The following is a 283,895-nucleotide window of genomic DNA, read 5'->3' as shown; positions in this document are numbered from 1 at the left end:
CCAACACCTTGCACTTTTGATTTTCTACCTGGAGGTTTAAGATGGTATGGAGAACAGACATGCATTTAAAACAAATTATGTTTAAGAAAACACAAACAGCAGTGAATTTACTTTATAATCAAGCTAAAACACCAACTCTTTACATCAGGCAAAGTGGAGCTTCCTCAATGTGTGTGTGAATGGGTCAATGACTAAATGGGAGTGTAAAGCATTTTGAAGTTCTTGAACTAGTGCTATTCAAATGAAGGCCATTTACCATTTACTCAATATGTACATGTATGTGTTAGGTATGGTACATAAACAGAATCTTAGTAGGACTACAAACTTTTCATGCATAACTGACAGCCCTTGACCAACTCCATTTTGGTTGTATCTGGTTTGTTTATGTACATGTGGCTAAAATAGATTAGTCTTCAGTAGCATTTTTGGTAATCTTACGTGACCTGGTATTTAGGAGGGTTTTGTCAAAGACCTCATAATGATACACATTTTGTATTGTAAATGCTGTTGAACACACAGAAAAATATAACACAAGTAACCATAGAGGAATCCATAACCCAAATTTGAACCCAGAAGGCTAGAAAGGCTTATAGTGTGACGTTTAATATAAAGACTGAAAGCGGGAGAAAAAGGATTACCCAGCTGGCGTCAGCCTTCCAAAATCCATTAGCTTCCAGTGCCTCTGAAGCTAACAAGTCTGTACATAATGCCTTTTTTCCCCAAGTTTATATATATATACAAAAATTTTAAAAACAGAATGGATTGCACCCTGGTGCAATTGTTACATTGCTCTTGATCTAGAGAAACCCAGGACTTTCTTACGACAAGTTCCTTTCTGTATGGTCTGAATATTCTCCCTGTACATATTTGGGTTCTCTCTGGGTACTTCAACCTTTCAACTTCATTCCATAGTCTAAAGACATGCACATTTAGTTAAATAGTATCTCTTAAATGATCTTATATTCATTCATCATTTGTCATCCTATTTGTATGTGTTTTATTGTCAGTCCATCACAGGACAATACATCTCTATCACCACGGTCTGATTTTGTTTTTATTGATCAGGTACAAGATAAGTGGCAAGTAGAGTCCTTGTTTGGACTACATCTCCTCAAATATCTTGGAGACCGACTCTCCATTTTTTATTTTAAAAACATTTTAAGACCTGCAAAGGGTGCCCACTCTGTGGAAAAAAATCTATAATTGTTATTGTGGCTGAAGGACATGAGGGATTTTACACCCTCAGTTCTAACTTTCTCAGTATTGAAACCTTTTGACAACCTGATGCAGACATTTAAATGCATTTATGAAACAAGAACAGTAAACTATTCACCTCTGAGTTGCTTTTTGAAGCCTTTTAAATTTTGGCTGGTCCAGAGTGAATAGATAGATAATCAAAATAAAGTGTCTGAAAATCATGAGTTTGAAGCTGAAAAGGAAAATGATCTAAATGTTGTCAGTATGTATGACCAATAGTTTGGAACTCAGAGGAGGAAGAGAAATACTGCAATAAGCAGGAGAAAATGTTAGTGATGTTCCCAGGGGGCAGAGTGATTGAGGTAAACTTTATTGGACGTGTTGAAAGGCATAGAAGTCATGAGCAAGTGTTAGATAGGCACGGTGCTTAGAACAGAAATATGAAAGGACAGATGCTGTTGGTTTTGCCACAGGGATGTAAGTGGCAGGAAAAGGTACATACTTAAATGAAAAAGAATACTGGGGTGATGCAAAAAAGTGGCAAAAAGGGCACACAGGTAGACTATATCCTGTACAGAAGAGGCATTCTAAACAAGATAGGATTTCTTAGGGAGAATACAGTTGATAGCATTGGATGATGGTGTGTAATGCTGCATACACTAGTGATGAAAACTGAGGGAAGGAGATGGATATCTATAATTTAGGTTGTGAAGGCTCTTGAATATAAGGAAAAGCTACTAGATAACTGAAAAAGTTCAGTAGAAATCGTGAGGGGAACTTCTATGAAGCTGTATCATTTGTCCTTTGGGCAGATTATAAAAGACAATCTGACTTGGTGAAGGAAAGTTGAAGTGAAGGCAAATACAGAGAAGTAGTGCGAGAGGCAGATAGACATAGTACTGCTAGGCCTGTTGTGTGGAAAATAGAGCTATAAAATGCACAAGTTTTATAGTGAGATGGATGTAAGGTCGGACATGAGAGAACGTAAAAAGTAGCAACAGTGAGATAAAGTTAGGGTGTTGGCAGCAGGTTAGATCTTAAGGACATAATTAGAAATGTACTAAAAGCAAAAAAAGAAGGAACACTTTCAAGCATAATTGAATGAGAAGACTGTTGGAGAAAAGGGAGCAGATAAAAGCAAGTTATTGAATCAGGATGTGCAGAGGATTTGTAAGAAAGAATTAGGCCAATAACGAAGAGGCTGTAGAGTAGCAAGGAGTTGGTCAAGATGTGCATGTCGAGTTGTGGAGATGTCAAGGAGAGAAGGAAATGGTCTTTTCAAAAACTCCTGAAAGGATCTGGAAATGTCTAAGAGGTGGAGAAAAAATGTACCGATACCAAGAACAAACGTGATGTGAAGAAATTGCAGAAAAACACAACTGATGAAAACATATAACCCACAAATAGATAATGTTGCTTACCTTAGAAAAGTGAACCAGCCATATGTTTTCTTACAACAGATAGGTAAAGATGAAATTCTGTTTTGAAAATATTAGCAGAGTTCTACAGAGAAGGTGTAAAACAGTGCAAGTGTTTCTTTATGGATATAAAGAAAGCAGTGATGATGTGTGTGAAAATGGGTTCAAAGTGGTGGTGGATTCACATCAAAGATCAGATCTGAGCCCCCTCTTGTCTGCAGTGGTGATGGACAAGTTGACAAATGAGGTCAGGCACGAGTCCCAATGGAATATTGGTTTTATAATTTACATTGTGAGGAAACAAATGAAAAATTAAGGGAATTAGTGTTCAAAAACAAGGCAGGATAAATTTGGAAGAATGAGCAGCCTCCAGCCAGGAAGGATTGACTACAGGAGTCTGTTACAGGAACTATTAATCCCATAATGCACCACATTAACCTACTTTCAACTTCAACAGGAAAAAGAGGAGTTTCACTGGATGAAAATGTATAAAATCAAGGTCCTAAAAGGAACTTGTCCAAGGAGTTTGATAGATTTTGGCAAAACAGCTTTTTTCTACCATGCATCATGGCTGTGGAAGATTATACATCGACACTAACCCAAGCAACAATTACACAAAATGGAAGAAGTTTTAAGTTTATTTGGAAAACGTGCAGTGATAAGTTCTTCTTGGTTGTAGAACTGCATTCCACAGAGGGACTAGGAGGGAAGGTAAGTAGTCATAGTTTGATAATAGGATGGAGTGAAGGGGTGATCTAACAAAGAGTTGAACATAGAGCTCACTGGTGATGAAGAAAATAGAGTAGCAGCAGAAGGCAAGTATAAACACAGAGGCTGTGGTTGACAGGTGATTAGTGTTTATTGTCTTCCTTTTCTTTCTCTATCAAGACAGCGTGGCGATATGGTGACATGTTGGTGGGTGGACATGGAGGTGAGTGAGAAGAACACAATGGTAAGGATTCTGGGCAGCAGATTCCAGGAGGGCCATCAAGGGATTTGTGAGGAGATTCAAGACAGTAATCTCAGGGAGACTTGCCCAACAAACACAGGGAATGAGGAAGCCATTCACTGGGGTCTATGTACTAAACATGACAAGGGAAAGGAGCTACTTTCAAAGAGAGACAACAAAAGGCAAATGTCACAACTCAAAGCGCATGGCACATGGAGATAAAAACCTGATTACAACTCATCTGACCAAAACAATATGGCATCTACTTCATGGCTCCTCCTAATGGGCCTTAACAAGTTCCAGCTGCAAAAACTCCACCTTCCAGTCACAACCTGTAATGAAAGTAGGAAGAAGAGAGACTAACAACAACCTGCACACAGCTCTGTGGATATAATATAACTGATTTTTTGATAACTGTAAGTTTGAGTTATTGGTGTTATGGCCTGTTTATAGGGGTGGTCAGACCACAACATGAAAATAATCCATCCACATCAAACTCAAGCACTCACAGCATGTAGTTGGACAATTTTACACTAATTTAAGTACAAGTTGTTATTTTACTTTAGATTGTGATGCTATTAGGGAGCTGATGTAACTTCAGAATGAACTTGCTGCCTAAGACAATAAACAAAAAAAAAACATCAAAAAGATTTACCGAACATACCTATTCAAATGAAGCAAACCTAATGACAACTTACCACCTAACCCAAGATAAACAGGGGTGGATTAAGATGCAAATAAAAGGCAGTCCGCCCATGCAAACTCCTTGACATAACATACAGATTTAAAGGTGTGATTAATTTGGATGAGCATAGGATGAATGATGGGCAGCCCATCAACGTCTTTTTATAGGTCATCTCCTCTTAGGTGAATGTAATGGAAAATTTTATAATGTGCTCCTCACCCCTCTTCTGCTTTAGGTTATCCGCATAGTCTTATCATGAGATTGGCCAAGCTGTTCTCAAGACCTCTGCAGTGTCATATAACAGCAGGGGAACTAGTGCTATTCATATGAATAGCACTAGAGGTCCTTGAGAGGTACTTGATCCTGGAGACTATCTAAGTGTTACTTCCCCAACCTAGAACGTATCTGCCCTCTTTAGCATCAAAGAACAACCCCTTTTCCTTAACAATAGACAAATGGCAAGACCAATTGTGTTGGGCTCCACGGAATCCCTAGTACATAACAATCAGGGATTCACAACTACAATCCAATCAAATATCTCTTCTCTGACCAGAACCTATAAAAGGAAATGAGATCCACTGATAGAGTAGGCTTGACAGACTCCTTTCTGTTCTGTATTCTGTTCTCACCTTGCAAGGCTTAAATACATTTCTTATTTCTTCTCATCCAGACTCTTGTTAAAGTAATTTCTTCAATCCTTTCTTGTCCATCTTCTGGATCCACCAATCACGGAGACACACCTGCACACTCAGATTGATACATTTAACCAAATACTGCAGTCCTAACAAGTATTATACTTGTTTTATAGAACTCTGATTTATGTGGCTGCTAACTTGGCTAGGTCTTCCCTGTAAAGAAATTTCTTTACCCCATGAGACTTCCTGGTTAGACAAAGCTACAAATAATTTTTAAAAAGTGGTATTGTCAGGAGAAGGATGAAAAATGCCAAAGCCAGAAATGCAGAAAAGCTAAAGGATATAGATACAGCATTTTACTGCACTGATGCAGTAACAGTTGATCCAAAAGGATCACTGAACAAGTACTGCTTTCCTTTGCTGTACAGCAGATAGACACTCTTCAGCAGGTCAACACTTCTGTAGTAAGAATACTGCCTTTACGGTTCACTTGTAATATTAAAATTTTCTTAGGAACTGTTTACTGAGTTTTTATTAGCAGTGATCCATAGTCATCATAATTACCCTAAATAAATATATGTCACTTTGTTTTTGATCAATCTCTAAAATGTTCAAGTTTCATTTTCTGAATTAGTAAAATAAATTAACTTCTCAGTTAAACTATATAAGTTTACAGAGGTGCACCTGCATAAGTAAAGCCATTTTACCACCAGCTTCCTTCTTTGAACTCCTCCATTTCAAACCCTGGAGTCTTAACTACAGCAGTCTGATGTGAAATCGTCGGCTGTTTAATTAGCTTTGTTAATCTGTGTTCATTTACTCAACACAGAGAGTAAACAATCCTGATTTTATCCCCTGCATCAGATGACACCGCTCGGATACTGATTATTTATGGATTAATGGGCATCTAAACAAAAACCACACATGCAAGCAAACACCTGGAAAAATCCAGACACATACATCCTTCCTCTTTTATCCACACTCATCATCGAGAACAATATGTACAGACTCGTCCAGTCATGCATTGTAAAGTGCATGTATGCATACACTGACACAGTACTTGGGATGGGCAGTTTCTGTCATCGCAGCAGTTCCCCAAACAGAGTCCTGATTAAACAGCAGCTTAGAGCGCTTTAATTTCATGGAAGAACAGACAGACTGCAAAAGAGAGAGCAACGAGGAGAGAAAGTGGGGGAACTAGCGGAGGCAACAGATGTGCAGGCAGGAAAAGGGAAAACGGTGGAGGTGAAAGACTGACAGAAACAGAGAGAATGAAACAATTTGCTCCAAGAGAGCAGATTGAATTGATGGATGGAAGATAAGAGAGAAAGAAGGGGACGAAGTAAAGAGAGAGATTATTTAAGCGATGAAAGACAGCTTTGACAGGATGGGATGCGAGGAGATGCGGGAATAAAAGGACATGGAGCAGAGAAGAGGAGATGAAAGATAAAGAAAGAAAGTGAGAATTAAATAAAGAACAAAGCTAGAACTTTCCAGATTACTGAGGAAAAAAAATAGAGAGGGGGTGGAGCAGAAAGGTTGGAAAACATACATCCATTAGGCAGGTGGAGGTTTTCAATATTTTGGTGATATGAAAAATTCAGGTTCCGTCTAAAATCTTTGAACACTGCATATTTCTGATCATCCCTCTGTTCTGCAACAGAGCACTCTTTGTCCTCTCATCTCCATCAGTACACACATGCACACACACGCCGACAGATTTAGATTTCTACCCATATTAGGAGTTTGCATTGTCTTTAATTCATTTTAGTAACTGCATTTATGCCTAACCCTGACATTTTATCTAACCCTGACCATTACTAGTCTGTTCCTAACCCTAATCTTAACCAAAACTTAATTCACATCATACCTCTAAACCTAACTTTTAACCCTAAACAAGGGGATCAGCCATATTAGGATTGGGCTTACATTCCCATAAAGATTGTGGTCTTCAAAGTAAAGTAAATATGCCAGAAATGGTCCTAACAGTAGCTAAACAAGTACGCATACACACCCCAACGCACGCACACACTCACAAAAAAAACATGCAATGCTTTCACGAGACATTGATGCTTCAGTTAACGGTTGAATGGAAAACTGAGTGAGATTATTAGGGGATATCAGGCACAGGGAAACAACCATGCAGCCAAACTGTCACACACTGTTCCGAGCAAACACAAAGTGAACGGTTGTGTCGGCACAGCCTGGAGCACCTGAGGCGAGTTAAGCCATCAGCCGGAAGATGTTTCAATGTCCACATTGGTTGAGAATTTTATCTCCTTTCAACATCATTCTATAGGTTTCCATGCTAAAAAGGCTGAAAAGTAAATTAGCATTAAGTTAAGACAATGTCAACACTAGCTGCACACAGACAAAAAGAGTTGTGAAAATATAGAACTTTGTAATATATTTTAAGGAACATAGTCGTTTCACTTTATTGAACTCGTGACCTCTTAACAAGTATGCAGTGGATGAACTCAAAGCAGCAATAATGTAAGCATTTTAATACCACATTCTATACTTTTTTTTACCTGAACATGCTTGACTTTATTGTAGGAGAGCTGTTAGAAGGGTTTTTTTGAAGAACAGAAAGTATCAGAGTTGCGGATGTGCACTACTCCACACTTTTCATTGTCTTATCTTGTGGGGGAACTACAGTGAAGAAGAACATGCAGCCAAACATAGCACGAGAACTGGATCTAAAATAACTAGTAAGCACGAATCACTTCCTTCTGCTAATATTTTTATTAGCATGGAAGGAAGGACCACTTTTCTCAGTGTTGTCTCTGTCTTCAATACGATGTGCAATATCCCTTAAAAATCTATTTGACTCTCACATTTTGGAGAGTGAATTTCTTTGAAAGCGACAGTCATGACCACTTGACTGTTGGTGACTTTGATGATTTCATAGTTACTAGAAACAAGCAACTCCTGCTAAGAACACCATAAGTGGTATGAGTTTTATTAATAATCTAAATATCTAGTCTGAATCTCACTGCCTCAAACCTTTTCTCCTCTGTCTCGATGTTTATCTACAATTTCTTTTTTGTTCATCTTTATCTCACCTCTGCTCTCTCACCTCATCTTTACCTCTGAATTTCTTCCATTTCTATATACCATTGACCTCCTGCCATTTTCATCTCTTCATCTACTGACTTCAACTTCTATCTTCTTTTCATCTCCCCCCTCCACACACTCTCACCCTGTTCTCATCCTGTTTGCCCTCTGTTTCCCCTGTCTTCTAGCTTTTTTATTTGTTTTCTTCTACTTTTTAAAAAGTATTTTCTCTCCATGTTTCCTGATCTTTTCTCTTGAAGCTGTGAGGGGATTCTTATGCATACCCTCTGATCAGTGTGTGTGTGTACCCTCTGATCAGAAGCACCTACAGAGAGAGGAAATCAGAACACAGTGTCAAAGTGGATTTATTGACCTACACCTTCCCAGCATTAAGACTCTTTAAAACGGCTGCTTAGCATTCTAATAGCACGCGTCTTTCGGCTTTGAATCAAATGTTTTCCGACTGATTTATACCAGACCCATTAAAAACAGGAACACAAGTATGGACAGAAAGCACTTGCATCCTGCTTCCTTCGGCTGAATTTTATTGCATAAAGATGAATACGCTCGATCTCAGTCGTATGTTTTGTGTCACCATCTTTCGATTGCAGCTCTGCTCCAATTTACCACAGTAAAAATGATGCATCGACTGATGCGCTGACCACCACCCACTCTTTCCTGCCGTATCTGCTGCCTTATTGTCCCCTCTTGAGGGAACAATGAGCAGCACAAAGACCTGATTTGAATAATGGTCTTTCATTATGCTGTAGTTCCTCTATATAACTTGCTAGGATGAGATGAAATGCCTGTAAAATTGTAAAAGATTCACTGTCCTCCCTTGACTCTGTTGCTCTCATAAAAGTTGTAATATGCAGCCATTTTCCAAGTTTACAAGTGCAGCTGTAATCATAATGCAATTAAAAACGCATTCAGGCAGCATCCCCATTAGATGAAATGCTGTGGGAAAACACAGACATAGAAAGACAGGAACCAGTTAGTTTGAATTGCTCACATTTTGCATATGGACAAGCTCATTTGAATCTATACAAAATAATACACGGTTCCTTTTCTGAAAAAATCTGACATTTTCCACTCCTATAAATATGTAGCAAAAAAACATAGAAACTGGAAAAACATTTGTATTGCCACATCTTTTCCTGTCTCAGTGTCAAGAAGTTTTATCCTACTGTCCGTCCATCCAGAAATGTGTGCCATGTATTAGCTAGAGAACGTTTCTAATAAATAAAATTAAATTCAAAATGGTCTGAAATAACAAGAGGAAAAACAATATCGAACCCTTTATTTTGACATGGAACTATTTTAATAACCCCAAAAAATAAAGGGTAACCTTTACATATCACGTTCAACCACCACTTATCCACGGAGGAATTTAGGATTGATTTGATCATTTGTATTTCATTCTGTGTCACTGTATAATTTCATAGCTGAGAGGTTGTCAGTTTGCATCTGTAGCTTGGATTTCTTCCATTAGCACGTGTGATTTAATCACCTTATTGCCTGCTTCATTAGGAGGTACTTTGCTTATGTGATTAGATCAGCTAATTATTTCCCCAAGTTCTGAAGGCAATTAAAAACATTTGAAACAACAAAAGCATTACGAGACATTAGACCGATATGTTTGTGTGGCTTGTAGTTTTACCAGTATATGTTCATGACAGATGAGATGAGGAAGACACGACACCTGGTGTGTCTGGCTGCAATGGGGGAAAAGTGAGGATAAAAGGATGAAAACAAGTTTAGAAATACTGTATAAAATAACTGACTGTCCACTACAAGTATGGTTTTGTTTACAGCTCTACAATATAAAAAGCAAATGTAAAGTACTGCATCCAGCTGGATGTTTCTCAGTGGTTCAGCAAGGATTAAATATGAAACAAAATATTTTATTTGATTTTTGAATGTGGAATTTTACTTCCACTTCACAATTATACCTCATCGAGTTGGTCTACCACATAAAATACATTGAAGTTTTGCAGCTGTAAATGTGGGAAGCTCTGTGGGGTGTGAATGTTTGTGTAACTTCTGAAAATTATGCAAAAACAACATCAGGAAATACTTTTTTGCATCATCAAGTTACATTTACTGTTTTTGGTAAATAATTCCTCATTTTCCAGATCACAGATGACTTTAAAGCAGTATATCGGTACCGTTCTTTCATCATAGGCTCCAGCACTTTAATTTAAAACTCATATCGCAAAATATACAATAATGGTGGGTTTATTTCCCAAGGGCTTTAGTTCATAGCTGTAATGTTAAAATTTTCCCATAGTATTCAGTTAGAGATCTAAGTTTAGCTCAAACACTTTAATCTCTCAAGTTTTCTTTCTGGTCTGTACCAGAAAGAAGTGTCTTCTTTCTATTGCTGACAGATATCTTAGCTCAAGCTCTGCAAACACTGGGAGCAATGTGCACAACCTTTCTTCAGCGTTCCAGTCAGGCCGAAGTTATTTAGAGGTTTTTAGTTGGTGTTTTGCCCATTTATTGGCTTTGCTTTTAGCTCCACTTCTTCTTTTTTATTCCATGTGCAGCTTTATAAGCATGTCTCAGTAAACTAGTTTTCTTTTCTCCAAATTGGATTTAAGATGTTTCTGGTTACCTTTACTCAATGCATTGAAGTCCACTCAGTGTACCAGATAATACATATGGGGCACCTCACAATTAACAGTAAAACGTCAAAGTCAGCTCATCTAATTCTAAATGTTTCAAGTCAAATATATACTTTGAATACACTTGAGCAGTTCACCCAACTTTGTTATCAAAGCTATTTGTAATAAATTAGATGTTGATTACAAGGGGGAGAAATGCCTAGAGAAAGCTGTGGCCACAAGAGCAAAAGTGTGAAAAGTGCACACACATTGTGTGTGTGATGACAACCCCCCAGAGACGTGTGTAGGAGGAACCCATGTGTACGTGTGTTTGTGTTATTAATATAAATGACAATAAATCTTGCATGCAGTGGGCACTAAAATTAACCAGGCAATGCCAAGATGAGAACTAAATTATGTGACAAATGTAAATTTGATTTATGGTAATTATGCTGCAATCAGGCAGCTTGGGCTGCAGCGTGCATACAGACTAATTCACCTGCCACCAAACTCATACATACAAATGAAGCCATCTTAAAAAAATATGTGTGCTATATATGTATATATTAAAAACAGAGATTAATGCTCAATCGAAAGAGATAAAACAATACCATAAGCTTGGGTGCTCCAAGCTAATTATTTTCATTATTATCTATTTGCATGTACTTACAGTACATACAGTATATGTTTATACATACACATGCACACAATATTCTGCAATGTCCACAGCAACCTTAACCTCAATTGTGAGTGTAAATTACCAGCAGGTTAAATTAATTCTCTGGAGGCAATACATGAGAAATCATACAGTGGAGATTTTGTTTTATTGATTACACAATTTAGTTTGTGCAAAGTAGTGTGCAGCACGTTCAGAAGGATTTATGGACAGAATAAAGAGGTGTATGCAAAGTTTGAGTCCATACAATATGAAAATGTGAGTTGGACATTATTTTTTACAATGAGCCAAATGACTGAAACTCGAAAATTTAAATGAACTGCGGCTTGGACATTCTGTGAGCGCACCAAGAGACCCATATAGCGGGGCACTTTAATCACAGAGTTAATTTCATTTTCTCTCCTCTTTCCTTTATCACTGGCTTGGTTCTTATTCATCTTCATATATGGAACAAGAAGAAAAAAAGATCTTCTCAGCTCCCCAGTAGTCTGATTTACATGATTAGAGTTCAGCACCATAGATACAAGTTCTGGAAAAAAAAGAGCTGAGAACGTACATGCACCGCTACCGTACCTTCAGACACTTTCTGAGCATGCACATTCAGAAATAGCATTTGTTTCTATACTCTTAAGACAAGGAATCTAAAGCAAATTTCACACACATACACAGATTTCCTGTGAAAACAAATTTTAGAAAGAACAAACAAGGCAGGCCCTGCAATAAACAGATGAGTTAGCACTCACATGGCGCTCTGCTTGTTTAGCGTGTAACTCAATTTGAAATGCTAACACGGCCGTGCGCTCAGGGGCATGCAGGCCGGCATCGTCAGCCCACGTCCTCATAATTCAACTCCAGTCTTCCAACACTGTGGCGCTGAGCAGTGCCCCTCCACCATATTTTACACACGGTGGGTAAAATTAATTGGGAATTTCGGAGCACACATCATTTGCACGATGGACTTGCTTTGCATTGCAGATGAAAAGAGGGGCGGCAGGGGGGGGGACTAAATGTAGCATATGCAAAATGTGTAGCTGTGTTCCTTTTTCTGTTTCTGAGTATTTAAAATGGATGTACAGTATGTCTATGTGCTTTACATGAGTGATTATGACCTGTAGATCCATCATTGGAATTCATCAACATCTAGTGCCAGTCACATTTATTGGCCACCTTAGTAAAGATGTGTAAAAAGTCTTAAAGTTTTTTTTTTTTTTTATGGCAGTAGTATGGTCTACTAAAAACTGTTCTTCACACACACAAAAAAATTGTAGGTGGAACAATTGTTACCTCTGCTGCTCATTTGTCATACAGCCCTCTTTTTCCAATAAAGTTGGGGACTCACCTCAAATTCTTTTTCCTTATTCTACAGTTGTTTCTTGGTCAATAAAGCTCGCACCAGCCTGCACTTGTTGGAGACAGTCGGTTGGGTGAGCTGTCAGGAAAATCCATCAGGGTGAGAGAGGGTGGAGACCGGAGCCTGCAGGTGAGTGAAGAAAGCCAACCCGAGCTCAGTAGTAGTCAGTTTACATTCTGTCATTTTGGAGCTGACTCTGGACATTGCTGGGTAGTTTGAACTGATCACTGACCCAACTACAAACATATATTGCCCACACATTTGAAAATTAAATTTTGGGACACAGCATTCATTGCAGGTTACTGTTTTTTGTAAACATCACAAACAAAAATATGAAACACTGAAGGAAATTTAAACTAAATAGTGAATTATTACATTGCTATCAGACAGTGAGCAGACTTGTTGATTGAAAAAATCTCAACATGAGTAACACAACTCACATTCATTCATCCATCCATTATCATACATGCTTATCCCAATCTAAGTCAAATTTTAACTTAACCTTGCCACTAACGAGTATGAATACCTTTTACCAGTCAAGAGTTTAATGGCTTCAAGTAGCTTTAGTGTTTTTTGGCCAATACTGTAGTCTGAGATCCCTCAGCAGGAATACTTGTCAAGTATGTGATCCTACACACTTCTTTCAGTCATAAATCAAACATCTACAGAAATCCTGTCTGTTAGTGTGAATTTCAAGCTCTTCTAAAGTCTGTGAAGGCTGTCAAAGTTGTGTGGTGTGCCTATAGATTTATAATCACTTGTCCTGGTAGATATTTCTCTAGGTTGGAATACAGAGGCAGAAATGTTCAACCATCCCTCTTTGCACATTCTGTCTAGATGACCCAGAGTGCAGAGTCCTGTCTTCTCTTCAGTTTACAACACATTTTTTTTGGTAGTCTGGGAAGAGATGTAGTCACAGAGTAAGGATGTGGTCTTTGTGACCACAGGTTTTCAATCAGTATCCTACTTGTTTTGAGTTATCTTCTGGAGGGCAAAATATTTAAATTTATAGTGTCTTGGTATTTTGAAGATCTCCTGATGGTGTTTGTTCCAACAAGGTTTACTCTTTGAAGACAAACAAACCTGCAACAACACAGACCCTAAACCATAGTAGGCATGCTTTTTCCACACACTGTAGTCTCCTTTGTTTTGCACTACATCCATCTGGAGTGTTCTCTGCTATACATATAAAAAAATCAAAACAAAACAAAAATACTATAAAACATTTTAGTTTTATGTATATTAAAGGGATTTTCCCTGGTTCCAGTAATGACTGTATGCATACTGGGTCCATTTTTCCTGCTAACACCCACAACCACAAGATGTCTTTATATACAGCAAGTAGAACCCATATATAAGTGAAGCTACATATCTGATGCTGCTGCTACATCTGAATTTCCCCTCTGTGGGACAAGAAAGGCTATTTCTATTTCTAGTATTGTAGCGTAAGAGTAAAGGTGTTGTATGACGTGCCTTTTACGCCTTAATGACTTTTACTAAGTACTGCTTATAAGCACCTTGCACTATTGCTGTTCATGTAATTTATTAGCAGAGCTGGGAGGGGGGGAACTGGTGATTAGGCCACAGGAATTTCGATTAAACGGAGTGAAGACATTCTGCAGAACTGTCAGCCCCACATTTATGTTTGCTGGCTGTCGACAATATCAGGTGGAACTCGCAGCGAGGGCTCCAATTAAAATCAAAATCAACCTGCCTGCTTGTAATTGCTTTTTCATCTCTGCATTCTCTGTGTGTGAAGACGGTGCTAAATATAATGACATTTAGATTTCACAGATTGCTTTGCCTATTAGACACTTTACCCCTTTCACTCTTTAAATCTTCTTTGTTACAATCTCAGCTGATCTTTATAGTCATATAAAATATGCAAAGAGTAAATCTTGTCTGCATGTGTGTGTGTTTTAGGATTTCTCACCTTGCAAGGGCCATTTTCCAACAAATACTACAATGTGAGGACCCGCTCCTCCTCACAGGATAAAATGGTTTTTATCCTGTGAGTTTTAGGGTCGGGGTCAGAGTTAGGCTGTAGAAAGGAATGAAAAATGAATAGAAGTCAATGCAAAGTCCTTGTGAAGATACAAATACATCCCGTGTGTGTGATTATCCATCACAGAATGCCTGGGTCTTTCAGTTGACCTCAAAAGTGTTGAAATGCTGCCAGGTTTTTAGTTGTAAAAAAATGGAGACATTGATGAATAATTTCAAAACATGTTGCATATTATGTAGTGTTCATCTTATACAATTCAAATGAAAAATAAACAAATGTGTTGGAAGAAAAAGAAGTACAAATAGGTGGAATAATGTGTTTGAATCAGTGTGTATATTTTTTTGATTAAATTTTGGTATTTGGGTAGGAATTTTGACTTGGTAATATTTGCTTATTCTGCCTTAAAATTAAGATTACTTTAACTAGTCCCTTTCAAGTAACTGTAAAGATTTTCTGTCAGACTTAGTTCTGGGCTTTGGTTAGGACATTCTAAAGCATCTATTTTATTCTCATGAACTCATTTTCTAGAATATATCTAACTGGATTCTGATGCTGGTAGATAAAATCTCTCTTCATTGTTAGCCTTCCAATAAACAAATGAGGATATTAGGGTAAGCATTTATTTGTCATACTCTGTAAATCTTGCTTTGGAATATTTTAATACCCTTCTCTTGACTGATACATTTGTCCAAGAATATAATTTTTTACTTTGTAACCATTGTACAAACTAAATGATGCAAATGAGCACATGTCTGAAAAATCATACAAAAACATCTTAACCTTAAGTACAGTCAGACAGATTCTCTATAATTGATGAGAGCCTAAATGCTACAACTGAATCAAGAGTTTCATATAGGCACATACTGTATATGCCACCATGTTATTTAGTTGACTTTTAAAACAAATTTGTTTTTCACTTGAATATTTCAGGATATATGCCACATCACTTGGTGAAAAGGTTTTAAATTATTTATCAAAGTCGCCTTTTATACATAACAAAGCATTCCATTTTAACAAGGGTGTGTACTATTAAGGAAGTATAATTTAACATTAACTTTGGACAAAAAGTTTGGCTCCTTCTTCCTTAGAGTCCCGGAATCTCTGGCAGGCGGACTGCGGCTGGAGGAAGTGAAACCCCGACACTGCGCGTTGACGTCACAGATCACAGAGTTTAATTCCACACAAAATAACGCATGAATCAATTAACAAAGCTGCAGAGATACAGAGATATATTCATTACCTGTAACAGGAAAAATAGAAAAAGAAACACAAAGAAACAAGGGGGGCAAAGACGCGTCTTTGGAGAAAGCTTTTATGCCAAAAAGCAAAACAGTGGTAGCATTCTGAATTTCTGAGGCTTGCATGAAATTTTATACTGAGTGGGTGTTTCTCCAATTTAATATATTCAATTAAGGCGTTCCGCTCTTTAACCAATTAGAAACTCCCGTATGGACTAAGGGAAACTTGAGAAGTCTCCTAATTTACAACGAAGTTCCAAAGGCGTCTGGTTTCTGTCGAGAGACAAGGGCGGACCAATTAATCTTGGAGGATACCAGGTACGAATGTCCCCGGCGCCGAGAGTCTTAAGATAAGATTTCGCAGACACCCTCGGAATCTGATGTCTCTTCCATTATCTCTCCTAACGTTCTCGAAGAGACTTCAAGAAATGTTATCTTTGCAAACCCCTTTTTTTGCTTTTGCACAATCAGCCCCCCAAAAGATTGAGTTCTGCCAAAAGAATACATAAAATCCACAGGACAAAATAAAGTATAATTCCTGAGCCATTTTCTAATAGTAAAGAAAACATTTTCATTCAAACAATTTCCATTTGCTTCTAATATCGTCACAGATAATACAGTTTTCAGATACATTCATCATTTAGTAGTTTTAAAATGAGATAATACAATCTTCAGTAAAAACATGGTATTAATACTTAGAAATTAAATGTTACGGGGTTTCAATCTTCTATTTTGCATTAGTTTTACACCATCGCAGATGCTGGCCTCCAGCAGATCTCCCCCCAACTGCCTGCAAAAATGTTAATTTATGGTTCTGTGTTCTGGCCGGGCTGCAAGCGGCCCTATTTAGTGATTTGCATTCTAACCCCTGTCTGTCCGGTTCAAAACAAGAGTATCAAACCTACCCTTTTACACATACGTAAAATTAACTGTATTAAGTAGTAAAATAATCATTTTCCCTAACAGTACACATTCAAGATTTCTCCTGCCGGTGCCAGGGTGCCTTGTGTTGCAGCAGAGATTAGGCTGAGCACCCAGACCCATCAATATCCATAACTCCTGCATTTCTCACAAACACACACTCATGCACTGTGATGGAGAGAGCGGAAAAAGCTGACACTTTCACTCACGAGTGAATTGCGGCTCTGATGTACTGAGGCTATTCACACACATACACACACTAAGCTGGTGATGGAGTGAAACCATTCCCTCTCCTCACCTCATGCCCAGTAGCTGGCTAGCAGCCAAGTCAAGACTGCCAATTGGCGGCTCCACCAAAGCAGCCGCAGAAACTTTTTTTTTTTCTGATAAGCTCACTACAGCTTACACACTCTTACTCACACATAGAGAGATTAACACAGTCCGTATTGATTCCCCCCTGCAGAGGCCCGCTGGTCCCACTCCCCACAGTTCCTTCCTTCCATGCATTTCAAAAACTGATCACTGATTTAAAACACAGAGTCCTTTGTAGTTTTACTTGCCCTTGGGTTTACAGTGACAGTTAAGTTTCCTGTCGTCCCCACATCTATCATTTTCATTATCATTCTAAAACTGTTCTCCTCTGGAGTATTATTGCATTGCCTCTCATTTCTTGTATTTTTGGAGTCACATTATGAAAATCTTAACTGTTAGACAAGAGAGAAAAAAAAACATTTTTTTCTACTGTTCTAAGGGATTTATTATTCCAACCCCAACCTTTCCACCTACTACCAGTTAAACAGATTTTAGCATCATCCCTCATCTCTTGCTAACGTTTTATAACATGCACCTGAGGTATTGTGTTTTAAGAGCTTATTGTCAGTGTTGAAATATGGATGATGATTCTTCAATTAAATCATCCTTTTCAGGGGCATAGAGAAGGCAAATCCCAATTCATTTGTCAACAGAAAAAAGTGTTGATTATGGGGAGAACCTGCCTCAAGTACAATTCCAATCACAAATTAGCCTCAAAAAACAGTATGTAACTTTTATAAAAACTATATTTTTTGAATATTTCTTAAAATTGTCACAGATCATATGCAAAAAAATCAAGCTCTTTTGCCTTCTTCCAATGCCCTGCCGTAATCTACAGGAAAAACATTGCTCAGAATCAACCAATCATAGCCAAAAGCTGTGCATACCTTCTCCTTTATCTCTGCGATACGACAGCTAATTCACCACAACAGAGTCTGCAATGAATGCTTAAGCTGGTTAGCATGGCCACCAATGTGCTATTAGCACATTTTATGAGTGCATACACAAGGATGATTGACAACGCTAAGACCTTCCTCTGGGCTCTTATTGGTTGTTTTAGACATGGAAGAGGTGCATTTCTTCAGACGGCAACTGTATTACTGGGAGGTGGAGGAGCTTGATCTTTTCACAGATTATATGTTTTATATTACGTTGTCACAGCATGTTGACACATTTACAAGTATGTAAAAAACATTTTTCTAAAAGTTATGTATTGCGCAGTTTTAACTGTCACCCTCAGAACATTTACATGTTAGTCAGTGGGTCGATGAGAAGACCCATGTCATCATGACAGTTACGAGATTAATCAAATGTACATGGTCAAAGACAGAAAGCCGCACATACAGAACCTTGGAAAAATGTTTTTTTCTGACTTTTTTACATTTTGGAGAACACAAATTTCAAGACAACACAGTTTTCATATTTTTATTTGCGTAAACTTTTGAAAGCCTTGCATCATTTGTTTTCCACTTTAAAGCAATGCACTGCTTTGTGTTGGTCTGACTGCTAAATTCTCAATAAAATACAATGAAGTTTGTGGTTGTAATATGGCAAGCTAACTTTAAGGGAACAAACAACAAGGGAAAGTAGTGGCGGTTAAAACTTATGAACCGTTCTGAATCTTAAAGGACACTTGAGAACAATTGCGGCTACAGTGCACATCAAGCTTTTAAGTTGCAGAAATAAAATTTGCCCTTTTTTGTTCTGTGTCCTTGACAGAAAAGTCGGTTCAATTCATGCAAATATTAACATTTTAACAGCTATTATTTTTACCCTCTTTGCTCTCTAGAGACTGACAGATCAGAGCTCCAAACTGCTCTTGCACTGACCCCAACATTTTAATTCCTCACTGACTATAGACAATAAAATGATGCATAAACACAACACAAGGTGCTGTAAAAGTTAATACTTCTATAAACACTGTAAGTGTAAATGTTTCTGTTGATGCCTTTCAAAGAGTTGCTGCAAGCCATCTACCTACAGTGCTGCCTAATTAAAAAGTAATGTTTTTAGGATATAAAAACAGGCATTAAAATAAAAGGTAATGTAGAACACAATCACGTTTACTGTACAACAATTAATTTATGTAGACACAGTTTTCTGAACCGATGCATCTCTTTGTCCTGCACCTTGTCCTCATCTTAAGGTTATATTTCCACTTCCCCTTCCTCTGCTGCAGGATTGTGCACAGTTCTTGCGTTGGTCTCTTGTGTCACATCTCCTCTAATCTTCTCTGTCTTTAATGTTCCCCTCGGTTTCCTGTCCCACATGAATTCTTTCCAAAGTCCACTGGTTCTTCTGTAGACTAAGAAAGTGAACGGCAATAAAAACAACAACATTTAAGTGCTGATGAGAGAGATGACCTTGTAGCCCCTTAAAGTTCCTACTGAAACCCACAGATTAAGTATTTATGTGGATTTGGAGACATGAAGCAGCAGCTTAGTCTCAATGATAATTACTACACTAATTAAATACTGGTGGAAAGCTCTTTAATGTGAACAACGGTGTCTGTGTTGGTGTCCTTGCTTTAATAATTAACATTTGACAACCTGGTTTGTTGGATATGCATGCAATACATTTCCTGTTTAGGCAAACATGAGTAATTCAAAAGCATAGAATGAGATAGAACAAAATAAGTAAACATGGCATAAAACCTTTTAAGAAAATCAGTTGGAATATATTGCACATACATGCCATGCAGTAGTTCCTGCATGCTCTTCTCTGGGCTGTGGTAAGCTAATTTGAATTAATTTGTTTCACTGTGTGTTTGGGGGAGCCTAAGGCAAGCTGAAATAAAGGAACACTCAGCAGCCACCGCCGCAGGCTACCTTAATATGGTCCCCCTTTGAGACAAGCACACAAACCTCTAACCATGGCCTGACACTGGGTTTCACACTTGTTTCATTAACAGGATGCTGCCACCCACCAACATACTGCAGAGTGGAGGGTCAGTCTTTGTCAAAGCCAAAATTGTACTACTGAACTGTAAGCATCTAAGGCCACTACTTTGGCAGTGTGATGCTGTAAAGAACAAGTCAATGGGAGCATTAGGGTTATATTCTGTCATTTAAGCTACTGTGGTGCAGCTAAATGTGATGCGTTTGTTCACTTGTCCAAACAAGGCAACTGTCTCTCCAGGGAGGAGAGATGGTTGAGCCTCACTGCAGTCAGAGGATGATGAGAGGAGCAGAAGCCGTGTTATTTGACATCAATCAATCACTGTGCATGAATATATCCAAATGAGTTGCATGATCAAGGTGTGGTTTTGAGAATTCTTTGGTTACTTTTTTAATTGATTGTCTGGAGACAGTAAAACAAAGGGACAGAAAAAACAACACTTAGGGAAAAAATGTCACATGCACAAAAAGCATGCAGTGATGATGCAACGTAAAATAATTTATGTCTCAAACTTTTTTCATATACAAACCGTGTTTTAAACTTCTGCACAGCTTTATTTTTGAAGTGTCTGCTATTGTCCGAGGCCTTAAGAAAACGGCTGAATATACTGATTAATTTACACACAGGCTATCTGTTCTCATATGAAGACAATTTGTTGCTCTGGATTAGATTCAGGGGTATATGAGTAAAAGTAAAAGAGAAGTAAAGCCACAACTTTTACTTTTTTACCTGCAAATAATTGGACAGGACAGTTTCCTTCCTTGCACTACTTTGTTTTGATCTATCACATAAAATCTCAATAAAATGATTCAAGTTATGTTCACTTTTCAAAACAACCCCAAAGTTTTTTTTTTCTGTTTTATGTCTATAAGGCTTTCAAGGTTTTGTATTTCGAAAGGTGAATTTTTCCATCTGAAGAGGTCATCAGTCTAATAAACTCACAATAATGACATTGTATTATCTGCAGAAATTAGAAGGAAATGGATGGATATTGTTTACAAAAATATTTGCAGATTATAACAACAGAGGTGCTGAAAGTGTAGTCCGTCTTCTTTATTTTAGCAAAATTCGGTATGAAATCCTGTAGGCAAAGTTTGCACTGGCATAAAACTGACCTTTCAGTCAGACAGGAAACAAAAACAAGGTGACAAATCTGCAAAGAATCATCCATCTTAAAACTCCTTAGCTTAACACTTTACTGAAAGTTCCGACCTGACTGCCATTAGAATATAAAGACCAGATTGCATCTTCCAAAGACCTACAAAGTACTGCTAAATCTTTTCTTTGATGTGTGAAATCTTGGTTTAATCCTGTATTTCCTTTTTGTAAAATCAAAAAAGTGTCAATTGAAACTTTTGCAGCTACACTTCTTTTTAATATTTTCAGTGAAAAGAAATAACCCAAAAGAAAATAAATGTGACAGGGGTGCTTATACTGAGTTCTTTGTTTTTACAAACTATAAGATGCATAATTGAAGGGTCAAAGCCTGTGTCTAAATTGAGAACTGCGATGCCTGAGCACGCAAAACCATACGCTGCAAAATTATGTTAGTCATCCATCCGATTCAAAAGCATGCTCCACACTTGCCACAGGACAGGATTTCTACTAGAGCATACCGAGTTCGACCCAACTTCTTCAACTCTGCTACATATATACATAAATCTCCATAAATTAAACTGGAAGCCAAATGAGACATAGCCATCTGAATTCATCCCCTCTTATAAACTGTGACAGGGAGCTGAGCTGGGTATATTGTGGCAATAATACCCAAGAGGGTCTTCTTTTACTGCGATTATGAGCATGACAGTGATGCAGCTCCACCTCACACCAATGGCACGATCCCCGAGTCTCAGTAATCCAAGTCAAAAAGTCAAAAGTTCTCTCTGGGTTATCAGAATCATTTAAATATGAATCATTTAAATATGTGAGGTGGATAAAGTGAGCACTAGCAGATGGAGGTAATATTAGCAGTAATAAATATACATTAAAACCTTTCGTAATTTATCAGCTTTTGGCGTCTTTTGGAACATTTTAGTGTCTTCATTTAGAAAATACATGTTGCTTCTTTCAGTATTTCAAATTAAAATGAAAGCCTAAATAAGATTGATGAATTGCTTCCATCTGCTAATAAATCTGGGGGGATTTTCTAAATGATTCACTGCCCTAGTTGCACTTCAGCAGCTGAGGCCTTAGAATGACAGCCAGTGTGAACAACATGTCTGATCTAATCTACTCTATCCTCACTGTTCATTACACTACTTGTCTCAATCTGTGTCACTCCCCTTGACTCCACAAACTCCATCATTGTCTTTCTTTGCTCTTGCTGCTCTCCCTCCAATACTCAGAAAAGCTGCAGATTTAGTGTGAACTATGATGTCGTCTGCTCCGGTGCGTGTTTCACAAAAACACTTACCTCAATGTTTCTCGTCTTGATTGTTCTTTTTCTATGACTAAATACTTTCCACAGGGGCTGATAGACTTGATAATGGATCCCAAATCTCTGTTGTGGGCTGTGAACTGTCCCAGAGTCTGACCAAACCCAAATCACAGCAAGAAGCCAAATCCACACCACCTAATTGACATTAAGAGACTGTTATTGCTGGAGGAGACTATTATTCCTGATTGGTCTCATTTTGCTAAGGCAAAGTCCAGTCAAATAAAAAACAAACAAAACAATATATTTCATTGTACAAACAGTAAAAAAATGTTTGCACAGAACAGGCAACACACAAAAGTTTAGTAAAGTAAAAAAAAAAAGAGAGCAAAAAGTATAATTTCAGAGATTTTTCTGGCTTTGATTTAGTATATAGTCTTATATTGTTAGGTTGAAAAACAAACCATTCCATCAGTGGGAAGAATTTTAAAAAACTGCAATAACCCAACTGCAAGATTGTGAACACCCTTAAACTAATACAGTTAATACGGTACATTTGTCCTAGAAGAATTTTTCTTGATACTTTAATTTTGTTGAAGCCTCTTGTGTGGCGATGTTCTAAACTATCATATCCCCATTTTGGCCCCCTGAACAAAAACATTCAACAGAAACAGCATAAAGTTTTACTTTGAATCATGAACGAGCTGCCTTATTGGCGCTTTCCCCTCTGAGGTTATGAAATCACCATTAGATCAAATATACACTTATATTTATAGTAAATAATTAACATTTTCACTTGAGGCACACCCATTTTGTTTTATGATCAAGCATTAAACCACTTTAAAACATCAACATGTGTTCCTCAGCTGTCATTTGTTCTAGCACTCAACCTTTAACTAACACCTCAAGGTAAAAAGGGCTTTTCCTGTAATCTGCATTGTATCTGTAGGATTGTGTGAGTTCGTCTGTGTGCGCTTGTGAGTGAGGAATCTCATCGGTTTTCCTGATAGTCAAATTGTCTGAGAGAAAAGATTTATGAGAAGTGTTGAGGCGATGTGTGAGGAAAGGGGGGAGAGGGGGTGTAAAGTTTATGAGAGGGTGTAGGTCATCTACATTATTCATGAAGCCCAGGGCCAGCATCGGTATTTCAGGCAAGTTTTATCATGTTGTGTGAGAATGTGTGTCTGTGTGTGTTTGCAAAGCTGTGATGGATATAGAGAATAAGAGTGTAAATATCTGCAGCAGCTACACCAGGTTAAGCTTAATTTGCCTCATTAAGTCTCAAAAATGCCCTAATGTACAAAGCACTGGCGATTGCGGTGAGAAATATAAATCGCATATTAAAGTGCAGAGGATCATTTACACAATCCAACAAATATGCAAATCCTGTTGGAGCTCAAAGCAGAAGTGTTACGGGCAAGGATATAGACTTTTTTTTATTCAGCAGCTTCTTCCCCTCATAACCTGGGGACATCTGCATAAAACTGTGAGTAGTTTTATGTTTGAAATCATGTTTATACAAAACCAGTAGGAAATAAAAATGTATGTGGATCTTGGATTATTGGGCTAGTTGAATGGTTCCAATTATAATTAACATGATATTATACACATAAGCCCAAACTAACTTTCTGTGGATGGTTTTAATCATGAATTTGTGAAAAAAAACTCCACTGAAAAAGGATTTGTGTGTATGATACCATCCAGTGGTGTATTTGTTTTATGTATATTGACTATAAAACACAGCTGGATAATGAAGTGTGGATTTCCACTGGAAGATTTCATAAAATAAGAAGCCTTTGGAAAGTGCCTGAAGAAAAATAACCCTAATTCTTCTTTTTGTTTATTTAGATGGATGCCATCAAAAGTGGCAAATCTTTATCTTTCTGTCAGAATTTTCCTATCTGATTAGCTTTTCTATTTTCACAAGTTGTATAAAGAGCAAATGCTGTACTGTGTTTCCATCGCCTCATATGCGTCATGATTTGATGGTACAGTGACTGAGCTGATTCTACTTTGCTGTAACTAAATAACTGCCCTCCTCCTAAATGCCCAATGGTAGTATTTTCTTGTACTTCTGTCATCTGATGTTAAATGGAAGGATGTCTGAGTGCCACCGTCCTGCAACTTTTGGAGGCATGCATCAATTCTCCAACACACCTGAAAGGATGAATGACCTCTTTTACATGTTAAGCAGTCTTTGCAAGACTGGCTGAACTATTTATGTCATTCAGGTGGGACTAGTGCAACTGGATTGACAAGTATGTCTGCATGTTAATTTTTAGAGGAAGTCGCAGTTCATGCAACAGTTCATTTTGAAGCTGTGTATCTGCTGTAAATGTAGTGTCTCTAAGCGGCAACATTCAGGCTGGTGAATTTTTAAAGGTAAAATTCATAGCTTTGGCAGTCTAACCTTAGCTTGACACCAAATGCTATAGCATCAAAGAAAAAGGCAATGGCAAAACATTTTTTGCTACAAGCCATACGGTCTGTAGAGCGTATTGAAATGGACTTCAGGTAGGTCATAGTGTGAACAGTAACCAATCACTGTCAAACCGCCCCACTGATTTTAGCTTCATTTTAATTTGGTCACATTTCTATGTTACCATATTAAGTTCACATTTTCACTGGAATGCATGTGTGCAGGCACTCTAAAGGATTTCTAACGTGTGCACATTTTAAACTCAAATCTTTCCTCATGAATAACAGTTTGCATGCACAAATACATCTTTGAGGAATTTGAATACATACATTGTTTATTCCTTTAGCCCCTGGATTTGTTCATTACCCACAATTGCAAATCAACCAGTAAGAGTTTAGCCTGAGATATGAGTTTGCTGTGCCAAGAGTTGTTTCTACAGCCTGGAGGCCAACAGATGTAAGCCGACACAATCTCAGGAAAAATTACCCAGGGTAATTTATTAGATTTCATGGACCTCGATCTGGGAATGCTACAAACTTTGTTCAACTCTTTTCATACATGCCCAAATACTCTCCAAGGTCACATTCACTGCTTACAAACAGAGATAATTGTTGTCGAAGTATTTGGATTTCTGTACTTGCCATACCATTTGCGCAACATTTTGGCCATCAGTCAAAGTTCAGATGAGCTGGTGCCTGTTTGCTTCAAAGTTATTCAGCCACAAAGGATTAAGGGATCTGAGGGAAGGCGTAAAAGCTGGGTTGTGACTAAAGTAGGTGCACAGTACCCTTGTATACATGTACCCTGGTGTGTATGTGTGCGTCAGATAGTGTCTGTGTGTGAGAAGTCAAGCAGAACCTTGCAGAGACTCTGAATATAAATGAGAAGGCTTGGTCCCAAATCAAGCAAATGTTCCTGCTGCAGCTCAAGACACCAAACAAACAGATGCGCTCACACACGTTTGTGCACCCCCACACACATACACACTCTCAGACATATGAGCACAGACTTCCTGAGCATGGGAGAGTCCAAACAGAACTTGAAATTGACTTTTGTCACTAGTGGCCACGATGCCACCACTGTTTTCGCTTGGCAGCATTAATGCATGACTTTGCGCAACATGTACTTCCATGTGGAAACACCATTGCTCAAACGCAGCCCTGAAGAAACATTGTGCCAAAGCCAACTAATGGACTATTGCTTTTATTTTGGTCAGGCTGCGTTGTGAGGAAAAAATCTGGAAAAAAATATAGAATAAAGGACATTGTCTGAGCAAAAACCACAAAATACAAGGATATGAGATTGATTTACATTACTATGAAATCCAAAAAAGACATCTTGAGCTGAGAGGAATTTATTACTAAAACCCACCTTTTTTGTCATTTTTGGACCAGAAGTGGGTCTGTGATAAAAGCAAGCTCCTGAAAACAGATGATCTTGGATTTTTGGTACACTCAAGAAGTGTTAATAAGGATTTTGTATTTCAAAAAAGAAAACACACTCCATCAATATCAGACACATAAAAGACATACATTTTGCTGCACACCGTGAAGGAAACAAACTTCCATGAAAAGCTCTTGTAAGGCTGGCCTTTCACCTCTAGAGAACGCACTTAAATCGAACGCCCAAATATCTAAAGGTGTTAACTCCCGTTAATATTTTTAACACTTTCTTCTAAATCATCTTGACCTCATCTTGACCTGCAGTCAAATCCCTGTTTGAAACAATAACAAAGGAGCCATTTTTACAAGTTATTTTAAATCTGCCCTGCTTCGTTCAGACTGTTTTTATTTACCTTCAAGAGGTAGAAATGAGATAAAACTATAAAATAACTGAAACAACAAATGAGCAAAAAAACTTTCTTTTGCCATGCTTACGCCCCTCTTTTGAATTTAAATGGGGTTAGAAATAGAGTAGATACATAGAAAAAAAAATCAGTGCTTGGATGTACCATCAATTTCTTCAGCTGAACAGAAACAAAATTAAGATAATTCTTTTGGACCTAAAGAGAAATGATTAAGAGTCAGCACACAGATTCAGTTATTGCATTGCCATCCAAGGTCATCTGTTTTCAGGAACTTAGAGAATCATGTTAAGTTTATACAAAGTGTGGTCAGGCTTTATTATGACTAGGCCAAAAAGAACAAGATGATGCCCTAGTTCAGCTGTAGATGACGTTTATTGTGATCATCTTCAGGTGAAAAAAGTCGAGAAGCTGTCCAACATATTTACGTGGAACATTCAGCAATACCTCCATCACTACTATCTGGATCTATTGGTGGACTTAGGCCTTAACTTTCAACGACACATAAAGACAAGTGCAAAGTTGGCCTTCAATTACCTGAAGAACATTTTTTATGACTCAAGGACTAATGTCTCAACAAGATCTTGAGAAACTCATCCATGCACTTTGTTTTTAGCCCAACTATATCACTGCAACATTTTTTTCCACAGGTCTGCTTAAATAGTGAATCAGACAAGTGCAGTTGATCCAGAACACAGTTGCTCATGTTCACACTAAGACCAGGAAGTTAGAGTACATCATACCAGATCCAAAGTTTTCACACCGTCTCCCTATAGCTCAGGGAATAGACTTTGAAATACTTTTGTCAGGTTACAAATAACTGAATGTCATAGCACCAAAATTTGCTTTAAAGGTCTGTTGCTGTTCTATCAACTTTTCAGACACTTAGGTCTTTGTTTCAAGTCTGCTCTGCATCCCCAGAACCATTATGTTTTTATGCTCCACTGATCTGGTGCAAACTTCCAGAAAACTGCAAAACTGCTGAAACACTTATTTCCTTTCTATTATGGGTCCTCAAATCCAAGTTTTGTCCTGCAACTTTTAGATGTGTCCCATGTCCAACACGCTTGAATCAAGTGTGTTGGATTCCCCCTCAGTATGCAATCAAGTTCTCCAGAGTCCTGCTATTGACCTCATTATTTTATTTAGGTGTGTTGAAGCAGAGACACATCTAAAAGATTAATAACACCGGCCCTTGAGGCATGGATTTGAAGACCTCTGCTTCAAACTATTTTGTTCAGAATTGCCTTTGATTAATGATAACTGGAAAATGGATTAATTCTAGTCTGGAGAACAATCTTGCTATTAACTCTCTTGATTTTTCCAGTGTAATGTAATGCTTTTTTTGTCTGTCTTTATTGTGTCATGTCCTTTATTATGTAAAACACTTTGAACTGTGTTGTTCCTAAGATGTGCTATGCAAATGAAGTTGACTTAAAAGATATCGCTTTACATTACAGCTGGAATAGTGTAACTGATGCCTATTTAGTGCCGCTTGTACAGGTGTGAACAGGTTGAAAAAAAAAAACTGTGGAACTGCAGTCCCCTTACTGTGTACCTGTGCTCCTGAGCAATCTGCTAAACATAGTTTGAGGTAGTCCGTTTTCTGAGGATTGCTGGGGGCATTCAGTTTTTTATTCACAATTTGCGTTTAATAAAGTGCTGAAAACATAAAATGATCCCACCAGTCCTGCCTACTTTGATTACAGTGGATTCTAAAATGTTTATTTGCCTACTTGGGAGAGTCTATTACTGTACATCCAGGACCTTTTTAATGTAGAATGCTGGAGCAAATGTGTTGTAGTCGACACATTCGAGCCAGATGGGGGAAAGTTACTTGAATGAGAAAAGAAGTCTTTCACAGCAGTAGATCCTTCTAATCCAGGTTGACCTTTAAGAGGCCTTGAAGAAAAGTCGAGCCATCTATGGCACTCAAGAGCCCACGGCTGGCATTATCTGATCCTGAAGCTTCACTTTGATTCAGCTGGAAAAAAAAAAGATGTGGGCAATATGACGATGTCAGACTGAGAAAGGTTTGTTGACAATATACTAAAGTAGAGACAGCATGTAATGCAATTCAGTTTTTCTCCTCTAGCATTATGAAATAGCTTAATGTGATATTAATTAAAATGTTACTGGTTTTTATAATTGTCCTGGTCAGTAGTTCCCAAAGTGTGGGTGAAAACAACTGAGCAGTAACAGTTTATCTTGCTAATAGAGTTGGCATGGAGGGAAAAAAAAAAAAACTTTCCAACTGTTAGCGAACTGCAGCAAATGTTTCAGTGTCAGATGTGCTTCTGCAAAAAAAGGGGGAGTTTCATTTGAAGTCTTTTTACACTTCTTTATCAGGGGAGGCAGTAATTTTGGGGGACATTATAGTTAATGGAACAAGAAATCAGTGTGAACCTCTGCATGTTCTTTTTGTAGCAGAAGTCTTACATAGGATAAAAAAAATACCTAACAGAATTATAATACAGACAGAATAATCTGGTGTTACAATCATAAGGATCAGGCAGCTGATAAGTGCATGGATTCAATGGTATGAAATGGAAATGCTTGACACTTTTTTTTGGAAAATCAGAGAAGAGGACTAAAATCACAGCAGCACATATTAAAATGCAGACACACTGTGTGCCTCTGGCTAATGGCGCCAGCGTGTCTCTTCCAATCACTCTGCTTTTTATTCAGCTTCTTTAAACTTATGTGGACTTTTTTTTAAGCTCATATATCCAAAGTTTGTCTGTTTTATTGTAAAACTTTTTTCGTTTATATGGGTCTTGCAGAGGCTTTTGCACCCGTCACACATTTAGCAAATCAGGACTGTTGGATATTATTGACCAAAATCTAATGAATTCATGAAAATGAGTATCTTGCAAGCACATGTGTAAAATATGGGGGACTTTTAAAGGCTTTTACACATAAGGAGAGTGTACTCTAAAAATCCAACAGACCCCTCAGCACTCATTACTTTCTTAGATTTCCCAGGATCTGGTGGCATAACTGCCAATCTTCCAGTTACTGGTCCTCTTTTATTACCCTCAAACTCTCTGTGCCCCGTGTGACCTGGAAAGTCTTTTTTTCCTGGTTTGTGCAATTGCATCACTTTGGTTTAAATACCAAAAACACTGATTCATTTCACAAGTCAGACAGCAAAACAACTGCAGATCTTCTCTGGCTTTCCACAACAGATCAACCCCAGAGGTAAGCACTGAAAGCGATAGAGTGAGAGGTGAATGTAGCAAAGCAGATGAGAGCGTTCTCAAAGCCAAAGTGAGGAAGTGGCTCGGAAGGAAATGAAAAAGTGATAGCTGGAAAAAAGCAGAGTTCAGGAGCTACTTTCAGAACTTGTAAACTTCTTGAAAAACTTTCTTGTCAGTGTTTTCAGCTCCTTTCTTCCAGCATTTGATTCTTCTTCCCCATAGTTCAGATTGGCACTCCTCTTCTACTTTTTCATATTGCCATCCCAGAAGGTTAGCCTACTTTAATTTCTCCATCTGCACACATAGACACATGTGAACATGCATCCTCTTCTCTCTCCAGTTTCATTCAAATGTCCAGTTTAAATCAAATTTACTAAACTTGTAAAAATAGGAAAAAATTAATATACGTTTGCTTTTCTTTTTCTCTTCATGTGCATTTTGTTCAACTACAAGGTAGGTTTGTGTATTTAAACTAAACATAAATTGTAGTTTATTTTATAATTGCACATCTGAGTGAATGGGGCTCAGGTGTTGCAGTAGCTTTACTCAGGAAATGTCATTCAAACGCTTTGCTGGGAGGAGTTTATTTTCCCTTTTTGTGGTTTGAATGCCAGATTATTAATAATTTTTGGGATTAACACCTTGTTATGAATTGAGTTTATGACTACAAAAGGCTGTGATAACCCTCTAAATATGACAGCTAAATAATTTCTTGATTCATTGGGTTAATTTTCCTGGCAGCAAAATGGGTTATTTTGCCACATTCAAATTATTATTTTTGTTTAATGTCAAGAGCTAATTGTTGCCATTTTTCAGACTTGATGGGCACTTTTTCTGAAACTGTTTTGTGCAACTTAAGAAATGAAAAAGGTTAACTAGAGGCAGGCAGATCGAAGGCAAATCTAATGAATTTCAGAGTCAAAACAGAAAAAGCAAAAAAAAAAGAAGGTTGTGCATAATAACTGGAAACAACGCATGAAACCTCAGGAGTAAAACAGTTGCTGGATGGGAAGGATTTAGCTCCTTGCTAAATCCGGGTAAGGATCATTACTGGATGTAAATCGTGAGTCTGATTAACTGGCTGTAGGGAAAACAGGGAGGTTGAGAAAAAAAAAGGTCTCGGCTGAGAAATGGTTTTCAATTAATGCAACAGCGAACACATAGATATGTGAAATAGTGACTAACATGCACTAAAGCAACCCGCAATGCAAAGCAAGAATTCGTGGAAATGCAAAATAGCATATGATAAGCAAACTCACAACAAAAGTGACTAAGTGAACTCAAAATCCCTCATGGCAACATATATAACTAATTCTAAATTTTATCAAGATCAGTGGTTCCCAAAGATTTTCTTCTGGGCCCCCCCAGTGGCTCAAAAATATTTTGGGTCCCCCTATGGATTACAATAAAATCCTCCCCAAAAAGAAAAAAAAAAATCAACTGGGCACACACATCGTTCAACCAGACATAAACCTATAAACATATTTTGTTTTCAAACTCCACTGTAGTTTATTTCACACTTCAGGTTGCAACAAAACACACTACAAACCATCTTTACAGTGAAACACTTTTGTGCAACTGTTTTTTTTATTTTTTTAATTCATCCATACCGCTATTTGTGTTTTTTAAATATTTACTTTGTTTGTGTTTCATTGGGACATTTATTTATTTGATGGAGTACTTATCAAAAAATACAATATAAACAACATTGTAATAAACACTGTTTATTTGATTTTGAATGAAATCAAATAAACCAGAGATGAGACTTAATATCTCATTAATTTAATAGATTCTTTTTTTGGAGACTCATTTTTATGTTGCTGGTCATGGATAGCTAAATGTTTCACATATGTTCTGATGATTTTAAGACATCATTTTAGGGGTGTGTAGTGCACTTGCAAGCAGTTATTCTTTCAAATGTGGCTTCTGAAAAATATTTCTTCCCTTTCTGTCTACATGTGTAGGCAGATACTCAAAACACAGATCTATTTCAAGCTGAGAGAAAAGTGCGGTGCTCGGTTTCCTTTGATAACAACACCACTTGGTATAATCAGCAGATAACTGCTCCAAGTTATTTTTTCATCTCATTGAAGTTTCTTTTTAAAAATTCCCTTTAATTCCTTGCCTTTGTTTATTTTTCTCATTCTATGCATCTCTCTTATTCTGAGATAGCATTCTGCTCCCTTTTCTTCTGAGCAGCGAAAGAAAAAAAGAAACACATGAAAATGCAAGCTTGCGAGGGGTTGGTTATGAATCGCTGCACACTTTAGTTTGAATGCAAGTGGAAAATAAAAAACCACAACAAGGTAAGTTTATGAAGCAACTTTTTGAGGTAAAGAGTTAATAACCACAAAACCACTCACCTGTGACAAAAATGAGTGACTGAAGGGCATCACCTTTATGAACACCAGACGTCCCCTCATAGGGCTCAACATTAGCAGGACAGAGGAAAATCTGTTCATATCCTGTAGAGATAAACACAAAGAAGAGAAGACAGTGGGAGGAAACTCCAACAATGTGTCCCAATCATAAAATACAGTCATGCTTAGCAGTCGTGGCAAATGATGCAGGTTACTGTCAATGTTTGTCATCTTGTCCATTTATTGTTTATAAATTTGTATGGTACTCTGAGCTGCTTTTAGTATGAATGGTGCTCTACAAATAAACATTGATTAATTGATTGAATTAGTAGCAGATCTGTTTCCATAAAAAAAATTGAACAATGTGTTGGAATGGAGAATTGGCAGCTGGGTTAGTTAGAACACCAATATCAATCAATCAATCAAGTTGATATGAATAGCACATTTCAGCAACAAGGTAGCTCAAAGTGCTGTGCATCATAAACTCAAAAATACAAAGTCATAAAACATAAGCAGCAGTAATAGTGCTGGTAAAAATACTGATGGAAATATAACCTTGAAGGAATTAGGTAATATTTCCTTATTCCTTAATGCGGTTCAGTCGAATAAAGATCATGTCGTATTTGTGTGCATTCCTTTCTCTGCACCATGTTTAACATTTTTTTTTGTGATGGGAAGACGATCGTTGTAATGAGCAAAAGTGCTCATTACACTTTACTACAAATGACTGAGATGAGGGGTTATGCATATGCAACACTTAAATATTCACCTTCTCTGGAGGCCATTCACTACACCTGAAAAGATCCTTTTTTTTTTCTCATCACAGCACTTCTGCCCCTGGCTGCTGTAAGGTGTAGTATAAGAAAAAAAAATTATGATGATGCACTGTTTCTTCAAACTGTGAAGAGAATCTGCCTGTGCGATGCGAATATTTCAACCTACAGATCTTTTTGGGCAGCAAAGGGCAGAGGTAGTTTAAATCAGACGTCATGCAGGACACGGCTGCGTGGCTCCAACTGGGAGCCAGGTTTATGTGAAGTAGCAGAAAATTAAATGAGTGATGAAAGTCATAATGACACTATTTTCTTTTACTGCTGCTGATCTGTCGCCTCTGCTCTTTTTACCACCGTGACACCCCTGAGAGCATGTAATTGCAAGTGAGGGAGTAAGCAGGAGGTGGGGATTACTCATGATGCGGGGGCCTAAATTTGTTTACGCAATCATGTTACGAGGAATTTGGCTTCCTCTTGAGACAGGAGGGCAAGTTCAAATACCGGTAAAGACATCTTTTGAGATTACAGTAAACGTTTTGGTTAAGGTTAAAGTTAGAAATGGGCATGTGCGTTCCATAAAACAAACCCACTGCAAGTCATTGCGATGTCCTCTGAAGACATGGAAATACAGCGGTGTGTGCGCTAGCATGTGCATGTGTGGAGACGGGAGGGAGAGACAGAAAGAGTGAAAGTCGTATAACTTGATGATAGCGCACCACTGAGTCCAGCTCACTGGGTGTGAAATGATGATGATGATGAAGAGCAGATGTGATGTGGGTATACAAAGGAAGTGTGCACACACATCCTTTCAAATCCGTAGCAGCGATAGTAAAGTGAATGTGAGAGCCCTGGAGCGTTCTGACTTGTTAGGGTCCAGATGTCTGGTTGGCTCTGAGTTGTTGGCAGGCAGACACAGCAGGAAAGGACAGACAGAAACACACCCACACTCCTTTGTTATTCTATCTCTGTGAGGACAATCACTGAAAGGCTACCACTAAAAATAATACACACTCTAACCTGGTTGCCTTTTCGATGCCTGCACCATTAAACACCTCGTAATGTGCTAACTTTTTACGTATAGTTTCGACTGCAAGGTCACTGGAAAACACAGATTTCAAGGACCATAAGGATTGCGTTTATGTTCTATCTTTCAATACAAAAAAACTAGAACTGTTGTTTATGTTCTATCTTTCAATACAAAAAAACTAGAATTATATACACATAGTTGCTGTACTTTCCACCCCATTGCCAATAGTTTCCTCCTCAGCAAAAAGACCTGCAAATTAGCCAATAAGCATGAGACCACAAACTGGCATGGTTATTATTGGTAGTCTTGGATTAAAATCAAAAGTTAAAAGTTGTAGCTCATATTATTCAAGGATCTTCTAAGAGTTGCTGTAGATGTGCTGCTCAATGTGCTAATGGCAGAGAAACAACTTACTGTTACGGGAAAACTGTTTTTCTGCCATCACCAGTGTCTAAGCTAGTTAGTCTGAGTATTCACAAAAGCTATCAGGAAGAAGCTGTAGTGTAGAGAGCAAGGGCAAGGGTGTGAACAGCACGTACACAAGTGTGATTGACAGTACTAACATCGTCCTCCAAAAATACACCGCTGACCAAGCCGGGTATTTTTGCAGATGGGAAAAATACCATCTGACCTTAGAGAAAAGGCAGGGGAGCTCAATTTTTTTCACAGGTTATCTGTCACATATACTGCCATTGCATGGCAACAGCTTTAGCAATATGTGAAAAACATGTTTATTATAAAAGTTACATACCGCAGTATAAAATAAACTCTACCATATCTGATAAAAATAGTGACCAAGTATTTTTTCAGACCTCGTCGATGGCTAAAAATGTTTGTTGTTTTTCATGTTGTTTCTTCTGAACTCACAAAAGAACATTAAATCAACTATCAGTGGGGCTGTATGTATACATTTCTACCTGTGTGGACTAGAATTATCCACACCACATTGAAACCAATTAACTTATTTCTAATTTAGAAAAATCTGTAAAATTGTTTGTTGTACAGTCTATCAAAAACAAAGTTTCTGTATTGTTAAAAACAAAAAGGAATGTTTTTCATTGCCTTCATGACTGCAGCTCAACCTCATACTACAGTATATTTAATCTCTGATTTACAGTTGAAGGAAACAGCTGCTCAGATTTTTAATGAGTGATGAAAATAGATGAAAGTTTGGTGAAATCATTCTTCAGTATATTAATCCAGGGTGAAAGCTCAGTTGGTGTCTCTCACTGTCTTGCAACAACTTTGCATGATGACGCAGTTTGTGCCCGTGTTTATGGCATTTGACAAAGGAACACTGATTGGCTCAATGGGAACACTGTAATTAAAAGGTCAGAATTTTAAATTCTGACTTGCATTAACAGCTACACCATGGGCTCGGTGTTGATGAAAATTGGAGAGAAGATGCTTTTTGTTGCTAATTGGCCCAAGGGGTGCCAGCTCTTTCGCAGACAATGACATAAGGAGCTGTTTCAAATGGCAGCGTGAGTGTATCTGACGCCGCACGCACATGTGCTCAATGCACACGTCGGTGCTCTTACGAGAGCTCATGGGGTCAGAGCTGATGTGGTTGATTATATTGATTAATTACAAAATGCATAATTATTCTATTTATTTGTTAAGGCTGGAGTCATTATGCAGAGCTGCAATTTGTAAAACAATAGAGCGCTTGTCGTTTATACCAAACAAATTGAACATGCAAAGAACAAAAATGATTTGCAAAATGTAATTTTTGTAAAAAGAAATCACATGTTAACACAAAAGTTCAATAGAAGGTATATTTGCCCCATCAATGTAAAACACCTCTATAGACAGACATCTCTTTAAAAAAAAGAAAGGAGTATTCTTGCTGATCAAAAGCAGCCACTCTTTACTGCCTTAGTACTGTCGGGTAGACTGTACTGCTTCCCAGCCCCTTTCAAGATTTATGCTGCAAAATTACTTCACACTGCCCACACTCACAAATCACCCTACACCTTTTACTACCTACTTGTATAAAATTATTTTTACTACCTACTTAAATAAAATTAGCAAGTGTGAATTTTAGGAATTCTATTGTCTGAGCTATCACGTTTGAGTCTATTTGTAGTACTCAATTGAATGGAAGAAACAGAACACAGATCTTTAAACAGACAGTGATCAGTTTATTAAACAAGTGTACAAAAGGTTTTAAAACTTTCTTTTTACAATCAGCAGGTTGGAACAGACCTATTTCTTTTACCACGACATGTTTAAATTGATTCTGTATTTTATTTTATCTTCAGAATCTGGAAAACCCTTGTGCATTAATGGGTTGTATGCCCAGAAGCCATGAGCTGCAGAGGGTGTTGTTTTTAATTTTCTCTTAGCATGGTCTGCTGTTAATTGTGTCTTGATGGAGATTATAAGTTTTATTCATTTATTTTTGCTTTGTTTGTTTATTTACAGCCAGAGCCATGTTTCATTCACTAAGCAAAACTTCCCCACTTGTACTTGCAGGGTCACGGCGCCTACATGTAGGACAATAGGCTGCACTCTCTCTGGTCTTGCCTCCAGTCCATACCCTAACCTTGACAAACAACGATGAACACACACACACTCATGCCTAAGAGCAATTCAGAGTAATCAATTCACCCGTCATATTTTTGGACTGTGAGAGAAAGCCAGAGAAACCCACCCATGCACAGGCTGAACATGCAAACTCCATGCAGAAAGAACCCAGGCCGATATTCAAACCAAGCAGCTTTTTTCTGTCAGGTCCACAGTGAAAAAAACTGAATCACCATGCTGCCCACTGTCATTATCATGAAGAGGAAAAGTAAAAAATTCATTCTTTGCCATAGCTATAAATATTTTTTCTCCCCTTTTATCAATTCATAATATCTGTGTTTTCTGCTTTGGTTCACAAGCAGTGTGTGTATGCATGTGTGGGTGAGAGTTCACCTACTTTGACCTGTCTATCAGTGCCTGCAGTAAACAACTGGGTTTGTGTACTGTCCAAACTCATGGTGGAGATCTCTGCATTGTCATGGCAACGGCTGAACTGTTAGACTTTTTGGCCTGTGCCAGCCTGCCAGAAGATCACAGAGCAGACGGTCACAGATGACTACCTGCAAAGAGCGGCTTGGCATCAAACATCAAGAGTTTGATGTCATTCATTTAAGATTAAAGACCTTAATAGTGCTAATTATACTAACAAATCCTGCTGCTGAAGGGAAATGAAAACTAGAACAAAAATCACATTTACAGTTGAAACCAGGTATTTATGTTACAGGTCCCGAGTGACAGGACAGCTATAACAGTGATGACCACAATCTGAAGGATAATAATATAGAAGTCAGCAGTGACGACCGAAGCGCTGCCTTTAGCATCCAGATTGCGTTTTTTTTTAATTATTATTTGTTGACAAACAATCCTTTTTCAGTGTACAGTATTAATGTTTTACATTATCGTTGTCTTATAAACCTGGTTTACTTTTCTCACAAGTAATAATTAACTTCCCACATTACCTTTTCCACATTTCCATCTTTCACTTAGATGAAGAAAACCACAGTATGTGTATCAAACAGGAAAAATCAACTGTTTTAAAGCCCTACTGCATTTAGCTCTATATTAACTGGCATAAGCATTAGAATGTACACTGATTTTAACTGAATACTGATCAAAAATAGAATTACAAGACTTACAGAACAGATACAGAATTTAACTTAACATTGTTTCAACTTTAACCTCAATTCTTACACTTTATGAACAAAGAATAGTTTCTCTACCTTTAACTTTGGCTGGATTCATACTCTGAGCTACTTTGAGTCAACAAGTAACTTAAACTGAATATTTTTCAAACAAAAGCAAAATAAAGCTCCTAAATCCCGAAGTTAGTAAGATATAATGGCCTTCTTAACCTTCCCTCCTGGGACTTTCCCAGCGGGGGCTGGCATACTGCCAACGCTACCCTCGCCTGATAAAACGGGCAACTACTGTCAAAATGGTGCACAGAAACCGCAACGCGGTGCTATATACTGGTCAACTAAGAGGTAAATATCTTACAGAGTAGTTTTGGTGTATTTTCACCGTGTACTGACCTGAAACATAATAGAATACACGTCAGCAACGATGACCGAAGCGCTGCCGTTAGCATTCAGATTGAGTATGAGGCAAACCGGAACTCCGCCCGAAAACCAACCCGGAAGCAACGCACCCCCAAAAAAAGGTTCCGCTTCGCCACTATACTGCTCCCAATCCCAACCTCAGGAAAGCACTATAGAGGCAGGAATATTAATATGCTGAAACAAAACATAAATTATTCATTTTTGTTTAAAAATGGAATAAATTCTGCATGAAAATATTTCAAAATTATAAAGCAGCCAAAATAATGTGGTGGCATTTTTAGGTGCACCACATTTACATACACTGAATAAAAAGACATATTTTTCTCACTGTCTGAAGTTAAATCTGACCAGCCTTTTCTTGTTTCAGCTTTGTTAGAATTACCCAAATGATTCTATATGCCAGAAAACTTTAGTTTGACCAATGTCATGAAGTCTAAAAGACAGTTATCCCGAATAAATGTATGTAAACTTTTGAATTTGAGGAAGCTTAAAAACGAAACAAAAAAATGTTGTCACCAAGTTGCCTGGTATTTAGCAAAGAGAAATAATTTTTGTAATGGCAACTTACCCAAAGCAAGAAAAGTTTGGCCTGATTTAACTTCAGACAGTGAGGAAAAATGTGTTTGTGTCTTTTTATTCAATGTATGTAAATATCTTGTTCCTTTTATACATTTGCTTTAAAACAGACATCCCTACTATGTTCTGATGATTCTGTGTCATCGGCACTTCCAAATATAAACAGGAAGCACTGTACATTATTAATGAAGGACTGAGAAAAAAATTTAAAAACAGTGAGTGTTACGTTGCATGTTATTTGATCTTGGATGCTGGAAATTCAGAAATAGAAAAGTCAGAAAAATTGTAACTGGATTTGAAAAGACTGAAGTTAGTAACAAACCTCAATCTCAGGATCCAATGTGTTTACTATTAAGTGTAATAAAAGTTGCAGTAGCAAGCTGTCTATTTGCATTTTTGTTTGTTTGTTTTCAGGTATGAGTCTTAATAAGATCTCATGCCATGATTGCATTGTATAAATAGCAAGGTGTCATGGCAGTTGCACAAAAATTCAAAGGAAAAATGCTGGATTTAATTGGTCCTAAAATAAATATTGATGTTACCTAAATTGATTTAATTATTTTCTGTGGCTGACTCAAACATAAGAAAAATAATAACTATGGAATAAACTAAAACGTCTCGATGGAACATTTTATTGGGTTTGAAAAGGTCACTTTCAAACCATGCTATTCTTTGATAACTGGTTGTAGTATCGCTTAAATCTGTTGCTGCACGTCACAGAACTGTTTGAATCCACAACTGTTGTTATTGGCCTGCATGGTTTATAGAGTTGGTTTATAGAGTTCCTTTATTTTTAGTCATGGTAAACTCTGCTGTATCTGGAGCATTCTGGATGCTTTAAAGTAAAACAAAAAAAATGTGTTATGCAGACTTGTCAAATCGGAACTACAGTATTCTACACTAATTACACTTTCTTTGCAACAGAGTTTGCGATTTTTTACTAGATACTTCTGCTGCTTAGAGGGAACATAAATCAAGTTTTAAAAAATGACATTTACATTGATTCACTTATGTACTGGACATTGTGTCAATAGAACACAAGAAAGCTAAGCACATATGATGCTGAACTTTTCAATATTTGTCTTTAAAGGTTGAAATTTCAACAAATCCGTTTTCACAAGGCTTTTGTATGAAAACTGTCTTCATAGTTTAGCATTATTAAAATTTGTCCCGTTTAAAAGCAAATGAAAGGCAGAATCATTTTTACAAACACACTAGGTTAAACCGACTGTTGCAGAGCACACACATAAAAAGGTGTTTGTCCTTCTCCTCCTTTGTCTCCAGCAAGAGAAGCTGGATGTAAACAGAAGTTGATTTTGCTCCTCTTGTGGAAACAGGAGTGTGTGTGTATGTGTATGTCAGTTTGCATGTCGGGAAAGACACCAGATAGATGATGAATGTACATCTGACTAGACACATCCATAAGCATAATGTAAAAGGAACTTCATGTCTCTGTTTTTATTGGTGTGAGCACAAAAGTTTGAAATGCAGTTTATGGTCCAATTAAAAATCATTTGGCACCACAATAATTTCAGTATCAATAACATAATTTGCCCATCTATACAGTCATGGCCATAAAGAGTTATGTTTTCAGCTGCCTACTATGCTAAATGTTAGTCAGAGGAACTCTGTTTGCCATATTTCTTTATTGTGCAAAACAAGACAACTGCTGTTGTTTCATGAACTTTTCCTCATAAATTTGAGGTAAAGCCTTCGGTTTCTTGCTTTAGCAGATGGTGTTTGAGGAAAGGGCAGATGGAGCATAAATCACCTCTAAAATATTCATTCTCTTCAAAGAAACCAAAGAGTAGGGAAGCATGCAGACTGCTACTACAGCAAGAGGAGGAAAAGTACAGGCACCAACATCATCCCCACATCAGTCAGAACAACGATTTAAAGGAACATCTGAGCTCAGAGAAACTTCTGTTCCCTTCCTTTTCAGCAATGAGGAAACCAGAAGGTCCTCAGAATAAGCTAATATTCAGGATTGGAAATCCAGGATTGCTCATCTTTAAATGACTCCTACCTTGCTGATCAGCTGTTGTTTGTTTTGCATGAAATTAATTGCGGTGACCGGGCTTGAGTGGCCGATAAGTGCACTGTCTGGCTTAGAGGTCACACAGGGGTTACACAGTAAGATACGATGATCCACACCTGCCATAGCTGCGACCAATACCAGGAAATAACAAGAAAATTACCTCTTCCATCCTCCCTTCTCATAAAAAAACAATTTAGTACTCAATGAGGCATTTGACAGCTTTGTACATTTAATTTAGATTGATTGAGAACTATGGTGACAACCAGGTGCTAAAAAAGGTGAACAATTATGACACTTTTAAAGTCAAAATACCATTTAGAAATTTTTAACTTTGAATTTTACCTCTGGAGGTGTTCCTTTTTGCTTAATTGTTAGCCGAGAACAGCAGATTATCACTGGGAGTAAACATATTTAAGAAATGAGCTAAAATAACCCTGTGGAGTTTAAAAGTCCTTCAACAAAATGACCTCTTACTCTTACCCTTAAATGCTGGAAGAAAACAAAAGGTCGGATCCATGGGAAATGCATGATTTATGAAACCAATACATGACAAAAATATTATGACAGCAGTACAACTGGTGCATTAACAGCTAATCTGGACGTCACTCAAAATACATTCTGCAGAACAGCTTTTCACTGGTTTGATTCAGATATGACGTCTAGCATTCATACCCCCTGAACTTTTTCACATTCTGTTATATTATACACACAAACTTTAATGCATTCTTTGGGAATTTTTATGAAATACTCTTAATAAAATGTGTGACACCTATGCCTTCTGGGGTATGTCTCCAATTTTAAATTATAATTCTGAAGTATTGCATCTGTCATGATTTGTGGTAGTTGTGGCATGGACCTAAACGCAAAGAGACAGAGGCAGCATCTGAGTCTGAAGATTTAATGAAAATCTCAAGTGAGTACAAACGTCCAGGCAGCACAGGTGAGCAAAAGGCTAGGAGCTCAAACACTGGTAGCAACTGGAAAAACCTGACAACGACAACGACAACGACACGACGTACAACAGCTAAGACAAGGATCCGAAGGGGAAACACAGACACAGGTGAGTATAAATACAAGAGGAGATAATCAGGGGAACACAGCTGGAAACAATGAAGGGCAAGACATGCAGACACAGGGGCTAAACACACAGGAATCCACAGTTTCTCAGTTAGATTTAGACCTGCAATGTTACTGGGACATTCTCACACATAGATATCCTTCCTTCTACACCGTACCATTGTAACTCTTGGTCCATGTTTAGGCCCTCTGTTCTGCTGGTAGGCCCCCTATTCTCGAGTTTTTTGAAGAATCTAACAGGTTTTCCTTAAATATTCCTCTGTATTTACATAGGATAATACTGCCACCACTATTGACGTGGGGTTGAGTTCAGGGTGATGTTCAGTGGTAACTCTCCGAAACACAGCAATTAGAAAGCAAGCAAGAAAGTTAATTTGGTTATGAGCTGACCAGGCACCTTCTTCTACATATTTTCTGTCCCCCACATGAGATGTCACAAACTGTAACCAGTGTTTTTCATTGTTTTCTTTCAATACCAGCTTTCTTCTTGCCACTTGTTTAGCATGTCACTAATAGTTGTCATGTAACAGATTCTCTCAGAGGATTTGGGGATCTAAGTAGATCCTCCAGGGCTTCCATGGGACTTTTAGCTGCTTCTTTGATTATAGTTTTCCCTGAAGTAGAGTCAGCACACCTGAACCACATGTCCAGCTATGGTTTGCAGTTGTGCCATTTTCAGAGAAGCTTGAAATTCTGCTTACAACTCAACACAGCTTTAAACCATGACTTTCTCCCCAGCCTGTTTCCTGTTATTTGATCTGTGTTTTGCTGTTTATTTCATTGACATTCTCTGAAAACCTTTGAGACTTTCACAAAACAGCTGCATTTTGAATATTGAATTTTGAAGGTGATTGCTTGCACCAAATTTTATTTAGATTTAATTTTAAAGGTTGTTTTTGTAAAAATGCAACATTCATTTGTCATTTTCTTAACCTTTTGTGATCATATGCTACAATGTATTAATCTATAACAGAAAATCTCAATAAAATACTCTGAGGTTTATGTTTTTTAAGTTAAAAAATGTGAAAAGTTAAACTTATACAAATACTGTATATTTGTTAGGAAGTATATATGTACTATTTCATGTCTGCGATACATTTTTCCTCCCACCTGTCAGACTCCATAACCCACGTCCCACACATCACTCTTTGTTGCAAAATAAATGGCTCGCAGACCCCTGCCATCCTATTCCTTCCAGCCAATCACCATGCTACTGTTTGGTCTGGTGCTGCAGGATACAAAGGCTTTAAGTGAGGCCAGGGAGCGCACTGCAGGCCACAGTCAGGGACAAAAATAGGATTTAGACTGGTGTAACAAGAAAATCTTTTGTAACACACAGCAAGATAGTGCATTTAAAAGACAGATTAAGTCTGAAATAATAGGTAATCTACAGAATATACATTATATGGGCCAAATAAACTGGATTTATGCTAAGAGGTTTCCTTTCACTTCTTTAAAATACTTCATATGTTAAGCATTAACATGCTAATGTACATGTAAAATATCCCACTGACACATGAATTTAGGCCTTTTTAGACACTATTTTCAGAAACCTGGTTCAAATAAATGGAAGATTGACAGGCTTCTGTAGCGCTGTGCAGTTCGTAATGGTATTCTTTGAATCAGGTCTGCTGGGGCAGAGGCACAACCAAAACATAAAGGACGGTGGATTAGGGTTGAGAACCGCTGTTCTGCAGAGACTTTCATTTACCTTTCAGAGAGGAATTATTTCTGTCTGAGCTTTCAACTACGGTGGCTTGATTGCTAAGCTAGTTTCTTTGATCTAATGCTTTGTGAGTTACTTTGATTGTTGGGCGTTTGTCCTTAATCTCAGACTATTGACTATGTATAACCCATATCTCCTTATATTTTCATATAGGACCGAATTTTAATGTACAAAAGAAAATGACACAAAGCCTAGAGGTGGCCTGACCGATCCAAAATATCAATACAGTTTATATTAAGTCAGTATCGGTATTGGATCAATACTAGTGTGGTGAAATACTTTAGTTTCAGATTCTCTCCTGAATTTTTATTTTTGTATTGAAGCTTCTCAACTTCAAAAAATATTGTTTTGAAATTGTAATTTTTCTATATGGAAAAATACATACAAATTTGTTTTGTTTTTCTACGGCTTAAGTTTATCATGTTTATATGTTATTAAAGTATTTTGCTAACACTTTGTCCAAATTCTGTCCTAGGTTTTTAGGAAAAGAACTCTGATATGAGGCAATCATTAAAAAGCGCTACTGTGTGCACTTGTTGTTATGCTTCTTCTCATAACTTAACTATATGAACTCAACAGAACCTCAGTGGAACCACTTGTCAAACCTGAACTGGGTAAATTTATCTATAGATTCCTTAATACACAATTGTTGAATTGTGGTGTTTTTTTCTCTAAGGTTTATTTTAGCATGCTTCAGTTTTATTGGTGTGAAATATGGTCTTTGTAGTGATAGAGAAAAACTATGAAAACACTGAATCCATGCATTTATTATCAAGATCTCATTTCAATTTCATTTATAAACTCATTGGAAGACCATAGGTGAGGAAACAACAAGGAAATGCTAGACTGGTTTCAGCTTTAACAAGTCGAATGTAAATGAACTCTGTTCAATTTTCTTTGATATGTCTTCAATAGACACCTTTCACCTGATGAAAAAGGTGAAAGGAAGGAGGGCCAGCCACTTTATAGAAGAGCTGTTTTCAATGTGCAATGACCGCAGCCCTGGTGTAGGGCAAAAACGAACCAATTTGCAGGCGCTCAGCACAGCATAGAATTAGGCAGCTTTCATTTGCTCACTGCCATTACAAAAGATGTAATGGATCTCGCATCACCATCTATCTCAATTAACATGTTGATTGAGAAGAGTTAAATTGGATGCCAGCGTGTCTCTATCAGAAGCTGCTAAGCTTTCAAAGAGGGTGAAAAAAGGGCTGCTTGTGAGACGTGACATGTGACAGTCTCATGTCAAAGATCAGCCGCATAGCTGGGGCAAATAATTACGTCTGATTAGACTTCATACATCTGGACTTTTCTCACTCATATACATCAAAATATCAGGGACAGTGATGAGACTTACTTTCTGCTTTACTTACATTCACAAATCAAACTGGAATACAGAGACTGGTTAATAACATTTGCCTTCTTTAGTCACTGTTGCAACTAATCCAACACTTTAGCTGCTAAGTTCAGTTGACATTGGAGCTGAACCAGATATATACATCAAACAAAGTCCTTTTGGTTTTGCATCCCTACCTAGATGCTCATCATTACTGTTCATTTAAGACTATTTGGTTGGATCATACAAACACACACACTTACACACACGACTACTTCCTGCAGCTCTCCTCCTTTGTCCTTGCAGCCTTGTGTCCATCCTAATTTCCTTCTAATTTCTTCTCATTTTCCCCCAGATTCCATCAGCCTCTCCATTTCTCCCTTCCTTGCTTTTGTGTCCTGTGAGCCCCAAGGTTTGGAAGTCTGGATAACCAGCCATGTCTAATGGTACACAGCCCACTCATACTGAAGGGCAGAAACTTCAAAAGAATAGCACCAGCACCCCAGAGGTATGGTAGCACACATATATGCACTCTCACTGGCACCCAGTTTTTTGTACTTACACTCCAAACGCCACACACAGACACGCACACCCCCACACACAAAATACCCTTTGCTTATGCTTGCCGATGCACATGCGCACACAGTCTGTGAGATTACATTCAACCTAGACTTTGTTTTGTCTCCTTGGTTTTCCCTTTCATTTGTTACCCCTTTGTCTCCCAATTTGTTGTGTTCTATCTACAGTATATGCACACTATTTTTTTTTCCCCCATTTTATCGAGATTTCAGCCAAGCTGGTCTCAAAACGAAGCCTCGGCTGGATCATTATCAAACAGCCCAATTACTCTTCAGAGAAGCTTTATTCCAATGATGCAATTGAGATAAAACCAAGCATCCTTTTTGCTGCACACACTGAGCTGAAAGGGGTAATCTCAATGGGCCAAACCTCATGCCTGCAACTTTACTTCAACAGTAAAAAATGTGCCTGTGAAGAAGGTGACTCAATGTGAATACAATAAGTGACTGAGGCTGCTCCATAGCTCATTCCAGGTGTCAAGGAAGGTGAAAGGTGGGAGGTGTGCCATAAGCATCCCTGACACCCAGAGTGTTGTTTTTAGTAGGCAGAACCACTACTGCCTTTGAGTGGTATCTTTTTTTATTATTATTCTTTTCTGATAAATACGGGGCTTTTCTTGTTTGAGATTTGGGATGAATGTGAACATGCACAAAAATATGATATGCTGCATCTGTATCTCCATAGAGAAATGTACAGTGACAGTTGAGTGCTCCCTGTTATCATTAGTAAATTAAAGCTGTTGTATGTACTTTTCTCAAAAAAAAAAATTTCTTTACATATTTGTTGAAGCTGTCAGTATGTCGTGACAGTATGGTATGTAAATACAAAAAGCTGACCTGGGGTGACATACAGGGATGTATACATGATGGATAACATACCAATGAACACAAACAGATCATGCAAGAAAATGGGAGGCCATGACAGTTTCCTACATTTCTTTGTCTTCTTAGTCCTCTTCCTGTCCCCCAATGTCTCCTATACTCACCACGGCCTGATCGCAATGAGACGGATTCAGAGGCCATGGGTAAATCTTAATTCCTAAAGAATTTATTATTAAAAGTATGTATGAATACTGCATGCATACTCACAGCTTTCCTGACTGTGAAAGAAAAGCTCTCATGTTGATACATTTTATAGCTGCACCTAATATTGTTTAAACCCTTTTTGCTAAATAGATTTATTGGAAAATATGAAAACTAGCAGTTGCAATGAACAAATCTTAACCCACTACTAACAGGCCACAGTTCCAGTATTCTTGGGATTACATGTTGAAAACACCGCTAAGGATTTTTTAATAGAGTTCAAGTCAGGTGACTACTCTGAAGTTTCAAAATAACATAGAAGTTTTGAAACTTCTATGAGGCTCATGCTTCATCTTCCTCACAAACTTCTCACTGTATCCCCAGGAACCTTAAGAGCTTTCCCTATTTGTTTGAATAATTTTGCGTGACAGCAGTCATTTCTCTTGACTTAGCCATATTTCTAACATGCACTCAAACATGTGACCCCTGGAGTGGTTGCTGCAAATGTCACAAAGGTCACACCTGGTTTGCAAAAACGGCACATTTTATTTGGAGGAATGCATCATTTTGAAGCTAATGTATCCAGGAATTTGGGAGTTAGAGGTAAACTTGTAGCATTGGGCGTGTAATGTGTGGTTTGCTTAGTACAAACCCACCAACAACTGAATTTTGCAAATAAAACTGAATTATAGTGGGGTTTGAATCATTTTAAGTGCAACTGTACACAATAGTTACCTTTGGTTTAAATTTTCAGCTGATCAAAGAAAAGGAGGGTAACAAAGAACAGACTGACTTCAGATTGTGAAATTATCATTATCACTATGATTTCACAATTCCACAGGCTGATAATCAATAATAATCAGAAAATATTTTTTCCATGAAACTAAATACAGCGAGGCGTAAACAAAACGGTAGAGTGAAGAGCCGCTAATTAGGAATAATAATAAATAATTGATGATCTTACAACAGACAAATGAATGTTTACTTTCTGAACATTATGCAACAGCTTCTTGTCTGAAACACTGTTACACAGACCACAAATCAATAATTAATCACCTCACTGAAGGATTTGTTTGCCTTTATAAATTACAATATCTGCCCCAGTAATTCTGACTGTTTATCTTTTAATAATTCATTGAATCATCTCTGTGGACGTGAACAGGAACTGGCTTTTTGAGCAGGAATGTGTCGCTGCTGCAGAGCACTACAGCACTGAAATGCAATGTTTACAGCAGGATCAAATAACTTGTGCATGCTCGGCTGGAGCACCATGTCTGTCACCCAGAGTGCCTTTGGGTGTGACCGTGTTCTGCAGACGTTGCATGTGTTGAATGGACATGTCCTCTCTGTCCCACAGCACCACTGTTCCTCCTTTGCTCACAGTCAGGTACTGACCTCAGCTCTGAATGTACAACACCTGGTGGGACCAGCGGATATTGCAGAACAACAGCGCGGCCGAGGCAAACACTATTCTTAACTCGCAGTGACAAAACAGCAGCCTTCATGACTCTTGTAATAGAGTCATGTGTCTTTTTAAACCAGAGAAGGAAGTTAATTAGTTAAAATGTGGGTTTTTAAAATTGAATTTTAAATATTTAGTATATCCTGTTATTCTCCTCTCACTAGCTCCTCAATTACAAAAGAACTATGCTTGAATAAGCCTATTAAGCATGATCTCCTCTCTAAATCTTCCTCTTCCTGGGTCCAGGAAAAAGAAACTGAGCCACCCATTTTCTGTGCTGCAGTCGATAAAACAAATCTGAATTAATGAGTTGCAGGATTTTACTGGCTGAGGTGCAAGAGAGAAACTTAGGTCTGCAAAATAAAATTTTATAGTTAAGATGTCCATTTGTTGCTCAAAAGCAGCATTTAATTAAACTACGACAATTCAAATCAATTTGTTCTTTCAGTGCAAGAGTATTTATACAGTTTGGTCTTTTTCACAACTTGTCAAGTTGCGACCACAAACGTCAATATGTTTTGATTAGACATAATAACACAGCATATTGCAGAGTTATAAAGTGGAAAGAAAACAATACATGAATTGATTCTTTTTTTTAACAAATGCATTATCTGAAAATGTTCCATGCATTTATATTCTACCCCCCTATTACTTCTAAATAAAACCCAATGCAATAAATTGCATTCATGTTTCATAGAAGCATATACAGAGTTCAAGTGTGCTTAAGTTATTTTCTGTATAAATTGAGATATTTTGTGAAGGTCTTAGAGGTTTCATAGTGAACATTAGTGAACAAACAGCATAACAAAAACTCATAGTAAACAGGTAATGGATAAAATGAGGAAAGATGTGAATATGTTAAAAACAGGGTGAGGTTATTAAACCATGTCTCAAGCTGGGGACATCTCGAACAAAACTGATTAATCTATCATGTAAAAACTGGAGAGAATATTGTGTATTTCAAATCCATCATGAAATACCCACCAACTGTAAGACAACAAATCGGCTTCTTTTGCTGTTTAGTTGAGTCAGAGTGATGTTGCTTCTTTTCCACACAACACCACTCAGTGTGACAGCCTGAATGTCCCTTAAGATCCTTATATTAATGGGAATTAGTCAAAAGTTATTCATTCTGGTCCCTGTATTAATTCTTTGTTGTTTATTGCATTTCACTAATGCAATATGACTTTCACTGTCAGTAATTAAGGATGCACTCAGCTAGAAACTTAAGTCAGAAATGTTATTGTTCTTGTTCGTTCCAGCTGACAATATCAAAACAAGATCATTTCTTTAAGCTGTGAGCTATAAACCACAGTTGTATACTCCTGCCTTCAGTACTGGTCTTTGCATGTTGCAGACGTTAGTGAGAACTCTCACAGTTATTTCCAGTAGCAAATGCAGCAGCTGGACTCATTACTGGAGCCACAGCGGCAGAAAAAAGCATTACCCCAACGTGTGCCTCCCTTTTAGATTCTGTATCGATTTTAAAATCGATGCAGAATCCTTTCTGCTAGAGCACTGTGTAATTTCTTAAGAATAGTGCAATAAAATATATGTTTTGTTTTGCCATTAGTTTTCATTAATACATGTTTTAAGATATTTTTAATTCATCTATGTCCCTACATCTCTACTAAAAAGGTCATAGAAATTTTGACTGGAATGAAAACCTTCCTCTTTAGAGTTTCAAAACCTTCCAGGCTTGTGGAAAACAACTGACACAACATTTTGACATTTTGACATTCTGCGGATTGAAAGATTAAAGTGGTGAGCCTTCACTTTATCCACAGCAGTAGGCACTTTATACTGGCTCCACTATTTGCATATTAATTGATAGATGTAAAAGCAGTCTGGAGCCATTTATCTCAAAAGAGGTGTGCCATTTTGATGAGCAAGACTCTAATACTTTCCTGGCTCAATGTTTAATAATGTGAATTTCCCCCCAGTCAGCAGAGTTTAGCATTTTAAACTCATTGAATGTTCCCCCCCCCCATCACATGTGGGCCATGAGTTTAAAATGAACCATATGTTCAGGTCATTGTAACAAACTCCACTTCTAATGAGATGCTGAGACCTTTCACCTTCTGAATGGTTTCCCGATGAGGACAAGTCAAGGTGTGTGATGCCTTCCAGAGCAAGGAGCACTAATTGCGCTGTTGTTCCTAAGTTTATCAGAAAGCTTCAGCGGCAGAAAGGAGCTCAGTCCTCTCCAGCTGACACGCCCACATGCCTTCACACCATCTTTGCCCAGGAGCCTTACAGTCTGCTGGGAGACAACAGCGGCATCAAACAGTAGGCCATATTCCTCCCTGGATAGATGTCCAGCTGCCACTGAGTCAAGATCAAGGAACTCGGTTCTAGACAAGGAGCGGGCTTCACTGGAGGAGCCCTGCATGCAAGATAAACAGCATCATAACATATATTGCGTTTGTTATCTTGTCTGTACAGCATTTCTTGAGAAACCTTCTGTAAATCGGTGCTTTTAATAAACTGACAGGCTAAATCAGACTTACAAGGAAGAGGCTTTGTAATTTTTATAATCCTCAGAGTTCATCCTGTGTTCAAGCTGCGCCACCTCCGTCTTTGTTCCCATGGTTACCGCTCAGACCTGTCAATCAATCACCCCCGAACACAGCAGACAAGGTCAGAGACTTAAAAACCAATGTTCTATTTGTGCGTCAGGCCCGGTCAAATAATAGATTCCAGCCTTTGTGAGTGTTGCATGACAAAAACAGGATGTCCCCAGCTTGAGTAATCCTTTAGTAACCTTCGAAATCTATTTCACAGCAGGTTGTCATGTCATAATGGTCATAAAGCAGGATCACAGCAGTATGCTTTTTTTTCATTGGGTCCTTTCACTTAATCCATATGGGCCTGTGTTGAACAGCATGCAAAGGTCTTTCATTCCCACCCAGGTGGATAGCTTTTGGAGACGGGTGAAAAGGTCTCCGAATCGGGTCTCAGCAGGTTGTGAACATCAGTCAAGCCTCTGATTATGTCGGCTAACAGCAAACAGAAGGACATCACATAGACAAAAATTAGACTAAAGCTTCAACTAAACAGATTTGTTCAATAAGCCTGCACTACAGTATAATTAGGAACTCACTTAACAGCAGATGAAATAAATATGGCATGACACATTTTCTTTTCAACTTTGTGTTAATATTTTTGGATCCTTTTATTCTTTTCATATTTTTTAATTATAGATTTGTAAGTTTTCATTTTGTGTATTTTAGGGTAAATGCAATTTTGTTTTCTTTATTTTTGTTAAATCTTTTTAAACTAGGTAGAGCAGTTTACTACAGCAGTTTGTGTGGCAATGACTTCCATTCAAAAGGATTTCTGAATCCTTTTTTCAATCTCTTTGTTGAAATACCTTCAAAATCTCTGGTTTTACTGTTTCTGCAATCCAAATATATTTTAATGTAATTTTAATTTAAATATATTTGCTAATATATGTGGAGAGAAAAAATGGCTTTTTCTGGGGAAAAAAAAGTGAAGTTAATAATGACATGAATTGAAAAAATGTTTAAAGCGATGCGTAAAGTTTTTCTGAGAACTGTGTGTCTCTGTGTTTCCACCATATCCTGTAAGGAAATTTGAAGAAACTCATAAAGAAATGATTTTTTTCATGACCAAAGAACACAGATGCAGCACGAATTGAAGGGACCCAAAAGGGTTAAAAGAGCAGTAAAGTTCTTAATTTCACGTTTAACCTGACCCAAACGTTCTGGCGGCAAATTTTATTAAATGTGGCATCAAACTGATCCAAGATTCAGATGACACGGTGTGCAGTGAAAGCAAAAAGAAAAAACAAAAGAGCAAATCAATGTGATGCCAAGGCCATTACTGTGCCATCTGATGTTGATCTGATTCTTTAGCCACCATTTGTTTCCATCCCCGTAAACAAGCAGGATGCAACAGATGTGCTTCTGCAGCTGCAATAAATAAAAAGAATGGTGATAATCTGGTGATAATCTTCACCTCTCTTTTGTTTATAACCATGATGGCGTTTAATCAACTTCACCCTGACTTGTTTGTGGAGCCAGCTGCTGGATATCGGTCTGGATTCAATCACATGGGGGCAGCTCTCCTCAGATGAAACAGCTGGTGATCCATCCAACCTGGTTTTGGAATAATAGAAAGAAATAATGTAAATGTTTAGTTTCAAAATTTCAGTTATAATCTAAAAAGGATCCAAATGGCTCAGAGTGTGAATCCACTTTGTACAAGTTGGACTGCCATTTTCACAGTTTAGTTCCAGTGAGAAGTTTGCTTACATGCAAAGTTGTAATAAGTGACATTAATTCTCTTTCCAAGATGGAATAATTCAACTTTGTGTACCATAATAATTTCCATGAGCAAAGTCCAGGACATGAAACACAAGTCTTCACCCTACTGGCTAAAGAAGTTGACACCTTTCCATGAGTGTCTGCCAGCATAACTGAACCAAATGCTGAAGATGGGTCACTCCCAGACTGGCTGACTAAGGGCTAAACCATCTTGATAATGAAAGACTCCCAGAAATACCCAATAACGTGTCTTTCCATAACATGTAAGCTGCTGTCAGGCATCATAGCGCCAATAAGCAGGCATATTGAGCAATCCATGACAGGGTCACAAAAAGACTTTGTTAAAAATACCAAAGAAGCCAAGCACCAGCTTCTGGTTGAAAGAACGGTCACCCAAGACTGCAAAGCATGACAAACAAACCTGTGCAGTTTGGATTGATTACAATGACGCCTACAATTCAATGCCACATACATGGATCCTGGTCGTTTACAACCTTTTTTAAAAGCTTTTGATTGAGAAGTAATTTGTACGATTATTATGAGGGAATAAACTTATGACATGACACAAAGCTCAAAAAAGTTGATTTTACATAATACCTCCCTTTAAGAAAAAACAATCTGAACACACAACAATGGTCAATTTCCTCATTCCAAATTTCCACGTTATCAGATTATAAAACACAAATTTCTCCTATCTCAAGCAAACCTTAGGATGGAAAGTCACGGCCTCATCCGTAGGGAGTATCTGCTAAATCCAGCACAGGCTTTTTGTCTTGGCTGAGATTTATGCTAGAAAGCAATGACTGAGAGATAATCAACTCCAACAGCCCAGGTTGCAGCATGCAGACACCCTCAGGCAGTTAACTAACTGCCCCCTGTAGCTCCGACCAAGGCAGGACACACAAACATGCACGATTCTTTATTATCTCTCACCCTTAAAGACTCAGGCTAAGTTTCCTGGCAACCAAGTAGAGAAAAAGTGTTGTGTTTGTGAGTTTGGGTGTTATTGTCTACATGTGGCACTGCCTGACTGTGTGCGTGGGCATTATTTCTATTCATAGATTAGGCACAAAAGAGAAGATAATCTATTTGAAATACAATAACTCCACATCAACCTACACACATTCAGTAGCAGAAGCAACAACATAATTCATAGTAGTTTTTTTTTGGTTTTTTTTACATCTAAGTTTAAATGCAATAAAAGCCTGAAAGAACTGAGCCTGAACTTTATTTGAAAAATAAAAACAAATAAACACAACAAAAGTTGTCCAGTGCCAATCACAAGCCTTTCAGAAAGTATCCTGTAGGTCATTTCCAGCAGCAAAAAAAATTTAGAGACTTCTTACAATCAAACAAAAAAAGATAGCCAGCATGACAACAAACAAAAATGCACACAAAGATCCTCACATTCCTCTATCCTTCTCCCACCTCAGCAGCCATGACCAATCCCTGCTTGTGACTTAATGGTCTGGAATAACTTGAATTGGATGATTATGGCGGCCTTCAACAGTGACAGGATCAGAAAATTAGGTCTCAGCAATTTCAATAATAAAGCTTTAAAAATTAACACTATCACAATTGGATTATAGCGGCACATGCAGGAGCCAGTGCAGAACCCTGAAATAGCCCCACACAAATCCACCATGGAGAATCCACTATTATACAGGGAGAAGAATGAAGTTGCTGGAATGGGGCGGAAGAAAAAAAATAGCGAGACGCAAAGGAGTGCAGTCGAAGAAAAGAGAATGCAAGGGCAACTGAGCAAAAACGAAGTACTTTCAGTCCACAATGCAAATCCAAAGGGAGACCCACTTTGGGAATCCTTTTCAGAACTATTTAATTTACGAAAGAAAGAACAGATCCTCCACTCTCTATTACTCTGTTAAATGACTACAGTGGGGGAAAATCTTAGAATAGGAGAAAGAAAAAAAAGCATAAACATTATAAAAAGTGTTCATTGTTATATAGTGGTAAACTTAGACTGACTTATTTCATTTTTACTGCTTCAGATATTTTCAGAGCTACATAAAAAAAATTACTTTAGCTTAAACCTCCTGTGATGCAAACAAATGTCTGCTACTAGTTGTTTCATGGAATAAAATGTTTCAGCATCGCAAAGAAGTTTTTCCAAACAGTAACTGTAATCTTGGTAAAGTTTTAAAAATCAAAATGTGTCTATAATTTCCTCCCTGTGTGAGACTGGGAAGCAAACTGGACTCTTAACTAGCAGAAGCTCTTTGATATCAACAGACTGAAAGGGGGTGGGAGGGTTCCTGAAAATTTAAATAAAAACACACACGGGTGCAATAACCATGTTTGAAATCGAAAGGAGAAGAGAGAAATGTCAGCAATAATTAGAGCTTGACATATGGTTTTAAAGAAAAAGTGAAGAAAAAAAGACAGTGAAGCCGATGAGTTACTGCTCCCCTGAGTGGTTAATGCTTTTACTGCAGTGCGGTGAAGCAGTGCAGAACGGGGTTAAAAAGGGACCGCAAGAGTCCATATTTATGAGCCATAGTGCCTTCTAATGTTTCTTGACATGTTCAAACGAGTCTGCTTCAGATTGCATGAAGATTTATCTCAATCCATATTCCTAAAAATTTGGTCTTGCAGTGTTTGCTTTATGCCATAAGTATTTTGATCAGATTGAAAAGCAAATTTGAGAATGCTCCAGGAGAAGCTTCAGTCTGTACAATGCTGCCACCCTTGAAAAATGCCTATTTTGAAAAAAAAAAAATACATAAAAAGCCTTGAAATAGATTTATGTATCACAGCTTCACAGTGGAAAATTTAGGGAAATAAAATCTATAAATTGAGTTAATTTCAGCATGGAAAAGTTGTTTTTCTTGTCACCGGTGGAACAAAAATTAAAATGAAACTGAAGAATTTGTTATTTATGTCTTTTTAGTTGATTGGTGTGGCTGGGAAAATCTCTTTACTAATGCATGACTTTCGGTTTCCCTGGCTTAGAAATATGACCTGACAAAGTGGCACTTTTTTCCAATGGCCAATGTAATGGACAAGAAAACAAGTTTATCTTATCACGATGCACAGCAGGCAGGGGCATAAAGAAGATGGGACTATATTTCAACACCTTACTGGAAGAGCTTTGCAGGAAGGTAGGGCATCTTAAGGTTTGGGGTCTGCAATTCCTGTTAGTAAATGACCTACCAACTAGTTGTTTGGGAGTAATGTAATGTCTCCTCCCCTAACAAACAAATAAGTTGAGCTTTCTAAACTTTATATTGGCTTTAAATTAAATCATGTGAATTCTGAATAATGGTGATGTGAAACGGCACTTTATGCTTCTTTTTAAGTACGGTGGATGATCTGTGGGCCTAATTTTCTGCATGACATTTTGTAATACATGGCCCTTTTAAAGAACGATGTCCATCCATCCATCATCTATACCTGTTTGCCCTTGCAGGGTCGCAGCGGGGTTGGTGCCTATCTCCAGCAGTCATTAGGCAAGAGGCAGGATACACCTTGCTAGTCTATCACAGGGCAGCACAGAGACACACAAGACAAACCATCATGCACACAAACACATACACTCAGCTAAGGACAAATAGAGACTCAATTAATCTAATAGTCAGGTTTTTTCTCTGTTGAAGGAAGGAACATAGTAGGAACTTGTAAACTAATATGTGAAAAGACCCCAGCCCAGGATTCAATCCCCAAGACCTTCCTGCTTCAAAGCAACAGTGCGACTAACCACTCTATTGTGAAAGCTAGACTAAACCAGTAAGCTAAAAATGGGTCATCTTTGGGTTTTGCAACTTGAAAACATCTTAAAACATGCAGCCAAATACAAGAAAAAAACTATTTACCAGACCCAAAATTAATCTTAACCTAAGACAAAATGAGACCCAGGAAACTGAATGATCTTGAGAGATTGTCTTAAGAGAAATCTTAAACTTCAGGTGTTTTGAATCTATAGACAAATCATCAACTTTACTTCCTTTGAAGTTCCACAAGACTTGTCTTTCTTTAAAGCTCTGACTTAGCAAGCAGAAAATTGGAAAATGTCTTTGAAGACCACGATAATACCTCAACACCTCCTTTCACCTATTCTCTGCACAACACATTCTTGTGTAGAAGTGAGTTTGTGCCTACTTTTGGACAGCCTTGAAGACCTGCGATATCTTGTTGATCTGGTGATCTGAGCCGGATTGCGCTGACAAACACGTTTATCTCTCAGGAAACAGCCATGACTGAGACACGAGGACATGCATGTCAATCATGCAGCAAAGGAACCGTGGCAACGATATGAGGATTGATCCTGGAAACACTTTGATCTGCCTAGAACGGAGAATGTCGGGCTACACAGAATACAAGTCGGCATGAATCCACAGGAAGTGGGTCAAGGGAATTATTCAGCAATGGTGGATTTGATAGCAGCGGGACTGTGATCAAACAGCCACCATTTACATGGCAGTGACACGAGTGTGTATTGGAATGTGTGCACAAGCTCTAGATGTGTTAGTGTGTGGGTGCTGAAGACGAGGAAGATACAGAACAAGTGATTAAGAAGAAAAAATAGAAAATAACAGAGAATAACCTAAAGACCACTAACATGCTCTACATCTCTGCAGGAGGTCTGGAGGATGTTTCACAAACTCCAACAAACACAAACAGCCTTTCAGCTCTACATGTTTTTCAGCGCAAGGTTTTACTTATGCTGTATCCATCTGTTGTGACACCATTTTTTCCTGAAAACAGCATTTACTATGTCTAACATGTCTGTCATGGCTGTGGCCACATCTCTGAAGATGATACAAGTAAGCAAATGACCTCAAAACAATCGCTCTTTTTTTGTCTTGATTTTGTCCTCTCTTTTTTTTTAAAGAAAAAAAAAACACTCAGTCCTTGAGTGTAGTTCTAGGACTGATATCCTAGAACTACACTCCTTTGATCCAGCTCATTTTTACCCCACTTTCTCAGACATGCTTGCGAGTTTTTTCTCAAATGTATATGACATCTGCTGTTTCGGAACATTAATTTCTCAGCATCGCCTTTGAATTCCTCCTAAGCCCTCCGCTGAGTATGTTACCTCTGATGTAACTCACTAAAAGCGTTGGATTTCATTAGAATATGGGTAAATCTGAGCACACATGACCTATATTGGTAATCCCGGGAATGTGAGTCCTGTTAAAGGACATAATACATATATTACTACACTGTGCAAACTAGTTTAACATTTCATTAAAGATGTCAATGGCACCATTACTACATGTTTCCAGTGCATGCTTTAAATGTTTTGGTATTAAACATTATGGGCCATCACAGCCTGACAGATGGCTTGAACAGTACTTACAGACGCATTCATGGGGATTTTACATTTGACACGTCCTCCAGAGGTTTGCGCTGCAGACAAATGTGCTGAGAAGAGTTAAGTGAGTGGAAGATTACATGGTTTCAAATAGCACACACAATGTGGCGGAACATTATGACCAGTGACGGGTGAAGTAAATAGCTGATTTTTTTTGTTCATCATGCCACCTGTTGGTGGGTGGGATATACTGTGTTAGGCAGCAAAGGCATACTTTATCCTAAAATTGAATGTGTGCAGAAAAATGGGCAAGGATGGGAATGTAAAGAGTTTGACAAGGGGCAAGTTTGTGACGGTCAGAGGACTGGGTTGTGAGTGTGTCCAAAACTACTGTTGGGTGTTACCTGTCAAAAACAGTCCAAGGAAGGAATGGCAATCTTTAAAGTTTGCAAATCTAAGCAAAATGTTAAAGTAATTTATCAGAGGCATGTTTAGCACATAGCAGTAGTGTGCAGAATTACATTTGAAGTTTTCATTCTAAACTATCAACATTAATGGAACAATGTTGTCTTCGTATTAAAGACAATGTTCAGGTAGAGTAAAGAATGGTCTCTGTGAAATATCAGCAGTTTCTGGAGGCAACTTCAAAGGATCGGTAGAGCAGCTGAAAATGAAAGGAAGATCAGCTTCACAACACAAATGACAACCCTGAAAAGGCAGATGCTTTCACTGTTGTCTGTGGCTGCCTGGTCTAGTAAAAGGCAAAGGTCATGAAAACAAAGACTGTAATTCGTAGTTCATTGTTCCTAAAAGGACTTTTTCAATCATTAAAAAGGAAAATTATTCTCAATCTGAATAATTCTACTTTAATTTAAAATACAACATTATAGATGCATAAACCAAATATAATAAACTGAAACAATTATCCAGAGTTTAGCCAGAAAGGAATAGACTCAAAGAACTGTCTAACTTATATTTTATAGCAAGCCTCCTCTGCCACTGATCTCATCTGGTATTGTGCTGAGGATGTTTTCCAGAGATCAGACCCTCTGGTTCACCTCCTGGAACTCGGTCTCTTCCGCCTGTCAATCACCGAAAATGCCAGGAGGAAGGGAAAATACATATCTCAAACTGCTCAGTGATCAGAGCGTCCACACACATGCAAATCACCCTGTGGGACGTCGAAGCAGAAGCAATTAATACCAGTGGTGTGTGCTAAAAGCAAAGGTTTTCATCACAAATGTGAAACGTGCACAGAGGATTGGTTTGTATGAGGGTGCGAGTGGCGGGCGTGCAGGCAGATTAAACCAAGAGTTTGGGAAGTGAACGCAAGATTAGGGTGTAACTGAGGATGTGCCATGCTGGAGGTACATTAAAAATTCAGCCAAACTGTGTGTGTATGTATATATATATGTGTGTGAATTCATTACTACCATCAATCACTGTGGTCGGCAAAGAGGAATTCAATTACAGACAGAAACAAGGGAGAATCTGAACACAGGGGAAGATGGTGAATTTGTGGGGAAACAGTGCCTCCCAGTGGATTACTGCATGACAGAGTAGCAGCAGAGTTTCAGAAACCAAAGCAAGAACAGATTGAAAACGCTAAAGCTTTCTAAGTAGATCCTTATACTGCACCTCTCACACAGTTTCTATCGCATAATAATCCTCTGTGGTCTTATATTATATTTTTACTCTGCAATGTCACTCACTCATCCTAGCCTGCATGCTATATGGAGTAGACTTGCAATAGGTCGTTTTTAGCTTTCCATCTCCAACATCTCCATGGTGTTGTTATAAATCAGACTCGCAGTGTGTTTTTCAGCCTACAGAAACACAAATATGTCATCCTGAGAATTCGCTGTCAGCTTGGGTGTTTTTGGAAACACTTATCAAAGGCACAACCCACTGAGCTGCTTCATCTGATCATTTCTAAAGTAGAAGACATCAGGAGAGCTATCGCAGGAAAGATGTAAGTTGACATGAAATGTAAACAAACAACAAACAGAAAGTTTGCCTTTCTAACAGCGGCTCTCAAGGTGCATGTTGCAGATAAATTGATTCTTTTGCAGGTGTGAACTGTAATACACAGAATCACAATGATAAGCCGCCAGCACAACACATGACACACACACAGCTTAGCTCACACTGAGGGCCTGGATCTCTATGGGAAAAAAAAAAACGAGTTTGCAGTCCAAAAATCGAAACACATCAAAGATTTATTACTGAAGTATTGAATTGTGAAAAGCTCTGTCAAGTCCTTTCACCTGTGTTTTCTTTGGTAAACTTCAAGAGAAGTCAAATTGAATTCCTCTGAGCTGATACTTTGGTAATACATCACTCCTCTGGAGATCAGCTTTAAAATTCTGCTGTTTGCTCACTGTTAATACAGTCCAATAAATATTACAATATTATACCAATTACATATGAATACTCCAAAAGCTGAAGCAATTCTGACACTCGCTTATAGCAGCTGGCAATACGTTTTATATTAGGGTAAGAAATGCATTTCATTGGGGGGTTCTGAGGTACTATAACTAGAGATAAAATAAATATAAAACTCAATATAATACAAATATTCCCAAGTAAATAGTTAATATTAAATTGGAAATATATGAATAGTTGTAAATAGGTCAAAAAAGATACATGAACCATGTTTATAGTCTATCGGAAACGATTCATACACCTTGAACCTTTTTTGCATTTTGTGATGTCATGTTGCAATCATGAACTTAAATGCATTTTAGGAGGAATGCAAGTAACACACAGGGGTCGGGAACCTTTTTGACTCAGAGCCATGAAAGCAAAAATATTTGGAAATTTATTTCAGTGAGAGCCATATAATATATTTTAAGACTGAATTCAACTAAATGTGAGTATAATAAGCCTCTGAATTTATTCTTTTAAATAATGTTGTTATAATACTCGCCATTAATGCGACTTCTGGTGCTGCGTGAATTTGCTGATTGCTTTGTAGTCTGGTTGGTACTTGGTAAGGTTAAGCTTCATGCAAGCGTTGAGGCTTTCATCCGTTAAACGTGATCGTAGGTTGGACTTGATGTTGTTAAGATGTGAGAATGACCGCTCACATGCATGCATAGATCCAAACATGGTGCTGCTCAGTAGCTCTTGGCACGCTTTCTTTCTGCTGTCTCCCGCCGGGTATTTTGACGCAAAGGTAGCATGGCGTGTGTCGAAGTGCCTCTTTACATTCGACCGTTACATCGATGCAATTTTGTCATTGCAAATTAGACACACCGCAGAACCTGCTCTCTCCACAAAGGCAAATTCTTCGGTCCATTCGTCCTGAAATGTACGATGCTCCTCGTCTTTTTTTCTTTTCGCCATCTTCTTCGTCGAAGGGTTAGCTTTGAGCTAATGCCCCAGCAGACTGATTCAAAAGGGGGCATTTACCTGTTTACCCAGCAACGTAGGCTATTATCATCCAATTAAAATAATGGACTGCTCCTGCAGCCAATAGCAAGCCTTAACAGGACATGAGCGGTGGAAAATCGATGGATGGATAAAAACTTGGTTTAATCCATCCAAATTAAATATTTTATGTTTTATCTGCGAGCCAGATGCAATCATCAAAAGAGCCACACCTGGCTCGCGAGCCATACGTTCCCGACTCCTGTACCAGCACAAAGAAGTGCTGTAATTGTTACAATCATAATTGTAAAGTAGACGGAAAATGATACATGATTTTTAAATTTGAGAAAAGTGTGCAATGCATTTGTATTCAGTTCAGGAGACCTGCAGGATTGTACTGCAGAGACCCATTTTGCTCCAATTGCAGTTACATTTTGGTTTTGCAATGTGTCTCAAAGCTTTGCATATCTACAGATTAAAATTCTTTCCCATCTTTATGTACAAAATAGCTCCAATTCAATAAGTCTGATTAAACAGTGTCTGTGATCATATTTTTCATAAATTAATTAGATTCAGGTATGAACTTTGACAGGACTTTTCTAACATATGAATTATGTTGTCTTACAAAATTCAAATACATCCTTTCCTGGATGATTAGTGCAGCGGCAGCAGCAGCCTCTAGTCAGGACTGCCTTGTTTGTAGCACCATCCATCTTCCCACTGACCAGTTTTCCTCTTCAAAGAAAAACATCCACTGTCACTTTTAGAACTGTGTGTTCTGCACAATGTGCAGCATCAGTTCCATTTTGCTCTTATCAAACCACAACATCTTCTTCCGCATTTACCATGTTGCCATACAATTTTTGACAAACAAACTTGAATGTCTTGTGGCTTTTTTCATCAGTAGCTTTCTTGTTGAGGAAATGTTCAGGTCACAGTTGATAGTTGCTCTGTCAACAGATTCTCACATGTGAAATGTGAATCTCTGCAGTTCCACCAGGACCTCCTGGCGGTTTTTCTACTCACCATATTTGGCCTACCGTACTTTAAGTAGATTGGGCAACTTCTTCCTTAGAAGGTAATAGATTGAACAGTGCTGAGTGACATGCCAGGTGCCTGGGATAGACCTACTAATTTATGGCTCAAACTTGTACATTTCTTTATAATTTGTTTTCTGACTGCTCATACTGTGATTAAATCACACAGATGGACTCTATTTTCTCATGCCTTGTTGAGTAAGTGGATTTTATTTAATGATATCAGAGTAAAGAGGCTGAATATATGCGTACATCCCTCAAATTCTCTCTGAAAAACTAACTTCTTCATATTCATGCTGTACTTCAGAAACTGAGAAGACAAATAATTATAAGTTCCCGGTTTTTATTTCACCCAAAATAGTTTAAAATATGACTAATATGCCGATAAAAGAGGTAAATTTAATTCAAAAGTGAACTAACCAAAAATTATTTGAGCAAACAAGCATACACATATTGACTCACAAAGCTGGCAGAGACACAAAGAAGAGCAACTTAGATAGTAGGAAAATAGAATTAAGCATTAATTCAAACTAATTAATTTGAATAACTCAACGTGAGTTAATTGAAACTCACATGGTGCTTCTCAACCATGTGAGAAGCACCATGGTTGATCCTGCTAAGTGGTGTTATTATTTCGAAGTTCTCAGTTCTTGACAGATCTAGCAAATTAGTTTTATTCAGAGTAAGTCTTCATATGTATGATCAAATAGGTAGATTGTACCTAAATGGACCTTGTGCACGATTGTGGACACAATTAAAATCAACATCTATCATCATCTAAGTACGCGGAAGACTCACTCTGAATGAAATTAATTTACAAATCTGTCAGGAGAAAGAATCAAATATGTTTGAAGGGGAATTAATACTTTTTAGTGTGTCAGATATCAGAAATCATAGGTTTGGACCAAATTCTTTTTTAAAGGTTTTATTGGCTCTAGTGGCTTTTATTTCAAAGTGAATTGACAGGAAAGTGGGTAATAAGAGAAGGGGAAAGACATGCCACAAAGGTCACCAGGCCGGGAAGCGAACCTGCGACAGCCGGATCGAGGACTAAGTGGGTTATGCTCAACCCCTGTTAATATAATACAGAGGAAAGATATAATGCCAACCTACTCATATGCATCACGTCTGGAAGTTTTTTAGTGGTTCCTGCTCCATTCTCATACTTCTCCGGCTTCTCTTACATCTCCTCCTCCTCACTGCTACTCCGACTGGCATTATCCTGCCCCTCTTTTACAACTTCATGACCACAGCTTGCAGTCCTTGACTACTGCTTAACATCAACAATGATAAACTTTATAGCACTTTGCAAAAATTCAAAGTGTTAGAATAATAACACCACATATTAATAACGTACATTTGTATACCTCATACAAATACCATATACATAAAGCTGCAGTATGTAACTTTCATGAAGAATACGTTTTTTTACAGATTTGTTAAAACTGTCACCTTGTTGTGAGAGTATGCTATGAGACAAAAGATTGTTCTCCGCCACCTCCTTCCTGTTGCAGTCTGAGGAAAAGCACCACTCCCGACCAAACACAACCAATCAGACCCGGGAGGAAGGTCTTGATGTCGTAATTCTATGTTCACCAAAAACAGACTTAGTATGTGCATGTAGTTTTCCTTCAGTTATTTACCACCTGAGAAATTACTTTAATGTACAAAACAAAAAAATATTTGCAAAATTATTCATGAGCTCATTTGCTTCTTTGAGTCTTGCTCTTTTCATCATCACCATGTACTGTAATTGTTAGATTGACGTTTATTTTCTTCGATATTCCTTTTGCTTACTTTTATTTTGTTTACTAGGAAATTATTGAAAGTTTTGTGGAAAAGCCTACAACTTCGTACATGTCAATTGGACCTAAATTACAGGTTCTGTTGTCAAGTTATATCGAGTGGGCATCATCAAAGGTTAAAGAGCTTAAAAATCACGTAGGTCGTTTCTGTCTGTGCCAGTGTGATGAAAATTACCAAAAGAAGTTCATGTGTTCATGCAGGCCCCTAATAAGGCGAAGTCTTTCCATCTGTTATATCATATTGTGTGGGTCAGGGTTCATCTGTACATATGAACTGGTTTTAAATCTAAGACAGATATCAGAGCAAATAAACCATCCAATCACAATCCTTGAGTGGGTCAAAGGAATGTTCTAGTATTGTAGTCTATGATCCATAAGTTTCTATCTTTCAATCTAATAAATTCTCTCTGATCCGTTAAACATATGTTATTCATTTCAATCTCTTTTTACCAGTTCCACCTTCACTAGCCTGATAAAAATCATCCCCCTTGTATTACACTTTGCTTTGTACAGAGGATCTAAACTCTCTGTTGTTGGAAAAACAATTGCTTCTTGAATGCCTGGACTGTGTTGAGGTTTTAAATGTTATCCGATCGCTAATATTTACATATGTAATGCAAACTCAGTGCCAGTTTGACACTAAGATGCTTACCGGAAATTACCAATCAGAACGAGGCAGCTGTTAAGGTCAATTAAATATTTGGAAAAATTAATGTATTCTTAGTTTATGCGCCTTAGTCCCTTAAATCAGGCTTGACAACTTATCTCATCCTGACAACTATCAAATATGAAGGAGACAGATGTTAGGTCTATCAGATTTTGCTCCATCAATTTGTCTTGACAGGTTTTATTACATTTTCTCCTTCAGTTTTTATTATTAAACACTTGGACCAGTTGCCCTGAAACGATATAAATTTTGTTCAATTAGCTTGTTAGCAATTTTTTTCAAATTTAAACTGGTATCGGCCTTTTGATGCAAGTCCCCTCCACTGTTTTTGTTGGTCATGCTGCTCTAATCAATGACCCTTGTGGAGTGATTGTTCACTAATGCCAGATTTCCCACATTCAGCCCCATGATTTTGATTCAAAAGCAGAAAATATGATGTTGATAAAAAACAAGATGTGAATGAAATAATATAAAAAGAACAAAAAATATATATTGTGGAAGAGAAAAGTTGATGAAAATTTTTAAAAACAAACCAAAGATAAATATGCAAAAATCAATCATGTCATAAGCTATATCAACAATTTGAGTTAAAAACTTGCAAAGGTCTTGGCAAAAAGCAAAACACTTTTTATAGTTATTTATAACAGATTTTAATAAGAGTTACACCACAACGGTCACTTGCTGGGAGAACCCATGCATGAACCAGAAGAACATGTTAAGTCAATGTTGAAAGTTTCAATTTGTGCTAAAATCTGTGCCACTGTGCATCCCTGAGTGTAACAGTTTAACTCTAAGTAAATACGGTGGCCCGTAAGTAAGGCATAAAAAGGCTCACAGGCTCAAGCGATGAATCAGCATTTATACACAGGACAACCTTATAAAGGGATTCGCAATCAGTTGAAACGGTATTTTCACATCTAAAATATTTACTTTAGATGTAAAAATAAAGTTAAAGTAATAAATAATAAAAATAAAGCTGTGTTTGGCTCTTTCCCGCTGCGCTCTTCTTTTACACATTTTGATAAAATATTGTCACACCGACGTCGCCATATTGTTTACAATGCAATGGATTGTGGGTAAATTGCATACTTACACCGATTGGCTAGCTGTGTCCAGCCAACTCTTTCCCACTGTGCTTTTCTTTTTATCTATGAAGTGACACAGACTCACCTCACTATTTATTTTTTATTAAATTACACCCAACAGTGACACAGTGTGGCATTCTAAATTCACACCAGCCAAACACAAAATGATAAACTACAACACAGGTAAAGTTAGCCTTCCAGTGACAGTGCTTATTGCATCACTTAAAAGTAAAAACGTACACTCCAGATAAAATGTGATGTATTTTGGCAGAGAATTGATAAGCCAAAAAAGTGCAGATTGTTTAATAATAAGATTTCTTATTTTACCAATTAATTTTTTTTTTGCATTAAAAAATAGAAAACACATGCAAACTTTTGAGATCCACTGTTTTACAGCCCAGTGTTTCTCAAACCACCTCTGGGAATATTAAGCCTTTCCTTGCCACCGATCTGACAATATTAAGACAAAACAAACAGGAATTGAATTTTTGTTATTCTGTATTTTTCATTAATACAGTTTTTATCCTTTAAACAGCATGTGTGATTGAAGAATGCAGTTTAATTGTGCTTTTCAACATTAAACTTCTCAAGTTCCATTTTGGAGAAATAAGCAAAGACTGTGAAATAGGACTGCCTTGTGGAAAAGTCAGCAATATATCACCAACCCTTGAAATCTAAAACGGCTGCTATATTTCAAACAAAGCCATAAATTCTGTAGTAAACTTTATAGTCACGTTTCTAGCATTTTCTATCAGATTAATACTTTCGCACACAAAGTAGTTTACAACTTTTATTTTTTCCAAATATATTACTTTAATTTTTGAATTTATGAATTGCAAATAAATATTAATAAATTTTATAACTAATAGCCATTTTTTTTGTCCTAAGTAAATTTGAAATGTATATATATTTTTTTAAATTAAAATACTCCCAAGCAAGGAAAACCAAACAGACTCGACATTACTCACATGCTCTCAATACCAGTGTAGCGTTTGACCAAAAAGGAGCGGATCATATGACCAAATATATTAGCAAAACCACTAATCGATTCCTAATTTAAACATAAGGCAAAACCCAAAGTGTGAAGGCGGCTTTTGCAATTCAGGAAAGATGTAGTGGGGATTCATTTCGCTCCACGTCTGTACTCTTTGGTTGAGTGGCTGTGGACCAATCGGTGACAAGGGGGCGGAGTCTGCGGCAAATTAACAAGCTGTGAGCTGCGGATGAGAGCAGCAGAGACCTCACTTATCCATCCATCCTGCTTTACCTTACGCCCTTTGACGGTAAGAGCCGCTTTATGCTTCACATTCAGGTGGTTCTGATTCAGATTGCCGCCGGCAATTTATTTAAGAGACAAGTCAGTATCACAGCTTTGGAGCTTTTGCTACATGAAAAAAAAAAAAAAATATATATATATATATCATGTGAGTTTATCCCAAGGTTGACTTTTTGTGAAGGTGTCGGCATTTGATGGCATTGAATGAAGGGATTAGAGTGGCGTAATCAACATGTGTGGGCTGCTTGATAAAGCTGGGACGCACTAAGGCAAACGCTGATTAACACTGACCATGTGTCCACCACCCAGGACTGTTTTTTTTTTTTTTTTTGTCGCGATGCACTGCTTCTCCTCCTGCTGTTTTAACCACTCAAATCATCTCAGTGGATGCCGTGGGGCTCTTGTCCTTGAAATGCAGCCAAAGGAGGATTGAGCAAATATGTGTAATTTAGCGAGATGCATTGCTCATCTTCCTGATCATGGACCTTATCCCCACCCAAACATACACACACTAGTTCATACTCTTGTTTTTTCCCCCCTTTCATGCAGGTATTTCATGTCCCTAAAAGGCTTGATGGGTTATGAACTGATCCCACAGATGTTACTTCTTAATGAGGTAGACATTTAGTAGGTGTTGATGAAAAGACATTTCAAGTAATAATTTGGAAAAGTAAGACGTTTAATAAAATTTATTCAATTTCAGCATATTCTGAGTTGAATTCAGATGATTTTGCATCTTCTGTTAATAACATAGTACTTATGTCTGTCCTGCCTTATGGTCTCAATCCACGTCTAATCTCTTTATCTCTGTCATCTCAGATAATGTCCTAATTCAGGTCTAGTTCATATTGTATACAAAAAGAGTATTTGTTTAAATCCTTATCCCATCGAATTAAAACCATATTCGTCTGAATCTCTACTTAATCCCTGCTGTTCCTCCCTGCTTTGTGTGTGTGTGTGTGCATGCGTGTGGGTGTGTGTGTGTGTGTGTTTGTGCTGCCTATTCCCACAGAGCATTAATGCCATAATTGCATTTCAATAATTAAATGTCTTTCGAATCATCCAAGCGAAACCAAACAGGCAGGGAAGGGAAAAGCAACATACCTCGCATCCAGGAGCTGCGATCGTCCTTCAGAATTATGCGTGTGTGTTTGCAGGGTTTATTGATGTGTTTCTGTTAGTTTTTCTGCTCAGAAACCTGTAATAAGCAGTGCAGTTGTTTATCCCACACTGTATACTATACCTTTCCTCGAGATAGAACCAATCCTCCTGTGCTTTTCTCCTCTTCTTAAATACAGCAGAGCACAACAAAATGTTTATTCATTTATTGTTTCATTGAACTGATTTTGCATTTATTACAAAATAGGGTTATAACACAGTACCAAACAAGAAAATCATAGATTGGCTTGTTGCTATTATTTAAAACATGGCTTTCAAACACATTTATATGTTGGATAACAATTTAAACCAACAAAGAAATGAAGAAAATGATAACTATGTCTTGGTCAGTGGGCAGTTTTGCTTTGCTCTTTCCAATTGCATGGATTGAACAGTGGAGATGTTGAAAGCTGGGGATAATGTGTTAGAATCTAACCTTGCTTTAAACAACTCCACAACTTCACCTCTTATCTATTTGTGTTGGCCCTTGGTCTTAATTATGCTGTTTGCTCACTAATGTTTTAGCAACTGGGTAATGGTTCACATAGTTATAAAATCAGAATATAGAAATGATTTAATCAAGTGTGAAATTGTTTAAATCTGAAGAAGTATATTAGTAAGTAACAGGGCGGTTCACCTGAATGTTGTTATTGATCACCTTTTCAATTAAAATACATCTTGTGGAAGGCAAACAGTCTGGGAAGGAGAATACTTAAAATATCCCAGAGTATTATTAAATTTTGATTGACTCAGGTTGGCATACTGTCACACAGAGATCAATTTTATAATGTTTGTTCATCTTAATCAATATTTTTGTTGCAGATATGCTTTGTAATGTAGGAAAATTCTTACATTTTTATTTTGCAATATTGCATATGGATGGATGGATGGATGGATGGATGGATGGATGGATGGATGGATGGATGGATGGATGGATGGATGGGACTTACTTGTTCACACACTGAAATGCTTCTTAAAATCAATATAGTGACTAATAGAGTTTTAGCTGGCAGCTGGATCCAGAGTGGAGGTGATGAAACGAACAGAAACAGATTTCTGTGTGGAAAACAGATGAGATGTTGAAAGTAAATTGGTCATGGAATAATGGACAGATCATTCTTTTCTGCAAAGATGTGCACTTACTGCTCCAAAAATGCCTGAACAGCGCTGGTTATTAAACGGATTAAATCTATTTGATCCTCTTTGCATCTTCTTACATCAGAACCACTGGTTACAATATATTGAGACTTTTTGATACACCACCTTGCAGTAATGCATAATTGGGAAGTGTAAAGAAAATGTCACATAAGTGTCATATAAAAAAATTGGAAAGTGTGGTGTGTATCTATATTTGAACTTTATGAGCCAATATAGAGTGATATCACCTTTTGCTGCAGTTGAAGCTGGAAATCGTTGGGGGTATTTTTCTTCTAGCTTTGCACATCTTGAGAATCCTTCTTTGGAAAGAAGTTTAAGCTTCGTCAGACTGGGAGAGCATAAGTGAACACTTTTTAGTTTATTAATTAGTTTAGATCTGGATAATTGCAACCTTTGAAAGGTAACTTTCTGTTCCTTATTTACGCTCTTCTACCAGTCATGTCTTGGAAGGATTGTTAGCAGTCGTGTAAAATGCTCAGATTATTGGTTGAACAATGGTCTTTGAATTGTTCAAGACAAGGGATGTTTTATAATCCGACTCTGCTTTAAACATCTCCACAGCTGTGTTCCTTGACCTGTTCCTTGCTCTTCATTCTTTTGCTTGTTCTCAACAAGCAAAAGTTGAGTTTTATGTTGAGATTAAATTACACAAGAAAGGACATTTTTCGTAATTGTGGGACTTCTGAAATCTATTGATTTAACTTTTATTTATTCAGGAGTATCAGAGTAAAGCAGTTTGAATCTGTATACCACACTTGTTACATTTGTATACAAGTGTATACAAATGTAACATATATATATATACGTATATATATATATATATATGCTTTTTCTTCCACTTAATAATTATGTTCTACTTCATGTTGTTCTGTCATAAAATTGAGATAAAATTTGAGCAAAATATGATAAAATGTGTTAGTTCCGTCGCTATAACGTAAGTCAATACATGCTAAATGTATACTGCTAAAATAGTTTATGTCTAAATTTCTCCTGCTCCATTGAGTGGAAATATAAACAAAGGAATTTTCTTCCCCTTCCTTAAAATGCCTTACAGCCTAAGGAAGGTAGAACTGTTACAGTTTATTTGTCCAAGACTGCGATCTTTGCGATCTCTTCTCTCCACACCTGGCATCTCATTTAGGTTCCTGCCTATATGATCTATATTTCCTCTTAATAAATTTTCTCTCAGCACTCAGTGACAATTCCCCTTCCTGCACCCTGGAAGCAAAAAGTCGTCTCTTTGCTTGACAAAGCCTCTGGTCTTTTTACTTTTCACACTGACCCCAAATACAAGCTGATATAATCACAGCTCAGATTTTCTCGCTCTGCTCCCAGAGCAGCTGAGCTGTTAGTGTATGCGTTTGTGTGTGTACATTGCTGATGCCGACATGCGGGAAGACAGAAAAAGGGCGCTGTTACGTTTACCTTGGTGTAGAGTGTTGGTACATGACAAAGAAATTGGGTCGTTAGATATTATCGCTGCTAAATAAAAACAGGTATCAGTGAGGAAGCTTCTCATTTTCAGCTCCTCGGCGGACTCCCCGTCTCCACCTACTCCCTTGTCTACTTGTTATTATTTAGGTCTTTTCTTTTGCAAAATATCTAAGGAAGTTAAACTGGTTTATTTGTTCTTTGTGTATGCTCAGTTTACTCCTCATTCAACTTTCTTCTTTTAGATGTAGCTGTGATTAATTTCGCCCTACATGGAGAGCACAGTGAATAGTTTACAAACGGATTCCTCAGGAAATGTCCATACGCCCATCCATCCATTTTTTTATGTATACTTTTTATATCCCTGCATGATCAAGATTTGGTTAGCATGTAGGAATTTAACTGTAAACATTTAAAGGGGCTGATTTTGACAAGACTTTTCCTATTTCACGTAACAGAACTCAATAAAAGAAAAATCTAAATAAGGATATATAATCTAAAAATATGTAAAGATAGAGCTCTGCAGTGGGATTATTTTGAGTTTATATCAGTCAGTAAATTTGCATTTATTTAGATTCACCATCAACTAAACAATTAGGAGTCTATATTAATCTAAATTTTGTTATTATTTCTATGAGCAGAAAGCAATATGGAAGACTTTTGCCTAGTTTCTTAAGTCAAGTAGAGTCCTTTCACCAAGAAAACAATTTTCCGACTACAGTTGGTCTCAGACATTTATTAGAGTTCCTGTTGTTGACCTGTTTCAGCTGATATTGTCATACCGGCTTACAGTACAGACAGCATCTCATCGTATTTACCGTCTTCTCTTCATTTTTGGCCCACAGTTAAAATAAAAGTCGAAGGTCAAAGTGTTGACTACTGAACTTGAAAGGTAAAAATTTAATTTCTTCCATAAAATGCGTTATGCTGTCATATCAAAAGGTTTGAGCCTGACAGACAGTTTGATTGATGGATCCTCCTTATTGGGGTCTTCCTCCACCACTGGAGAGTCCTGCTTTGTCTTCTACTGACCGCAAAATAGCTAAAAGTTTTAATCTGTTCGGGTTTCATGTCAGCAAAGCTGCTCAGGAGGATGGTTCAGGTTCTGCTCTAGAATTAACTTATACAATTTTATGAAATAATAACTTTATTTGACTAAAATCTAAGAAATGCTGTGAGAAATTAGCATGGTGTTGAAGCTCAATTTCAAGACATAAATTGTACATCAACTTTCCCAGTTGCAACGAGTTGAGAGAGTTTTAATACATTTTCACTGCATAAAGAGCTGAAATCAGAGAGTTTCACTGCAGGAGTGATTTAACATTAATGATGTCGGTTTAATGTAAGTTTAATCACTTTTAGTGTGCGCATGCATGTGTCTTCCTGCATTTGCCTCAGTTCAAGTTAAAATTGAAAGCTGCCCCAGTGGCACCTCTAAGGAAAACTCATGAATGATAATCAGCATCCATTATCTCCGTTCTGCGAAGCCCTTCATAAGTTATACATGTTCAAAGTGAAGTCATGCCAAGATTACCCTGCCATTTTCTACAGACACACTGCGGGAATCCAAGGTTTTTCTGTGCCAGACATAATCATGGACATCACTCTCTGCAGCTTATTCCCAGAGGAATAGGCCTTGATGAAAAAGGATGTTAGCATTTTCACAGAATTATTCTAGGCCTCAGCACTTTGAAAGCGTTAAACCTCATAAATAAAAAATAAAAAATAGTCTGCTGCATCTACTCATTTTCAGAGAGATGAAAGGAGAAGGCGCAGGCAGGTTTGTCTTTTTTTTTTCCTGAAACTGCAGTGCAGTCATGACTGTTAATCTTGTGTGTGTGTATTACAGAGGGGGGACATTAAGTGACTGGAACTGATGTGCAGAGATCTTTCAAAGAGAGATGTTATTGGTGGCAGAAATTGCTTAGTGGAGTATGAAAAGAGAAAGGGGTTTATCTGCCTACCTTGAAGGAGTGAGACATATTCAAAGGGTGAAAGAAAAATGTCTCTCCATCAGCTTGGCAAAATGCAAGATGCCCATCACTTGCAGTTGCCTTGGTAATCTCGATTTGAAATTCTGCGTAAGCACCTGAGATGGCGTGCGTGTGCTTGTGGATCTGAATCACGAAGAGAGGATGTTTAGTAAATTCCCCTGGTCTTCCAGGCATGCTGTCGAAAGGTGTCAAGTTTAAATGGCAGTAAGGATTACGTACGTGAACACATCATGTTTTGATTGCAAAAATGTCAACCACCGATCTATTCTGTCTGAGAATTAGGATTACACAGAGAGATTAAAGGCAGCTTTTAAAGGCCAGAGAGTTTAATTGCATGGAATTAACTTGTCAGGATTAAACTTCTGTAACTCAAACCACAGGAGATCTCCTGACATATTCAGTCCTTTTAGTCGTGGGGGAGCATTTATGGCTTGTTATTAGCGCTTCCCTTTTAAGGTATTGTGGGAAAACCACCTGAGTAGACCAAAACTAAAGTTGTGCTCAGGCTCATCAATGACCAAGCTGGCAAAGCGTGGGACCAGCTGACAGATGGAGCGCCACAACTCCAAAGGTCAGAACGGTGTCACCATTTCAAGTAAAAGTCAGCCAGCCATGGTGCTGTTATCCTCTCATGCTTTCACACCGCCACACATGGTGACTGCTCTCCCTGCCTGAGCTTTGTTGCTCGGACTTTTCGTACAGAAAAATAGGAGTGCCAGTCTTTAAAAAGTTCAGCTCCCACAACTCAGAAGGTCAGAAACATTACCTGCATTTACATGTGTGCCAGCTGCCCCTTTCCTCTGGGGCGGCTTCTTTTTCTGGGCAACATGGGATGAACAAGATTAGGTGAGAATGGTTTCCTGTATAAATAAGAGCTGCAGTGTGTGACGTCGGTGGCAGCTGCATAAGGTTTTTGTCATGTAAATAAATTAGGCCATGAAATCATTTAAAGATTGTTCTTAAATGCTTAATTGGACATTTATACTACAGTTGACTCAACTGTTAGAGGGGGAGATATAAAAATGAATCTGCATTAATACGGTGCACACAAAACTAATAAGCTATGACTTTATTGAAGCACCTTATGATTTAATTTCACTATTCAGCCTTCTCAGCATCCTTCATTTTTGTCAGACAATATTTGCGTAAATCTGTCAGATTGTGAGATCTTGTAACCTTTTCTGGAGACCTCTTAAATTTTCTCTAGGATTAAGTTCTCTTTTAACTTCAATTATGATGTTCGAAAATGTTCTTTTGTTCTAGAGAAGGCAATCTCATGGTGATTTGGACTTATAATAATGATGATAAAAGAAATCATGTCATTTAAATCTTTTTATAATATGCACCTTGCCCAAAACCCCTCAATCAGACCCAGAGGTCGTCTGGTTGTGTTTAGATGGTAGCCTCGCTATTTCATTTTGTAAAGGAGAATCATGCTTTGGCTGATTTTAGCAACTGTAAAACCAGCTGGACATTTCCTCATAAAAACCAGTTTGCTGTGATCCTTTAGGCCATTCAAGTAGAGCACTGAAAATTTCATATGCATATGTCCACTGAAAAGGGTTCTACTGCAGCAGACTGTAAAATGCAAAATGGATTGTCACGCTTTTGACTTCTCTGTTCATATGCAGCAACAAATTCCATGAGTAGACTTTGTTTCTCTCTTTAACTTGGTCTATTCACAGTCAACACTTTTCTTTACTGAAACTATCTTGACTAAAAAACCTAGTTGTTGTTTCAGACTACTGTTGGCCACAGATAGCATGCTCTCTCCCGAGCATTAACACTAGTAGTACTGCAGGCAGTGCTGGAGTCGAAATAATAATCAGCCTGAACAGTGGCATGAAACCCGATGGGTTTTTGGAGAACAGTCGAAGTCTATGAGAAAGATTAATCCATATCAGGCTTTAGTTAATCCTACAGTGCTTGTTAATGAATTTCAAGGTTTTTCTCGCCAGAAGGACAGAACTATGCTAGAACTGGATACTGCTTTACTGTCAGATGGACTGGCTCAGAGGAAAGAACAGGACACAGCGGGATGGGGCGCCCATTTTTCTGGCCGATATCCATTGTTTCTGTTGTCGACAGCACTGTCACCTGCCATCTCACACATATAGCATTAGCCAGCAGATTCCAGCCATTCTTGGGACCGCTAATTGCATCTCTGATGCCAGCAGAAAAAACGACAACAAAACAATCTGTTACCTCTTTATCACTTTCTGAATTCACCAGCTTCCTGCACATTTCGGTCTTATACCCCTAACTCTCTGTTTCTCCATTTGGCCAGCAAAAAACAATGTTGCTTGGCAACAACAGTACTAGAAAAAAAGCACAGAGTCTATCTATAATCTCTTTTCAGTGTAGGGAGGTAAAAAGTCAAAGAAGGTAGAAAAGTGGAGAGAAAAGAGGCTGAGGTGGACAGATAAAACTAGAACGACAGGGAGAGTGAGCTGAGAAAATGCTGACGACATTTATGATTTTTAAAAACAATAAACCGGTGCTTAAGTTTGAACTTGTATATTTTTCTCTAATCCACATATGCTCACATATTAGCATACACCTCCTTTATTACTCTGTTTAAGTCCCTTAGCCATCAACAAACTAGCAGTGCAGCTCTGACAGCATATCTTGCTTTTAAAAACCTGTTTTTTATGGGAGAACCCAGAAGGTTTGGGAGGTTTCTTTTTTCTCCTCTTTTCTATATTCTTGTCTCTATACCTTCAACTCTTTATCTTCCTTCTAGTCCTCTTCTCTCTACTCATCAGTCTGTCCCCTCCACAAATCATTTCCTCTCATCATGTTCATCTGCTTGCCTTCCTGTCACATTTTTTGGGTGCACACCCCCCTCCATATCACTTCTTTTCCTGTAACTCATCTATCTATCCATCTCCACAGCTTTCATCCTCCTCTTTATTCCCCTGTTCTTATATTATTGTTTATCTTATTTTGCTTTCCTTTCATTTATTCCTCCTTTTACCAGCTCTCCTGTGGTCTGTGCTGAGATGTCAGTTCTGGAGGTTTCGACTCCGCTCTTCCTCTTCCTGCTCTCCATCCTGTTGCCGGGCTACGGTTGCTGGGCGGCGGACGTTCCAGAGGACACCACATCGGCGTTTTCGGTCAGACTGTACCACCGGCTGCAGGCTGCAGGGGGTCAGGAAAACATCATTTTTTCTCCACTGAGTGTGTCTGTTGCCCTCGGTATGGTGGAGCTGGGAGCCCGGGGGGCTTCACTGGAGGAGATACGAGAGGCTGTGGGATTCAGTCACTTACTGCCTGGTGAGATAAACGTCCCAAGCATCACACTCACATGGTTGAGAGAATAATGCACCATTGTCTTGTGTGGTTGTCAGATCAGGTGCTGTGGTTTACAGTACCAGAAGATTCAAATTGTCCACTTGATAAATAGCTCATTTTTAAAATTTGGAAGATAATTAAGTTTGGGGTTTTTTCATGTAGAAATGTATAGAAAATTAGTTTTCTACACATTTAAAACTTTATTTTAAAATTCACAATTTCAAATTGCTTAAAAATATAAAATGGATAGTTTAGTTTTTTTTCCCCAGATGAGTCATTTTGAAAAACATATCAGTAAATATCTTACCTGCTGCTGAAAGGCTCTTAGCGTCGTCACATGATGAATTTTACCTAGTCAGTCTGCTAACTTAAATAAACAGTTTTATTAGCTTTGGACTGAATGCTTTTTGTTACCAAGCCAGATTACAAAATGATATTGCTTCACGCAACTGCTGAAGCAATGAACTGATGATAGTGTTTTTTAATCTCATGCAATGCTGTTCAGATGCACCGATGAAGGTTCACTCACCTCAGCATGACCGGGGAGATGGACCTATTTTCTGATTAATATAGCTGTTGAATAATTGACCACTTGGTGGCCACGTTCATTGAATTTTCACACTGAGATGATCAGGTGGTCATTTTGAATGACCAGCAAGATTAGAACATCATGGCAAAGCATCACACTGTAAATGTAAACATTTTTACCCTGATACAAATTACAAAGTATGCTGTAAAATTCATGCAGCAAAAGCACATAATACTCCACAAACGAAACCAAACCTGATGCTTCAGATACAGCAACAGACAAGAAAGACTCTACTTGAGTACAATAATAATTTGTGCTCTGAAAGACTAAACTTTTTATATAGTTTTTGTAAATTACATTTTTGAGTGCTAGATAAAAAATATGTGGCTAATATTTCAAAACATTACTCAAAAGGGAAAAATAAAGAATCCTCAATTTAACTCGTATGACTTTGACATGGCAAAGGTGTGTAAACATGTACTACATGTGTGTACAGGATACACACACAGGGACAGGGTGAATGTGTGTGCGTCTGCTGTTATCCATGTAGGTGTGGAGTTCTCCTTGCTCCAGAACTTGACAGAGGCGCTCTCCGATGATGACGCCCACTACGTGATCCGGTTTGCAAACAGCCTCTTCCTGCAGGAAGGTATCAGCTTTAACCCAGACTTTCTACACCTGATGAAGAAATACTTTCAGGCTGAAGTGGAAACTGTGGATTTCAGCGAATCTCCGGTGGTCGCCAAACAGATCAACAACTGGGTGGAGAATCACACAGAGAGTAAGTGAGACAAATAGTCAAAAGGAGGGAATACAGCAGGTGAGGTGCATTTATAATGTTTACATTTTTTACTTTAGCTAGAAGATACCAAGCTGTGTAAAGCCTAAGTGCACTAATGCTTCATAATTCTTTGTCATGACTTCAAAGCTTCAATACAGCATTAATCTTCTTTAGGAAAATTATCCAGATTTAGAACATAATTCAGTCGAAATTTTATCCCCTGCAGGTAAGATTCGTTCACTGCTGTCAGCCGAGGATTTCAGCAGCATCACCCGTCTCACTCTGGTGAACGCCGTCTATTTCCGAGGATCCTGGAAAAATCAGTTCAGGCCAGAGAACACCAGAACCTTCTCCTTCAGCAGAGATGATGGCTCGGAGGTCCAGACCCTGATGATGTACCAGCAGGGAGACTTTTACTACGGTAGGCATGAGTCTGCATGCCCATGAGTGCAGAACTGGACCAGTGTATCTTTATTTAGAAATTTTACTTTACTGCACTTACTTCTCAGTGTGATTTAAAATGTTAATCTAAGGTCTAAAATATCGATATTTAGTGTTAGCAGAGTGAAAGGCATTTTTTCGGCTCAGGGAATTTGCCCACATTTGTAACAGTTGTTCTCCTAAAATGTGAAATATTTCAATATTTCCTCTCAGTCTTTTATTCTCTTTTGTTCCTTCTGTACTGCCAAAAACAGTTGCATCAAGTTGTTAAGATGCCACTAAAATTGGTGCATTTGAGTTATTTTGGTGACATCTGCATGTGTGGGCAGAGTGTTCACACACACATACAGATACATGCATACACACTCATGAACAAGAGGGATCCCTAATGTGTTTTCCTCTGATGAGTCCAGAGGGTGTGAATGTGTCAACTGTGTGTGTGAGAGCCGTAAACAGGTCCTTGTGGAGAAGACCACATTTTTTCTGTCTCACTTTGCAGAACAATCATAGTGATTAACCACATTAACCAGTTCTTCCCTAATCACCTGCGTGGTTCCTGTTTCTTGGAACCACCTCAGCGGCGATCTAGCTGGGTTTTGCGTAAAAGACATTTGTTTGGCAGCAAACTGCATTGGTTGATTGGCCTTGAAATTCGCAACAAGACTGTAGTAATTGCCAAGATGGCGAGCTGCGAATAAATATTTCATGATTAAATCTTGAGATCCTAACCTTTTTTTAATTGTTAACTAATTGTACTAATGTTGTTAATACTTCACAATTCACACCAAAACTTGTGTATCAGTAGTATCATGTATCCTGGGTTCATCAGTTTCTGGTGGCTTTCAAGTTTTTACTCCAGCTGCAGTCCACCCTGTGTTCTTCACAATCCTTTTAACCTTAACCCAAAAGTGTCCCTGTTGCCTATACAACTTTTACTGACACACTTCTTTTGTTCTACTTGCAATTTACTGTATTTTTTGTCACTTACAGGCTACAGCATGTAACTCTGCCTTACAGAGGCCACACCAATACTTTCTCTATGATGACATATCAGAGTACATTACCAGAAACATTAACATTTTTAGTATTTAAAAACAAAATGTTATATACTCTCCAGATTAAATGGCAATAACAAGTTTAGTACGTTTTGTTGGAAATGTCTTTGTAAAGTTTTTCTTTGTTTCTAAAATGCACTAAGCATCCGTAACTTTTTCATGCTTTCTAAAATGTATTCATTCAAATTATTTTGTGTCAGACATTTATTTTCAAGTGACTAGATCTTGATTAAAACACTTCAGAAATGAGTTTACAAAATATCAGTCAGTCTATATGTGTCAGCATGATTCAATTTGTGGATGTCTCTCCACAACTAAAGTCCAAGCCCAACGCTTGAGCATTTACTTGTGTCGTGACACGCCAGTGGCCTTGTTTTGGTCTCTTCTTGATCAGGTGAATTCAGTGATGGCTCCCAGGAGGCTGGCGGTGTGTACCAAGTCCTGGAGATGCCCTATGAGGGAGAGGACATGTCCATGATGATCATACTGCCCCGGCAGGAGGTTCCTCTGGCTTCCCTGGAGCCCATCATTAAAGCACCACTGCTGGAGGAATGGGCAAACAATGTTAAACGACAGAAGGTGGAGGTGTACCTGCCTAGGTGAGATACAACATATACATGCACATCAAGGCAAGACAGAAAGTTATCATTCTGCCCTTGATGCATTAGTTTAATAAACACCGCATTTATGGATTAAGGCTACCCTGTGCGTAACGCTTAGGTCTTATGATCTACGGTACTTCCTCCTCTGTCAGTCAAAAGTAATTCTTTGTTCATTTTATCTGCAGATAATATATATTTTTTCATAGTAAATAGAACACAATAGAAACAAACATTTTACTGAACTCTTTCAAGTGTTTACATACAGTGGTGTACATGTTTTTTTCATTACAGTCACAAATCATAATGTATTGTGTTGTATTTTTATTCAGCTCAATTAAATGTATGTGACAGATTAGCATAATGTGGAAAGAAAAACTGTTTTCTTTTTTCTTAAAGGTGTGGCATGCATTGAGCTCAGTTCACTCTCATATCTCTAAATAACATTCATTGCAACAACTATTAGTCAAAGTCATTTAATTGTGTCATTTTTGACAGCCTTAGACGTTTGTTGGAGAACATTAGAGAACAAAAAGAACTATCAATGCTCCATGTTACCGATTCAGTTCCCATGAACTGAATTTTCTCTCTCTGCCCAAATCCTGTCTTACAACTGCAAATGAATGCCACTAGTTTTACAAATACACTTTTGAAAAGGTGGTTAATCAAACTGAATATATGAATTAACAAGGACAGCAATTATATTTTCTCAGAGTGAGGTTATATTTGTATATTTGTTTGATGATCTGGAACAAAACAAAAACAGAAGGAATCTGTAGGGCAAATGGTTTTTCAAAGCACTGTGTTTTTCTCCTACTTCGTAGTTTTTTATAGGTCTATTAAATAAAGCCATTGTAACTGCACGTGTTTTTATTGCTGCAGTTTAATGCTATTTTATCATCAGTTTTCCCGCGGCCCTTCTATGAGTTATCGTCTTGTTCCTCTTTTACGTTGACTAACTGACATCCCCCATCAGGTTTAAGGTGGAACAGAAGATTGATCTGAGAACCACGCTGCAGGAGCTGGGAATTACCAAAATCTTCACCGATGATGCTGATCTCTCTGCCATGTCAGGTGAGGCATGACACACAATTCAGACAAGGCTAGTGAATTTTCATAATAATCGCAAGGACAAAAACGTGACAAAAGCTGGTAAATGAACGGCAGCCTACATATTGGCAGTAAGAGGTAGTGTTCTATACTTTTTTAAGGTAACCACAGTAATTGTCAGTGAGTGGGCAGTTCGGCGCTGTCACATCAAGCAGTAAAAATAGATCCTCAAAGAGCAGCTCAGATACACACAGCCAGAGAAATATGGGATGTATATGGAGATATTTTACATCTGCACCAGAAAGATACACAAAGTTAACAGATATATAACCCAATACACAGTAAATGATGGAGTAAAACCTTTAATTTATTATGCTTTGATAACATTAATTATGCTGTTGAAGTCAGCCAACTTCTTTAAGGTGGAACAAAGGGGATTACATTGTAAAGCCTAGTCTAGTTAGAATAGCAACTTGTGCACGTCCCTATTCAAACAGCTTCAGCTTCACATGTACTCGGAGGACAGGTCAGGCAGATAAGAAGAAGGCCACTTAACTCACTTTCAGTCTCTGTGGAAATAATTAGGCTGTGTCCTCTGACTTAATGTCTTAAGCAAGGTGCCCCTTGATGCGGCCTATCTGTCTGCTTGTCAGTGCTGGTTTAATAAACACTCAAGGCTATTGTGTGTTTATGCTTTAGCTAAACATGCAACTTATAGTCTATATTAAAACTTAATTGCCTTCCTGTGTGTGTGTTAAAAAGACAGTTGTGACATCTGTGTCTTGTGCAGATGGTAAGGACCTGTACATTGGAAAGGCAGTGCAAAAGGCTTACCTGGAGGTGACGGAGGAAGGTTCAGAAGGAGCTGTTGGATCTGGTAGGGAGTTGTTTTTCTTTTGGCTTTTTACTTTAGTGTGAATAACTTCCATACACTGAAATTAATTGAAACTACACTGATTACTGTGGATAAGTAGAACAGGTACTGAACTGATCCCTCATTGTTCTCTGTCAGGAATGATTGCCTTGACCAGGACTCTGGTGCTGAACCAGCAGGTCATGGCGGATCATCCATTCTTCTTTGTCATCAGAAACAGAAGAACAGGTGTGTGGGGGTGTGTGTGCGTGTGGGTGTGTGTGTGTGGGTGTGGGTGTGTGTGCGTTTGGGGGTGTGTGGGTGTGTGTGTGTGTGTGTATCAACGTGCAGTACACCAGGAGCCTTCTGCAGAGGACATTCCAAAAGAGTTGAACTTTTTCATATTTTTGACAAGTCACAACAACAAACTCCAGAGTTTTTTTACTGGATTTGTATGTATTGAGAAAACACAATGCAGTGCATATCTGTGAAGTGAAAGGAAAAGAATACATGATGCTCAAAATAGTAAAAGTGTGGGTTTGGACTGATTCTCAGGTCCCTTTACTCAGATATCCATAAATAAAATCCAGCACAACCAACTGCCTTCAGATGTAACATAATAAGTGAACAAACATCGCCTGTTTGTCATAAAATCGCAACATAAATACAGCTTTACAGACTATAGAGTTGTGGAGAAGTTGAAAGCAGGTGAAAGCAGGGACCATGTCCCTTCCATGGTCTGCAGTTGACCATGAAAGGTACAAACAGGTGGAACAAAATCTGTTCAGATGAGATCAAAATGTAACTTTTTAGCTTATGTGCAGAATGATATCTATATCAGAAAACTAAAACTGCACATCACACTGAACACACTGTCCTCAGAGTGAAACATAATGCTGGCAGCATCATGCTGTGGGGTTGCTTTTCTTTAGCAGGTATGTTGCTAGGAATTTGATGGAGCTAAATAAAAGGAAAGTCTAGCAAAAATGAGCGCTGTCGGTTTGGGCTGCCCAAGTCCAATCCTCGAGAGCGTCCATCCTGCCACTATTAGAGGCATCTCAACTCCAAAACACCTAAGTCACACAGCTGAGATCCCTCAACAGGATCCGTTCGTCTCTACGGAGACCTGCTGACAAGCACTTCATCTGATTCAGGTGTGATGGAGAAGGCATGCATCTAGAAGTTGCAGAATGGTAGCTCTCAAGGACTGTACTTGGACACCTCTGCTGTAGATTAAAGCAAAATTTGCTATATTTAACACGTGTTAAATTGTCTCAGTTGGAGTCTAGACCTAAATCCAATAGATAATCTGCACCAAGTTGATGCTCACAGAAGCTTTCCATCCTATCTGACTTCAGAAAAAGAAGGATGTGACAGTTTTCTTATTTTCACCTTTAAGAAGTTTTTTTTTTTAAATTAAATCACATCTATCATGATTCTCCCACTTTACATGTATGCACTCTTTTGTGTTGGTTTACTTTAAAAAAAACCCACACATATTAGTATGCATATACTGTTGCAAGGCACTATGTCCAAAAAAATGTTAAGACCAGACAGTCTATGAATTTGGTAAGCATGATTCTACCTGTATAAATGAAACTTCCCTTTATCTGTCTTTTTCTTTAAGGCTCCATTCTGTTCATGGGCAGAGTCATGACTCCCGAAGTCGTCGAGCCCTTCGACCACGACTTTGACTCCATTTAGACGAGATGCGAGGCTGCTCTGTCAATCAAATCCTGACGTCATAAATGCTACCTATCCTCTATCACCATCCTCGGCTGTGTTTTATACTCTTTACAAAGAATATATATTATCCTAGTACAATATAATATATGATGAAACGTCGACATACAGCATACTGTATAATGTGACAGTGTTTTTATACTGGAAGCTTTAAATTCTTGGATACAGACACACAGACAGGTAGATGTAAATATTCACTAGTAAAGTGCGGTTTGTATGAGTGACAGGGACACACTGTACCTAATCCATGCACATCCCCTTTAAGTTCAGCTCAGGAGCTTCTGCTTCTTACTCACCTGCTACAAAACATATGACACTCAAAATGTACTCAACTTAAGAGCAACACTTCAGTTATATTTCTGTATGATTAGCGTTATGTTTTATATGCATAAATTTGCTTACTATTTATTGCAGAAAAAACTGCAAACGTTGCGTTCCTACAAAATATCTTAGTATTGAGACATTTTCTGTCTGCTGTAGGCACATGGCTTAGCTCCTGAGGAAATATTATGCCTTATCATATGTGAATGGTTAATTGATCCTGAGCTGGGCATCTTACAGGTAAGCCGAGGGGATTGTGTAACTAGGCCAGGTTGCTATGGCGATGGACCAGAGGATGAAGGTAGATCTGCAGCACTCTTGTGGGTGTGCCTTTAGCAAGAAACAGTGACACCAGCTGTATTTGATTCTTTTATTTGACCAAACATGAATGTGTTTCCATTAAAATCTCTCTATATATATGGACATATAATCGTTTGCGTGTGATTACTGTGCTTTTGTATCACTAAAGGACACTTTAGGTTTTAAGCAACATGACTTGTATAACTGTGACGAGAACACACTGTATAAGCTTCTGCTGGGTTATTTAAACACAAATTGGAATTAGGAGAAGAAAAAATAAATTTGTTACTTTACAAAAATACTTCAGCATTTGTAAATTCAGACACTGGCGCAGCTTATTTTTTTATGAGATGTGCACCACAGTGTCCTGCATGGGTAAAGTTAATTTTGCATCACATAGCTCATTAAAACAGCTCAACACACAACCGATAAAGAGATTATGCTTGTGATTAAATCAAACATGTACAATACTATGACCATGAGGTTTTAAATACAGAAAATTGATAAAATCCTAGGGCTGCAAGGTGTGTGGACATAAATATCTTGAGGGTGCAATGTGTGTTTTATCAACTAGCTATCTTGTTGAGGATCTATGGCTCATGTGTAGGAGGTTATTTATCTTGTTCCAGCTGGTATGATGTTTGTGCCTTATGTCTTCTTCATGTGCATATTTTTCCTCTTATCCAAGAAAATACAGAATGTAGACATGGAAAATTACCAAGTTGATCACTTTATCTCGATTTAGCTTTTTGTAACTTGAATGTTTAATATCAGCAAACAAGTTTAAATAATCGACAAAGAAAACCTAAGATTAGTTACTAGAGACATTTAAAAATTTCACCAGAGCTCAAAAACAAATGCTTGTGAACTTCTGTATATTCAGAACCATCAAACAGCTTACCATATTCCAAAATCTTTCACTTAATTTGTCATTAAAAGGAAGAAGTTTTTTTTTAGCTATCTGCAATAATCTTTTTTACTTCTGCAGTACTCATTCACTGCTCTCGTATGCGGCACACAACCACAGGCTGCCCACATCCTAAAATGTGTTTCAGTGGCATCAGATTCTATTGCAATAGCTGTGCATGCATCACTTGATCCTACTGTCCTACCTGGCTGTGATCCCATCAGTTTGGATTTATCTTGCCGTTGTAGGGATTGGTTTGTCATCTTTGACGGTTGCAGATCCTTTGCAATAAAAGTTGCAATAAATTTTATTATTAGCTCGTACTTTCTGAGGTTGGGGGAAGCTTTGTCATCGTTATATCAATTGATCTCAATGGTGTGGCTTTTGATTAAGTTGTTTTCCCTTTGGTGCAGAGGGTACTGAGTGCATGTAACCTTATTTGTTCAATATGAACTGTCAAGGTGCTGCACTTATTCATAATTTATGCCTTCTGTGTTCCTAGAAATTAATTCATAAATTAATCAATGAATTTGATTCAGAATCTTCCATGTCTGCGTCATGATGCATCAAAAAACAGATTTTATCCCAATCCCTACAGGCATGATATGCCGCATGGCTGATAAATCCATGTTGTAGGCAAAAAAGTCAGATCAGAGCTACAACTAAAGTAAATGATAAAAAAGCTGAAATGACCAGCACTAATTTTTACCGCTTATGTGACCCAGTTACACTTAGACTACCCTATGGTCGACACATGAGGGCCAGAAGTGTCCTTTCAATAATCTCTCCCTGGCTGTGGATGTTTCCAAAGAAAAATAAATTTAAAAAATAACAAATAAATTGAGGAAAAAATGTGTAACTATTGGCAAATGAAACAGTTTAAATTAAATGTATTTTATTTATCAGAAGAAAAAAAACTTTCAATTTGTCGTCACAGTAAAAACTAAGAGAACGTCCTGTATGTAAAAGAGATGGGATGCAAGGTGTGTGGATATAAATATCCAATTACAATTACTGTAATTGTAATTGTCTGACAATTACAGTACTTTAGCAGATTACGCTAACATTTCATCATTGGGGAAGTAGGGACAACCTATGAAACTGTCTTAGAAAATGCATTTCTGTTCAGTTTACGTTAGAGTTAGTTTCACCTGTTTAAAGAAAAAAAACTAAATGTTTCTCTGCCTGTATTTCTGTCCCCTAGTCGATTCTAGGAGAAAAAAAAAATTGGTGCCACTGTTAAACCAACGAACCAACAAACAAATAAATAAATAAAATGTACACAGCTTATCATTACAGCCAAAAAAGAAAAACCCAGTTTTCATATGGGGTTGTAAAAACAGTGACCCTGAATGGTGTTGCCAGGCAACCAGCAGCTTGGCGGTTTCACACAGCTTTCCTGGCAGTATTGTCATTCACCCACAGCAGAGATCCGCTTCGGTGTCAGACTCTGGGCCAGAGTTGGTGAGCAAACAGGATGGGTAACTTTCTCTGAGTGAATATTAACAAAGCCAACGGCTCCATGGGCAACAGCTGCCGGGCAACAACGCTTCACCAAACAGCTCATAATGTGTTAACAAAGGACAGGAGAATCCATCACTTGGCGATTGGGACATGTCAGAAAGGTATGTACCATTCAGAACAAATTTATCTGTGTTCTTTTAAAACATTTTTTTTCGCCCTCTGGTTCATGTTAAGCAGAAAAGAGCATGTAGGATAAATTATAGAAACACCAGGGTCCACTTATCACCTGCAGACAGGCACTATTAGAAACTAACAGCACCTGCTCAGATGTCCACTGGTGCCATGGCAACGGGTCCTAATCTGCATTGTCAGGCCCAGTTCACTGTAACTCTAACCACTCTGCCAGTGGTCAGGGTGTCAGTCAGCACACACATGCACACCCCCACAGGGCTTACATTACAATAATGCAGCATACATCTATTTACGCAGGTGAATGCATCACTGTCCACACCATGTCAGGTTTTCCTCGTAACATTATCTATTTTTCCTCTTGTAGTTCTTCTGGTGTGAATACGCTCAGTGGAAGTTTTCCTAAATCCCACTCATCCCAGTACTCAGAGCTCGGAGTTACACGTACACCTCTCTCAGTGGACCACAGTCCTGATTCTGGACTGGTATCTACACCTGTGAGTGAGACACAGCAACATCTGCTCCTCAGAGCCCTCTCTTGTCTTTAATCCTCTCTCTCTTCACTCATCTCTTTTTGTTCCGTCTCATTTTTTTATCTTCTCTTCTTCTGCTCTTATGCCTCTGGCCTCCCACCTCCAGCTGTCAAATGAAATAATCTTTCATCCTCTACATTCTGATATAAACAGAGATCTCTACATCTATTAGATCTAAAGTATGTAGACTTCGTAGACACACAGCCCTTTGCTAAAAGCTGAGCTTTGATGTACTGTACCTTTTTGGCAAAATTATACACATTCACCCCTTTGGTTTTCTCACATTTTCTCACATTACAACCACAAACCTACATGTATTTTGTAAGAATTGTGTGTGGTTCACCAGCATAAGGTAGTGCCTGATTGTAAAGTGAAAGGACAAGAACACAATGGTTTGCACACTCTTTACAAAATAAAAATCAGAACAAGGTAGAGAGTGTGGATGGTGTATTCAGGTGAACAACAGGTGGAATTTGTTTAATTGTCAGCTGACATCTGTCACCTGATCTAGCTTGCGCTGGATTGTGTTTAGATATATCACAGTAAAAAGGATATACATGTCACAGTTTTCAAAAGATTTGAGGGTAAACATTTTGAAATCCATGAAGTATTTTTCTTCCACATCACTGTTATGTGCTATTTCGAGTCAGTCTATGACATAAAATATCCAAGTAATGTCCTGAAGTGTGTTCTTTACAACATAATCATATTTTACTTTTCCACTAGCTTTATATGACAAGATCAGATGTCTTAGGGCTGTTTTACAAGTGTCCACTCTGTCGGCAGGTGTGTGGTGGTCAAGTGCACTGGGGTCACTCCTGCACTGTTTGTGTTAACAGATGTAAGTGTGAAGTTACAAGCAAAGCAGAGGTGAACAAGAATAAGTTTGTGGGGTAAGAAAGGGTCAAGCAAATGGAGAATAAATCCTACAATCTATTTATAGTTGCAACTTGGAAATTTTGACATCTAAGTTAGAAAAATACACCAGAGCCCTTCCTTACAAAGTCCAGCTTCTGGCTTGGAGAATTTGAGAACTTTTCAAATACTGACTTTGAGATCTAACATGGCAGCTCCTCACATCAACAATAGTAAGCTGCGGCGGATGCAGCTTACTATTGTTTTTGTAAGAGTGTGTCTAAAATCAATGTTGCAGGTAACAGCAGCAACTCTCAATTGACTAAATTAAAAATGGTGTTTGCATGTGGAAAGTTCAGCTAAAGATGATATTCGTTAGTATTGTTACAAACAATATGGCGTCGCCATACTGGAACTCCACCTTCTCCGACCATGTTAACTGGAATGCTGTTAAATCTGAAGTAAATGTTATTCCCAACTTCAAATTCTGACTTCTGAGGTAAATGGTACGCAGCTGGATGCATAAAATTAAAAATATGTACAAATCTAAAATGTAATTTATACTGTAGATTGATATTCATGTGTTAGGCCGTCCAATAAGATATTTAAATATTAGTGTGTATTCAACAGAATAGACAGTTTGATGCCTTCTAGTGTTTAGTGTTTGAGTGAAAGTGAAAGTGGTAAATAGTTCTGATTTGAGTTTGTAGAGTGGGATGTGAAGTCTGTAATACTGTAGCTGCTGAAGAGATGCATGAGCTCTTCTATTAATTCGAAGGGAAAACAAAAAACTTCACATTGTAAAAGATACAGACAGGAGACAAAGTTTTATTTCCAGGTCAGTAAAACAGGCAGTTAGTGGTTACTGTCAGCCTGTGAGGCAATCTGAACCCTTGTCAGTCTGATAACATGTGTAGTAACATTTGTAATTGCCTTTACAATGGCACATTAATTGTAGGTTATTGTGAAGTTTGGTAGATTGGAGGCTGTGGGACATTAAACACAAACGTGTTATTTTTTCTGTGCTGAATTTTGATTAATCATTGACTTTCTGTTGAAATCAAGCTACACTGAATGGTGCCTAGGCCTTCATACTTTATATACTGATTATGCATCACAACTTGTTGCAAAATGCAGGATGGATTTGAAAAATGTTGTCCACAAGGATTACTACATTGTGACTGAGCTTTCACTTACATTTCCCTGTCCTCCTCCTGTCCTCGTCAGCTTCCTTCAAGCCGCTTCCAGTTTGTGCCGTGGCACCGCCTGGAGCAGTGTGAGGTCACCGGCGACCAGCTGACCTGCCCCCGGGTTAGAGAAGGCATGTGGTCTCCTTTGACGACTACCAGTTTTAAAAAAAAACAAAAAAACAAAAACAGCCGTTGTCATTTTTTTACTCACCGATGGATTGTGGAGAAGAACGTCCTTTTTCGTAACACATTTACGGCATCACAAGCAGATTTTAGCTAAGTGATATTCTAATATATATTGCAATGGTGGTCACAAGTAATCAGGTTTTTGTTTTTCTTCAAAACAAGGACCATCAGAGGAGGAGTTTCATTTCAGAGAAGGGAGAAATTTCTGTTTGGAAAGAGGGAGGAGGAAGAGGAGAGAGGAGGAAGGGAAGAGCTGGGAGGAGAGACTGCAAGAAAATTGGGAAAACTGTCTGGTAAGCCTCAGGAATTTATTTCAAGTTTACCACAGTTATTGACACCCCTAATTAAAATGTGTAAAACGCCAATAAATAAATTCATTCTTTATAGAAGCATAAGTATTTATGTTTTTTTCCATGGTTAAGGATGAAATAATGTCACGTGAAAATCAGTCTACCACAATAATCGTCATCGCTACTTTGTAAAACTCTCTTTTGGCAGCAGGATAGAGGAATCTTCACCCTTTTCCCTCAATATGTCTGTTTCATGTCCTCATTTATGCGCTCTTCTGTGCAAGTCTCTCGAAAAACTGTGATGACCTGAAATAGTTACATTTTGTTTCTGGTGGAAACTTTCTGTCATAATTTTGCTGTATTTTGGATCACTGTTGAAAGACAAAGTTGAAAAACCCGTTGATAAAAAAAAAAACTGTCTGATTTTTATTGAAACTCTTTAGGTTTTCCAAAGTACGAGGTCATTTTCAACAAATTCATCAAATGTTTCATGTCAACACCAACTGGAATATTTGTTTTACTGAGAAACTCAAAAGCACAGTCTGCTCAGTCTGCTCCACAGCAACGCCTGTGATTTTGGTGACCTTGCTGTCTGTGCAGGCTGACAGCAAAAACAGAACTCTCTGTGGTAGCAGGCAGTTCAGATTACAAGAAAACAGAAAGAAAAACAAAGACTGTGGTTTTAAAGAAGTCTGCTGTTGTTTCTGTCCTGCTGAAGAAGTTAAGTACAGATGAAAAACTAAGAGCAATTCAGAGCCCTGACAGCTGCTGTTTCTATAGGAGCTAAATCTGTCCTACCAAAACTTGGGTGATCCCTACCAGAGGGAGAACTTTTTCCGCATCCTCCGACGGTTGATCCGCGTGGAGATATTACAGCTGATTGACAACTCACTCACCGACCTGAGTTCAGTACGTTTGCCAAGGTAACGTCTACACTTGTGAGAATGCATACCAAATCCATTGTCTAAATATGAAACACCTAATTTGGTCTCCCAATAAATCAGGGTTTTTGACAATGTTATGGTTTTAAATTCCTGTATGGAATGCACTCAGTTCTTTAAATGGAATAAAAACGTTTTCTCAAGAGGTAATATAGACCTGCCTCAGCCTGTGCATCCGCTCCTTCTCCTCCTTCTTCAGGCTGTAGGTTGCATCTGTGTGTGTTTGCTCAGCTGTGATACAAATGTTCCCCAGATGGTGTTCCTGGCAGCTGGTGAAACTCGATTGGCACTCCTTTAAGTGGTTTAAATGAAGGTGTAATTAAAGAAAACAGCTTGAGGAACTTTTTCATGCTTCTAGATCAAAGCTGAAACCATATTAGGCTCTGATGATGCTGCGTATTTACCAGGACTGCCCGTATTTTTCTTTTATCCTGCTGTTTATTAAAAATTATACCTGCTCAAGTTTTCTGCTTTGGTTTTGTCAATCCCTGCCTGCTTATCTTTAAGAAAGTTGAATCACCTGCACATCAGAAACTGAGTTCCCCTTTCATATTCTTCCACAAATTATCTTGTTTTCCGGGTAATTTTAAGACCCCTTTATGAATTATGATGAAGCCTTAGTAATAACAAAAAGTGCTACTGGTTTCTGCCCAAGCAGGTGCAAAATGCTAAACCTGCATCGTAACCACCTGGTGTGTCTGCGTCAGCTGCCAAAGCTCCCAGCAGTGGAGCACCTCTGTTTGTCGGAGAACGCCATCAGCTCCCTGCGGGGACTGGGGGCTCTGGGGAGCAGCCCACTGCGCTCCCTTAACCTGACCCGCAACCCAGTGACCTTCAGTCGGGACTACCGTGCACAGTGGGTAGCCTGAGGTTATAATGAGGTGCGTTCCCTGGAGGTCATCTTCATGTGCTCTCTCTTCTTCTTCTCTCTTGCAGTGTTTTCTCCTGTTTGCCAAACCTGGAGGTCTTGGACGGCATTCCCAAGCTCCCAGGAGACTCGCTGCCCCTCCGGGTGAAGGGACCGGAATCCAGCAGGATGTGTATCATTTTATGACTCTCTTTGAGGGAGGATGAAAATAGACTTATTTCTGGTATTCACTTCGGCATCGCTTTTATCCTGCAAAACAACAACAACATCGAGGAGGCCCGTTTTTAGTTTGAAGGAAAACCAGCTGGGTAACATTTTCTACATTTACTGAGATTGTCAAAAGCTGCTTGTGAAAAGCTTGATAATAATATGCAAACTTGAACTGTGTTAATATTGAGTTTTGCTTATATTTTGTAAGTCAGATACTTTGTACATAATAAAGATATTTTGATAAATACAAAAAAAAGCTCTCCAAGAGAAAAGCCTTAATAAATCTATCCAGTGTCTTCTATTTCAATTTGGGTCTTAGAGGTAAAGCCAAAAATTAAATAAAAAATCAAACATCCCTCTCTCCGTTACCTCCATCACTTTTTCAAGGATCCCAAAGTATTTGCACACCTGAGAGCAATAAAGGGGCTTCCTCCCAGTGGGATTATTAACAGAAAACCTCAGAAAGATGAACTCCAGGAGTTTATCCTGATCCAACGCTTCCACCACCTGACTTGACTCCTTTCAGGCAGAGCAGAAGTCAACTACTGTATGTAGCAAGTTAATTTCAGCTGTTGGGATCCTGGATCTCATTTGGTTATGACCATATTTTGTAACATTTGGCAAGGCTCGGTATTGGTAGGCATCAAACTTATTTTATACTCAAGAATGCAACCAATATCTAAATATCGAGAAAGGCAGACAGGGAAAATATATAATGACTGATTTCACATGGTCTGGTTTTAATGGGAGGGAAATGTTTCACATGAGCTGAAACTCCTCAGGTTCTATAGAAATATGATGTACAGCACTTATTGAAAGCATCCATACTCCTTGGATGTTTTTTTTTTTTACATTTTGTCACATGATAACCCCAAGCTTCAGTGCAAACTTCAACACAAACTAGTGCCCTTAAAAATACCGCTGGAGCCACAATGGAATAGTTCAGATTCAAGTATGATAATATGTTATAATGATCCCGTCGAAATTCACCACTAAATCCGACTGAGAATGTGTCAAAACTAAAACATTTAGGCTCACAGATGCTCTCCATCCAACACTTCAGAGCTTTAGAGCTCAAAGTTGGCGGAGACAGTCACCAATAGATTGCAGTTGTGATCGCAACAAATAGATGGTTGTACAAAGTATTAATTCAGTGAGGTTAAATACCACTGAATTACAAACCAGCCTATTTAGGTTTTTGATCTGTAAAAATAGTTTGAAAACAGTTTATATAATTTTCCTTCCACTTCATCAAAATGTGTGTATTGCTCCATCAGAAAAACATTTCATGAAATAACTGAAATGTTGTAGTCACAGTGAGAGAAAATGTATGAAAGCTCAAAGGGGGTGAGAATGCTTTAGCTAGCCACCGTATATTTCCATAATTTTAAACGGTAGCCAAATCCTGAGATGACGCATGGTGTGCATAATGAGAGATACAGGACATCCTCTTCAGAGACTTATCAAATATTTATAGTTCAGACTCCTTTGGATAATGGACTTTTATGTCCTGCTGCTGACAGGGTAATGACCCATGAGCTTCATGCAATAAGTCACACAGGCACACACACATACAACACACAGACAAAGAGTAATCTTGGGAAGATTTCACTGCTTTCAATCCGCCAGGATTAAAAGTGTGTGTGTGTGAATGCATACTGTTAGAGCTGCATGGAGCTGCCTGGGATACTTCCTCTTCATATTGAAAAGAAGATTTCAGCTTTTCTTTAGGCAAATTGGGTCAACAAAGAGATTTAACTGACTTTGAAAAGTCAAAATTTATCAAAAGTCTCCCAGAGGGCCGTGGGTGGATGAGTAATGGGCTCAAAGCTCTACTTGGAGTCAGATGCCATCAAGGTGGAGGTGAGGCACTGGTCTGAACTGGTATTATTGAAGATCAGCTGGTTGGACCTATTCATGTTGTAGATGGGCTCAATGTCAACTCCCGAACCTACTGCCAGTTTTTAGAAGACACTGGCAGAAGGAGTAGTCTGTATCTTTAAAGAATACAGTAATTATTTTTCCATTGCATTCATCCAAGTACTCCTCTGCAAGGCCGGCTAGCAAAGGTGCTAAATATGGAAAAACTTACGGCATGGCGCTCTTCCTCAACTGAACCGAAACAGATTTACAGTGAAGGTCAACAGTTCAGTTCTCTGATCTGCGTCACGATAATAGTCACAAAATAAATGAGCACATATAGATATTCACATTTACTTTCTTAAGCATTTATATTTGAGGTTTATTAACATTTTGGATTCACTGAGAGCACTGCAATTGGTGATTGATACAAATAATCATAACAACAACAAAAAGATTTGTCTAATAGCCATGCACACAGTGTAATGTTCAAAGTGTAATTGCCTTCAAGCAAATTGGGAAAACCAATAGGATGTCATGGCTTTCTGAGACATGAGTATTTGGAAATACTTAACAGCACCTTTCCTGATCCATGTTGGTGTTTTTTGCTGTGAAAACAACAGAAAGTTAAGTAGAAATACTGAAGCAATAAGACATCCATCCATCCATCCATCTTCTTCCGCTTATCCGAGGTCGGGTCGCGGGGGTAGCAGCTTCAGAAGGGAGGCCCAGACTTCCCTCTCCCCAGCCACTTCTTCTAGCTCCTCCGGGGGAATCCTGAGGCGTTCCCAGGCCAGCCGAGAGACATAGTCCCTCCAGCGTGTCCTGGGTCTTCCCCGGGGCCTCCTCCCGGTGGGACGTGCCCGGAACACCTCACCAGGGAGGCGTCCAGGAGGCATCCTGACCAGATGCCCGAGCCACCTCAACTGGCTCCTCTCGATGTGAAGGAGCAGCGGCTCTACTCTGAGTCCCTCCCGGATGACTGAGCTTCTCACCCTATCTCTAAGGGAGAGCCCAGCCACCCTACGGAGAAAACCCATTTCGGCCGCTTGTATCCGCGATCTCGTTCTTTCGGTCATGACCCAAAGCTCATGACCATAGATGAGGGTGGGAACGTAGATCGACCGGTAAATCGAGAGCTTCGCTTTTTGGCTCAGCTCTCTCTTCACCACGACGGACCGGTACAGCGCCCGCTTGACAGCAGACGCTGCGCCAATCCGCCTGTCGATCTCCCGCTCCCTTCTTCCCTCATTCGTGAACAAGATCCCGAGATACTTGAACTCCTCCACCTGGGGCAGGACACCCCCCTTGACCCGGAGAAGGCACTCTACCCTTTTCCGGCTCAAGACCAGGGCCTCGGATTTGGAGGCACTGATCCCCATCCCGGCCGCTTCACACTCGGCTGCGAACCGCTCCAGCGAGAGCTGCAGATCATGACCTGATGAGGCCAGTAGGACCACATCGTCTGCAAAAAGCAGAGACGAGATCCTAAGGCCACCAAATCGGATCCCCTCAACACCTTGGCTGCGCCTAGAAATTCTGTCCATGAAAGTAATGAACAGAATCGGTGACAAAGGGCAGCCCTGGCGGAGTCCAACTCTCACCGGGAACGAGCCCGACTTACTGCCGGCAATGCGGACCAGACTCTGACACCGGTCATACAGGGACCTGACAGCCCGTATCAAAGGGCCCGGTACCCCATACTCCCGGAGAACCCCCCACAGGGCTCCCCGAGGGACACGGTCGAACGCCTTCTCCAAGTCCACAAAACACATGTAGACTGGTTGGGCGAACTCCCATGCACCCTCCAGGACCCTGCCGAGGGTGTAGAGCTGGTCCAGTGTTCCACGACCAGGACGAAAACCACACTGCTCTTCCTGGATCCGAGGTTCGACTATCCGACGGACCCTCCTCTCCAGGACCCCTGAATAGACCTTGCCAGGGAGGCTTAAGAGTGTGACCCCTCTATAATTGGAGCACACCCTCCGGTCTCCCTTTTTGAACAGGGGGACCACCACCCCTGTCTGCCAGTCCAGGGGAACTGCCCCCGATGTCAATGCGATATTGCAGAGTCGCGTCAGCCAACACAGCCCTACAACATCCAGAGCCTTAAGGAACTCCGGGCGGATCTCATCCACCCCCGGAGCCTTGCCACCGAGGAGCTTCTCAACCACCTCGGCGACCTCGTCCCCAGAGATTGGAGAGCCCAACCCAGAGTCCCCAGGCTCAGCTTCTTCAATAGAAGGCATGTTGGTGGGATTGAGGAGGTCTTCGAAGTACTCTGCCCGCCGACCCACAACGTCCCGAGTAGAGGTCAGCAGCACACCATCCCCACTATAAACAGTGTTAGTGCCGTACTGCTTCCCCCCCCTGAGACGCCGGATGGTGGACCAGAATCGCTTCGAAGCCGTACGGAAGTCTTTCTCCATGGCCTCTCCAAACTCCTCCCACGCCCGAGTTTTTGCCTCAGCAACCACCCGAGCCGCATGCCGCTTCGCCTGCCGGTACCCATCAGCTGCTTCCGGAGTCCCACAGGCCAAAAAGGCCCGGTAGGACTCTTTCTTCAGCCTGACGGCATCCCTCACCGAAGGTGTCCACCAACGGGTTCGAGGGTTGCCGCCGCGACAGGCACCGACAACCTTGTGGCCACAGCTCCGACCGGCCGCCTCGACAATGGAGGCACGGAACACGGTCCACTCAGACTCCATGTCCCCCACCTCCCCCGGGACGTGTTCAAAGTTTTGCCGGAGATGGGAGTTAAAGCTCCGTCTCACAGGGGATTCCGCCAGACGTTCCCAGCAGACCCTCACAACTCGTTTGGGCCTGCCAGGTCTGACCGGCTTCTTCCCCCACCACCGGAGCCAACTCACCACCAGGTAGTGGTCAGTGGACAGCTCCGCACCTCTCTTCACCCGAGTGTCCAAGACATACGGCCGCAGATCCGATGAAACGACGACAAAGTCGATCATCGAACTGCGGCCTAGGGTGTCCTGGTGCCAAGTGCACATATGGACACCCTTATGCCTGAACATGGTGTTCGATATGGACAATCCATGACGAGCACAGAAGTCCAACAACAGAACACCATTCGAGTTCAGATCGGGGGGGCCGTTCCTCCCAACCACGCCCCTCCAGGTCTCACTGTCATTGCCCACATGAGCGTTGAAGTCCCCCAGTAGAACAAGGGAGTCCCCAGGAGGAGCACTCTCCAGTACCCCCTCTAAGGACTCCAAAAAGGGTGGGTAGTCTGAACTGTCATTCGGCCCGTAAGCACAAACTACAGTCAGGACCCGTCCCCCCACCCGTAGGCGGAGGGAGGCTACCCTCTCGTTCACCGGAGTAAACCCCAACGTACAGGCGCCGAGATGGGGAGCAACAAGTATGCCCACTCCTGCCCGACGCCTCTCACCTTGGGCAACTCCAGAGTGGAAGTATGTCCAGCCCCTCTCAAGGAGGCTGGTTCCAGAACCAGAGCCGTGCGTCGAGGTGAGACCGACTATTTCTAGCCGGAGCCTCTCGACCTCACACACTAGCTCCGGCTCCTTCCCCACCACAGAGGTGACATTCCACGTCCCAAGAGCCAGCTTCTGCAACCGAGGATCGGATCGCCAGGGTCCCCTCCCTCTGCTGCCACCCATCCCACACTGCAATAAGACAGAAAGTTTAAATCTACAAATGTGACATTTTTGTCAGGAGGAATGAGTCAAATTTACAGCCAACTAATGGAAGAAGTTTGTGAAAGGACACCCAGAATATTTGACCTCGATCATATGTAGATAGTAACTAGCTCCACCAAAAAATGTCTTGCTCATTACTCCAATGTTTAACAAATAGAAGCAGAATGGTAATTCAAATTACCCCAAAACCAGAACAATCTGTCAGACAATGATTAAGAAAAGGTTATGTGTATTTTTAAGTTTTCTTTATATATTTATTAAATAAAAAAATAGATTGACGAGGTTCCCCATCTCCTGTTGACACTTTTATACACAGGAGCAATCCTCTCTTTGATAATAGTTTTACTTTTAAGGTGCTCCTTTCCCTCAAACGTGGCTATGTAATATTACAGAGTGTGTGAATATGAATAGCTGCCACGACCCACAAACATTCAAGATGAGCACACATTCAGACAAACACAGCTCAGAGTCCTCAGCTCTCAGCCTAATTCAGAAAGAAAAAACACAATTTGGGCAGAAATAACACTCTAACAAGCACATACAGCCCTGCACAAAGTAGCAGTTACATGCCTCATTAGGACTTGTTTAAGTGCGAAAAAGTGTTTGTGCAGTCGGGTGTTGAGCGAAACAAGCCAAGTCTCCAGTTGATGAGTGAGGGATGCTGCAGAGGGATGGGATAATGAGCTCACTGGATGTTTATGCTGCAAACAGGATCCAGGTCAAGCAGAGCAGCTGGTCTGTGGAAGCAGGATACGGTGGGAGCCATTTCCCATCACTGGATGCAAAACTTCGGCTTTACAGTAAACCTTGTAGCTGTATTAGCTCTGATAACCGGTGAGAATCATGCGGGCATTGGTCTCAAGATAGAGTTTGGCTCCAAGCTATCAGCATGTTCAATTTATCCACTCCTGGTAATTCATCCATGAAATAACTGAGAAACATGGAGGAATGTGAAGAACGTTGGAGGACTCGCTATCTCTGCCATATCTTGTCACTGTCAAAAACACACTTGTGTGTACATGTCCCCATGGCTAGATATTAGCACAGTAATGAGACACCTGTTAGCGTCGCACTGCTTCTCCATCCTCCTGTCCCTGTTGGGGAGAAAAGAGAAATCTGCCGTCTCATAGCTGAAGAGCGATGGTGACAGAAGGAAGGGAAAAGAGCAAAACAAGAAGCTACATGGTGGAGAAGAATTTGATCTGTAGTGTGCACAGGCAAAGAGGCAGAGAAGAGATGATTTGATTGATTAAGAATGTTTGTGGATGATAAATGTTTATAAAAAGTATAAATATAAATTAAACTGAAAGCTGGCTGCACTCCTTGATAAGTCTACCTCAAGTACTCTGCCCCAAACATTTTCATACTGTGAAACAAATTCCATTTACTTGGTTAATGGAGGCACTAATTTGGCAATAAAAACATTTTGTTTTTGCAATTATTCCTAACAACTGAATAGTAATTTGAGTGCTTTGTTAGTTTAGCACAGAAAATTACATTACAGCTTTAAATAAAAAAAGAATTTGTGCATAAAAAACAATCAGAAATATTTAAATGTTAAGTGTTTGAGACTTACCCAAAACTTAGAGCTTTTAACCTCTTTATTAGACACTTCATCAAGATGACAAACAATCAAAAATCCCTTTGTTTTGTATCAAATATAACAGGTGTACAAATTTACAAAAAGGTTCTCTATACAAGGTGAATTTTATTCACACCAGCAGCTGACTGGAAATAAACCTCAGCTCATGCGGCATCCTCACATCTCTTCTTTTATATTAAAATTATTTCCTAAATGTTAAGCGACTAGGATAGACGAGAGGATTCCACGAACGGAAAGGCACATGTCAGTGTGACCCTCAGCACTTAGCGGCTTTGCCACAAATGTCTCTGAGTGGCATTTTACAGGAATATCCAGAGAAAATGCCCCTGCGAGTCACCCTGCTGGAAGCTGGTTAAAGCCTAAATGTCAATCTTCCTCCAGCAGAAGATGAATGTTTTAAAATGTTGCACCATTTAATGATTGTCAGAGTTGTTACTACCAGCAATAAATAATAAAATGTCATTACTCATTGGAATGTGTGATGTAAATGAACATCTAAGCTTTGCAAAAATACAACTGTCTGCAAAAAACATACAAAAGGGGCCTGACAACATTAGAATTACATTGTTGTTTCTTTCCTGAAACACAAACTCAGCATACAGATAAAAAAATACATTCTCTTATCCAGAGGAGCAAGGAAACAGAAAAGCAGATTAAGGTAAAAAAAATAAAAATAAAAATACATAATCATGTATGCAATTTAGCGTTAAAAGTTGTGTCCATTTCCACAGTGTTCAGTGTTTGGATTCCTATGTTCCTGGCACAATTTTCAGATTTTCCGAAGCAAAATTCTGAATGGATGGCTGGTTTTAATTCCTGACTGGCTGCACTAGCAGCACAAAATGCGCCGCAGCTGCTCAGCCTACATTTCTGCTCTTCGATTGGTTCCCTTATCTCGACCGGCTGCATCCTCCTCCACCTCCTCCTCTCCCTCCTCGTAATTTTCTTCCTCGTGCGCTCCATTCTGGTGGTGCTGTTTCTTTCTGGGTCCATCCTGGTTTTTGTTCTGGTCCACATAACAAGCACAGACAAAAGGACTGAGTCACTTAGACATTGTATTTTTGATTTATTAATGATTGTTTTAAAGGTTCAGGAAATTTGACTTGAAGTTGAGAATTAAAACTCCAGTGACATCGGAAATCCAAAAACTTCCAGGGTCAGGCTACTTATGTGTAAATTATTCTATTTAGCAGTGAAACATAAACCTGCCTGTACATACTGTAATGGCCACAAACAATGGAATAAAACATTGCCACTTTAGCTCCAGGATAGGAGTCAAATGGACTAAAATGTCTTTTTCACCGACATTTTAGACTGCTTTTTATAAAAAGCAGTCTAAAAACTCCAGATATGACATTTTCTGTAGATATCTGACCAAGAATTCCATTCACTTAGTTTCCTTTCAACGGATAATCCAAGCCCAGGTGAAAACCTGACACCCTGACAAACCCAGCCACTGACTGACCTCATTTACCAGAGCTCACAAGGGCCTGGGTTCAACTTACAGTCACACAACAAAGACGTGTACACACATAGCTGAACACCAGCTAATTCTTCAGCCGCTATTGTATACAAACTAGGGCAGGTTTACATGCACTCCTGATAAATGTGTGTAAAAAAAAAAAAGTATTTAAAATAATCATGTATTGCACAAGGAGACCTCAACACTGCAAAGAAGTAGAAACATCCAACCTGTAGTTGAAATGCATTCAAAGGTGCAATGGTGGCACAATAGTTGGAACCCTAACAGGATGGCAATGGAGGCATAAAGAATCTCCAAAGCTCACCGTTACATTATAATGCATTATCATTTGCAGCAAGGGAGAAATAGTTTTCTATCATTATTTTTACAGCTGTTTGGGAATAAAAGACCAGCTTTCAGCTCTTTCCCTACAAAACTCACCTGTTCCGTGTTCTCATTATATGGATCTTCCCCTTCCTCTTCTCCTTCCCTTTTCTCTCCACCAGCTACATCCTCCTGGGCCTTAAGTGAAAATTACTTAGTAAATGTTTTTTGTTAAGAAAATACTTTGAAATATATTTTGAGTTTGGTCAAAGTCCTGTAAATGACGGTTAGAGGTAGTTTGAAACAGACCATGTCAAGTTTTCAACTTTTTTTTTTTTATGTATTCAAATGTTGTAAAGCTGTGTTGTGAACCAGAGTTACCTCGTCTTCTTCCTGGTATTGATCATCCAGTGCATCCTCCTGTTGATCTGGGTTTCCAGCCATCTGGAAGCACAAAATAAAAACATAAGCACATCCTCCTGCCCAACGACAGTAGGATTGTTTCCTATCCCAATCCTTTCCCCAGGCGTGGATCCGCTGTCCTCCTCACATCATCCATGTTCCCGTACTCACCACCAGCTCCTCCTCCATAGCAGGTCGGCCGGGGCCCGGATGAGAGACTATGTGCTGGCCAGGAGCAGCTGGCTCCTCTTCCTCCCCCTCTTCTTCCTCCTCAGCAGCCCTGTGTGCCAGACGCTCGTCCTCAGCCTCCTCAAACTCGTCCTCTCCCTGGTTGTTGGGGTCATCTTCAGGATCTACCTCACCGGCCATGCCGCCCTCCAAAGGAGAATTAAATCAGTTATAGGAAAGACTCGGTGTTTAAAATATGGAGTGAAATAATTAAAAAACAAATCAGACAAATGCTGCATGTCAAAAGTCGCGTTTTTATGAGGTGGGAAAAGAAAAGATGCAGAAGCAAGTGATTAACTTAAAGGCTGAGGGTAGACAGTCACCTGATGTGGGGCTGCTATGTGAGCTGGTTGTTTCTCCTCCTGTTCCTCTTCATGTAACATGTGAACGTCTCTCTCTGCCAACAGAGTGAAAACAAGCTGTAAGTACTTTTAAAGGCATAACACAGAAATCATTTCATTCTGGATTTGTACTGTAGTGTAATCATCATTTCTCATAAATATAACCAATTTGAGCATAAAAACAAATTAGAAAATTTCTAACTCTCTTTTAAGGTATTTTGGGGTCTATGATTATTTACTGGCCGTTCAGCTCTGCACCCCCTCCTAGTCTTCTTCTCTGTATCAACTTATCCTTATTTTGTAAATCTGCTCTGTATGGTTCCTTTTCACTCGGGAGTTATGGCCTTTGTTCTTATGCAATAAAGTATACAGACATTCTGGGTATGCAGGTGCAAAGAGAGTCACTAGAGATAACAAGCTCCAACAAGCTGCATGAAGCCGAGTAGACCGCAGAAACGCAGAACCAACAGCAGAGGCATTCACTGATATTTAATAAAAAACTGTATATAAATAACATGAGCCTCTAGTTTAGTTATGTTGACTGAATCTCTGATTTCAGTTGCAATAACACAGCTAAAGATGGTCAAAACTGAGTTTAAAAGAAAAAGGTTACGAATGCCTCACACATGTTCATCAGATATATGAATTTATTGAGGGATTATGCAGTGGAGTTCTCTAAAGATTAGAACTATATCCAAAATAACTATATTAGGGATGAAAACTGGATTTGTCCCCGGTATAAGCTTTTCTTGTCTCACCTTCTTCATTAGCAGTGTGACGGTCCTCTTCTCTTGGAACGTCTTCATCCATGTTCTCATACTCCATTCTTTTCCTAACAGAGCAACAATAATGGACATTTAGAAAAGATATCCCCCTTTACCAAGTTACCCCTAAACACAACAATCAAAACCTAGAAACTGAACTGTTTATAACGTCACATTATAACTGTAATTGCAGATTGAGACTCAACTTTAAAGTTTGTTTTCAAATATCTGAACGTTCACTGTGGATTTGTGGAAGATTATAACACAAATAAGGAAAGAAAGAAAAGGAGAGTGGAAGGGAAAAGAAAGAGAGGAAGGACACAACAATTAAACATTGGGATAGGAAATAAAAGTTGGGATATACAAATATTTTTCAAATCCTTATTTTCTTTCTTCAAACTTATGGAGCTGTGGAATATGTTTACATCAACTTCCATACTTCTCCACATGACAACCCTTTTTTTTTTTAAGAGATTCAGCCTGGATGCCTATCCCACCTTGTCTTAAAACACATTTCTCTGACTGAACAAAAACTCGCTGTACTATCAGTTTACTGACTTGAACTGTTCTTGATGAGAGTAAAACGATGTAAAACTTGTGTGCCTCTTTATGAAACTTCAAGGCTCAACATTGAACCTGACCTCTGGTGCTCCTCTCTCAGCAGCTGTTCTTTTCTGTCAGCCTCCCTGTTCTGCTGCTCCTCTCGCTCCTTCTCCTCCTTTAGCCGCTGCTCCCTCTCCTTCAGCACCTTCTCTCGCTGCGCCTGCAGCGCTTCCTGTCGCATCTGGATCTGCCTGCGCTCGTTGTCCCTCTGGGCCTCCAGGCGCCGCTGCTCCTGCTGCTGCTCGTAGGCTGACTTCAGGTGGTACACCTGAGCTGGCGCCTGCTGCTGCTGCTGCAGCTGAGCCCCCTGGTGCAGCTCAACATGGTTGTCCTAAGAAACCCCAACGAAACGGAAAAGCAGACAGGAGTCGTCCATCTGTCTGAATTGCACACATGCCTCAGTAGGTAAAGGACACATTGCTTTGTCCTTTTTCGTGACTTCGTGACTCTACACAGTCTTTGCCAAAACATACACATATGTACCTGTTGCACTTTTTATGCTTTTTTTTTTTATTTTATAACATATTTCAAAGTATTTTTTAGAAGATTTTAGGTGATAAATGTGTTTAATTTAGGGTTGTTGTCTAGTTGGAAGGGAACCTCTATTCCAGTTTCAAGCCTCTGACAAGTTGTACCTTTTCTATCTGCCATAAATAACGGCATCCCACAGCATGATACTGCCACTGCCATGTTTCACCCATGGTGATTTTATATTCAGTCATGTGTAGTGTTTTTTTGTTGAATTAATCCACTCCACTTCACATTACAGAATACACGCGAACAAGTGAAAAGCCGAGCCCTTTCTGCTTGACTTAATGTCAGTTGAGTGCAGAGATGATTTGGATTAACTGATTAATAACTGGATTGTAAAAAAAATCCAGTTTTTTACAATCCAGTAAAAAAATGTGTTTTTTTTTTCTTCCCCAGATTTTGAACCGAGTAGAGCTAAAACTATGCCACTTTATGAGTTCTGATTGGAACAGATCTACAGACAGATGTATTTTATTTTCATCTTAGGTTTTGCCTTAATTGCTGCTCTGAATATGTTGTTCCTTCAGCAAATGGCCTCTTTTTGAGTCTGTATACTCCAGTTAACAATTAATTACTAAATTAGTTGACTATTATTTCAACAATCGATTAATCCAATTAATCGTTTCTAAAATCAATAACTTTGAGGAGTAAAAATGTGGCCAATCCTTTAATTGTGAGTAGCTGTGAACTGGTTTCTACCAGCTGTGGCTGCCGTCTCTGTCTGTCCAACGTGTTCTCATCAGGCTGCTCTTCCTCCCTCTCCTCCTCCTCCATCTGCTCTTCGTGCGCCTGGTCCAGGTCCTCCTCCAGCTTCTGAGGCTGTCCTGCTTGAGCCATCTCCTCCTCTGCCAGCTCCCTCTTCCTCTCAGCCTCTCCCTCTCTGTCCTCATCCCTCTCAGACAGGCCGGGCTGGGACACAGCAGGGTGGGAATTGACGTCAGACTGGGCGTTGGCCTCCTTCTCTTCCTGATTATCCAACTTAAAGGGAAGCAGCAGGAAGATAATGAAGAGTATTTGTATATTCAGAGCAGCTTTATCAAGATTTATTCATCAAATGAGAATTCCCTCATTACCCTTGACTCGGTGTCCCAGTGGGGGCGCTGTTCTCCCTGAGCGCGTGTCTCTTTAGCAGCCTGCTGGGATTGGTGAACATGGGACTCAGCTGTTACTGCGGCTGCATGCAGCTGCTGAGCAATAGAGTTTGGATCGGGTCGTACCCGGTTTGGTTCCCGGTTCAAAGTCTCTTTGAACTGCTTGTAGTCATCCACCTGGGCCTAAAGAGACAAAACATTAACAGAAGAAAAGCTGAGATATTGGAAAACTCTGCAACTATTAAAAAAATTGTAATAATCCAAAAACAGGTCAGTAATCAGTGTCCAACACTTGATTAATAATCGCTTAAGTTCATTATCAGTCCGATTGTAGAAAATAGGTACAAGCAATGTCTACAGGGAAACTTATTAAAATACATTAATGGATTTGTTTTTCCATTTAATGTAAAAAAGATAAACTTTCAGACACATTCAGCAGATAACAAGAAGGCTAAAGGGTTCATAGCATTTTACATGTCTGAATCAAGATGGTTCCATTCTCTAGAACGTAGACACACAGATACTTTGGTAATGCTAACAGTGCTAACCACTGCTAACCACTAAGAGCCAAAAGAAAGGTTAAAAGCTCAATGTTGTTAACACGGCGTCTTTGTTTTACAAGCACAAAACCTTATTTTTGTGCTTGTAAAAGCACAAAGCTTTACAAGAATGGACATCAAAAATGTACCTCATAATTTTTTACTCCTACTGAATAAAAATTATTTTATTTTGAATTATAAACTTAATTAAAGGTTTATAATTCAATGATTTTTTTGGCATTCACTGCAATGACAACATAACAGATGACTAAAAGTATAACAAAACTCAACACGGTGTTTTTGGCTAGAAATGTATTACTACATGAAATTCAGGGCACTGCAAAAATATATTGTGTTCTAAATATGAACTTTGCCTTTCGTCAATTAAATAACTGCTGTTGCAATATAGTTTATTCTTCTCACTTTTTTCTCTTGATAAATGATACAGAATCATGCATAACTTTTTTTCCCATGTAGTATTTAGTTTTAAACAGAATCACTACCCAGAATTTACAAGGAAATGCCAAGTTATATCATTTATATGCAGCTAGAATCACTGCATGAGCCTCCAACTCAATATCCACTTCATTTGCATAATGAGCACTAAAACATCATGAAATATTTTTAGTTAACTTCCTTTTAGGAAAAGGTAACACTATCATTTTGAAGTCAAAATAGAGTGCTCTCCCTCTGGAAACCCACATGCATATGCTTGACCAGAACAGTGAGATTAAGTCCAAAAAATCTTCTTTAATTCCTTAATTTGTGCCCCATTGTTTCATTTCCCCTCCGCGTTTTATTACAGATCTCCATCCGATTGGCTTCAGCACGTTTTAGATTAACTGTTTTGACCCAAACCCCCTGCAGCAGAGAGGATGTGTTCAACCAGAAGCACTAATGGAGAGCCATAAAATCGATTAACGAATCCTAACAGGCAGGAAGAGCAGCAAGGAAAAAAAAAAAAAAAGAGGAGAGTTTTTGAATATCCATCCTTACAGGTTCAATATAATACAGGGTCATTTACCTTGTAGGTTTTCTAGAAAAAAAAACTAAGCTTCAAGGACATATTAGTGGAACTAGATGAAGCTAAATTAATTAAAGTCATCGTGAAAACCTTTCCCTGGAGCTTACATGGCGTACCTTCAGGACACATGGGTAAGAACATATCCTCAGTGTTAGTCTGCTCGGGTGTTATGTGACTGGTAAACAACAGGACTGTATCACAGCTTTCCCACCTGAGCTGCAGCTAGCGCACTCTTGTGGTCCTCTAGGGTCAGTGCAAGCTGGTCGTGGACGGCCTTCAGGTTCTGATGCTTGAGCTGAACACAGAGCAGGACCGATGCATTTAGAGCCAAGCAGACTCTGCAGTGATGTCAGCATATTTTTAGTGCAAGAGAAAATGCTGACAGCCAGGCGAGATATTTACTTATTGTGTAATTAGAGCGAGCAATCTTAAATATAAACTGTTGGGTCCTCCTCACCTGGGCATCCTGTAGCTGCGTGTGAATCTCATGGTGGGCTTTCCTCAGTTGTTTATTTTCTTCTCTCAGGTTATAAACATGCTCTGTTAGAAACAGTACACACATTACTTTTACATACATAGACATAGAGACAAAGAGATCTCTGGCCCATCTTATTGCATATTTCAATGAATTGGGCGTAAAGTTAGAAGCATGTATGGGAAATGTGAGATTCTGTGATAGAGGATGAGTGGTGTCATGTAAAATACTGTCGTTCTCAACTACCAAAACCGACTTGACCGACGCTTCTACTTTGACTTCTGGTGTTATTTAAAGCAAAATGTAATAGCAAGATTTTAAACTGAAAACCCTGAACATCTCACTCTGCTTTAGAAGAAATTTGACAGTGTGCCATATTTAATTAGTCCCATCACGTAAGTGACGCTTTGGTGTAAAAACGTTCTGAGATCTCACTAAAGTCAGGAGCTAAGGGATTCACACATTACTTAACTTTATACTGTCTAATGAGAAATTATTTAAAATTTCATGAAGACAAAAGTCATATAACTAGGAATAAACTAATTGGGAGCAAAATTCATTTATCTTTGTAAAATTCACCTGCTGTGCATTCAACATTTTTTCCTCTTTCCCTTTGCAAATTTTGCCTTGCTACAAATACCAAATAAATATATATATATATTTTTTTTTACAAACAACTCAATAAAGAACATAAGATGCTCACTTGAAAACTACTATAGCATATAGTTTGTGTTTATTCTATGTTCAGGCCTAAGTTTATTTATTGAAATAACTTTAAATAAATGTTAATATGATATCATATCTACATTATAATCTAGAATCAGCTAAAGTAATTGTTGTTTTATCTAACTTAACCAGTTAGATTATGTTCCGGATTCTTGTTTGAAACTTTTTCGCGTTAAAAACCATTGCTCTGTGGTATTTCTAGTCACATGAAACCATCATTACCTTTAAGTTGGGAGACCTCCACCTCTTTGGCTTGCTGCAGTTTATTGTAGCGATCTCTGTGTTCGTCCAGCAGCCGGCTGTGGTCCTCGCCTTGCACTTGGTGCTGCTCGTTTAGCTCGTAGTACTGCCTCTTCAGCTCGTCGTGCTGATTCTGACAGAAATAAAATACTTTCATCACCGTGCAGCTTTCCTAGGCTACAAATACACCAATTGTACATGAAAATCAGAGGAGATGGGACAAGTAATATAAAAATTTAGGACTATTTGCATACTTGCACAATAGGAAAACGTCTGGGTAAAGTATGCAAATATATGTTTTCAAAGACATTTGCATACTTTGCACCAAGCAGGTTGAATCAGAGGGCATCTACGTTTCTATTCATTCTAACCTTTAGCATCTGATGCTGCACCTGTAAGGAGTTGAGTTTGCTGTTGGCATCCTGCTGTTTAAAACACAAGAAGCAAGATTACGACATCTTCCGTTATCCACATACTTTATTATAGTGCAAAATGTTAGCAATGAAGAGCAGAGAATGAGAAACGACAGTCTGAAGAGAGAAGGAAAAGAAACCCACCTTCTCTTTGTTCAGAGATTGCTCCGCTTCAAGTTTATAACCAAGGTAATCTAAAGGGAAAAAAATGAGTTCATGTAAACTGCTTTCATTAAAAATAGTAATAAAGAAGTAGATGTCTATCTCACCTTCTTTGGCCTTTTTGTGCTCTAACCTCTCTTTCTGAAGAGACTTCTCCAACCTTGATCGATGCTCATACACCACTAGGTATTAAATAAAAACAATATTAAGATAAAGCATAAAAGGAAGATCCAGGTGGAAGAAAAATCAAACGGAGCTACAATCTAAATCTGAACACCGTGACAAACCTATGGGCTCCAACACACTCAAGCATTTGTTTCAGTGGGGCCGACAGAGGCAGGGTGTGACATGACAGCCAGGCGTCATATTTACTTAACCCGGCAGTAACGGCTTACTGCAGAAGAGGAAACCGTCTCAGAGGTGCAGATTCTGAACTACATTGTAGCTGATGGCCACCGTCTACACAGCAGTAAAGGCTTCATGAAGTCTGTTATTCTCTGACAATTTTCTGAAAGAAACTCTGAACTATTTAGTAAATAAACCTTGTATTTCAATGTTGCTTTTTGTTTTATTTAGTCATCCACCGCAAATAAATCTGAATTGAGTAGAATATGAATCATGTCTAAATCCACAGACTCTTCAAAGGAAACGGATAACTTGTTTTTCTAAATAAATGCAATTAAACTTGTTCTGTTGTTTAACCATTAAAGTAAAAATATGCAGTTGTGACCTCTTTAATTTAAAAATTAAAAGGAAACCTCCTGCCTGGGCAACAATAAAATACACCAACCGCATAAAGAATTATATCTTTCCAAAAACCGCTACTGCTTAATTAGAATAGAGGTAGGCATCAATCCAGAATTAAAGATGTCAACTTTATTTTGAAAAACTTTTTATAAAGAATTATCCACCCACACTTTTAAAGACAGATCACCAGGATCATTGGGAAGATCAGGAGTGACTGCCAGTAACTCAGCTTGAAGATTATTGGGGATTTTCCCCCCATAGAAAATGTGTTAACTTTTTCTGAACAAAGCCTGAAGTACAATCATATGTTCTTGGGAATACATTGATAAATAAATAATGACTGCAAAAATGGAGGATGTTATAAGCTACAGAAATAGAATTAGTAGAAAAAATGAGTTTTAATAGAGGAATGCTTCTAAGTTGTAAAAAAAAAAAAAAAGATCTTGCTTGTAGTGATAATTGCAACATTTATGAAAAGAATAGCAGCAGTTGAAACAAAGATTAGGAACATGTTTGAACAGAGAAACCAGAAATATGAGCGGTCTGGAATAAAACCCTTTCATTTATAAATGTGACAGCATGATAATTAATATTATTTGCAATAGAAGCAGAGTGACTGAGGAACCACAAACTTAGCTGACTCAGTTTATGTAGTTGTATGCAGATCCAGATATGAAAAAAGAGGTATATTGCATAAACATCTCAGATTTTTCAAGACCATTTTACTATTCCATACAGTGAGTCGATGCAATACACTCATCCGATTCAGTTTCAATGAAAAGTTCACACTGCACCTCTCTGATGTGGTTCTGCTTTCAGTGCTGAAGGGTTGAGAGATCTACTGTAGCTCTGACTACAAAACTAATCCAGTCTTCATTCTCTGAGTATTTTTGAAACTTGCCCCTCACTGCTGTTTCAGTGTACCTGCAGTGTGAGAGCAACAGGGCTCTCTGTAGCAGTGGACCTTTGCTGACCTGCTGCTTTAGATGTGGAAAAGATTGTATTGATTGTATTTGACCTATAGTGTTAAACAGGGAGGTTGAGTATCTGGTGAATCTGTAGGTTTTCCACACACACACCAACGCACACACACATGCACACACACACAGGCAGCTCACCATTAAGACCGAATACACAACTGCTGCCTAATGGCTTTCTAAACCAAACATCAATTATTCATGGAATAAGATTTTAAAGTCTTCTCTTTTAACATACACACTGCTTTTTTAAATTGATCTTAGTTTTAATACATTATTATATATTGTAAGCTCCTGAAGCAATCTGAATAACACATGTATTTTAAAAAAAGGAAATAAATAAATCTGACCTCATTTGAGCTCGACTGGTTTTTATAGACTGCTTTTAAAAGCTGCAGCTCCAACAATCCAATAAACCCCATCAGGGAAGGGTCCTGCTGGTTTTTATGTTTCTACTTCTTATTTACTGACACAATAAGAAGTAGAAACGTTTTATTACCTTTATGTCTATAAAGGTAATAAAACATAAATAAATAAGATAAAGTTGCTTTGACTAAACAAAATCTTTTGTTATAGTCTAGATAATGAAAAATCCACCTTGGTCTTAGAATCAGGCATGCCCCAATACAAATGAATAGGCCAATCTCTTTTCTGCTGCTGTCGCTTCAGATGCTGGTTATTTTGTCCGTTGGAAGCTTTGCTAAATGGTGCCATCTGTGCAGGTCTGCAGCTGTTTTTATAGCTTTTAAGAAAAGAAATCTCCACTTTAGAGAATGTCTCAAAATCTATGAACAGAAACTATGTTTGCATCAGAGGCAGAGGTGAAAACACTGCAGAAAATGTTTCAGAACGTTCCCTTAGTTCTTTGTCAATAATTTTCTGTCCGACAAGAAGGTGGGTTGGGCAATATTTATTATTTTTATTTTTCAATCAATGACAAACTGTGTGATTTTGTTTACAAAACCAAAGAAATATTTTTGGAATTGTTACTTTTACTGTTTTTCCATTCTTGGTTGCAATAATAATTCATGTCTAAAAATGTGATTAAATGCAGGCGTCAAGTGTTGACAAAATGATGAAAACAAATTTAACGTCCCTGGTTTCCTGAAGTAGCCGAACAGTCAGATTACGCAACATATGAGTTTTTGTGTGTGTGTGTGCGTGTGGGTGGGTGTGTGAACACAGTGAAACTACATCAGTGAGTTATTTTTACTCGAGGTTATCAGAGAATCTCTTTCCAGTCCATGGCTTGATTGTTCTGATTACATCCTGTTTTGCTATTATGGCTTATGTATCCGAGGTCATTTATTTACTTTTACTTCCATTTGTTCAGGTAAATCTCATTGAGACATAAGGTCTCATTGTCAAGAGGGATATGTCCTAAATCCAGTTAAAGTTACAGTTAACCATTTTTCAGGTCTGGTTTAAAAATGATTGATTTATCTCTTCTGTAAAATCTGTATAAAACAGAATAAGCTGTAAAACATCTTACTGCACTTTATCTCAAATATATTTACTAAGTAACTATGAGTACTAGTAGACATCTGCGCAAAACAAATGTGATGCAGCCAAGTTTTGCATTTCCTGTTCCTGTGGCATCTGTGGGTGATTTATTTTAACTCTGCGGTGGTGACTGTTACCCACACATGCAGCACTTCTGTAACCCTCTGAACCCAGAAACAGGAACGGCCAAACAAGAAAAGGGGAAATTTGAACTCATTTGAATTATTATGACTAATTAAAACCCTGAATTTAGTTCTTCTGAAAATGAGATTACACACACAAGACCAATGAAGGAAGGAAAGAAACGTCAACAGACTGAAAAGTATCTTGATGAACTTGAAGATGCCATAACCCTTAAAGCAGATGATGGTGCTTTTGGATGCGTGGGCAGCTGCCAAGTTCTGCTGTAAACTCAAATGACCGTCTCTAGCAAAGGGATGCATAAAGTTATCTAAACCAGGACCGGTACCGGTCCACAGGGTGGAAAGTTGATACGTTTTGTCATTTGTGGTCATCAGACTTTGAGAACAGTTTTCTTTTGAAAACCCCTAAGCATTTGTATGTTTTCAGTGGTGTGCCTGATAAGTAGAAAGATTAACTGTGACAAGGGAGCAGGAGGAGCAGCAGATCAGCTGACATGAAGTAGTGAGTGGAGAGTGGGAGAGAAAGCTCCCAGCCTGACCCAGAGGTCGTCTTGTGTTTATTATTATGCCTCATGGGGGGAAAAAAAGGTTAGGCACCTCTGCTATGGTAGACAGCTGCACTGACCTTCTACTTGTGAAAAGTTTGGTTTCCCAACTTTTCTTTTTATCTCAGGTAAAATGCTTCTGATGTTATTGCTGCTCTAGGAGAAACTTTCCACAAGGAAAGGGACGGTTTTCACCGATGTCCTGGATACGTCTTTGTCTGTTGACTCTTAAAACACTGCCTTCAGTCTACGGCTAGTGAATCTCCAACATACTCTCGAATGGGCTTTGCTTTGTAAATATTCCAAGACTGAAGGTATCCCTGTTGCTGGTGCAACTGTTGCCTAGAGCAGTTTTTCCATCCACACAACCTTCTGTCAACACTGTGAATGGGACAAGTTTCAGAAGTCTTTCGCATTATTATGTTTACCATAAACTCATATTCTGCAATATGTATTTTCTTGGTTTTAGATCATTTCAGGATTTGCAGAGAAACTGACTTTGTAGTTTTAATTGGCTGTAAGTCATAATCAATATAAACAAAATAAATGCAATAAATATCAATGTGTGTGTAATGAATCTACATTTGAACTGACTTATTGGAATAAAGTAACTTCTCGATTATAGCATAATTGATTGAGATGTTTCTATATGTACACATATGAACATTAAAGGGATTTGGAAATTCTTGATACTTGGTGAGCAAAAACTTCAGAAATGTGACTGTAAAGTAACGTTTGATCTAATTTGTTGATATGATTAAAGCTCAAAAATGAACAAATGAGGTCTCCGAGGATGTGAAATCAAAGCGACACATTTTTTCAGAGTGCTTGCTCAATCATTTAAATCAATAACAATTGCCAGCCCAGTGTTGCAAAGGGTAACAGAAAATCAATATGGCTACCTCACAACCCACAAGCTATGCACATCCTCTAAATATAGGATGAAGCAACCTTTGACATTTTACAGAAGACATGAATTCCCTGGGCAATGCGATTGGTGGGGTGGCTCATCTTTTCACAATGAAAGTTCCGGGTGCGGTTCAAAAAATTGAGCCACAAGGAATTAAGCAACAGCATTGCATTCGAACACTGGCTTTCTGTTTGTGGATAAATCTGCTTTACTCTCACTGTTTAATATCAGCTGAATCCTAATCATCGCCAAGTAGCTAAGAAAAGTCACTTAGCCACTGCTTTACATACACTAAAGTGCACTATTGCCGTCTCCTGTAAGCATAAAACAAAACCCTCCATTCATGAGCATGTATATCGTCTCACAGAGTACAGTAGAGCCTCAGGCTAACTCCATACACAGCCTGCTGAACAAAGCAGTGGGTAATTTAGACAGATGATTTCTGGTTACATGGATTAAAGACTACTGGAGATGACTGGTTCCAAAGCTTGTGTGAGAAACCCAAACGCAGATGTGCCTTTAACCCGTTCTACAAACTATTTGGTAAACAGCTCTCCACCCAGGAAGTTATTTTAAATAAAAAGATGTTGGAATGAAACAAAACCCCAGCCCATGTCAGCACAGCAGAGTGTGTTTATAAGAAGGGAGTAAATGAGTGAGGTTTACTACCGTTGACCCGACTGCGATGATGGAGGGGGAGGGGAAGTAAAAACAGCTCTGCCACTATTATTCTAACCTCAAGTACATTAGTCTACATTTATTGCTGTTTCTCTACAGTAACTAAATTAGGGGTGTCTTTTGGAACAGCCAATTTTTATAACTAATCAAATAACAGTTCCTCATCTCAATCCAATTATGTCTGAGCCATTACCAATGGCTAAGAGCAGAATAACTGCGCTGAAAGCTTGTAAATAGCACTGCTTTTCAGTTAATTTAAAATGTTACATTTAAAATTAAAGCAGCCAGATTCTTCCCCTTTATCCGTTTATGATCTCGTAAACAGCTGAACGTTTGTCTGCATGTGGATTTCCAGAAAGGTTAGCGCACTAACAAAAAACAGAAGTTCAGCAAATCCTTTTCATCCTATAAAGTTCATAAAATCACATCACATTTAATGCTGATCCTGAAGTTGTGTGGTTTGAAAAGGTTATTTAATTACTGACTAATAAGACAGTATTAATTTCTAATATTTTCCAATTTTTTTTCATAGTACAAATAGAGATAGACCAACAGAAAGTAGTACATTCGCTGTCGAAGTGAAATGAAAATGATACAATAAATCTGCAAAGTGTGGTGTGCACGTTTCCCCACAAAATTAAATTTGCACTTGGTAGAACTACATTTTGCTGCAATTACAGCTGCAAGTCTCTACTAGCTTTGCATAATTATAGACTGAATATTTTGTGAATTCTCCTTCACAGAACAGCAAGTACAGTCAGACTGGGTGGAGAGTCTCTGAGGATACCAATTTTCAGAGTCTTGCAACACATTCCTTATTGGATTTAGGTCTGTACTTTGACTAGGCCATTGTATCGCAGGGACATGTTTGGACGGAAGCCATTTTCATTGTAGCTCTGGTTGTATGTTTAAAACTTTAAATAACCTTTCTGTGTCTGAGAATGTGGCCCACTTTGACCATCCCTGCAATGTGAAGCTGCCACTGAGGTCATGGTGTGTTCAGTGTGCAGTTTATTTTACACATGCTCTCCTCAACGCAGACTAACAGGAGAAAGTTTTGTTCACAGTTGACCAGAACACCTTTTTCCATGTTTTCTGTGTTCCATACATGAACACAGATTTATGTATTTATGAGACTTCTTATGGTTTTCTTTCATATATTGCTTTCGTTGGGTCATTTGTCCATAAAGGCCATATTTTTGGATTTGTGCTGTGTGAGAGCAACAGTTGTCAACAGATTTGCCCACCTGATTTGTGGATTCCAGCAGCTTCTCCAGAGTTATCACAGACCTCTTTGATGCTTATCTGATTTATGCTCTCCTTGTTTGTCTTGGTAGGTTTGTAGTGGTGTAACACTCTTTTTATGTTTGTATGATAGATTGAACTATCCAGAGATTGGGTTGCTGTTTATCAACGTTTTAAACTTTTCTACAACTTTCTCCCTGACTTCTCTATTGTGTTTCTTGATTTCATGAAACTGCTTGTTTACTAACGATCTGACAAAACGTAGAAGATTTCAAGTGCTGGGAAAACTTTTGCAAGAAACAATAAATAGCCTTTAATTGATTTCCAGATCACATTTTACAGATATTATATTGCATAACATTCAACTATGCCAAAAATTTAGTCACACCTGCTCCCTCAGAGATTGAGATTTAATGTCACTGAAATGTCATCAAGACCCCCATATCGCCCCGGACTTTGAACCAAATAATGCTTATGCCAAAAAGCTCCTGGTTTCAAACACCTGGTATTTCAAACAGCAGATGCCAAATAAGGCTACATCCATACAGCTATTAAATCACTAGACTCAATGCTGACTTTTTGCAAAGGATTGTTTGTAGGGGTGCACCGATTTATCTGAGCCAATTTCCTTAATTTTGGGAGATCGGTGATTGGCTGATACTTACATCTGAAGCCCAGTTTATCCCTCGATCTTATCTACCTCAGCAAAGGTCTAAAAAATAATAACAATAATTAACCACTGTTCTCTTCTGCTGTCCTGTGAGAGAGAATTGACTGACAGGCCGGCCCCCCGGATCATGTGTGCACTTTTGCAGTTAACAACACTCACTCCACTGTTACCAGCTCAGCGGCTTTCTTGCTATATTTAGCAACATTTAAAAAAAAAATAAAAATGCTATCAGCCAAAATCGGAGTTGGCAGGTCAGGCTTTAATCGGTGATCAGCCCGGAAATTGCAATCGGTGCACCCCTAACTGTATGGATCAATTCTTTCTACTCTGAAACAAAACATTTACAAATCCATAATCAGATCACTTCTTGGATGCACAACATGTGACAGTATCAGCATCTGGACTCAAGAATTGTTCATTGTTAATGGGACAATGTAGCTAACAAGACTTACTTTGATGTTTTTCTTAATAAAATTGTTTGCTACAGTTTATAAAGTTAACAGAATGTGCCTAGCGTGGCTCGTTGGCTGGACAGAAGCCAGGTGCAGTGGTCCTGAAACTTGTGCCGCAGCGGTGTTATGGAAAGTGCAGCAACAGTACTTCCCTTTCCTGCTCTAAAGCTGAGGCAGCAGCAGATATTCAGAATGACCTGCTGCCTTTTGGACACACAGCTGGGGTACAGATGACCACATGATGATGACAACCAGGTGTTTGTGAAACACCAAATGAAGAAAAAGTTTGAGTTCGCTGAGGTTTGATGTTACTTTCACAGTAGCAGCACAAACAGCAATATTGTCTAACCAAACATTCTGGAGATTAACCTGTGAGATTAGAAAGTTAAACGAGGTCAAAGACAGGCAGGTTACAGTACTGTTTTGGTCCAGTTTCCCAAACTGACAACAGCCTCTTTTAAACAGCCGACACTGTGACACCATTCTTACAATAGCATTGCTTTTAATTGCATTCCAACTAGCGCTGGCATTTAAGTCAACCCTGACCTCAACTAATGGGTAAGTACAGTATACCATTGATTCCTGTGGAAGTTTATATTTCTCTTGCATAGAGGATGTGGAATTAAATCTAAAAACTGATTCTCAATGACAATGATTGGAGCCACAATATATTATTAATCAGATTTCATACATTATTCAGTCAATCGTTATGAGTGCAAAGTAAAAAAAATATATATATATTGAAACTATTTCTTAATTTGTTTACTGTTTATCTCTGGATGGGATTTACTGGGATCTTATTAAGCCATCTCTAAGATTTGAAAGAGCACTTTTGATGCTCTTTCGTGGTTGGCAATGAATCATTTTAAGTGCTAAAACATTTGTCAGCGAGCATAACAGAGGAAACAAATTGCGGTTTTGTTGTTGAAATCGTTCCTTTTTGTCAATCAGTTCAGTGTTTACCTTGGAGCTGTGCCGAGAGTGACTCCTGGTGCTGTTGGTACTTGAGTGCCGTCGCCTCGGTCCTCCTGAGCTGTTTATGCATCTCATAGGACATGAGTCCCCCGTACATCATCCCGCAGACCACGGTGACCAGCAGCAGGCACTGGAAGATCCGCCGCTGCCTGCGAGAGCACACCCCGTTTCCCATGTTGGACCCGCACCCCTCCCCGCGGTCTGCGCGAGAAAGCCCCGTCTCTGCTGGTGGAAACTTCCGACTCAACTTTTTTGCACCCCTCCCAGTCACTCCCCGAGCATTTCCACTCACAAAACGGCACCGCTTTACGTGTAAACAGTTGCTTCGGCATGCATTATTTTAGCCAAGTCAACTCCACTTCAAAGGAGTCGCTCAGATCTTCGCTTTACTTCAAGTCAAAGTAAGTGCTCTGCCCAGTTCTGTAATGCAAAACAAGAAATCTCAGGCTTCCCGCTTCAGGGCCGCTACGTTCTCTCCTCTTCCTCCTTCAGACGTTTCCGACGCAGTTCCGTCAAGCTTGCGTTAAAGTTGAGAAATTCGCGTCCAGGTCGAGGCCTCTGAAGTACCTTTAATTTTAGTTACGTGTCAGCCCAGAAGCAGCTTTCCATTAAACTGCTGCTCCAGAGGAAGTCCCTCCTCCAGAGTCACAGATTTCCCCACTCCAGCCCTCACGCTTGCTGTCAATTGGCCGCTTCAGAGCTCCATCAAAACCCAACCCGAGGAGCCACAAGTCACTGTTGTGAATTTAATGGATCCTTTTCCATCTTGTACAACTTCAGGTTAAAACAGTGTTCAGTCTTCAAAGTAAAATGTGGATTCAATTAAGATTACCATAAAAAAATCTCACTGTCTGACACTAAGACACTAAACTAATTTTGCTTCTGTTGGAGGTATATATATATGAAGATGGTGATGATCAATCAATGTCTTGCCATTGTGTCACACAAAGGAGACTGTACAGGCATGCTTTTCCTTGATATAAAAAAACAGGGTGGCATAGGCAAGGTTCATAATGAACACAGAGTTCAATCACAATTAATTAAACAGAAAACTAGACTTCTGTTAATTGGCTTAAAGATCTAATTTACTAATTGTATTATTGCCAAAACATCAAACAAATGTAATGGTATTGATATAAAAATCTGTCAATAGTTGTTTTTAAAGCAGATTTGACACTCATTCAAATAGTGCTAAAAATAGTCAAGATGTCAAAAAAAAAAAAAAAAACTCAGTACAGGATGAAAATTACTAGACTCCCTCATCGGGAGTCTGGGAGTTTCTGTGCTGGATTTCTGATAATGAAAGTCTGTTTTCAGCTCATGAGTGACCAGTGTAACACATAAACTACTATATTCTTTCCTGTAGTAGTTACTATGTGGAATCCCTCTATTATAGAATGTAGTTAGATCTACAGCTGACTGCACATTAAAGTGAAAAACAACAAAGCTGCAGAAGACCCACACATGATATGTTATTTTGTCAGAAGATATGATTGTGTTTTAGCACTGTTTTAACCACATGTCAGGTTTCTGTTTCACTTACATTCATCTGCTTTTTGTGTGTTTCCCTGTGTAGACAGAAAACTTCAAGAAGATCAAAGGCTTATGCTGGCTGTATTTTATCTTTCTTATTACTATCAACAGATCCCCTGGAGAGAAACCAATCAAGGATGACAGCATTTCATTTAATTCAAACAGTAGGAAATTTGTCACCCTGTGGTTAACTAAAAATACTATCAAATTACCAGATATCTCATCTTTCTAAGATGCCAAGAAATTGCATTTCTCTGATGCTGTGACTAATTAAAATGTTTCAACATAACCGTTTAAAATTATACTTTGGGTACTGAAATCTAACAAGAAAATGTGTATAAAAACTCAGCTATAGGGAGCCTAATACTCTTGTGCCTGTGCAAGGAAAAAGCATGGATGCATGCCTTTCAGCAACATCTTGAAGTATATTTGTACTTTTTAATCTCCATATTTGAATTTACTTTGACTGATTAATATTCACTAATCACAGCTTCAATGACTTTTTGTGTGACGTATAATTTGGAGGACATTTACAAATTACTGGGCCGCCACAGTGGCGCAGTTGGTAGCACTGTTGCCTTGTAGCAAGAAGGTCCTGGGTTTGATTCCCGGCCCGGGAGAACATTTCTGCACGGAGTTTGCATGCGTGGATTCTCTCCGGGTACTCCGGCTTCCTCCCACAGTCCAAAAACATGACTGTCAGGTTAATTGGTCTCTCTAAATTCTCCCTAGTGTGAGTGTGCATGGTTGTTTGTCCTGTCTGTCTCTGCGTTGCCCTGTGACAGACTGGCGACCTGTCCGGGGTGACCCCCGCCTCTCGCCCGTAACGTTAGCTGGAGATAGGCACCAACACCTCCTGACCCCACTAGGGACAAGGGTATACAGAAAATGGATGGATGGAATTTACAAATTTGGATATTAGAAAAACAAGAAAATTTCACCTATTTTAAAGTTGTATTTAATATAACCTAGAATCTCTCTCGCATAAAACGATTAAAATAGATGTTCTTACCTAAATGTTAAAAATATTGCAAAAATATGCAAATTAAATTTACAATCATCATAGCAATGTTTGCCCAGAAGTTCATCTGGCACCGGCAGCCCTCACAGATTGTCCCCTTTAGTGACTAAAAGCTGCTTTGGAGCCAATATGCTTTTGCAGCACAACAGCCCCATTGTCTTCAATGCCTGGTTCTCATTTCAACACATGCTATAAAAATAAACTTTACTATTGTTCTTCATGCTTGTCCCAGTTTAAACCTATTAAACAGCAAAATGAGCAGCGTTTTGGAAACCTTGAGAAGATATCACTGAAAAGTGACTGTTCTCAGCACTGCATGGTGCTTTTTGATAAGGACCATGATGGCTGTTGCCCAGGGGGGCATTAGAAAGGAGTGGGGGAACTCATTGGCAATCCCCAGGTGTTGAGCAACTGCTGTTTATAGAGAGACTAGCTGACGTAGTTTGTGGAAGACTGCTTCTGCTTTTCATATTTAACATCATGTTTTGTTTTATGCTCTGCTTATTTTGTCTTTTGTATCATCCCTATGTTTCCGAATAGCAATGGTTCCCAACCCTGATCGTCAAACACTCCTGCTCTGCATGCTTTAGGTGTCTACTTGTTCTTACACACCTGTTAGTTGAATGAAAAACAGCTTCAGCAGCTATAGATGGCATGCAGAGGAGGCCAAGTACTCATTTGAAGCAGTCGTGCTGGAACAGACACAACTAAATCATGTATGGTCAGGGGGCCTGAGGACCAGGGTGAGGAACCACTGCCTTACAGCATCATCTGATTATTTTTCTGCTCCCATTACTTCTCTCAGTGCCACTGCTCTTTGCTCCCACCACTGCTGTGTCAGTATTCAGATTCACTTGTTTCTTGTTCCAGTTTTCACCCTCCTCAGTTTATCCTTCTAGCTTATTGTCAACTTTTTGACAGATCGAGCTGCTACTCGCTGTGGCCTTTTTGCCAGTGGATTTCTTGTTTGTATATTTGTCCCAGTGCTGTTTTGGATTTTTATTTTGTCTGCAGAATTGTATTTTTATTTAAGCACAATTTTTCGAATGTTTGCATCATCTTAGTCAGTGTCCTATCTCCTACCTGTGTTTGCGTCCACCATGGACCTTACCAAGCTCCGCCCACAACCGACCCACGTGACCGCAAGTCTCACAAACAAAGTCTCGCGGCCTTGTTTCTACGTAAACATGACTGGATTAGTGCATCATTTCTACCAGATTTTCACAATATATCAGCTACTACAATGGACAGAGGAACTAACAAGTTCATGTCATCATCTGGGAGGAGGTTACTGGTTTCTCAGTCACAAGCTGGTTGCAAACCTGAGGCCAGCAGGTGTCAGTCAGTTATGGTAGATCTGAAATTTGGTTTGATGACGTCAATATGAGAAGCTACAGACTGATAGGAGGAACCAAAGAGCTCTGTAAAGGTAAAGGCAAATCTTTTGAAGTTGGGATATAATTAATTTAATTTCACATAATTATCGCGGTAGAAGCAATTTGTTTGTTAAAATTTTATGAAATATATTTGTTCTATTTGTTGTTTGTTGTGAATGACGTAAACTCACAAACGAACGAGGTTATTAGTCCAACGTTTAGAAACTACAGCGGCTGTAATGAGCCACAGCAAAGGTAAACAAAGGTAAAATAACCCCAACAGGCGATCAACTCAAAACCACTCCTACCTTTTTACTCTCTCTTTGTAGTTTAAGCACACCTGTTACCGTGGCAACCGCCTGCTCCCCGCAAGACGAGCAAAGATTACGTTAAAAACAAAACATTCAGTCCGTTACGGTATCAAGTTTCCAGGCTTGATATTTATTTCTCGATTATTAATCAGCGCTTCCCTGAACACAGCGATGGTTGATTGACTAGCTGTACTTGGTGCTAGAGTGGCTAACACGAGTAACAGTTTAGTACAAAGCCTTTTCTGCTAAAATAAAATCTTTAGTGTATGTCAGATACAGCACACATTGCATATTGATCTGTTTAGCTAACGTAAGACTGTGTAGCAGACAGGCTTCAAGGTGTAGAAGTTGTATCAGTTCTGCCATTATGCTGTACTTAGCTAACGGGAAGCTAACGGTGTGTTTGTGAGACGGCCACGCACGTGACCACGTAGAATGGGCATCAGCCAATGAAAAGCGGCCACTGTGGTAAGGTCCATTGCACTACATACGGGGATTTACACAATATTAATGAGAAGTTATTTAGGAATAGAAATCCCTCAAATGTGTTTCATTGTGTGATCTTTGCAGCGTGCAAACACGAAGTTATTTTTTTGTAACAAATCATCAAATCATAATACGACTGGTTAATATAAAATTTTTTTAGTGGCCTTCAATAATGTGACCTCTGGTAAGAATTAGAACTATTATAAGGGAAAGGGGAAATTGTGCACATTGTATGTGCAACAATTCTCATTGTTAAACAGCAGATCTGGATTTTGGCAACAACTGTCTCTCTGTACTGCCCATCCTTTCTTCAATATGCCTTTTTTATTTCTTGCAACATTCTCCTATTGCTACCCATTATTTTCAGCGCTATGCTGTCTAGTAATTACTTAATTTATTGTGGCACTTTTTAGCATCTGCTATCAAGAAAAATAATGGCAGCAGGGAAGTTGTTTACATGCAGGAGCAGCTGAGTATGGAGGAGGCATGGCTGTGCTTTTTCAGAACAGATGGTATAATCTTGAACATTTTACTGTAAAGGAGAAACTCAGCACCCCGCATGTTTAACTGTTAATTGAAAACTTCCATTCATATTAATTACAGACATAACTTGCCCTCTGTTTCTTGAGATGTTTAGTTTGAAATCATCAGTTCCATTGCAGATTATTGCATAAACAATATGCAAAGGTACTCACCTCATCCTCTGGAAATGTCACCATGACACACTTCTAACCAGAGGTAAAAGTACACTGAATGCATCCTCTTCCATCAAACTTTTCCACCTATTTTCCAGTTAGGGCAGCACATAAATCGTCTAACTCTTAGCACCTTTACTGAGTCATTGTGCAATTCAGTCTTTGACCTCTGAAATCTGTAAGGAGGGAGCCATATTTTAGAATTCCTATTTCTTATTCACATGGCTGTCAGGAACTCATGTTACAGAGGTATTGCTTGGTTTTGTATGCTGAGATGCATATGTGAAGTTCTTGACTGGAGTTCTCTGAAAATTATTCTTATTATGTACAACGATGTATTTCACACCAGCCAAAATTTTACCTTTGATATTTTTTCAATACAACTGAGGAAAGTGGATCAAATGCATATTTTAGACAGGGTGCAACTATTTATTTATATATTGCATAATAAATGTTACTTCTGACTATTTAATTTCAGGAGTTTCTCCTTTACTTAAATTATGAATTGATTCCAGTTAAGAGGTTTGCGTAAATAGACAAAAAAAAAATGTGTGAAAAAGGCAAAACTTTAAGATATTTTATTGATTACTTGAAAGCAGAATATGTAAAACAGGATGTTGATTTGATGCGTATTGAGATAAACACATTTCCTTCCACGTAGCTCGTCCTTTTCCCCTTCGTTTCCACTTGTTGCGCAGCGTGCTCCAGTCGGCCGCACGATGGCGCCCTCTGCCGTGCTTACGGCAGTGAACAGCCATGAAGGCTGCCCTGTGAGGGAATCCGGAGCCTCGCCGAGGTAATGCGTTTGCCGCTGTGGATCACCGCTTGAAGGACCGAAGCCGCACATTCGCCGTCAGAGCGCTCCCGACGTCCCGGATGGAGACGGTAAGCTGTCCGCTAGTGTTCAAAACAGATGCATGCTGGGCTTTTGTTGCTTGATCACATTTCGACAGAAACAGAATGGTGCTGCGTGAAACGACTGATTGTCTACGGGCTGTACCTGACGTCTGGAAAGTTGAGAGGACGAGGAGAAATCCATGAACAGGGCATGGATGAGTCCGTGTGTTTATTTGGGTATCAGATGATTATTGTTTATGCATGCAGGTAGATTTAAGAGAGAGCAAGAGGGCAGGAGAGGTGCTCCTGAGTTGGCTGAGTTGTAAAATAGGCTACTTGGATCATTTTTTATAAGATGTGGTGCAAACACATGCATCACATAATGATATATATTTATTATGTTCATTTTGTCATAGGAAGTGTTTTTGATAACCTATAACACGCTTCTACTCATGGCAGATACACGCACCCACGCTTCGTGTTTCTGTGTGAATAGAGGAATGTGTTTCTTGGAGCTTGAAAGGCAAGTTCAGTTGCATACTTACAATAACTCTGAGACTCTTAGGAAGAATTTCCTCAATTCAAATTCAGTTCAAGTGGAAGTGTGGATGGTGCTCCGCACTCTCTGTGTGGCTACACTTAGGTGGGGAGTTGGGTGAGGAAGATGAAGAGGGGTAAGTCTGGGGGACTCCTCAAGGTCACAGATGTTCAGACAGACAGATAGACGACGATGAGGCAAAATTATTTCTGCAAGACGGATGTTGGATTCTACTTTAATTATTTTGTTGGCAGTATTTAGAAATGCCTCCACTCACTTCTTGATTTTATTTACCTTTTCTGTCAAATGCATCAGATACTCGTCCCTAAATGTACTGAACACTAAGGTTGATTCTTTATTTACCATTTTCAGATGTGATTTACGACTTATTTTAGCAAACAGCACACAAACAAATTATGAAAAGTAAGCTTCAAACTACTAAACATAAAAAACAAACCATATTCAATCTGCTTTAGTAATACAGAATTATTTATTTGTTGTTTTTGCCTCATTAATTTTAATTTATTGATGAATTCCAACATTTTAACAATGCAACATACTTCAAATAGGATTGAAACAGTGAAGCCAACATCATTTGGTCTTCAAGCAAGACCTGAGTTTAACTCCTCTTTTGCTGTCCCACACACACCCAAACACACACTCACTCCCCCATTCTGCTATAAAGTATTTTCATTGTGTCAACTGAGAATTCCCTTTCTGCACAGATTACACAGACCACAAATGCACTTTAACGCAGAATATCTGTTTGGTTTTTTTTCTGAAGAGGAGGCTGGCATGGTTTAGTTGTTTAGAAGAAAACATCAAAAAATAAAAAAAACCTGTGCATGTCATGTTTCTATTTTTAGAAAATAACCTATGTGATGTACACCACAAAGAGAAAGCTGCTTTTCATTCCACTTCCAGGAGTGAAGGTTACTAAAAGATGTCTCATCACTGAGCAACTGCAGATTTTATCTGAAAGCACTTTAAGGTCCTGATGTTTTGTGCACAGAGATGATCCCTTTAATCATTCTGCACTCCTGGGTCTTCCTCAGATGCCAAACCCCGGAACGGCCCGCTTCCTTCCGTTCAGATTCAGAGTTTAGGCTGCAGGCCACAGCGGGAAGCGCAATGAATAATAAATGGTTCTGAGATTATGAGTGAAAGTTAGTTGGGTAAGTGTGAGAGTTTATGTGCAACACCAACCAGAAAATATTCTTTCTGTAATGGAAATCATCTCGGTGAGAAAAAAATGAAACAAGACATAATGACAAACCTCTCTTCCAGTTTTTTATGTTGGAGTTGCAGAACCACCAACACTGAAAATGAAAACAATATTGACATACATATTTTTCATCCTTTAAATGAATATAAAAAATAATTCAGTTTTGGATTTAATCTGTTCTTCTCTTGTTCTACCTTTCACACAACATAGTTAATATCAAAATAGGTTTTTGTAAGTTCAGTCTTGCTTCATTCTGACATTTTTGTTAGTCTGAATTAGGACAGTAGGGCTGATTCACAGTTTTGTTTGCCTATTGACTGCAGTGTTTAACAGTTTTTTATAGCCATTTTATGATCTTGTATTGACACATATAAGGTTTCTACAGATAGCACTTTATTAATACCCTTCTGTAAGCTGTGCTTACAGAGCAGGAATTATACTGTGTCTGGATGTTTTTAGATCCCCTGCTATTAGTCACTCATGCCCTCCTTCCTCTGTAGTCTGGAGCAGAGTAATCATCGTCCAATTGGTAGTTTAACCTCAAGCACAGCCATTTGTCAAAGTGTCTGTGGCTGAGACCATACATTCAAATGAAGGCTAAAATTTGCTCATCTGCTTGTTAGTGTTCAGGAAAAAAATGCTGTGCACATGAGAAAAACACAATCTGTATATGTTGAAGATCATGAGAAATATTTTATAGCACTTCATCATCAGGGGTCTACCATGCCGGTCCTCAAAGGCCGGTGTCCTGCAGCTTTTAGACGTGTCTTTGCTTCAACACACCTGAGTTGAATAGTCAGGTCATTAGCAGGACTCTGGAGAATTTGACTGCACACTAAGAAGCAGTGTTGTATAGTAACGAAGTAAAAATACTTCACTACTTTACTTAAGTATATTTTGGAGTACTTCATACTTTCCTGGAGTATGAAAATTTTTGATGACTTTCACTTTTACTTCACTATATTTCCGAACTTAATTGCGTACTTTTACTCCGATACATTTTCAATGTGTGGTTTAGTTACTCGTTACAAAAAAGCGAGAGAGAGAAACGCAAGTGTTTTGATCCCACCTACTGATTAGCAAGTAGCAAGTAGGCTACCGAACAAAGTCCGTAGCCTGCTTGCCTGGGCTTGTTCATCACCACCAATAGGATACTTCTTCTTCTTCTTCTTTTCTATTATGGCGGATCACAAGCAACTTTAAGGTGCATACCGCCACCTACTGTACATGAGTGTGTAGAAGCATTACTTCATATCTATTAAATTCTACTTTTTAATTTTGTATTCTTAAGATAAATAAACAATGCTTTCCTTAATTTGTGAATATCTGTTATGTTTCCTTCATTTCCTAATATACCTTTAAGATTCCATTCATGCCCCATATTTCTAACTATTCTCTTTAATTCTTCCCTTTCGAGTTCATTTGACTTACAGTTCATCAATATGTGTTCTACATTTTCTTTCTCTCCACATCTCTCACATTTATCATTATTTTTCCTCCCTATTTTATAAAGCATGTCATTTAAGTAGGTATGACCTACTCTTAATCTACTAATTATTATTTCTTCTCTTCTGTTTCGTTCATTAATGCTTCGAATTCAAACTGACTTTTGTACTTCATATAATCTTCTTCCTTTCTTATCTTCATTCCACATTTTTTGCCATTTCTTGATTTCTTTACTTTTAATTAGGATACACCTGTTTCGCTTCTCCCATTAAACACAAAGCAAGTCTCGCAATCAGTAGCAGTCACATGGAAATTCTATCTTACAAAAACTCCCCGTCCAACTTGAAGAAACACATCGAGGTAACTTCTTATGAAATGGTTATAATCCTCCTGTTTCAGTAACTATAGCTTGGTCACTAGGCACTACTGTATTGTGAAATCTTGACCATAAATGAACTTTGTTTGGCATTGTTTCAGTTCCACACGTGGTGTATTTAGCTTAGGCTTAATGTTGACTGTAGCAGGTGTCGAGGAAAATTATTGATTTTGGTGCTTAATGCAGTTAATTTTACGCATGTGTAAAAGGGTAGGTTTGATACTCTTGTTTTGAACCGGACAGACAGGGGTTAGAATGCAGATCACTAAATGAGGGCCGCTTGCAGCCCGGCCAGAACACAGAAACATAAATTAACATTCTTGCAGGCAGTTGGGGAGAACTGCTGGAGGCCAGCATCTGCGATGGCGTAAAACTAATGCAAAATAGAAGATTGAAACCCCGTAACATTTAACTTCTAAGTATTAATACCATGTTTACTGAAGATTGTATTATCTCATTTAAAAACTATTAAAGGATGAATGTATTTGAAAACTGTATTATCTGTGACGATATTAGAAGCAAATGGAAATTGTTTGAATGAAAATGTTTTTTTACTATTAGAAAATGGCCCAGGAATTATACTTTATTTTGTCCTGTAGATTTTATGTATTATTTTGGCAGAACTTAATCTTTTGGGGGTGCTGAATGTGCAAAAGCAAAACTGGGGTTTGTAAAGATAACATTTTTTGAAAATTACCAGATGCAAGTCTCTTCGAGAACGTTAGGAGAGATAATGGAAGAGACGTCAGATTTATGGGTGTCTGCGAAATCTTATCTTAAGACTCTCGGCGCCGGGGACATTCGTACCTGGTATCGTCCAAGATTAACTGGTCCGCCTTTGTCTCTCGATAGAAACCAGACGCCTTTGGAACTTCGTTGTAAATTGGGAGACTTCTCAAGTTTCCTGTAGTCCCTACGGGAGGTTCTAATTGGTTAAAGAGTGGAACGCCTTAGTAGAATATATTAAATTGAAGAAACGCCCACTCAGTATAAAACTTCATGTAAACATTAAAAATTCAGAATGCTGCCACTGTTTTGCTTTTTGGCATAAAGCTTTCTCCAGAGACGCGTCTTTGCCCTCCTTGTTTCTTTGTGTTTCTTTTTCTATTTCTCCTGTTACAGGTAATGAATATATCTCTGTATCTCTGCAGCTTTGTTGTCGATTGCTTTGTTATGAATTAAACTCCGTGATCTGTGACGTCAACGCGCAGTGTCGTGGTTTCACTTTCTCCAGCCGCAGCCCGCCTGCCAGAGATTCCGGGACTCTAAGGAAGGAGAGGCCAAACTTTTTGTCCAAAGTTAATGTTAAATTATTCTTCCTTAATACAGGCTACCTAGACTCCTCTGTTCAAGGGGGGACAGAAGCCATAGCAATAGCAATTTAGACTAAATTTAACGAATATAGGAAAGGCATGCAAGTTCAAAACCAGGTTTACAGATGCCAATAAGCTGCATTTCCCTCCCAATTCTTTTTTTCTTTTGCATAATGACCAGTTGTGTGCACCACCTACTGACTGTAGGATTGACTGATTCACTGATTTGTGAAGTAGAGTAATCGTAACAGCTCTTTTTCTTCATGTTGGCCGCATTTTCTGTACTATTTATTTTTCTCATTTTCAGCACTGACCTTACTTGAAGGGAAAACTTAAGGCTTACAAAAACTTTGTATTTTCTGTCCTGGAGGGTATACTAAGAAGCTGGTTCAGTTGTAAAGCAGGTTAAGTTAACCTTGTGCTATAGGTAAAGCACCTAATTTTCTTAACTAAATGATGCCTGCAGGTATATCTATTAGCAGGTTTAATTTTGCCTGCACTTGGTTGTGTACATTATTTTAAGTGTATTTGACAAGTTTACCAAAATATAAAAAATGTCATTCAAACTGCATTTGCTTTGTTTTACTTTTTACTTGTACTTTTCATTACATTACTTGAGTACATCCATTTTTACAGTAATTTCCATACTTAAGTACAAGAAGTTTCAAATACTTTAAGACTTTTACTCAAGTAACATTTCAGTCAGTGACTTCGACTTTTACCAAAGTCATATTTTGGAGAGGTACTTATACTTTTACTTGACTCTGAGATTTCAGTACTTTATACAACACTGCTAAGAAGGTAATTAAGACGCTTCATTCAGGTCTGTTGACCTGTCCAGGGTGTACCCCACCTCTTGCCCGAAACATTCGCTGGAGATAGGTACCAGCACCCCTTCTGACCCCACTATGGACAAGGGTGTACAGAAAATGGATGGATGGATGGATTCAGGTCTGTTTGACCAGGAACACATCTAAACGTTGAAGGACTCACGGGGATCCATGGGGACTTAAGTTGAAGACCTCTGTTGTATATGAATGTGAAACACTAAAACATATAGAACTGGGTGTGTGTGGCATTAAGTTATGTTGATTAAATCAACCCATCGCTGTTTGCTCTCAAGGAAGGAGAGATATTTGCTCCTCTGCCCTGCCTTCTGTTTTCTCTCCTTGTCTCTTCATGTTTCTCATCCTGTCAATCTTTCCATCTTTGGCCTTTTACAGTAGCTATTTTCTGCAGCTCCTGTCACCCTGTACTTCATCGTCTTTGCTCTGCAGCTGCATAACACCAAAGCATTAATTATGGAGAACTTTCCCTCTTTCAAGCACACACACACATTAATACAATAGTCCTACAGTGTGGACAGAGTGAATTGCTAAGCCTTGAGGGTCTATCGTTCTAGGCAGAACTCTTTTTCTCTGCAGGAGTGTGGGCCTGTTTCCAAGGACCTCTTTTGGGGTTCTCTTGTTTGAGACTTTTCCATCTTACTTATTTATGACATTCAAGGAATGTTTTATGTAACAAACTGGCCCTGGTACAGAACCTGTTCAGATTTGAATCATATCATTATTATTGTCCGCATTAACAGCAGTATCAACCAATGTTAGTTATTTTGGGCATGTGCCAGTGATAGTGATGAAGTAAAAGATTGGGGTGTATTTAACTGGAGCAGAGAAGCAATGTCACCACAAACCTGACACACAGGATGTATCCTCCTCCATCTTGCAGACACAATATATTTTGGGACATTTAAAATCAAATGTGGAAAACAGGAATGCATTCATTTTCTTCACTTCTGTCTTCACTTCTTTCACTTAGCTCTTTTAAAAAGTACTTGTGTGAGTTTTTGTGAGTGTGATGTTCTGCAGACTGAGCAGGTGCACACTGCACAGAAAGACGGGGCCCACTGAGCAGAAAGGGAGAGGGGTGGAGGGGAACTGGTGACGGGAGGAAGGAGGGGTCTGTCTTCATAGGTCGTACAAAAGAGTCAGTGTTTTCTCTCTCAGTGTGCTCAGAAAAAGCCAGAAGTGGTGACGGTGGGAGCAGATAAAAAAAGAAAGGGGCCCTTTGGTCAAATTGTCCTCACATAGCCTGTAATTCTTTCAGTGGCCCCCACAGGCACTCAGCCCCTGTCAACCCTCATCCAACGGCTCACTCACAGCTTGTCTGCGGTGTCCAGGTTTCTGCTACAGGTTCCCCTTAAATCCACTGGATGATTTTAGGCTGCCAGAGGAGAGAGAGGGAAAACAACCAAGAAGCAATGATAGACAATTGTTAAAAATACTATACATTACAAAGGATTATATTTTGTACTGTGCAGCTCTGTTACAAAAATGACATTTTAAGAAACATCTTTCTTTCTGGAATCTAAATCAACTTCTTTAATGCAAAACATTTGATGGATTTATCTCTTCAGGAAGTGAATCCATTTAATGTTATGTCCTCCAGAGTGATGAAAAGTTATTCTCTGTGTATGTGCGTGGTTGTGTGTATGTTTAAAGCAGGGGTGCCCAAACTTTTTGAGACCAAGATCTACTTTTTCTCTCACCAGCCGGCTATATCGACACAAAGATATAAAAATTGTAAATGAAACTCTATCCACTTATTTTATATGCAAATATCCATTAGTTATAGTAGAAATAGCAAAGTGATAGAAAATCTAATGCAGTTTCTTCCTTAGTGACATTCTGACACTGGGAGGAGGTTACTGGTTTCTCATAGTCAGGAACTGGTTGCAAACCTGAGGACAGAAGGTGTCAGTCAGTTATGGCAGATCTGAACTTTGGTTTGATGACCTCAATATGATAAATTTCAGACTGATAGGAGGAACCACAGAGCTCTGTTGGGTTAAAGCCACATCTTGTGAAGTTGGGATATTTTTCTTCCAACAGGTTCCACAGGAATCACCTCAAACCACATGTTGGATTAGAATTTATTTCAGTGTCATTTGTGAATGTTCATTCCTCATTTTCAACAGTGGAGCTGTGAAGGTTGAAAAAGCTTATCATTTTTCAGAACATCAATATTTCCACTAAATACGAGACAAAAATAAATAGCATGTTTGATAGAGGAAAAGCCTCTCAGACTCTGTGCTGAAAGCAAGATGCCAGAGAGCACCAAACATTTTTTTTGTGAATAGTAGACAATTAATTTAATTTCATTTAATTATGGCAGTAGAAGCCATTTGTTTGTTACTTAATGAAATACAGTATATTTGTCCTATTTGATGTTTTGTTTTGAAGGTTTCAGCTTCTGCCCCCACAGTAACAGACATCAACAGAAAAAGGGGGCTGTGATCGTATAGTGGTAAATTCATATCATTAATCCACATAGCTAATCTCATCTTTAACATAAATAACAATGACTATATATTTTAGAGCAGAAAATAAAATCATACATGTAATATTCAAACACTAACAGAGATAATAACTGAAACATTACTTTGTATCAAAAATTAAAACTTAAGAAGAGAAAAAAAACAAGTTGGTGATTATCGCCAGCCTAGCAGCTTCTGCCCTCTATACATTAAATAAAATACAATAAATAACCCTCAACAAACTAGAAAGCAATAGCAGTTAGAAGCAGTTAACATTTGTACAATTAAACAAGCTAAAATTAGCTAAATTAACAATGATGACATCTAAAAATATACACAAAACATAGCAGGTTTACTTAAGAAACACTGTACACTATCACATTTGTCCAAATTATATTGTAAAATATAATATTTGTAAAGAAAACACAGCTTATTCTAATACACACCACAGTAACAGACAGCAACAGAAAAAGGGAACGAGCTGCAAGTTACTGGTTACTATGGTAACCACCAATTGTCAAAAGCAACACAACAGAACTTAAAACACCAATGAATGTCTAAAGGGTACATTCCTAAGCTTGTTGAGCCGTAGCTGGGTGATTAATAGTAACTTGCTGATTGTTTAAGAACTGAAATTCCTCAGACCCACTTTTTTCCCTCGCTATGTGTACACACACACACCGACACACACCCACACACACACCCACGCCTACGCCAACACACCGGTGCTCAGTTACTCAGGTGCTCTGTGACATATTGAGAGCGCAGGCTCACGCTGTACATAAACAGGCACTGTATCCTACTCTTTGTGATTGTGTGTACAGTATTCAGGGGAACTAATGGAAACAATATTTGCCAGCATTCTGCAGATTGGATCCAGAATTCAGGACACTGAAACATTATCCATCTCTGACTTTCCCTTGCCTCTGTCCCCAGTCTGCATATCTCTGTGTGAGTTTTGTTTCTTCCTCCTATTGAATTATTTTCCCTTCTTTTTTGCCTTGTCCCATTGCCTCTTTGGCCCACTACAATTTTATTGCTAAGTGTTTTATCTGGTAGCTATGTACTAAATGACTTTCTGTTGCCTGCATTCTTGTATTTGGGGTCATGGGTGTCAAAAGTTGCACCTTACCTTTATTAAATGCTTAGTTTTAATAAGACTAAAACAGCGACATCTACCAGTTTTCTACCAGAATTCAATAGTCCGATTCCTGAGGTATGCAATGTTTGGGTGTAGAAGAAGAAGCCAGAGAGAACAAGGGAAACAAAATATTAATAAACTGATTCAGAGAACAGGAAGGAAATATTGTAAGTTGATTAAAAATTGCTGTTAAACTTGTGCTGCATGAGCAAAAACTTCAGAACGGGTTTAAACCTACACTTTAAAAACCATGGGTTCCTAATTGTTCACAACAGTCTGTAAGTATAAGATGGGAAGGGAAAAAATAATCATTTTATGGATGTTATTAATGCAACCATAGTATGTTGTAGAGAAATTTGGACATGGACATCAGAAACATTTTATAGAATATTATACTAGTATAACTAGTACTCCGTTGGTGGAGAATGAGAAAAAAAATGCACGGGGAAAATAAAAGGATCTCATTATGGTTTTAATTCTTAAGCTCCTTCCATCTCTGATCCTATAAATGTAATGCTCCTTTGTTGGCATGCCTGTGGGTTAAAGATAAATCTCTTTGCTCTATAGTTGCTTAGTTTGCTTTTTATTTTTTTGGTACTGTGGTCCAGGCTAGGACCAGTAAAGAATCCTGTTGTTGTGTCCTGGCATAGTCTTCATGGCCGGCGCTGGCTTGGCAGCACAGATAAGTCTCCCCAATGATCTGCTTTGTGTTTTCCTTTGGTCTGGCTCAGGCCCACTTCTGTGTGGCTGACAGGGAAACTGTGTGAGGATTAGATTGTGTCCGATTGAAGAGGGAAGCTCATACTGGAAGCACAGAGTGACACAGATACATTTATTTAGCCTCATATCCAAGCAGGAGAGGAAACAAAAGATCCCAGTTTAACTGGTGTGGGAGTGTTCGCTCTTTTTTTGGTGGTGTTGCTTTTAGAGTTAATGTTTTAATGTTTTATTAAAGCTGACAAGGCGAGCGACCGTCGCACGTAAATGGTTAACGTGTTACTTTCAAATCCCACAACTTTACCTTTCTTCACATCACACAGTAAAGGCATGTAGTTTAAATCTTTGAACTAGCAATAGTAATTATTGTACAAATATGTTTTACACTATGTCTTACCAAAATATAAATATTTTTGAGATGGATAGCAATTCCTTTGTGTGCATTTTGGAAGCTAAGCACCATTTGGTTGCAGATATGTGACAGATTGCCAAAGGCTTTAGATCAAGTCATCATATATTAACCATGCTCTTCCAAAGAGCAGACAGTTTCTAAAAGAATAACCTTGGATTAAAAGCAGGTAGGCTGGGGACAAAAAAGATAGTATTGTGTTTCCACTGAGCAAATGTGTGAACTGCTAACTGCAGTGGAGCTGGGGACATTGTAGCCTGGTGTTGATCTGTGAATATCTGCTTTTTCTTTCTTATTGAACTAAAACTTATTGGAAATTCTTGGACTCACTTTTTCCTTTTTAGGCAGTTTTACCTTTATATGAAGTTTTTGTGGTGGTGTTGTGTAATGGACCTGACAGTTCTGCCCGTCTTTGTCTACACTTTAAAAATAGAGCATTTTGTCCTGAGATTTGATGTGTTAAACGCAGAAAAATTGGTCAAAGATTTCAGTGGATTTGACATGGCTTGATAGGGAGGTCAGAGAAACTCCCAAACGCCACTTCTTGTGAACTATTAAGTGCTCAGCATCTATCAAAAGAAAGGAACAGTGGTGAACTGGTGACAGGATCATGAAACAGTGAAAACTGTGGATTAAACAGTTATTGACTGATATGAAATGTATATATCGAGATACGTTTTTCAGCCACATCATCCAGCACTACTATAATGCAGTGGCAGGCCGTGCATTTCACACCTAGGCCTTCAGTAGTGCTCCGTCTGAATCAATCCAACCCTCAAAAACTATTTTATGGCTATAAAACTTCTACTGCAGGTACAGCTGCGACACACATAAAAAAAAAAGCATCAAAAATAACCTGATAAAATTGCAATATTATTTAGGAATATAGCAACATTTTACTCACCAAAAATCCTGATTATTTGTACACAAAATCCATCCTCCTTTCCTCAAGATTTCAATTACTCTGTTGTGCAGATTATCCGTGCGTTTCAGTTCCATGAAGAAGTCCTTTTCTATCGCCATCGAAGCTAATGCTGAAAGTCGAGCCTGCCCTGTCGTATTTCTGGCATAAGTTTTAATTCGCTTAAGGGCTGAGAATGTCCGTTCACTCCCAGCAATATAATTTGCAGCGTTCCTCGGAGCCTGTGAGCCAGGAGTACCGCTCGTACTTAGTAGACTGAAAGTGGCGGACAAATCCTTTTCCCGGTTGTGACAGGCTTGCTAGCTTCGGAGTTGCCCGACCTTGCTTAACAATGTCCAGCTTTTCTTGAAAAGTCCGTCTTGAAAATGGCTTTGACAGTAAATCTCCAACCAAATCCATTTCTTCTCCTCCTTCACCCATTGTGGGTTGACAAAACAGCTATTAAATCAACACAACAACATCTTTGCTTGTGCAGCTCGCTACAGATGCAGTTTGCTAGCTGTGGCTAGTACGCTATTTGACTAGCCAATCAGAGCGCGTGAATACGCTGACGTTTCCGTAGGTCTGCTAGAGGGCCTTGGTGTCGCCAACTCAAAATCTGATTGGTTGAAGCAACAGTTTGATCGACATTTATTTTAAGCTGCAGGGCCCGCGGAACTGATTGTGAAGGCCTCCAGGCAGATTTCTTTGACCCTGGCAACAAATAGTGGCTGAAATGTGATTGGTTAAATGCATAAATATGAAAATACACGTCTGGAAGCAGCGCAACCAGGGGACTAGCAATGAAAGGAAGCGGACAGACCATTTGGATTTATTTAATACGTATTCATGGACAAAATATAATTAACATCAGTCTGTGATTCAGATATTTTTAGGCCAGCAGAGAAGGCTTTGCAGGCCCTGATGGCCCACCACTGCTATAATGATAAACACCAATTAAAGAAACACAGACTGTGGGGTCTGGATTGCTTGCTAGATTGCAGGTTTATCTTCTGACTGCTATGGCATTATTTTTGATGCCATTACCAACATTTACTTAGGCTTTTTCCAAACTCTACTGAATTTTGTAGAAGTTCTCACTTTCCAACTGCATTCCCATCTGTCTCTGAGCTCTGTTCAGTGATGGAAACAGCTGTCCTTCTCTACTCCTGACAGAAACACTAATCAGCTCTGCTGCCCTAACATCTGGTAGTTTGCTATCAAGTCTACCTTCCATCATGCTTAAGTGAGAGACACTGGGACTTTTCAAACACATTCAGATGATTCTGCTTTCTAGTTTGGCTTTATCCTGTGCTGCATGTCTTGTGTTTGATTTTTTTTTTCTTGTTTTGTTTCTCTCTTCTTTCTCTTTCAGGACTTTGCTCTTTCAGGACTCCTTTCTTCAGAATATGGCTGTCATCCACACTAACAGACCTCACACTGAGCCAGAAAAGCTTGGCTCAAACTGGTCCAGTCACATGCAGCCTACCTGATCCTGGACTCACAGAGGTGGACTTAGGTGCTACTGTTAAAATGCAAATAACTCTGGTTGACATTTCATATCTTTCTTCAAAAAGTCAAACAGAAAAGGTATTTCTTTAGTTCAGGATTTTCTCCACACTGTTATGTTTTATTCATTCTCCAAAACTTGATTGTAAAGTCCTGAGTATAGCTGGTCTCAGCGGACTGCTCCTTCAGGGTCAGAATGCACCAGTTGTTTAGTCGGGTCCTCGGCCAGAGGGACCTGTCCAGAGCAGGAGACCTGTTCTCTCTAGAGGACACGGAGATTGAAGACGGCCTGTCTGAAGCTCTGGATCAGATCAAGGACATCTCCTGTTCACCAGTCAGTAAGCATGTCTAAACAGGCAAAACCAATACACAGTCCTTTGAGAGTTATGTAAATACTTACATAGCAAATGCCACTTTAATGAATTATTTATTTTGTCATGTATTATTAATATTCTTAATTTTGCCGCCTGCTTCTTTCTGCCGGCCGACAGGACTATTTGACCAATGACAATGATCAGGCCGTGGTCGAGATTTGCATCACACGCATCACCACGGCCATCCGAGAGACCAGCTCCATCGAGCGACACAGCACTGCCCTGGTGGGCCTGTGGGAGTCTTGTCTTGAGCATAACCTGACTCCTCAAGGGGAAAGCACAGAAGACACGCCACACGCAAAGATAGCCTCTGACATCACCAGCTGCATCCTGCAGGTACATTCTCATCAGAGACAGACACTGGGGGGTTTGATGACCTGGAACTCTTAAAGGACATAGCTTTTCACATACCTGTCATCAGATGGAAATTTATGCATGTGGTGTTAAATAAGGTTGACATTTGGAATCTTCTTAAAAAATGTGGTTTCTATACACTAAGATGTTCACCTAATCTATTAAGAGGCTCTTACAGCTGTATTAGTATTTTCTTTCAACATGGTCCATTCATAGCTTTGTACTGAAAATACAAGGCTTTTCAAAGGTGATTATATTTAATCACCTCAAGTTGATTAAATATAACCTATTCCCTTAAATAAGGGAACAATAGCAACTTTTAAACCTATTTGTAGTCCTTGGGCTTTTTCATTTTTTGTCAGATTACAGCCACAAACTTCTTTTTATTGGGATTTTGTGACAAACTGACATAAGGTGAAGTATGAATAGAATAGAATAGAATAGAATAGAATAGAATAGAATAGAAACGTTATGGTCATTGTGAAAATGACCATAATGATTCTTACAGATTTTGGTGCAATTCTTCAGATAAAAAACAATGTCTCACTTAAAGACTATAAATAATGATTTATATTTCACTTATCTTTTGCAATGTCACTTATCAAGAGATACATAAAAAGTGGTACCGCTTATAGCTTCATCAGATTAGTAAACAGTCATTTAATTTTAAATCTAGCCCTTACATTCAAAAGAAAAATAGCAGGTCAGGAATACAGTTGTGTAAAAGTGTAAAGCTGGGTAAGGTTGAAAAACAAAACATTGCTGAACATCAACTGAGAAAAAGAAGACAAAGTGGCACAACTGCCAACCTACTTAGACATGGACATCAACCTAAACTGAGAAGGCCAGCAAAAAGAGCATTATTCAGAGAAGCTATTCAACTAGCAACACATTAAAAAAATATACAAATAAGAAGGAAACCAATAAAATAATGCAATGATGCCACAGCTTAGTATGAACTGTGAATGTTGAGAAACCATAAACATAAAATCCCTATAAAATGCATTTAAGTTTCTGGTTGTAAGAAGCCCAAACATTAAAAAATAAAATAATAATAAAAACATAAACTATATAAATTTTTTATATTAATTATTCATTTTTGCAAGGCACTCTATTGTAATTAAAATAATTGAAATGCTAAGGAAATTTCTAAATTTTATTACACATAGGAATATTATTTTTTAACTTCAACAAGTTATAAAATGCATGCAATACTCCTAGTGTGTTACTATAGTATAATAGTAATACACTCTTACCTCTGTAAGAGTGTATTACTGTGTATTACATCAGCTACAATCAACCTTTTTTTGCAACAGTATGACATTTTAAAGCCTTTTCTCTGAGTGATGTACTGATATCAATTAGGGCATTACTAATTCAAACAAGAGTACTGCTGACAGCCATTGTTAATCAGTTCATTTAACAATGTGCTATTTTCTGGAGAAACTGAAACTAAGACATGGCTAAAGTAAAGGCATCAAGCCATTTGGGTGTTTTTCTGTTCAAAGTTTATCACTAAGGTCATTTGTGAATGGATTACATATCCACATTGAATTGAATGTCACAGCCTGAAAAGTAAGGGTCAAATCTCTGGTCTGCAATCTTTGCACACAGTTTCACTGTGCAGAACCAAATGCTTGTGATCCTTGCACATGTACAAATAACATTCATTTCCTCAGAGTGAGACGGTGTGTGTATGTGTGTGTTAAGCAATGTTACAGCATCTCTCATATACCTGCATATAACAACTACTTTTGAAACAGTTTTCCTGACCAAGAAAGGGGTCTGTGATGATTTCATATGACCTATTAGTTCAGCTTGAACAGAACCATAAATAAAAGTGGTACTAAAATATGTACGAGTGTCACATAGACCACTATTTACCATTTAAGATGTGTAAAATTATTGCTAACCCAAACCATTTCTATAGAATGAGAGATATGTGTAACATGAGCATTTCCTTTAGTAATTTTGTACTTTCTTCACTTTTGGAGTTCAAAGTGTCTAGGAATGTCGAATTAATAACGCATGACTTCCTGTCTCCCAAGGATAAAAATAGGACTTGGCACAGGGGCTTGTTTGTCTAAACTGCTCTTCAATATAGAAAAGACAAGAGAACTTGTGAATAAAGCAAAACAGGTGTATGTTTAACACAGTATGTCAAGAATAGATCTTGCCACTTTTTATATTCAAGGCAATAATAAAGAGTTTAAAGCAGTTGAAATTATGACAAGACTGGAGCAGGACCTAAGTAGACAGAGAGGTGGATGCTATGGGATGTTAGAAATAATCTTCAAAGCTCCCTGTTAAATAACTATGAAAACAGGGACATCTAGGTCACCAAGTTGCCCTTAAAAACCAATTTATTTTAAGGCTTTTTGCACATCTTTATCAGGGGTGCCAAAGCCTGTGGAGGTGCTGTGCATGATAAATTTAACTTGCCCTTGCCCAGTTTTTATGTTTACCCATTGCTGTATTTTTTTTGGATCCTATAACTATTGAAAATTTGATTGGAAGAAAAGTGTGTTATCGGGAAAGGTTTGTACACAAAAATTATTTAAATGGTAGATTGAATGTTCAAATGACAGAAACGTTGCTTGATTTTAATACAAAAGGTACAAAAATTCTAATTATTGATGAAGAAACTTTAAAATAGGATTTCTCATCTCGGATTTCTCAAGCTAAAAGGTTTAGACATAAACAAACTCTGTCCTCTGCCTTTTCCACCCCCCCTGTTCTTGGAATGGGAATGTGTTAATGCCATCCTAATGAGCCCAACTCTTCAGAAAAAGCCCATTCGCGTGCTCACACACACAGACACACACAGAGGTGAGACTAAAACTTCTGACAGCTCTGTCTGATTCTCATGTCCCAGTTACAATAGCTATCACAGGAGACTGTGCGTCTCTCTTTCTTTACCTTTTAAAAACCATTCTCCTTGATTCCTAGCCTCCCTGATCTCCGATATCTTTGATTCTCTCTTTACCTCACTGTCATTTTGAATTTACACCAACACACTTGTCTTACCCTTCCTCTGAAACTCCCACAAGGAGCAGGAGAGATGTAGGCAGTGGTTTCTTGGAAGAAGAGGTTTATTGGCTTGCTGGTTGTAAAGAAACTGAACACAGGCAAGTGTAAACACGAACAGAGATTTCTGCCTTATAATGAACATTCACCATACAGACTCTGTGAAATGTCTTAATCATGATATTTAAATTTAGCCCTCAAGAAAGATGAAAGATGGAGAATTAGGTTGGATGTATAAGCCTTTTCTCAAAGAAAATGAGCAGATCCTGCAGACTGATAATTTGACTGAGTTCATATCACCTTCATTGCATTGTGGTAACCCAGTATCTGCACTGCCATCATGTGGCAGAAGGGAGTCGTAGCGCAGACAAAACATACTCTTTAAAAATATTTAAAGCATTGGCATTAAAGAAAGTTGTTTTTGGGGTAACAAATTATAATTTCATGTAACAGTAGTGAGGACAGAGTTTTAATTTCTATTTATTTAGGTTGTATGAATACATTTGGAATCACTCTGTCCATTAGAGGGTGCTAGTGCATCTCAAATAACATTTCTCCTTTCCCACTCAGACTTTAGAATATAGTCTGAGTGGGACTCCTACAGTATGTTTATGCTTGACGTCATATTGAATTACAGTAAACTCTGTCAAAAGAACACATCAATACATCTAATGTATGTCGCTTATAGATATCATTTACCAACCATTTTTGTTCAATCAATCAATCAATCAAATTTTATTTGTATAGCACATTTCAGCAGCAAGGCATTTCAAAGTGCTTTACATCATTACAAACACAGAAACACAATGCAAGATAGAATCAACAATCAAAACACGACATTAAGTCAAGTTCCATCAATAAATTTGTAATTGATTACATTTCAAATACAATCCTAAACAGGTGGGTTTTTAGTCGAGATTTAAACGAAGTCAGTGTTTCAGCTGTTTTACAGTTTTCTGGAAGTTTGTTCCAAATTTGTGGTGCATAGATGCTGAAAGCTGCTTCTCCTCGTTTGGTTCTGGTTCTGGGGATGCAGAGCAGACCAGAACCGGAAGACCTGAGAGGTCTGGAAGGTTGATACAACAGCAGCAGGTCTTTAATGTATTGTGGTGCTAAGCCGTTCAGTGATTTGTAAACTAACAACAGTATTTTAAAGTCTATTCTTTGAGCTACAGGGAGCCAGTGTAGGGACTTTAGAACTGGTGTTATGTGCTCTATCTTCCTGGTTTTAGTGAGAACTCGAGTTGATAAAGTTTTTCTTAAAGAAAAAGATATAGGTGCTAATGGACAGATGAAGTAGGCAGACCAGTGGGTGACGAGCCTACGCATGCTAGTCACCAATTTTTTCAAAGCTAACACAAGTGCATAGTCTCCTTAATTTGCCACTGCCAGCTATTCAGTTAGCAGTACCGATATGGCCTCCTGCTTCAAGGAAGTAACCGCCACTCTGTGCGCAATAGTCTTAATTTGAGCCCTAATACAATGGCATGGTTTGGATGTTGATGCAACATGCATTCAAGTGAAGTGATCAGAAGTCGGCAAGACTCTCCAAACAAGGGGTTTCCTGATCTGGGAAGCCCCTGGTTCAGCGGGAAGAAAACCCACAGAATGTGCTCCTTTTAACGCTGTCAACTCCTGGAAAGCACAAAGCATTGAGTACTAATAAACATGAACAAGTTAAAGGGGTGTGAGTACTTTTGTAAGGCACTGTATTATAAGGAAGGAAGGAAATACATCATTTTGTCTTTCCTTAGGCACATGATCTGAACTTCTTTTCTTCTTTTGTCTTCTCAGAACTACAGCTGCCCCTCAGTCATGGCCCTGGCTGTTCCAGTGGCGGTGCGATTCCTGCAGAGAGGCAACCGGGAACTGAGCAGGAACATGTCCAGCTATCTCTCACTGGCTGCTATAGCAAAAGCTGACTTGCTGGCTGAACATACAGAGGCCATAACCGTCAGTGTGCTGGGAGGTACAGTCTACATACTTATAGTCATGCAACTAAAAGCATATTACTGCTTTTTTGTGATTTCCTTTGCACTTGAAATAAACAGATCATTTTACTCCCACGTTACTTTCCACATTTTTAATCAAAAATAATGAAATTAAAAGCCTACCATAGTGTAAGTTCAATAACTCTTTATCAGTATAATTTTTTGTAATTGTGCTTATTTAGATGATGATTCTCAACTTTGGGTGGATGTTTTGTAGACGTTGGACTCATGAGTTCTCATTATGAGCATTTTCAATATGAGTGAAACAAGCAGGTCAGATGTTTACACTGGTGGAACAGGGAGTGATTGTTTCAATCAGAAGGTGCTGTAATCAAACCATTTAGGAAAATAATGGTAATAAGTTGCAGCTGTCACTTATTGTTGAACATAAAAAGTCCTTCATTTTAGTCCATAAGAACTTATCTGTTGCATAAGGGTTAGGGTTAGGGTTTATGCAACCATCTGTGCAAACACCTTCACAGATGGTTTATTTGTTGTTTTTTAATATGTGATCGTAACTTTTACCAGTAATGCTTTGTTCGACTCCTTCTTCCACCCAGTAGAAGTTTGGTGATGCAATGACACACATTTTTTTAAAAGTGAGACACTGTAAGCCTAATACTGCAGCTACTTTGTTCTATTTTCCATGTTTTGTTTTAAGATTATTTAACAAATAGGAAAAAAAGGTTCAGATAGTTTGCATTACAACTCGTGTCTTCACTCTGAAACATCATGCTTTGGGTTGCTTTTATTGAACATTGACAGGATAGCTGATCAGAGTATTTGAGAAGATGGATAGAGATTTTTATTGTGGAGTTTTGAGTTGCACCTCCTCAGACAGATTAAAACAGAAACTGAGCAGTTGAAACATTGAATTTCTGATCCCTCTTCTCTGCTCATGGACCCATCTACTTTACTATGGCCATTTCAGCCTCATGTTGACTTCTGTGTTTTACAAGCCGGCTGTGCAACTGAGTTCTGAAACCTCAGCATAAACACAGGGGTGAGGTAGATGATGGCTTAGTTATATGAGCTAGCAGGAAGGGCAGATCGCACACATGTGTATTTAATACTGAAGTCAGCGAAGGCCTGTGTAGTCATATACACATTGTCCTATTTAATGCATTCCTTTAGAAATGGTTTGACTCAGTTCTAACGTATGTTTTGACGTATTTACATTATGTTTTTGTCAGTTTACTATACTCAGTTCTATAAGAAATTGTGTCTGTGTGTTTGTGTATTCCCAACCCAGAGAGAGCTTACTGCCGGATGCAGTTTTATAGCTGCAGCAGGATGTCTCACTCACACATCCTCGTTTATAAAAGTTTAACTCAGTTTAACTCCATGGGGGCTAAGTGCCAAGCTGTTCCTTTAAATGTTAAAGTTAAATGTGATCTTAAGTTAACTTTGTGGTTTGGAATGCAGTTGTAGACTTCATGCAGGTTGGTTGTAGATATAATATTATGAACCAATACTAACTAACAACTGGTGGCTTTTCCTTTTTTTCTTACGTCCTGCCTGGCAGGGTGGTACTCGGATAACAATTCTGAGTGCCAAGGTGTTTGGATTTATTTCAGATGTAATGGACAAAGAGACAGAAAAAATGAGAGATGTGTGAAGAGAAAAAGAAGGACAGAGAAAACACAAGACAAGCTGGAAGCCTGTTTCTATACCTGCAGAAAGAGAGAGAGAGAGAAAAAAGAACAAAACTGAGAAACAATAGTGACAATCAAAGTATGCATATGTAATAATAACTTCAATATCCCTGAAAAGTACACTTTACAAGTTAATACTAGATGCATTTAGTGTAAACTGTGGCCCAACATGCCCAACATGGTGTTTCTGACAAAATACCTGAATCTAAACACCTGTGTGTGTGGGAGCATGCTTGTGTATATAAGGTTTCTCCATAAGAATGTTCAATTGGGGGTTTTGGGAAGCCAAAACAGATCTACACCCCAGAACTTGAGACAGACATGAAGGAGACCACAGACCCCATCCAGAAATGGGCTGTAAAAAGGTCACAAGGTCCCAACAAGCCAGCCAGCCAACCAGAACAGCCTGAGGATGAAACAATCCCAACCCCCGAGCGAGCTCTAATCTCAACACTATGAACCTCACACCCCCACAAGCCCATAACAGCCTGGTAAAAAATGATAATGAAAAAAAAAATACTATAACCATTTTAAAATGACTGTGATGCCTCAGACAAAATACACGACTACAGAACCATTTATTCTTTCTCCACTTTGCTTTTGGAGCTGTTTCTGTTTCTGTTTCATGTTGTAGGGCGTAGATGTGGATGCTTCACTGCCTCAAGAAATGGTTACAGTACCAAGTATTGTCAAACTGTAGCAGTAGCAAAGCAGACTCAAATAAAATATTTTTTTAGTTTTATATCTAATTTGTTTCTGAAGTGAAGTTAATCCATGGCTATGCTTATAATAAGCTTTAAAGCAAACACGGCAAAACATTTTGAATTCCCACTTTTAAGAAACAGCTAATGCAGAATTATGTATACTATAAACTAGGACAGTCTTTTAACATGCTAAATGTCCTGTGTTGGTTTGAGGCTCAATGTGAAAGTCCTCATTAGACTCTTTCAAATTCTTTTTAAGGTTTTGCCTTCTGCTGGAAAATGACAAAAAAGCTTCTATACTCACTTTAACTTTCCATTTATTCACTCATGTTATGTAAAAATATTTATTTACAAAATACATTCTGTTTCATCTTGTCACATAAAACAATGTACAGTATAATACAAGCAACAAAGTTATGCAAGTTTAATCATGCAAGATTTGACTGAGTAAACATTGTCCCCATGGTTCATAAACATATTCAAAATAACATTTTTACTTTGTTCATTCCAAAGACAAAGAATAATCTAACTATTGAACACGAGTAAGAAAAGACACAGCATAAAATTAATTATTCATAAAATCGATGTAAACACTCAATGAATATAGTATTTTTATTATAAAAAATATGTTTGAGTTTAAAATTTTTTCACACATCCAAAACGTTGCAACAAAATAATAAAATTAGCCCTACATTCTAGTTTTTCATATCTAAAAAGAAGGCAAGTACAGCAGTTTTTAATATTGTTGCATATATATGTTGTTCTAAAGTTTATTTTATTGAAAAGTATTAAGCTACCTCTGCCTAAAGGTAATTGTACCTTTAAGGCCGCAGTGAAAAGATAGCAACATTTTCCCAATGATTGTGGTTCTTGTTAAAATACACAATCTGTGTTGTTTGTATTTGTTAACTTGCACCTGCTGCTTCTATGAAATCCTCAGAAGTAAAAACGAAAAATGTCATTAGCCTGCAATTACAGGATAATCTCTTGTCATTGTGCGTGGCCTCTTATTTCTGCTTGGCTGTCTGGTCATTATCATTTGTTGAGTCAGCAAAAATGAGTCAGCAACTCTGTGTCTTTCTTGCTCTCTAATTAAGTCTTTGGCAAATGCTGCTTGCAACACATTTCCAGCAACATGTCATGTTTTCTAAACTGAATTAACTGAATCAGTTTAAAATTATAGGTTATAGCACAATTTCTCACAGTCTCTCACAGCATGGGTTGTTTTTCCCTTTAACCATTCATGATAATATCAATAAAAATGTGATGTTGAAACTCTTAAATGTCCACAGTTTCAGTTTGACTTTTTATCAGAGTGGAGGATATGTATGCAACAAATGATTATGACGATTAAAATGATGGATCAGTAGATGAACTGAGCTCCTCCATGTGGCACGATCTCTGTCACCCCCCAGGCCACCACGCTCCCCCTGTGCTGGCAGCCCTGGCCTCGCTGCGCAGCCAACTGGGAAATTTCCTCCTCTGACAGGACAGTGTCCCACATATTAACCCCCGTCATTTTCCCAGCAAACGCCAGCTTTGGATCAAAACTTCCCTCAAACCCGGCCACACCACTCCCGCTGGTTGGAGACAGAGGGCAGCAGCCGTTTCTTTCTTGCCCCAGCTGGAGTGAGCCTCCCTCGGGTAAGCTGTGTCCCTTGGCCATCCTGGGGTTGGACGCCATCTTCTTCCCACCCACCCAGAGGGTCGCCAGGCCTTGCTCGGAGGACCAGGCTCCACATAAATGGATCCACTGTCCTGGGCTTACCACGCTCCTTGCCTCCACCTGACTAGCTTCCTCTCCAACAGTGAACACGGCAGAGGTTTGGGCGAGCAGCAACTGAATTTCAGAAGGGTTTCGACGGTGTCCGTAGGAGAACAGCACAGTTTTGTTGAAGACTGAAGTTGGCTTCACCCACATGCAGACAGTAAAGGCGGACAGGGACAAGGGGACATCTGGAATGACTGCAATGTAAATCCGACGGGAGCGCACAGGAAACAGGAGGGCCATCTCACACCCTGTGCAATAAGTAGAAATGACAGCAGATGGGGTCAGTCAGTAAAACTCACGGTAAAACATTAGGTTAGATAATAATGTCTGTCACATGGCATGCAGCACTTAACTGTAACCCAAAGGAAGACAAAAAAATATAAGTCATCACATAAAACAAAGTTTTATAAGTAATCAGTCAAGTTATTAAGAGATAGACTAATTCTCATGGGAGTAGATGTCAGCAACCGGGCTGCTGTATTCTGGAGTAATTGAAACATGTTTAAAGAGTTGTATGACTAAGTTTATGTTTGGGGTAATCAACAGAAAACCTCCAGCAGTTAACCCGATTAAAAACTCGCCAGATGATCCACTTCAGAAAGACACTTGATGACTTGTAGTAGACAATAATTGTAGTCATGATTCACAGGCAGTTCAAGATGGCTCCATAATGGCTCTTGTTTCATTGTGGTCTGTTGTAAGTTAATTTAGGTTTTATGTTATGTGTGACATTTTATTTCACTATGATGTTTTATTGTCTTTTGAATTGTTTCAAGTTGTTATAGGCCCATCTGGGGACATGCTTTGCAAATTAGTTAAGGCTATATGTTGTAGTGTTCTGTTTTTGTTTCTGCTTAACACTTGTTGATGCAAATAAACAAAGAATTACTTTCAGGTGTTTGTGAAAAAAATCCCTGATGTTTGAAATATTACAGATATGGACAAGGAACATTTTAGTGACCTATTTAACGTGGGAAGTAAAACGGAGGCCGTGGTTCAAAATGAAACCAAGTTGTTAGCAGTAGTGCTTATGGCCAGTTAGATAAGAGCAAGACAAACTGTGAAACCAATTAGGGACTCTGAGCTGTTGGAAACTAAAGCAATGACTTCAGTTTCACCTGAATCTGATGCACTGGGAGAAGATACATATGTCATGCAGAAAGACCTCTCTGGCATAATTTAGATCGTATAATTTATTTTTTATAAATGACTCATATAATTTACACCAAACCATAATTTTGTGTTTTTGCCAGTGTTGTATAGTAACGAAGTAAAAATACTTCACTACTTTACTTAAGTATATTTTGGAGTACCACCTCAAAGGCCGGTGTCCTGCAGCTTTTAGACGTGTCTTTGCTTCAACACACCTGAGTTGAATAGTCAGGTCATTAGCAGGACTCTGGAGAATTTGACTGCACACTAAGAAGCAGTGTTGTATAGTAACGAAGTAAAAATACTTCACTACTTTACTTAAGTATATTTTGGAGTACTTCATACTTTCCTGGAGTATGAAAATTTTTGATGACTTTCACTTTTACTTCACTATATTTCCGAACTTAATTGCGTACTTTTACTCCGATACATTTTCAATGTGTGGTTTAGTTACTCGTTACAAAAAAGCGAGAGAGAGAAACGCAAGTGTTTTGACCCCACCTACTGATTAGCAAGTAGCAAGTAGGCTACCGAACAAAGTCCGTAGCCTGCTTGCCTGGGCTTGTTCATCACCACCAATAGGATACTTCTTCTTCTTTTCTATTATGGCGGATCACAAGCAACTTTAAGGTGCATACCGCCACCTACTGTACATGAGTGTGTAGAAGCATTACTTCACATCTATTAAATTCTATTTTTTAATTTTGTATTCTTAAGATAAATAAACAATGCTTTCCTTAATTTGTGAATATCTGTTATGTTTCCTTCATTTCCTAATATACCTTTAAGATTCCATTCATGCCCTATGTTTCTAACTATTCTCTTTAATTCTTCCCTTTCGAGTTCATTTGACTTACAGTTCATCAATATGTGTTCTACATTTTCTTTCTCTCCACATCTCTCACATTTATCATTATTTTTCCTCTCTATTGTATAAAGCATGTCATTTAAGTAGGTATGACCAACTCTTAATCTACTAATTATTATTTCTTCTCTTCTGTTTCTTTCATTAATGCTTCGAATTTGAACTGACTTTTGTACTTCATATAATCTTCTTCCTTTCTTATCTTCATTCCACATTTTTTGCCATTTCTTGATTTCTTTACTTTTAATTAGGATACACCTGTTTCGCTTCTCCCATTAAACACAAAGCAAGTCTCGCAATCAATAGCAGTCACATGGAAATTCTATCTTACAAAAACTCCCCGTCCAACTTGAAGAAACACATCGAGGTAACGTCTTATGAAATGGTTATAATCCTCCTGTTTCAGTAACTATAGCTTGGTCACTAGGCACTACTGTATTGTGAAACGTTGACCATAAATTAACTTTGTTTGGCATTGTTTCAGTTCCACACGTGGTGTATTTAGCTTAGGCTTAATGTTGACTGTAGCAGGCTACCTAGACTCCTCTGTTCAAGGGGGACAGAAGCATAGCGATAGCAATTTAGACTAAATTTAACGAATATAGGAAAGGCATGCAAGTTCAAAACCAGGTTTACAGATGCCAATAAGCTGCATTTCCCTCCCAATTCTTTTTTTCTTTTGCATAATGACCAGTTGTGTGCACCACCTACTGACTGTAGGATTGACTGATTCACTGATTTGTGAAGTAGAGTAATCGTAACAGCTCTTTTTCTTCATGTTGGCCGCATTTTCTGTGCTATTTATTTTTCTCATTTTCAGCACTGACCTTACTTGAAGGGAAAACTTAAGGCTTACAAAAACTTTGTATTTTCTGTCCTGGAGGGTATACTAAGAAGCTGGTTCAGTTGTAAAGCAGGTTAAGTTAACCTTGTGCTATAGGTAAAGCACCTAATTTTCTTAACTAAATGATGCCTGCAGGTATATCTATTAGCAGGTTTAATTTTGCCTGCACTTGGTTGGGTACATTATTTTAAGTGTATTTGACAAGTTTACCAAAATATAAAAAATGTCATTCAAACTGCATTTGCTTTGTTTTACTTTTTACTTGTACTTTTCATTACATTACTTGAGTACATCCATTTTTACAGTAATTTCCATACTTAAGTACAAGAAGTTTCAGATACTTTAAGACTTTTACTCAAGTAACATTTCAGTCAGTGACTTCGACTTTTACCAAAGTCATATTTTGGAGAGGTACTTGTACTTTTACTTGACTCTGAGATTTCAGTACTTTATACAACACTGGTTTTTGCTCCCCAAATTTTGTAAAAACTGATCAATTAATTAAAAACAAAAGTTAACAAAGTGACTATAATACTGACCTCCAGAAGGTCTGGCCTATTTTCTGTCAGATAAGAATGTTCAAATTCTCATGACATTTTAAAATCTACCATGTCACCCATTCTCTTTAAAATCAACTTTCCACTGTTTATGTTTTTTATATATATATTTTTGTTCTCCGGGTTGCCCCCTCCTTCCTGCTCTACCCCTTTTTGTCACTCCAGCCAGTTTTCACTTCCACCCTGCTAAAATTGGATATCCTAAATATTGATGTTCTGTTGGTCTCAGGTTTCTGTCACTCAGAAAATAGTAGCAAGGAGAAAGAAGCTTTTTGACATGTGTGTGTGTGAGTTCTTGTTGGTTTACATCTGGTTCTACTTTCTCGGGGTGTATTGTGTGGTTTTTGCGGTGCATGGGTGATGAGCACACTTCCTTTTGCTCTGTGTGTGTTGAGCTGACCAACATTTCTAGACTCTAAAAAGGGGGATGTCATGAGGAAAGCAGCTCTGGCTCTTAGGATGATGACAAAATCAGCCTTGACTTCGCTTTTTAAATGAAATCTTGGGAAAAAGAAGATAGTCCTTCTGGCTGAGAAGGTTCACTTGCCAGAAAGGAGATGTCTAAACTATTTTGGATTAGCAGAAGTTGTCTCACACAACTTCTTAAAGACCACAGAAGTTTGTCCTAGCTGAAGTTGTGTTACCTAATTGTGCCGCTGCAGGAGGAACGTAAACAACCTTAAGATTGCTGAATATCAAACAAACACAAACTGAAGGAAACAGCATATCAGAGTAGACAAACTGCTGGTGATAAGATGGAAGGTTTACCTGCAGGTAGTCGCCTTTGCCTTGATGACTTCAGCTCTTCATCCAGCTCAGCCTTCACTGCTTTCATTGCAGCTAGCACCTCATCCAAAGCAACCTCTCCTGGTGTCACTTCTTGGAGATGGAGTCCATTTTTGCCATTCAACCCAAAGCCAGCTCCTGCACTTCTGCTGCTGAGGCAGCTGCTCTCTAGCTTGGCTAGTCTGGAGGTTTGAGTATGTTCTGCAGAAAGAAGCTGCTGTATCTGGGCCTGCATGTGGTTGAAATTTCCAACAGCAGAGGTCAGATCACTGAGCTTGAGGAGCTCCAGAGTTTCTCGTAGATGGTTCTCCAGCTGCAAGACCATCCGTCTTCCTGCTGTCTCCACAGCAGCCCCACAGGACCTTTCATACTCAGCTATAAACCTGCCAAAGGACGAGTGGAAAAGATTTACATCTTTAGCAGAAGAGCTTAAATTATCCACTTTTGTCTTGTTTAAAATCACTCTTCATGCCATTATTTCACCTGAATTAATATTATTGCTTGATAAAGCAGCAGGACCCCTACCGATAGACCCACCTTCGCAATTCACCGCGCAGAGTTCCCATTTCGACCTTGACGATGTCATCAACATACTGAAGCAGCATGTTCTCCCTCATCTGACTGTTCTCCATCATGGAGAAGATCTTGTCCCATTTTGTCAGGTCTGGAGAGTTGCAGGGGGTGGAACTTGGTGTGGCTGCAGAGAGACATGGTGAAAAGTTGGACTAGGAAAGAACATTTTACTCACAGAGATAAAGAGAGATCTAAAGTTTATGGAGTATTTTATGACTTATTATATTGATTGTCAGCATAGTTGATCTCCAGTCATCCTCATAGTGCAGGGTTTTCCCTTGTGTATTATGAGCCTAACAGACTTTACTTCCCCCTGCCGATCGCTGGGCTAAAACTCATTTGAGTACTTATTTATTTTAAATATGTTTTTTTAACTACAATAACAGTAATTGCAAAGACAGGTTAAGCAGGTTTTAGCTGATGCACTCATAGAAGTCGGGACGGATCATGTACAAAAACTTTCACTCAAAATGGTCTATCTGGAAGGTGATCTCACCTGTAATGTAATTTTTATGATTCCCATATGAAGGCTGTCTATAAAGGATTGCAGTCACACTTTTTGAGGTTCACAGTACGCAGTGAGACTGATGTGTGCGCACGTCTTAATGAACCAAGATTAATGTGTAGCGTGTACGTTTACACCTCACAAGCTTACTCAAAATATGCTCTGGCACAAACTTGGCTCTGTGTCTGTGATTGCAGCTTGATCAGGTTTATGTAAATGAAACACACCACCAGCCAGTCACAGACAGATCTTTTTCATCCATTTAAAGTATTCACTGCAAATACTGCATTTGCTTGAATAAGTCAAAAACACTTACGACCAGGAAAGCAAAATACTGCACTGTGATGATTTTTACTAAACGAAATGACAGGATTCAGGAAAACACAAGAAAACTTGAATAAATACTTGAATTTGTACCATAAAATATTTAGTAAGGCAGACAAATACTTATTCATTGACCATTTGAGGTAATGTTTTTTTAATTTAGTTAGATTTTAAATGTGACCAGCATTATAGCTTGTTTTAATGGCTGATTACTTAATTAGGATTTAACTGAAGAGCAAATGAATTTTGTGTGTTTGCCTTTTTGGACACTCAATATCTGGTGTCAGTTATGTCTTTTAATATCACAAGTTATCCTGTGGTGTTGAAAGAGAAGTCAGTCAACCTTGGCTGTACAGAAAACAAAGCTGCTTTGTTAAGTCTGGAGCAACACAGCAGCCCTCCCATCAATCCTCCTGCCGCCTCCGGCAGTTCACCTACATACTGCTTAAACCCCGCCTCCTTAATTTACATCGGCCAATCACCTCAGCCTTCCAGAGTGGTGAAAAAAAGGAAACAAAGTTAACTTTCACATACATAATGTGAATTATTTATCAATAATAACATATCAGGAAGACATTTTATGTATGCAAATGCACAATTTATAAAACATTTTATTCCGTTAATTACTTTGATGCCTGGAGTTTTATTTCATCCAATCAAACTCCAGCAATTATCACTGGACTTTCTATAAAAGGGCTGGGTTAGAGGCGGGTCTCCTCTTTAGCAGGATCCCAAAATGGCTGCCACAAAAGACACATACACAAGTCAACAAATATTTCAACCACACACAGCCACACTAAAGGTTCATTTACACACTAGAAGGGTAGAAAAAAACATTGCTTCTTCACAGCACATAATCACCTAATCATATTTCCTTTTCAACATTTTATAACGCAAAAACTGCCCCAGTGCCCCTACCACATGGCTTAGCAAGTCTTGTGGGGGGAACCCTGGAGTAACACATTTAGGTAAAAACTTAGATGTAAAGACCATCTTAAGTCATAATTTCTAATGAACAGTTTGAAGTCTCTGACCAACCTTAAGTTTAGATTCAGTATGGGTAGAATACCACCTGGAGTTCAACTTGGAGATTCAGAGATGTCAAACCCCAGATCAGCAGGGCTACAACACCCCTGAATTAAGAATGTCAACATGAGAAGTCGGAAGTCTCTTAAGCCAAGTTCAGATGCAAAATGGGGAGACCACCCACTGGTCTCGACTTGAAAAGTTAGAGGTCCTTAAACAACCCCTAGTTCAAATGCTGTGTTGATAGAAGATCCAACAGCCTAGACTAATCCCAAATTCAGATTCAATATGACTGCCATAAATTACTGTGAAAGTTCAAGGATGTTTTCTCTCATTGCAACAGTATCACTCATACTACTGTACAGTCTCTATTTACCAATTCTCATTCTGTCGTCAACTTGTATGGTGAATAGCAGTTACAACAGAAGGCTTAAAAACTCACTTGTACACAGATAGATGCATATCTGGTTCATATATGTTCAAAACACTATTTATCATAAATCAATGAAATATTTAAGGACTTTAAAAAAGACTTCTGAAAAATAAAAGCAGACGTAGGTCAGCAGGTAGAGTGACAAGTTGATGACAACAAATGAGAATGTCAGGTTACTGGGAGATCAATGAGAAAACGAGAAGGAAACAGAACAATTTCCCCCGCTGTGTTTCCTGTGAGATTATCCAGCTCTGTGCTGTGAAATGAGAAGCGAGACGGAAGGAAAATAAAGTGGGGAGGATGTGCTTAGAGAAGGAGAGAGATAATATGAGCAGTGGGAAACGTGGGGTGAATGAGTGGGTTAAAGAAACAAGGAGTGAGAATATATATGTGTGTCACACATGTTGCTCTGGTTAGCGTTTGACGCTTTCAGGCTCTGCTTATACCTGCAGACCTTTTCTGGGGAGATTGAGGCGGGGGGATGGGGAGGCATTACTACAGACCCACATTGCTTGTTTTGGCTTCTTAGTGTCCATGATTATTCAGAGGAAGCAGGATTCGGCTTCATGCAGTGTGTTCCCTATGGTTTAATAATGCAGACACTAGTTTACTTTTTTAATGAGAGAAAATGTTTTTAAACATAAAAGAAAATTCAAATGTAAAAATTTCTGCATAATTAATTTAATTTTTATTAAACTCCTGAATGCACTCTTTGCAAAATATTGAACTACATATTTTGTAAACTTCTAGTGAATCCATAGTGAGTCTCTTGTTTCCACTGATGAGATTCTTGAGAAAAAGTCGCCTTTAAGCTCAACACCCCCCATTTCCTGTCTGCTGAACGTCATTTTTCAGCCTGCCACTCATGCGAAAATGAACTGTACTGTGACCTCTCTCATGTTGCCTATTAATTCAGATTCCTCTCAGAGATTGGGAGCTTTGGGCAGGTCAGAACAAGTGACCCGTGTCTCCCTCTGGCCTTTGACCTCCCCGCGTCCTGACACACCTGCAAACAAACTGTTCTCAACTCACGTGCTTGACCTTTTCTGTCCCTTCTCCAGCAACCTCATTATGAATTCTGTGTTTCGTCGCACCTCTCCTCCCCCCATCCCCTGAACCAATTTGTGTGTGTATTTTACCACCCAGTCATTTGCCTGGAGCCCCTTCTGTTTTTGCCCTTCATCACGTTTTATCACATCACAGGCGGCTTGCCCAGATTTCAGCCTCTTAACTGATGATGGTGCTGCAATTATACCTCCTACTAGGTTTAGAAAAAGCAAACAAATGATGAATGCAAGCTGTGAAGGCCCTCGCTGAAGCATAGGAGACTGACACATGTAGTCCTTGCCTTTTCTCTCTTGTCCAGGCTGCCGTGCTCATGCAACTTTAATTATGTTGAAAAATAATTCCCTTAGTAATTCTGCAATTAGACAATTGACGTCATTTCACACAGTTTTTTTTTTTTTTCATCTCTGCCAACAGTCTTGATACTTTATTAACTGTGGTGCCTTTTTTTGTTTTCTTTTTCCAACAGTAAACAAGCCAACCAAAAACAAAGAAAAAAAACTAAGTCAGTGTTTTTGTTTTAGGAAGCGTAATAGATTGCAGAGCATCACACAAAAGCAAGACTGAATCTTTATTTCAGTGGTCATTTGCTTTTAAAGCTCCTAGATGTTAGTGCAAACTGAGAGTATAAAGGTTTTGACATTTATCTAATAGTAATGGTGCCATTTAGTGAGCTTTTTTCCCCTCTCCACTCCCATTTTGTCACCTCAGAAATAAGCATGACTCCATATTCTTCCACCGTAGCCAGAAAATAAAATACGGCTGTAATCTTCAATTGCATTACAACAGGAAATGTGCCTTTCAGATAATCAGATAGATATTTAGTGTCAAAGACTTACGTGCCGGTGTCTCGCCATCAGTGATTTCATTAAAGTAGTCGGTGTACTGGATCTCGATGTCATCCTCGTAGGCGAGAGTAACACACGCGCACACAGAGAGAAGAAATGCTGCCTCAGGGATTCTCCACCAAAGCATGCTGCTGCTGCCTGAGAGAGTGTGTGAGCAATGTGAACAAGTATGCGTGCTCAGCTCCAGGTCCTTTTCCTGCTTCTCTGTCGGGGTGTGTGTGCGTGTGTGTGTTTGTGTGTGTGTATTTGTTTAAGGTTCCTCTGCTGCTGCTGCTCTCACTTTTCTACAGACCTGCAGGTCCACCACACTCTTTTTCAAGCCCCAACTCTCTCTTATTATGTTAGTCCCTCCTCCTGCTCTAAAGACTCCCCACCTCTTTCTCTTTATCTCTGACTGATTTTTCTTTTCTTTCCTCCACTAAATGCTGAGCAATTATTGACAAGAAGCCCAGTATTCTAGGGAAGAGCTCACTCATGCTCATCTGTTTTTCTGTGAAGCACTCATAAAATATTTCCGTAATTCTGACGAGGACATATCGTCATTTCACAGATTTTTCTTTTGCAGTTGCATTCAGGCTTGTACTGTAAGATATTTATATTCATGTACGAAAGACAAAAAAATATACACAAGACAGTTGAGCCCCATCAAATTTGGGCATCAACGCATAAGACAATGGCCACCCAAAAATAGTAGTTATAGCAAAGTGCCAAGTTCCAGTTTAAGTTCATACAACTTCTATCCATTTGATAAAAGTAAAACCTAACAAACGGGCACCCTGTCTGCTGTTTTAAAAGAACTTTGTGGTGAGTCAAGTCTACCTGTTATTTGTTAGATTAGCTAATGAACATTTTTGGGAAAAACCTAAAAAAAGAAAGAAAAAAGTTCTGGTAGCATTCTGGTTCATTTTGAATATTCAAGATATGATCAGCATTGTTACCTTGTTATGGTCACCAGCACAACGTTTTCTCCAAGCCAAATCATTAAAAACATAAAATATTTAGTTTTTTTATTTTTAGAGGTACCAGTGGGGAAGATGTTTCACATGTAATTTTTACCTAAAAAGTCACATTCAGCTTTGAAAAATAATTGGAATGGAAATCAAAATACACATTTTTAAAAAGTAGCCACTGTTGCAGATAAGCAGAGTGGCTAAGAGACTTTTGGAAAAAATTGAGATTTATTTAATTTAATAACATGTTAGGCAGATATTGGTTCTTTATCCTGACAGAGGACATGAAAAAAATAGAAATCCCAGCAAACCAATGCATTTTCTTGCTTTAGAAATGTCTTAGAAAGGTTTAGAAATGTTTGCTAATTCCAGAAGAGCTACCTCAGTATGTTGTGTTGTAGTTGTCAGTCTCATTTTGTTTCCTTATAGCTAATGTTCCAGGTGTTTTATAATCCTCAGGCCTCAACTGTTTAAGGTGGGTAGACTGTCTTTGTTGGTTGATGAGAAGTTTGCTACCTCCACTTACTTACTTTTACAAATCTCTAATGTTTGTTTCACAGAGGATCTTTGTGAATAGTAGGAGTTCTTACTCTTTCCTTTTTTCATGTGCCATGTAGCAACCACACACACATTTCACATATTGCACAATTTGTAGATTTCCTTGGTGGAAAAAAAAGCCTTTTCAGAAATCTTTTCCCAAACTTTACTCAGTTAGTAGTTGTTTTTTTTTCTGTTTTTTTTTTCCAGAACTACCATAGTTTGAAGTGATAATTGTTTTCTCAGGAACCAGCTCAAACCTGGGGTAAAAAAAAAAAACAGCTGAATCATTCTATTTAACATAATCTTGTGCATGTTTTGTCTGAAAACTATTTAACCTTTTAACCAGATTTATTAGACATATTCAAAGATCAAACACACTGGGAATATCCATTGAGGAAATAAGGGTTTTTTTCCCCCTCTCTGAATCTTCATCCTTGTGCAAACATCTGGCTCTCTGAAGCAGAAGCAGCGCCTCGGCCTGCGAGTGAGGCAATGACTCATGCTCTGTTGGAGGTAGGCTGTGTGGTGTAATCAGATATAACTGCAGCTCCTGTGACTCTCAGGCAGGAAAAAAAGGAGGGAGCTAAAAAATAACAGGAGGAGAGAAAGAAATTTGAGATTTAGTCTTTTGCCCCATGCAGAGATGGTGTGTAGGCTTTTGTTGGACTTTATGGATGAGATGTTTGCCTAAAAGCTTTTGTCTGTTTCTTTATATTGACACATCTATCTGTCAGCTTCTCACCCTCGTTGTTTCTGTGGGCCCGTGATGCGACACAATGTGACTGGGAAATCAATGTAGGCTGTGTTTGCCTGTTTGTGTTTGGTCAAATTGACTCAATAACTTTCTCATGGGAATTGCCAACACTCATCCTGCTGCCCCCACTCCATCTTTCTCTCTGCCTTTGTCTTTCTTGTGGTGTTTTTCTGTTTCTCCCACACAGGCCTACTGAAAAGCATGTGTTCCTTGATCTCTTAGCTTGAAGTGTTGTGTGTTTTTTCTGTATAGTTGCGAGAAACATCATTCTAAGAAAAAATTTAAGATTAGCATCTCTGTTTTGGGTTTGCTGTAGTTTTTAGAAGATGAATTTTTAAAGAAGCTCTGAAATCTAATGCTCAGTTGCACTAATATACCACTGCACACATTTGAAGAGAAAGATCTTTGACCATTTGTTCGTAGAGATCATCCATCCTCCTTGGTCCTCTCTTATCCTCTGTCTTTTTAGCCCCACCCACAGGGTTTTGGTGGTATTTCTTCTCCTTATCAAAGTCTACAAAAAAACAATTATTAGCTCATCAGGTTGCTGGAAGTTTCTGGAGGGTTTGCTGCAAAGCCAACAACAATGCAAGCAGCCTTCCTCTGTCGCTAAATGCTTGTCCAGGTGGAGTGCATGCGGTCGGTCAGTGACTCAATGCAATCTGCTGGGTTCCTTAAATGGAAAAGTTCTTAATTAATTTGAGCAACAAACTGAACTTGACTGCATTATTTGGTAACTAGAATTGATTTGGATAACATGACCTTTTTTTGTAGTGTGCTGAAAAAACTTTGTGAATTGGCACTGTATTAATAAACTAAACGGAATTTAATTGATAATGAACAATAAAATAAATGATTTCTATTGCAACAATGTTATATTTAAAAAGATGAATGTCCACTTTTTTTTTTAACCTCCTTTCACCCTTTATAGCTCTTTGTTTCAGATGAAGCAGTAAATTTTACCAAATGAATTGCAGGTACAGACAATCTGGTTTTATGATAGTTGCATTATTAGCTAACAGTTATTGCATCCGAGCACTTCTTCATGACATGCATTTCACAGATGGTGACATTGCTTAAACAATAAATTTGTGAAACATTCCACAGCAGTGATCCTAATGATGAAGCCACTAGGGAAGGTGACAAAAATGTTCCTCAAACATGTGATGCAGCAGATTGACTCTCTCCGTCTACGCACAGATTTTAGTTTGAAGGGCACCACATGATTCAGCTTTAATGAAATTTGTCTGCTCAGGGGCACGAAACTGTACTAATAGGTTTAGCTAAACAGCTTATGAGGAGAACTGATGAATATTGTGTTCAGATTCTTTGCAGAAATGAGATTAAGATAAATTTGTTCAGCTCAGATGGAGTTTTACCATGGTGATACTCTGCTTGGGGTTTTTCGCCAGCACAACCAAAGAGCAGTACTAAAATTGTATCATTTTTACAATAGAACATATCTCAAAGATAAACAATATTTTCGTTTTTGCAGTAAAATCTTTTGTTTTGAGAACATGTTTACACTTTCTGCCCAAAACCTCAGCTTGAAAATATGAAAAGTGTATAACTAAGACCAGAAGAGATCGTTTTCATTACCCTAAAACAAAGAAACAAGCAGGGAAATCTGAGTGTGGATTTGACTTTTTCAATTGATTCCACATTGAAGCATGAGGATCAAACAACAATACTGTTCTTATTTGTGGGATTTTGGCAAGAAATCAATCAAGTTTCTGCAGTAAGAATCTTTCATAATAACAGCCAAACTCTGGCATTGTAACATGTAAAAGAAACAAAACCAAAAAAGTGAAGGAAATGGACATTTTTGACTGAACTTTGAAGAGAAACATTCGTAGGGGACACGAATGATTGAATTTAAACATTAACATTTAAGACAAGCCTTAGCCAGTGAGGTTACTTAGATTAAAGGGAGAAAGGCATTATCACAGGGAGGTAGAGCAGAAGGCAAACAGATGTTACAAGCTTAAAGGCAGAGAAGAAACTGGTCTATTTACTGTGAATTCAGTGTGTGTATGACTTGTATAAATATTTATCTTTTGTTGCCACATAACTGCCACTTGAAGAGATGGTTAATCCAACTAAAACAGATCATAAATGCATAGCTGACAGCAAAAAAAAATATCTCTTCAGATTTTGTCTTCTTTGTTTAATAAACAACACTAAACAAACCAAAATATTTTATTTTTACATTTTACAAATATATTCTTTTATTTTTTCTAAATTGGATCCTTCCAAATGCATTGCCACCTGAGAGTAAGTGCTGAATCAGAGGAAGTAGGAACTGAGTAATGTGGTATTTGTCATGGTCTGAATACTTGAGGCTCACGATGATAAGAAAAACTCATAAAGGATGGGACGGGGTTACAGTCATGTTGGTGAAAGTTCAAGATGGTTGGTGAAAGAGTTATTCTGTGCATAAAGCACTTTGAGTGGTCAGTTTGACTGGAAAGGAGCTCCATAAATTCATCCCAAGAACGTTTACTAAGTGATAAAAGTTGTCCAAAACAGCCTGACTTTTTGAAGAAAAAGAAAAAAAAAAGTAAACCCCTCCAAAACCTAAAAACTGAAATTCTGTGTTAGATTTACTCCAGTTGTAATGGGACGCCCGGCTTCTAAAACTTCCACATTTCACTTACAAGTGCACAGAATATTTTCCCAAAAGAGGCATAGTCAAGATATTTATTTGGGATACGTGAGCCAGGCCTTTGTGCACTTTTTAGTCAACAATAGCTTTTTGTTTTGGAACTCACCCATGGATTCATTCTAATCCAATCTCTTTGTTATTGTTGATTTATAAACACTGAATTTACGGTAACCAAGGCAAGTGAAACTTCCAGTGCTTTTCATATCATTCTGGGTTGTTTTGAAACCTTGTAGATAAATTGTCAGTGCAGTAATTTTGGTAAGCTGGCTACTCCTTTTGGTTTTCTGGGTTTTTTAGGGGGTTCAGGCTGATAGATGTCAATGTCTCTCTTTTGTTGTTAATTTCTTATATTGAGGCATGGTGTGTTGCATTTTGAGATTCCCTAGCCATTTGTCAGTTCTTTTTAAGGGATTTCTTTATTCTACATGTCAGGCAATTCACAAATTAATAAACGAATAATCTGTATTTTACATCATTTCCTGGTTGGTTTTATTCACGTCTATCCTTTACAAAATCATCACGTAAAGCTGCGTTTTGCTCTTACTCAGGTTATCGCTGTCTGATATTAACATTAGTTTGATCATCTGAAACATTTAAGTGGGACAAAAATGCAAAAATAGGAAAATTCTGTGTTTCGGTAAATGATTGTTTCCACTAGATCACATATACTGTACATCTGGAAATAGTTTTCCAAGTAATTTTTAGCGCTCTGGCTCTTGGATTGCATCCAGAGATTTAGGCAGTCATGTCAGATATTAATCTGAATAGTTGAATGTGTTTATAGTCTGGAATCAAACTCATTAATACCTTTATCATTTCTTCATGATCAGGTTTGACTTATTGTCTCCTACTTTGTTTGACGCTACTGTTTTAGATGGAGGGATTTAGGCAGGATCTGTAATAAAAGGTTGAATTTGTTTGGGTCGTTTTGATCTGGCCATGTTGTTCTTAATGTATGTGAGATACAGTTTCAGGACTGTAAATTTTCCTCAGTATTTCATGCAGACTCTTGTCTCCTGTCTTTTAATGTACTTTTGAACAGATATTTTAGTCTTTTAACTGAAGCTTTATGGTTACTACCAGCTTTCTCTGTACTGTACTTGTCCTCTTTTAAGATGATTTTGTTGAATTGTGTAAAGGTGGTGTGTTTGTGATATTTTACACAAACACACCACAATGAGAGAGTAGACTTTCTTATTGTAGAATAAGAAAGCCTACTCAGTGTAGTATGTATGAACTTTGTCCTAATTTGTATAGAAGAATCAGTACCTTTTACATATTTTGTGGCGTTAGTGTCCATATTTCACAGGAAAACTTGCAGCAAGTGATGCAGGTTATGACTCAAACCTTGGTCATCTGTTGACGACATAGAGGCAATGAGAAACACATTGCGACAGGAAAATATTAATCCTTTTTAGTCATGTTACATTGCATCTTAATTACAAATTGAGCACACAACCTGTCAATAAGTTTTATTAATTGTTAAACTTCCCAGTGAAGTTGTGTTAATTTATTACTGAGCAACATGATAGCTCAGTGGTTAGGATTGTTACATGTAAATTAGATCCTCTCAGGCCCAAATATTGATCCTACCAGGGCCTTTCGGTATGAAGCTTGTATGGTTTGTTCTTGCATGAATTAATTCTCTTTTAAAAACTCCAACAAATCTTCTATTAGCCTTTGTAACTATTATTACAAATAATAGTTCATGGTACAAATATTTCATATTTGTACCATGAAATAAATACTCATCAACTCCATACTGCCTATAAAAGGAGTCAGTTTTATAAAAATAAACTACCGTGCTCTACTTTTTTAAAACTCTTTTTTCAGACTTCATCCATTTTCTCCTACATTCTGTATTTGACACACAATCTGACTGCATTTAAACATTGAATGTGAAGTTATACTTGCGGCGTGCGTTTTTATTATACCAGAGTTATTGTATAAAATGCCTGAAAATCACCAATAAGTCCCCCTTTATTTGAAAACAAGAGTTTTTGTTTAGTGAAGTGGATCATTTAAAGATGTTTTATTGTCACACAGAGGCTGTTGTGTAATCCTGTGGTTTTGCAGGCCTGTAAGCCACTTTGCAAAGGCCTTCATGTCTGATCATGTGTCAACTTGACTTGATTCAACACAATAAAATGGGAAAATGATTATTTCTAAACAGTGGATATTATTTCATAGCTGGGAATCATGTCTTGTGATTGCAATAAACAAGAAAGTTAAAGGTGATTTTCTTTTCCTGCGGCCTGTTTCTTATTTTGATAGTCATGGTGATCAACACATAACACAGTGCCTGGCATTGTATTCAGGCCATTGGAATATACCCAAGAGGGCCTTGGTAATTCTGGAGGAGTTGCAGAGATCTGCAACTCAGTTGGGAGAATTGGTTGACGGGTAACAGCAACACAATCTTCAAACCTGAGCTTTGTGAAACGATGGCAGGAATATTTTTGTTTTTATTACTGAAAGAAAGCAGTAAGATTTCCCAAGGAGAAAGATCACAGCAGTCATTTCATTAATTAAATTGCTAGAAGTATCTCTTAACAATTATAAAAAAAAAATCATCTCACCATATTCTTTTCAAAGTATCCTTTTGCTTCTTTCAGAGGCAATGACTGCACTGTGTTTCCAAACTCATTAAGTCATCTTCTTAAATACTCATGTCTTTAATGTTAATTGTGGACAGAACAAGTGAAACTAAAAAATCTGCAAAATGCAACATTTGTGTTTCTGCAAAAAAAACATTGAATCAGGACGAGGCTTTTTCTAGTCAAAGCAGGACGACTTCAAAACAAAACTTTTTCTTTGGCATTATTTGCGCTCTATGTGCAAAGTATGCTGGTGTAATTATTGTTTTCTCTTCATGTGTTACAGGTAACCACATGATGCTACGTGTGCTGCCATCAGTCTACCCCAAACAGCCACACACTATCCACCATCACCTGGGCAGCCTTACAGCAATGATGCCCCAGCTGGAGACACCTGAGCAACAACACCTGATCAGACTTATTCAGATGGTTGCAGAGCAGCATCCACTTGTAAGTCCTTGTTTTTATTTACTTCACAAGACTAAAATTGACAGCTAAGCATAATAATAGTAACTATGCTAACCTGGGTTGTCGTTACAACTATGGCAGAAATGATTTTGCAAGTGATATTTAAACTGTGGCCAGATCTTTGGCAAGGATGTAATTTGTGCTTGCAAACTTTGAAGTTAGTTTTTGAGATCACATTTCAGATTGTTTTGTATTACTGGACATGTGAGAGTTTACAACGGTAGTCCAAATGATATAAAATAAACTGAATTGAAAGTGTAAGAAAACAGAGAGACAGATCTGCCTGAAATCATAATCTTCTTGTTTTACTAATGGTTACCGGGTATCCAACCAACATTGCTTTGCATCAAAGGTTTCTCACACCGAGGTAATTTCTGTCAAGAAGACTGTACCTGAAAGGAAAATTCAGGGAATTTTCTGAATCAAGAACAACTTTTAATATCAAAGTTTCTGAACATCTCGTTGACAAGATAGTGGTTAGGCATCTTGGATAAGGTGCAGTGACATGTGACCAGAGGAGGCAGGTGAAGCAATCCTGACAAGAGAGGAATATGAGAAGTAAAACGGATGCTAGCAATGATGAGCGAGAATCAGTTTGTCTTGACTTTTCTATAAATCGTCGTTCTTTTTTACTGATAATATAACTTTTATGGTCAAAATGTATCTACGCTGCCTGAAATCATACATCAAACATGGAAGAAATATGGGGTGAAACAGTGCAGTGCAGTGCCTCGCCACTGGAGGCGCTGTGTCACACAGAGTGAATGACAGCAAGTTGACAATCTACTTGCTGTCATGTCCACCATGAGACCTAAATGCCACTGGCACTTAAAGACTACACTTGGCCACTCAGCCTTCAGAACATTATTTCTCAATATTGTGGATATTCATACCAATATTGTTCTTGGTGTGAATAGCATAGAACTTACTGTAATGAGTTTATTATTTTATCTTATGTATATTTTTAAACAATTACTCCTATTAATCAAACCTAATCAGATTGTTGACCTTTTAGCTGTTCTGTTTGCTGCATTGAGAACAATCCCCTAGAAAGCTAAATAGAGTTCATAAAACTGAGCGCTCCAAGAATACCTTTTATCCTGCATATTCTGGAGCACAGCCATTGTGATCCAACAGGAGGGGAATACCACATACCAGCAACGGAGCATGCAGTAGTAAAACATGCACAGTTTTATTCAGAGGAGAAACAACCTCGGCCATCTGGAGTTATTCTTATCCTCTCTCTTTTCTCCCAACTGCACACACACACACACACACCCGCACTACATGCTCATGAAATATTGGCAGTTTGATTGTTGCTGTGTTTGCCACAGTACTTGTGAAATGTTCTGCATTATAATGCCACTTACTGGAAGTGATGTCTTGGCAATGTTAAAAATAAAACATGTTTCATACGGGAAACATTTTAGCTGTCGTCCTCTGTCTTTTTGAGAAACAAATTGTTGTTGGATTTAGTGTATTTCTTAGAAAACGTGACTCATTATGGAGCAGCAACAGAGCAGACAATCGTGGGCTTCTAGTCTAGTGCCTCTCAGTGTGATCAGCTCAGATAATGAGCAGGAACTCTTCATTCATTCAGTTTGCTCAGAAAGTCCTATTGGCAATCTTTTGGGGGGGGTTTTCACTCTGCCCTTTATATCTCAGATGAAAGAGCTAGAGCTCAGCATTTGTGTTTGCTTTATTAGTACAGAGCGCTGAAGCTGAGTCATGATTTAATGATGTATATTTGTTGTAATTTTTTTTGGCTTTATTTCTCTTAATCCCTGCAGATGCTGAGCACACATGTGCCCACACTGGTCAATTACCTGAGTGAGCCCACTCTGACTGAGGCTTTGTTGGGAGCTCTTGTGGATGTTTCCCAGGCCAGCCCCTCGTCACTGGTCAGCTTTTTGCCAGGACTAAGGATGGTGGGACAGCAGTCTGCTGCTTTTCTCAGTCATGTAGCCAAAATCCATGGTGCAATTGGCATCCTCAGTGAGGTAAAATACACAGAGACACAATCAAAATGTTAAATTTATATAAGAGATACAGAATGGAGAGCATGCCATAAGTTTAAGGTCTTTTACATAAGGGACTCGTGTTGAAGAAAAGGAGAAACAGAAACCATCCTGTCAGAAGAAAAAAAGAGAGGGTCACTAGAACTAATTGAGTACAAATATTTAATTTATGCCATGTTTCACAATACTACAAGATGTTCAGGCAGGTCTTCAGGTTTTTACAGTGAAACAGTGATGTTACCAGTGAAATGCCCATGTAGACTTACTCTGGTATAGCTTTAGATGAGCATTAGCTTGGGTCTGAACTACATTACAGTATTCACATTGCTTGAACCTTTTCACATTTTCTGATGCAAAATTCACAACTTTTATTTTTTTAGCATTTCATGTAATATATAGCAAAGCAAGAGTGTATCGTTTTGAAGTGAAAAGCAGAATGATAATCTGAAAATTGAGGTGTGTATTTGTGTTCAGCTCACGCTGTGTCCACCTGTGTATAACCTATGGATCTAGCTGTTCTGTAAAGGCCTCTGAGGTTTGTTTGAGAGCATTAATTGTGTTGCAATTAAGTTGCAATAATCCACTGCTCAGGTGTGGGACTCTGCTGGAAGGTCAGCTATAAGTTATACCCTCCACAAATTAGTAAGAAAAAAGCCACAGTTCAAAGAAAGTTGTAAGACATCCAGCTTGGAGCTTGTAAAAAGCAGCATAGGGAAAACAATACACAAATGGGAGAAGCGTCAGAAAGTTCTCTGGTCAGATGAGATCAAATTTGAAGTCTCTAGCTTGCATGGAAAATGCTTTGTGTGGTGGAAGACACTAGACACACACACACCGTCCACATTATTAGTGATACATGGGGGTGACAGCGTGAAGCTGTGGGAATTTTTTTCTTTCAAAGGGACACTGGTCACAGATGATGAATAGAGTTAAGTATACACCAACACTGAAAGAAAAGGTCCTCCGAAGCTCTTGGACTGAGACTGTGTTGCAGGACGTAAAATGTATTTTTTCAGACATTTTCCATTTATATATATATATATATATATATATATATATATATATATATATATATATATATATATATATATTCTAGACACCATAAGGAAAGCACTCACCACAAACAGTTTTTAATTGAATAGAATAAGGGGAGAAGAATGTTATGCACAATCATATGGCTTCTTCTTTGTTGTTCTGCCAAGGGTGAAACCCAACATTTCACCATTTCACACTGCACATGGCAGATCTGAAGGTTTACGACCTGACTTTGTGATCAATGAAAGTTTCCTAAACAAACACAGACTCACACCTTTGACAGATCAGAAACTGTTATCCAGGTTAGAGGTCATGATTCAATCATGAGGAGGACACTGGTCAAAAATGGCCTCCATGAGATAAAGGTTCTCCCCTGCCAAAACACCTGTATTTACTGCATCTGATAAAGTAAATTACCATGCCTTGTTACTGTCTTATTTCTCTGCTCTAGAACGAGTTACAGAACAGAGTTCAGAAAAGGTTAAAATCACATTATAAATTTCAGGAACAGTGTTTTCCACTTTCCTATGTTTCCTCTCATTTGTTGTGAAGGCTAAGATTAGGATCTCCTGTGTGATATGAGTTAATCTGTTCACATGTTTGACTCATTTCTGTAAAGGCAAGTTTAGCACTCAATCAATCACCATACACTTATGTCAGGGAAGGTTTTCCTCTGGATAAAAAAATAACTTAGTCTCAGGAAGTAGAATGACATTCAGGTCTTAGGGTCCCACTTTCTCTCCTCTCTCAGGTTTATTTAGCGCAGCTTAAATGCGATGTGGGACAATTAGCCACAGGGGAATACACATTAGTCTCCAGATGAGATATTTTCTTTCCACATACACATCACAGGGTATTTTGCAGATACTGTAAACACATGCACAGACCTCTCCAGGGCAACATTTCCTCTAAAAGCTGCTTCCTGCTCAATCTTCTTGTCAAGCAGCCTGCCAACCCAACTTCGTCACACCCTCAAATGCACCCGCGCCCACTCACACACACCCGCACACAGGGGGTTTTCGGACCACGGTGTCCTGTCTTTCTTCACCTTGGAACTATTTGGAAAATAACGCTTGTTTTCTGAAAATGCTCCTGCAGAGGCCTCTTGGTGATGGCAGAGGGGAATGCCTCCTGTGAGTTTGTGCTGTGCCCCGCATGCATGCATGCGTGCACACTCATAAACACACATTTATAAGAACACATGCATGCGGGATGAACTCGCTCTCGATTGCACAACTGTTTCCCTTTCTTCCTCGACCCCCTTGAAGGGAGCTCAGGCTCGATTCTGTGTGTGGCTCTATTGCTTGTTAGATCAGAATATATCACTAGTGAAGGAAACACTATACGCTTTGCAAAAAGTCCAGTCCAACAGTTTTGAAATAAATATGCCATCTGATAATAATAATAGTGATAATTCCTCCATGCTGTTGAAATGAGTGGGGTTGGTGAGACCAGGTGCTTCTTTTAAAACTTTCAGTGACTTATCGTGTTGTTCAGTGTTTGCCAAGTTTTCATTTAGCTTCAAGGTAAATTTTTTACCATTTTAAAAATTGAATTAATAGTATTTTTAATGACTATGAAACCATGTGTGCTTATTTGGTGTGCAAATAAGCAGATATGAGTATTCTATTTTTCATGTGTGACTTTTGGACCGCGGTTACTTGTAAGCAATTTGGATATAATGATGGATCGTTGTGTGTAATTCTGACTGACTTTTGATAGTTTATAAATGGTATTCAAATAAATATCTGTGTTGTTAGCATTTGCATTTAGTCATTTGAGATGTGTAATTGTTTTCCTCTCAGAGTGATTTTGTATTTTTGTATTACGTAGACTTTTAAAAAAATAAATTAAATTGAGCTTTTCCTAAAACTGAAAGGTCTGTGTCGAACACAATGTAGTTTTTCCTTTCATAACCACATTGGATCATTTCATTTTTATTTTTAAATACGTAGAACAAGAAATATCCAATAATGGTCACTCAAAAGCAGATTTGGATTTACCTATTCCCTAAATCTGGCAACATCAAGGACTATATATGCAGACCAAAACAGAAAACAATTGACCCAGAAAATTTTTATGTCTTTCTCTTCATAAGGCAAATGTGCGCTTTTGATCCATGACTTGCCAGTCTCTTTTTAACAAGAACCTATGTTAATTCACCAAAATAATTTAAATTACATTTATTGTTCAGGAGGTGAAATAAGTAATTTCACATGAATATATTATTTAGCATTTTTAATTTTAAACATTTTAAAAATTTTCAACACTTTCCACGTCGCAAAACATTTGACAAAATGACTGTTTTACTCATTTCTCTTTTGTTAAATAGCTCCAGATCAGATTGAGCTACAGATATTACATTTTCAACTTTTACTATAGATACCTATTTTGATAAAACATCACCTCTACATCCCATAATGTCCTGCAGAAGGGATGGCTTCATGTGTAGGGGTTTTTTTTTCTGCCACATATGGTGTTTTATATGTAGACCAGAAAGTTCAGTACTGATCTCATCTGACCTCTTCAGCATTTTTACTGTCCACTTGTGGCAAACTTTAAATGAAGATCTTTTCTTACAATAATTAGTTTTGATCCACACTTAAGTGTCTGTGCAGTATCCAACAAACTGACCAGCAGTGGATTGAATTTAATTATTTTTAAGTAGTTTTCCTCTATAAGTGTCTGTAATCTGATAAATAACTCCCCCAAGGCTTAAGTGGTTGTAGTTGTTCTGTTACCAATACTCAACTTTTCCCAGAGACAATAGAAAAACATCCCAGAAGTAAGTTATAAGTTCTAGTTTAAAGTTACACAGCGTGTCCTGAACATGAATATTATATTAAGATTTCTTAAGGGGATGATTATGTTTCACTTTTAATGAAAGGAGGATTATTTTTCACTATCTGAAATCCCTCACGAATCTGAAAGATTTATATTTTGTTCAGAGGAATATCTGGTTACATTTTAAAACTATTCCCATAGAGCACATCGACTACATGAAAAATGTCTATGAAACCTAAAAAAAAATCCTGTCTTGGATGGGATTAGGTAAAAACTAAAAAGTTAATGAACCAAACACTATAACACACAAAAAATATAGGATTCATTCCTGTTCCTCAACCTAATACTTTTTAAGGATTGGATTATTTGGTTCACAGCTGAGCATATGCCTGAAAAACACAATAAAAAATATAGAGAGAGTAGATACAAATGTTGAAAACAGTATGTAAAGACACAAATGTCTCATTAAAGTTTATCTACAATGGACACATCGATTTAAATTCAGTACAGTTTACATAAAGCCATTTCACAACAAATGTAGCCTTAAGGCACTTTATAAACAAATTATTTCAATTGAATCATTCAATCAATGATATAATCCAGTATAAACAGTATGTCCAGCTCAGAAGCTCTCCAGAGAGAGACAAAATGCTTTGCAAATTACTTTAATCATTCTGCATTTCTAGTTCTTTTTGCTCCAAACACATCGTCACTGATTTGGTCTTAGTTTCAGGCTAAATCCTCATGTCAGAGTAATATTAAATATTTTCTCTGAGTGTCCTCCTGAGACGAGACAGTTGATATTATAATTTGACTCTTGTTATGTTGCCACAATTTTTAGAAACTTATCATTAAAAAGCTGTTAACACTGATTAGTGATCTATTGCATAGGAATTTAGCCAAAAGTAAGTGGATGCTTAGGATGCTGAATCCTTGCCAAGTGCTTCTAAATAATTATACAGCAAATCATTTGCTATGTTATTATGGAGGCATAGCATAATACACATTCATTGATGTTTTGTTGAAGCGATATGTCAAGGTTTTGTTTTAAAAAGAAAATTAAAACTGCAATCTGTGTGAATAGAAATCCTTCTAGTCTTTTTACCTCCAACCTGAGCTGCAGGCGAGTTTCTGACTCATTTATGGGCTAAGCTCCCGCAAATCCTTGTGGCATATTACCAAAGTCTAAGGTCAAGTTCTACACATTCTACTCTTTTTAGGATCAGCGAATAAATTTATGGCTCTACAGAGAGTGCTTATGAAAGGTGCCAGATGTAGCTTCGTCCTTCTCACCTCATTACTCTGTGCGTTTTAAAATATGCAAGCAGATTTTGGCTCTGTTTTTATATCTGACCTTATTTAGAAAAAAAAAGAAAAGTTGTTTCAAAGGTTTCATTGTGGGTTTTTTTTTTTTATAGGAAAAGTTTTGTTTGTATCAACACATGAATCCTTTGACCTGGATCACAGCCAGAGAGAACTGTTATGTTTTCAGCATCTGTTCTAATTACTGTGATTTCAATCTTGGTTAACTTTTGGGCTGGAAGACAATCAAGTGTCTGCGATTCAAATATCAAACTTTCTCAGACAAAGCTTTCTCAGACAGGTGTGAACCGTCCCTTGACATGACGAAGCCAGAAGCCGCTTTGCGTCAGCACTGGGCAGATAAACTGGGCAGATAAACAATAGCAGACATGAAATATGAATATTATTACAAAGACCCCTTGCTAGGAAATCACATTTTGGACAATGAAGGAGTTTATACTTTCTCAGCTTGCAGAGAGCTGGCTGCATGTGCTTGTGTTTATTATAGTTTGTCATAATTCAGGAAGAAAAGAGCAGAGAGCAGAGCTGACCTCCAACCTGGTTGGAAGTGCAAAACTAATCGCATTTAAATTCACCTATTTAGCAAAACGTGTACATCCAGTTCCAGTGTTTTCCCATAACGCAGCAGATTCAATTTTAGAGGCACTTCAAGAAGAACAACATTAAAAAATAACCATAAGACTGAATATATCTGAACAAACAAATATGTTTTTGGTAATTATGTCTGGTTATTCACTTTGTTTTTTTGAACAACTCCTTTTAAGTGTCCTTCTAACCTCCACTTTTACTCTGGCATCTTTGAAAAGATTTTTTAAAAAGTCTGAAAAATTAACCCATTGCAGCAGCATAATCTCATGGTCCAAAATAAAAAGCCGATATTAACAACACAAACATCAACCACCAATATATTACTTTAAGTACTTTTTAAAATATTTTTTTTCCAGTAACTGTTCTCAAAATAAAGATTGTTTTTTTAGTCTGAGGCTATTAGATTGAAAGATAAATTAAAGTTTTTTTTTCACAATACAAATAAGTACTGTCTGACGGAATTGTATTAAAATAGCTGTGACAACTTTTCTTAAAAAACAGCAGTGTTTTTTAGTGTCACTGTAGGAAACTAAATTTCACTCCTTATTTAGTTAACTTTTGTTGAGATCAGTGTTATTCTTACATTAATTGTAATGATTGGCAATCCCAATCATTCAAGAAACATTATGCCTATAAAATAATATTTAACATAACCTTGTTTTTTCTGTAAAGATAAATCAATTTGTTGTTGCAGAAATGGATTTATCATTAGATTTATCGGTGACACTTTATTTGACGGGTTGTGAATAAGACTGTCATGACACCGTCATAAACATGACATAACACCTGAACTCATGAACTTGAGTAAGTCTTCATGAATATTTATGACTGTTGTCATAAAGTGTCATTCGGTAAATCATGACACTTTTAATACAAAGTTGACATTATTCAAAATGTCTTCGCTATGACAACTTGACATTAACCAAGAAATCATGATCTGATATAAATTTGTTATAAAAGTATTACTGATTAAACTTTAAAAATTATGTAGCTTTATGTTATTAGACTAAAGTTTAGCTTTTATAACAAATTTAATACTTTTATAACAAATGTAATGATTAATCATGATTTCTTGGCTAATGTCAAGTTGTCATAACAAAAACATTTTGAATAATGTCAACGTTGTATTAAAAGTGTCATGATTTACCGAATGACACTTTATGACAACAGTCATAAATATTCATGAAGACTTACTCATGTTCATGACGGTGTCATGACAGTCTTATCCACAACCCGTCAAATAAAGTGTTACCCATTTATCTCATGCCTTTAGAGAGAGATTTCTTGTTTCTCTATATATTCCTAAGCTATGACACTGGACGTTATAAAACTGATCTTGGTTTTAATTCAGTTATTAGTGTACTTTTTCTTCAAACATACCCTGTAATGTATCTACTTTAAAAATTTGTATGTTTGCCACCAAACTGTACGCTTGCTGATTTCTGTTGCCCCCTTCCTCCAGTCCCATGCCCACAGCTCATTGGTCTACCTGGTGTCCCTCCTGGGCAGTATGGAGCACAACTTTCACCACACCTTGCTGCAGGAGATCAGAGCTCTGACTGACAGATACCCATCGTTACTGGGAGGCTGTGGGAAAGACATCTACAGAATGAGCAACTCATTCACTGCCATAGCCAGAGTGTTGGAAAGACGACTGGAGGACAAAACCACCCTACACTGCAGGTTGGAATTAATGTGAAAACGACAGCAAGCAAAACACCGAATGTTGTTACCTTAGACTGCAGAGTCTGTCTGCACTAATCAGATAATTTCTATGATAATACATTTTACAATCTTACCATATTCAGTCTTGCTAAGAATAAGTCTGAATTCGGGTGGTTCTACACAGATTTTTCATTGTTTTGTGTTTGCTGCGCATGCAAAGCTGGAAAAAATGTTTAATGTGTGTATATTAACGTAGATTTAGCATGAAAACCACACAAAACTAATAAGCCAGCTTAATGTAAGCTGGTTTATTATTAATAAAATAATTTTGAGTTACAAAATACACTCAATAATGTGGCACCTAGAAGTAAAAAGTAAAATATCAAATTAAAGAAACTTGTCAGGAATGGACCCAAACATTTTGACAATCAGAAATGAACAATCTAAATCTCTTACAGGGTGGAAGAGGCATGTCCATCTTCAGGTGGACCTCTTCCCGCTGGTCGAGGAGGAGGGACATCTGAGCAGCGACTGCAGGTAAAAGTCCAGAATTTTGACGAGAAAACACAACATGTGGGAACGACAGAGGAGGAAGGGGAGGATTCTCCTCCGCAGCAGCGACGCCACAGCCTGAGCCAAGGCGTCGAGGAGGAGAGACGAGAGATGAGATTCAACAGGTTAGCTTGTGATGGTGATGGTGCATCAAATCATTTCTTTAAATTGGTGAATAGAGCAGGGTTCTTAGAAGATAACATAATAAAACATATATTTGTATGTAAGTAAACGATTGCACACAGAGAATTAACACATCTATATCTGATAAAATGACAGTATGGTCAAAAATGACCATACTGTCATTTTTGGTGACAATATGGTCACCAAAAATCTTACAAAAAGGGTAATGTTAAAGATGGAATTGTTAACATTATGGTTGCATAATAGCTTTGTTAAAACAATGGTAATAATTTAAGTTTAATTAATTTAAGATTGATATTTTCTTCATTTATTTAATTTTCTGGTCTTCAACAGGTCAAAGAGCCTGGCTCTTCATATTGTGCGTTCACGCTCCATCAGCTCAGATACAGGAGAGGACAGTGAAGCTGTAGAGCCAAGCACAGAGAACTGCGTTTCCAATGCTCAGCCTAATCAGCCCTCAGACAGCCATGAAGTCTCACCGGCAGAAAAGAAACTGACAAGTGACAACTCCCTGTCTGTCACAGCAGAGAAAAAGGAGGTGGAAAGTGCTGAGATTAAAGATGTGAACAGAGAGGAAGCAGAACAGGAGCAAGCTGACAGACTCTTCATTCACTTAAGAGACAACATGGAGACGATCAGGGAGTTCTGCAACGACATGGTGAAGCGGATCCCGGTTCCAGAGCAGTGTGTGATTGAAGGTAAAGTGAGTGATTCCTAATAGGTTTTCTACAGCCAGACCTAGAAGTGCCATGTGCAGCAAAAATATTGATGTAGCTTAAGCTTTGCCACATGTCAACCACAAGATTTATTTTTTAGAGATTTTATTTTACAGACCAAGAAAAAAGGATGCATTATTATGAAGGTGAACGAAGCTGAAAGATTTTTCATTTCTTTTCTTTTACAAATGAGAATGTCAGAAATGTTGCATATTTGCCTTTATTCAGAGTAAATATTTCTGGTTTGTATTGCTGCCGTTGCTATATAGCCTAACTCCTCTTTAAACTTCTCAACAACTTTGTTGATTTATTGATCTTCATGATCAATGTCTGTTCATTCAAATGACCCAACTAACCCATGATATGTTCACAGAACACATGCATTTTAGTGAACAATCAGTGGCACTGGATTCTGTTTTCATTTAGATTTTCTTGTTTCTCCTTTGGGAAGGAAAATCACATTAAATCCTAATAAAATAATTTGAGATTTGTCCTGCCAGTTTTAGATATCTCTGTTGATTGAATCTTCACAGATGATTTATTAAATGGTCCAACTAGCTCCTCTGCATGTTGTAAACTTCAGTGGAGGTCTGCTAATGAACCATCATTTGAGTCAGATGTGTTGAAGGGTTAGGGTTTCAAAACCATTGACTTTGGACACCACTGGTTTAAGATTGCATGGTACACTGTTTTCCATAAAGTACTACAGTGCTGGAATGAGCTCAAGTACTTGAACAAACTGTAATGTAGTAATTATAAAAATGATTGTGAGAAGATTTTCCAGAAAGGGGACAGTGGAGATTTTACGTAACATCCTGAAAATAAAAGAGTTGATAGTTACATGTGGTGACAGGTGTTGATTAATGGTGTGTTATGAAAATACCTTAGTTTCTCCTCCAACTCTTGGTCTCAGCACAGAGGCCAGTATTGAGCTGATTAGTTGCACTTTAGACCCAAAAAGACAGATTTATTTCTCATGGGTTTAAACTTAGATTTTAAAATAGCATGTCCTGATTAATGATTCAAACCCTGTTCAAGCGACATATAGGTATAATAAGCCACTTCTGGCTTTTTGGTGCAATCTTCAAATATCTGTTGCATTTCTTGATCCCCCAATTATTTTCTATCTTGTCTGTTGAGACACCTTCCATTGTGTATTGCCTCTCTGAGATCTGCTTTCATTTACTATGTATAACGACACAAGGTAGGGTTAAGGCTCACATGATGTCCCTGTGGTTTATCTTTGTCCTTTATGCACTACCTCCTGCAGTTTGGCACTTCCTACAACTCTTTACCTTGGTATGTCTACACTTAATGTGTAAAATGCAATATTCATAGATTTTTCAAAGGCTTCACATTGATTTGAAACATGTGTACATTACAGCACAGAGTAACTGTGAGTAGTCTTTATTTACTGGAGGAAATAGAAACATCTAGATTATAGCAACTATACCAGGTCTGGATTTCTGCTTTCAGGTTATACTGCAGACCTAAAAAGTTACTATTTCAAAACCACTAAAACTTCCTGACATACTTTCCTTGTGATCTATGTTTTTTTGCTGGTTGGTATAAAGTCTAAAACAGTGTTATAGTATGACGTTTAAAAAGAGGAATTTCTTCACGTAAACTTTGCACAAAAAGCATTTTAGTTGTTTAACCGGTGCCACATTTTTAAGAAAAATGCTTTTGTGAGTTGAACAATAGAGTCGAGTTTGTGGGTTACACCCTTGAAAAACTAGCCATATCCCCTCTGCCAACACCTAACAGCTTAATCTGTTATTTACTGTTGTTTGATATTGTTTATTGTATTTAGGAAACATGCGCCTCAGTTATGAGTTGGGAAACCATAAAGAACCACAGTGGCTTGTCTCCTTTTCCTCCTGCTGTTCACTGGTTTGGTCTCAGCCTGGTTGGCCGTTCTGCCAAATCTCATCTCTGCGTTGAGAAAGCCTCCAACGACTGCTGAACCGGCTGTAGCGTTTTAAATCAGTGTAGACAGCATTGATAATTGATTTAGCATTTATAAACTTCACATCGTGTTTTTTTGCTTTGTTGTTAAAGTACTTGCCAGATTTTTCCTCTACAAGTAGGAACTGTAGGGTTCAGTCTCCTATCCACCTTTAGAGGACCCAAAAAATGCCCAACACAAAAATGTTTACAGTTCCACTGTAAACAATGTTATTAGATATAACACATCTCTCACAAGGTAAAATGATCCATGCAGGTGAAGGTTGTAAATGAAATTCACAGGCTTAATTAGCAACAGGAAAATTTTAAAAAGTTCAGATGTTAATGGAAAAAAATGGCATACGTTAATTTAGACGCTTTACGTTGTGTTCTCAGTTTTCTACTCTGTAAGAAAAGAAAACACTTAATATGTTCAATTTCTACTAATAAAATTAACTTTTGCTACTTAAAGTAGGTGTGATGATTCATATTTGACAGAGTTACAGACATTATAGCGCTCTATCACTGTCATGCTGTTTTTCTAAAGACCTTGAAACTGTAGAAAGTTTGTTTCAGTTTGTTCTCCTTATTGTAAACAGTCATGTTTCTGTTTGTAATATATATCAGACATACCCCCCAGCAGAGAGTTTGGGTTTGAGGACCAAATCCTTTATTCCCTATTGCTGCAAGAATGAACACGAGGAAGAATGTGCAGGTTTTCGGAAACTGATATGTTCATGTTGTGACCTGACATGATATGTTGCTGATATGTTGTGGTTTAAGTGTTAGCTCATAGTAATTTCTCGCAGATTTTGGTAAAAGAACATCAAAATGTTTATTTTCTTGCCGTCTTCTATATGTAAACAGCGAGAAGAAACATCAAAATATGATTTTATGAAGGCATCTGAAATCTCTAAGTCAGACCAAGCACACATATACAATTGCACTTCTTGTAAGGGAATGGCCTTGTGCATCCTAAACCCCCTGCTAATGCAGTATGAATGATCAATTTTCAGTGTATCTTTTATATACTAGAAACTCTCTCTTTGGTCTAATAAGCCAGTATGTGTAGTAGCTCTGCTTTAAAGCTGCCCAAAGACAACCTGTCAAAGGATACATAATCAAACAGGAGTGATTGACAGAGTTTTTAATTAGTTCAGTAACAGCAGATGAGCAAATTGATGAAGAGAAGAAGATTATATGTGGAAAAACATCCACCCAGTAAGAAGTGAGTGGCATAAGAAATGCCCGTGACACTAAGCTGAAACAGATGAAGGTAATGTAGTGCAAAGTATGAACAGCCATGAGTATATGGAAGTAGTTTCAGTGTGCCTGCAGACTCTCCAGCCAACACAGAGCAGAAACAAAGAGTTCAAGAGGTTCGCATGAATAAAACAATGAAATCAGAAACGGCTTTGCCTCTAAATCTAATCCGCTTTCACATGTTGTCAGTCATCTTTCGGATATTTGGGGATCAGATATTTTATTGTCATTTATGTTTGATTACTTTTGCTTATTTTCATTTTTTCTAATCAATTTGATTCACCTAAATCAAACCTTGGCCGGCATGTTTTTAACCAAGCCTTTCCTCATCATCTTCTTTTTTATTTTTGTTTTTGAAGGGGTTTGTTTTTGCTGCAGCTTCACAACGTGCAATGTTAGTGAAATTATGGGAATGTGGTATTTGACAGATGGACAGATGAGCAGATAGCCTGCACTAGAAAAATGCATATACAAATCATATGCAGAATTAAAGTCCTAACTATTTGCAACCAGGCAAACATTTCTACTCATAGGTTCAGTTTTTCTGTGTTTAATCATTTGCGACAGGCAGATTCCATTAAACACACAGGTAGACCCAAATATGGATGATCACGACAACCTGAGACGATGATATTTTGAGTGAAAGTACATTTTATAATCAGTTCATTTTAGTCATTGTATCTCATAGTGGTCAAGAGTGAAACAGCACCCAAAACACTTCATGCTTTCTCATACATGAAAGAAAATGAAATGAATGAAATCCTTTCTGAACTCTGGTAATCTGATGAAATCTAGAAATAAATGTAAAGAATGGCACTCTAAAAACACTCTTTACTCTTACTGTGAATGTATTCTCTTAGTATTAATGACGATCGACACCGGGGCTCGCAGCCCAGCTCCTATCAGAGCTGCTTTATCAGAACACTGAGCGTTTAATGTAAACAATGAAAAGAATGAGACACACAGAGTTTCATGATGATGATGCTGCTGCAGCAAAAGACAACTTCATCTGGACTTGCTTGTTGGACTTACTCTGTCCACCCCTTGGTCTTTTCTCTGCTTTAACCTTTTACAATCAGGTTATGATGGTGTAATGTTAGGACTTGTAGACAAAACACACTAGCACAGATATCAGTGAGCCAGTATGATGTTTTTGTGTGGGTTGAATAAATTCATTGACGGTGCTGACAGCCTGTTTTATGTGTCAAGGTAACAAGATTAGTTTGACCTGTATCAGTTGCATTATTAGACCACAGAACCTGAGTTACAGGTTACATCACATGTTGGATCAATTGAACTTCTATTTAGCTGACAATGTGCCTCAGAATCCCATCTGTTGTTTCATTTTATTTTTCTTTATGAGCCCACAGGATTTCTCTGCAGTGTCAAAATATTTGCTTTTTCCCTGAATGTTTTGGGCGGCGATGGTAGAAAGAAAAGACTTTTTATGATGATTTAGATGTGGTGTAATTCTTGGGTATAATTCCCATAACTCCGTTACCGAGCTGAGCTGTTGATGTTTAGCATTCAGAGAAGTATAAACACGAAGAGAAAGATGTTTAAATAGAAAACAACTGCAAATGTTTACATACTCCTGTCCAGTTCTTCCAGTTCCGTTTTTTTTTTTATTACCATGACCAATAAGATTGTGAATGTATATATCTGCTCCATTTTTTTTTTTAATTTGTTGTTGACATTTGGTGTCTTTTTGTAACAGATTCAAATCGAGGTTGCGTGGCCAAGCTCTCGTTCTCCTGTTCCCTGAAGGGCTACTACTGCCTGTACGCCAAATCCAGTTTCCTCCTGACCAGCCAACAGCCTCACCTTTGGATTCACATCATGCTCCTGCATCTACAGGTGCAACCAAGTCACCAGTCTGCATATGTTACTACACTCTCGGTTTAAAACAGGAAATTGAACTGTTCAGCTTCAAATTCATTTTACCAGGATGTTTATTCAAAGTAAAAATAAATTCATTTGCACCACAAATTTCTGATGCAACAAACAAAAAGGTATCAGACTATCAACCCGTTAGTATTTTTTTAGTGAATTACGGTATTTTGATGAAAGATTAATTTATTTCCAGACAATTTGCTGATCTGTATCTAGTGCCAAAGGTGCCAGTAGATACAGGATGCTTTCATTTTGCTTGAGGCTTAGAAGTTAGTGATTTGGTGATTTAACAACTCTTTCAAACACTTTGTTGAGAGTGAAATTAAAACTTTCTTTCTGGGATATTGCAGCTCTTACTTACAGCTCATACTATTGACTTGCCATAACTGCAGGAGACCACTCCCAGTAGGCTAGACATGCCTTCACCCAGTTAAAATTCATCATTTAAATTTATCACCATAAATATCAGAGGTTTGCATTTGTCCTAAGATATGTCCAGCACCTGTTTCTTTGAGTTTTTTGGCCTACTTAATGGAATCATTCATCTCTATTTGATGACTGTTGCCTTATATGGCTGAATTCAAAAGTCCACACATGCCTGGTGAAATGCCAGGTTTATGTGAAAATTAGACCATGATAAGTAATGATAAATAAAGTACATTTAATGTGTGATATATCATGAGTAATCCAGCTAAAAAAACAAACAAATAATTGGTTTTGAGCTAAAGCAAAATAAAAAAAACTGTAACAGCGTGTTTGTGTAAGTTTGTACTTTTTAGTGTCACGTTTTGACTCTGCAACCTTTCGTTCATGACTCTGTGGTTTGGCTCAGCAACAAAAATGGGGAGGTCCAAACTGCAACAAACAACTAATAAAAAATAATTTCCTTGTTTGTGTTCATAAGTTTGGAGAATAAAGCTGATATTGTTGTGATTTTTCTATCACAAAAACCCGCCATCTTAAAAATGTGTGGGTTAAATTTATTTTATGCACTGTAGATTTTTCCTTGTGTTTAATTTTGTATCCGGTTTCAACAGAGCAAGTCAAGTGCCACTCTGTGCAGCAGAGACAAAAGTGTCGAAAGATTAGCTTCTCTTTGGGAGAAGACGCAGCTTAAAGGATCACACAGCTTTTCCATGGCCATGACACAACAATCCACCCCACAAAGAAAGGTAAACTTATTTATATATATATGGGGGGGGTGCATGTATGTGTGTGTCTATATACAAACATATAGACACACATATAAAGTGTGTGTGTGTTGTGTGTTCCCAGCAGTGGGCCTGATATCATCATCACAAAGTGTGAGCGTCATTTGTATTTACATTCTGACTCTGGTAAATGGACATTTCTTTATACAAGTCCTCGTCTCGCTCTCAGTCATCTTTATCATGTCTGTTTGTGCTGCGCCAGCTCAAAGTCAAGCCACACAGAGAAGTCATGTGTTTCAGTATATGTGTAGCTTTTACTATGCGTTTGTTATCCTGTGGTAGTGGGAGGCTCTTTTTGAAAATGTCACAACGTCAGAAGTCATTACTAAATGATTACAGCTACAAAGAAACCACATCTGTCCTTTCTCTCACTTTAAGTATACAGTTTCGGTGCAACCAGCTTAGGTTGGGATGTGAACCCTGAAGTTACTCACACATGTGTCCAACTTCACTGAACAGAGAAAAGCAGCTTCAGTGTCATATCAAAGACAATGCAATGATTAAGCTATTTAGCTCAAGGAGGCTTTTAAACTTGACAACACTGTACCAAATGTCCAGCATGGAGGTGGTAGCATCATGCTGAGGGTCTTTTGTGCTACTTGCGGTCCCAGTGCATTGTTCAAGATGAACAGAATTGAATGTCTGAAGAGGACCTTGATCTCAAATGCACTTCAGAACCAATCTATGAATAACAACTTAAGTTTGTGGCACAGATTGGTAACCAGAAACACGTTTGGTGCAAATAACAGGAAGAATTGGCTGTGGCTAAATCCCTGTTTTTTTCTTTAAAATCAGTGTGGCCTCTCTTTCTCTGGGAGCAGAAAACAGCCATAAAGAAGACAAGATTTAACAAGAGAGAGGAAGGAAGAAGGTCACAACCTTTCTCTGAATCTCTATGCACAGCATTTCCTCTTTCCCCCCCATCTTTCCTTCCCAATCAGGTCCACAGTTTCTCTCCGGGACCTGAGAGCCAATCAGAACCATATGTTGGACACGTATATATATAAGGCAGAAAAGGTTACCAATTACATCTGTATCAGCAGGGAGATTTAGAGGGAGGCTGCAAAGCTTTATGGGGCTTCTGTGATTTAAGAGGGGACTTATGTTTGGCTTCTGACATTTTAAGCAGTTTTATGGTCCAGAGAAAACAGAAAGCTGGTGGAAGACAAAATGAGAAACATGAAGGGAGGTAAAGACAACAACACAACGAGAGCTGGTGATGGATTGGAGAAGACAGGAAGCACGGAAAAGGAGGACGTGATGGAGATAGAGTATGGTAATAATTAAAACTGGATTAAGCTGCAATAGATCTTTTATTTGCGTGACTTCACGTACAAGAAAATCTAAAGGAAAAAATAAATGACAGGAATAAGAGGTAAGAAACAGGAGGAGACCGAAGGGAGAAGGGGTTTTGACCTTTTGTTTCCTTGGTTTGTTTGTCCGTGGTAGAGGGACAAATGGGTGGAAAGTGGGTTACATGGTGATAAAGACTGAGCTCAAGCTGATTAGATAAAGATGTTTTGGGACATGCAATCCCTCCATGTGCCCTTTTAAAAAGCTTTTAGTGTCTGGATTCCTGACTTTCATTTATGAAATCTAAATATCCAAGGAGGCAGAAATGAAGCCTGTTTCTCATTTGAGTTCCTCTCATCAGTTTCAGATAAACGCATGTGATCTCATAAACTTAGCTTGAAGTTTGAAGAAAAAAAATACTAAATACTTCCATCTAAATACTTCCAAGATTTGTGCACATCCGAAACATGTACATAAAGTAAACATGGGGATATGGTTCGTAAATGCTATCGAAGTTTATTTGTGCTGAATCAGGGCAGCACATGCTCATTTTTTGGAAGTACTTACAGTTTTTTATCTTTATTTAGAAGTAATTATAACCGGAACACAAAGTTAAAGAGGGAATGGAGGCCAACAGATGTAGACTAGGCGCCGTAAGGAACGGAGACTTCATGTTTGTTGTTTCTCTATGTCTATTAGAATGATTTATCTTTCTTCCCTGATGAATCAAAAATGTTGTGTTGTTTCACAGCTCAGCAGCATATTGGTCACGCAGGATCTTTGAAGTTTATTCTAACAATACAGTGATGTACTTTTCATTTGACTGGCATGCTGTGTTGCTTAACTTTTTTCTAATAGTGGGCTCAGAAGTAAATGACTGCCATCTTGTACATTTGCTGTTGTGAAATAATTCATTCCTAAATGTGTTCTGTTGCAAATTTATGTCCCAATTTGGCATTCTTGGTCATTTTCTGGCTGACACATTGTTTTTACTACAAACTAGAAACAATAATCTGTCATGAATTGGTGGATGAGGTGGTGAGGCAGATGCTTGAGACTCAGGTTGAAATGAGAAGATGATGGTTTAATGGTGATAATCCAGAAAGTAACACAGTCCAAAAATAAAGTCCACAAAACCTGGCAGCGCGACTGAGCGGAAGCCTGGGCTCAACGTCGGTAGCGACAGGATAAACGAGGGACATAAAGTCAGACTGGTGCGACAACAACGCAGAACTGACAAGGACCCGACGAGGAACAAGAAACACAGGTGGGGTTAAATACACAGGGAGTAATCACAGAAACGAGACACACCAGGGAACAATCAAGGGGAGGACAGGACAACGAAGAGACTCAAGGACATAGAAAACAATAAATAAATACACAGAAAAACTCGGAACATGACAGTATCAAGTTTTTTTTACATTTTTATTCAAACTTTTAAGCATCTTCTTTATGATTAATCTTTTTTTTCCCACACATCCTGCCTTGGCATTGCAGGTGTACCATTTAAAGAACCGGGTTGCAAGGTATTTTGTTCCTTGCCAAAAGTATGTCTGGGAAGGTATATCCTGATCCTATGATTGATGTTATTAAATCGGGATTGCTCCTGGTATTAAAGAAGACAGCTTGCATAATAAAACATGAGCATGTGTTGGTAAGGTAACCAGAAGGTTTGTGTACATCTTTCTTTTAAAGTTCAGTCATTGAAATAATAATTTCAATGACTCTACTCCTTGATACAAAGGGGAAAGTAATAAATATTATATTGTAGAATTTGAGGTATTGGAAAGAGTGGACAAATATGGAAGCTCAAAATGTCTGACTTAAAAAATAAATAGCCTTTTTGTTAATTTAATATTGAAAATGTGAAAATAAAAAAGCTTTCCTAACTCTATTTCCTGTTCTGTTTTCTAAAAGAGAAAATCATGAAATGCCATAGTCACAAATGGTATCTCGCAGAGGATAACATATTCCAGATTTTCCGTGATGCTAGATGCTAGTAAAGCTGTTGAATTTTTATTGAATTGAAACCCAGCTTCAGAGTTGTTCTCTTCAGTGTCTCAAACTGCATTCCTCAAGGGCAAAGCCCTGCATCTTTTAGATGTGTCGCTTGGCCTACACACTTGAATTGAGTGGTGAAATTGCATCACTAGCATGCAGTCAGCTCTTCTCATGAGCTTATAACGGAGCCAGGTGTGCTGAAGCAGAGACACGTAAAAAGCTGGAGGACGTCGGCCGTTGAGGAATACAGTTTGAGAGCCCGGCTGTAGAATCAGTAGGATAGTAAATTTGCTACTTTGACTGTAGAAGAGTCAATTAGGGATGCCCAATGCAGATTTTTATCCTCAAAATAAATCCAAGTCATTTAAGAACATGACTCTGTTATTTTGTTAAAGTTTAGATAATAAGTTCTATTAATGTTTGTATTTCCTAAACACTTTGTATTGCCTTGTTGCTGAAAATGTGCTATATAAATAAAATTACCTTTATCTGTACCTTTAATGTGCTATAAACTCAGTGACCTTGAAGTGCAGTAAAATAAAACGCTGAATTTCACCAGACGTAACTCACTCACCAATAACGTTCCATTTGCTGCACTCCCTCATATTTGGCTTTATATTTTTGCATTTCCAGGCAGTGACTGATCATTTCTCCCAGCAGGAGTTTCTGCTGGGAGAAATGATCAGTCTGGTCTCAGTTTGATTTCCAGAAAGTCCTCAGTCACTCTCACTGTAATAGCACATACATGTTCTGACTTCACAGATGCCTGTTTTATCCTCACATGGTTTATCTGTGTCCACGATTAGACCTCTATTGGTTATTTAGGGAGGTCTGATAGCAAAAAAGACATATTACTCTCTGTGTGTGTTTAACATTTATCACCTTGTAAGGCCCGTTTTTCCAACAAACGCTATGTTGTGAGGACCTACTGCTTCTTATGGGTCCCAAAACCATAAGAAGAGTACAAGAAGAAGTATTGTTCTGGGTTAGAGTCAGGCCTGTACAGGCAACAGTTACGTTTGGGGTAAAGATCAGGGTTAGGCTAAAGAAATTAATGAAAAATTAATAGAAGTCAATTCAAAGTCCTTGTGACGATGAATAGAAAAACCTTTATGTGTGTGTGTGTGGGGGGGGTGTTGGTTATTTTCAAGTCTGAATTTGGTTGGTCCAAATAGTGATAGACACATAAAAGTAACATATAAAACCTGTTTTCTCATTTTTCATCTTTAGGACCTGGACAACCTTCACATCCAGCTAGAGGAGGTTCGCTTCTTTGACCTGTTTGGGTTCAGCGAAGAGGAGGGGGGCTGGCTTTGCTTCATGTGTAACAACCCTGAGAAGGCCACAGGTGAACACAAACACACACACACCCCAGCAGAAAGGATGGAAATTTAAAAAATTAAAAAAAACTGAGGCCGCTCATCGGGCAGTTCTTGCTCGTTCATGTCTCAGCCAGTCAAATTGCTCCCCTTATCTTGCTCACCATGTTCTGCTGTCTTCCCTACATCAAGCACAGGTTTTTGAGAGAGCGCTTTCTCATTTCTTGTCATCTCACCGCCAGTCTTGGGTAAAGATGTTTCTCAGTAGGATGTTTTCACTCAAAATTTCTGAAAGGAAACCAATCTTTTCTCAAAGCTGCTGTGGAAACTTGAACCGAGTGACAGCCAGGTTGATTTTGTTGCCGTTCAAGGTCACTGAAAGTACGCACTTTCTGCCTTCACGTTTTTTAAATACTCTACTTTAGTCTAATACTCCTAACAAAAGGTGAAACACCTTCCCTTCAGAAGTAGCCTAATTAATTAATATTGTAGAGTCCACATGTGTGTAATTTTAAACTTTGACCTAGATGTTTATCTAGGGCATTTAATCTTTGATTCTGGTTTCAAACTCATTAGCATTCAATATACTATTGTACATAACTCATGTAATATCTCCTTGTTTCTCCACAGATGATACAGAAAGCACACAGTATGTTTAGATGATTGACATAATAATAAAATGATAGGCTGTGTGATTTTTATCAGTTTTTACTGTAGAAAACTCACAACAGTAAATTATGAGCTTTAAATCATTTAACATAATTACATAACAAGACGAAGAAGGCCTATTACGATGGATGCTGTTAAAGAGGAGGGTGGGAATACTCAGGGAAAGAACTGGATCGTCACTGACGAGTTGCTTTAAGCCTTTATAAGATACATTGCTGTGATGTTTGATGGATGCTAATGAGAAGCCAGAAAACAGGAACTGCCTGAGGAGATAGCAATAACTATTCCAGCCTGTCTGCTTGATCTCTCCTATAAATTGCTGCAGAAGTTGTCATATTTACAGCCCAGTAAAAATAGAAAAAATCCAGTTTGTGTAATAAACTGAGAAAGGAACATGATGTACATATAAAGTAGACTCAAGATGCCTTAAGGCAGGCATGTCCAAAGTCCGGCCCGGGGGCCAATCACGGCCCGCGGTCAGATTTCATACGGCCCGCAGTATTATTTATGGCCCGCCTGCACTGTGAAACAGAATAAATAAATCATAAAACTTGAAACTGTAATTCCTCCTTTCACCAAATGGTGGCAGCACCACTTTAATACTATCAGTCTCTGCCTCGGTGCAGCGAACCCCTCTCCACTCATTTCTGCCATGGCCACTGCAAAGAAAACGAGGAAAGTTTACGGTGAGGGCCGCCGCTTTCAAGAGAGATGGGAATTACAATACTTCTTTTCTGAAAATCAAGGCAATTATGCTTGTCTAATTTGTAATGAGACGGTTGCCTTGTTTAAGGATTTTGACGTAAAGAGACACTACCAGACTAAACATGCTAACACATACAACAAGCTAACAGGGAGTGACCGTGCTGAAAAACTGAAGCAGCTCCAAGCTGCACTGGCATCACAACAGCGATTTCTTTAGGCCTGAGTCAAAAGAAAATACCACCAAAGCAAGCTACGATGTTAATGTTAATAGCTAAACATGGCAAACCTTTTACTGAAGATACATTTATCAAAACTGTGTTATGAAAATGGTGGAGAACATTTTGCCCTGAGAAGAAGCAAGAATTTGCAAATGTTTGCCTGGCAGTAACAGTGTGGCACTGAGAGTTGAGGACATAAAACTGAGTGTTTTGAACGGTAACGTCTGTCACTATCAGCAGTGAAAAGTCAAAAGAACATTTATGCACTTGGGTTTATGGCACTTATTTTTATTAAACTCTTGAGTAAGATTTGGTTATGAACCTGTAGATGTGATACAAACTATTACTTTCTGAAAGATATTGTAAATGACAAGAGCAAAATTCACTTGTTTTAAGATTTAATAATAACAGACAACTTTGCGTTACTTATAACTCCTGTTTAAAATGTTCTTGAGGCAAAGATATTTTTAAACTCATGTAAATTTAAAGTATTTCATACAGTTTGTTCAATGTTATCTGACTCTCCAGATATGAAAGAAAAGCAGAATTTGTGTTTTTAGAGTTGTTCTCATCTGCCTGAGTGGCTTATATTTGGTTATTTTGTCATTTGAAAAATAAAGATAATTGTGACAATGAAAATTGTTTTATAACAGTGTGTATTTGCATGACACTTTTGTAGTTAAAAAATGTCCGAACAAACTATTGGCCCCCACGCATCTTGACTTTATCAAATCTGGCCCTCTTTGCAAAAAGTTTGGACACCCCTGCCTTAAGGTTATAGGATTTTACTTTAGTTCACTGAAGATTGACATCAATACCTCACAGAGTCCAGATGAGGATTTGTGAGGGTTTCAACTGAACTGAAATGTGATTTTTGATATTGTGTGACTTATGACTGAGATGCAGAACAAATGGTTGGGTTATTTAAGTTCTTTGTTTGTTGTGTTCAGACATTTAGAAGTAGCGGGGTTGGTCATTCTTCCTGTATACAAAGTAAGCAGTTACAACTGTTAATGTGTGTTTTTATTATATTTCTGTCGGCTTAACTTACCACTTTAACAAAACAACTGTGTTGGTGCATAAGAGGAGCAAACACTCAGCTCTTCCTGGTTTGTCTCCTCAGCAGGGTGGACCAGTGAAAGACAGAGACATGTTCCAGATGCTACGCAAATGGTTAGCGCTCAGATAAGCTGATGTCTGTTAACATGAAGTCATTATTTTTGATTGATCTTAGATCAGTTTTGTACAAAATACAGCTAATGGTTTGTGGTGTCTGATGGTGTTGGTATACACATGTATCAGCAGTTCAGAAATAAATCCACTTCCAACTTCATTTTATTGTCATGCCGTTCCACTAGCATGTAGCCACCACCAGTCAAAAGTTTCAAATATCTATCAAACATTGGATTGAAGTCAGTCAGTCTGCTATGATCTCATCGGGACTTATTTCTCTTGATGTGTGGAAATTTTTTTCTGACCTTGATCACTTCTACACCTGCTATGTTTATCACCAACTAGAGCAGCAGCAACCCAATGAGCAAATTGCTTGGATCTGTGGCACTTGGTGGACATGTCTGTGTCTGTGTGTACTCAGTGTAATCTGTCATGACTCCAGTGCAGAAATAAATCAGATAGTTGGTGCAAAACATGAGGGAAAAAATGTAGCATATTGAACAGCTTTTTGAATTTCCTCAGTTTATGAAGAGCACTTCAACTGCACTATTTATTAACCATGTTTCTGAGTTTGTATTATAATATCTTGCAATTATTACTCTTTGCATAATAAATGTACCTAAAATATTTATATACATAGATATACATATGAATAATGATGACATTATAAACTAAATGCCTCTGCCTAATTGTTTTCAACTTCAAAACAAACAATGTATTTAGTGTCAGGTTGTATATATTAGTATTTTTGCTGTCACACATGTGGATTTGTATTTACAAAGCTGGAGGTTAATTTGGCACAATCAATGTTTAGTCTCCTGTTAAGACACAATAACTAGTCCCTGGAAGCAAACTGGTCTGACCTAGCCAACTTCTCAGAGTCCAAGGTTTCATTGACAAACTAACTCTGAGTTTTTCAGAATCAATACTAAACACTCTCCAGGATTGGAAGAAACTTTCAAGTATGAATAAGCTTAATCCCACGAAACGAAGCTGACGTATTTTCTACATTTAATCTTCAATTCTGCAATCACCCCTGATTATTATTATTTTTTCCTCTCTTCTGTGTTTATTTCAGCTGGCAAGATCGCTGCACAAAAGTTCAATCATCAGAAACTTAAGTAGACCGAAGGCACATCCTGCTCTCTAACAGAAATAATCTGCATGTTCTTTGATACAGCTTCACTTACTAAGGTTGAACAAAAGGGCACAGTCATTGTTGCAGAAAACAAAAACAACAAATCAGGGAGAAAAAAAAGAAAATGAACAAAAGGGAATTTGGCATGTCAAACAAATGGTTTAATCAGATTGATGGGAAAGTCGGAAAAATGTCATCACTGATCATTTAGCAGCTGCTATAGATCAGCAGTTCTTGAAGTCTGCGCTGTGAATTGGTTTTTTCACCAGTTGGTGAGATGAACTTCTTTCCACTATAAAAACTGCAGCAGAACCAGCATTTCCTGCAACTTCATCATATTTATGATATTTACTACTGACTTTAAGCTACTGGAGTATCTTTGAAGTGTACATTAATGATCGGTGTAGAGTGTGTGTGCTTGTGGATGTATAGTATGCATGCAGATTGTAGATTATATCAGAGGCTAAATATAACTGAATGCTTTCACTTATATTGTGAAAACATGCTGTTGGTCAGCTGACGTGAGCTGAGACGTTGAACGCCAAAGCAGGGGAGACGTTGCTTGCAACAGGTACTTTACTACATTCTTGTTGGGGATGGAGGAGTTCATTGATAAAGTTATCTTGGCCTTCAACAAGTTTTTTAGGATTTCATTGAATCAGAATTTAATGGAAAAATATCCATTAGTTTCATCACTCAGATATGTAGATGAAAACTCTCCCAAAGTTAAGATAGTTTAGAGAAAAGGTCATGAGAACTGATTGCTGCAACAATGAGATTAGGTAATGGTTGTCATGTGTTGTGTGTCCCAGAGTTCAACTTATTTTTTATTTTTTTTATCCGCTTTTCATATATTCAGTCATATTTTCAATCTGTTTTAAAGTGCTCTAAGTATTGTGAGTTGAAATGTTTGACTCTTCATGTTTAGCAGATATTTAGCAAGTATCTTCATTTATTTGTTATTAAAGCCTTGGTGCTTTGATTGTGGATCCATTTAAAATCACCTCAAAAAAACATTTTTGATGGGAGTTCTTGACCTTTGACTGTTTATTCCTGATAGACTCTAATGTTTGCTTTCAGTTTTTAACAGTGAAGTGAAAATAAATGATGTTTCTTTTTTTAAAACATGGGTTGTTTTTGAATCCCATTTTCTCCTAAGTCTTTTGGTCTGTGTTTGTGTGACCCTTTTAGTCGTGAACCAGGAAGGACAACCTCTGATCGAAGGGAAGCTGAAGGAGAAACAGGTCCGCTGGAAGTTTATCAAGCGCTGGAAGACCCGCTATTACACCTTGGCAGGGAACCAGCTCCTCTTCCGCCGGGGCAAATCTGTACGTAGGCAGTGAAAACGTAAAAACAAAAAAGGATAAATATGTATATACACACATTCTTCCTGTTTCTTGCATCTCAGTGTTGAAACAATCAGTATTTCCCCATGTTCCATGTCATTTGAATTATTATGAAACTGTGTAACAGTAAAAAATCCCACCTCTTGAAAAGTTAAGTTGTCCCTCTGGAGCATGAGGTGAATCCGGCTGAAGCAAACCTTGGCCCACTTTGGAAACTTTAGGGTGGAACATCCGAGGCATGAGTCAATGACACCTTTCTCAACTTCGATCAGATATCCTTATTCAGAAGTCGCAAACAGAAATGGAGATCTAGATTTATACACCACATTGTGCTTGACTGAGTGACTAATCCCCCATGAGGAGTGGTGGTGATTAGAAAGAGCAAAGTGGAAATGACAATGAGCTGTTTTCTATTTAAAAAGAAAAGAAACTACCATGCCTGACCAGAAAGATCCACCAAAAAACCAGGATAGTTGATTGGCAACAGTGAACTGATTGTTTGCTATAGAATGAAATCTCATCTTATAAAATCTTTTGACTCGGCTTGTTAACAATATATCCATCCCAGTTTTCAGTTTATGCAGTCCACCATCGGAGCCATTAGTGACCCATGGGTGTCGCATGTTTACAGTCAAAATACTCAAGTTTGGCTCAAAATCATGATTCAGCATCTGTAAAACATAAGCAGGAACAGGACCGATGTTCTTTTTTTTTCTCTCTTTACCTCCCACATTAAACAATAGTCTTTGTGCTGCCGTCCAGATGTTGATGGATTCTGTTTCGCAGCAGCAGCCGCACGTTGAGAGGATTGAATGCCTTTGTTCTCGGAGCTCAGCTTGCCTCTGCCAGCGCGTTCTGGGGGTGGTTGGTTTGTTGTGAAATAATTTTTCCTCAAATGAAAAGGGAAGACCTTTCTTTGCCAATTACAGCAAAATTGTGAAATCTTCTAAACATCCATGCAAAAGGGAGCTACTACAAAAAGTGAAATTAGATTTTTCAGCTTATTTAGGTTTATGATAATGACAACTTCGAACACCAATATATTTGCCTTGGAAAATTATTATTACTTCATACCACTATAAATGTCAGTGTATTTTACTGGGATTTCATGAAGTAGCTAAGATACATCAAATCTTTTTCAGTCTCTATCGAGTTAAACTTCAGAATTGCTTCGTATTCACCTCCAATCATCATCCTCAGCTTTAAACAGATTCTGTGCTCTAGAGGAATGAAAGCATTTCCTCAGTATGGATGCCACCGTCGCTATGTTTCATCCTGCAGATGCTCTGTCCAGGGCACAGTTAGTTTTCTGACATCATTTGGACAAAACTATGTTGATAATCCCCCATAAACACCTGATTAGAGAGATATTTATGGATCTCTGCAGCTCCTCCAAAGTTATCATAGACATCTTGATCAATGCTCTTCTAAACCAACCCATCAGCTCAGTGGATGCCGCTATGGAATTAAATACTGGATCTCACTTAGGGGTATCTTATTAAATGGGGTTTGACTGCAAAGGCACACCAGATGCAAAATAAATGTAAAAAAAATAAAGAAAACCTTTATGGCAGTAATTTGCCATGTTGTGTTGGTCTAACACCTTAAGATCGCAATAAAACACATTTTTGGCTGGAATGTGACAAAATATATATTTTTAAAAGGTTAAATGATTATAGAATTAAGTTTGCAAGACAAAATAATAATTATTCAGTAGTTAATGGCTGGCTAAACAGAAAGAGCTGCACACTTATACAGAGCAATGTTTGCTGACTCTTTGCATAAAAATAAAAGTGCTGAATTGAATCCCTGGAGTTCAGCTGGACACATATCAGAGTTTTCCTCATGTTTGAAGACAGATACTATTAAACAAAGTTTAATTTCTAATCAAAAAGATGTATTTATCCTTGCACTGTAATTTGGAGCTCTGGTGAAGATTATGTTTGCTCTTTAATTAGGACCAGACAGGAACTGGAGCCAAATATCATCAATATCAAATATCAAAATTACTAAAAGGATCTTTATATTCCCTCATATGCAGAATATGCCAAAAACACGACTGTCATCGGGAGTATAAAGTTATACAGTTAGATGTATAGATTTATAGTCTTGTCATCTGTATCAGACAACCTTTTGGAATGTTTTTTTTTTTTTTTGTGGTAAAATATGACAGTCGTACTTTTGTTCAGTCTTTGTAAAACATATCTTTTTTTGCAGTATTTCTATAGCTTGGATGTCATGAATGTCAATTTCTGATGCTACATGGAGCCATTAGTTTTTATTATTGACACAATATGACACCAGGTAGGAGAAGGTATTTTAATGTAGTTCACACATTTTTTTTTTTTGTGGTTTGCAAATGAAAAGGTCCATACATGCACCTTTGAACTCACCAATTTGTTGAAAAGTGTTGACAAGAAAAAACACCATGGAGACAAAAACAGGAAATGTCTGACCTTTATGAACGGTCAATAAGCCAAACAGAGGCCGTCATTGGATGACTAAATAAATAATGCAAAAGGTTGTTTAGCAAAAGGTTGGACTCCTGCGGTGGATTTGCTTCATGCTGTGGTTGCAGCCGCATAATTAACGATGCTGTAACAGTACATGGTTCTGACTCCACTACACCACCCACATTTGGACTAATCAGGGGTCAGCGAGACAGACTTTTCTTTTCCTGCCCTGGAGAAAAACAAAGTGGAGTTGTTCTTCTTTGACATGGTTCATTCTGAGGTGGATTTCACTGGTAAAAATGGTTGCAAACAGCATTGTGCTTCTTTATTCAAGGGTTTTCATTAGGCATTGTGATGCTAAAATCACACATGTTTTTTACAGAAAAAAGGTAATCTAATCTAATTGAGTGGTAATGAACTCTTTGTCTTATTTACAGAAAGATGAGCTGGATGACATCCCAATAGAGCTGAGCAAGGTGCAGAGTGTCAAGGTGATTAATCCCAGAGGTTCCTTAATCCTCTCTGCTCCAACTTTAGCTAACGTTTACCCTGATTGTATCAGTGTACAGCAAGTTGCAAAACATTCATCAAGTTTCTATGATTTCTTTATTAATGTAAACCTGTAAAAACGTTTCTGCTAACGTTTTGTGGACCAAATTATTCCCAATAAAGGCTTTAATAGTGTAAGTAGGTGTGTTTTATCCTAAAATACTTGTAAGCTACAAACAAATCTACGTCAAGGTAAATGATGCGAATTACAAAAGCGATAGCAGCTGCTTTGCTGAGCGTAGAGATGTTTTTCTTTTCTCTCTTCACACCTGATCTTCCGTTGTTTTCATAGGTAGTAGCTAAGAAGCGCCGGGATCGGGGTCTGCCGAGGGCCTTCGAGATCTTCACAGACAACAAGACATACGTGCTAAAAGCTGAGGATGAGAAACACGCTGAGGAGTGGCTGCAGTGCATCAATGTAGCCGTGGCTCAGGCCAGAGAGAGGGAGAACAGAGAGGCGACCACCTACCTGTGAGAACAGAACCAACACAGACACTGACTTTGATGGGAATCATTAGTATTCATTTCAGTTGGAGCACGTTCTTCTTCTTTTTTTGGTTTATGCATAACCAAATGGCCAGAGAGGAAATAGAAACAATCACTACTGATAACTTGAGGAAGTGGGCGAAGAGCCAAGTTGGTTGGTGTGAAGTGGATCGCCTAAACAATAACGTTTCTGTCCCTCCTTGGGCCTGCAGTGCTAGCTCTGATACTCAGAGCAGGAAGGCTATTCTCTGCAGAAATTGTAAAATTATTTTGAACAAAGACTAGCTATCTGTTCCACATGTAGACATCAATCCTGCTGATGATGGAACATTGACTTGTTTAACCCAGATTTGTTATGCAGTATTTTTAGTATATAAAATAAGAAACCAGCAAAAATAGACTGCATGTATTGCAAACTTGAAGTGTTGATCCATTTTTACAGCACTGTACCTACTGTTAACCTGTGGGCAAGACCTGCTCGTATGTTACACACATTCGTCAGTGGACCACACGCAAAATACAAAATCTTTTAATATCTATAAATGACCCAGATAAAACAACATAGAAATTCTCATTTTTGCTGTATTTTACTGTGAGATAAATAGTGGGTACAATGTAAAAAAAAAAAAAATTGCTTTGAAGCTGATTTAGATTTGATTATTTTATACATCTTTTTATGTCGACACGTTTAACTTACGAAGAACAATGACAAATTACAAAATCGGTGGAGTCAGCTAAAGACTTAAGCTAACTTTTGTTTAACCTTAAATATACATTCGTTTTTCCAAGATGTCAAAGTCTTTTGTGACCTATATATTTTTTTTATGTGCAACTTTCGCGTGCCTAGATGGCCTAAATAATTCTGTATCGCACATTTTCATTTCAGTTCATTTTTATCACCTATCTTTCTTCTGTTGAAGTTCTTGAAGTTTCTCATAAGAGAAGTGGCTGGAAAATACAAATGGTCCAAGTTTCTCCTTTTTACAATCTTGTTGTGCTGTTCTAGTAGTTTTTTTTCTTTCCATAGAAGAAATATTTTGTTGCATGCATGACGCTTAAAACGTTAGAGACATCTTTCAAAAGGACACGTCAGTGCAATATGGCATTCTAGTATGTTTATGGTTGAGATTGCTGTCCAGATAAAATTTAGTCACCTAAATTTTAAACCCTGCAGTCGTCTCTTGTATGAACACTTTGTCCCGAAATGATCAGATCTGCTTCAGCGTTCTGTACCATTCTTAGTCAAGATCAAGGTAAGCCCATTTTGGTAACCTCTGCTCCCTAAAAGTAAGGTTCAGCTGCTCTGTCTATGGATTTAGTAATGTTTGAAATTAAAAGTGGAACAATGGAGCATGAACACTCTGTCAACCATGTTGGGCTGGTTTCCAAATCCATGGGCAGCTGCTTGTTTCATTTGACCACAAAACTCTTAAAATATTGTTCTTCAAATAAAACGTTTCTGTAGCCTCTCTCTTGTATCCGTCAGTCCGTTCCACACGTAGTCCATTTATGTCTCATGCTGGAGAATGTATGATGCTGCTTTCCATGATATAAAGCTCAATGAGAATACTGCTGTAGTTTAAACAAACACTGTGAAGATGATTCATACAGGTTATCTGAATGTTTCAAATAATTTCCTTCAGCCTTGAGGAACATGAATCATATATATTTTTTCTTCCTTTTTGATGTTTGATTAAATTTGATTTTGATGAAAGGTCAGTATTTATTATGTGTTTTTAAGGCCTCAAACAATGAATGACAGATGAAATGTTGCCTCCTCCTCTGTCTTATTGTTCTTTTCCTGGTTTTATAACGATTAAATTCAAATGAATGCATACAAATGAATGATGTGTTGTATTGACAATAAAACAGTATTGTTTTGTGGGAGTAATCCTTGTCTTGTGCAGTAAGTAGATCTGTACAATCAGCAAACTAAAGGAATCAGTTCAGCCTCTGACATTGGACTTCTCATAAGGGCTTATTTTTGGGCACTTGAAATAAAAATCGGGGAAAAAATATGATGGTTATGTATTCTAATGAAATTAGAAATGTAGAGATTTTTAAGAAAAAACTAATGCTGAAAAATATTTGAGAAGATTAGACAAAATCTAAAGCAAAATGACCAAATAGAGAATTGATTTGCATTCAACATTATTTACATGGAGCACATCCTAGACTCAGTATTATTAAGAACAGAGTCAACTTTGAAGTCAAAGTGTGCAAACTCCACTCAGGTTTGCCCCACACCAACAGCAGCAGTTTGCACAGTGGAAAATGAGTAACGTGGGTCGGTCTGATTAACAAGCTCCCATTGTGTTCCCATTCAAACTGGTTTGTCGTAAAGAAAAAGCAAAGCAAAGACGGACCAACTCAAGCAGATGACTCAGTGAGATAGAAGCAAATCATGGAACAACTGGCAGTGATTGATGGTTGTATGACTAAACGTTTTACAGCTGCAAGCAATTTGGAATAAATCTTTTTCTTTAAAAAAATAAAATAAAAAAGCATCTCCTTCTTTTAAACTAGTGTTGCAATTAGTAATCCCTAAATATTTCTACTGCAGTCAGACGTGCATTCTAGTCATTTCTGCCCAAAAACGTGACGTTGACGGTGAAACATGTCGCCCTTCCTTTGGTGTATAGCTTGACCTTGAGAATAAGATCAGTGTTTATGTGAATACTCTCAATCATAGATTATTACTTCAGTCACAAGACGACCAGACAGATACTTGACATCATGTTAGCGCCTAACATGATGTCAGATTCAGGGAAATTGAACAAATCTCTTGGCTCCTTTTTTTTTTTTTTTGTGGTGGATTTGGAGAGATGCATGAATTTATGTCCATTTTGTTCCTTGACTGAGCATTTTTATAGCTGCAGTGACACGTGCGTAATATGAGATTCTGATCTCAACAGGCTTGATGATATCATGGAAAAGTTCTCTGTTATTAGAAAGAAAAGTTTCTAATAACAGAAACTTTGCTAGTTTCTGTTATTAGACGTCCTCTAGACACTGCTGTGAAATTTCTGTATTTCTGAAAACATCCATTTAACAATTTTTTGTGCAGCTCAGTGGTTTTGTTTCTTCTCTCCACACAGTAAAACATAAAATACAATATCTCATTAAACTGGAGATAAATTGTCAAATTACCTCAAGAGGAGAGACTCATAGTGATTGATTACACAAGTGATATGTTTCAAGTTTTGATCATTAGAGCTTAGAGCTATTGAAACCCAAAATCAGAGTCTCTAAAGGTTCGAATGTCACAAAAAAAAAAACTATAAAAAATGAGATTTTAAGCCAAAACACATTCAAGGGTTTGGTGGACTGTCCCATTGGCTTGGACTGCAGCTGGAGTTGGTGCTTTAGCAGCCACCACACACAGACGTATCCAGGATGTTGACTTTGCTTGAGGTCCAGTGATTTGGGTAGCAATAAAATCTGCTGATGTTGGTGCAGTGTGTTTTTACTACCAGGAAATTTGAGAACACATCATGTTTTACTCTATGGAGTATTGTCAAGAGGAGGATGAGAGACAGAACATCCAACGATGAAGACTACTCTCAAAGCAATCTGGTCTTCGTTAACATCTCAGCAGAGCCACAGGTTTGTCACGTCCGTGCTCCACAGCACTGATGCAGTAACTTATGTAAAAGGAGCCCCACCAAGTACTAACTGCACATACTGACATCATTTTCAGGATGTCAAAATTTCTGTGTTGAAAATCCTTTTTTTATTGATGTTATATAATTTTTAAGTTTTCTCTGACTGAATGTTTTGCTTTTATTAACCATACAAAAATATACCCCTTGCATGCATTACTCTGTAATTAACCAAGTTTCACTTTTGAATTAAGGTAATCAATCGATTTTGACGTAGCTGTCAATGTCTCCCAGGTCAACATTTAGGTCAGACTGACAGGTAAATTGCAACTCATCGTAAATTTTGATTTTAGCTTTTTGTAGTCAGATTTCACTCTGTTGGAGATACTAGAATCATCTAATATAATTTGCAGTACATAATCTTAACATGAGGAAACAAAGTCACTTTTCCTTTTCAAAATTAGAAAAATAGAACATAGCTATTCTGAAACTACATCGCCCTCTGGTGGGCGATATTAGTGGAACATAATATGACTTTAGTCATTTCACAAAGCCAAAACTGTATTTAAAATTAGTCTCATTGTACAACGTTACATCACCAAAATTTATTTATACTATGCAGGGATTTTTATTTTTTTTAAAAATTGACATTGCCAGTGTCAATTTGTTCATAACCGTTCTTTATTAAGGACTAACCCAACAAAAAGACCATTGGTCAGTGGCATTCCTCATTTATTAATGAATAAAAATTGGACATGAAGACATGCACACTAAAAACCAGTGCAACAAACTGACAACCCTAAAATATATTTTAATTGTCTGCTTTTCCTGCTTGGAAAGAGCAAGAAAAATGAAAGTCACCAGTATTTTTTTTAGACAAATCTTTCCAATAAAAAAACATTTTAAAAAAAACAACAAAAAAAAAAAACTGCCCACTAGTCCTGCAATGTGCAAACTTATTGATCTTTCCTAAATAACATTTACTTTACATTTACTCATTCAATCCCTCCACTGAACAGGTCGCTTCTATAAATCAAAGCGTTCACATTCCGTCAGTGGATATCAAAGCTTTACACTGTAAATAAATTTATTTTTTTTCTCCAAAAATTTGTAACTTTACATATAAAACTAAAAACAAGATTAGGGTTAGGTAGTCGGGCAGGGGTGCACTCGTTTGTGAGACAAGAGGAAAACACAGGCAGATAAAGAGGCCGGAGGCTGAGGTCACGCTGCTGCCCTCCTCTACATGGAGTCCCTTCCAGCAGGTCAACCAACAATCATCACTTCATGCTGGAGTTCACTGCTGCACTCTGGGCTTTCCACATGACAGGCTGACTCTGACAGAGTTAAGTACTCAGGATATCTGTCCATGCAGATGCTGCATTTAGGACCCAGACAGGTTAAGAATTTTGGGAATTCGGACCAGAAGAAACGTCATCAATGGTTTCTTTATACCTTTGTTGAATTCAAATGAAAAAAAAAAAATAAAAAAGCTGAACGCAGAAACATGACTTATTTGTTAAAGGATGTAATATTTCAAAACTTCAAATTTGACATGTTCTCCCAGTCACGGTACACTTGTTTAACTGCATCATTTGGCGACAGTTTCCCTCCCACTGAAGAATTTTAATGCAACAAACAGTAACCTTTCGATTATTGGGTTTGCAATTTGCAAATATTCTATTTCCTGACATGGATATTAAATTAACATTACCATAATTAAGAGAATGTGTCCAACTCGTTTGATTTGTGTCAAACATTGGTGACCATCAGCCCCAGGGCTCGTCTCCATGTGTCTCTCAGCGCCGGTGGCGGCTGTGTCCCGAGTGTCCGCCGCTGCCATGGTGTTTGCTCTTGTGGCTGCGATCCCTGTCCCTTTCGTAGGACCGAGACCTCTCCCTCCGGTCGCGATGTCCGCTTCCCCGCTCATGTTTGTGTTTCTTTGAAGAGAAATCAAAAGACCGGTCTCTCTCTCTGTCCCGTTCCCGCTCTCTGTCCCTGTCCGCTTTGACTGGAGTGTGGGAACGAGACCGGGTGCGCTTCCGCTTGTGACCAGAACCACCGCCCCCGCTGTTGCTGTGACGCCCGCTGAGTTTGGAGTCGCTGTTGCCGTGGTGACTGGACTTCGACTTGAGATGAGGGAGAAGGGGTGAGGGCGGGTGTCGATGAGGCAACGGGCTGCGACTGTGAGAGCGCGAGCGTGACCGAGAGCTGTACGTCCCTGAGCGACTGCGTCTGCTGTTGTAACTGGAAGCATAAAAACATATAAGAACTTATCTACAGTTAAACTTTTAATCAGATACAATAAACACAACTTACATGTGTGGACATGAACAAGAATGGTTGTGAAGACCGAAATAAAACTTACTGTCTGCGATGAGAGGGAGATCTGGACCGTGATCGTGTTCTTGAACGGGAACGACTTCCACTCCTACTGGTCCTGCCGATCTTTACCTCCTTCCTCAGCCTGCAGAGCAAACAGATTGATCAGTAAAAGCAAAAATATATCACTAAATGAAGTAAACATAGAAATATTAAGACCCTTGGCATAAACCTGTTAAGTTTCTTACCCATTATGTGGACTCTTGTTGACCTGAGTGCGGCTGTCGGGTTCCTTCTTTACTGGTTTCATAGTCTGGGGGTTTGGGGATTTCTCCTCCACCTTCACCACGGGGGAGCAAGGCTTGGAGGCCGGAGAGAAGCCGCCTATGCCAGAGAGCGCCGGCGTTCCATCTGGGTTCAGGCCCTTCGCCTTCAGCTTGGCCTCTGCCAAGAACACCTTCCGTCGCTCCACTTCCTTCTCAAGCTGTTCATAATTGGGCTAAGAAGGAAACAGTTCAATTTACTAAAAGCCACAATGTCAAATTGCAGCATTCTTCACATTATAAATCATGAAATGTTTAGTGATTTTTTTAGGCCTGTTTCCACAAAGGTATGGATTCAGGGGATGGGAGAGAAAATGAAGGGGGAAAAAAACTAAAGGATAAATGGATGAATGAATAATGGGGATGGATGGACAGCATTCAGACAGTATAAAACTGCCTAAATAAAAGAATCTTGTACAGGAACCCTGCAAGATTTTAGAGCAGTGATTTCTGCCATCTGTAGCCATGTCTCTTTAAACTGCTTTGGTTTCTGCATGGGTTTTTCTGCACGTATTGTAATAGCATACGTCAAACTTTATTTCAATTAAATAAACACAGATTTAAGGAGACATTTGCAGCAATATCCTAAAAGGTTCTTGTAGTTCAAAATGAACCACCAGATTATCATAACACATTTCACAATAATTACCTTCTTCCTGGTGTACAGTTTCAGGGTAGTAATGCAGATTTCTTTAATCTCCTCTTCAGTAGCTCCAAAAAGTAGATACCAATGCGGTCTGGTTGGCAGGGGAATCTGGGAAAACATGCGCACAGTTCTATAAACCTTCGCACCGAGCTGTGAATTATTCATCATGTCTGTGATGGAGTTTGGAGTAAAAGCAGGGTGAAGGAGCTGCTTTTAGATCGCATGTTGTCTCACCTGCAGAGCTCGGGCAGCGAGGTACATACAGGCACAGGCGATGGTTTCAGGCTGGAACCTCACAAACACGTTTGTCCTCAAGCTGTCATTCATGTAGTTCCTAAAGGGACAAACAGAACACACAGACAAAAACATAGCATCGTCGCTACAAAAACCAAACTGTCAACCAATCATGCAGCACCAAACAACTTCGTACTAAATATCAATTTGCAACACTTATCTCTACTGCCAATATATAATCTGATTTTTTATATATATATATACAAATCTGTAAAATTTATAAACTCTAGAATCTGCAGTTCAAGCATGACTGGATGCAAGTATTTCAGCAGACTTGCACAATGCAACTGTATCTCACTGATGCCATATAAAAATAATTACCCTGACACAGGAGCACAGAAGATACATTTTTACTTTAGTTTTAAAATAACTGACAATATTAAATTACGATCTCTTTATTGTTGCGTTTAACTTTGTCCGTTTCTCTCCAGGGCATCCGTGGAGCTGCTGCATGTCACAGAAAGAATGAAGACAAGACTGATGACCATCCAAGAAATTTGAACTTTCCAGGGTGTTTGATGATGACGGAGACAAACACATGCTCTCTAAGAAGGGAGACATGCAAAGACAATGAAGAAAAAAAAAAAAGTAAAGCTAGTTTCACTTTCAGATGGTTGGATCTGAAAGAAAAAAGCATGGTGTGTGCATGGAGGCATGCGGGGGATAACTTATGATTCAGAAGCGCTGTGATGTACTCAAATGAGGAGACTAAGTTTTTCACCATCATGTTGGTTTATGTGGATTTAGGGTGTATTGTTAAAACCATGTCTTGCTTCAGTGAATGATTTCAAGCAAAGAACTGAAATGAACTCCTATAGGTGATAACCGCCGGCATCCACTTCACTTTGTGGAAATACACTGGATATGTATTTGAAATCTCTGCAAAATGCACCATGTGCCAAGAGTTTGTCTAGAACAATGATTTGGGATATGGAAGAGTCTGCACTGCTTGGAATGTGAATTAGGCATACTAATGATGGAATTAGGTGGGAACTTTTAATGAAAAATGATAGAAAAATCTTTCAGTAATCCTAATCTAACCAAATGAAACCACAAAGAAACTATACCTCAACTAATTGCGAGTCGATATGACTGTAAAGCTCTTATATTATGAGCATCAAAATGATGTTCTTTTTTCTAAGTTATATAAAACTAGCTCTTCCATAAGTGGTCAAACCTTTCCTTCCTTCAAACCTGCCTTTAAAAACTGACCAGTGTGAAAATACTTTTAGCACTACTACAGAAAACGCCTGGCCGTTCGATTCTGTTTGCTGCGAGGATGAGACGGGTCCTTGAAGCCAAAACCCGAGAACCGGATCAGCCTGTAAAACAGACACGTCTGGACACCATGTCAGTGGGGGACAAGACACAGTATTCTACTGGTAAATGTAACAAACAGGCAGGTAATGTGGCCAATAGAAACAAAATTCTGTTCTGACTGAGTTTACTTCATTTCTAAATGCAAGTAAACTAGAACAAGATAACCTATCTGTAACTACTTGGAAAGAGAGCTATTACACTTGAGAATCTGTGTAGCAAGACCAAAAAATACAAATCCTTTTGGACACCCAAGAGAAAACAAGACGATGCTGGCTGTTGGGAAAGGCCCGCCCGCCCCCTTCAGTGAATCTTGCACTGGGACTGGCTGTCAGGAGAGGGGCAGCCAGCCAAAAGGGGGAGCTTCCTGAGGTCATGTGGTTGGAGGAGGCAGAGTTCAGAGGTTCTTTATGTGACTTACCAGCATGGACTACCCTTTAATCAAAGAGTAGAGAGAAAGGACAAAGTTAAACCAAGTTCCCTGGGCACTGGGAAATAAACACTCTCACATGTAAGGGCAGATTAGAAAGTGAGGCAATTAGCACGTTTTCAGTACAAGAACTTGCTAAACCTCCCAAAATGAGCAAATCACATAAGAATAAATAGAAAATAACAGTTGGAAGAATTTAATGGAAGTGATGAAGTGTAACTCTCAGACCTGGGCAAAACTAACATTGAAAGTGGTTCAAATGTGCAACTCTTCAACATGAGGACTTTAATATAATTTTACTGGCATGTGGGGCTGTTCAGATGAGGGGCATCTGAATACGACAGAAATTTCAACCATTTGAAAGTAATTCAGCTCCACCTTAAGCCCAGGTCTGCCAGCACTTCTTACAGTTCTGACTAATGTTGCTGCTGTGAGGAAGTTGGTTAAGGATCTGTACATGAACTTACCAGGCCGTTTGGACTAGTGTCTGGTTCTTCTCACATTCCAGGAACTGAAGGTACATAACGACGATCTGGAATCACATATAGATTATGTGTTAACAGAACAATCTGCTGCTCAAACACAAAACTGAGAAAATGTAAATAGTCTAATGCAGTTCTTACATCTACCATAAGTGAAAAATTAAAAACAGAAGCCGTCTACCTGAATGAAAACAAATTTCCCCAACATTGCATAAAAATAATCTTGTTTTTAAACTCACCTTGTGCGGATGCTTGACATGCACACAGAAGCCCAACTCCTTCAAGATTCGACGTTCCGCTTTGATGACTTGGTTTTTGGTATTTATGTAGTTCTGATCAAGTATCAATGGACTTGGAGTCCTATTTCATAAAAAATTCAAAATCAAACAGTGGTTCCCCTTTCACTATAATGTATGAAGGAGAAAGTGCCCTTTTGAATTCTTGCACTTTTTTTCCCCCTTGCCAACCAACTTTAAGCAACAAGTTACACTGTTTGCATGCCTAACAGTGAGCTGGGGTCTTGTGGACTCTTGTGGTTCCAGTGAAAGCTTGGAGGATTGTCCCTGACATGATCATCCCAAACCATCGCTTCAACAGAAATATCAACTTCAACTATAATCAGTGATTTTAAGGCAGAAAAACATTTCCAAGCTAGAACTAGAATCTCAAAAAAAGAAAATCTACCAACCAGTCTATTAGAAATACTCCTTGCTAATTAATGTTCACTAATGTGTATTGGACAACAAATATAGATTCATCAGTTCTATATTTATTAAAACACAGATATAGAAGTGATGGAAACATACTAAGATCTTATTTTAAGCAAAAACTGTAAAAAGAAACATTGGTGTATTCTGATTTAAACAGATATACTCTCCTCAATTTCTAATGTCACAAAAATTGCTATAAAATGACTCCTGAAATTTAAAGTATCAGTAAAGCAACAGACCCCTCCAACGTGCCATCAAACACTACTTTTCATATTTTCATAAGGACGTTTTGATGTGACAGAGAAAAAAACCCCCAGAAAACTAATGCTACACTCAGACATGCAAGGCAAAATATATTCAGAAAATTTAAATCTATTAAACCAAATAAAGATGCGCATTAAAAAGTAGAGCTAGGAGTCTCTCAATTACTGTTGCCTCTTAAGGATTTGAAATTATAGTGGGAAAGAAAAAAATAATTAAATTCATTGAACTGCATGCACTTTAAGGCAAAAAAAAAAAAAAGACTAGCATGGATTCCAAGGGATCAGTTAAAAACAAGGAGATATTTCTGTAGAAGCCATGGGTTATAGAAGATGAATGAACTTTTGTTTTTTTGGACAATCAAAAATGCATGGTGAGAAGCGGTCAGAGAAGAAATCTACATTACCCCATGGTCCACAGCTTGACGGACAGAACCCCCAAGCTTAAGACTGAACCACAGGAGTCCTCAAGGTGCCCCACGGGCCAAGGACCTTCGGCCAACCTGCCATCCCCGATCCCAGTGCCCCGCGGTGGCTCAGACCATGGTAGTCTCCCACAGGTGGGGGCGGGATGGGCCTCGGGGGACGACAGAGACCCCCTCGCATCATGGTTGTCATGCCGACTGCTTCATCTTACGTACCATTCCACATCACCCAGGATTTGGTAAATGTAGCTGGTCGCTGTTAGTTGGTTGCAAGGGAAAAAAGAAGCCAAGTTAATGCCAAGGACTAGAATCGTGACATAAAGAAATGAGGCAAAGTACAAATGCCTCATCCTTTACAAAGCCAAATGTGTGTTTTTTTTTCTTTTTCAACTTTTGTTCTTAATTTTTTCATTTTCCATTTATCAACTTCAAAGGTCAAACTGATGTTACATGTAGACAATAACAGTTTGAAACTACCAGTGAGGCTGGAACTGAAAAGATTTAAGATGGTTTAGAGTGCATGGATAAACAGAAGGGCACTTTCACATTAAAAACAAATTGTGTAGACGACATTCTACACCAAATAAATGCAGTGCAACATATTGACCATGTAACAAAAAGCTGAATCTACAAAAATGGTTAAGATTTCTGGCTGATACTTACTTTTTGCCTCTTAGCTGTCTGAGGTGATGAAAAACATTGATGACATCTCGTATTCGCCGTGGTGCTTCTTCAATCTTAGACGCCAAGTTGATACAAGCCATAGCAACAATCTGAAAGACAATAATGAAGCACAAAGATTGGAAGGAAAATAAATCTACTTTCATGATGCAACTTGTGAAGGTGTTTCAGAGACAGCTTCAGAACATGTTCAGATTGTAAGTGAAGTAAGTTTTAACTTATTTACTTAAGGTAATTTTTTCTTTTAATAATTGATTTGTCAATCAAAGTTGAGCAAATTCCATAATTAGAAATTGAGAATATTTAGTTGGCAGCCCCTAATGCCAACTAAATATTTATGATATTTATGCGGTTTATAAATGGCTTTGACCAACATATAAATAGGTAACATTATCATGTATTACTAAACCTATTTTGGACTCTTTCACCTGATTTAACAATGTGCTTATCAGCATGAATGAGAACAATATAAATTAACTGATGTCCATTCTCTGAATAATGAGTTTAAATGCCTAGTTGGTGCTTAACATCTATGTATCAACACTAAGCAGAATGTCTGCCAGAAAGATAGCACAGGCTCTATATCTGAATGGGTTATAACATGTTAACAAAATGTGGTCAGAAAATCAACTTTGAAGCCTTAATGATGGCCACTAACCATTCTATTTTCAATATGTTAAAATCGGCGCTATGTTTGACTCAGATTTAGCCGTAGTGCAGTAACTAGTGTGCTATCGGTACCTTACTTTTTAACTATTAGTTCAGATTAATATAAAAAGAACGAGCCTAAATATTAACGTCAAATATGTGAACTGAGCCCATTTATTTAAAACTTTCAGATTCGCTTTTCAGTCCTCATCTACAAGTATATTTCCGCTGTGCATTTCAAAAACCTTAAACAATATGGCTGCCGCTGAACGTCACTATAACGTTCAGTTGTCAACTCGGGAGGTTGAAGAACCCAGCTAATTGAATGAACTTACCTCGAAACTGTGTTTGACGAAGGATTTGGAGTAGAAGAAACGATGGAAAAGGACCTGTCCCGTTGCCATGGCCACCTGCGAGAAAAACATAGGCCATGTTATTAATACCAGGTCTTATGTAAACCTTCCTAACCTTGCACAATGGCCTGCCGCCATTTTAATTCCACCACGCCAACGTCAAAAGGCTAAAGTTAGCAAGCTAAAAACTAGGCCGCACCTTTTAAAAAAATGTCTTATTTCACATACATAACTTTCATAAAAACATCCACTTAGTGGACTTAAATGTACATATATATTTGTACCTGGGGTAACCGGAGAAGAATACCCGCCGACTGAATCAGTTCACAGCCGAGGATACGGAGGTCGGTCTCGGTGTTCAGGTCGAGGCCGTCGAGCATAGACGGAGTTGGCGATAGCCTTTCCTCCGGGATCACCGAGTTGTCTATCGTAAGGTACACTTCCGAGTACACTTTGTCACCGATGAGAATGCCATCGTTGTTAGATGCGTTAGAAGATACAGAAAGAGGACCTGCGGCCATCTTCATCGGACACTCGGCTGTTAGCGGCTCACGCAGCCTTGACAAACACCACGGCTGAGAAGCGAGACTGTGACAAAGCACTGTACGTCAGCGCCCTGTGGCGACGCAAACGTCTGTGCACATCCGCGATGGAAGAAAATAGTTTCTCAAAGCTTAAGTGTCACTAACCCACAACTACTCCTAAACTAAAGTGGCGAAATATAAACAAAAAATCAAATTAAAAATAAATGCATTTAACAATGTCTTAGAATTCATTTCTCCTCATCAGTTCTGCTAATTTGAAACAACTGAAGTCATTACATGACGTAGGTTTGAATATAATAAAATTATGCAGACTTAATCGGCAGGCGCCCTTGTTTGAACAAAAAAGTAATAAGGTATCACGTATATTTTCTTAAGAATGATTTGAAAGTTTCACAATTATTACTGACAGTTTTGGTTTCTAGGTAGAACACACTCTATTTGAAATATTGTTTTTTTAAAACTGCTCACGACGCATGGTTTCTTAATGGTTTTTGTTACGTCTTTTACGGGAAAGTACGGACTTCTCACAGTTGCCGCTGGAACATATCCGTCCGCCAAGTAAAAATGTGAATGGAAATAAAAATATTTTAAAATAACTAAATTACATTATCAATTAAGGAATTGGAAATGTTAAATTACACTTAGTGTGAAATACCTGTACTGAGAACTTATTACATTTGGCTTCTAAATAAGTGCTTTAATGTACGAGCAAGACAAATACAAATATTTATTGTGATCTCAATTTTAAGAATTTGGCCAAAACAACAACAAAAAAAGTTAGCAGTCCAGTTTCTTTGAGAGAACACGGTGTTCACTTTTTTTTTTTTTTTTTTTTTTTTGCCAAATTTAAATCTGACTTCCAGCAGTAATAGCCCACTAATGGACGATAGAGGGCAGCAGACACTAGAGAACTGCAGTTCACATCGTTCTGAGCATTTTGAGGTGACTGAGTTTAATCTATAAAATGTCAAGTTCGTTTTAAAAACAGCTATGCTGTATAATATTTAATGTCAATAATGGATTTTCCCACCCCAACATTTAAGGAATGTATGCCCTACATTGTAGGGGAATTAGCAAACAATATCAGTCTAAATAATAAATGCAGCAATAAATCCATCTCTGAGAGCAATAGACCAAAGATAATATATTAGCTTTTGTGAAGTATGCTTAAAAAAACAAGAATCTAATTTATTTATTAAACCTTTAAAGGGTCAAATGTTTTGAGAATCCTTTAGCATTTTTTTTTCTTTTTTAACCACAAATAATCTGGAACCAGCTGTATTTACATCAGCGAGCTGGATATGAATTTTTTCCTTTAGATCTGCATATAAGTAAGATGAAGTCAGCATAGGTCTGTACAATATGTCAAATTGAAATCCTCATTACAACATCAGTGTCTATAATATAATTATTGGACTGTCATATTTTAGTTGCCATGTATTAAGACTCTGGTCGTCAAATTGGCCACTTGGGTGGCCTTTCATTATCTTTTATACCCCAACGTCAGTTAGACCTTACTGACGATGGAAAAACAAGAGAAAGATGGGGAGATTTTCAACAATCATAATTCAATGTCATGTTTTGTGTTATACTGTCGTGTGTAGTATTTGAGATCACAGGGTACCCAGACGACTCACGAATGGAGGAAATGAGGAGATCAGTGGAATCCCGAAAGTATTTTATTATCTCTGGACTCAACAGTTTTCAAGAAGTGATCACGAATACCTGGTATTTTGTCTTCAGAGATTGTTTATGGCACGTATGGGACCTGGAGATATCCCCCCATTCACACACACACAGAAATTATTCTTCACTGATTTTGGTAACAAGCCACACAAAGTGACAGACTGAAGTCTCTCTTGTCCATGCCATTAATCAGCACCTCTGAGAATCATCCTCCGGCCAGCACTCATACATTTACCACGACAACAAGAATGCTAAGTATTCTTTCATTGGTTGCCCCGGTGATGCTAATTATAGGGTGTGGGAGGACTCGTGGGACGACAGGATTCCAAAACGGCCATAACGACGCAGGAGAGGCGTTCAGGGACACCCAATGACGAACAAGGGCTTAGCTATACACACACGCCACTCCCTGAAGCGTGTGTGTTTACAGGCTACTACACAGATTCCCCCGGGGACACGTGTGCATGCCTGCCCTATTATGATAATTACTGTGGTGAGATCACAGACCTACTCTGTGTGTGCATGACATGCATATTTGCACATATGAATGTTTGCGTGCAGTGGCATTTTTATGAGGGCACTAATTTAAATGTTTAGGAGTGTATGTCAACTTAATGGAGCTATGTGCTGTTTTTTAATCTTCTATTAGGATGAAAGAAAAGCTCAAAACTGTTTTATCGCTCACACATATGCCTCCTCACTTGCTTAAAACACACACAAACCAGGATGGACTCCAAGTCAAGAGCTACAAAGCAAGGGCACGAGCAAAGGAAAAACGCCCGGTCTGAGAGCAGAGGGGAGTATAAAGCAGAGCGCTGACTGGATCAAAAATAAAGTGAAGGCACAGATAGCTGAGGAGGAGAGGCTGAACGTGAATTGCTTTTTAGAAACAGGGTCAGAGGGGTTGAATGCCAAAAGAAGGCCTGAAGAGATTAAAAGAATATTGACACAGAGGGAGCGATTCATGTGTGTGCCAGAGGTGCAGAGGGAGTCTGACAGAGAGGGAGAGAGGCGGGTGTTTGTGTTTTAGAGGGCGACAGAGACAGAAAGTGCATGCGGTCAGAGCAGACTGACTATTGAAGGAGTCAGTATTGGACGAGGAGGTAGATGGTCAGCGTAAGAGCCGCTGTCACAAAGAGCAGCATATGTCTGGAGAAGACACTTAATAAAAATTCTATTGAGAAAGCACAAAAAAGCAATTTGCGCCGATTTAATTCATGAATTGACACAGATAATCATTGGAAGAGAACATGTTTGGTTGTTTCATTATCATTATTATTTTATCTTTTGCTAATGCTTCTATACCAAATGAAAAACAGCTGGATTCTGATAACAGATGGAGATTCTACAAAATGAGAAACTGCTGGTAACCTAAGATTATTAAACAATAGTCTAGGGAATACTCTAAACATTTTTTTTCCACAAGAAAATTTCTTATGAACTTTCTGGAACTAATTTCTGCATGAATCACAAATTGGGATTAAACCCCTCATTATTTTTATCAGACTTACATGATGCAGTTTGGGTAGGTTTTAGACACAGTTTCTAGTACTGGCCAGTGGTTTGTGAAGTACTGATTTCAAGTTTAGTCTTTTTAGTGTCATGGACAGAATATTTTAAAGAAAAGAAATGTCAAAATGTAACAAATCGTAATCAGTAATCCACTCATAAAAAATGGAGTTCTTGTCCACTGACTGGCTCTTAGAAATGCTTTGACTTCTTGTAACATTTGGAACTATAAACTGAAAATTAGTTATATTTAATCATACTGAATAACAAAACAAGAAAAAAAGTGAGAAAAAGTGAGTCAGTTGAAGATCGTGATTGTGATCAAACTGCGGCGTAAAGATGGGGTATTAAAAATTTAAGCATTCTCCGTTCGAGCATGTTATCTCTACTTATTTGCTCTTTCTGATTTCATTTCTTCAAATTAAACATTCACTCAACTCTCCTACTATAAACATTAATCTGTGTCTGTGTTGTGTTAATCTAACAATATATAAACAGAGTTTTTACTCTGAGATTAATTAAAGACTTGCATTTGAAAGAGTAAATAAAAAATAATTAACTGATTTATGGAACTAAAGAAACTATCTGCCTAATAAGAAAGCTCAGTTCAAGTTTTGATTTTCCGTTCAAGGTTTCTGGACAAACATACATCGGCTTGGGAGTGCTGCGGTGGCATAGGGGATGGCGCGACCCACGTTTGGAGGCCTTGAGTCCTCGACGTGGCCGCCGCAGATTCGATTCCCGGACCCGGCGACATGTACTGCATGTCTTTCCCCCTTTCCTGTCAGCCTACTTTCATATAAGGGACACTAGATGCCCACAAAATTACCCCCTGGAGGGGAGGGGGGATAAAAAACATACATTGGCTTCATTCAAATGATCTTATTCAACACAGTGTGAAAAAGGTACAAATATTAAATCACTGTTCGCTTTTCTGTACATGAACCGCAGGGTTTAGCGGATAAACCAATTGCACGTGTGTTTAGCCAAACAGGATGTGTTGCCAGGAGAAAATAATCTTTCCAGGTCTTTTATGTGTGAGCGAAGTGCACGTGTGCATTGTCTCACAGACAAACTGGGAGAGAGGAAAACGGGGAAGTCAAACCAAAAGCTTGCGTCCATGTGTGTCAGTAAGCAGGGAAATGAGTTCCATGCCTCTCACAATTCAAGCATTTCTCCTATTGTGCCAATTCATCCCAAACGCAAAGGGAGCGGAAGCAAAAGGAGCGAGGGAAAGACCTTGCAGAGACTGAATGATGTCAGTAACACAAGCCTGATGGGAGGAGAGTTGTGTAATTGTGTGTGTGAGTGTGGGAGGGTGTTTGCAGGGGGGTGATTGCTGGACAGTTTCTTTTGTGGTTGCCTGCCTTTTGTTTGTGTCCATGGGTGGGACAGGAGCGGCTGTTGTGCTCCTTCGGGCCTGCTCCGCGTGACAGGCTGTGGGTCTGTCTGTGTCTTTATGTACTGGTGTGTTTGTAAAGCTCTTTGTGTGCCAAGTAGAGTGTGAGACTTTGGTTGCAAGAAAATGCAAAATCAGATGCGCGTTAGTTTGAGATTGTCTGCAATATGCTGCAGCTCCTAAAGCCAACAGGAGTCGTCCCTTCTACTGAAGTTGGAAGTTTAGTGTGTTTTAGATGAGGTGATTAAAAGGACATGAAACTCTTAACTGAACAAGAAAATACTACTAATAATATTTTTACTAAGAGTTGATTGAGAACAAAAAGAAAATTCAGTTTTTCAGGTCACATGTTTAATCTTGCAAAATGTCTTCATTCAGTTAGGTTTTTAGAGCATTTCTGTTTTCCCCATCATTAATCTGACCTTGCGTCTGACCTCCCTCTCTGTTCTGCTTGTTTTCAGTCTAGGCAGCTTCCCCTCCTGCTTTTTCGCTCCACCCACAGCTCCACCACCCTTCCTGGATTCCAGACTCTCCTCTGCTCCCCCCACTTCTATATGCAGGCCTCTGTCTTTGTCTGTGCAGGCAGAGGGGGGCTGGAGTGAGGCTGGTGAGCGAGGAAGAGGCCCTCTGACGTTACCCTGGGGATAAACATGCTCATTGCCCGGGGTTGCCCGCGTCTCCTGGGGGTCTGAAAAAGACCGGGCAGAACTCTGGGGAGACATTATGGATTGGAGCCCGAAAAGCTCCTGCTGGGCTTGAGACAAAGCAGCAGTCAGCTCCTCCCTCTCCTCACACTCCTTCCATACCGTATCCTGGAGAAATGCCACCTGGAAGTGATGAGAACAGACATAAAACTATTCTATCTTCTTTTCACATATAAATCAGCAAAACCACCACTGATGAAATCCACTGTAACAAGGAGCAGAAGGTAGTGCACAAAAGACACTGATAATTTGTTAGTTTTGTTTACATCATGTTGAGGATTAGTAGATTATGAGATATTTAATCAAATAAATGCAAACAAAAATATATTTTCACAAGAACTTATGAAATGAAGCATGTAAAGAAGGAAATATTTGTTGTGGCAGTTTTCTTGTATGCAAATTTCCAGTCAAACCGAACCTTTTCAACAGTCTTCAGTCATTATATACGTATATACGTGTATATATATGTGTATATATATATATATATATATATATATATATAAATTCGAAAAATATTTGTTGTGGAGTTGTTGTTCTCTTATAGGTCTAGTGCTTATACAGAGCCTGAGCTACAGTCAGTTCTTAACTAGTTCAAAAAAAGTACTGGTTTGGTTTTCCATACCCTGAACCAACCGTCTATTTTATTTATTTTTTTAATTTCTTGTAGTTCTTTAAATGGACCATAGCCTATGACACCCAAAAAAAATAAACCAAAATACTTTTAACAAATATACTGTAAATGTGTAGTTCCAAAGATATTTATGGTGTTTTATTTTGTCATTTACAATTTTATGAAGAAGGAAGATCGTGCAGATTAGACTATGATGTCATTTCATTATTTTGAGAGCAGTTAGTACCTGCTTACTTGACTGAGGAGTTGGCAAAGGTGGCTCTGAGCCACGCCCATCTTAGTCCCACAAACCTGAATGTGGAAGTGAGACGTTCAGAAAGTGAAAGAAACTGCAGTAACTTGACACTTAAACGTGAAAATCAATTTTGTGGCGACAGAAAAGGTGACTGTTCCGAGCAGCACCAGTGGCATTTAAAAGTGGCACAGTTACAAAAAGAGACTCGGTCAGCAAGACCCAACAGGCAAGATACCCAAACACAGACACAGCAGGAAGAATGCTGAATTAAAAGCACTTAGACTCTGTACTGTAGTGATGCACAAAAACTCTGCAGATCTAATAGATAAAATGTGTCCCCTTTATGATTACAGAAGAAGTTAAAATCCATTACATATGGGACACATTAGGCTGTTTACATCCAGAAGACTACTGACAAATAAATGTTTTTTTGTGATCCGGGAAAATGTGATTAGAACCAGCCACACAGAAAATAAAGGATGATATACAGAAGCTGCTAGCTTTATATCCAAGGCCAGAAATTTGAAATAAAAAGTCATTCTTTCAAGTTCTTTCAAGGTTGCCTGATGAGGTCACCTGCCTTTTTAACTAACACGAATCAAGAGGTTATAAATACTACTGGCGCATTTAACCACAAACATGTGTCGTTTGAACAGTTTATATCATTAAGACCATCTGCCATTTGATGACACACACGTGTTGTTTCCATCATCCTGTGATTAAATGTTAAACTTAAACTCTCCAATTCAGCAGCTATAGGAGACTCCAACAGATGCCCGTTGGCAGTCTCCATGGACTCTTCTTCTAATTAATACCACACTCACAGTAAATGTTTACAGCCATATTTGGAACATATGTGCCTTTAAAACAACTATAAGGCCAGAGGAGGGATTAAGGAGAGACGTTGTGGCATTCATTTTGGACCATCAGTGATAATTACAGAATAAACCTCCACATATGCACAGAAGCTCAAGAGGGGGATTCTGAAAATTAGTGCCTCAATAGGAGACTAGTCTTTGCCAAGTCTTGTCTCAAAGAGATGTTGGTCCTTAAAGAAAATGTACTGAGTGGATCAATTAGCATATAAAGTAATTCATTCGTTGCCACTCTGAAAGCAAAAAACAAAATCAACAAATTCCTTGGGGATTATATTTTAGACTGATGCAAGGTAATTGCTACAACCACCCTTGGTTGCTTCCCTGTTGCCTCTCTGTTTGCCTAGATTGCAGTTGCCCAGCACAGAAGTTGCCCACCACAAATTGCATCAACATGGACTTTAACAACTTTAATTGGCCAAGTTTGAGCTTAATGCTAACATGTTAACTAGTGTTCTTCCTTCTGCTACAGATTGTGATATTGTTTCCAAAGCAATCAGTTTGTGTAAAGACACGTCATGCACAGAATTCTAGCGGCTTCCCTTGTTGTTGTTGTGCTGTCCATGTTTTACTAAGTTGTTCAACCTTATTTGGTTCCAGCAGAACCACCAATCTGTTATTAACTTTAGTTCTCAGTCAAGGACTGATAACCAGCTTTGCAGGAATATTGCTGTTTAATTTGTCTTGTACAGCAGATCAGGAAAAGAGGTCAAACCCATCATACTGTGTGTGTGTTATTGGTGTAAGTCAAGAAACCAGTGGGCTTTGTAAAGGAACACTGTTCCCCTGATTTATATTTAAGGCGTGCATCAGCCATATTGCATCTGACCTCAGTGCTGACAAAGGACGTCTGACTTTCAAAGTCAAGAGAAGGTCATCAGATGGACGTCACAAACAAACTCACAAAGCTCATGCTTTTAGAGCATCACTCTCAACCAAATTTCACTGGGAACACATACACAATAACATACACAGACACTTTTTTCCGTGTGTGTGTTTTACGTAACCCCAGTCTTTAGCGAGAGTTTAAGGGTCAGGCAGGTGTCTTTTCCTCCAGACACTGTGATCTATTTCAGTTGTTCTGCTCAACTGGAACAATTCAGCAGAGAGAGGGGAGAGAACCAGGAAGACCAGTGCTGGGGTGGCTGAGTTTTAGTGGTTGGACTTCAGCCAGACTGCCAGATTCTGACCGGAAAAAAAGGGAAAGAGGGAAAGCAAAGAACTCAGGCGATAATCTTACTCCGCATAAAAAAAACAACCTGCGTGTATTTGCGTGTGTGATCCTACTTACAACCAACAAAAACCTACTACTTGATTTCCTCATAAAATTGGAGTATTACGTAAAATAGATTTAAAATATTTAAATAAATAAATTTTATTACTGATTGTTGTGTTATTACAAAATTATATTGAAGACAGCTAATAACAGTTGTCTCAACTTAATTTGTGTAGCACTTTATACCAAACCAATTGCACCAAAGTGCTGCACTTGAGGAACAGTAAAATAATTCATAATTGCCAGATACAAAGAGGGAAAGCTGCAAAGTAACTACCAAAAGCTGCTTTAATGGCGATGGTGCTATTGTGCTTGATTTCCCAGCAAAGTGCTATGGAGTATTGTCGAGAGAAAGATGAAAGACAGCAGACCCAACAATTCAGACTAATAATAAAGTCTCCATGCAACACTGAATTATATTGTACAGTATGTGCTTGGCTGACATTTCTGTAATAAAAATCCTTCTTTTATTGGTCCTAATATTTAATATTTAAATTTCCAAGGAAACTTTTGGTATTATTTAGCTGTAAGTGTACAAGTATACAAAATCAAATAAAAGTTTTGCCTTTTTTAATAAATACCTAAAACAAACAAAATTTCCAGTAATGTTCTGATCTTTTGAAACGCACCTTTGAGAGTCACAAGTAACTGTTTGAAATATTTGGAGTCTTGCAGCGGGGCCTTTGTGATCATCATCCATATATGTGTATATGTATTATTTCAATAGAGACATATTAAAAAAGCTGCAACACATTTGTTGCACTCATCAAGTTAAATTTGGAATTTAAAAATATGGCAAACAACTTGAACAAATTTTTATCAAGTAATTAAACAACACTAGTACCACAGGCAGTGTTTTAAAACACAGACAAAGTTTACTGTGAGATAAAAAATGTAATTCTATGAATGCAGCAGGAGGCTACATTAAATCTGAAATTGATGTTCCAGTGGGTTCCCATTTAGAATTTGCAGTTTACAAGATGCTCAATCTCGTGGACACAAATCCATAAACACAACTGTGGCCCCTACACTGAATGATAGTAAGTGGTTTTGATGGAAAGTTGTTCTGATTCTTTTTTTTTTTTTTTTTGTTCAGTCTTAAAATGACGTATAGCTCCCAAGAGAATGATCATTATTCTGTTGTCTGGAAAAACAGATAGGTGAAAGGTCACTGATATCCTTCAGCAGTCGAGGAAAATGCTCAGACTTTGACACAGTAGCTTAGCAACAGGGTGATATCACAAGGTCATGATCAAAACCAAGTTATCTCTAACCAATATACACATACACACACATTCGCAGATCAATACTACTGAGGAAAAAACACAATAAAAGAGATGAACCAGATACAAGCTGGGATAGATCATTAAAAGATGCCGTTACAAACAGAAAAAGCAAAAATAATAGAAAGAAAAGGGGTGAAAAAAGAGATTATGCAGCCAGATCTGCATTGACTTCTGTCACTGAATGGTAAAAGAAAAGGGCTGTTTAAATGAGTCGAGAAAGATGAGGGTGGAGGCGGTGGGGGAAGCTGCTGAGCTGAAGGTCTACAACTGACATAAGGGAGCATGTCAGCTGTGAAATTGGCATCAGGGCACCTTGAACTGGCTGAACTGTTCTGGACAGGCACTCTGAAAGGAAGGCAGTTAAAGAGGCTGGATGGAGAGCAGAGAGCGAGAGCTGCTAGAAGGCTGTCAGACTACAACACTACAAAGCTCAGCTGCATAGATGTGAGAGGCAGAGATGCACTGTGATGATCAAATAATGGCAAGATAATCAGAGGCATATATGGGACTAAATAACCTTTACAGGCTACTATGGGATAATGTATATATACATATATACATACACACAAGTAAAATAAATCTTTCTGAAAGATCTGTTCCTCATGAATAATTCCATGTTTTACAATTGAACAGATTTACACATTTATTTTTTATAGAAGACATGACATTCTGTTCACCCATGCATTCTGATTTAAGACTTTGAATTTTTCTTGTATTGATTAACAGTTTGTCATAGAATTTTAAATAAATATACAGAAAAAATGTACATCTTGAAATGTGACAAGTGCCCATCAAACTGAGAAATCACCTAATCTGCTCTTCTCCCACCATGCATGATCAAAAATCAAGGCGAAGCATTTTGGTGTTGCTTTGATCTTTTGCGACTTTAGAGTTTCGGTTTGCCCCACAGCTCTCAATAACCCTTTTCTGAAGCCACAACATGCTGTTGTTCTCAGTCAGCAAAACAGACCTGAAGAGAGCAAATATTCAAAATACTTTTACAAGGTTTTGGAGAAAACATAAGGATGGCATGTCTAAAGACTAAAAAACAAGTTGAAAAAAAAAACCCAACAACAATAAAATACTAACTTCCCAGGAATGCATGCTCAGTTAGCTTTAGATAGATGCAAATTTTCCTCGTTTTCTTTGTCATTAAAAAACCGCAAGCTTGACAGTAGTATCAAAATTACATGAGGTGACAGTTTACCACATCCCTGCTGGAAGTGAATATTAAAGTTTCTGATGTATAAAAACATGAACATTTATTTCAGCTTCAGTCATTTGTTTGGTAGATAATTTGCAAACCAAGACACAGAAAGCTGGTCTCAAACCCAGACAGGGAAGCAGGAACAAAAAAATGAGACGTTTGCTTGTTTGCATGGGATTGTTTGTGTTAGTGGTTAGACAGCTGATGCATGCCATAACTGCAGTCTCGCACTCCAACACAGCTAACACATTCACTGCAAAGGTCGAGCAAATTTAATGCTGGTTCTCAGTTTAGGAAGCTGTCCTCAGAACCCTCTTTGTTGTACATTTATACAATTTCCCCCCACATCTTCTTTTCCCACTGCCGTATACATATACATACGCAGTGCGTCTCCCTCATTCAGTCCTCTCTGCAAATCATTTATATGAAGATCCCGTGTTGCTTCATTTCATGTCTTTCCCTCTTTTCACATTTTATCTCTGGGCTAAAAACAAGCTGCATGTGGACAGTGTTGGCACAGAGATGCATTCCTACACACTCGGCACCTGGGACAAATGTGAGCTTCATCTCCAGCGCTTTCGCTTTTTCTGTCCATTTAAAAGTCGCTCACTATGTTCATCGGCCATCACACTCTCATAAATACACAGTGGCTAAATTTATTCCTGGTGTTGTGTGACTGCTGTTGGCACAGAAACACAGGAGTGGGAAATATTGAGCAACTGAAAATGTCTCTTATCAAAGACTTCTTAAGAAACCGGAACAAGATTTTGGAGAAATGTTAGTGACACTCATGTGCAGATATGACAATGAAAAGCTGAGCCTTCACAAAGTTTTTATGCCTTCTTTTCAAATTTTGTAAACAAACTTCAATACATTTTAGTGGGATTTCAGGTGACAGAAATACAGAGTAGCTCATAATTTTCAGAAAGAGGGAAAGATGCTTCACAGTTAAAACTTTGCAAAGAGTGGTGAACATCTTAATTAATCTCCCACTGATGATACAGAATCACCTCAAGCAACAATTAATCATTCTGGGTCTCTTAGCTTTGCACAAGTTTTTTCCATATTTTTCCATACACTAATGCTGTGACCACTTTCATTCGGGTTGATGTGCAGTGTGAGGCTTCATCCACAAATAGTGTTTTGAATAAAAGCCGAAAGTTCAGCTTTAGTCTCATCCGATCATTCACTGATCATTCGTTCCCTATCTGGACATTTGCAAATACAGGGCATGTTTTTTTGGATACTTACTCATTTAAAAAACATGAAACCCTTCTTTCTTTCCACTTTATAATTATGCACTACTTCTTGTTGGTTGTAATAAAGTAGACTAAAGTTCTTGGTTGTGTTGTGACAAGATGTGAGCAGTTTAGGAGGTATGAACACTGTATACCCACCTCTTCTTTAAGAGTGGCATTCTTCTCAGCTACCAGAGTTAGTTCAGATTTAGCTTGGCTCAGTTTTTGTTCCCCCTGTCTGTGTTCCTCCTCCTCTCTCCTCTCCCTCGCTGCCTCTTCTGTCCTCCTCTCATCGTCTCTGCATTTCCTCTCCTGCTGAAGTTCCCGTCTCAGGCGCTGCACCACCAGCCTCTCCTCCTCCAGCTAAAAACGGGGTCGATTTCAGATTGTACATTTAAACAATTAACATTTAATCCTCATTTTCACATTTCAGCAGAATTTCTGTTTTCTTGTTGTTCTTTTTCATACTAATTTAAATATTGTTTGAGGGTAACAGTAAAATTGAAATCACATTGGGCTGGGTATTTTTTGTGACCGTGATTAGTCTTTGCACAGGATGTGGCTATGAGGGAATCTGCAGTGACGAACACAGCAAGAATAGAAGGAGGAATTCAGCACTTTTCTACAAACTGGAAACGCATTGTTTGACAAATTAGTGATCCTGTTTCTGCTCGAACTTCAGTGTGCTTCCTTGTTACTCATAGATTCATACTGTGGGTGGAAATGTATTTGAGGGTGTAGGAGGGCTGTTTGCGTGTTGCTTTCTGCAGTCTCACCTCCACTGTCTGGATTTAAAATCTCTTGAAACCACAAAATTAATCATGCTGTCTGCATGCGAGTGTGTGTGCTGCTGGAACGCTAAAAGGCATGCAAGGTAAATAACTACACAGGTGGGATAGAGGACAAGAAATGCAGACAAATTATGAGGGAAGTTGTTAGGGAGAAACTAGAAGATCTTTATCTTAGTCCAAACTTGTTCGTAATATAAAATGAACTGTTTGGGTCTTATTTAATTAGTCTGCATACCAAAAAATAGCTTTAACGTTGGCTAAACCTCTTAAGCTTAAAAGCTGCTATCGGATGGATAATATGTAAATTTGATACCAAGCTCAAAATTTTGTCTCCCAATTAAGGAAATGAACACTAGGCGTGTATCCCAAATACCATTGTGCATGCTGCATTTTTGAGTATTTTGAATGTGGACTCCGTTATGCACCTTTAGGCGAAGCTCTGAAAGCAAAGCCTGGCTCTTTTCCTTCTCTGTCTTCAGCAGTAGATCAACCTCCCTACGAAGCTCTTCCAACTTCTTCTGTAGGTGCAAAGAACTCTGAAGTCTTTCTTCTTTCAGAGCACAAGCCAGCTGCAACATATCAAGAAAACAAATATGACATGGCTGCAGTAGGGGTTTGCTTTATGAGCTAATGCTTACTTTCCTAAACCACATTGACAACAATATAGAAGCCATAAGGTATTGCTACAAACTGACAACAAAGAAATAATAGTCATACATCCTGTAACATAAAAAAGCAAGTCACTAACTTATCTAAGCATCTAGAAAAAGACTACTCATTTCCTACTTATCTATTGAGGAAGTATAAATTTCCAGTTAGACGTGTCTTAGCATGAATGTCTTATCAATGTTGAGCCTTGAAGATAAATTTGAACTGTTCTCTTTGAATGGTGATGATTTAAAACACGAACTTCATCAAAATGCTGGTTAAATATTTGACTTATCATCTTATCTGAAATGTTAAGAAGTTAAATGTTATTCATTCAGCCTTGAAAATGGCCTTATTGACAAAACTTGAATATTTTTCTTAGGCTACGAACAGCTCATTTAGATTGGTTTGTTTCCTAACATAGGTTCAACTTTTAAGCATAATTTAATGGATGCTAGTTGGGGTTGAAAACAGTCCCTGTTGAGGACAGGCCTCAATCCAGACAATAAACAGTCTGGTTTATTAATTTAAAACCACATTTAGATGTTTTTGGAATCATTTGCAGTTTGAAACCGCCATTGTTTTTGAAACGCACACATTAACACACATTGTGTCAGAGGTTAAACCACCTAGCTGTTGACTTTTGATGAATTTTTTATGCCACTCACTTTGGACAATGCAGCAGTAGCACTGGCAGTGAAACAGGCCCTCAGCATGACACTATCACCACTATCCTTGAGTTATAGAGTGTTTAGTTTGTGTTATTTGGCCCAAACACAATTCATGTTTATGTTATACATTGACGGTGAGACTGATGTTCCAGAACCTTCTAGTGTATGATGGATTTGAGAAAGTTTGAGATGATTGTGTTTCTTTCAGTTTTAATTTCCTTTAATCTGAGGACAATTTTTGGGTTAGATTAATGACATTTGGACAGAGTTGATCTTCTATTTTAAAACGCTGATCTCAGAATGCAAAGAACTGGCTAACAATAAGCTTCTGGACTGGCCCCAACCTCAAACCTGTTAAAAATTTATGGACTAACTTGAAAGTTGACCCTGTACTAGAAAATCAACCTGTGGCTGGAGCTGTACATAAATCTGAAGAAAACCTCGCTGACCTTTAGCCAACCTCAAAACACTCCAATAATTCACTCACAGTTTGTGAATAATGACAGAAACTCAAGCGCTTACTCTCTAATAATGCAAGTCCTCAAAATGTGAGTTCTTGTCGTTGGACTCCTCCAAATGAAAATGATTTTTTTTGCCACATAAGCCACCACTTTGGTCTCCAGACAGCAAAGCTCTGTGTGGCATATTTTTACTCAAGCTCAACCAAGGCCACCTTGTTTTCCAACACCATTATGGAAAGTCAGAGCCACTCGATGTCAGAGTCACAGGCTAACACCACTGTGATTGTGTTAATCTCTGTGTGTGTGATTGCGTGCACTTATGCCTGCAAGTGTGAAAAAAAACAGTGGATGTGGGTGTCAGAGGGAAAAAAAACAAAACAGAGTGGCGTGTGAAAATGTGTATATTTGACCCAGTGCGTGCATGCGTGTTATGGTTTGGGTTTGAGAGTCTGTATGAGAGACTAACATTGCGTGTGTTGGATGAAATGAGAAAACACCACTTCCTTTTTGCTGTTGAAATGTACGTGTGAGGAGCATGGATGGTTTATGTGCGTAGACCTTGTGTGTGTATGTACTCAGCTGCAGTTTGTATCTGAAAAGAGCAGCAGAGTGGCCACTTCCTCTTCATGGGTTATGCACCCATATGAAGTCAGGAAGCCCATGATGAGAAATAACCTGCTTGGATGTCTACCAGTGTGGGAGATGTTTTCAACCATTTTCTGTGTCAGCATCAGTCTTCACACGTATATGTGTTCGTGTGTTTGTCTGTGACATTTTCAAGTCTAGATGGGAAAGTTTACAGCAAACCAAACAAGTCTACCTTGAAATGTGTGATGCTGCAAAATGAGTTACATCAGTTTCATGCTGACTCAAAAGCCTCATGTATATTGTTTAGTATACACTGATGTACCACCCTCCTTGGCTTTTTATGCGGCCAGTCTATTTTCCCCTCCAGGCAGTTCGGTTAAAATATCTCAGCACAACTGCTAAAAGCTGAAACCAGATATTTACCATTATACCCTGTATGAAAAGACACATTAACCATTTTTTCTCACTCCTTGATATCAAATCAGACTAAACTGTTTCCATTTTAAGTTCATTAAGATGGCCACATTTGTTCCTATTTGCTAAATATTAAAAATAATTAGTTCATTTTCTTAATTACTTCCTTCTATACAATTACGGTAAATCATTTTGGAAAGTCATGATGATAGTATGGAATGGTTTTGTAAGTTTTTGACCATTAGCGGCACAACACTGGATGTGTGTTAGGACAACAAATCAAAAACGACAAACAAATCAGGGTGAGAATGGTGGACCTCCAAAATCTGGTGTTTTATTCTTTAGTACAAGTTCCAGATGCCAGAAGGGACATTCATCAGCTCTATCAATTATTTGCAAGTTTAAACAACACAGGGATGTACAGCCCTTCAACAATAGAGGAAGTTGACGAGTTCTGTGTCCCTGACGGCAACATGTTTTGATGCAACAGGTGCAAATCAACCCCAATATGCCTGAAGCTGAAGGGAGAGTTTCATCATCTGTCATGAACTGAGTTCTGTATGCCATGACACTAACGGCAACAATAAGCCTGGTTACAGTTTTCACACAGAGATAAAAACATAAACTTTTTCAGACATGTTGTTTTCCATTAAAACTAAAACTGAAGGGTTTGGCCAGAATTACAGTAGTTATGATTTTGACTGAAGTACAGGGGTGACAACATCCCTGTTATGTGGGGTTTTTGCTGCAGGAGGGACTGGTACACTTCACAAAGTAGATTGTATTGTGAAAAGAGCACTAAATGAAAATATTAAAGCAACATCTGCAGACATCAACAAAGTAGGTAAATCTCAACAACCATCTTCCTTATAAACATCTCTGTTCTTTCAAACATAAACCAGTGAGTGTTCACTTGAGATCTTTGCACAGCAGACTTTTATTTGTGAAAAGCAACCTCTGAGAAGTGATGTAAAGCTAAACCTCTGAGCCTCTTGCTGCCAGACAGCATAAGACACTACAACACTGTTGGCTAATTGTCAGTGTGTGAGTATGTGCTCAGATTTGTGTACATCCAATTGACTGCTGGTCTCGGAGCCCCATAATCTCATCCACATTTTGTCTTGGGATTCTCCCTATTTAAACTCTTCTGAACTGGGACAATGACTTGGATGCGGTTCCAAACGTCTGTTTACATCAGTGTAAACTGATACGCCCCAGACGCAGCTTTCAGCTCTGCTTCGCTACAGCTCTTCTTATGTTAAAACATTGCATCATAGACATTACAACTCTCCAATAAGATCACATGAGGCAATCTTTAATCAGTTACTAGTTCCCATCTTTCCAAGGCTCTTATTTCCCAGTACTTTCTGACAGAGCATCTGGTGCAGTGTTTATGTGTACTCTATGATTTGTTTTACCCAAATAATCTAGCCAATTTATATACAAACTAGTAGAATAGATGGACAAATAATGACTGTAAGGGAGCAAACTGGGACATTTTTTGACTTTTTACACATTAAGTTCATTTCTTGTTCTTAAAATGGTTATGACCCTCACCATTGAGGCAAGTTCTTTGCTGTGGTTGTACTTCATGCTGATCATGGCTCGATCATGAGACTCAAGCAAAATATCTCTGCAAATACAAACATAGCGCAGTGTTACATCATTAAAATAAAGAATAATTTGTTGCAACAGGAATTACTTATTGTCTGCAAGACTTACACATTTCCCAATTATCTAAATAAAATGTCAACAATGAACAAATTGTTAAAGGAATATAAGTGGTGACAATAACATCTGAATCTATGTTTAAATAGCAAATGCCCCAAGGATAAGTAACTCAGTCCTTTTGATATGGAAGAAGTAAATAGTCATCAGTTCCCATAGCTAGATGGAAGTCTGCTGTATTGTGCTGAAAACAAAATTAAATATTCACTGTAACTAAATGTTTTTACTGTTTCTTTACAGACTCTGTAGGCTTAAATAATGATTAAAGGACAGGCAGAAATAAATAAAAGACTCGAACGAGACACCAGTGAATTAACCGTCTAATATACATGTAAACAGTCATGGTGAAAGGAAAGGACACCCTTTGTTAGCTGCAGATCTTTAGACCATGAATGTTTTGGTCTTTACAACTTTACAACTTACGTTCCATCATGTCATAATTCATGAAAGATAAATTGAAATTTTTTATTTTCACTTAGTGGTCATTTTAGGTAGGTGACAAGAGGTGCAATACTGAGGAAATCTAGCGTGCTACTTTACAGCACTTTGAAGATACTGAGCTTTCACACATATAAATAGTATTGATTTTATTAACTCTATAGAATCCATCTGCCTTATCGTTAATGACTCAGGTCATTATCACGGACAAAAAAATCTTGACCTGGACATCCACAGAAAGAAAAAAGTGGTGAGCAAATAAAAAATGAAATGGAAGTCAGAAAGAGAGAACAAAGTGAACTGTGGAAAATGAACTTGAGATAGCCAGAAAGAATAAACCTTATTGAATTTTTGATCTTCTGCACAAATATAAAGTGTCATTTCAGCAGCTGCTCTGGCTGATAAGATGTGAAGGACAATAAATCTCAGAGGACAAGCAGAGGAGCTGGCCACGTTTAAGAAATGTTTAGACAGTCAGTTTTGGAGGAAAATGCAAGCGGCCAAATAATCTCTGGGACAACTGAACATTTTGTAAAAACAATCAGTGCATTAAATATGTATTGTCTTGTAATCCAGCCAACTTATGTGTAAACATTGTTGGAGGGACAATAGTGCCTTTTAAAGGCACCACTAATTTCAACATATTTTATGAAGCTTTTATATCACACCCCAACATCAAATAGTGCACAATTGTTTAAATTTCATAATATTTTGACAAATGCAAGTTTGAAAAGTATCCTCATGCTATTCTTCAGCATCGAGATGGAAGCTGGTCATAGGTAATGGGATGATGGATGGTTTGTTGATGACTTACTAATTGTTGATGACTAGGACACACCTTTCAGATGGACGACAAGACTAAACATACAGCCGGAACTACAATGGAAAGGTTTAGATCATATCATAACCCGTGTGGTGGAGTACAAGAAAGAAGTTTTCTTCAATGTTTTGACGCACTGGAGATGAATATATATTTCCGAAAACCTTCCACTTTTTAGCAATTATTCACAGTTTTGTCCTTCACATAAATCTTATTAAAATATATTAAAATCAGGTTGTAATGTAAGAAAATGTAAAAAGTTAAACGGACGATCTATCTCTCTTAGGCACTGTGTTTTGTGTCACAACATTTGTCAAAAAGGAACCATCTTGGTTAAAAAAAAAAAAGTGTGTGGTGACATATTTGTGTCCACACCTCTCACTGTGCATATAATTGATAAAACATCACATAACCTACAACGTAGTAAAGAGCTGCCACCACATTCCCTCTCTTCTAAGTCAGGGCAGACATAATATTGTTCACTCCACTAGCTCTGGCTAATCACATCAGCCTACTGACCGCGTGCACGCACAGGGAGAAGCGCAAAAATAGATGCAGCCAAAAGTTTCTGCATGAACGCTCCCAGAGAGTTGCAAGTTTGATGCCAAGGTCTGACTCCCTTTCAAATGTTGCTTGGTCCTCATTAACGAGAGACAAGAGATGTGAGAGGAGACGGAAGCAAAAGAGGAGCCGTCACTGTGAAACCATCTACTGGAGTGTAAAATGTTATTTTAGATACGTTTGGCATAGTTGCTGTGAAGTTTACACTGCTCTGCGATAATACTTGGTGTGTTGGCACGTGTATGGGTGTGTGTTCAAAGCACAGAGCCATCAGGGATTTCATAGTTAAGTCCTTTCTAGAGAAGAAACCCCAGGATGTGAGGATTTGACAGATTTATGAAGTCAAAGCCTTTTTAATATGTATCAAACTGCTGATGCATACAATATCTCTGTGTGTCTGCATGTGGGTGGGTTGGAGTGCCTGAGTGTGTACGTGTCCTGTCAGATATAATTCGCCTCTGATTATCAAAAACTGGAGATCTCAGGAAAGATAAACGCAACAGTAGTTTTAGGATCAACTTTGAGCCTGTGTGTGTGTGTGTGTGAGACACCCCGCACCCACCCCAGGGAGCATGAGGGTGCGTGCAACTTTAGCCCTCAGAAGGAGGTCTGGGGGGATTATAGGGTGGAATGATGGGAAAATCTGGGAACACTCTTTCATTTGCTCACACGCCAGGCTGCTTTTAAGGACTGGTGAGTGTGTATGCAGTCAGAGAACATGTGTGTGTGTGGCTGATGCCTCTTCAAAAAAAGCACATTCCTTGTTTCTGCTCTGGATGCTGATAGCATCTACTTTATGGGTGCACATGCAGACAAAAGTCTGCCCTGCTCAAGGGAAGTTTTAAATAGCTCACTGTTCGTGAATCAACAATGAGGATCGGGAGTTATCAGGAGTCTCTCCTGACATTATGCGTCCCCCAGGATTTATACTTAGGGACAGGGCTTTCCACCTGAAAAGGATGAGGAATTTTCTATCACTAACCCAGAATTTCAAAGCAGAAATGTGTTGCCTTGTAAAAGAAAAAATGGACCCCATTTTATAGCAATATCAATTTATGATGTGTGAATAAAAAAGGACTGAGAGCCATAATAAAAGTCAAGATCCAGACAAGGATGATATAATACTTTCCACAAGAGCAAAAAGGAGAGAACTTGAAAAGCAGAAAAAGTGTGAAGCAAACATAGATGAAGGCGTTATCTTGTGCCCAAGGCTTGAAACCACGTCTCCGTGGAAGGGTGGATGGGCTGGAGAGCTTCTGAGGGACATCATTTCAGTCACGAAAATGCAGCTGCCTGAAACCACTTGAAACAAGTCCTCTCACATTTAAAAGATGGATGAGTAGGCAAAGAAACTTCTGACCTCTCTTGACTTTTAAATCTTTTACTCTTTCAACTTATTGCGGCTTTCATTGGTTTTTCTTCCTCTCCCAGCTCTTGCCCTCACTCACCCTGTCCCTCTGTTTTCAATTCTGTCACTTTCCCTGAATCCAGGGCATGCTGAGGCGTCTCTCTTGTGTGCGTGTAGAACGTGTGCAGCCCCAGAGTCACGTGCTTTTCATGCAAGAGCTGGTGATGTAACTTCTCAAACCAGTCAAGGCCCACCTTCCTCCTCCTGGCCTCCTTTCTATCATCTCTCCTTTCCTGCTTCATCTTATCATCCAACTGTCCATCATGGCTGTGTTTCATGTCTCTCATCAGGTTTTCTATTGTATCACCCCTCAGTCTTTCAGTAGCCTGGGGGAAGGGTGACCTGGTGGTTTTTAAGGTTGTCTTTTCACAGTCACTTCACAAGTGATTTTCATCAACAGCTTCTTCATTAAGATTCCTAACTGTAGCTGCACACAGACCAACAGATGGGGAGAAACTATTATTTCTGTAATTGTAACTAAAGGACTATTTTTTTTAAACATTTTTTACCAGGAGTAATTTGGTTACATGCTGGTTTAACTTGAAGCAAAAATTACAAATCTAAAGACTTCACTTCTGTCAGTTAAGGTCAAAGTTCAGGATTTCACAACAAAAAATCCTCTATACTGCCATTACAGACTCAAGTTCCAGCCTGATGACCTTTGTCGCATGTCTTCCCCTCTCTTACAACTCACTTTCCAGTCGGACCCCTCTCTAATAAAGGCCACTAGAGCAATACAACCTTAAAAAAGAACAAACTTTTCATAGGTTAACTATGTCAAACTGTTGATAATGTTAGGATTTATTATCCTCTGTTAATGTTAAACTGTTAATGATTGTTCAGAGAATGCAAAACAATTTTCATAGATGTAATAATGACATCCGGTGCATATACAACATCACCACAATCAGTTTTCTTTACTTTAATTCCATATAAAACATCTAGGATTTTTATTGAAATATTTTGATTTAACTATTTATACCAAGCATTATGTGTGTTCGGGTGTAATTTTAGGCAGTCTTTGTCACTACAGGAGATGTGTGTGCCATGGCAGTTTCAGTAGTTTTCAGTTGTTACTTTTCCTTAAAAATTAAACATTTTAGTAAAGATCCTGCTCGAGCACGTAAATGAAAGTAAAAGTTGTCCGTTTGCACCACATATTGCATCTTAAGCTGCAGTTTAACCTAAGTCACGGGTGATCAGCACTTCCATCCAGAAGAGAAAAGGGGTAGATTAAGCTACAAAAGTACTCCACACAAAACTAATGCAAGAATAACTGGAAATGATGACATGGAGAAGGACTTAGACAAATTCAATCTACAGCCTGAAAAAGCATCAGGTTTCACGTAACTTGTAACAGCAGTGAAATATGAACAGTGTATGTACAGTAGATAATAGTGTTATTATGACAATCTATTGCATATTTGTTCTTTCCTTGACATCAGACATTTTTGCACCTTCTAGTTTGTAGATTATGCACTTTGCGATGCCTAATACTTTATAAATGCATTTAAATATGACACACATTATACCCTACTGTTTAAGTTTTTTTATTTTTTTAAAGCAATGTTTCAGCACACAAATCTTCCATTGTGTTACAAATCCTCTGATGTCAGAACCCCATAACTAACAGGGGTGGGTTATTTTCAAGTCTCTTTAGACTTATTTTCTGTGTACAAGAAAAAAAATATTGTCACATTTGGCATTTGATTCTTTTTGATGTTGTATACCCACTCCAACCATGACCTTAAACTGAGAAACCTATTGAACCGTGACTTATTTGTACTATTACAACAGTCTCAGACATTGAGCAAACATTCCCCTGGAAGGCTAGAAATTAACTTTGTGCATGACTTTAGATATAATATGGGATTTCTTCTTCCAAAAAAGGCATCTGTCATCGCAAACATGATACAACTATTAAAGAACAAAAAACTAATGACCACATACCAGGTTACATCTGTGATGACTTAAAATACTATTTACTGAAGCAGAAAGATACATACTTACAGGAAAGCTCCAGCTTTAGGAATCCATTATCTACACAATATAAGAATGTTTTCAGTGAATCTAAAAGATAGGTTACCAATCTTTTGAAGAATGTTTAGCAATTAAAACTTCATGGCCTTGTTAATCATATGTGGACTTATGGAGCAATCCTACTGTGATGCTGTTCACTGATGTGAATTCTAGAAGTTAAAAGGCAGTTTTATCTTAAACGTGAAGTTTGTGTACAGAGAACCACAGAGGAAACTCTATAGGTTTTAAATTATTTGTGATCCTGGGGAGTGAAAAAGAAATCCTTTCATGCAAAAATTTGTTTCTAATGTGAACTTAACCTACTCAACCTCAGTTTGCATTACTCTCCAGCCCTTTATACTTTGTATTCTAAGGGGAAAACTGCTGAAAAGTCAAGGAAATATTTATGTGTAGAAACATTTTATAGCGTTTCTGTTTCTCCTATCAATTATTTATATTCCATTTAAATGTCACTCTGTCACAGTCATTCTTATGATGAACCATCTCCCAGTGAATCACAGTAATCCACTTCAAAAAGGCTCACAAGCCATAAAAAACATAAAAACATTCTTGAACCACAAGGCTAAAAATATTTGTAGCATTCTGATGTTTTTTCAATTGGTTTAAAAAAGCCTGAATCTGCATTTCAGGATTATTGCTGACATTTTTTGATTACATCAGGCATGTTAAAAATGCCAGGAGAGGTCCTGAAAATCCCATGTATTTATTTTCATGGAACGTTGATGATTTATAATTTTAGGAACAGCTGAGTAAAATTATTAATCTAAGAGACCAAAAGCTTTACAGAAGTGGATTTCATCAGGAACCCATGCGCTAATTGTCCAAACCCAAATACTAGATTTGGAGTCTAATTAAGGCAATTTTGCTTGATTTGATTTGCTCAGTCATTAAAAAATGCCCGTTTTTATATGACCAATTAGCAAACAGCATTGTGACAGCATGATCAAAATATTGGACTACTGCTCAAGTAAAAACTGAGCAATAGTCTCAATTTTAATGTCTGTATTTCAAATAAATGTTAAGATACTGCTCGTTTTTTAAAGAAATTTCGAAGCAACAGTGGCCTTTATTGACAGTGTTCACACAAGAAAGGGACAAAGAGAAAGGGGAAGACATTTAGCAAGGATCTTGAGGCTCAGAGTTGAACCTTGTACGGTTATGTTACGGGATACAAGCTGTGAATGGAGTCCATGCTCTGCTGCTATACCTCTCAGTGTGAACTGCTTGGTCCAGATAGAACCTCAGTGTGTTACAGTCCCTTATGGAGATAGTCTCTTTGGTCATTCATCAAAACAGATACTTTAATACAGCAGCACATAACTGAGTCAAACTTTGACAAATTTCATAAGCCTTTCAAGCTGCGCTACGATTTATTAACTTGGTCTTCAAGCTCATGGGTGGTGATACATGTAAGGAGGTTCTTTATGTAAATACAAAATAAAATAAACATGAGGAAAACAGTCACTAGTGAAAACAGATGCTTTGGATTTTAATATGATGTTTTCACTTTGTTAACATTATGATGACTGATAAATTGACTTGTTCAAACCTTTCACCCAAAGTCAGCTGTGCACAAGCTTCCTTTGTGACCTTTCAATAGATATTGTGGATATAGCCGATAGATGGCTATTCCAAATAACTACTTAATATTAATAAAGAAGTTTGCAAATTTGTCTATAGAAACCACTGACATAAGAGACAACCAGAGGTTTTCCTGGTGTGCCGATGATTTAGTCGATGGAGAAGCTGTTGCACTCGGCCCTTAGTCACGCAGCACTCTGATGTTTTGCAGTGCCACTAATGCCTCAAACTATGTCATATCAAATGTCTTCTCTGCCTCTTCTCCTCTCCAGTCAGACAGATCAGCTAGGCGTGCAGTCTGTACGCCACTTCCAGGCGTACAGGAAATGGACCTGTAAGTGTTTACAGGTTCACTGTAAACACTTACAGTGTAAACATGAATGAGCGCTACAGCGCCAGCTGGCTGACTACGAAGAGTGGGGATCAGAAGAACTCGTCCGATAAATCTCAGCCTACGAAAACAAAAAGCTTCTGTGGCGCTTATTAAAGAATCAACAAAAAAAAACATTGTCCCCCACTAGTGCCACATGAATTAAATTTCCCTGTTTGTCTCTCACATCCAGCAGAGAGCTGCACAGTGCTGTGGCTCTAGCTCGTCATGCAAGGCAGGGCCAAGGGGTTATGGGGCCTTAAGCAGAATATGAGTTAGAGGCCCCTCTTGCTGTTAAGAACATCACCACCACTAGTTTCAACACAGATTTGCTGGAGTTTCATAGGCTGAGCTTAACAGTAATCACTGGTAATTGGTTATTATTTACTGATACCTATGTGTGAACAAAGCAAGCTCAAACACAAATATTAAACTGTTAGCATCAGATTGTAGCTATGGTAACAATTTAACTATGAAAATTATTCTTTGCACTTTTACAAAGTAAACTTGCAAATTAAATCTTAAATTTAAATATTAAGATATTTAAGGTGTTTTCACACCCGATAGTCCACTGTGAAATAATTAGAGCACAGTAAATATTTCCCAGTTGACCAAAATAAATTCGAACCAAGCCGTTATGGTTATTCAAACTTTGATCTCAGGGGCGTTTAGTATTTTCAATGTAATGAAAAGCTGATAATAAACTATAAGCACAAGGTTATTGAATAGTCTGCGTTGTGAAAGTGGTGTTAGCCTCATGTAAGCATCAGGGTTCAATTCTTTTCTTCAAGATTTATGCAAAGTTTGGTCCCTTTGACTGATTTGTGTTATATTGTTCCAAACCCAAAACAGTCCTCTCGGGCTGAACTGAGCTGTAAATATTTACTGACCTGTTTCGTCACTTAGGCTGACCCATCTCTTCAGACTATTAAGAGAACACCAGTACACAGTTGTGGTAAAGCTGTTCTATGAACAAAACTAGTCAAAATTTATTTCAAGTAAATGACAATATGGATGATTCTGACAGGACTACAGATGGTTCATTAGTTTCTTATTGTAAAAGTTTTGCAAGCCAGTCTATGCATAAGCAGCTGAATATAAGGTGAATTGGCATTAATAATGATCATTATATTCAGAATAAACTATAGGGTAGAAGTGAACAGATAAAAGCAGAATAGAACACAAAGGAGAAACAACAAGAAAGCAGAAGAATCATGAATCAATTACCTTTCTTTGATCAGCTCCCCATTTTCCTGCTGAATCTTTTCCAGAACTTCCCTAGTTTGCATCACTTCCTCTCCAGCTGCATGCCACTTCTGGTTTAGTTCTTCCTCTCTTTGCTCCCATGACAACAGCTGCTTCTCCATGGCATCACACCTTTGTTGACATAACAACCACTTCTTATTTTTCTCCTCTACTTCCACTGTTAATCTGTTGATAAAGACACAAAGGTTGAGAGTTGCACAAACATGTCTGTATTACAATATTCTGGGAGGAAGTGCTCTTTTCATCTGTATTTAAACAGGACATGTTTTCGCCTGTTCTGAACAACCACCCATGCTTGCACACCTGCAGGTGCACCATTATTCTGCACTGATAGGTCAACAGGTAACTGATGAAAGCCAGCTCTGTTACATCAGGATAAAACCATCCAATATCTTTGCAAATTTTTTATTAAAGTACATAAGACACAGACATGGGAAAACTGGGGCAAACCATATTTTAAAAAATACTTTAGCAATCCGAAAAAGGAAGTTGCACCTCTCATTATCCAAGTTTATTCAATCATTCCACAGTTATATTCAATTAATTAGAATATTTGATCCGATGAGGCTCGTTTGTCAGAACCTTTTGAAATTAGTGATCTTTAGGCAATTATGAAACATTAGGCAACATTTCTGTTTTGAAATTGTTTTTTTTTTTGGTCTTATGAAATTTTTGCAATCCTGCAAGAATAAGAGTGAGATAATGGATGAATACATTTTTGCTTGTTTTTTTTTCTTCCTTGTTTGTTTGTTGACCATGAAGTAATGACGTCATATTTTCTAATAAATATTTTTACATCTAATGAATAATTTGTTGCAGCATCAAAGAGAATAGGTGTGGAGGCTTGACCAGATTAACACTGTTCAGACACTTATGGTCATCGTTTTTAGGAAATTGGAAAACTGTTGTCTTCTCACCCTCACACAGTCTGAAACTGCATCCACCCCCGCTGCTATTATAGGTTGAGCTTTATTGGAGCCATGGGGTTAGATCAGAGACTGCTGTGTGGGATGGGAAATAAATTGACAGTGTAACTGAACACTCCAAGCTGCAAGCAGTCTAGAAAGGGAATACCAGCAGATAGCATGTGAAAAAATATACACCCTGCATGCATCCAGTGCCTGCAAGTGGAAGATGAGAGGCCCCTGCACTTATATGTGTCTGTGGGCGTACACATGTGGATTGGGAGTATGTGACACACATGTGCATGTCTGTATATCAGCGCGATGCTGGCTAATCAAAGCATATCTGCAGCAACGTACATGCTTCTGGGCACTGATGAGAGTATGTGAGAAACACGACTCCACGCCAGCTAAGAAGTGCTCCCATCTGTTGCACCAGCCTCACACGAGACTCTGCAGCATCACAAGCACTTAACGGAGCCTAAGATCTCCTCAACTAATTTAAGAAATGCTAACGTACCCACCTCTCTCGGGGAGGCAATAGATCTGGAAGTGCATGGGAGCACAGGAAGAAGACGATGGTTAGGAGAATGACTGGGATGAGTAAAGGGATCGTGTGGGAGAAGCTAAGGGAATTTATTGCTCGGTGTGTGGGAAACACAAAAAGAGGGAAAGGTCGATAAACCTGTGCAGTTTCCATCCGTATTCCTTCTCAGCCTCTTCCTGTTTAAACAGCTGCTCATCCCACTGTGTCTTCTGTTCCCTGCAGACATACAGTGCAACAATAACGTGGTTGATCAGTTTATGTATATGCATTAACAAGACAGTGACAAAAACTCAAAAACGATCATATTTTTCTCCTTCCCTGAAATTTAGATTCATTTGACCCCGGTGTCATATCGAGGCAGAAGGACACACATTTATTCCCTGAGCTTGTTTTTAAATCCCAAGTGACACTGAGCCAGATACCAAATCCATCTAACTGGTGTCCTGACTACTCCCACGCTTGTATCCTTGTGAGGAAGAAGCCAGCCTTAACAATGGATCCTCCCACAGGGATCAGCAAAAGTTCAAGACAGCTTCCTGTATATCCTAACTCCTCATGCTTAAAAACTGCTGTGGGCTGTTTTCTGATGGCTAGATTGGACAGTTGTTCATGTCATTTTGTACTTTAAATACAAAAGTTTCACTGTCCTCACGCACTAGCTCCGGCTCCTTCCCCACCAGAGAGGTGACATTCCACGTCCCAAGAGCCAGTTTCTGCAACCGAGGATCGGACCGCCAGGGTCCCCTCCCTCTGCTGCCACCCATCCCACACTGCACCCGACCCCTTTGGCCCCTCCCACGGGTGGTGGGCCCATGGGAGGGGGGGCCCATGTTTCCTCTTCGGGCTGAGCCCGGCCGGGCTCCATGGGTAAAAGCCCGGCCACCAGACGCTCGCCATCGTGCCCCCCCTCCAGGCCTGGCTCCAGAGTGGGGCCCCGGTGACCCGCGTCCGGGCGAGGGAACACCAAGTCCAAAGTTTTCCTTCATCATTGGGGTCTTTGGGCTGCTCTTTGTCTGGTCCCTCACCTAGGACCTGTCTGCCTTGGGTGACCCTACCAGGGGCATGAAGCCCCAGACAGCATAGCTCCTAGGATCATTGGGACACTCAAACCCCTCCACCACGATAAGGTGGCAGCCCATGGAGGAGAGGCTGAGGTGAGGTCGAGAGGTTCCGGCTAGAAATAGTCGGTCTCACCTCGACGCACGGCTCTGGTTCTGGAACCAGTCTCCTTGAGAGGGGCTGGACATACTTCCACTCTGGAGTTGCCCAGGGTGAGAGGCGTCGGGCAGGAGTGGGCATACTTGTTGCTCCCCATCTCGGCGCCTGTACGTTGGGGTTTACCCCGGTGAACGAGAGGGTAGCATCCCTCCGCCTACGGGTGGGGGGACGGGTTCTGACTGTCGTTTGTGCTTACGGGCCGAACGACAGTTCAGATTACCCACCCTTTTTGGAGTCCTTAGAGGGGGTACTGGAGAGTGCTCCTCCTGGGGACTCCCTTGTTCTGCTGGGGGACTTCAACGCTCACGTGGGCAATGACAGTGAGACCTGGAGGGGCGTGGTTGGGAGGAACGGCCCGCCCGACCTGAACTCGAGCGGTGTTCTGTTGCTGGACTTCTGTGCTCGCCATGGATTGTCCATAACGAACACCATGTTCAAGCATAAGGGTGTCCATATGTGCACTTGGCACCAGGACACCCTAGGCCGCAGTTCGATGATCGACTTTGTCATCGTTTCATCGGATCTGCGGCCGTATGTCTTGGACACTCGGGTGAAGAGAGGTGCGGAGCTGTCCACTGACCACTACCTGGTGGTGAGTTGGCTCCGGTGGTGGGGGCGAAAGCCGGTCAGACCTGGCAGGCCCAAACGTGTTGTGAGGGTCTGCTGGGAACGTCTGGCGGAATCCCCTGTGAGACGGAGCTTTAACTCCCATCTCCGGCAAAACTTCGAACACGTCCCGGGGGAGGTGGGGGACATGGAGTCTGAGTGGACCGTGTTCCGTGCCTCCATTGTCGAGGCGGCCGATCGGAGCTGTGGCCGCAAGGTTGTCGGTGCCTGTCGCGGCGGCAACCCTCGAACCCGCTGGTGGACACCTTCGGTGAGGGATGCCGTCAGGCTGAAGAAGGAGTCCTATCGGGCCTTTTTGGCCTGTGGGACTCCGGAAGCAGCTGATGGGTACCGGCGGGCGAAGCGGCATGCGGCTCGGGCGGTTGCTGAGGCAAAAACCCGGGCGTGGGAGGAGTTTGGAGAGGCCATGGAGAAAGACTTCCGTACGGCTTCGAGGCGATTCTGGTCCACCATCCGGCGTCTCAGGGGGGGGAAGCGGTGCAGCACCAACACTGTTTATAGTGGGGATGGTGTGCTGCTGACCTCTACTCGGGACGTTGTGGGCCGGTGGGCAGAGTACTTCGAAGACCTCCTCAATCCCACCAACATGCCTTCCACTGAGGAAGCGGAGCCTGGGGACTCTGGGTTGGGCTCTCCAATCTCTGGGGACGAGGTCGCCGAGGTGGTTAAAAAGCTCCTCGGTGGCAGGGCCCCGGGGGTGGATGAGATCCGCCCGGAGTTCCTTAAGGCTCTGGATGTTGTAGGGTTGTGTTGGTTGACGCGACTCTGCAATGTCGCATGGACATCGGGGGCAGTTCCCCTGGATTGGCAGACTGGGGTGGTGGTCCCCCTGTTCAAAAAGGGGGACCGGAGGGTGTGCTCCAATTATAGAGGGGTCACACTCTTAAGCCTCCCTGGCAAGGTCTATTCAGGGGTCCTGGAGAGGAGGGTCCGTCGGATAGTCGAACCTCGGATTCAGGAAGAGCAGTGTGGTTTTCGTCCTGGTCGTGGAACGCTGGACCAGCTCTACACCCTCGGCAGGGTCCTGGAGGGTGCATGGGAGTTCGCCCAACCAGTCTACATGTGTTTTGTGGACCTGGAGAAGGCGTTCGACCGTGTCCCTCGGGGAGCCCTGTGGGGGGTTCTCCGGGAGTATGGGGTACCGGGCCCTTTGATACGGGCTGTCAGGTCCCTGTATGACCGGTGTCAGAGTCTGGTCCGCATTGCCGGCAGTAAGTCGGGCTCGTTTCCGGTGAGAGTTGGACTCCGCCAGGGCTGCCCTTTGTCACCGATTCTGTTCATCACTTTCATGGACAGAATTTCTAGGCGCAGCCAAGGTGTTGAGGGGATCCGATTTGGTGGCCTTAGGATCTCATCTCTGCTTTTTGCAGACGATGTGGTCCTTTTGGCTTCATCAGATCGTGATCTGCAGCTCTCGCTGGAGCGGTTCGCAGCCGAGTGTGACGCGGCCGGGATGAGGATCAGTGCCTCCAAATCCGAGGCCATGGTCTTGAGCCGGAAAAGGGTAGAGTGCCTTCTCCGGGTCAGGGGGGGTGTCCTGCCCCAAGTGGAGGAGTTTAAGTATCTCGGGATCTTGTTCACGAATGGGGGAAGAAGGGAGCGGGAGATCGACAGGCGGATTGGCGCAGCGTCTGCTGTCAAGCGGGCGCTGTACCGGTCCGTCGTGGTGAAGAGAGAGCTGAGCCAAAAAGCGAAGCTCTCGATTTACCGGTCGATCTACGTTCCCACCCTCATCTATGGTCATGAGCTTTGGGTCATGACCGAAAGAACGAGATCGCGGATACAAGCGGCCGAAATGGGTTTTCTCCGTAGGGTGGCTGGGCTCTCCCTTAGAGATAGGGTGAGAAGCTCAGTCATCCGGGAGGGACTCAGAGTAGAGCCGCTGCTCCTTCACATCGAGAGGAGCCAGTTGAGGTGGCTCGGGCATCTGGTCAGGATGCCTCCTAGACGCCTCCCTGGTGAGGTGTTCCGGGCACGTCCCACCGGGAGGAGGCCCCGGGGAAGACCCAGGACACGCTGGAGGGACTATGTCTCTCGGCTGGCCTGGGAACGCCTCGGGATTCCCCCGGAGGAGCTAGAAGAAGTGGCTGGGGAGAGGGAAGTCTGGGCCTCCCTTCTGAAGCTGCTACCCCCGCGACCCGACCTCGGATAAGCGGAAGAAGATGGATGGATGGATGGATGGATGGAGTTTCACTGTGTTTAAAATAATATTTCTTTTTCTTTCTGTAGCTGCACCTTGACTCCTCAGAAGGGACACTGAAAATCATTTATAAATTCAAATCTACATGGATTGACAGCAAGTGCACATAGACCAACAAACACACATACAAACACTTTCACATATGCTCTCAGACACACACACACACACACACACTCACGCCCCCGCCCACAAACACACTTTACCCTAACCCTACTAACCCTGTCAGCTTCTCAACCTAATTCCCTCTCTGACGGCATGGTCAGTTGGCGTGTATGTGGGTGTGTGTGTGTGTGTCGGTGGCTGTCTAGCCCTGTGACCTTGCAGCCGCACGCAATGAGGATACAGAGTGAGAGGACCAGCATGTCTAAGCTCACAGGCCGACAGCCTGTTTTCACTTCCAATTTCACAGATTTTTTTGATAACTGTCTTCAGATTTTAGGTGGATTCAAAAGAGCTGCACTTTTATTAAAAAAATGATTTTTTTTACATATTTGTTGAAATGATTATTATGCCGTGACAGTATGAGACAATCTGTGAAAAAGTTTAGCTCTGCTTCCTCCCAGTGCTTCCAGTACTAACTGCTGAAATAAATCACACAGTCAGAAACAACCAGAGACAAGAGGAGGATTTTAGCGCTATCAATCACTCTCGTGTACGCACCACTCACATCACTCCCTTCCCTCTTGCTCTCTGCTACACTGCAGCCGATTCATCACAACATAGCCTGTCACAAATGCTAGGACTAGTTAGCGTAACCACGGATGACGGTGGTTAAACAGTTTTCCTGATTGGTTGTTTTTGACAGGGAGCTGCATTTTTGCAGACCACACTGGGAGGGGGTGGAGGAGCATGCTTTTTTTCACAGATTATCCATCTCATACCATACTGTCATGATATGGTGACAGTTTTAACAAATATGGAAAACAAAATTTTTGTAAAAATTATATATACTGCAGTTTTAAACTGTGAGAACAGCTTATGATTTTCTATAGAAGACATTCAAGATGTAATAGCATGCAGTTACAGACTGAAAACTGAATGAATAAGCACAAAATCCAGATGACTTTAAAGGTACCTCCGTTAACTACACTTGCCAAAAAATGCTATATACATAAAAATGACTTAAAAGAAATTTTACATTTTAATTTAAATGCCTTGCATTGGGCCTCAGTCACTTTAAAAACTCTTGCTCTTTCTGAGACTTTATCTTCAAGAAGTCATCACAATATTGTGCCTCTACTAACAATTAACAATGTTTTTATCAGGTATGTTTTTGATGAGGGAATAACATTAGAAGATCAAAAAAGTTGATTTTACATAATACTACCCTTTTAAAGAAAATCCCGTTATTGATGACAGATTCTAAAAGGAACCAGTAATTATCCCCTTTGTGTAGTCTTACGAACATATTTGTTTCTAATGTAAGTAGATGTATCAATCAGTCAAAGAATGCACCGCAGAATTAACAAAACTGAGATAAACAGGGCGATGTGCCTCTGCTGATTCTAGAGCGGAGAAAATTCAGGTGACAGTGCAGTTTAAAACTGTGGCAGATCAAGCACTCTATATAAAAATACGCTCAACAAAATACAAAGAAAGTCTCATGAACGGGAGGAAAAAAAAAACCTACTCATCAAAACGTAATTTCTTTGAGATTTTGTGTTTACTTTATGATAGATGAAGAGAAACAAGACGGTTTTGATTTTCTTTGAATTCAATACAACAAAACAGGCTAAAGAAAGAATTTTCTGAAGGGCTGTGACTGATTAAATCTAACCGAGATAAACCGTCACGTAGGAAATTTTAAAAAAAGTTTTTATGTTTGTGTACAAATGTGTGAGGCAGAGAAGATAAAGAGGAGAAAACGCCTTCAGTTGTACCCTGAGACCAATAGGTAAATTACTGCAGATATTCTCACACTCACACTTTAATGTATACATGTGCACACACACCCCTACACGCCCACACACCAACAGAAAGAGAGAGACAGTCAGCGTGCAGCAGTCTTATGAAAACAAGCCGTTTCACATCAATCACATCTATCCTTTGCTCTTTCTCTCTTGACCTTCAATCATTCCACCTCACACTCTTTCATCCATCCTCCCTTGTTCAGGGCATCTATGCTTTCTTTCATCTATTCCTCCCTTGCCTCTAATCCATCCTTTAAACTGAGCCCACGTCTGCCATGTGTTCATCCCGTGATGAAAGGATCAGCTCAGTGATTCCTGCCAATCAGAGCGCAGCTGGAACCTTCCTATCACCATTAACACACATGTCAGCCAGAAGTTACATGTTTGGAACGCTCCGCTGGGAAACTCCTGTCAAGTCTGGAACATTCATAGTTGCCCATCAAGCCAAGAAATACTCCCAGTGATATGAGATATACTTCACTTCTTAAAAGCTCTTGTAAGTACACAAGATTTTTTCAAGTATTAGAAGAAAATTGACAAAAGAAATGATACACCGGAGTCTTGAAGAGTGTGTAAAGTGGATGTGTGTGCCAATAGTCTGCACTCGAACATTCCTTAGACCGTGTGCTTGGATCAGATAAATTCCACAGCCTTGCTCTGTTCTCGCCATGGCAGAAATGTGTGTGTGCGTGTGTGTTTCCAAAGCAACGGACTGGCGCCACAAAAAGACAACAGGTGCTGAAAACTCGGTCGATGGAGGTGGTGGGTGAGGGGTGGGGTTAAAGGTTGGGAAGCTGTTATGGCAACGCTTACACACAAACAAACTTTTTGTTCACGAATGTCAAACCGAAGAATCCAAGGCTTGGGATGCTGTGCAGCTTATGTGGTACAAGAGTGGGACTAAGAACAAACATGATATGCATACTCTCTCACACACACATACGCAGACACACATGCATATAAAAAGCTTGTGGGTGTTTAAACATTCAACCAATAAGAGAAACGGAAAGAAAAAGGTTGATCAGAAATAAAAGAGACATGTTATTTATAATATAATGCAGCACCCATCATTAAATATACATTTAGTAATATGTATAAATACTAATGAAAAACAGGCAGATCTGGCTATGTAAAGACCTTTGATGCCACTTAAAGTTAACACTTCATAATCTGCCCCAAACTGGGGTTAAACAGGTTAAGAAAGCTGAAACAATGTTACAAAAACATTTCACCTAATACAAGAAAAGCCATCATTTGTGTTTAAAAACATATGCATATATTATTGTGCATATTTTAAATGCATATCTTGCTTCTGTAAACAAAGTTTTAATGCAGAGAACTTTGCTGAAGTGCTAGGCCAATGCTAGCATTCTCTGTTTTGATGTAACTCATTGAATTTGTCTCATGACATTGCAATACTGTTTCAGATAATTGTGTTCGGACCAAAGGACAAAGAAAAAGTTTCTACTTCATAAACCAACCATTGAGCATCTTATATTTTCTGTGTACTGGTCCTAAACAAAAAGCTAAGGCAGTTTTCAAAGGCAGAATTAATCCAAAGATACATCTTTGGTCAATTTAAAGTTATCCCGAGATCTGCATCAGCAATTTTGTTTATGCCGTCAGCAAGTTACATTTTTTCCCCTTCATTATCTTACATTTTACCCTCTCCCCTCATCAACTCCACAGAAAACATCTAACATGTCATATCTATACATATATATTGTAAGTGTCCTGATGGTGAAACAAGTTGCACAGTGGAATAGTCCTGGTCTGAGTGTGAGACCCTTTTTTCTCTTACTAAATGAATTATCACAAACCCACATATACTTATCACTTAAAGTCTAAGACTTTAGCTCATGTGCATCATCCTCTTTCACACAGAATTTATTGTGGAACAAGGCCATATATACATATGCAGAAAGTATACTTATCTATACTTTCCCCAAAGTATACATATGTCCATATGGCTGCATGGGTTGCGTGAGATTGCAAGCTTCCAATTCATCCTCACTGATCCCTGTGTTAGATGGATGTTCAGGTTCCACAGCAGATTGCAGGAAACTGCATTTGTGTCAGAAAAACTGTACAAACTGTGTCACGCAAATGACCAGGAGGTCAGTTCTGCAGAGACAGTAACCTACTTTTTGATTCAAATCTACTTAATTAGGCTAGAAATAAAACTCAACCCAAACAAAAATACAGGTTTAAAAGTAATGTAAGTAGTTTATTCTACTAAATGAGCCTCCAAAGGCTCATTCAGTGGATCATAAGACTAAGCAATCAAATGTCAAAAAGCAAAAAACTGTCATATTATTGCAAGAAAAAAAGAAGAAAAAATAAACAAGGTGACAAAGATAAATTTTTTTCAGATAATTTTCCTCTGTTCCTCCATGCACCATTATGTTGTTATTTAACTAAAAAACAAACAAGTTGTAGATGTTTTTTTAAATGTGAAAAGACCTGCAATAACCTGGTTGCTGAGGATCAAAATGTCATTTTGTAAAACAAGGTATCTGTATTCCTAAATTGCCATTTTAATTGTACAGATACCTTTCTCTTTCTTGTCTGCTTCTTGCTATTCGTCTAAGCAAGTGAAAGATTATGAAAGATTTTTTGTACCCTTACCAAGTATTTACAGAACACAATAAAGCTATGCAGACTTAATTACAAGTCATGACTAATTATCATTCCTTGCAAATGCTAAGTACAAACACCTTTTTACATTTTTGTAGACCACTGTTACTCTTTTTAAAATTAGGAAACATTAAGTGAAAAAAAATGTTCTTCATCTGTGTACTCAGGTCATGAAGATCTTTAAAGTGCTGGTTATCTGGGAGACTCATGCTTTTAACATTTACTCCCTTCATGTGTCGAGGAGTGTTTGTGTATCTCCGTGAGGCTGCACACACTTTTAAAAAGGTTCATTTTTCAAATGTTATAAATGATGTCATCAAGACAAGGCTTGAAGGATTGGCTGCTGCATAAAATAACACTATAACCCAGGCAAATAAATAAACACTTGAAATGTGCTGCCCAGAAACGTTAAAAAATGATAGATTAGCGATAAAATGTATTCACTCTGCTGTGCCTTATTGTTGTTCTATATCAGGATATTGTGAAGCCTCTACTGTCTATAGAGAAGTATCTTTGAAATTTAAGGTCAACAACAGTTTTGTTTGTTGTCTGACTGGGTGAGTTAAACACCAGATAAACAAACACATTAGTGAAAGCAAAAAAAAACAAAAAAACGTATTGATCCATATCAAAATGCAACTCCTCAGGACAGACAACAAAGTCTCTAACATATCACTAACACAAAAATGTAAATAGTTGTCTTGAGATTCAGAAGTTTAATAGAATGGCAAAAGATCCCACTTTAACAAGAAAGCAGTCTTCTAAGCATGAGCTGCACAAGGCATAAATCTGTATCTGACGAGGGTCATAATTCACATCTGAAGTTTATCTGACCATAAAAGTTTAAGGTGATCTAACTGTTCTGTGAACTATGCACAGGAATGCCACTGTTTCTGCAACTTTAACAGGGTAAACGTCCATAATTATTTCAGCATATTACAGGTGATGCTAAGCCAGCTAGCACTAAATATTAAATCTGACTCTGGGTGGTGATAGTGATCCAGTATTGATCAACAAAAATGTCACTATAAAAAAGCTGCAGATAAGTTAAGAATTTTCCTTTTGGGGAGCTCATTTGATCTCTAATATTGGGACGGAGGCTAATGTTTGTAGTTTTTGTGGATTTAGTTCAAACCTCCATCATCAAAGTTTAAATTTTAGTCAGTGGGGTCACCTCTTATCTTGTTTTTTTTTTATCCTTACCAAAAAATCAAATTTACAGTGGAACCTCTGAATATAATTAATTTTGGAATTTGTATTTTGAAAATTTGTCTTGTAATAATTTTTAATCAAAAACAAAACAAAGAAATGATCTCCTCCTAAGCATACACAAAATTGAAAATAAACTGTATTTCAACCTTTAGGTGAATAGAAAAACAAGAGGTAGGGAAATTAGTATATTTTTTGGAAAGAAAAAATGTATGTTTTGTAAAAAAAAAAAAAAAATCATTAGTACTTAACATCAAGGAGTGCTCACCCAATTTAAGGGCCACAAATTTCGGCATTGCTGGTGCTCCTTATGTCACTGTGTTTAGACTGTCTGGCAGCAGTCATGGTTCCCCCAGAGGTTCTCTGGCCCGTGCTTAAAACAAGTACTATTACATTATTTCTGTACCAAGTTATTTAGTGGGAGACAACAGATTGTTGAGGGTGATGCTGGTGCACAACTAAAGGTTTGCACTTTTGTCCCACATTGCACGCATCTCTTTGATGTGTGCAATCAAAGAGATTGCACACATCAGCCTCTCGGGTCGAGAGGCTGGTGGAGGCTTCTCAGCATCCATCAGCTTCCTGAGGAAAAGCAGAGAAAATCTTACACAAACCATGTGATGTGGAAATAGCATCAACATGTGGAGGCTATTGGCAAAACAAAGTCAGGATGGTGAGGAGTGCTTGCTATAACTACCCAGTACATTTGTGTGAGAGAGGAAAACAAATCAAGCTTTGGGCATGAAGGTGCTACTTGCATTTGTAAGAATTTGTATTTGTATGTGTTTGAAAGAAGAGGGTCCACTGCACTGCAATGTATTGCAACAAGAGTAACACAGACCAAAGTAACAAGCATAAACAAAAGAATTACTCAAAGCAGAGCCATGCAGAACGTAGTAGAATAATCAAAATAATGTTGCCTGCTTCACCAGAAGGTGGTTAATGAATACACAAATTTAAATGCGCAAATAAGAATGTAGGTCATATAAAATGAGCTAATTTAGCTTTTTTTTCAATGGGTGTGACTTGCTATTAATAATTGCTCATTTGTATAATCATTAATCATTTCCTGTAATTTGCTGTAAATTACATGTTTTGTATGTTCTTTCATGTGTATGTCAATTGTTTTACTTTATTTTTTGCCATCAACCTGTCAGGGAACTACAGTTGAAAATTAGCCCTTGTGGGTCGATTTGGCATATTTACATGGTTGTTTTAATGTAGTCATGTTGATTAATATTCATCAATTCAAACCATGGAGGCTATGTTTGCAGCATATGACCTCTTTAGTTATTCATTTGTGAATACTGTTGTCTAAAGACCGCCATATTTAGGAAAAAAAAACTCAAAGCTGTTAAAACTCTGAGCCAATGTTGTTTCATCAGTTGGGTATATAAGAGCCACAGGGGTGTATTTTTCTGATGCCTTAAATCCCTGGCTAGACTTGTGAGTGAGTGTATATGCATCAAATCCTATGTTGTTGCAGCTTAGTTGCCCCAGCGTGAGGAACGCAAGCATTTCCTAGTTTGGGTGGTGTCGGCAAGGCTCCACAGATTGTTCTGATTGGCTGAGGGAAATAAAGAGAACTGAGCCTAGCAGTGACCTGTTCTTCACCCAGCATTTTCCAAATACCACCATCCACCTGCGTTTCCATTAAAACATGTGTTTTCATGTTTCTGCAAGAGTGCTGTTTGCTTTGCCACATTCGATAGAGACTTACATCAGCAGCTGAGTTAGGTGTTTTTCCTCTTCTTTCGCTTTCTGGAGCTCCACAGTGGAATGCCGCAGCTCCTCGCTCAGCTCTGTTCACACACAAAGAAAAATACCCACAGATTTGAATTTACTCAATATGACAAAAAGCAGTTCAGGGCTGAATTGATGTCAAGTTCCTCATCATAGGATGTAACAGAAAAAAGAGACGTGAGAGAAAATAGGCAAGCAGAGTATTCTGTCATGGTATTTCCTTAGACTTGCACATTTATTAAATAAAACATGGCGTGATGCATCACATCAGATCAATAAAAAACATTTTAGTATAGAAATGTGGGCTTAATGAAAAGTATATTTATGCGTAAATATACTTTTATTGGCTTAAAGGTTCTTTTCAAAAGTTACTGAGATGGACATATTGTAACAAAATAGTAAAGGCAGAAGAAATCTGTAAGGATGTAAATACATTTTACTTTACAATGGCTTCTAAGTAATGCTATTGGTTTCTTACTTTACTAACAGTCATGATACAGAGGGCAGACAGAACCTTTCCAAGAAATACATAAAATTGACAAAGTAAACGATGAACAGAAATGAATATAAATGCATATTTAAACTAATTGGACGATGAGAGGCCAACACGATCCCAGGCAAATCTCCTGGTAGTTGAATCTGAGTTATTTTAATATAGCTGCTTTCCAGGCCAGTAGACACATTTGTTGAAACAGCAATCCTGTAAGAAGTGCTCTGATGTTATATTTCAAATTTAAATGAGGCCAGCAGCTTGTCAGAGTGTGGCACAGAACTTCCCACCGCTACAGGCAGAATTGGATATCATCTGAGAAAGAGCATTTGAGTTCCAGATCTGGACAGTGAATAACATGAAGTACGCCACAATCATCCTGGGCAATGTCATTTACAGAGCGTATTTACTTACTGAGCCGACTCCTTATTTTAAGATTTACATATTTAGTAACTTTCCTCATTATTTTTTATTAATCTCAGCAGCATAACAGTAATTTACTTAGGTTGCAATTCAGTTCAAATTATCCTCTCAGACATGAACGGTCTTTAATTGAAATCAGTTCCTGGTCAAGTTTTCCTGAAGGCAGAAACTGTTTATTTAGGAGTTATGTTCTGCTTTAATGTGGAGCTACAACCTGTATGAAGTTATTTCAATGCTCTATCAAGTCTTCCTCCAAGAATGGATAGGACAGCCCATTCACTAATCTGACAAATGAAGGTAATTGGTTGCAATGAATTTATATTTAAAAGGTTCTAAATACATTTTTATACTACACTTTACAGATTTTTATTTGTGTGAACACATGCATCATATCAGATATGGTAAGCTTATGGTTTTAATAGGACAAATTGTGGTCAAGAAATATTAATAATTTTACAAGGTTCTGCATTTTTAGTAACCTGTCTTTAGTGTATACTACAGTAGGAATTATGTTTAACGTTTCAGTTTTGTCTGACAATCTAATTACACTGAAAAAGTAGAATGGAGCTCCAACTTTAAAAAATTGTGTTAATTTGTCACAAGTAATTGAAAGAGGTTTGTCCAACTTACTTTGTTTGCATTTGTTTAACTTTACAGCTTAATAAACATGGTAAATTAAATTACATAAACTTAATTTGATTACTTGTGACCATTTAACTTGATACATTTAAGTTGGGTTAAAACTTAAACCCAACTTTTTACAGTGTTCTCTTTTTACAGTGTAGGGTGCAATGCTCAAACAAATAGCATTACAGTAAATATCATTTAAGAAACCACCCTCAAAAGTCAAACCTGGATCTTCCTGTAGAAGTATGTGTTTGTAAACATGTTTATGTCTGCAGTATTGAAAGAATTGCACCTTCTGAGAAGTGCAGCGGGACGCAGCGGCTGGGGTCCTGGAGAGCACTCAAACTATCCAGCAATGTCAGCCTGACATTCTCTCTCTCCAAGTCTTTGTTTTGCTCACTCGCCCTCATCGGACTTTCACTCTTCATTCCTCTCTGAGTGCATCTTTCATAATCAGTCCTCTTTCTGTGGCTCGTTGTTGATCTCGCTCTCTCTCACTCGCCCTCTCTCGGCTCTCTCATCTTGCCTTTTACTCACTTCATTTCTCTCGGCAGGAAGAGAGGAGTGTAGGAGGTCCTACTCAAACCGGCAATACAACGATAATTGCTTTCTGGTCACCGTGACATGACAAGGTCCAAGCAGGGTAAAGCATCATGCTCTCTCTCTCTCGCTCTCTCAAACTCAAAGGCACACCAAAAAACACAAGAATGAATGACAAAACCTCCATGAACTGTGATGACAAAACAGCACTTGAGGATGCACACAGTTACACACTGCACAGACATGCCCAAACAGAAGAACTTGAGGGGAATAGTTGAGGGCTGAAATAGGGTTTGAAATTAAAGCCGCGCAGCCTTAAATTTTCCTCCCAGTGATAAACAGTGACATGCAACTTCATAGGAGCAACAATTACTGCAACTAACAGTAGTCTAATGTGATAGCTTTGAAATTGATGCTTACACTGCAACAGTTGCAATGTTGCAGTCTTATATACCAAAACCTCCGCTTAGACATTAATGGAATATCTCAAACCAAAATACTACATGGAAGATGAAAATGACTTATTAGGAAAATTACAACCATAATTACAGTCATCATAATAAGAAAGTACACCTTCTATCACGGCTATTATTTGCTTAAATGGTCTGATGTCTACCAGATTCTACATTGATTATTTAACTAAAACCTCAAGTGGACAAAAACACACACCTCAAATTGCACAACCTCATTTTATGAAACCACAATAAGACCAAAAAAAAAAAGGAACCCCACACCTATTTGATTTGTCCAAAGCATGTGAACACCTAAAAGCCTCTTTCACATCACTTCCTATGCCCTGTTTATATGTGAGAAACTGAGTACATTTTGTGGAACCTCAAGTCCTCCCATGTCTCATGAATGGTATTTGTATCTTTATTTGGTGTATATGTGTCTATGTTTGGTGCTTACTGCGCTAAACTGTATCAGTATTTTTTTATAATACATCCGCTTCCTTTTCCATCTTGAGCTTTAATAAAAAATTACTTTTAAGTAGCCTAATTGAAATTGTCATTGATTTTAATTATTACCATGGTAATATTAATATTTGCAAGATTTGTAACACTTCACAAAAAATGAAATTACTATAAATGTACCATAGTATGTTAGATATGAACCTAACATACTCAGTGACTGTGCTAATAGAAATGGACTATTTACAGTGGTACAGTTTGTACTAATTTCTAAAATAATTTTTCATGGTATGTACATTCTGTCAAAATAGAACTTCCTTTGTGTAAAGAAAACAGAGTGGGGTGTGTATAGTTTATCCAGACTATTAAGTGATGGGATTATATATTTTATTTCTATGCACTAAGGTATGTAAAAAAGACATTTTGATCCACAGACTCCGGTTGGAAGGGTTACCATCTTGTGTGGTGGCTAGATTAAATATATTCTAAAATGTTGTTTGAATGGCCATCAGTGGGTAAAACGTCAAACTTTCAAACTGTGAAGATGTTATCAGCGGTGCGGTGGCTGTTTTTAATCTTAATCCAAAAGCTAAATCTCAGGACATTTTTGTGTTCATTAACACAAAATTTGACGTTGTGCAGATCAGCATCATATATGCTCTTTCAGAGATGTGACATACAGTACATGGTAAAGAATCCCAACAAGTCAACATGATTAAAAAGGGATGTACTTTCTTTTGTACCATGACTGTAGCTGCTTTTCTTTGCTTTAGCATAGCTGGACAAAATTCTTTATCATAAACCTTAGAACAAGTGTACAGCCTATCCCAAAAAAACAAACTGCTGAAGCTTATGAGGTGAAAGACTGCTTAACTGAATTTTTACCAACAGCTGTTGCATATTGGCTTGAGAAAGTAAGCATCAACACATGTTGGATGGTCACTTTAGAAAATTATTGCTTCATTAACAGGATTAAATAACTTTGAAGGGCCTGTGAAAAGCCCTGATGTTGCCACTGATTGACAGCCGTGACTGACAGTTTAATTGCTTGCTGTACTCTGCAGCGTTTGAACTCATGCTGCGTAAGGCTGTTGGAGCTTCAAAACAATTTTCTCCAAATATGCAACTCTCACGCTTTTCCAGTAAAAGCATTGCAGCAAGAAGCTTTTACTGGATCCTGTCAAGTTAGCACCTGATACCAGTTGAGATAACCCATTTCTTAGGCAAGATATATTGTTATCGTCCCCCAGGCCCACCCATTGTTCACTGCTGGACCCATAATCCAGAACAATAAAGAACATAAATTCACCATGAACCAGTCACAGCCAAATGTTCCTTGCAATACTTCAGGATCAGCTTTAATGACCAAGATTCTGTCCACAAACAAGGAATTTGATTTTGGTTTCCAAGTGTTCACAGTGTACAGACATAAAGCATAGATACATAAAATTTAGAGAAAAAAAATGGAGGATAACAGGAACGGTATGTACATCTATTTGCACCCAAAGTTTTCTCGTCTGACAGATGAGTCAAAGGAGTTGATGAACAGGAGCATTCCCAGTAAGCTTCAGAAAGACAAAGAAATAGCAAGCACTGTCTTTTCCATGAAAATAATAAGCAATGCATTCAAATGCAACGGCTTCTACAAATCCTCAATGAACAAGACTCCACTGCTGAAGGAAAAGCATGCTGAAGCTTGGTGAAAGTATGCTGGGGAAGATGTAGACAAGCCAGAAAAATAAACTTGTTTTCAGAGAAAGAAATTAAAACTGCTACAGCTTCCTGGTTATTTAGCTGAATTGAATCCAATTAAAAATGAATGGAAGAAATGAAGATCACAGAACATAAAAATGACTCCTAGAACCCACAATATTGTAAGACAATCTGTGTGGGAAAATGGTCAAAATCAAAAGTTTTTTTCTTTTTTAATGAACATAATTAAAATAACACAGACACACCGGTCGTCTCCTTGGGGTTTACACCACGTGACACAACGCAGAGCTATAAAGAGAGCTCACAGTAAGTAAGAGTAATTTACATAGGAAGACGTGCTGACAGCAAGCAGCTACCTTTACAGACATCCATAAACACAAGCATACATACACACAGTTGCACACTGGAATTTTTATGAGGAACTACATTACTATAATATTATATTCTCAGGTTTGTAGGTATTACTGGCCTTTTTTGGGTGTCTGCCTAGTTTATTGTGTGTAATAAAAGTACACCAGCTCCCGAGACACAGTGGTTTGTGGAAATATGTCAAATAATTGAACCACGGTAAAATCCTGAATCCTGGAGTGTAACTGTCTCTGCATAAAGAGTGTATTTGCTTAACTAGCCTTACCCTGAAGCTATAATGTTTATATTCCACATATAAAACTCAACTATGTAATTGTCAAATCTAGTCTCCGACATCTTCTATATATGGCTGAGGCAGTTGTAAGAATCGCAGTGCAGTGAGGTGATGCAATGAGAAACGTCTCACTCAGCTGCCCTCTGACTGTGAGGATATATGTGACATTTTTATACAGCTGCCATAAACTTACACATGCACAAGACTGGCTCCCAAGAAAATGGATACCTTATACAGTAGTTTTTGGATGGCCCTGTGTGTTGGCAGATGGCTCCGGTTCATGGATCGGTCAAACACGCTTAAATGCAAGCACTCATACACACGCACGCCAACATGCAAACGCAGACAGACAGAATCCTACACACCCTTAATTCAGCTTTGAAACTGTATTTGCTTTAACCTTTCCCCCATTTTGCAAAATGTTTTTTTTTTTTAAAAACTCCCACACTGTCAAATCTCTTTGAAAGCCACTTCTACGCCAAGCTGCACAACTTGTTTGCTGACAACTGCACAGAATAAACTCAGATTGTGTCTTCATTTTGCTGTCATCTGATTGGCTGCCTTTGTCTCGTTCAGTGTAAAATTCCACAGCCCTCAAGCTTGATCTGTCATCTCCTCCCTGTTCTTCCACGTCTAATCATAAACCACATTCATCCGTGCGTATTAGCCAGCCTCTTTATGTTCCTCACAGACTATTTTTCATTCCCTAGTCCCTCTAACTGTTGCTTGAGTATCACAGTGGGACACTGCCAGACAGCACTGTTTAGCAACAAACCAAGTCTCATCTCAGTTTGCAAGCACATTGTTTGTGGTTATTTTTTAATTAACAACAGGGATTTTCTTTTACAATGCTGGTACAATGGAACAAAGCATGGGCAGAAATAAATCTGAATATTTCATTGCTTGGTCATTCTGAGCCAAAATCTCAAACTCTGCCTTACTGGCTGTTTTTTCTGCTTTGTTTTATTATAAACATTCACAAAGTTCCTCTGACTGAGAAGAGAACTTTATGTGAATGAATCATAGATGTTCTTGAGTGTTACACTTACATTGGCTTCTACCTGGTACTTTAATTAACTTCTTTACTTCTTTCTACTGAGCCTGATCTAATCATAACTAGACAAGGAAAAGAGAAGTCTAACTGATTTCAATTTGAATGACTCTACAATAGGGATTCCAGCTACTGTTTAAACTCACTGCCAACTCCGTGGAAGCATTTATAAATGCTGCATGTATGTATAAAAAAAAATAGTGATGCAGTTAATATTTGTGTGAACTAAAATATTGTCCAGTCCCTGTGCCATACAGGAAGGAGAGATGTTGTTTGTCCTAAAGATGAGGGTGCTTTGGTGAAAAATGTCTCATCCTGAGAACCAATACTAAGGACCTCATGAAGATGCCAACTGATGTAAGAGTTAATATTCTCAGAGAAACAAGTCATATATTGGGAAAGGCCACTCAAAGAACACAGGGACAAAGAAAAATGAAACTGTTTGGCCATAATAACCATTGCTAAATTTGGAAGAAAAAGACGGAAGCATACAAGCCTGAAGACACCATCCCAACTGTGAAGCATCCAGGTGGCAGCGTCATGTTTTAGAGAAACTTTGCTGCAGGAGAGACTGCTGCTCTTCTCAAAATTGATGGCATCATAATGAAAGAGCAATATGTTGAAATATTTAAGCAACATTTCAAAACATCAGCCAAGAATTTAAAAATCTGGCACAACTGGATTGTCCAAATGTACAAGTGCCCTAATCATATTGCCAAATTAATAACAAAATGGCTTAAGAATAACCACGTCTACATTTTGTGGTGGCCATCACAAAGATCTTCTCTACCACATACAAATAAAATGTATCTAAACTTATGAATTTGAAATTTTAATTTAAAAATCTCTTATTATTCTGTCATTTAGAGTAAAAATATTCTAGTAAGCTTGAAAACAAAAACTGTTAAAGTTTAGTTTGATTTAAGTGAGGGGAATAAAGGGTTCTGTGGCAGAACTTGTAAGTATTCTGTTCTGTATTCTGTTTTTTTCAAAGCCCAAAATATTGTGTTAAATGCAACAGATTTTGTCAGGACTCATAATTGTGATAAATACTACAGATATTGTAACAAAATTTCAGTCCTTCTCCTCCAGTCCTTCTACTTAATACCAAAACAGTTCAAATACCCTCAAAGAGCAAAGAGCACTGTTTTTAAAGACCATTTTAAAAGCTAGAAAATGGTTGAATATCAAAGAGTAAACAAATTAGGATCTTTTTAAAATCTTTGCTTTAGAGTGGTTTTTTGGGTACTTTTCTCCCCCTATAAACTTATGAATTAATAGCTCAACTTCTCTAAACAACATTCACATAAAGCTGAGTTGAACGTCCATCTTTGTAGCAAACCAGGGTTTCTTTCCACTGTGTATTTAAATGGAGGGGTGTGCGTGCATGCTCAACTGTCTGTGTGTAGTTTATTGTATCTGTTGGTATGTGCAGCAGCTGCTTTCATGATCATGTATCAGAACAAACACATACTCACATGGCATCAATACAAACAGAGGACTTCTCCACTGTTGGATTACTTTATGTTCTTCCTCTTTCAAGCCATATTTCCATTTTTCTCTTGCGTGTGTGCACCTATACAAACACATGAACACCCACGCGTACGCGCACAGACTTGGCAGCTGTTTAGAGCATGCAACAGAGAGAAAAAGACCCACCCATGAGGTGAGCCGGAGGTTAGCGGTCCTTGAGGCATTTACTGTCAGCATTAAACACACACACACACTGCAGTCATACTCCTTTAACTAGAATCCCTAATTAATTTCCTTCTTTACAGTTATTACACAAATGTACCCATGAAAACATACGCCATCTTGCCAAATTAGGAGTTTGTTTATTAAGTTTAAACCAGCAGAGACACACCATTAATCCCCAACAGTCTGTGTAACAGTTAAACTAATATTCAGTCCTGTTGAAAGATTATTTGTTCAATTCTTTTTTTCCTCTTTTCTTCCATGTCACTTCCCACTCAGTTGAAACTTTGCACTAACATACACTCGCTACATTGCCTTTCAAAATAGACTCAGTTTCAGATTGCTTCTTAATGCAGGGGTGTGTGGGTGTGTGTGTTGATGAGTAGGTTTTACCTGAAAAGCCCTGTTTGCAGTGCTGCAAAATCTGAGAACTGAAAGTCTGCCAAGCCCCAGTCAGCCGATGAAGGAAACCCTGTAAGTCTGTGCACCCGCTGCCACAGAAGTGGAGAACGGTCAGAGTTTTTCGGAGGATCTGCTGCAGCCGCACACACGCAACTCTAAAGCAAAATAACAACAAGAATTGAACATTGATGGATACCAAGAGAACAGCTAATTTACAAAAAAGTAACCATTTTGATATACACTCATTAGCCACTTTATTAAGTGTTAACAGAAATTGCCAATCAGTAAATCATATGGTAGAAACTCAGTATTTAGGCGTCTGGTAATGGCATTTTAGATTTTGGATAATGGCAAAGTGGCATATCTGAAAGTTACAAGAACTTGTGAAAACTTGTGGAAAAAATGTATTGTTTCTTTTATTTTCCCAAAAAAGTTTATTTATTCTTAAATTACTCGTTACTTGCAAGTCAAATTAAAAGATGCAATAAGTTCAGAAACTATTTATCTTAGCCACCAGAACATAACATTTTATATTCAGTGTATTACAGGGTATAATTTTACAACCACAACATGATAAGACGTGATATAGAAAATTTATGAAACATATTTTACCATTGAACATTAACAGTCACTTGTATCATAAAAAAATCTAAATCTGATTTAAAAAGTCAAGTTAAAATAAAGATAAAGTAACAATGATACCACAAAAGAAGGCACACTTTTTATAACACTTTTACATTTATATACACAATCACAAGAACGCCTGTCATCAAGCCACAAACTAATGCAAAGCTTGTAAAACTAAAATGTTTGAAAAGAACATTTTGTTAGTCCAAAACCACTTCTAGGGGAACATGTGAGTGAGAACATGTTGAACTCTTGATCTAAAAAATGGTATTTCTTTATAAATACTGTAATTGTGACACAAAGAGATGCAGGGCTGTTATTTTTCTAATTTAGGGTTTGAAACTCAAAGTGATCCGTTGAATTTTGTACAGAAGACGGGTGACAAGGCAGCCTCTGAGCTGGTCTCTGGGGCTTTGTGCACTTGTGCGTGCAGAGTGGATGAGGAGCCTGGGCACTGGTTGTCACGAGAGTCAGTTTTATAATGTCAAATGACATAAATCATAAGGCTGACAGCCCCAAATGGAGGAACAGATATGAGCCAGATATGTCATCTGAGATAAAGTTAAAAGTAAAAAGCAGAGACACAGAGAGACTGCATGCATTTGACCCCTGATGATTTACTCATGTAGAATTTTTCAATGTCAGCAGGGTGATTAAAACGCGCTATTTCCTTGACATCCCATCTCTTCTCTCCCAGTCACGTCACCTCTCCCACCATCCTGTCATCCACACGTCTTTTTTAGTCTCTCTCTCCAGTTACAGGAATTAACCCATGGGTCAGATGAATTAACGTTCCCGTCTATGTTTTTTTCCACTTTTGTTGCATCGTTTTATCATTTCTCTCAGTTTGTTGGTATCAGACATCATCTCCCTGCCATGTACAGTATCCGTCCAATATGCACATAGCCAAGAAGAGTTTCCTTTCTTGTGTGTTGGTTTTAAAAAGAGATGGACATTTCCAGTTGTTTTTACAAAACATACACTCGCTGTTTTTATCAAACACTACTCTCTCAACCTCATGTCGTCAAATTGTATTTCTATTCTTGCACTGTTTTTATGTACCATCCTTACCTGAGTGTTTCAACATTTTGCTTCTCTTTTCCAAGTTTCTCTTCTGCCTCGTCCTTCATGTCGTCTGCCGTCTCCAGCCTGTCAAGGAACAAAACAAGAGAAAAGTGAGGAAGTGAACGTGAAGTGTCAGCAGCAATGTATTCTCATTAGAGAACCTCAACTGAACTTAACATCACTTAACTCTCACAAGGGGGAAATTAACTTATAGGTAATTTATCTTAATGATCCACATGGAAGGATGGTGTTGTTAAAATGGAGAGATTAAAAATTTAAATGTTCCTCATAAGTGACTGATATGAAGAGATGAGTTTCCTCCCAAGCTTTAATTGTGTCTTGGACACAATAAACAGAAATTGATCTGGGGGGAATAGTCAATAGCAAAATTTCCTTCTAATCTCACTCTTGCAAAATTGGAAATCTAGCATATTTACACGTTAGCAAATTAAGCAGTGTGCAAAAGTCTACTGAACCAAGCTAATGCAGCTGTCAATGGTAATCCATCCTATTAACTGGTCTCATGGACACCAATAATTCAGACATTAATGAGTAAAAGGTTATGGCCCAGGCAACTTAAAAATTCCTCTAGACTGAAAACAAATTTTCTTTAAAGGTGTGACATTTACCAAAGAGCACCAGTGTTGCTTCTGAAGCACCAATCATCGCTCAACACAATACGCACCCAAGACCAAAGTAATGATAGCAAAGTCTCCAGAAGGAGTTTGAATTCATAAATTAAATATTTATCCCGTGGTTTTATAGTAAAGAGGAGGAAGTAGAACAGTTGTTCTCTGACGACAACAGCTTAAAAACCTCAGAAGCTGGTACTCTAGCCAGGGGTTTAAATGGTCACTGAGGAAAGCTTACTCTGCCTGTAATTCACCACAGCCAGGAATGACTAACTGGGACAAAATCTATAACTCAAATTCTGGCAACATTTGGGCAAACGTTTAAGGTTTTTCTTCTTTTCTGAACCAATAACATTGCCCACAAACAACTTTGTCACCAAAGAAATTGCTGTCAAAATATTATTCCCATGAATGTGTGTAAGTACTGTATATCTACAGATTATTTCCAAATAGACTTTTGGCATTAATAGATCACTTCAAACTAATGTTTCACATTTGACAGTTGAAAGGTAAGAAAATATTCAAATGACATCTGCAGTCAAACATTATCTCAATTTGATTTGGAGACAAAAATAAAAAAACAATGCAGTGAAATTATTATTTTCTCATTTGGTAAACAACACCGACAGTCACCTTGCTGGTTTGGCTGTTGACTCTTCTCTAGCCTATTGTCGTAGCTGCAGTAGAAATTGTGTTGTGTATTTGTCCTTAAGGTCTGAGTTGTCTCTTCATTCAAATAAAAACATTTTCATAGTCCTGAAATAAAAGGTATTTCAATCTAACAAACTAGTGTAGCTATTTTTGATAAGTGAGGGCAAATTGATCCTTGCTACCTGTCCTTATTTCCGAGGTTCCTGCACAAATTATCCTTACAGTAAAAGTACTCACTACATCTATTTTCTGTTGTTAATAAGGATTCACACATGCACTAGAAATATTTTTATAAAACATGTTTTCTTTTTTTTGTCAAAATTACAATTCAGTCTGTAATTAGAGGAAATATCCACTAGGGTTATGACTCAGAAGGCTCTTTTTGTAAAAAAAAAAAAAGGGCATTCTTCACATGAAAATATATTTAATCCAATTTAAAAACCAAAAGAAAGAGCAATCATAATTTCCTTATTTTTTATGCTTTCACATTTTTCTGGTAGCTGTAGAATATGGTGAACAATCAGCTTTAATGTCCTTTTCCAGAGAATCAAAGCTTACATATTTTTGAAAAGCAGTTTCACATGGCAAAGTGAGACTGTGTGACCTGGACCAGCAAAAGCACATTCTGTTCCTTCATGTGAAGCCACAAAATAAGTCCTGACAGCAAGATGGAGAAAAGAGTAAACATAATAAGCACCACTGCTTACGCAAAGCAGACTAGACAAATAGACGCTAACAGCAGATAGATGATAACCATGAAGTTCACATGGGAAGTGCAACTGGAATGACATATCAATCTTGGCAGGGGATTTTCTGCTCCTTTCAAACATCATTCTCAACATCGAACACAGTCTCATCAAAAAGTATGCAACATAAATTTATTGGTAAGCCACAAGGGAAAACTTATTTGACTTATCACAATGATAAGAAGTGTAGGTCCAGATGGGTGTCTGAGATTATTTCTTACAAAAGTATCCGTGCTCACTCAGGCTTTAAATGGACCTAAAAAAAAAAAAAAGGAAATCTAACTAAAACCTTATTTCCATTCCACTGATACATTTAGAAATTATTTTCAATTTATTTCTTATAGGAAATAGGTCTTTCACAAAAGATAATAAATAAATCTTAAATAGCATGCAATAAAATGTCAAAGCCTATGTAAAAATGTGACTTAGATAGAGAATATTTGTTTGAAAAACACTGACGCTTGGGATATCCATGTAATGTAGTTTTATTTCTATTATCTAAAAGGAATAACACCCTAATGATATGAAGCATACCTATATAAATGTTACCACAACAAAGTGAACTATGTCAGGAAATTTGCAGTATGACCTGTGCACAGGTTGAGAGCTGCAAGGCAATGTTCAGCGATAGGTTAAATATAACCTATCGATGCAAACTGCCAGATACATGGCGGGCAATCTATATAGCAAAGCAGATGGTCTTGTCTTGCTCACCAGGCTGAAATAACAACATCAGTTCCACTGCCTGTACCGTCAAGGACATGCAGAAAGTTAACACAGACAGGCATGAACACGGTAGGAGGGAACTACCTGGGTTAGGACTTTCTAATCGGCACACTGCGGCTGCAGAGAGAACAAAAAGCACGAACAGAGAGAATTATAGCTTAAAAGTCCATTTACTAATGAAGCAGTCACTTTCAGCTGCTGTTTATGACCACACGAGAAGTCATGATATGACCTTATTGAAAGTTCATGTTCTGTAATAATAAACCAGCCTTTCTGACAGAATGAAGCTCGGGGATTTGGATCTGTCTTGCATGTGTTGAAGTGAACTTGTTATTCTTTCGGATGAGTGTGTTTGAAACAGCTAGGAAGCATATTTAAAAGTAACAATCTGCTTCAATTAATAATGTATTATAGCTTCAGTGTGTGTGCATTGATGAGAGTGATGTCCTTTGTGATTCTTATTTAGGGCTCACTCTGACACTTTCCGGTTCTTTGCTTGCTAAAAGTGTGTCTATGGGAGGGCATGTCTTTGACTTTTCTAGTGACAGCAGACCAGACTCCCACTGTTCACCCTCCTGTACCAGCCACGCTCAAAGCAAAATCAGAAAAAACACTGGCTCCAGAGGGGAATGCTCGCGTGAAAACACACACATCCGCCTCGCGTGTGTACAGGCACATTTTACGTGTCTGTGTATTTTACAGATGAATCTGCGTGTGCTTTGCGTGCATGAGCTCCAGCTCCTATTCCCCAGGCAGTGGCTGTCAGTGGAATAACTAGGTAGGGCATATCCAGAGTGCATGTCAGATTGGAGTACCCCCTACCAGAAGCCCAAGTCGACTGTCCCATCAGGACACATCATAAACACTCACGCACACACAAACAGACAGGAGCTCACATCAACAATGCTAATCTCAGCCTCAGTGTTACCATGACCTACCAAATCAAATATTTTTTGTTTTTTCAGGTGTGTGTGTCAGGAGAGACTTAGTATTTTTTTTCCCCCTTCCACATATTTCAACGGTTTGGGAGAAAGGTCAGAATCACAAAGTCAAACCTAACATCCTCCAGCAAGTTTATTTCCAGTGAGTGAGCACAAAATGTTCCATGTCATTATGTTCTTTTATATTAATCTCAATAAAGACCTCATGATGTGATAAATCTGTCTGCCTATTTTAGCCACTTTTTTTCTGATGAGTTACATTTGTGCACCAAATCCTTTGTTTAGAATTTTCTGCTTTTATTTGATTTTTAATGTTTCAGGGAACACGTTTGTTACATTAGATTTATACTCCCTGTTCAGGAAAGAGTGTTTTGCTTCAGTTATTAAGAGATATTTGCAAGTCTTTATTTTCAGTGTTCTCCAAATCTCAATTCAACTTTCAAATAAAATGAATGCTATCTAATCAGATATGTTCTATTTCATCTAGGCTGACTCAAGTGTGAAGTCTTTAAAATACAAGTTCAAGTTATTAGAGCACAAATCCAAGACAAGACTAAAGTCTTTAGAGCATGAATCCAAGTAAAGTCTCAAAACTAGAGCAAGAGTTAAGTATCAAGTCCCAAGTCTTTAGTTAAAGAATCTTAATCTGAATCAAATCTCAAGTCTTCTCAGTATGACTTCACCATGTAGCTCAGTGGTAAAGCAGGAGCAGCATTTACTGAAGCTATGGTCCTCAATGTAGCTGTCCCCAGTTCAAAGGCATGTCTTCCCCTTCTTTCTCTATGCTTCCTCCTGTCCAGCTAGTTCAATAAAGGTCAGTAGTGACATAAAAATCTTTCAAAAGATTACTTTCAAAAAAGTAAAGCTTCTGAAATGAAAATGAATACACACGAGGTTTAAGGATGTTTTTGCTCAACAGCTTGGAAGGATGCTTCAGTTGGACAACAAGAAACAAAAAACGCAATGCAAAGATACAGTGGTACATTTTGGTGTACATGTCCAGATGTACACAAAATAAGTGCAAATTTAAACATATTTTAGGAGTTTCTAACATTATTGTACTTCTGTTAGATCTTGCAACGCTTTAATATGAATGTGTTTAGTGTGTGAGGTTGTGCACAGTGACACCTGCTTGTGTATCTTTTGTTTTTTGGGTTATCTAGTAACCATCCTAGGGATGCCATAACAACGATAATCAAAACAACAACGACACACACACACACACACACACACCAACACACACACGCAGAAGCGCAAAGTACGAGTAATATCATATAACAGCTAACCAAATTAGCCAAGGGGTCAGAGAATGCGTTTGTCTTCCAACTTGTCATTCTTGATTAACATTTCTCTATCGCAACATGTTTGTTTGTGTTTCATTTGTATGTTTGGGTTGCTATGCTACTGTTTCATCAAATAATTGCCGATTACCAAATGAGATAGCTTACTGAGTGTGTGTGCATGCGTGCTACTGTGTGTGAGACTGAGTTTAGGAGAGACTATTCTATCACATATACACAGAAATCCGCAGAACCTCAAACACTGTTCCAGTTTATTGTGTTGTCATGAACCCCACTATAAACTGGAGCCATTAGAGCTGATCAGTGATCCTCCACCAAGGAGAGCTCTCCTTTCATGCAGTAATGTTTACTGCACACACATGCCCGCACACGCCCACCCCCACGCACGCATGCACACACACGCCAGCGCACCCCTCAGACTGTGTGTGTGACAGAGTCTATGTTTGTTCAGTGCAGTAACATGAACTTGAAGTTGGATTTCTGCTGATACCTCACAAGCAGGCTGTGACGGCTGCTCGACTCAGTTCCTAGCAGACATGACATATTACCTAACACATACACAAACAGAGGGGAATTAACAGGGTAGTGACTGGATCATTGTTTGTTAGGTAGCTAGTGGAAACTGCAAATTGGAATAAAACCACAAGTAGCGCTTCCCTCAGAGTTCTTCCTTGTTACAAATAGATGCCTTTCTGTTTGTCATCCAGTCCTGCTCTTCCACCTGTGAGCTGTCTTATCAGCGTTGCAATCCAGATCCCAGATGTGTGTGTGTGTGTGTGTGTGTGTTTCTCTTTGTGTGTTCTCTTGCACATTTTTATGACAGCTTCTTTAATACCTGCCAAGCCTGGTTTTGATTGATTCTGTGCACAGGGATAATTATCCTACCCACTGCAGGTGTATGTGGGTGTATGTAAGCATGCTCCCAAACACACAGAAATAGCCACAGAGTCAGATGAAGGCATATACAGACTCACACCAAGACATGAAGTTGGATTCAAGCATGTGACCAGCTAGCTGGGGGGAAATAAGCGATGCGTGTCAAATTTCCAGACGCTTCTCTCAACGCCACAAGCATGCTCACAAGCTACGTGATATGTTTCAGCCTGTCATCAGTTAGAGAAGCTGTCTGCCCACATACTATCAGGTTTTTTTTTCATATTTTATTGTTCATACCCCTTGATCTTTTCTTTAACCTCTATGCCTTTTTAAAAGGAAATCCATCTTCCCACTACTCTCTCTTGTTCTTTGTCCCCTACTCACACAGTAAAAGAACCAAGGACCAAGTGAATGTGATAAGCCTTACATTTCAGTCCCAGCTGATGTAACCTTGTGTGAAAACTGTGAAAAGCAGACAGGTGCTGGTTTTGGTGTAAAATGGAACATAACTTATCATTCTGTTGCACACACAGACAACATCAGTTTTGTTTTAAACCTTGGAAAAGTTTCATTTAATAACTAAGATCCACATTCTGAACACATTCAAACAGATTAAAAATGTTATGCCTTTTATGCCACCTCAATTTCAAACTTGCATATGTTATTTTCATGTAGCAGGATCTGATCAAATCTAATCAATAAGGGGCTTTGTAATCATTAAACAGAATAGAATAGAATAGAATAGAATAGAATAGACCTTTATTTGTCTTAAGCAATTACATCCGAAATAGACTGACTTGTTTTGTCTCTGCACCTTTACCAGGAACATTGCAGCTAACATCAGTTCTGGTGTCTATCCTCACAGCAGCATGTTTTGCACTGATGCAGATTTTCTGTGATACTCTTTACTCCTTACATCTTCTTTGCGCCTGACAAACTTTAGGTGCATTACCATCACCTGCTGAACAGGAGTTTGTGCGTCATTGCTACCAGTGAGCTAAAAATGAAGGAATTAAAAAAGGTGTTTAAATGAATCAGTTTTAAAACATGTATTTTTTATTGTAATTAATTTATTGAGATTACTGGTTAGATGTCCCAGCCCTGCGTTTTTGTGTCATTCTCATTCCACTCCTTCACCACTGTGAGTCATGTGTTACCCAAGTTTTATTGGGTACAAAAAAAGAGTTGTCTGCCATTGGGCATTTTGTGCTAACTACGTCTCAATTTGTCCTTCCTTTGGGGAGGTTTTGTACTGGGTTTCACAACTAATAATTTAAAGAAATGTTCTGTGATCTGCAAAGGTCAATTGTAAAGTCATGTGAGTATAATATTGTTTATATTATGCTTATATTTCATGTTTCTGGAGTGGTCCAAATATGAATAAAAAACACAATCAATGAAACTATGGTGTTCACAGGGATGAAATTGGAGGAACATACTGGGGAGGTCAATTTTTCCAAAGTTGTTGTGTTTCAATTTAATGTCAAATGAATTTATTACTTATTTAATTGTGGCAGTCCGAATTACCTTCCTCTTCTTTAACGTCATTAACAAATTGCTACAGATTTCCTAAGGACTTGCATCACAGACTGAAAGTGTGTGAAAATTACTTTGCTGACCCACTTGCTCCAAACAGAACTGGGAACCAAAAGGCCAAACTAGTAAGTTAATAAGTTTTAAATATTGATATGCAATGATCCTTCAAACTGCAGTAGATAACTTTATCATAGCCAAAACTAGAAGCCTACCGGCACAATACACACACACACACCCCGAATGACAGGTGACATTTTTAATGAGGTCTGGTTTATGAGGAGGGCGTCTTGTTATAGAGTTACCAGTCGGGTTCTTCAACATTACCCATTTATTTAAACCTGTCAGAGTCCCTTTGACATGTCACATGTTATTATTTTTGAATAACATGGGATCAAATTTGAAAATTACAGTAAATATGAGCAAACATGTTTGGGAAAAGTACACATGTCAGAAGTCGGTATAAAGATGGCTAACAAAACGTGCCAGTAAAACTGTTACAGAAAAATATCAGAAGATTCAGAATGCTTGCATATTTAAAACAAGTAATCATTTAACTAATCAAAACAAATGTGATTTAATTATATATGACATGATAGAAGGAAAAAAAGGACATATGGTTTACCATATAATAAAAATGAAAACAAAGAACTGCCATATTCCTAAATAACCATAATGAACACAGAAAGAAAAAAAGGGTGTGACAGACAGTAAGCATCTTTTTTTGGGGATTTTACATAGGCCTCTGATGCATCATTGTGTCATGCCATATAATCTTTCCCTGAACTTTGACCCCCGACTCAAAGCAGGCCTTATGGGCCTGAGCACCACTGCTAGCACTGTGCTTGTTGGCGTGTTTGTTTTCATTAGACATAGAGGAGACAAGATTTCAGGGAGAGATAAGCAGCTTACATTAGGTCAGAGTGAACTGGTTCACCAGTTTACTGTATACAGATAATTACATACGTCCAGCTGGGTGAAAAACACCAGCTGTGGCACCCGCTTACAGGAGCTCTACAAAAATGAGGACTGAATATCCATAAAGGGCCAAACTATCCTAAATGTATTCAGCTAAATGAAGGGGTTTCTGTGCTGCTTGTGGAGTAAGAAAGTATAAATGGATTAAAAAATTTGTATTTAACAGGCCTAAATTTTGTTATTGCTAGTAAATTGTAATTTTGCAGTAATTTTATTTTGCAGGTTTGAACAAACAGTATATAAAAACTTTAAACCGTCTGAAAAATTCAGCTAATGGCTTAAGTGACTTGACTCCTAGAGATTAAATAGTTTCTCAAGAAGATTTTGTGGCACTAATAACATTGGTCAGAAATGATCAGAAAAGAAGAGGGCAAGATACTAAACATATTATTATTTACCTGGACCTACACATTTCTCCCGAGTTATTTATTGTGTGCATTTTAGCTACCATATTGAACAAGGCTGTTTATAGAAAGTATATTCACTGACTCAGTCTTGCTCCTCCTGTAGCAACTAGAAATAATTTTACTACTGTTTGCAAAAATATTCAAACTTGATCTTTTGTGCAGCTTTAGTTAACTGATGAGATGTATACGCTGTACCCCAGAAATTAAAGTCTAAAACAGAAAAACCTGCATTTGGAAAACTGGATCTGTAATACTTTTTTTAATCACTTTGCCAACACAAAGCAGCAATTGAAAACGAGTTTCAATAAGTCTCACAATGAATTCACTCCACAGCATAGGTTAAGTTACCCCAAAGTCCCTGAAAAGGTGTTTTTATAAGGAATTTGTCATGAACTTCATAGTTGAAAAAACAGAAGCTCTAGTTACAAATATACAACATGATGATTTTCAGTCAAAACTGCAGATTTATTTTTATTAATTCAAACTCTTGGGAAATGTTTAACATTCCTGGTTGGTAAATAAATAAATAAATTAAGGTGGACATGTTCCAAAAGATGGTTGTGCACAGAGAAACACATCAGCACCAGCTCCCTTGTTTCTCTCATCTGCTAACGATCCAGGCTGATTCTTTTAATTCGTCCTTCAGAACATGTGCTCTTCATGTTCCTTGTTATGTTCTCTTCAACCTTTACACTTCATCCGCTTCATGCAATCAGCAAAGCAACAAAAGTGTTGATTAGAGCAGCATGTTTCGCTTTCAAAGCACTTTTATTGTTGTACAGGCCATGTTTGATACAGTGAATATCACTGGTGCGAAGTCAGAGCCAACACCTTTACTTCAAGTCCCGTCTTTGGTCTGAGTCTAGCTGCTTGCTGCAGAAAGTTTAATACAATTGCATGTGTCCAATTGGGAAAAGAAGTGATGCAGGATTGTTTCCAGAAATGACATTACAAATTCAATATCTTAACTCTAAAAGAGAAAGGAAAAACTGAATCCTTATACTGTTGAGGCTGTTTCTGTGTCTCTAGCGGTGTGTGTTTGTTAATCAACTGTTGGTGGCATGTGTCTGAAAATGGATCCGTGCCAAGCAGCTCTAATGGCTGATAAACCTCCCACATAATTTTCTGATGAGAAATTTCAGATTTTCACAAATTACTAATAATTTTTAGTTATAGTTTTTCATCTTATCATCATCCCATGAAAATTATTATTTGAGACTTCACAATGCTGATTTGTGTGCAGGAATTACTGCATTAATTTGTGTGACAAGGCCTTCAGAAGCGAGGCCCAGTTTGAGACATTTAGATTACCCCTGCCGTTCATAGCATTTCTGAGTCACAAAGTGCAAACATTTCCTGCATTCTTCTCTGTAACTAAACTGCCTTTGGCTGTTTGTGCACAGACATCTGCTATTTGATTATTAACACTTAAAAATCGCTGAAGAGACATTAAAGAAATATTCAAAACTTGTCAGTGAGTGTGTGGGGGTGCTCGTGTGCGGGTGGGCGTGTATGTGCAGATGATATATGACCTAATCTGGGGCGTGCAAACATACACAAATAGTTATTCTATTTATTAGATGTGAAGTTTCTGGTGAAAATCTGTGAAAACCTTTTACAAAAAATTAAGTTAATATGTTGAGAATAAATGTTTGTGTGACCTTCATACACACAAACATAAACAGATGCACTTATCAGCTATTGTGATTTGTTTAGAAATTATGACTGTCAGCATTTAATCACACCAAAATACATGATGGTCTTATTAATATTAGTCAGGAATTGTCTGCTTTGGTTTTACACATGAAGTACCAATCACAAGTCTAGCCACGCCTTTCCATGCATCTTTAGAAATAAGGTGAGTCCAGATCTTGGTCTTGTGCTGACACCACCAGGAACAGGAAGTAAAAGTACTGAGACTGTTGTGCTTCCTGTATACATTACTTTAGTAGGTGAGGAATTAAAACAATCGAAGAACAAATTAGCCTGATTTGAACTAATAAAGTTTCCTGTCCTTGAAGATGATGATCGAATAGTTTGAGACAATCTTGAATTGATGGATTTACTTTAAAGTAAATACTACAATTGTAAAGCATGCATAGTAAGAACAGTTTCACTAAATCTGTCAAAAAATTATTAATTATAAATGATTAAAACGTTCAAGTGACAAAGACAGCATCAGCATTATACATCAAAGTATCGAAATTCAAAGCTTTGAAATTTTGTAAGAGTTAAAAAAACATCACATTTATTCATTTTCTACATGTAGAAACAATGCTATGATTTGTTTTGTGAAATTTCAATTCATATGGATGAGCCTAATTTTAGGCTATACTAAAATTATGATTCCTCTAGAAACTGTACAAAGTGTGTTTTAAACAGAATATATTATCTAAAAATCTTTTAGATTAAAAGTTGCATGCCGTGCTTATAAAAACAAAAAAATATGACCCAAAACATATCTGCTGCTGTAATATTCAGATTTTACAACTAACTGAGGTATTGGAGCACACAAGGTTTACCTCACAGTGTAGCAAACTGCTCAGAGCCTGTTCTGCAAACCTCTAATTATACAAAACAAAAAAATGTGTCACCTGCAAACACAGCATGCCAAAATCTATTTAGAGCACTCCTAACAGTAAAGACTAGAAAATCCAGTGGATTAATTTTAGTTTTCATAGCAATGTCACACAACAATAGAAAAATCCCTGTAGGCCTGCTGTTAGTATGGTTACAGCTGATGTGACTTGCATTAAAATCTCACCCACTCCCACTCTATTTCCAGCCACAGTAGGTTCTAACTTTGAGAAAAGAAAATATCTTTTGAAGAAAACAAGTTAACCAAGAAAGACTTGCGCACATTTTTCCATTTACTGCTTTATAGTAATATAAAATCCAAAGTAGAAGAGTAGAGTTAATGATAGTTGTAAAAAAAAAAAGTAAACGAAAAAGAAATGTTATGAAACAAATGATTTTCTTTAAACCCTAACCCTTGCCACACATACTGAAGTCTCACACTGAACAGAGCGCATAGAGAAAGTGTTCCTGCTAAAATGGGTGTGGGCAGGAGAATTTAAAAAAGTCTAAAGGTCATGGTAGAAGTAATCATCTGTGGTATTTCAGGTGACACCTGAAGAATGCCTTCTTGGAACCTACAAGATGCTGTGTATGACTGCAGATATGACAACATTTCTGATTATAACTAGAGCATTTAATTAAAAATATTTGAAGTTTAGTGCTGGCTCTTCTTCAGGAACTTGATAAGTCTACTAAGCACCTCTACAGATCTTTAAAAATATGCCTCTTCATCACTTACATACATTCTGGGTTTATTGAGAATTGTGTCTGTGATATGCCAACAAAGACAAGCCTCTCCAGCTCCAGCTCTGGGCCAATCAATTAATGGGAGTTCCCAGGTTAAAATCACTACTGACCAAAAACAATATTTCCCAAAAAAAAATCACAATGATTTTGATTGGGAAATATTGATTGATAATGATTGGGGAAATATTTTAAAGACTAACAAAACAAAAGCGGAACCTTTTGGAAGGTGTACATTTTGCATAAGACTGACACAGCATTTCAGAAAAACTACATAAAACTCATCAGACATCTCTTGCATACAACTGTTTCCAAAGCAATCAGAGGAAGACTGCAGAGTTGCAGCCTTCTTGCTGTTTTGGCTAAACCATCTGTCCATCCATTGTCTTACATCCTTCAAAGTTCATGGGGGGTCTGGTGTTTATCTCCAGAGGTCATTAAGGTGAGAGGTGGACCATCCCAGACCAACACAGAGACGAACAGGACAAACAATTATCCTTGCACACACTCAAAGCTGAGGGCAAATTGAGAAAGACCAACTAACATCACGTTCAAGTATTTGGACTGTAGGAGGAAGGTGGAGTATCCAAAGAAAACCCACACGACTGGGGAGAGAACATGCAAACTACATGCAGAAAAGGCAGGGTTTCCAACCCAGGACCTTTTTGTTGGACTGCAACAGTGACTTTGATGCATAAGAATCGAGATTTTCTACAAGAGAAACATCAGCTTTGCTGAGAAATTTAGAAATTAACATCAAAATTTCAAACTCAATTTGCTTACAATGATATAATCAGTAAACTTATTTTCTACTTTATTTCCTACAAATATTGATAAATGAATTAAAACTAGTTCATATTAGGATCGTGAACGTATATCACAGTGCTTAACAGCCAAGCAATGAACCCGAACGAATTTAGTTTTACCAATGGGAATTGAACTTACATCTGGTTCTTGATAAAAGTAAACTGGCATAACACTGATTGTTTAAAATTTCTAGTTCTACAACTGTCTGGTTGCCATTAGTATATGTGAAGCAGTAATACTGATAAATACTGAAGACATCTCATGCATGGCTTAACAATGTTTTGTGAAAGCGGCCAACTGATTCAGTGAGCAAAAAACACTAATGGCAAATATTTTCCTTACCTTTAAGCTAAATAAAGGGAAAAAAAACATCCATGGATAAAATGAAACCAGATGTTTTTAGAACCTTTTTCATACATATACCAAATATTACGTTAGACACTACCAATTTCTTTGTATATGTGTTTTATCACCAAAACATGGTGACTGTCCTTTTGAAGTCAGGCATAGGTGATCATAAAACATAACAGAAGTAAGAAAATGTTAACAAAACTCACCTCTTTCTGAGTTCATGAAGGTTTTTTCTCAGGTTCTCTGAAATTTCCTTGGCCTTCTGAAGGTCAGTCCTCAGAACAGTTTCTCTCTCCTCAGCACTCTTCTTCAGTTCTTCCCTCTGCTTTCTTAGTTTCTCCACCATCAAGTCTCCAAGTTCCCTTCTAAGCTGTTTTTCTTTCTCTTCAATGATTTTTTGAAGATCTGCTACCATCTTACGCCTCATTCTATGAGATATTGCTTCAAACTCATCTTTTCGCATTTTCGTCATGTTCTGGTACCTTTTCTCCAGCTCCTCTCTGGTGGTTTTCTCCCTGACTTCAGCTTGTGCCTGAAGCTCCCTCTCCTGTTCCAGCCTGTTCAGCTCCCGAGCCTCCAGTTGGGCCTTTTCTCTCTGGGCAGTCTCCTTCCATTCCTGGAGCTCAGCCTCTAACTGAGCCAATTGACTTTGGAGCTGATGATTCTCATATAAAGTCAGGTAGCTTACACCACAGTAATCGCACTTGGTCTCCTTGCGCTCCATCTGAGGAAAAAAATGCAACTTGTTGGATAACGTCTTTAAGTTCCCATTTGCTATAGTAATACACATAGCTTATATGTAGTGTGGCTGAAAGACAGCTAACTTACCAAGGCTACACATATGCCTCTGAGCAATTATTTTTGAATAGACATCAAAAACACATTGAGGTCCAAACACATTGTAATGGAGAATTGAAAACTGAAAAGATGTCTACTTTGGGATACCTACTGGTGCAGAAATGACTTTGAAAGATGGTTGTAGTTGATAAAACATCTTTGTTCAGGCTACATATCAACAGGAATTGTTTTTGGTGCTTATTGAGTCTTCCATCTGCACTAGCTCATCAAAATTGGACAGATTTCCAATGACAGATTCGAAAAACATTGCCTGGTCTGATAAGTCTCAATTTCAACACCAACATTTACATAGTAGGGTCAGCATTTGGGAGAAGCAATATGAAATCATTGATCCATGTTGGCTTTAATCAACAGTTCGAGCTAGTGGTGCTAGCCTTGCTAGATTCATCAATTGCTGCTAGCCTTGTTCACTCTTTTACAACCACAGTTTACTCATCTTCTGATAGTGTCTTGCAGTAGGATAATGCACCATGTCATAAAGCTCAATTCATCTGTTTTCACATGACATGAAGGCGAGTTCACTGTGCTCCTTCAGTCACCAGATCTCAATCCAATAGAGCACATTTTGGATGTCGTAAAACTGGGATTCATGTCATAGAAAAAGCAGCTGACAAATCTATAATAACTGTGGAATATTATAATGTCATTGTAGGACAAAATCTCGAATATTTCTGAAAGATTGTGGAGTATACATCAAGTAGAATTGAGACAGTTCTGAAAATAAACAGGCTCCAACCTGCTACTGTGATGTAACTACTTACATGGCCAGTGAGTGCATGATATTTGATATGTTTCATAAGAATTACATTATCATAGCTGTCCTGCCCTGAACATATCATTCTCAGTCAAGCTCACCCATTGTTAAATATCTTTTTTTAAACCCTTGATTTAGAGAACCCTATGCCCCTCCCTCTCTTTGCATGCCTCATAAACATCCAGTAGTTGCATAATTACATGTTTTAAAAAAAAATTATAAGAAAGTTTTCTAGCAATCTTCTCTCCAAGTTTATTTGCATACAGCACACTAAAGGAGCTCTGGATCCATGTGTCCACTTAAGATGTATTTAAATAGAAAGTTCAGAGCAAGACCCTTGAAACCTGATCACACAATATCGATACTGAACAGAGGCTGAACAGAACCTCTATACTACCATTGCGCTTTTTTGTAAAGTATTGGCACATTGATATATACAGTATATATATACAGTATATATATATATATATATATATATATATATATATATATATATATATATATATATATATGTTGTCAAAAACTACATTTTCCTGTCAGCAGTTCAAAACAGAGGAAAGTAAATCCTCTAATCCCCACATCACATATTGTTGTCGCTCCTTCTGTTGTCTCCCAAATGATTCATCATTCTCTGTGCGTGTCAATGTACTCCCTCCAGGGACCTGTCACTTCTTTCTGAATTTCAAGGAACAAATCCTTTTCTTCAAGCTTTCATCTTCAGGTTGGTACAGTACGTGGCGCAGAGGCAGCTGATGTACCGACAGCTTCTATGTCAGAATGTTCCAAGTCAACTGCTACATGATGTAAACACAATGAAATAAACGTGCAAACATAGCAGGAATGCTTCAGAAAAAAATCTGATAATTTAGATTTCAAAGTGCAGAGTTGTTGTTAGATAAGATAAGATAAGATCAATCTTTATTGTCATTGTCACAAGGACAACGAAATTCAAAGGGTGCCATCAGTCGGTGCACATGCCCAAAAACAAAAAAATAACTGTCTCACAATTCATACACAACGCAAGAATCAACAAACAACTGGCAAAAAAAATAAATAAATAAGAACTGAGTTCTGAATATTTTGTCAGGAACTTTGTATCAATGAGAAATAAAAACCATTAAAATCTTGCGTACGCACTATTCTTAAAAGTATACAGTTGATTCCTTGTTCTTTAATGAGTATGCCTCTCAGTACTAAGTGTGAGACTATACATGTTTACCTCTGACTCTCATGCATATTTCATATTGATGGTAAGAAAAAAAAAAAAAGTCTTAGGTCGGACAGATTAGAAGTCAAAACACATAGAAAAAACAGAACTAGAAATGCCTTGACATGACAACTGACACAAGATAAGGCATCATTCCATTTCTCCACTAATCACATTTACTTCCTCCATCACCCATCGAAATGCCTTCACCATCTATGTTAGCAACTTGCCAATCCACATCAGAAAATGATGCCCATTATGTCTGTCTCCTGTCTCTAAGACAGCAGCAGTCTGTCTTCCACCAACCATGACTGACAAAATAAAAGGAAGGAGAACCTCCATTAAAAAAAAGAAAAAGAATCTCAGACACAAGAAAAAATGCAGGTCTTTGCACAGAGACAACATGTCAAGAAGTAAGCAGCGATAAGCAGTCAAGAAATCAGAAGAATATAGCAGCTTATATACTAAGGCAGGGGTGGAGAGAAACAGAATACCCAAATGAGTGAATCAGAGGAATGTCTAACAGCTGTAGTGGGGAGAAAGTAGGTAAACTGAGGGATAAGACTAAAAATTAAAAGGATCCAGAAGTCAAACAAATGAAGAAAAATCTGACAATAATCTAACACAGTGTTTCCCAAACCTGGTCTTCAAGTACGCCTGCCCTGTATGCTCTAGATGTCGTCTTACGTCCAAACATCTGACTTAAATGAATAGGTGATTAACAGGCTTCTGCAGCATTTGGTGGCTGCAGAGATGACCATGCAATCATTTGAATCAGATGAGCTGGAACAGAGACACATCAAGTACCAAACCTGGTGCTTGAGGACCAGGTTTGGGAAACACTGATCTAAATAATAAAATAATAATAAATAATAAATTTGAATGTCCAAGGAACAGAGCACACGAATAGACTAAGAAACTAAAGACAAAGGAAACGCAGCACCCCAGTAGCAATAACGTACACAGAGAAATGAACATAATATGCCAAGACCTAGAGAGCATAAATAAATCACAAGGAAATGATTATAATATAAACACCAGAGAAAACCACAACCCAAATAACCAAGGATTGTGGCATTTAGATCTTGTTATTGTCAGGCATTGGTACTAAAAATTGTTTAAACTGAAATACATTAAAAATGAAAGAAAAAAGACTGACAGAAAGACAAGTTAAGTGTGTGTGTATTAGATTGTTCTCAACAGGTTAACATATGCATATGTGTTGCCACAAGAGGGTTTCTGTGCATGTATTCACTGTGAGAATAAGAGAGGATAAGTGCATGAAAGAGTGAGGAATATTTGGAACTGCAGCTCAGGGGATTTTGGTATTTACTCCACAGATGGGCTCTTGGTTTCTAGGCAAAAAGACTGAAAATAATCATGTGTGTTTGAGAAATAGCATGTGGTGGGGAGGCTTTTTTTTGTAAGTAATATAGTCATGAGGACAAATAACAGAGATATTAGAGAGAGCTGCAGTTGCCCCAAGGACAAGAAAGTGCCAAATATAAGACTCTACACAACAGTAGTCACAAGGAAATTTGGCAAACAATAAATAGAATAGAATAGAATAGAATAGAATAGAATAGAATTCAACTTTATTGTCATTGCACTGTCACAAGTACAAGCAACGAGATGTAGTTTGCATCTATCCAGAAGTGCTCTATGAGATATAAATATTTATTTACAGATGTACAAGACTATGTATGCATGGACTATAAGGGGTTATAGCAAGAGATATAGATATTGTGTATAAATATAAATATGGGAGCTATATGCATAGATTATACAGATTATACAGAATATACAAGAATGTTAGGGAATGGATTATAGATAAATAATGGCAGATAAAATTTACAGGTTGTATGTGTGTGTGAAGAAAACAGTCCGTGATGTGTGTGTGTGTGAGGATAGTCCATGTGTTATTGTTGTATGAGAGGATAGGGGAGTACAGTCCTTATAGTTTATGTTTTATGTCAGGAGGCGTTCAAAAGCGTGACAGCTGTGGGGAAGAAGCTGTTCCGGTGGCCTGGTGGTTCTGGTCCGTAGGCTTCTGTAACGCCTCCCAGAGGGCAGGAGGGAAAAGAGTGTGTGTGCTGGGTGAGTGGAGTCCTTTGTGATTTTCCCGGCCCTTTTCAAACACCGCTTCCTGTAGATGTCCTTGATGGCAGGGAGCGGTGCATAGTGTGAAGGCGTGTGTTTTCAAATCAAACCAGTCAATCATCCACATTATGACTCAACATCTAACAGGTACACAGTCTATTCACTGTGATGGTATTTCTGCTTGGAAGCACTCCACACTGTCTCCACAATGTCTTTCTGTTTCATGAATTTAACATGAGGGGCTATTACTTCTTGCCTGAAACATTTAGAAGGAGGAGTAGAGTAAAGTAGTAGAGGGTGAGGGGCATGGATGGTTGGTGTCCTGATAGGATGAGAAACATAACTAATTTATGCAGTGATTTTCAGTGTGTGCATGTGTTCAAATTTTGCAATTATTGCTTCAACGTAGTAAAGGTAGAGAGAAACTGTCATGGAGACAAAACATGAAAATATATTTTAAAATTTTTTCATTCTGACAAAAGTTTACAATAGTTCATTTTTAACAGTTTCCCTAATGTTCAATTTCCTTACAGCATCCCATTTCGTCCTCTTTGTTTTTTTCCAGCAGCCCTGCCGGCCCCCCTCCTCCTAAAGTGCCTTTTCCCTCCCTCTCTTCCTCATCATCCTGCTCTTTTCCTTCTTCCACCTCCGCCTCTTCAGCTCCAGCTGCCGTGACCCATCTGGCTCACCGAAAACACCAGAAGTGGGTCACTGTCACGAACACATATCGTTGATGTTGCACGCACTTACATTCAGCCACCAAACACACACATCCACACACGAATACCCATCATACACCCCACCCCCAAGTCCTAATGCACACTCAAACATGAACGTGTTCACCAATATCGACCTAACAAGCAGGCAGCCACTAAAACTTCAATCACCAACAGTGCACATACAGACATACAGTATGTGCCAACCTGGCCAGACACAGATCAGACAGACAGACACTCCTGTGTTTTTAGGCTTGATTTTTTAAATGATTTTGCTGCATGTTGCTGTGAAAAAATGTACAGAAAACATGGTTACTGTTATTCAACAGCTGAAATAAAAACATCTGTTTTGTTTTGTTTACCTTGACTAATTTAATTAACAATGTGAAACAGGATGTAGGAGTAAAGCACCATGCTTATACTGTGGATTAATTCATTTATATTGTCTATGGTGACGTCCTACCAGCAAAAAGCATAGTCAGAGTTCTACGATGATGTGAGGTTGCTTTGCAACTATTTCCTGAAAGCAATTCTTTAGAAAATGATGAGGACTATTGATTGAATTTTAAAAAAAAGATGTTTAAAGTGACAATGAAGCATCTTTAAGTCGTTGCAACACAGCATTGCAATATATTTGCAATATATTTGCCATAAACAGCTTGAGTTAGAGTAGAAACTACTTTGCTACTTTCTAGGTTGGCATTTCCAAGCACTAGCTGCACAAACACAATTTTATCGGCCGACTCTTTCCTTTTTATCCATAACGTCCTCCTCATTTTCATTCCCCCTTATCATTTCTGCATTGCCTTCTATTCTAACATGCTCTGATTCAAATTGAAAGGACTGAACATTTCTTATTGCACGAAAATTACTGGTCTGGCTGGACAGAGCTAGCTTACCACCTTGCATATGCCATCTACCCAGGATGCTTTGTAGTGTAAACAACATGGAGACATCCGTGTGACAACATTTTATTAAATTTATAAAACCTAAACAGACTGCAGTATTTTTACTGTGTTTTATATCTGAAATAAATATGCCTCAAATAAAGTCGACTGATACAACTAATCGTGGATCCCTGTAATGCCGCTATACCACGTAGCCCTAGAAATACATGCATCCCTAGAAATACATGCATCCCTAGTACTTTCCAGACTCAAACTTCCAAAGACCTAAATATTTAGGCCATTTGTAAAGTAAAAAGACAACAGCCAGTAGTTTTACAGAGGTATGGTTAAAAAAAGAATAAGTTCTTGCAAGGTGACTTATTCAACAGACTTATGCAATATGTAGTGCACAGTAAACCTGGAGATGCATTATAATAATTAGGTTTAAATTATGTAAATTAATTTTAAGAGTGTGATCTAAGACTCAATTTTAAAATTCCCTATGCTTTAACATGGTGAGGTAATTGCTTTTGTTGGCTGGTTAGAAAATCTTACAGTAGCCCAAGAATTACAAAGAAACACAGTTTAGTACATGAAACACTAAACTTTGCCTCCATCCTTAGGATTAAAACAAAAAACAAGGAAGTGGAGCTTCCTCGGATTGTAAATGCATCATTAATCATTCATTTTGCCTTGTTTTCTCCCCCTTTTTAATCAAATGAATGCCTCCTCTTTTTCAACTGCTAATCTAGCACTTCACCCAGCTTCATTTTCTGTATGTTAAAACACAGACAAAATAGATCCAGTCACCATTTAAAAAGGGATTAAATAGTTAAAAGAACTAATCTGTGTTTTATCCCTATTTTGCTGCAATGATTTTCGTTTTACAAATATAATGTAAGAAAGCTTATAAAGCCTTGTTCCACAGACAACTTCATCAAGTTCTTTCTTTTTACTATGTATATCTTCATCTGTTGCAGGTGAGTGTGCATGCTTATGAATGTGTGTACTTTGGATTGTATGCACAAACAAGATAGTCTTTCGTGACCGAGGCTTTGTTGCATTTTGCGATTATAACCCCCCCCCCACCCGTGGTGCTCAGTGAAGTGGGAGCTATGCCGAAATTCCACTCCTCTGGACCCCACGGTGCAACACACATCATGTGACAAGAATGTCAGTGTATTTGTCAGTGCGTGTATGCATGCATATGCAAGTAACTTTCTTCAAGACTGCACAGAGTGTGCGTGTTTGTATGAATGAATACAGGCTTTTACGCCTGTAAATCTAGTGGTAAATGTGCTTTTGTATGTGGCTGTAAGTGGAGTGGGGAAAGGGAATTGGGGGTAAAAGTCACAAGGGATAGATGGACGTAAAAGAGGGGAGAGGAGAGGCTTTTTTAATTTCCAGAGAGTAAGCAGACAGCTCACAGGCCTGTGGAGTGGCTGAATTCAAGCAGTGTGATCTAGACCGTTTCCATACTGTTAGTTGATCAAACAATGCTGAGCAATTTGCCGTTTGTCACTCAAACATGCTCAATGATTGGAGTTTCCAGACAGCAGACGCTGAAAATATCTAACAGAAATGAGTCACGACAGCATCAGCCTAACACACAAAGGAAAAATGCTGAGGTTTCGAACATATGCAGAGGAGTTTACTGGGCCAGTGGGCTTTTAAAGAAAAAGTACAAATCAGAACTAAGAGAGGTTCTGGTGTGAAATATCCACTAACTGCAGCATATTTTCACATTTGGTTGGCTCTCCATCTGTTTGGATATTACTTCATTCTTTGTCATTCTTTCTCTTGTCCTGATAGCCCACTACACTCTGCCCTTTTCTTTTTTAATACAAATAAACATACAAAGAAATGTCATTTTGTGCATTAAATGACACAAACAAATTAGATTGGGTGAGTGGGAGGCTCATTTGGTTTTAATTAATCTCATTTTAACCATTTATTTGCTTTAAATTGACATTTTTTAAATGTTTTCATTTAATGGAGTGACTAAAGGGGCAGTACTATGTGCTTTCATGGCACACAGAGCCATTTTATAGTGCAATTAAGAAGCTATGTTAACTTGACTTGTGAAAATGTTGGGTATCAACATTTTAAAAAATGTTTTAAATGATTTGAAAAAATTTGACTTCACAATTTGAAACCTAAAAACTGTGCGTCTGTCTCTCTAAGAAGCTCCTGCTCTTTCCGACAGTCCGCCTTCAGCATGTCATCACAACAACGCTTCACCATTAAGCAGATTACAGACACTCATCTGAGCGTTGGACTAAGTAGTTCATATGATAAGCTCAGCAGATGTGCAGTCCCACCAAGTTTTTGCTAACTACTGCTGCAGCTACAATTCAGCTTCAAGAAAGATTTATTTTTAAAACTCAAATATTTCTGAACATCAAATAATAGGGGTAGAGCAGCACAGACAATAAATCTGTAAACAGAACAGACACTGGACATTATTTATTTCACAGACAGCATGCTGTAGACATTTTACAAAACAAGCTCAGAATTATGTATTGAAGGCTGTACTTTCAGGGAAAATGTTTCAAAAGCCAGGAACAGTCCAGATTGAAGAGGTGAAGTTAGGACAGCAAGGCAGCCAGTGAAAAACACCAAAAAGACAAGGGGATGTAGTCTGTTACATTAATCAGACTTAGCAGATAACACATGTGCTTTCGTTGGCCCCACTAGACCATGCATCATAACACATGGCTCTGCACGGCATGGCACAGATACTTGAGAGCCACGGAGAGATAAAACTATCTGAGCTGCGTGTATTTGTCTGTCTGATTTTCTCTTTCACTCCGTGTTTTCTATTTTTAAAGCTTCTACGTCAATGAAAACCTAGCTCCAATTATTTGTTATCAGTTTGAACCAGTTGGTTTAATTAAAGGACAGACAAGTTGGAAAAATGCAACCTAATTGTTTGTTCTTGAACATGAGAGTCATGAGACATGCTACATTTGCCTAACCTGAAAAGTGTGTTCTCTTCCATCCATTCATCCATTGTCTACAGCTGCTTATCATGCGAGATCACATGGGGCTGCTGTCTACCTCCAGTGACCATTGGAAGAGAGGAAAGGTTCTTGGAAAGGTTCCTAGTCCATTAGGGGGTGCATTCTTTTATATTTTCTATTTTGAAAAGAGGTTAAAAAAAAGGGCCTTTGAGTGAACATCATATTTATTCTTACGAGATACAGGTAGATCCACCCATCCATCCATTTTCTAACACCCTTGTCCCTAGTGGGGTCGGGAGGTGCTGGTGTCTATCTCCAGCTAACGTTCCGGGCGAGGGGCAGGGTACACCCTGGACAGGTCGCCAGTCTGTCGCAGGGCAAGATACAGGAAGTTGTGAATTGTAAACTAAATGCTCCTTTACAACTTAACATCTCTAAAGATTCAAAGATTTAAATGTATAAGTTGATATATACACAATTGGCTAAAAAGTATACAATTAAACTGTGACTTATCAACATTGGATAAAAACACAAAGGCATAGCAACAAATTATTGAGAACCATAAGTAATGGTTCATCAGAAACACGCAGCAGCAAAACCCACGGGTGACTACTGGCTGTCTGTTGTCAGACATTTAACCGCTAGTGTTTATGTTTATGCATTCAGCAGATGCTTCTATCTAAAGCAGCTTGCAAATAAATATGTAATAACAGAAGGAAGACCACAAGTAAGGCTACGGCAGAGGTGACAGTATAGAAATAGAAGGTAAGAATAGACGAAAGTGCAGGAAAGAAGAAGTGCAGAGAGAGAAAAGTGCAGAAAGGGCTGGGGAAGTTACAAGGTAGGAGCTGCCTGGTGGTGTATAAAACCATAGTATCAAGTTCATAAAAATATACTGGTCCAATCTACAGATAAACAAATAATTATTGAAATCTTGTAGTCAAGCTATTACCTGCTTTAAAATAAAATGCTATTGTTTATTACAAATCTATCTGGGATAGGTTTCTGTTCTTGTCTCTATTTGTCATTCCCCAAAGATGTTTTAATTACAAAAATAACTTATGTTTTTTCAGATAAGAATCAGTCGTGCTGTTTCTTACAATCTTTCTCTGCAATATTACCTCAGAAGGTGACTGAGTAATAGCGGCACATCATCCAAACAAAATAGTTATCCTGACAGGCCTATCAGCAGTCTTATGAAACCCAGAGTGACCCTGTAGTGACCTATGAACCATGATGCATTACTATCATCAGGAATTACCCAGCCCCAGACAACACCTGTAACAATATTGTACAATAATCCCGTCTCTAAGTTCTTACAACAGATCATCTTATAAATCACTCTCTTTGCCTTCATTTCACCTTAGTCTAAAAAACCCTAAAATGGACAGAGCAGTAAGAAGACAAAGGAGGAGAAATATGTCAATGAAAGAGGGAGAGTAAAGGACCAAGTCTAAGACACGATGACTACAATAACATACTTCACACACAAGCTGCCAATACTATGAGGCACCTCGGAATAACTGGAAAAGAGAAGAATAATTCAGGTGTGAAGATATCTATTATTTAAGAAAAGGTCAACTGAGGGAATACAGGAAAAGGAAAAGAGGAGACGGAGGAAGAAAGGAGAGCTGGATGCTCCGGTATAATTTACAAGGACAGAAGGTTTGTGCCCATTCCTCTTCTTCTCGCAAGAGGATCATTACAAATTGAACAAAAGGAGCATGCACTTAATGCAGCAGAGTGGTCATATTCTTAACATAAAAAGTGTGGGAAGCACAAAAAAAACTAATAATATCAATGATAGGTTCATGTCATGTTCTCTCTTAGACATCTAATATCTCTCTGGACAAAAAGCAGAAGTCTTTGACAGGGCAGCACATCTTTTAAAGATGACCTATTATGCTTCCTTGAACAGGTTTGGATATATTTATGGGTGAAACAAAACATGTTCATTACATTTTTGCACAAAATCATTCTTAGATGATGAGATTTTAGTCTGGTCAGTTGTGCTTACTTTGAGCTCCTTCCAGAATGAGATTGTCACTTTAAATCCAAAAAGCTTCTGCTGGCCACGCCCTCAAACACTATGTTTACACTCGCACATGAACATGGCTGCAAAAAGTTGTGCATTACAACAGTACGTCTTTGAGTAGCAGAAGTGGAGCCTCCTGCACAATCAGTAAGAATGCAGCAAGTGTTTTCTGAATGGTAAGTCAACAAAATTACACCTGTCTTTTCCAGCTGCCAATGTATAGGGTATACAGCAGTAAACCAGCTGACCAAAAGTCCTGGAGCTCCACTTGGGTTGCTAGGCAACGGCTCAGTAACTATCGATTGTGACTCAATAATCAGTGTTTTTTGAAATGACCCTTTTTCCAAACACCAAATTACTTGGTGGTTCTTTAAGAAATTGGGATGCTTTTAGAAGCAGTTGAGACCCAAATGGAAGTATAAAAGCGCGTAAAAAGTGAACTTTGCATAATTCACGGATATGAAAATTCATTTTTTGGGGGGGCTGGATGGAGAGGGACTCTGTTAGGAAAATTATCCTCCTGTTCATTTACTCATGAGTTTATTTTACAAGTTATCTTTTCATATTATTCTTTTTTATATTATTACTCTCATATTATTCTTCTTTTATTTACTTAACTTTTCTTTCTTTTGTAGTATATTATTAACTTTGTTTAGGATGTTTGCTTAGAAGCTAAAAACGTTAAACATTCATGTGTTATTAGTTTCATATGTAACTGATTAGTTGTGGTCAGCCACATGCCCTTATAAGGGCATGTCCATAGGAGGTTTCAGAATGTAAAGACGGTTGGTCAATTCTCTGTGTGACTGTGTGAAGAGAAGCCCAACCTCCTTTTTCTATACAATAAAGAGAAATGCAAAGAAAGAACTGGCAGAATTGAGTCCAGACAGTGTTTGACAGCGATTCGTCGCGTCTGTTCTCAATTCTCCTATTCTGCAGAAAAGAAATCAAAAGAAACCTAATCTCTGTCTCTGGCTGATTCTTTGCAGGTTGTGACAAAATAAACCTATCAGACTCTCTGTTGTTCAAAAAGACATGGTGAAATGCTATCATGTTGTGGGACTCCTTCACTGTCTTAATATCTGAGACGCCAAGGCTAATGTGTGTGTGTGTCTGTTTTGCACTTTTGATGCAATTCGGAAAATTTTAATCTTGAGTATGGTTTGTGTGATAAACTTAAAACTAATTGCACTATGCATCAAAAGGAATCAAACTCACATGACTTATAGTTAGGAAATGATAAAACAAAATATCCAATGAAAAAATCCCCCCAAAAAATTCTGTGTTGTGAATTGTTGTTAAATGTATCCAGAATATTTGTGTTTTTCACAGTTTTTTTATTCATAGTTGGTATTAATCTGTATTATATGAATTTGCAGAAAAAAAAAATTGTGTTTTATATAGAAACACACAAAGATTTCTGGAAAATTTGGCATTGAATTGTCAAATATCCTTCTGTTGGGACCTGCAAAACTGTTGCATCATCCAGCAGGCCAACAGAGTTTTGGTTTGTCCAGTAGAACTGGTTGACCCCACTGTGCGTGCAGACAAAAAAAATATCCAAAGCACTTGACTGACTTAAGGCGGTGCCAGTACAACTTTACTAAAGGATATAAAGGGATTTGTTTGTTCTGTAAGTGAGTAATATCCCCATGACTGTTTGCTTCAGCCTTAACATCCACCTTACCTTACCTAACCTCCAAAAAACCCTCCCAGATACAAAATTCAATACACATAAAAAATGTGTTTTATAGAGCAGTTGTTCATAGATTTAAAGAAAAACACTAGAGTATAAATCTGTCAGTTATATTGATTTCAAGGTTTTATTTGATGACGGTATGATGTACATCTGCTGTAATCAGAATGCATTTAAATGTTATCTTTCTAAATTATTTTTCCAGGCAACTTCAGTCAGTTACGAGCAATAACTCTGTCGTTAGACTGTGAGGCACAACTTCAGTGGAATGTCTCACCTATTTCAAACTCTGCGGGATTCTCTGATGTCTCACTGTGTTTGTGGCTGCGGATTCACAATCTGAATTTGTTAAAATGTGAGCATCTTGTCCTGTTGCACTGAGTTTAAGGGCTTTTCACAGGTCACATTTTAAAATTAACAAAATAAAGTGTTGATTCATTTTCTAGTTGCTTTTGCTACTTTTTCTCTGGCTCATTCACATGGAGCTTGGCTTTCCCTTTCCGAAGTGTACGTCTTGTTCTGTTACAAAATGCATTTGAAGTCCTGCGACTTTGTGACACTTAAGTAGTGATTGGATAGTGACAACATCACATGAAGAACTAGAGGTGTGTAAAAAAAGGCCTACGGTGTACCTTGCTTGGTGTTCCCAATAAAAATACCTAAGCCATCAGCCACATTTGGATTGGAATGCTGCCCAAGGAGACAGGCAAAGGTCTTCCAAGTTTAAATCTCACTTTGACAACTTGGAAAAAAAATCCTTTGTGGTACAGGTGCAAAGATACGTGTGTTTGTACAAAAATTAATCTGTATGGGCCTTTTAGTTTGACGTGTGTCTATTGTTTTAGGTTACCGGTACTTTAAAATTTTCTAGCCATACTAACAATGCAGGTGCTCAAGATTCCCCAAAATATGGATATTTTTATGATCTTGTCTATGATTTTGTATAAATGCCCATCAATTCATGTTAAAGCTTCTCTTTTATGAGTGATTTTTGCTACTTTAAAAATTCGGAAAGTTTTGAAACAGTTTATCATTCCTTTTAAATACTGACTAAGGTGTTGGACCTTGAATGTGAAAACATACAAATACAAATAATTTAGTTTAGAAAAATAACAGCCCTTTTTTAATTGCCTAATTAATGTGATGTAGCTCTCCTACGACTCACAGCATGTTTCTGACTGACTGAATGGTTGAATGAAGTAAATAAAAAAATTATTTCATATTTAAAACTTACCCAACCACAACTTCAACATCAAGGTGCCTCAATTCTTGTGTTCTGATACATGCCTATTGAAGAGAAGGTCTTCAATACAAGAGAATCATACCATGTTAAGAACAACATTACCCCTGAAGCAGCACATAAAGTTTATAGTCCATGGCACAGGCCAATCATATTCCCCGGTTGCTTAACTGTAATTGCTCAATTCTCCTTGAGAAACAGAAACTGGCGAGCATTTCATGACGACTCAACACATTTAAGCTAAATGACACTACTACAATATTGCTGTGGTAGCAAAAACAGATCTTTCTTAAACTAATAAGGAAGCTCTGGTAAATAAAATAGCAGCTACTTTCTTTTACACAATTTTGTTGCTAGTGAGCAGATGAGTTTGCATTACGTCCAATTCAACCAGTTATAGATATTTGCAATGCAAGAGAGATCTTATTTGACACCGAGACCTGCATTGATGTTGTTGTCAAATCTGTTTTAATGTTTGTGTCCGTGTACATTTGTCTGCATTGTGTGTATTTGGGTCAAATCCCAGATAAAGTACACTGCAGTCGTAATGCGCCAGCATTAAATTTCAGTGCAATATGTGCTTGAGTCAGTGCCCGAGTGTGTGGTGGAAGGCATGGCGTGTGTGTCTGTAACCACAGCACTCCCTCTCAGCAGTCCACCATTAAACTTCAGTGCCAGCCCTCTCCCAGCCCACCAGGATTAACAGCACTTAAATGGGCCTGTTAGTACACCATCTCCTCTTTGCCTCCCACACCGACCAGTGTGCTGTGCTGCCCAGAGCGCTGAGCTCACAGTGCCAACTTCCTTTGTTGTCTTGTGTTCTCTGCTCGACCTCGGCCACCTGAACCTCCTCCAATAAATGATGTTGAAGTGCACTCAGCAGGAGGCTAAGTTCTGAACATCCTCAGTTTAGTATCTACTGGAATCTGAGTAGATGATAGAGGGAGGTAAATAAAACCCTGAGACTCAACCATCTGGTCTGTCAGCTTTCTTTCTACCCCTCTTTGCGTTCTTCTTTCTTTCTGTCTTTTCTTATTTCTTTCCTTCTTTCTTTCTTTTCTACTTTGCTTCCTTTTTTTCCAGAAATTAGAGATAGACACAAGCCACATGAGGTCCAGATAGATACATACCACAGAAATGACTGGCTTTCATTTGAGTTTTTTTGTACAGCAGCAGGATGAAAGATGTAAGGCTGAATAACAGAACAGACCCTGAATGTTTTTGTCTGTTCACTGTGTGTGTATTGTGGAGACAACGAGGAAGGGTTTGTGTGTCCTGTCCACAGGGTTGGAACTGCTATTGTTGCATAATAAAAGTCCCTGTATTGTTCTCTACTGGCCTCAATGAGAAATTCCAGAGATTACTAGAGAGCACTAGACAGAGGAAGTAGG

The 283,895-nt window shown here is 38.5% G+C and overlaps 7 protein-coding genes across 15 annotated transcripts; 3 read left to right on the top strand and 4 right to left on the bottom strand.

Annotated features, from left to right (window-relative positions):
- Window positions 1–66,521: 66,521 nt before the first annotated feature.
- On the top strand, window positions 66,522–83,449 carry serpini1 (serpin peptidase inhibitor, clade I (neuroserpin), member 1). Its single transcript, XM_032545616.1, has 9 exons — window positions 66,522–66,619; window positions 75,334–75,629; window positions 76,727–76,957; window positions 77,184–77,378; window positions 78,848–79,052; window positions 80,029–80,126; window positions 80,893–80,979; window positions 81,115–81,204; window positions 82,583–83,449. Exons 2-9 carry the CDS (start codon window positions 75,356–75,358, stop codon window positions 82,657–82,659), a joined length of 1,257 nt encoding a protein of 418 aa, XP_032401507.1. The 5' UTR covers window positions 66,522–66,619; window positions 75,334–75,355; the 3' UTR covers window positions 82,660–83,449.
- A 5,245-nt stretch (window positions 83,450–88,694) lies between these two features.
- Window positions 88,695–91,204, top strand: LOC116707914 (leucine-rich repeat-containing protein 9). Of its 2 annotated transcripts, XR_004336583.1 has the most exons (4): window positions 88,695–88,936; window positions 89,714–89,856; window positions 90,533–90,730; window positions 90,811–91,203. XR_004336583.1 is itself a non-coding variant. In XM_032545617.1 (2 exons), the coding sequence occupies exons 1-2, from the start codon at window positions 90,474–90,476 to the stop codon at window positions 90,926–90,928; spliced, it is 375 nt and encodes a 124-aa protein (XP_032401508.1). In that variant the 5' UTR covers window positions 89,556–90,473; the 3' UTR covers window positions 90,929–91,204. The 2 variants fall into 2 exon arrangements, 1 of the variants encoding a protein (XP_032401508.1); XM_032545617.1 differs by lacking the exon at window positions 88,695–88,936 and having other exon boundaries at window positions 89,556–90,730; window positions 90,811–91,204.
- Window positions 91,205–98,072: 6,868 nt separating this feature from the next.
- Window positions 98,073–116,900, bottom strand: golim4a (golgi integral membrane protein 4a). Of its 3 annotated transcripts, XM_032545481.1 has the most exons (17): window positions 116,251–116,900; window positions 107,525–107,599; window positions 107,400–107,449; window positions 107,214–107,267; window positions 106,825–106,975; window positions 105,859–105,941; window positions 105,613–105,696; window positions 103,965–104,021; window positions 103,821–103,880; window positions 103,447–103,725; window positions 102,255–102,547; window positions 101,608–101,681; window positions 100,832–100,905; window positions 100,452–100,655; window positions 100,260–100,322; window positions 99,996–100,076; window positions 98,073–99,098 (listed from the first exon to the last, which is right to left on the bottom strand). In XM_032545481.1, exons 1-17 carry the CDS (start codon window positions 116,435–116,437, stop codon window positions 98,955–98,957), a joined length of 2,013 nt encoding a protein of 670 aa, XP_032401372.1. In that variant the 5' UTR covers window positions 116,438–116,900; the 3' UTR covers window positions 98,073–98,954. The 3 variants fall into 3 exon arrangements, with proteins under 3 accessions (XP_032401372.1, XP_032401370.1, XP_032401371.1); XM_032545479.1 differs by having other exon boundaries at window positions 103,821–104,021; XM_032545480.1 differs by having other exon boundaries at window positions 103,821–104,021; window positions 107,214–107,264.
- Window positions 116,901–122,367: 5,467 nt separating this feature from the next.
- Window positions 122,368–194,620, top strand: veph1 (ventricular zone expressed PH domain-containing 1). Of its 5 annotated transcripts, XM_032545411.1 has the most exons (16): window positions 122,375–122,569; window positions 135,279–135,493; window positions 135,564–135,746; window positions 135,904–136,122; window positions 140,962–141,136; window positions 162,059–162,222; window positions 164,031–164,240; window positions 171,451–171,671; window positions 172,112–172,330; window positions 172,683–173,047; window positions 177,993–178,132; window positions 179,206–179,340; window positions 183,904–184,021; window positions 189,087–189,223; window positions 192,132–192,185; window positions 192,536–194,620. In XM_032545411.1, exons 3-16 carry the CDS (start codon window positions 135,609–135,611, stop codon window positions 192,716–192,718), a joined length of 2,478 nt encoding a protein of 825 aa, XP_032401302.1. In that variant the 5' UTR covers window positions 122,375–122,569; window positions 135,279–135,493; window positions 135,564–135,608; the 3' UTR covers window positions 192,719–194,620. The 5 variants fall into 5 exon arrangements, 2 of the variants coding, with proteins under 2 accessions (XP_032401302.1, XP_032401303.1); XR_004336572.1 differs by lacking the exons at window positions 192,132–192,185; window positions 192,536–194,620 and adding exons at window positions 186,711–186,757; window positions 187,836–188,466 and having other exon boundaries at window positions 122,368–122,569; window positions 135,279–135,746; XR_004336571.1 differs by lacking the exons at window positions 192,132–192,185; window positions 192,536–194,620 and adding exons at window positions 186,708–186,757; window positions 187,836–188,466 and having other exon boundaries at window positions 122,368–122,569; window positions 135,279–135,746.
- Window positions 143,818–154,588, bottom strand: ptx3a (pentraxin 3, long a). Of its 2 annotated transcripts, none has more exons than XM_032545414.1 (4): window positions 154,258–154,588; window positions 150,018–150,189; window positions 149,475–149,875; window positions 143,818–145,536 (listed from the first exon to the last, which is right to left on the bottom strand). In XM_032545414.1, the coding sequence occupies exons 1-4, from the start codon at window positions 154,391–154,393 to the stop codon at window positions 144,881–144,883; spliced, it is 1,365 nt and encodes a 454-aa protein (XP_032401305.1). In that variant the 5' UTR covers window positions 154,394–154,588; the 3' UTR covers window positions 143,818–144,880. The 2 variants fall into 2 exon arrangements, with proteins under 2 accessions (XP_032401305.1, XP_032401307.1); XM_032545416.1 differs by having other exon boundaries at window positions 150,030–150,189; window positions 154,258–154,587.
- Window positions 194,621–196,993: 2,373 nt separating the features above from the next.
- ccnl1a (cyclin L1a) lies at window positions 196,994–205,826 on the bottom strand. Its single transcript, XM_032545413.1, has 10 exons — window positions 205,507–205,826; window positions 205,205–205,279; window positions 204,204–204,313; window positions 202,385–202,505; window positions 202,131–202,195; window positions 199,857–199,956; window positions 199,626–199,730; window positions 198,902–199,152; window positions 198,700–198,798; window positions 196,994–198,578 (listed from the first exon to the last, which is right to left on the bottom strand). The coding sequence occupies exons 1-10, from the start codon at window positions 205,747–205,749 to the stop codon at window positions 198,131–198,133; spliced, it is 1,617 nt and encodes a 538-aa protein (XP_032401304.1). The 5' UTR covers window positions 205,750–205,826; the 3' UTR covers window positions 196,994–198,130.
- A 1,598-nt stretch (window positions 205,827–207,424) lies between these two features.
- lekr1 (Leucine-, glutamate- and lysine-rich protein 1) lies at window positions 207,425–268,772 on the bottom strand. The gene is made up of 10 exons (XM_032545682.1): window positions 268,255–268,772; window positions 254,785–254,862; window positions 253,078–253,241; window positions 244,569–244,650; window positions 233,186–233,263; window positions 231,560–231,763; window positions 222,944–223,019; window positions 219,030–219,173; window positions 217,973–218,176; window positions 207,425–211,188 (listed from the first exon to the last, which is right to left on the bottom strand). The coding sequence occupies exons 1-10, from the start codon at window positions 268,770–268,772 to the stop codon at window positions 210,748–210,750; spliced, it is 1,989 nt and encodes a 662-aa protein (XP_032401573.1). The 3' UTR covers window positions 207,425–210,747.
- Window positions 268,773–283,895: the final 15,123 nt, after the last annotated feature.

This window comes from Xiphophorus hellerii, chromosome 18 (genome assembly GCF_003331165.1).
Source record: "Xiphophorus hellerii strain 12219 chromosome 18, Xiphophorus_hellerii-4.1, whole genome shotgun sequence".
Taxonomy (NCBI): Eukaryota; Metazoa; Chordata; class Actinopteri; order Cyprinodontiformes; family Poeciliidae; genus Xiphophorus; species Xiphophorus hellerii.
The sequence above is the reverse complement of the archived record's forward strand: the minus strand, read 5'-3'. Positions and strand labels throughout refer to the sequence as shown.

Coding starts and splice junctions, on each gene's coding strand:
- serpini1 (XM_032545616.1), top strand. CDS start 75,356: ATGTCAGTTCTGGAGGTTTCGACTCCGCTCTTCCTCTTCCTGCTCTCC. Junction 77,379..78,847: donor GCAGGGAGACTTTTACTACG/GTAGGCATGAGT, acceptor CTTCTTGATCAG/GTGAATTCAGTGATGGCTCC. Junction 81,205..82,582: donor CATCAGAAACAGAAGAACAG/GTGTGTGGGGGT, acceptor TTTTTCTTTAAG/GCTCCATTCTGTTCATGGGC.
- LOC116707914 (XM_032545617.1), top strand. CDS start 90,474: ATGAATTATGATGAAGCCTTAGTAATAACAAAAAGTGCTACTGGTTTC. Junction 90,731..90,810: donor AGTCGGGACTACCGTGCACA/GTGGGTAGCCTG, acceptor TCTCTCTTGCAG/TGTTTTCTCCTGTTTGCCAA.
- golim4a (XM_032545479.1), bottom strand. CDS start 116,437: ATGGGAAACGGGGTGTGCTCTCGCAGGCAGCGGCGGATCTTCCAGTGC. Junction 107,450..107,524: donor GCACAAAAAGGCCAAAGAAG/GTGAGATAGACA, acceptor TTTTCCCTTTAG/ATTACCTTGGTTATAAACTT. Junction 103,726..103,820: donor ACTGGGACACCGAGTCAAGG/GTAATGAGGGAA, acceptor CTTCCCTTTAAG/TTGGATAATCAGGAAGAGAA.
- veph1 (XM_032545411.1), top strand. CDS start 135,609: ATGCACCAGTTGTTTAGTCGGGTCCTCGGCCAGAGGGACCTGTCCAGA. Junction 136,123..140,961: donor TCACCAGCTGCATCCTGCAG/GTACATTCTCAT, acceptor TTGTCTTCTCAG/AACTACAGCTGCCCCTCAGT. Junction 172,331..172,682: donor CGAGAGATGAGATTCAACAG/GTTAGCTTGTGA, acceptor GGTCTTCAACAG/GTCAAAGAGCCTGGCTCTTC.
- ptx3a (XM_032545414.1), bottom strand. CDS start 154,393: ATGCTTTGGTGGAGAATCCCTGAGGCAGCATTTCTTCTCTCTGTGTGC. Junction 150,190..154,257: donor TGATGGCGAGACACCGGCAC/GTAAGTCTTTGA, acceptor GTCTCTCTGCAG/CCACACCAAGTTCCACCCCC. Junction 145,537..149,474: donor GCAAAGGCGACTACCTGCAG/GTAAACCTTCCA, acceptor CTTATTGCACAG/GGTGTGAGATGGCCCTCCTG.
- ccnl1a (XM_032545413.1), bottom strand. CDS start 205,749: ATGAAGATGGCCGCAGGTCCTCTTTCTGTATCTTCTAACGCATCTAAC. Junction 204,314..205,204: donor TCGTCAAACACAGTTTCGAG/GTAAGTTCATTC, acceptor ATTGTCTTTCAG/ATTGTTGCTATGGCTTGTAT. Junction 199,731..199,856: donor TCGCTGCCCGAGCTCTGCAG/GTGAGACAACAT, acceptor ATGTTTTCCCAG/ATTCCCCTGCCAACCAGACC.
- lekr1 (XM_032545682.1), bottom strand. CDS start 268,772: ATGGAGCGCAAGGAGACCAAGTGCGATTACTGTGGTGTAAGCTACCTG. Junction 244,651..253,077: donor CTGCAAACAGGGCTTTTCAG/GTAAAACCTACT, acceptor GTGTGTGAACAG/AGCTGAGCGAGGAGCTGCGG. Junction 219,174..222,943: donor GCAAAGAACTTGCCTCAATG/GTGAGGGTCATA, acceptor GATATGTTGCAG/CTGGCTTGTGCTCTGAAAGA.